Genomic DNA, 288,358 nt, shown 5'->3' on the forward strand with positions numbered 1-288,358 from the left:
GCACGAGATTCTTTCAGTCTGTCTTTTTCAAATAGCTTTGCATTAAATCATTAACCGAGAAGAGCAGGAAGAGTTAAAACAGTGTGTAACAGTTAAAACAGTACATAGTAAACCTTTCTTACATTGGAGAGTGAGAGTCGGGTCTCTCCTGTCCTAGAGGGTGTGCTAACTGCTAAGCCTGGGGGTCGTTCTCATACTCGCTCCTTGGCTGATTAAATATGTTTCCATACAAAAGGGAATAATTTAAATGGGAGAATGACTTCTTACTCCTCTCGTATAGTCAATTCAATAGACAAGACTTGTAGAAAATAAAATTTTAAATCACCACAGACACAACTTGTATTTTAACGTAAGTTCTCAATCCTCTGTGTAAGCAGCCTACCCGCTGTTTGCTATGGATGGAGCAGAGGAGTCTCTTCCTGCCAGATGATTTCTGGGAAAGGTTTGGCTTAATTGGCTAAGGAGAGTTTGTAAGGGATTACAAGTTTATGACAAGGGATTAATTTAGATGATAATGCAGTGTACGTTTGTTTTGGTTTGGGGATTTTTTTTTTTGTAATTCCTGCACCAGGAAAGCAAAATATGAATTCCTTTGGAAACGGCAGTCTAAATACAAAAAGTCCAGTCCAGACTTGAACTGACTATTAGACACCTGCATTTTGCTCATTTAAAACCATGTGATGTGAATGCTCTCAAAACTTCACATTAGTCTGCACTGGAGAGCGCTGTGAGACGTGAACTGGCTGCTGTAGAGACTGCTGGTGCCTACAGGACACAGGGAGAACCTGCCTAATGCGTGCCTCAGCTCTGCATCCCTACCCTACAAGCCAACAAAAGGCACGCTGACACCTTGCAAGGCTGTGTTGTACAGCGGCATATTTTAATTCAGAGGATGCTGGGATCTGCACACAGCTCAGCGCGCAAACCGAGGGAAGATCTGGTTTGGGTCCAGAACAGCTGGGTTGATGTCTCTCTTCTCTCAGCTTGGCAAAATCTACCTCTATGTAATCCCTTCTTGTTTACCTTGACATAATGTTTCTGGTTTTCGGATGGCACTAGCTGGAAAATCCTGCTACAGCAGTGGTGAAAATATGGTCCTAAAAGCTTCAGCATGTAGGGCAAGTTATGGCATTGAAGATTTTCTTTTTGTCTTTATTTTTATTTCAATTCCCCCCCCCCCCCCCCAGGAACCAAGAAAAGACTCGAGATGCAAACATGGTTGCACTAAGCTCCCTTAGAGTTTTGCCACTGACTGTAGGCAGTTGCACAGTTCTCGTTGCGTTCTCTCCTCCTCTGTGGCAAAGCTGTGAATGAGCACTACATGTTTTGAATAACTCCCGATTTCTCATGTCAAAAATGATAATATATAGTATAGCTTGAACTGAATCTCCTCCTATTGCAGTATAATTTTGAATTTTTCTTCCCATCTAGTGTTATCTGGCATCCTAACTGAAAACTTATTATGCATCTGGAAAGCAGCTGACTTTGATTTGGAAGAAGTGAAACACACTTAACATGTAATTTCACTTAACATCTTTGATGTCCAAAAGTACCCATTTTCTTTATCACTTTATCAGAATGAAGAGAATACAGCAATTTATAGTTATCAATGTTGAATTAGTCAATGTGTTAATTGTGGGGCTAGTACTGGGAACAGATGTGTTTTTTGTAGAAGGGTGGGCTGAATGTATTCGTCTTTTTAATGCTGTTGCTGTTTGGATCATCAGTATTTCTTAAAATTCCCCTCTCCTCTCTACCACCTTGTGTAACTGCTCTATTTTGTACAGCCCAGAAAGCACATCTCTCTCACTGGAGCTTAGGACTCCATCTCAAATTACAAAATGTCCCTGACTATTCAGCCTTTTGAAAAAGCTGTAAATAGAGATATAACTTACCTAGCAACAAAAAGTAGATCACCATAATGCAGTCTATGAACACAGTGAGTTTATTCAGCTATGGTCATGCCATAGCTCTTCTCCTTCTGTTGCTAGTCTTTTAGAGACAGACTATAGAAAAAGTCTTTTCTATACTCCGCTAATGTTAAGCAATCCTCTTGATAACAACTGGGCAGAAGATTAACTATCTAAACTTCTAAAATTAATGTACTTGGTAGAGCTTCTGCTGGGTCAGGTAAAAACAGAACTGAGTGAATACTGGGGAAAAACACATAAAGTTTTGAAAATGTCAGTCTTTTGGTGAATATTGAAATATAATCTGTATCCTTTAGCTCATACAGCTATATTTAGTGAATGTTTTTACAAACATGTTTAGTTTCTTTCTTAGCGCTTTCCTTTCCCCTTTCAGCTTTCAATCTGCGCCATACAGTGATAAAATAAGTATAATGGAAAAGGATGTAGACAGAAAGGAAGAAGAATGTGTTTTTCCCTCCTAACTTAACATTGAAAAGATTTACTTTTTTCTGGATAGCTTTTAAAAATATTTGAAACATTTGCTTCAACTATAGTAAAAGCAACAGAAATATTAATTTTGAATTGGTTTCGTTCCAGATTAAGCCTTATTAAAATTCTAAGGTGTTAGAAGACTTCCTGTCTATTTAAGGTGAAAAGCCTTGTCCACGACAAAAGAAGTTATTACCATTTCAAAGGTCGGTCAGCATTTTTGCCTATATACCTACTAGGTAATAAAGATCATTTTGACCCTTTTTTGATCACTGAAGTCTTTTATCAGTGCATTCATACTAGTCAAAGATGCTGCTCAATGCCCACTTTCATATAGTGCTTTCATGAAAGTGCCTTTGAGAATGAAAGCAGTGGCCAGATTCTGATCTCTCCTCTTCAGATCTTCTGCTATTAGATTTTCATTTCCTAAATCAACGTAATAGAAAAGAAAATTATGCCCGTTCTCCAAATAGATATGAAATCTAAGAATGTTTCTAAAGAAAACATCGTATCTACTAGACAGTTTTCATTAGTCAATTTAATAAAACTTTAAAATGACCTTTTTCTCCCTTGGAGCTAACTGAATTGTAGAGCTTCGTGTCCTTTGGATAAGTTCCAAAAAGGAAAGTCACCCTGCAGAGTTCAAATCTCAGTGGAAAGCAAACCAAGTCCACTGTACTTGAACTCTAACTGCCATTTATTATTAGGTCCTGAGTCTTTAATGTAGTGCTAAATAGATCGAGAATGCCTATATTCTGCTTATATTTCAGACCTGTTTCTGAAGCCTTAACACATGAGAAACTTAGGTTAATGTTAAGTTTTCCGAGGAGTGAAAATGGGCTTTCCTGATATTTTGAGAGTAGTAAATTGGAGAATAAAATGAGGGCCTAAGCCCAGCTGTACCACAGGCTCTGAGCTCGGTAGCCGCGGGGTAGCAAGACCCTCTCCAGCTAGGAGGGGACCACATGCTCCATCCTCTGCTCCCCCAGCGCCCTCGATCCCCCTGAGCACGGCCGGGGAGTCTCATTAGTTCTTCCATCAGAGGTCAGTGGAATCAGTCTTCTCTAACCTGAACCTTAACCGCTGCAAAGAAGAAGAAAAAAACAGGGAGCTGGGACAAACTTCTCTTGGGTGCAATCCCCTTGCACGGAAGTCCTGAAGGCACTGAGGCTTCTGCGCTGATGTTTGCCTTTACTTTTTGGACTGTCCTTGAGTAGGAATAATGTTTACACAGTCGCAGAATGTTATTGCCATCATTATTTCTTGTGTGGTTTTTCTTGCAGAAAATGACAACATTTTTTTCCTTAGAGAAAATAATTGGCATTTTAGGATATTATTTTCATGACATGGCATACTGTAGGGTTTTTTCAGAGATTCCTTAGTTAAGGGAAAAGAAGATGACTGTGATAGGTATGTCCTTCACTGCCACTGAAAGGATGCATTGCTACTTCTACATTTAACAGTTCTAATGGTGCTATTTTGGATAAACAATTTTATGACAGTACAGTTTTGTCTTGAACGACACAGCTGTAGCCTAGGAAACCAAACATATCTTTCCTAGTGTTTTTATTTGTCAGAAGAGTATTGTCAATTCTCGTGTGTGTCCATTTTTTTTAACTCACCACAAAATGAAAAATATTATACTATTAAGACTTGGGCAGTCTCTTCTTTTTGTATGTATTAGAAAGAAATTTAAGTACAGACACATGCTTAATAATACTCCAATTGGACATTTTATCATTGTCAAAGGCATTTGTAGAGGAATCCATCAACTCTTCTGATTTCCATACAAGTCAATTTACTGTCTTCAAAATGTAACGTTAATGGCACTCAGTGTACACACTGTAATCCTTTAAAATAATGTACATGGCAAACGGATATGTTCTCATGCATTAATAATTTAAAAGTTAATTTTAGGTACTTACTCAATATGATTAACTGATGGATCAGCAGTCTTATATAGAGAAACAGTGAGCACACTTAAAGAAAGAGCATGCTGGAAGACAGCCAGGTAGCTGCCTGCGTGATGGTTCAAAAATACCTGGGCTTTAGCCCTCCAGTTTCCCTTCAGCGTTGGATGCAGCACATCGCGGCTGTAAGGGTGGTCTCTGGTTTTAAGATTAAATGTGTGAAGTGCCTTTGAGGTTGAGGTAGCAGGACTTTTGGGGCAGAAGGGGGATGTTTTGGAGGGCGGGAATCCCTGCAATGCAATCCTGCTGGTGGCTGGCTGGCTCTGCAGCGCCGGCCCAGTTATATAACCTCTCTCCTGTCACTTCTCGCTTTTTGAGGACGCCCTGTAATGCCGGGCTGTAAATTGATATTCTAGGGTGGAAATACTACAGATGACAAAGTATAACCGTTTCATTGCACAGCTAAAGAATGTGCCAGGGCAAATAGCATTAAACAGTATGTAGAAGAGGGGTGTGTTGAAGCCTTGGCTGTGCCCGCAGCAGCGGGCTCTGCGAAAGCAGCAAGAACTGGACATCTATTGTACAAACCCTGGTCAAATCGTACAGGTACAGCTACAAAAAGGACGGAGGCTCTCTCTTCGCAAGGAGCCACAGGGAGCAGACAGGGGGTAACAGGTGCAAGTTGCACCGGGAGATGTTTCATCCCGATGTAAGAAAGAAATTTTTTACAGTGAGAACAATCAGCCACTGGAACAGTGTCCCCAGTGATGGGGCGGAGACCCCATCACTGGAGGTTTTCAAGACGAGATTGGACAGGGTGCCAGACAATCTCGTCTAGGCTCCCTTTCCCATGAAAGGTTGGACCAGATGGTCTTTGGAGGTCCCTTCCAAGCTGGGCTGCTCTATCATTCTACAGTCTATACGTGCAGAAAGTTTCTCTTCTGTGAGCATGTGGGGCTGTGATGCCCCCCACGGCATGCCAGTCCTAGGGTCTGGCAGGTAGTAGGTGCCTTCTTACCTCTGGAGTAATCTCGGGCAGAAATCTGATACCACCTACGTTCACCTTTTCACTAGATAGAAACCTGGACAGGAGCCTTCTGCTAGCAGCAGAGAGAGGAGGCAGCTTCTCCTCCAGTGAGGTACCAGCCTCCAAGGCTGGACCCCCAAAATGCACGATCAGGGGTGAAGGATGGCTCACAGAAAGCCAGGGCAGACCAGCCCCGGCGGTGGGAAGGGGGGGGTGAAGTAGGGGCTGAGAAGTGGCGGTGCATGGAGCAAGCTCCCAAAGGGCCGGGCTGGGCTGGGACGGGACGGGACAGGCCCTAGCGGCGCTGACAGGCTGAAGAGCAACGCTCAGCACCGCGTCAAGTGGAGATGGCCGAGGGAAGCGCGGTCCCGGGGAGAGGCCGGGAGGCCGGCGGCACGAGGAGGGCGAGCAGCGGGCGGGCAGCGGAGTGGCACGTGCCTCTGAGAGGCTGAGGTGACACACACGAGGGAACGGGAGAGATTACGTGAGGCGTTGGACAGGGAGAGCGAGTGGTGAGAACAGAGCCAGATCAGAGCAGGGCTGGAAACGCGGGGACGGAGAGGGCGGGCTGATAACAAAAACATTCCTTTAAATACAGTAAAGAAGAGCCACGGAGGAAGAAAGAGCAAAAGCAAGGAAGGTATCATGTTACATTTCAAAATACGTTCAGCTCAGGCGCTCAGCCGCAATGCTCCCATTAGTGTACACGCATCTGTCTTCGGAGGAAAAGCCCAGGGATTTCTCCCGCTTCTCCTTGATTTCCTTTTATAGTGCTGGCCACTTCTTACGAGAGGTGTTTTTGCATCTGGCGAACAGAATATTCCTCTCCTCCTGCAGTGCAGCGGCTTGTGTCGAAGGTGATACTCTTCAAACCAGTAGCTCTTAGGGAAGCGTGCAGCTTCACTTCTGAAAGAGCTTTTTCGCAGTCCAAGCTATTTGCACGCTACTCGCAGATAGGATTGCTTGGAGCTACGGTAAAGCTCCGGCGATCCACGGAGCGAAATACCAAAGGTCCCACTGCACAAAAGTTAGAAGCAGCAGTCTGTAGGAGCGCTGGTGGCAGCGCGAGGATCCGGGGAGGTAAGGGTGTTTTGCAATACAGGAGAGCTCTCCGAATAGTCCACCTTACTGCTGGCGCACGCCGAGCGCCTGCTCGGTGCTATCTGGAGCGCAGGAAGGAGAGCGGAGGCACCTTCCCCGGGTAGTTTTGTGGGGGAAAAATGGGAGAACAGGGTGGGCAGATGAGGTTAAAGACAAAGCCCACGCACGAATGTCTCGCGTTTGTAGAAGCCCCTGGCTGCTCTGCTGGCTTATTTTAAAGAAAAAACAGCCTTCCTTCCCCCCCAACAAAAGCATGCGCCGGTGCTACCTGTGGGTGAGCTTTTGTTAGAGGGCGGGAAGCCCCCGTAACAGCCCCCTAACCTGCCGCCCCCAGCCCCTCTCGCCCCGGGAGGGGCTCCGCAGCCGGGCCACCCGCCGCCGCCGGGGCTCCCGGCCGCCCCCTGCCCTCGGCGGGGCGGTGGCGGCTGCGGCGGGGCGCGGGCCGGGGCTGCGGCTGCGTGCGGCGGGGGCGGGAGCGGGGCGGGGCGGGGCGGGGCGCCGCCGGGAGTCAGCTGGGCGCGGGGCGAGAGCGCGGCGGCGGCGGGGCGCCGTTAGCACCGGGAGCCGGCGGTGGCGGCAGCGGCAGCAGTGGCGGGCAGAAGTTTTGCTCCGCAGATCTCTCCCGCAGCCCGGGGTCGCCTTGCGGGGGCGCGAACGTCCCCGCTGGGTGTGTTTTGCTTTTTTTTTGTTTAATTGATTTTAATTTTTAATTTTTTTAATTTTTATTTAATTTTTTTGTTGTTGTTTTTGAGGCGCGAGGCTCCGAGAGCTTGCCCTCCCCCGCCCGTGCCCCCTCCACCCCGCCGCCCGGAGGACCCCCCCCCTCCCCGCCGCCGCGCACGACCGTTCCCCCGACCCCCTGCGCCCGCCCGAAACTTGGTGGGTGCGCGGCGCCCGGCGGGGAGGGTGCCGGCCGGCCGGCCGCCCAGCAGGTAAGGGGCCGGGGGGAGACGCGGGGCGCGCAGGGTGGGCGGCGGCGGCTGCCCCTGGGGAGCCACAGCTGGGGGGGGTGGTGGTTTGCCGGCTTTTCGGTGGCTGAGGCCGGTGGGAGGGGGAGGACGAGAGCAAACTTCCTTTTCCTGGGGCCGCTGGCGAGCCCCCCGTGCCCGCGGGGAGCGCCCCCGCGCACCTCCCGCCGCCCGGCGGGGAGTCCCCGGGGCCGGGCGGGGGGCGGCCGGCGGCTGCTCGCCGCGGGGCTCGGTGGAGCGGCCTTTTCCCCCGGCTCGGGGCTTCCTTGCCGCGTTTTGTTTGCTCGCCTGCTTCGTGCCTCTCCCCAGCGGTGTCGGGAGCCGGGCTTTCCCGCCGCCCCGCGCTGGAAGCGGGTGAAGACCTGCCCCGCCAACTGCTGGCGGTGCTGCCGGAACTCCCCTGTGTTCCCCCCACCTTGCTTCCCTCCCCCCCCCCCCCCCGCCGTTTAGTGTTTGCGGGAGGGCTGGCGGGTGGGCAGTTTGCAGAAATGCCATCCCGGAGTGCTGCCACCTTCCTGCTCATCCGCTGTGCGGGTCTGCGGCGGCAGCCGGGGAGCCGTGTGCGGGAGAGCAGCTCTGCGCACCGCCGCTTCCCCCGGCCGTGCCGGAGAGCCCCTGGCTAGCCCAGGAGACCCGAAATCGGGGGGGGGAGTGCTCGGTTTCTCCAGCCTTCGCTCCCCGCCGGGCAGAGCCGCGCACGCATGGCTCTCTCATTGTATCCCTGCGGTACTGCAAGCTGGGGCTGAAACTGTGGCATCTTTCTAAGAAGAGTTTGCAGTTAATTGGTTTGGCAGATGAACTCCCGCAAAATCCTCTTGCCCGCTTCTGTTGCTTAAGTGCCAGCGGCCCCCCTTCCCCCTTTTCCCCTGCTTTCCTTTGAAGCGTCGCGTAACTCTCTGTTGCCAGCAAGATGGAAAGTGCTGATTCAGCAGCCTGGAGCCCCACTCCATCTAAAGTGGTGGTCTGCCTGAAATGTTCCCATTTGTTGAAATGGGAACATGTGTTGCTGGTATGTCAAAGCAGCATTGATCAGGTTTTCTAAAACAGCCCCGAAGAATGTGGTTTGCTTTTCCCTTCACTAAAGCAGAATGAATTCGGGGTTGAGGGAAGGGATACGGGGATAGGAGGGATGTGGGTAGCTACCACCTTAAGTTTTGCTGCTAAGGGACAGTTGAAATTGTGTTGCCTCATAAAGGTGCTGAGCAATTACTCATTTTAACAAAGATTTTGTAGGATGTATAGCAAGGACGCCTTAACACTCCAACTCAATCTGTTCCTGCGTCTAGAGACTAGTTGTACTTAAAGCCCTAGAAAAGGTACGGAGAAGGGCAGCAAGGCTAATCCTAGGATTAAAAGGAGTGAGTTATAAGGACAGGTTAAAAAAACCCACCACAAACACATGGAGATTAGAAAAGCTGCATGGAAAAAGGAAATATGCTTGAAACTTTAAATGGCAGTTCTGGCTGTGCTTCATGATCACTTTGAGGTGCAGGGCGAGGAAGGGTGCAGGGGCTCAGCAGGATGCTCTTTGCGTGCAATGTTAGTCTTTCTGGAGGGCTTACCTCACGCTGGAGCAGAAGAGGGAGAGCCATGTTCCTCTAGCTGTCTCTGTCCAGTTATATGCTAATATCGAGGCTGTTTGGGTTTTCTTCCTCTAAAGCCGAACTCTTTAAAATTCAGCACAACCTAGAGCAAACAGCAAAGCCTGAAGAGCAATGTTTGGTAGCCTTATTGCAAACGGTAAACTGACGGAGCAGCAGACCCTGACGCTTGCCTCCAGTGATCATTTTACCATGTTACACTCTGATTTATTTTCTTCACTTGGACTTTATTTGTTCTTAAAGTAGGTCTTGTTTGCCCTCGCTACATATTAAAGATCTTGTGGTACTTCCATGGTTTTCCTTGGTTTTGTTAATCAAAATATCCCCTCCCTTACCGCTGTGTGAGTTGGCTTTCATCCTCAGATACAGCCACACCTGGGTTTCAGTAGCATATTCCTGTGTTGTTTTATTATGTAGTCCAAAAGCGCTGCCTAAATGCAAAATGGATCTCTACATTTCAGTTCTACTTAAGCATATACCATGCACTCTGTGAATAAAACAAATGTTTGCAGCCCTCTATCTTGTGAGCACTTAAATGACTCCAGCAAGAATTGTCACAAAGGTTTTTTAGAAATCTTTGGTTGTGTTCTGAGCCGCGCTTGGGGTGTAAATGGGCGAAAAGTATCTGGATCTCTCTGGTGAAGGGATCCTTCCAAGGCGGGGAGTTCCCAGCTGGCAGAGGAAAGGCATAGCTGGGTCACGCGCTGCTTCTGCCAGCAGCATGGGAGTGTTGCACTGGGAGTTTGTTTTCTGACAGCACCGAACTAGCAGATGTCCCTCTAGACTGTGAGGCACCAGCAGCTTCCCTGGGCGTGCGTAGCGGTGGCAGCGGGCTAGCCCGGGTAGTGTCACACCGGGTGGGACCATGCTGTTGCTCTTCTCCTCCCTTCTGCTGTGCCCCCGTATGCGTTGGTTATGGAGGTTTATGGTGATAGTGCTAAATGAGGCCAGATTTCTAGGCAAAACTTTTCCTTAGGCCAGCTGAGCTCACTCTTGGGAAGTGTGTGTGGGTGAAATGCACTGGGGTGCTTCTTCAGAGACCTGGAAGCTGACATGGGGGGGCAGATGAAGGGGGTTGCCTTTTGATGACTAGTGGTACGCGTTTTTAGGATGTATTTAAGTATTTGCTCAGGTAAAAATTTCCCTGGTGACAGCAAACACTGTGGTGCAAAGACCTTACCAGTTTCTGCTGGCCTTTTTATGCTAAACCTCTATGTGAACTTTATTAGTGGGGTTGAGGGAAATGCTTTTCCTCATTTTTAAACCAGCATTTCTGTCCAAGCTAAGACTAAGAAAGCCTGCTTTTCTTTGGATTTGTCTCAGCTATGAGGGTATTGATGCCATTTCACAGTACAGCATTTCTCGCGTGTACCCACCTGGCCCAGTGTTTTCACAAACAAGGAAGGTAACTCCCGAGACCTCTGCCTCTGTCAGGCTTGCATGAAACTTGCCAACTGGCTTGGCTACAGTGTGATTGCATAAGCCTCCTTCTGTAGGAAAGCAGGCTAAGGAGTTAGGATTGTTTTTCTTGGAAACTGGATCTGCACCTGGGCATGTCCAAAATATACCAGTTGCTACTCTTCACCTAGGGAAATCTAGGAATGGAGATCCTTTTCCTAAAAGGTGAAACTCCACAAACATTTTAGGAATTATGAGGTATGAAGTTGCCAAGGAATCCTCTTCTAAGCATTGAACTTCATTTACAGGTTTGCCATCCTTGCGCTGCCTGCTGGTCAGGAGAGCACTTTGCAACCTAGACTTGGATGTGGCAAAGTAGTCATTTCCCCTCATTTTTCTCCCAAACCAGTGGTTGTTATGAAACAATATTATCAAGCAAACAGTTGTCACCTCATTGACTCTTCTTTCCTTATACTTGTTGAGCTGTGCACTTCTGAGTTCATCCCGTGCCAGGTCTTTCCTATTCTCATGCCATCTGTTGAATTGGATGATCTTTTTGAACAGCAGTTCTCCCATTAGCTCAGTATGGCTCCTCTGTTGCATTGTGGATGTGGGGAGGACTATTCCAAGGAAGCCAGATTCCACTATGAGTGCAGCATAAAAGAAAGCTGTTGATCAGGGTTAAGCATCCTGCCTACAGACAGACTGTTTATCTCTTCAGTGATGGAGCAATCAGAATAGTCTGACTTTGAGATCTGGTTGGATATAATGTACAATCCCTTTGCTGGCATGCTTTATTCCCATGGCCAGTGTCTCTTCAGTGGATAACCTGATGTGAGAGTGAGACAGGCACTACATTTTTCCTATAGGTATGTTCATCTGAAGGTGGTGTCGTCTGTGGTTTCTAGCAGCTTGTGGACTCACGATGTGTATAGGAGCACTGAAGATTGAGGGATTCATGAAGTGAGTCACCACTAGTGCTAAGCTATCCTGAACTCTCGATCTTCACATTCACACCAATGTGCATCCATTGCCTGAAAACTCATCTCCCTCTTTGCTTTCCTAGGGTCTTTCATAAGTTGCAGATGGATCAGTTCATGTAGAGCAAATGGACGTGGCGATCAGGACTGAAGGCATTACAAGTTCAAGCCCTGCTTTAGAGTAGTGCCCTTGTGAACAGTTCTGTCTTTCCTGGTCTCTGTAACAGAAAAGACCAGTGATTTCTGTTTAATGGTGAGGAGCCAGTGCTGCCAATGAACTTGAAAACTTGTTGGAAGACACTCTTACAAAAGCATGAGGTTTTGAGCACTGGGTGAGTCATTTTCTGATAGGAGAAGGCGGTGGCTATGTGGCTGCTTGGGATTTTACAGGCAAATTACCCATAGTGGAAAGGACCAGAGACTCAAGTGTGGACTGAAGGCACAGTACATCCTGCTGAAGTATAGGCAGGATGAATCATGTGGGTTCTTCAAAACCCAACGTAGATGCTCATTTACAAGCCAAGAGAGCTTTTAATGAAACCTGCTAATTGTGTCCAAATTAGTTAACGCATGGGGAGATGCAGATTACCACTTCTGAATGGCTACAGCAAAAGCTGGCCGTCATGAAGATTGGTTGTTCTAAGTGAGTGATCCTCCTAGCAGTGTAGGAGACCTTCTCCAGCAGCATGGATAATACAGCATGCGACTAACACTGTAAATTAGTGTGAGGGACCTTTTCCTTCCCGAAGCCTTTCAGAAACCTTTGATAAGTCATTTTTGGTAAGTCATTACATCTCTGGGTATCAAATGATAACTTTGGAGAGAAGAAAATGGTAGAGGAAAATGTATAGTGTTCTGATGTATGGTATGAAGTAAAATTACAGGTTGTATCAAGCTTGTAGATTGCTAGACTGGATCTGGCATAATCTAGGCACGTGGCATGAAAGTCTACCTCATTGATAATGAGAGAAGTGAATTATTCCTGGAGCTGAAAAGAGGTGAAATGTGCCTCTTGGAGCTCTCTGAAGCTTTCAAGACTGCTGGCTTTGAGATTATGCTGGTTCAGGTATGATGGGATAAGGCTTGTTTGCTAGAGTAGTTTGACTTCTTGGAGAAAGGTTCAGCAGTGGGAAATTTCCCCTTTACCACATGAAGGTAGGACAGACTCTGCTTATTCTTTCCTGAAGTGAGAATCGGGGAGAGGGTGAGGGGAGTCGCAAGTGTTCATTATACTGTGCAGTATAGTTCTGAAAAGAGCTTTGGGACTATGGTGATAGTCGTGGTCCTTGGATGCAGAGGTGATGAATGCCCTAGACGAATTTACTGGGAACACTGTGACCGTCTCTGCGTTCTCTTCTTGCGGGCAGATACTATAGAGTATCTGAGAAAGAAACGCGGTGTCCTATTTCTGTTGTATTCTTTTGTTGGACTCCAGGGGAAGACTGCAAGAGGTTTTCCCATTATCTTACCCTCCTGCTGCTAAGCTGTCATCCTTAGGCCAACAGCAACAGGTTGAGCAGATACGTTGATCTTAATGGCCAACAGTTGTGTTAATGATTACAGTATTAACTATTGGACAGTCCTGTTGCTCCAGCAGTACTATGCAAACAATGTATTTCTTAGTGAGTCTGTTGCAGCTTTTTCAGAGGCCAAAGCCAAGGAACATGGGCAAATTCCAAAAAGGCAGTTTTACACAGGCAGGTCATGATGAATGGGGTAATTGTAAACACATGTTTGGTTAAACCACTAGCAAACCAGCCTCTGATTCTTCCCAGCCTCCATCAATGCCAGCTTCTACTAGTTCTCAACAGGACAAAAATAGGAAATTACTTTCCTGGCAGGCAAACCGTAGAGGAAATGCCATGCCATCCCGTTGGAATAAACCTATAGCCCAGTGGGAAGGAACTCTCCTGCTGAGCAGCAATGGGGACTTCTACGTTTGTTCACAAAGTAAACTTCAGAGTGCGGTCCTTGCGCTCTCTTCACGCTTACTGCTGCAGAATTTGTGTTGACAGAGAAATCGGAGAAATAGAACGGCTGCTGTGAAGCCGAGCCTGTGGTCGCTGAAGGCTGCAGATAAGTAAGGGTGAATAATACTCTGACACCAGTATCACTCTTCCATTATGCATCCCTGGTGAGAGAATCACTAAGCAGGGAGAATCTCTAAGTCTGTAGACTCTTTTCATGGTGGAGATTAGCACTTGATGAACACTTGGAAACTTCTTTCAATGCCTGGGATCTAAATTCTGCCTTTCTGATGACTTGATCAAGCGGCTGCAGCTCTGTCCTAACTCATGTTGTTGGTTTGTAGCACTGACTTAACTTTTCAGAAGCTCTTTTTTTTCCTTCAGTTAGCTTTATTTCTAGGTCATCTTCAGGTGCTAATTTTGGTTTTGAAACCATGGGGAAGGGAATCCTTGAAATGTCACCCAAATCTCTTTCACTGCAGATGTTCCTGTTATGGAATGGTTTGACAATTAAACATATTCTTGGTCAAGAAGTTGCAACTGGGCTCTGTGTTGCATGCGTCATGTTTTTTAGAGTGGTTTAGATTTCAAAAGTAACTGGCAGCAGGGATTTAGATCCTTCAGAAAAGGAAATACTGTTAGAAAATTTTCCCAGGTCTTGATTTTAATGGAGGACAGTAGGACAAGATAGTTACATATTGGAAAGGATCAGACCAGAGGCTTTCAAGAGCTGAAATAAAAATGGGGAAGTGATTTTTTTTTTTCTTGGTGTTCCCCCCCCCCCCTTTCTGCTTCTTTCCTGTGATGTTCATCTCTGCCAAACTACTAGGTACAGATTCAGGCAGGAGAATGTTCTCTCTCCCTAAATGGGAATTGGGAGAGGGGGTGAGAAGGACTGGGGAAGGTAAATCTGTAGGTTGGTCTTGCTTAGTGCACTGTTAAAGCTTTGAGCATCCTTGGAAAGGAATGAGGAGCTTTTGTTATATCAAAGCACAAGTGTGGAATTAAACTTCAAGGAGCTGGAAAAGCTAAAAATTCAGAAGCTTGTGATATTTTTGTCTTGTGCCAAAGCCTTTCTTAAAAGGCCTGCTTTCCCTTCTGGCTCAAATGTATTAAAGTCCATTTAGGAGAATGTTAAGGGAGAAATATGTATTGCAAGGCCATTGATTCTTCCTGAATTAATGTCTTGTGGGTGATCATTCTTCATTCTAATAGCTGCTCGTGCTGACATCACCCGATATGTCAGGGGATTATGTCAGAATTCAAGCCTTGATATTTTGCAGAACAGTGGCTCAAGTGCTGGCAGATGCTTTGTCGGTGGGTCAGGTTGCTTTTGTTTTTCCTGTGCAGCTCGAACTGTGATGTTCCAGTTACTGTACTTGGTCACAGCAAGGAGTGTAGTAAACAAAAGAATTTCCAAGAGAAAGGTATCAGTGCAGCACAGTTGTGAGGACAAAGTACTACTTGCTGCTAAACCTTGTGCTAGAGGCATATTTGCCATCAGCGTCTATAATCTAGACACAGAAATGCAGGCGTTTTTAACACTATGAAAGAGCTCACCGACTTTAAGTCCCTCTTCTTTTGGTCTTGCTTTCTGCTGTGATGAAATGCTTCATTCCAGGAATCCTGAAGTCCAAAAAGTTGAGGCTGAAGGTTTCCTTTTTGTGTGTGTGTATGGTTTTGTTTTGTTTTTCTTCCCTGGCTGCTGGGCACCTAACTTTAGTTTTTGTTCTTAAATGATAGTTCTTAATGAAGGCCCTCTAAGGGGAAAGCAATCAAAATAGCCCATTATTATGCTCTAGAAATGATCAAAATAGAATGTCACAGATTATACATGATTTTCATGAACTACTGATAGCTTTTGATATTCTTTACTGGTAGGCTATTACAACATTACCCACAGTCATGACATTTAACATTTGAAAGGTTTCAGAAGAAGCATTGGGTTTTTTTTCTAAAAGGCTTCAGGAGAATTGAGCAAGGAGGCTACGAGATGAGCTGTATGAGTGCAGAGCAAATGCTATTTGGGTTGCTGGCATGTCTGATGTGTGCTCAAGCTTGTTTTGCATTCAGCATGCATGTTTTGTTCTAGAGCTGCTGCTAAAAAGGTCAGGAAAAACCTCTGTGGAGTTCCCTCCTAGCAAAGGTGGATTACATTGTTAACACATGGAAAGTCAGAGGAGCATTGCAAAGAATGTTGCTGCTGATGCTGTGCATGACAGGATGAGTTCAGGTGTGTGAAGATGCTTGCAACGCTTGATTGAGTTGTGGTCCGGTAACTTCCCTCCTCCTGCTTTCCCCCAGTGTCCTTTGGAAAACAGTACTGCTGATACAGTCTTGGGTAGGAGAATGGCATTGCAAGATGCTTTGCTAGTCTTAGCCTTACCTAATTTTGGTAAATGTATAATTTATCCTGGTTTACTTGTTCACCTCCTCTTCCCAGCAGTGGGAGAACTTCTCATGGGTGTTTGGAAAATGGGCAGTTTTGAAAAGTGAAGTGAATGAAGGAGTCCTGTGCTGTAACAGCCTGACTTCCAGTTGCAAGGTTTGTTCCCCAGGTCTCTCTCATTTAAAATTTAGATGAGCTAAGGTGACAATTCTGTAGGTGATGTGAAGTAGCCTATCAGGTGAATTTGGCAGCTCTCGGTAGTGTTTCAGGGAGACAGTTAGTGTGCAGCCACCAGTGATGCAAGTCACTTTCTCCTTTTAGAGCACTGAAATACAAATTTCTGTTGTGAAAAATCTGCAATGTGAAGAGGTGGAAGCTTTTCCCCTGGAAGATTATGTAAGGTACGTGTAGCTGTATCTTATTATACGATAGTCATAAACCAGAGCAACTGAGGAAGTGACTGGTAATAAATCCGTCATTATTCATGTTATGAGAAATATCAAGAATAATAGCTGTTCATACTTATGACAGTGTTATGAGGAACACTGGAGATTTGGTTGACTTGCCCTGAAATGTTGTGGTAAAACATACTTGTTTCAGGCCAGTTACCGGCTCAATTTTTTTTTCCTGGAATGTCTTGGCTGTTCCTAGTCTCACAATCCCAGAGCTGCCTGCGAGCTGGTTCAGCTGCTCCACTCTGACCAAGAGGAGTTTCTGTAGCCGAAGTCAAATAAAGGCACTAGAGGTGACTGCTCTTGTGTCTACTAGGAAATGGTCTTGGTGGCTGTTGGGCAGATCTCGCCTATAAACTGAAAATCAAAATAAGTTCTTCAGTAATTTTGGTTATTATTCTTGCCTGTGGTAAACGTGGAATCGTTTTGGGGGCAAGGTGACATGTCATGGCTTTCCTTCATTTTACCAAACAGAGCTTGGGAAGACCTGGAGTTCAGGTTCTTGGGTTCTGGATTGCACAGCGGTGACTGGCATTTCTCTTCAGAAACATTTCTGGTAGGCTTTTTCCATAATTTTAACACAAAGTTTGAGCTAATTGACTAGCTCAGTCTTCTGGCTGGGTACCAGCTCCATTAGATATGAACTCTTGGATTGACTGAGGAGGAGATCTTTTCTGAGCCTTCATTACAGGGGTCTGCCTCTGTCTAAAAACAGTTTCTGTCTTTTGCAAAGTCATTTGGAGATTGACAAAATGTGTATTAAATGTTCTCTCCATCCCCTGTGTTTCACTTCGAGCACTCTATACCAGCTGCTGAAGAAGTTCAGGTTTTGTATCAAATGCTACTCGTAATGCCTCAATCACTTTGCATAGTTGTATTAGGTTTTTGGGCTATTGAGGTGAAGGAAGTAATGAATGAGAAGTAATTTTATAGGCACGCTAACGTGGTTGTATACAAATGCCAAGTTTCTTACTCTTCTCGGGATATCTGGCCAACTTGTATGGTTGACTTCAGCCATGTCGTATCTGTACTGACTTTGGCAGTGATTCAGAGAAGACTCATCCAGCCAGAGAAGCAGCCATGGGACGACCTTTTTTTTTTTTAATTATTTAGTTACTTTTTTTAAAAGTGTGTGGGGACTGAAGCTTTCTTCCTCTGCGCAACTGCGGCTTGTCTAAAGTCAATGTTTTGAGTATGGATCTACATTCAAGCTGTGTGGTCAGAGTGAATTTTTGCCTAAACCTATGGTTGAGCCATAAATCATTGCACTGTGTAGGCAACGATGCTTTCATCCAGTAGCTCGTCTTAGTTCACCTCTTCCTGCCAGTATCCTCTAATTCTGCAGTTCTAATTCTTAACTCTGAAGCCAAGCAAGGAAGCGTGTGCTTTGTGTGAGGAGTTTGCAAACTCTTCTAAATCCTGGCTTGCTATGCAGAAAGAGCAGAGGTTCCCAAAGCAGCTTCCTCTGTTCCCTGTCCTGTCCTGAGGCCAGGGCTGCTTCCCTGCAGCTCCTTCTTCAGCAGTATCATCTTCTGCTCCCAGCAGCCCTGTGGCCATGCTGTCTCCCCTCCTGGCTACCCAAATACCCCATTTCTCAGTCGGGTGTATGCATCTCGGGGTTGTGACAACTGCCAGAAGTCCCCAGCGGTGACTAAGTACAGGGAGCTGGAGTTGGTGGTGAGCACCAGTATTGTAAAGTAGAAGAGGCAGCGTCTTGAAAAAGTGTGCCAAAAAAGAGGTGATCTTGCAGTAAGACCAGTTTGCCGCTTGTGCTTTGCACTGTGTTAATGTGCTGTACTGACACTGTGAGTTAAAGCAGGTTTTAATGGTGGAGACTGTGTCTGCGGTACAGAGTTTCTGGAATATTTTACAGATATTGAAGACTTGCTAATGAAGAATCTTTTGATGAGCCTTGACGTAGTTCAGTGGTATGCTGGAGCTTGGCATAGGCCTTATAATTGATCTGTGTATAAAGCTGACTATTTACATGGTGTGGGAAGATGAAGGAAAGGTGAAAGGAATGTGCTGCTTCTCATCGTTGGGGGTTGACAGATGTCCTTCTGCAGGTCAGGATTAGGGCATCGTCAGCATGGTTTCACTGGAAACTTACTGGTTTAGTGAGTGGAGTATGTACTCTTACTATATTTACTATATTATACAGCCCCTTCATGGCACCTGAGTGGGGCATATCTCCTCTGCAATTCCTTAAAAACACACCAGGGTTTCTGTGCCACGTCCCACATGCGTTGAACACTTCACTGGTACCCCTGGGACCTTACGACGCAGCCTTTCAGCAACCTGATGTGCGCAGGGCTGGTTCATGTTGGAATGTGTGATGGGAGCTGTAGTCCCAAGCTGGGCCAGGGGGCCGGTGGGCTCGGTGGTAGCGTGGAAGTTTCGCAGGGCTGTGGCCGTGTGCAGAGCTGAGGGGCTTATGTCTTCCTACGGTCTTCTGGGATCCTTTTAAAAGAAGTACTGCTGTAATGGGGTAACTCGTGCTACCTGACACCCTAGCCATGTTGAATGAGGTCCCTAGAAAACCAGTGGACTGAAAGGATTGTATCAAAAGTGACTTTCACCTGAGATGCTGCCTCTGAAATCCATTAGCAGTTTAAAATTAACCGAATACTCTGGGTAGCTTTAAATGAACCTTAATGACTTTCTGCCACTTTTATTAGAAGAGTACAACCTTGTTGCCTTAGTGCAGCCTGGATTGCAAATGTTTTTTTTTATCAATGGAGATGACTTTGCAGCATGGCTGTAATCTCCCTAATGATTTGTCTGGTCGATGAAGAAATAACAGGATTTGTATAAACAAAGCAGAACAGCCCAAAGTAGCTATATCCTAAAACTGACCTAACCAATAAAGCTTTGAATTATGATGTCATCTTCCAGCAGGGAGCACTGCAAAGTCTCCCTGCCCTTTTGCATCCTGTAAGAAAGTACTGAGCCATCCCATTGTTAGGGAGCAATAACTGAATACAGACTAAAGACCTAAAATTTAATTAAGAATGTAAATTTACCCTGGATTTTGGATGTAAATGAACACCAACTAAAAATGGTTGGGTTTTTTTTATTGTGATACTTACTGTAAAAGAAAGATTAGGAACCATTCCAGTCTGTTTTTGAGGATTTGATTGACATTTTCCAAGCGACCTCTCTGTTCGTGTGTGTTTTGCAGCAGGGGGAGGGGAGGGAGAGGCAAAGCTACTTTAAAGGAGAGAGTTTGGGAGACACGGTGAGAGCCTAGAAGAGAAGGCACAAAGAAGGGCAATATTGACACAACTCAACTTTTTAATTGACTTGATCCCCCCGCAATGCACCCACTTCTCAGCAAAGTGAGAGGGGAAGGAATCAAATTGACTTTCATATTCATGTAGGTATTTCTAGTGTGAGGGAGAGAAAAGGCAAAGCAGGCTGGTCACCCCCCTCAGGTGAAGATGATGTGATGGGCTAGATCATGGCTCTGAAAATGATTACTGATATGGTTCTCTTCTCGGAGTAATGCTAACGCTTTCTTGGAGCTGCTGTCGGGCGTCTGTATGGGAAAAGCCTGCTGTTTCTGGGGGCCACGTTTTGCCTGTGTGATGGCTGTATTGCTCTGCGTTTGCTTCCACGTCCCAGCTCCTGGAAACTAAATTCTCAGATGATGATTGCCTCTTCAAAGGTGGAGGAAGTGTTAGGAAGAAGGAAAAAAATTGGGAAAGAACCGAGTATTTATACCACAATGCATAGTAAACATCCCACTTGTGATACAGGTAGCTAATTTATGTCTAAAACTTGGCCTGACTTCAGTCCTGGTCTAAACCACAAGTGTCACTTCTGAGTAGATGTTTATTTGCCATGTCCTGTGGTCTGGTGGCCATTTGGACAGCCGGGGATTCCAGGGTTTACCACATGGTGAGGTGCCTGAGCAAAAATGCTTCTGCTATGAATGCAGATGGTGGCACTTCTGAACTCCATGAAATGGCAATGCCTGTTCAGCTATCTTGACTTAAGTTGTTTACACCTATTGATTTTATTTCTTAAAAAATATTTTTTTCCCTTCTTTTTCATTTCCCAGCCCTGTCACTCTTTAGGAGTGACTAGTGCTTTGCCTTTGCTGACTGTCAGCCTCGTACTCCAAGATCCCAGTATCTGCAGTTGTAAAGATGCAAAGTGGGGAGCAGACAGTCATTCCTGATAGTGAGGGAAGGGCACTGGTGCTAATCCTGTAAATCCACAGCGGGCCCCTCCTGTGCATAGAAACCTGATCTTAACTCTTAGATCCTCCTTGCTGTTGCCGTGATATTTACATATAATTCCTACTTCTTAAAACAAGAGGGGGTTAGATCTAGGCAGATTTAAGGAAAACTGTATGAAATAGCCTTATAAATATTTATTCCTGCATCAGCATCTTATTCTGGGATACTCAAGAAAAGATGGCAAATAACTGTCTCTTTGACATTGTACGATATAAAGCAAATGCAATTCCAAAGCCTCCCCTAAGCCTCTGTGGCATGCTTAAATATCTTCCAGTTGCATGGTTAAAGGCTAAAATAAGTCTTGTACCCGGGAGTAGTGGATTTGGGAGATTTGTGAAATGCCCGTCCCCAGCTACTTCCATTGATGCAAATGGTGGAGGCCAAACTGTGGTGTGTGGGGAGGGGAACTGGAGAGAGAAAATTGGCTGAATAAGATGATAATGCTTGCAGTTATGTCTAATCAGAGTTTCTTTCCTGTAAATACTCCCAGAGGTTTTACATAGTGAGAACAAATGCAAATGCCGTTTGGAATACGCTGGTGGGTACAGCTCAATGCTCACAATGCATGAGCTAAAAAAAAAAAAAATAGAAGGGATTGAGATTTTGGTGGTTCCCCCCTCCCCCAACCTTCAGAGAAGCTTGCTACTGAGTAAGTCTTAATGCCAAGCTGCAGAACGATAGGGTTGCACCTTACAGTACTGGCTTCAGTTAATTGTGCTGGGGTAACCATGTATAGATGATTCTCTTCCATGCTCTTCTGGAAGAAGAAATTTCTCTGTTCCTTGTACCCTTCAAAAACCTGACAGCCAGTGAAACCTTAAGATTTTGAGCCACAATCTATGAGCTGTAGATAAGCATATAAAAATATTCAAGACATTAGAGTCAAAAGTGGTGTTTCTGCTATTTGTCCTCCAGAGTGAGACTCGAGAGCAAAATTCCCAGTGCTGCTCTCTGCAGGGTGTTGGCCACGTGCCTCTCTGTCAGGTTCTGGTTTGTTTGTAGCGTTAGGACATAGTTGGATCCTTGTATCAACAGAGGCAAGTACATGGGTTAGACTTTTTAAAAAGATATTTTAACATGTAAGATTTGCAGTGGGTTGTTTTTTGGGTTTTGTGTTGGTTTTTTTTAAGACACCTCAGCTCTGAAGGTTACAGTTGGCATGCAGCTCGTTGGTATTCTCACTTTGGGTAATGTCCTTATAAGAAAGAGAGGAGACAACACATCCGTGTTAAGATTATTTTTCTTGTAGCACAGTCCTAGGTCTGGAGAGGAGACTTTAGAGAGGTCAACTAGTCAATGAAAAGTTGGAGTATAGTTGTGTTTTTTGACAGCAGTTTAGTGACAGTGATGGGGAAACTCCACATACTCCCCAGACAGTCTGTCTGTCTGACTCATTGGTTTTTTTTCTTTTAGCAATTTTGACTTGGTGTTTTTCTTTCCTCTTCCCCAGTGCCCTCACACCACACCCTCCCTGCCACTCCACCCAGTAATGTTTTCCTAAATCTTCTTTGTGCTTTTTAAACCTTTCTGTTTCTTCTGAAAGTTGTGGGCATGGAGAACGGATTCTTCCTTCTTCCTTTGCAGCAGGCTTTCAAATATTTGAAAGATATAATCATGACCCTTACTTTATCTTCTTTTGGCTGAGCTCCAGTTCATTCTGTATTTTTCTTTTTTCCTCCCAGATGTCATGTTTTTCTAATTCTGTGATGTTCCTATTCCTTTTGCTTGGATTCTTTCCAGTTGATCTCTTCTGAAATTTGCTGAAGACTGGATACAGTATCGTGCTGGAAGCTTTATCAGCCATGAGTAGACCATAACTGTTGCTTCACGATTCTCACATATGTTCCTCTATATGTTCCTGTATGGTATTTGCCTCTTTCTCAACAAAGAATTTTCCAGTTTCTAAAACTTGCTTTGAATTCAGTCTTCCAGCAAGCTGGCAGCTTTAAGTTAGCAGCTTCCCCAAGTTTAATGAGTGTCATTTTCTCCTTCGTTTTCTAGATCGTATGATCTAGATCCCACACGTATGAGAACAGTGTGGGACCAGGGCAGATCTCTGCAGAGGTTATTCAGTATGTCAGGCTATTTTGTGCGTCTTTCCATTTTTTGACTCCGAGCAAATGGTAAGTCAGTGCAGTTATCCAGTCAGTTTCAAATCTGCCATAAGATGACTGCATTGGTAACTGTATGACAAAGTTTTCTTAATTTTTCGTAAGAATGGGGTTTGAATCTTTTGATGTGGTTTTGCTAACGTCAAGCTTCAGTGTCTGCTGCATCTATGTTCCTAAAATATGTTATTCTGCCATAGTAGGAAGCTGAGTTGGTTTGACCTGGCTTATCCATGAACAATGAGTTTTTGTTGAGTTCGATCTCTTATTTTCTTCTTGGTGCTAGCAGATGGGTTTAATGGCAATCCACGTGCAAATAAGCAACAACTATCATTCTTCACGTTCTTCTCTCCACTCCTTTCCCCTCCCACTTCTTTAGGATATCACTGTTTGCCATTTTCCAGCCTCTCTTGCCTTGTCAATCCTCGACGAACTCTCAAAAATAACTGCTAATGGTTTGAAGCTTTAAGAAAAACCCAAACTGTTCAACATGTTCATGACCGAATTTCATGAAAACCAGCTAATTTGACAGAAAGTTGATTCATCTAAGTAGTCTGATGTGTGCTTTTATTTTCTTTCCCCTCTGTCCTATCATCACTAGTATTAGGGGGTTTTTGTTTTGTTTTGGCCTTGTGACCTGTAGCTTTCTTGAGAAAGCGATGAGTGGACTGACCTTTCCCTTAATCATTATTTTATTGCTGTGGACTTACAGAATGAGTTTTTGATATTTTTGATGTCTCTTGCTTCACCTTCACTTATTTTGGTATTGCAATAATTTTCTTCAAGCTATTGCTCTTTTAGTGGAGTGCAGATAAACAAGACTTTGCTAGACCTCTTTAGCTAGCAAGGTAGAAGAACTAACTGTTGCTTGCTTTTGGTCATATGTGGGCAAAGCAAAACTTAAACATCTTGGGTCTGAGGATTAGCTGGAAGCCAATTAAAAACGGGAGATGAGAGAGTACAGTCAGTGGCAGAAAGCTCTCTTTAAGTACAAAGATAAGTTCTTTCATCCAGAATCAACCCATTGAAATGGTTAATGGGCAAATGCCAAAAGGTTGAATCTCCACCTCAGCTGGTTTTGTCAGATTTGGGTTTGAGAACATCATTTACGTAATGCCCCTGATCAGCTCAGCCGTAATTCAGAAGCCGTGTAAGGTTTTAATATGGTGCTTCTGCTGCTGTCTGAGACTAGAATAGTTTAAAATAGAAAGTAATGAAATATACCGATGAACGCAAAATGGCTAGATAATCATATGATAAACTAGAGGCTTGGTCCTGTGTCACCATCAGATCTAGAAGCATGTTGGATAAGGGGATGTTTAGAGTGGAGACAGTGGACAATGCTAATACTGTTCACAAAATAAGAACCCTTCTGAAAAGGAACGTACAGTTTCAAGAACAGATGGTCTAGTGGTAAAAGAGACTTAACAAATTTTTTTTGGCTAGCAGCCGTCTTTCAGGTTAGGATCTTGTCTTGAAAGCTCTTTCATAGAGTTGACTTCCCTTCTGCAAAGTACTTGATAAAAGGACAGAGTAAATTCCTTATGGGAATTTGTTCTTCCCAGTCTAACAAAAACAATCTTACCATGAAAGTGCAAGGTAAGCAGCAGTAAGCTCACGGAGGCAGGTAGTCTTTGTTGGAGCAGCCTGTGGCTATTTCAGCTTTTGTTCTGCTCTCTGTGCTCCAGAATTAGCATGCTGCAGGACGGTTGTCACCCCTTTGATGGAAGGTGGGAAGGCTGACTTGGAAACATGCACAAGTCTTGCTTTGATCATCTCTCACTTCTTCTGCAGAAGAAGCATATTGTTTGTTAGACAGAGCTTACATAATCCTCCTTCTGTGTGTGTGTAAACATATTTAACACAGGCCTTTTGTTTCCTGACTAGTTTAAATTTATCCATAGTGTACGTGCAGTGTGGAAGGGGACAGAAGAGGGATGAGTTACAGGATGCATTTTGGATTTTTCCTCTCCTCCAGTGCCCCAGAACGTGTACAGACCCATAACAAGCAAAACAGGGGTGAAATAATCCCATTCTTATCTTCTATCTGTGCCCTACCCTGCTAAGGGCAAACTGACTGTCTCTTTAACTAATCAGTGGTATCGCAACCCTCTCTCTTCCCTTGCTGGGTTGATTCTCCTGTTGCACAGTAGCTGGTAGAGAGGCTTTAAATGCAGAATTAGCGTATAAGCCTGTGCCGTTTTTGGCTGGCTGTTAGTGTTTAAAGTGTTTAAAATGACCCACTAAAGACAACGCAGAAGAACAAAAGTCGGCCTGGATATGTGGCGTGTGTGTTCTTGTTTAATATCGGAATTCCTGGTATGGCCAGGGACACATGCCAGCTTTGGCAGTACAGGGCACAGTTCAGATACTTAAGTACTATACTAAAAATAACGGGACTATTTTAGACTGGGACCCAATTAGGGAGAGAATAACTTGTTGCTCTGCAGTCAGTAATCTGAAGTAGCAGGCAGGCTGCAATGTGCAAGTAAACTCTGCTGTTTTGCTTGCGGAGTTGCCAGTTTTGATGCTGCTTCCTCACTGTGTTCCTTAGACGCTTTTCCAGAAGTTAAAAAAAGATTGAAAAAATCCTCCTCTTAAGGCAGACTTTGTGTGCTTTAGTTCAGATTTTGATACTGCAGTGTTTAATAGCATTACAGCTCCTAATCCTCCAGTGGTGGCTTGGGAAATTCCTAGAAGGCAGGGAGCAGGAGGCGAGAGTTGCTGCGCGGTGCCCTCCCTGTCGCAGCAAGCAAGCTTTGCCCTGCCGTGCAGAAGGGCATTGATGAGGGTCAATCTGGGCAGCCAAGGAGCCGAGGGGCTGGTTTGAAGATGGTCGCTTTTCCCCTGGTTTGCCTACTGGGGGCAGAGGAGAAGGGAGTATGGTTCCTGAAATGTGCTTGTGCTGCTTGCTTTCCAATGTCAAGAAGTACAGTGGAAATAACTTGCACGTTTAAGCGCCTGAAACAAAGCATTACTTTACACTTCAGTAGTTTCTCTCTGATGGTTTTATTTTTGGTGATGTTGCTTGCTGCCACCTTCTATTAGATCGCTCAGATTTCAGTGAAGCAAGTTAGAGGAATCTGAATTTCTCTGTGCGCAGGGCGTGTGGGGTGGTGGGGAAGGAGCAAGCATGCTCCAGCATCCGAATCCTCTGGTCTGGGAGGGCTTTCAAGTGATCAGTTGCATTTGATCCCAATTCTCTGCTGCTCATCAGGACAGGGTTGTGTATGTAGCCTTATGCAAATGCTGCATTGGATAGACTTGTGCTGATGCTCGAGATGAAAGCTAAATGCACCTAAAGCTTCTATTTTTGTAGATGTCTTTTTAGCATGCTATTTTGAGAACATGAAAAAGCCAGAATCTTTTTGGTGTTGTGAGACTCATGCTATTTTGAAAGTAGCTTTTCATTTTATTCAAAATAAAAAGCTGATAAAAGAGGAGTTCAAGGCCTTGTTCAGCTGTGGTCTCTGAACAGCTTTCAGTATGGTGTTGAACTTGCATTGTGATTTCAGGAGGACTTTATCAGATTTGTGCAGGAAGCTTCATGTTCTTCAAAATCTTAGATTTCGATTTGCTCTTGTCTTGGCCTGAAATGCAAAGAAAGAAACTTCCTAGATACCCATTATGAAAATGGCACCTTTTGTATTCAGTGCTGAAACATGTCACATCCTGGATATAGTAAATTCCCATGAAAATAGTGGGAGAGGCACCCTGGCGAAGCAGTACTTGTTTTGCGTTGTAGACAGCCAGCATTCAGGCATGTGCTTGTCAACTCGCAAGCTACATGGATTCTACCTTCTGCATACTGCAGTAGCCTGCGGGACTTGCTGTTTAAAGTAAATGTTACATGGAGGATGCCTAGCAACTGTAGTTTTTAGGTCTGTGCCAAATTGTTAAAGGTGCAAATCTGTTAAACTGATGCAGTATTTTCTGGAGGATGCCGTGTGGCAGAGCTGAGGTTGTGCTTCTGGACCTCTCTGTGATGTGGCTGTCCCTCCAGCTCTCCTTCACCATCTCAGTTAGGTTAATGTCTAGTGCCCGCAATTCACTGCCAGGAATATTAATTAAAAAAAAAAAATAATTCATGATGTTAACTTGAATTGCGAATTTAGTTTGTGTGAAAGGGCTACGTTAATGAGCCTAGCTGAGGGGCAAGTAGGCCTCCGTCCTGCTGTCTCTGGTGGGGCACGTGACCTGGAGCAGAAGGACCTGGGGCTGGCAGCTGGGAATAGCAATGTCTTGAATGCAGAGGTCGTGGCTCAGAAACCCGCCTTCTGCCGGTGCCTGTGCCTGGGGCTTACTGGGTGACCTCAAAATCCTTTTCTGCTGTCTCGGTTTCTCTGTCTGAAAATGGAGTTGGTACAGGGCTCCATCAGGGAAAAAGGGCAATAATCTGTATGAGAGTGACACAGTTATGGCTGTTCCTCTTGATAAGCGTAGCTGTAGCGGACCAGACCGCAGGTTAACCAAGTTGTTGTGTTAGTTAACAGTGTTGTGTGTGTCTCGGCCATCGGTAGCAGTTGCTTAGGTAGAAAGCCTGCAAGTTTTCCTCTGCTTTTAGGCCTTTCTGCTTCATGGTGAGCTGTACTGCAGTTCTTTGGAGCATGCATCTCCATTACTATAGTCACTATCCCTTGATGAGCTTTCTCCAGTGCTTAGTCTAAATTACTGTTTTAACACATTGATAGGTCAAATCACCCCATGGAAATTATTTTCCTGTCCACCTCAAATTTCTTACCTACCCCTTTCTTTTGAGAGGGAATCATCATTCTCTGGGCACTTCGTGCGTGTCCTCCATAACTGACTAGGTGTCTGTTCTCTTCTCCCTCAGCTGTCTCTATTCTTCTCCACACTGAATGATCCAGGTCTGTTAGTTTCTGCTTTAGGAATTCCTCTTCTCTGTACTCTTTTTAATTCTATTTTACCCTTTTAGTGTCATAACAGCCCACAGTTTTCAAGAAGTGGGTGTGCCCTGGGTGTAATGACTTGTCATGATTCCGCTTTGCTTGCGGCAGTTCCTTAATTCTTAATACTGTTATTTCCTTGTGAGGTATGGTCTGCCTTTTTTTTTTTCCCCTAAGATGATACTTTCAAGCAAGACTTCAGACTCCTGACACTTACTTCAGCAGTACACACAGGCAGGGTTATTTTTCTTTTTGCACGTTGGCTTGAGTTTGTGGAAATTAAATCAGTGTTGCCCTTTCAGTTGCCCGTTTGTTCGTGATCATGAGATCGTTCCACTGTGCTTTGAGTGAAGCTCCAGCTCCAATGACTGAACACGTCATACTGCCAGCAAACTTCATGTCACCTCCCTATTTGTGAGGTTTCAGAGAGCTTATGGATACGTTGAAAAGAATGGCCACTACAGTAATTCTTGAGACTCCTTGTATGGAAAAAATGCTCTGTGTTTTCCTACCTTTAATTCTTATCCTTCAGCTGGGTGTTAAGGGGGGAACCACTCCTACAAACTACAGTAGCTCAGGTTCTTTTAAGAGTCCCTTGTTGGGGACAATGTCCAAATGTGTCTTTGTCCATACAGTATCATAAACCTTGGGTAGGTTTGAGTCGTAACTTCTGCAGAAGCTGTACTGACTCTTCCTCATGCCATCTTATTATCCATGTCTATGTTACCTAGTTTTAACTAACTCTTTTGGTAAAGAAGTCACCTCCTGATTTTTCAGTTCCCTGAATTTACCTTGCACTTGCTTCTGAAAACTGATCTAACTTACCATCTTTCATGCTATGTCCAAATCAATTTAGGTGTGACAGGGTATGTATGGCAATTAACAGCTTGGCAGTTTGATGTTTTCCTTCAGAAATCTTGTCTGAATTCTTTCCATTCTAGTAATGTACTACAGTCTTTTTATGCTGCTCTTAAAATGTTGTCTATCAGCAGTTGCTTAGTGTGTGTGTGTATTTTTATAAATATGGTGCCTGGTGAACTTTTGGAGGTTGACATTGTTCATTAAAAAAATAAAAATCAAACATAACATCTCTTAAGGAACTAAACCAAAAATGGTCCTTATGTTTTCTTCTTGTCAAGAAACCTTGAAGGTGTTTGCAGCTAAGGTGAGTTGGGGGTAAGAGGGAGAAAAGACTTTATGTACTGTATTTTGCATTAGAACTGATAGCAGATGCCATTCCAGTCTGGTCTTTGGGTTCAGCCTTATGTCCAAGTTCACTCTGGGTATTTGTCTGAAGGAAACAGTAAACATGAAACTGATCTTCACTATCCTGACTTCTGAGGCTTTTGCCTTAAGTTATAGGGAGTTGCAGCATCAGTACATCCTGTGTTTCATTTCTGAACTTCAGTGTCCCTCCTCTGCGCTGCCTGTTCTCAAGTTACTGGGACACCAAGTTAACATCTTCCAGCACACTTGGCAGAACAAAGTCAGAGGAATGTACTTCTTGGTTAGAAAACTTAGTCTCCAAGTTCTGCAGCAAAAAGATGAATACAAAATTTCCACGCCTGAGCAAGAAGTCTCAGGCAAGCCTCCCACTAGCAAAAGGGAAGCTCTCGTGTATCTTTTGCAATGTTCCTAGCACATCATGAAATGCTGCTTTCTTGTTCAGTCTGAGAACTTGTTTATGAAACCTAATACTGCCCTGTGAAACTCAACACTTCGCTTCTTAATACTACAGCCTGAGTGATGCTCAATGAGGTGGACAGGGTGCTTTGTGTATCAGCTGTTTCAGGCGTCATGAAGTCTAAATACGGCGCTTCCTTAGCTGGCACTTGGAAGCTTCACCTGCTCCTGGGGAAGGGAAAGAAATCTCGGTGTCACGGCGCAATCCTGTAGCAGATTTATCCTCAAAAAAAAAAAAAAACAAACCCCCCAAAACCCCCAGCTGAGTCATTTGTTCGTTCTTTTTCTTCCATGCTGCCGGCCAATCCCAATACCCTTGTATTTCACATAGGAGGGAGAAGGCAGACAATACTGTCTTTTATTACTCATACCCTGCAGGACACTATCTTCTTCACAAAATATGGGTGGCGTCTGTCTGTCTCCACTTCATGGGAAAGATTAACAACAATTAAGGTCAACAATTAAGGTTGTGAAAACCTTCGAATAACTGCAACATCTGCTCTTTTACTAAAATAAATAAAATAAAGCTGGAGCTCTAATTGCCAACAGAGTACTTGCTCATATCTGTTTTGCAATTGCGGGCTTGTGAAATTCATGCTGTTAACCGGTCCCTTGCCGACCAATGTGAATGACCAGTGGTCGGTGCAGGTAGTGGTTTGGCCAAGAGCTACATGCTGAAACTGAGGTTGCAGGATGAGAATTGGGAATCCTGTATAGAATTTGGGGCACTGTGACCCTTGCTATGGCAGTGGTGGTCAGGTGGCTCCCAAGGTGGACATGGGATGTAGTCAGCCCTTCACCTCAGGCATGGCAGTTGACCCCCCTGAACTTCCCAGTCTGTTTCAATGTCAAATAAAACCGGTTTTCCTAAACTGCTGTTGACTCTAACTGGTTTTACTCTTGCTTTGAGACGGAATAGGGTTGTTGAGGGGTAATCTACTGTGTCTCAACCGACTTTTTCCCATAAACTTGATGGCAAGAGAGCACCTGAGTGTGTTCTGAGGTGGACGTTTCTAGAAGTAGGTGTTGAGGCAGCACTGGAAATAACTGACTTATAATGCATGTGGACCTTTTCCTAATATATCAGGAAAAATTTACAAATTGCAGAGAATGTCCTGAACTTCACTTTAGGAGCACTCATTCAGATAAAGCCATTTTGGTATAAAGGAATATTCTCCTATGAATGGAATAGAACAGTTTGAGTTGGAAGGGACCTACAGTGGTCATCTAGTCCAACTGCCTGATCACTCAGGGCTGAGCAAAGGTTAAAGCATATTGTTAAGGGCATTGTCCAAATGCCTCTTAAACACTGACAGGCTTGGGACATCGACCACCTCTCTAGGAAGCCTATTCCAGTGTTTGACTGCCTCTTGTTAAAGGAAGATGTTTCCTAATAGCTAGTCTGAACCTCCCCTGATGCAGCTTTGAACCATTCCCACGCATCCTGTCGCTGGATACCAGGGAGGTTTCCAGTAAGTGGGAATCGCATACTTACTTAATTTTGTCTGACTATACAGAGTGATTTCTTAACTTTGATCATTTGCTCTGCAGACATGTTGTACCTTCCTTCCAGAAAACGAAAACTTCAGTGCTGCTCAAGTGCTGGGAGCTGGAGCCTAGTCCTTCTTGGCACACATGGTCTTTACAGAGGGAGAGGTTTGTGTTCTGACTTGGTGCAAAAATGGAGCGATTCTGCTCTTTCTAAGGCTTTTTTCTGCATTTAAAAACGTATCTCATGAGGCATTAAACCTTAAAAGGCTTAACCTGCTAGACAGAGATCTGTATCAAAAGACTGTTAGGGATCTATCATTCAAGTCTGGTAGAAAACAGGCATGTCTCTCTATCCCTCAGACTGTGGGAGAAATTCAGGTGTGTTGTTCCTTGGTTTGCTCTGTTTCTACTTCCCCATCTGTTGGTAGCGGTTTTCTGCTACCCTGCATTTCTTTACTCTAGCTGCAAGATCTTTTCTGGCCAGTGCTGCTACTTGCAGTTGTAGGAAAAATTATGTCCATATTATTCCTGCTACTTGCTTTGCCATTCTGATTAGTCCCACTGAGACTGACCAGAGTGCTGTATTGGGCAACGTGCTGTTGCACTTCAGCAGGAACAGGGCATGAGGATATGCCTGTAGTTCAGGAGACAACGCTGGGGAGGCTTACAACTGGGAGCTTCTCTGGGAACCATGGATGTCTTCCCCTGCCACGGAGAAGAGCGCTTCTTCCCTGTGAATTAGCCTTCTCAAACCTGGCTCTTGAGTCATCTAGCTTCAATAAACTTCTGCTTCTGTCTTGTGTTTTGGAGGGAAGCTTTTTGGTTTTGTATAATGAAGAGGTTCTCATTTAGTTTAATGAGACAGTCCTCATGAAAATTCTGCTGCTTATTTTAGGCTATCGACTTATATGAGTTGTCGGACTAGAAAAGATGCATAGGCAAAGATGTTGCAGAAAACAACTGTGATGGTTTCCAAGCCATAGTGTAACTTACCGAAGACCAACAATACCATAAAGAGGAGAGAGTATCAGACATCGGTGGCAAATTCTGTGATACTGCTGCCCATTTGAAGGAGGGGGGGACATTACAAGCTCCGAGATCTGTAAGGATCAGAGCCTTAGGTGAAGGAAATGTTTGCCCTCTTCCAATGACAGGAAGTAGCATGAAAGCCTGTAGTAAGTATCTGTCTAAAGCAGGCAGTTGCATGAAGCCATGTATTCATGCAGAACTGAGTTTTAATAAAGTAGTACTGCTGATTAGTGGGGCTGAAATGAAAATCGAGACTTTTCTGATGCATCTGTCAAATTGATTGTGTTAATGATGAGTGAGTGTTTTTATAGATCAAAATACAAAGGAACAAAAAAGAAACTCTTTTGAATTGTTATTTCATCAATTAAGAGTAGCAATTGGAAATTTCAAATTTCTGATATTCAGAGAGGCTTTTGCAAGAGAGCTTATCTGCTGCTTTTTTGATAAATCTTTTGTTTTATTACACTGCAGTGCATTTTGGGAGGGGAGAGAACTTTTCTGAAGAGCAAAGCATGAACAGAATCTCTGCCTCAAACAGCAAAGGAAATTCAGGAAAGAGAACTGAGCTAGAATTTTTTTTTAATTTTTTGTGAGGTGGAGCATTCACAACACTGAATTCTGCCATGTCGGCTGAAGGGATTATCTTTTGCATCTGTGCTGCTGCTAAAGAAGCTCTTCATCTACTTACTGAGTTCACATACACTTATGTAAGTGTGTGTATAATATATGTATATGTACACACACACTCAGAGTGAAATTAAACCCTAAAAGTTGCTGGCAGAAGCTGCAGCTTTGTCAGGATCAACTTCTGCAGTACAGAGACTAAAAGTCTGGGGATACTGTGGGACTGGTCCAGCATGATTGTCAGTCTTGTCCAGAAGTGCTGGGAGTTTGAAGTTACAGTGCTGTAAACCAGAGGAATCCCTCCCCAGTGGTTTTTGAGTGTCTAGGTCGTGGATGTCTACATCTGAGCCAGTTTTCTGAATTCCCTTTATAGTCAATGGAGAGAACCAGGCGCTCCAATTATGTGCTTCACTGAATCGTGTAGGTTGGAAGGGGCCTCTTGAGATCATTTAGTCCTAACCCCAGCTTTCTCTGACCTCTTCTAGATAGCTGCCATGGAGTGAGATGAATTGCATGTAAGGAGTGCCTGTTTCTCCTCACTGACTGACGTGACAGTGCAGGGCCGTACATTTCCTCTCTACCCTGTACACATACCACCACGTAGGGTATGTGACTTTCTTCCTATCCTGTAACAGAGTTGTGGTCAGCTCCGGACATAGCCTGGATGTTGATTTGTTTCTGTGGGCAATGTACTGCAGGCCTATAAAACCATGTTGTGTATGGGGACGCTTATGTGCTGACTTCTCCCTCCTTTCTACTGCTGCCAGTACCAGCTGGACAATCTTGGGGGTGGGAGAATGTAGATGGGACCTGTGTGTGGGTTCCGGGCTCGGAGTACAGGCATTTTGTGGGTTAAAATACATCAGTATGTAAGAAAGGCACTTTGGCTGCATCTGGAGCCTACACCCTTTGAGAACAAATGTTCCCCTTCAGCTGCTCTGTAGTCTGAAGGTTAACTAGGGATGTTTCTCATTTAACACATCTAGTTAACCTTCAGTGCTGGTGATGTTCACTGTTTCATGCCTCTGTTAAATAGTCTTACAAGGCCTGAAACAACAGATTTTCTTTATGGCACCCTGAAAGAAAAGGGAAGTAGCTCTTAATGTAGGTGGCTTGGCAAAATATTTTAGTTAAGTCAAGTATTTGGCCTGCTACCCAGCCTTCGATATGTAATCTTTGGGTGCTGCCAAAATACCATTCTAATTAAGTTGACATAGTCTATGAAGCCTGGGTGGTATTACCTCAGTTTTCTTTCCTGTGCTTTCCAACACTGCCTTTTGAAAGGGTTGATGGAAGCTGTGACACTTGCAACCTCACCAGAGTTTTCATTATGCTGGGATTTCAGTCACCTTGTGACCTTCAGGATCAAAGGAAGGAATAGTCTTTCTTCCTCTCTCTGCAGGTGCAAGTTAGTAGCAATAAATAGATGTACACTAATGCACATGGAACATGTGATCAGTTGGCCAGACTCTAGCTTTCTGTTGAACATTAACACATTAACCCTTCTACAAAATATTAACCTATTATGTAAGTTTATTTTCTGTTTTGTTTACACTTAGTTGGAAAAGCTATGCCCTGTTTGTCCCAGGGTGGTGTATTTGCAAGTAGGTCAACATACTTGCTTTTGAGATGTCAGCTTGAAACTGTTCTTCAAGGCCTGAAAAGCATAAGGGGGTAAGAAAGACTTTTGCATTTCCTATCTCCTTTTTATTTTATTTTATTTTTTAGAAATTTCCAGCCCGTATTCAAGAATAGAACACCAGTAACACTTTAGTTGTGTCCTGAAAGTCAGCTAGGTGCTGCTGCAGCACTGATTGTCTGCTGCTAACTGTAAGCCACCCGTGGATTTGGAGCTTGCGTGTTGCATAATACCAGCAAATGCATCTGAGATTACAAAATGGTCTCTTTGCTCTAAGAAGAGATTGTTGTGATTTGTTAGTAAGGTAGTGTTAAAATACATGAGGCATCTGTGACATCAGTATGTTAAAACTGCAAGTAGTTTTTTGCGATTGAGTATACTCTGGCACTGCTGGTGCTTCATTGCATAGGAGTGAATGAGTGCAGTCTCCAAATTGTGTACTCCAAGCTGGATTGGTACAATTTTTATGTTCCAGTCAATCAAGGGTGTGTGTATCGCTTTAGTTTTATTTGGGTTATCCTTTGTGCTTCTTGCACTTCTTTACTATATCCTTCTTGAATACAATAAGACTTTCTGTTTGTCTCAAGAGCAACACAGTACTTGCTGGAATTGCCTCCTTGCACTCTTTGCAACTAGAAGCAGAGTTGGCCATCATCTGCTTGCTTGGGGTTGATGTAGTCCAGGGCTCAACATGGTTGAGTTACTCGTGGCTTTAATGAGTTATCGCCTCCCAGCAATACTATGGTAACTCCTACCCTGCTGTGCATGAGAGGTAAAAAGGGTTTGCTTGTTTATTTTTACTACTCACTACTATTACTTACTCCTTTGCCGCATTTCAGCTGATTTATGGTGTCTTTATCTTAATTGTTTGAACAGTTGAATTCTTTAGAATAAACCATATTTGGGAATATGTCATTACAAAATTCTTTGGGGGTGTGTGTGAATTAACGTACTGTTGATATTGGGGAATGAGTCTCTGCTCACAGTACGTAATTTTTCCAGAGGCTAAGCAGAAAGGCTTTCTTTTGAGTATTCTAACTGTGCGAACAAGAGGTATATTGAAAATAACCTGTGCACTTAAGTGTACCTCTTACGGTATCTCATCTTAGTGAGTAGCATGCTGTTTGAATTGAAATGTCTTAACTTGCCCTCCAGCTTCAACCGTTTATATGGTATTAGACAATGTAAATAAACTAGTGCTTATTCACTAACATAAATTATAGATAACTGTAAAAGCCTCTGTCAATTGATTTGCTGTAAAAACATGAACCTTGCTGTCTAAATAAAAGCTTTTGATAATCCTAGTTAATAACTCTTCAAAAAAATCTTGTACTAAGAGAACAGCAAGTGACACATGTACACTTACTGTGTTAACTATTGGTATTAAGCCCTGTAAATCATCAAAATGAAAAACCGGTCTAACATCCTTGCTCCACAATGATGGTTTTTTAAATCCAGGAAACGTATTTTGACCCACCTGAAAACTTTGGAGGTCAGGAGAGACCTAGGGAAGAATGTGGATGGTATTGATACATATCTGTCTATAGATTTCTGTGCATGAGCATGGGTTTTGGTTTTGAGGTCAGTCTTACGGTCAGCACTCTGTAGCCAGTACTGTGTTAGAAAAACTAGCAGGTTTGGTGAGAAGCTTTACTGAGCCCCCTGCATAAATCTTACCTAGAAGGAAACTTCCTTGTAAAAAGCATTCAAGCAAAGAAAAATAGGCTGTGAATAACCGTAATGATTGATGAAGGGATCATTTGGATGAAACAGACTTAAAATGCTTAAACTGATCAGTAGGTCATGTGATAAACAAAGAACAAAAAGTGATCTATTTTTTTTTTTTATGTATCTTCGTCTTTTGCATCAGTCAGAAGGGTAGGAAAGGCTTCTGCATGCTCTGGAAGATTCTCCTCCAAAATGAAGGAGTGTTGCAGAGAAATGAGGGAACAGAAGCCAGGAACAGGGTATAGGTTCTGTAGGTTGCTATTCTATGATTTGAGAGTCCCTCTGTCACACCTGCATATGTATGTTTCAACTATTTGCTTTCCTAACTTCTGTTGTCAGGAGGCTGTAAAAGTTACAGCTATGGGGAGCATCCTACCATCTTGTCACCTTAGTAAAGGGAAGTTGAGTGAGTTGGGTAAATCTTTCCAGTGTAATGCTTAGGGGTAGGCACGTAAATTAAGCTGTGGTTTCAACCAGAATCTGTAACGATCTGACTTTTTTTAAAAAAAAAAATGCATTGTACAGAGCCTGTGAACTTGTTCTGTTTCTATAGGACTTAGGTAGAAAAATGTCTCGTGTGTAGTTTAGTCTCTGAGTTGGGGGTCTAGAGCCACTGGCTTTCAAATCCCACCCCTGTGTAGGGGGAAGGACCATTCACACCAGTGGCAGGTTGAAAGGATAGATGCTTATTAGTGTGTTGGATGCAAAAAGCAATGCTTTGGTAAGTATGCAGCAAAAGCAGACTTTAGTTGAGTCGGTATCACAATGGGAAAGTAAATGCCTTCTAGAAAATGCAACTTTATATTTTGTTTGGAGACTTACCCAAACGTTTATCTTCTGTGAGATGCCTGGAAAGCAGTAATTCTCATGGACGTGCAGTAGGAAAGTGTTGCCAGCTCCTAATGGCAGTAAACAAAGAAAACGAAAGTTCACAGGTTGCCTCGGCCAATGTAATAGTTTGCTGCCACTGGAAAGGGGTGATCCTGTTCCCTTCCCCTCTTGCTCATGCTCTCCTGCCATTCACATTGTGCTAGCTGAACTGCTTGTCAGATGTAAGTTTATTGCACTTGCTTCCTTAGCAGAAAACTAACCCAGCAATACAAATGAGTTAGTTAACACAACACAAAACTGTGGTGGTTGTTTTTTTTTGCAAGCTGAACTCATTAAGGGCCATACATGGCACAAAAGGGGGAGAAGGAGGGAGTGCCATGAAGTTGCTGGGAGGAAGTGGAGGAAGAAAGCAGAGCAAGGGCTGATGAAGAGAGTTGGATGTCTGTCCTGTTCTTGGCAGTAACTAGCTATTAAATTATTTTAACTGTTGTATAACTTCACTCTGAGTCTTCAGGTTGGATAATAAAAGCCTAAAATAACAGAAGGAAATAATTATTTAGACCGCTTCCCAAAATTACAAAATCTTGGATTCTGTGTTATGAGAAATGTAACTAGATTGGGGGGGGGGGGGGAGAAAATGACAACACATTGGATAGAGGCAGTATTTTTCAATTCTCTGGAAGCGAAGAATATAGTGACAAAGTGTATATACAAAATCGGAGACCGTTAGTCATGGCATCTTCAGCTGAAGTTGTCCTTGGGCTGCCTCACTATGCATCTCTTGTCCCAGTTGTGCATCTATGGACCTGCCCTACTTCTCCATATGGCTTGCTGATGAGATTGGGTACTGTATGCTACACAGTTCTTTAGTTTCTGTCTAATTAACATTTTGTTTAGACTTGGGTACAGTCTGTTTAGTTGTCAAAGTTCCTGCTTCAAAGCTATGGATTTAGCTATTAAGAAGCAGAAGAGGATTTTGGGTGATTGGGTGATCAAGGGAGATAGTGAAACTGCAGAGTTTCATAAATATTTCCAAACTTTGTTATAGGTTTGTTTTTTAAACTGGAATACTTCCTTCAGGTACAAGGGAAAAAATCCTTACTTAAATGGGCAAGGTGCAAAGTAACTGTTTTTCTCCAAGGACTTTTTATCCTTGCTGTCAGTAAAGCTGCCCTGTCAGGAGGTGAACATGAATTCACTGGCTATGAGTCTTGAGGAGCCTTTTCAGGATTTTAGGCAGCTTCAGGAAACCAAAAATTGCTGAACTGCATGTATTTTATTTGATTTTATTTGGCAAGACTTAAAGTGGGATGGCATCAGCTCTTCTGTGCTGCTTCTGAAGTATGTATCTGTTTTGGCTTTCAAAAGCCTAAATTGCTGTTGCCAAGATTCTTCATTTTTTGGCAAAATTACAATGGCAAATGGCTTCCTTTACAAGGTGTAATATTTAGACTAACAGCTTTGCAATTAAGAATGGCAAAGAGAATTATATTCCTTTTTTTATAAGACCAGATTTTTTAGTATGGAATCGTGGGAGTGTTTGGACGTAACTGAAGTGCTTTTGATTGATGATTTATATTTTGAACAGTGCTTTTCATTTTAGTGTGCAACACTCACTTGAAATTTTAACTAGAACAATGCTTTGTTTTCAAAGATATGTTCAAAGTATTACTCTAGTTAGGCAGTTGCTCTATATCATAGACTTGCAAATGCCTTTTGGGTACATATGTGTAACAAAATGTGTGTGCACGTGCCAACTTGTGCAAGGGAAGTAGAAAGAAATCGGGAAATCTGCAAGTACTCTTAAATATTATCTGCTATTAATCTCAGTAGGCCATCAGGATATCAAGGATAATGTCATTGCATCCTTTGCGGTTGGAGTGTTTGGGGAGGTGTTCTGGAGCATCAGGCGAAATAACTTGTTTGAAGGGGAGTTGCCCAAGTATTGGTTTTCATTGTGAGAAAACGGGAGAGACTGGGTGTGGGGAATGACATTCAGAGCTGGGGAGAGAAGCAAGCATGCTTTTGGAGTGAGCAAAATGGAGAAGTGGAAAGTAAAAGGATAAATCCAGTCCTCTGTGTTGTTCCTTGCTAGTAGTAGTTTGAAGTCAGAGTCTTTTGGTTGTATTTGTTTGCCAGCCTGCACTAAGGAACCTTTGAGTCCTGCTGACCAAATGATCACCTTGGGGGTGGAGGGCATCCTCAGTCTTGTAAACTGACACGGTCTCTACCTGAAACCGCCACCAAAAGAGGGGAAATTGCTTTAGAAATCCTTATATGTACTGATTGCTAAAGCTATGATGGAATCTGGTGGCAAACACATGTGCTGCCAAGGGTGCTTCAGGATCTAGTCTCCTTGGTCCAGCCAGCTACGGGATCTGGCAGCACTTTCTTTCCAGCCCACGTGGTCAGGCTTCCTTCTTGTGTGGATCTTGTTCTTGCATGGAAAAGCACATCTGTGTCCCACGTGTTAAATGGCAGCTGGGGACAATGTTAGTGGTCAGGTCTTTCAAACACAGAAAATTCACTGGCATGCCTCATGCTGCTCATATCCAAATCTTATTTCCACTGTAACTATGGCAATAGGAGTAGACTAGTAAGAAAGTAAAGTGTATGTGTCCTCATGCCCTGTGTTGGTGTAGAAGGTTGCTAGATGCCTCCATTTAACTACCTTATCTTGAAGCCATCTGAAGAGATCTTGCAGATTGCTCTTTGTGTGGACCAACAAGACAGGGTCTTTTTTCCTGGCTCTTCAAGATGTTAAATTGTAAGTACAGTAGAGTTGACCCAGATAGTCCTGAAGGTGACTTAGAGGAGGATATTGTATGAACTCAGTTGTTTTAAGACTTTGTTCTAACTTCTTGTAAAAATCCAGGTTTGGTCTGCTAAGCTTTATGCTATAGTGTGGGGAGAAATGAAGTAGTGACACCGAATGTCTGAGAGAGTAAAAGATACGTAAAAGAGAGGGAAAGATTTTTAACCTGTATGTTAAACCTGAGGTCTTAGAGAAAGGTTTTCAGGGAGGTCAAAATTTAAGGCTATATTGAAGCTTTTTTCCCCCTCCCTCTTCCATAGTAGTTCAGTTACAGAAAACAGAACATTACAGAAGAAAAATAATTAAATACCCAGGACTTGAAAGGGAATAGTACTCAACAAATTTGTTAAGTTACCTTTCATAAAAGAGCATAACTCCAGTTTGCAAGAGCTCTGGAGCTTGTCTTGCAACTCTGCCAGGTTAAAATCTCCTCCCCCCCCCCCCCCCCTTTCCTAACTAATCTGCAAGTGATTGCGTTTTAAAAATTATTTTTCTCTTGAATTTAGAGACTTTGACAGATGGCACATGTAGAACCTGGAAAACTTCCTGAATTGGCAGAGTGACCATACCCCTGCCATCTTCCTACCGCAGTATCTGTAGGTGCGTAGGCTGTCTGTGCTTCCAGAGTGCTGGGTGAGATACCGTTTCTTCTGCTGGGAATATGTAGAGAGCAAGTGATAAATCAAAAAGCATACCTGGTGACAGGCTTAATTTGCCGTTAATAGATAACTTCATCTACTGGTTAGGTGGGTAACTTGATCGTGACTAGAAACAAATCGTTCAGAGCAGCGGTAATCTCCAGGATTCGTATCCGCAACGTTTTCCATGCGGGATGAATATCAGTCTTTGTTTAGATGATGTGAGTTGGTTTAACACTTTTGAGAGACCGAGATGTCAAAGCTATGCCTCACAATAGACTATTCTTTAGGCTAGAGAATATCATACCAAAACGGAATCTTACGACCTTTGAAACTTGGTTTATCGTGACTGTCCTTCTTTCAGGGACTCTGTCCAAGGAAGACCTCTTAAGCCAGTAGAAGCATGTGAAGTTGCTTGGTTTTGAATGTGCGCAGGCTGTCTGGCTCGATGCTGCACAACAGTTGTTCTCGCCACTGAATGTCCTGAGTTTTGTAACAGTGATTGACTACATAGCTCGTTTTCTATTTACAATCCTTTGGAGTTTCACTCCCCCATCTAAGGCGCTTAGGAAAAGGGCAGTAACTTGGCACTTAAACAGCACAAATTGCAAAGAGATATTTAACTTGCATGGAAAGAACATGTAAGTCTGTGTGCAGTTACAGTCTCTGAAGAGAACTGACATGCTAAAAATCATGTTTAAAGACAATGGCAAAGAAAAAGTTGATTTATTTTTCATTTTAAATCTGCTGAACACATGAATTGGTATAGAGTTCTGTCCCTGTTAAATTTATTACTCAGTGATGTGGTACAACAGGGCCTTAGATCTTAAAGGTGAGCAAAGGCTTTTTGTATTCCTAGGGTAGGACTACTTTGATAAACTGCTTTTAGACAGAGAAAAGAGATGCGATATTAAATCAGTGTTAATGTATGACTGACTAGGAATGATATCATCTAGAGATTATTGCTTTCCTCTGTTTCTGCGGTGTTAACAGATGAATACTCAAGAATGTAGCAGTGAAGCAAATGGCTCTTGATAAATTATGCAGTCTTGACTCCAACTATTGTTCGAGGTAATTGATGATCTTCCATTGGCGTAATGGGGCTGTGGCATAAACTGCAGCACGCCCTAGAGTAGACAAATTGGTCTGGTATTGTTTAGGAACATATTTAATCTATCTTGCTATAAGTGAATCGGTGCCTTTTGCTGAAACATCAAAAGGCCAGTATTTTGATATTCATTCCTAAATAACCTACAGTTAAATTTACAGCAGTCATGCATTTTCCTGTTCTCTAAATACTGAAGTGATGATAAACATAGAACTGTTGCAATGCAAGGCTGAATTCTTTTCCCTTATCCCTTTACCTAGACTTTCTTTAATTTGTGGCTTTACAGGCTAATAATATGGTTCTCTTTGTTCTTGATGCATTGTACCAACTTCAGAACATCTACTCCAGTGGCTTGCCTAACTTCACTTGAGATGTACTTACAGAAAACTGTACTCCCCAAAGTGAAAAGCTTCTTTTTTTTTTTGCATACATCAGCCAAGATAAAAGGGATTTCCATAAATCTGTGCTTAATTCTCCCAGAACAAACTAGGTGAATGAGGCAAATCTTGCCCTGAAAATTAAATCCTCAGATTGCTCTTAAAAACTGACTGTAAACTTTTAGGTGTGGATTGTGAGTTAGATGGCTGTAGACCACTCTTTATATGTTTAAAGACTAGCAACAGTACAAGCTGGATATCATGCCTACAGAGTTAGATGTTTGAGGTGGTCTTTTTCCCCTGCCCTCCCCCCCACCATGTGAATCCTGTAAGACTTTTGTTTTAAACTTAAGTAAATGCTATGGAAAAAAGTATCTAGAATAAACAACTTGATTTATGCATATTGGGTTAAATAGATTTTCAAACTTGCCGTTGCCAAAACCAGTTTCCTGCCAAGGTAATTGGCTATATGAATTGACCCCAGAAAGCTACTACCTCAGGAAAACTGCAGAAGCCCAGTAACTCCTTCCTGGAAAGAAGTTCCCAGGAGTTTACCTGCCTTTCTGATAGAGGAGGAGGCTACCATACCTCAGCCAAACTTTTTCTGGAGCTAGATAAAATAAAGCTTCCTCAATGAGTGCATGGTTTATGTGGACCATAGGCTGCAACTCCTCCAGGAGCAGTTTTCCCAAGATGACTTTTAAGCTTGTCTGTGACTTAACTGTCACATAAATCTTGCTGGGAGCTCTGGTTTGGTGACAGTTCATGCCTACTAGAGAGCAGTGGGTAACCTGTTTAAAACTCACTCTTGTTTTGAACACATAATTGATAATTAACAGTGAATAAGACAGGAGCTTGCTTGTGGTAGGAGTAAAAGTTCTGGCTCTGCTTTGTGGTCTGCTCTCTCTCCCCCACTCACCCTTTTTTCATCTGCTTGGAGGTGGCATCACTTGTCTTATGCTGCAGGGATGTCTCCAGCTGAATGCCACTGGTTGGGAGAAATGCTGGGACCAGCAAATAGTGCTTTATATGTTTATATGCATTTGTTTAGTTTTGTTTCCTTTGTTGTGAAGCAGCAGTTAAAATCACTTTCTTAACATTGGATTAATACTGCCTTCTCTCTTGCATTTTTAGTTCTTTACCCATATGCACCTCTAAATAAGTTTGCAGTAGATTTCTTTTCAAGCGCGATCTGATCATGGCAGTGATGCTTAAAAGAAACACTCCTCCCCTTGCAAAGTTGCTGCTAATAGTCACTCAGAAGAGGAAATGCAAGACTTGAATGCAGATTTGCATGGGACACCCTATTTGATATATTGCATGAGAATAAAGCTGTGAGAGAAAAGGGAGGCGGGAAAGGGTAAAGGGAGGAAGTTGTGTAATTAGGTGTTGAAAGCTAATGCCGCATAATGATCTCGATCTTATGGGTCTTTTCCAACCTAAATGATTCTATGATAAGTGGCTGTCATCTTAATTAACTCCCAGATTTCAATGTTTTCTTTCCACAATTGAAAACATAGCCTCAGTTGGTGAGAGCCAATCTTCAAACGGTTAGAGTCTAGGTGTGAAGAGAGGCTTTCCTTCTTGCCTGGACTGTGGAAATAAAGGAGGAGCCATCCAGCCTGAGAATAGTTATGTTGGGCTTTTGAATGAAATATCAGGTTGAACGTGTTTTCTAGGCTACAGACAGCAAATGTGCAGATTTGCTACTCCAAGTTGATGCAAATCCTCGTCACCTCATCTTGCTCTTCTCGGTCTTCCCCCTCCAACTGTTTTCAATAATAAGTTGATGAAATGTCTTCAGTATGGTTTCTGACAGTTTGTTTGTACTCTGCAGGTCCTGTGAAGCAGTAGATGTAATTTGAAGAAAATTTGAAGGAACAAATGGCTTTAGCTGGCTGCCCAGACTCCTTTTTACATCTTCCTTATCGGATAGTAAGTTATGAAACTGCATGTTCCTGTCAGCTTGTAGCATCATATTGCTGTGTGCCAGTGATTGATTGTGCATTCAAACTTTTCATCAAACTGCTAATAGCTGTCTGGCAATTCTCTGAGTTTTGCTAATGTTTGGGAACAGAGCCTCTGTTAGCATCCTGTATTCAAAACCTGCTGCAGAAAAAAAGGGGTCGCTAATATATACTGATTAAGATTTGATACCTGTCCTCAAAATAGCTAGTTCATATTTGGGAGAAGGCACTTGTTTCCACAACAAATGGCAAGCTACAATACCAGTGAAATGCCTTGCACCAAAAAGTATCAATGTTTGCTGAATGCTATATTTGTTGGAACAAAGGCAGAGATTTTTACACTTGGTTAGATCCTGTGTTTATTGAATCATTATGCTGTATCTGAGCAGCCAATATGGCATATTACAAAGAATATATTAAAAAAAACCCCAAACCCTCAGCTCAATTCAAAGGTGCTAGGCAAAAATGCACTTAAAAGTTCTCTTTCCCCCCCCCCCCCAGGCAGTTGTGGTTGGCATAATGCATGCTTTGTATTTTTTATGGAACTACAAATTTGTTATTTTGGGCATGACCTGGTTTTTGCCCTTTTTTTTTCTCTTTGTTTTCAGAGTGTGCTTACCACCCTAAGGATTCAGTTATGATTTTGGGCCCTGCAGATACACAAACGATTAAACAGAATATCATATGACATTGAAGCCTTCTTCTCTTTCTCCCAAGAGAAACATTACTAGTAGTGATTACTACAGTCATGCTACTCATTTGAAAGAAAAGCAAAAAACCAAACAAAAACAACAACAAAAATTCCCAACAAACCTCTGTAGGATTTATACATCTGTTCTGTAATATGCCAGCTTACACTTTTTTCCCCAACAGGAAACTGCAAATTAGTTAAAAGCCTGATGTTAGTATATGCTGATTTGTCAGTTGAATGTACCTGAATGCTTTTCCTGATAACGGAAAAACATAACAGTTCCTTTATAACTGGTTTTGCAGCTATAAAAATAGAATGAACTTTGAGAAATTGGGTGTCCTGAAAATCTGTTACTATACTTGGATCTATGATTTTAAAATCATATGTGAATAGATGTGCCTGGACTTCATAATTTTGATGCACTGTGAAATTATGCTTCCAATTCAGAGCATCATCTGAGTCATGATGCGAAGCTGAGGGAGAGGAGGGCTATGTAAGAGAAACTTGACGCTGTAGGCAGTAATTTTTGAGCTGCAAATTCTTTACTGGATGTCAAACTTTCTCATTAAGATAGTCTTTAGTCGTTCATAAGCAGTAAGAATGTGAATTTTTCTTGGTACTTCCCCTTGCTCTTACAAACCCTGTAAATAATCTGCTTTAGTCTGGGGCAGTCAACAGACTAGAAGTGTCACAGCAACATGGGTGACTTAAGATGGTGGAAAATGACTCCCTGTTAATTAATTATTTTTGGTCATAGCTTACCGTGTGTTAACTATCCTAAGTGCTTGTAACTGGTTTAAAGACTAGCTTTGGAAGCCCATTCACAACTACTATGCCTTCTGTCAGAAGTGAAGTTCACCTTAAAAAAACCCTGAACATCTGTTTTTCCACCCTTACTAAATCTGACTTAGAAGCTTTCATCAACTTGTCTTTCAAATTTGGCTACAGTGCCAGTATTGTGTTGGTAAAGGGCTGAAAGAAGGTTAAACTAAATATGCTCTAGATTAGAGTGTGAAGACGTATTCTATTTTTTTCAGTACATTTTCTGACTTAATATGAATGGAAGGCTATAGAGAACATTCTTCCAGAGTCCCCAAGGTTGGGAACTTAATGCTTAACTTCAGTGTTTAGAATAAATTGACGTGTTGGAGTTTGGGATTACATTCAAAGCAGACAACAAGAGAAATGAGAACCTGGATAAGTGAATATGCACTACAGAATATCCTTTAGGATGCCTTGTTGCCAACCCCCCTTTACCCCTCCTTTTTCTGTTTTCGGGGAGAACGGGCAAGGTATAGATATCCGATTTTCTTACTGGGTTCTTTGTTTGCAATGTTTGCTGCTTTCAGGTCTTGTTTAAGAGCCTTCTTTTTTTTTTCTTTTTTTTAAACTTTCTCAGGAGTTAGCACATAAACCAGTCACACTGAGTGCATTCTCCTAGAAATAATCTCTAGCTTTGTAGAAAAAAAAATCAATACTACCTTTTAGTGGCTTTCAGGAGCCCTTTCCAAATTTTCGAACTCTTCAATAAAAATCTAGCAGTGAGAATTGGCAGTGTTTGTCTGCTGTTCCTGGAAATTCAGAACATAGTCCCAGAATTTCTCAGAAAAAATGGGATGATTTACTGTGTTTCCGTTCTTTTGCAATCTGTAGTCACAACAGTATTTATGCACAGTGACTTGAACTCTTGGGGGAGATTTAGTTCTTTAACCCTTTGATGCATGAATTGTTACTTATGTCACTGAAACTTGTAGAAAAGGATGGGTTTTTTTTCTCAGCTTCTGAAGATAAAATTCTGGGCATGCGGGCATGTTCTGGTCATCTTCTACTTTCTGCCTTCTGTTTATTTTCTCATAACCAAGATGCAGGCATGCATTAATTATTAATAATTAATAGAGTTTGTTTTCAGAGAGCTGAATTCATACTAGAGAAAGGACTTGTTCACATCATAGTCATCATCTAACTTGGCATAAAAGGCACTACAAACACTTGGTCACAAAATAGGGAGAAAATGGAAATTGCTTTCTCCTACGTGTACAGAGCTGTGAATTTCAGTATTGCTAATAGTCCTCTTGACCAGATGAGAGAGCAGAATATTGCATATCATACTTGAGAAGCTTTATGCACTTCAAGAGTAGGGAAGTAAATACGTAAGGGAATTAATCAGTTAGAGGCTTGCTACTATAATAAAAGCCTCCTTTTAAAAATGTCAGATTTGTGGGTGTGAAGATGATGTACTGCCGCCACTACAACAGTCACAGTTCTTTGCGTTCAGCTGGAGCAACAGCTAGGCACAGGTTCTCCAGCTTTTAGTATAGCAGCCTTGACCCTTTTTTTTTTTTTCCATAAAGTGATATAGTAAGTTAGACATCTTTGGAGGTAGTCTGATCCAAGTCCATGGCATATTGAGGTTATACTTGTTTTCCTAGGGTGCTTCGTCTTGGTGAGTGGGGGTTTTCAGGAGACTTCTTTTTACCTTTTCAGGGGTTGTTTGCTTTGACTGGGTGGTTTTAGCAGAAAAATAAAAATGAAGATGCTTATATCTCTAATTCAGAGTTACGTTGGTGGATGCCATAATCCTCATCCCTATGAAATCCAGATGCCTTCTATGTGACTTAGTCTTATCTCTGCCACTTTGGAATTGAACAGTCTGATATAGGTATACATGCTGCTGTGTTTGCGTGAATAAAATGTCTCTTGTCCTAAAAAACACAGCATGAAAAAAATCAATTGCAGAATTTGTGTCCAAGTAGACTGAAAACCTATGTGGGAAGGGCTGTCAAGACCTATGTTTTGGCCCTCACTGTCTGCCTGACACTGAAAATCTTCATTCACTTAGCTATTGACAGTTGTGGAGATCTTTCTTATGATTTGTGGTGGGTTGATCTTGGCTGGATGCCAGGTGCTCTATCACTCCCCTCCTCAGCTGGACAGGGGAAAGGGAATATAACGAAAGGCTCGTGGGTCAAGATAAGGACAGGGAGAGATCACTCACCCATTACCATCATGGGCAAAACGGACTCGACTTGGGGAAAATTAATTTAATTTATTACCTACTCTGATTTTAATTGGGTAATGAGAAATGAAACCAAATCTTAAAACACCTCCCCCACTTCCCCCCCCCACCCCCCCTCCCTGGGCTCAACTTCAATCCTGATTTTCTCTACCTCCTCCCCCCGGAGCAGTGCAGGGGGAAGGGGAATGGGGGTTACAGTCAGCTCATCACATGTTGTCTCTGCCGTTCCTTCCTTCTCAGAGGGAAGACTCCTCACATTCTTCCCCTGCTCCAGCATGGGGTCCCTCCCACAGCAGACAATCCTCCATGAACTTCTCCAACATGGGTCCTTCCCACAGGCTGCAGCTCTTCACAAACTGCTCCAGCGTGGGTCCCTTCCACAGGGTGCAGTCCTTCAGGAACAGACTGCTCCAGCATGGGTCCCCCACGGGGTCACAAGTCCTGCCAGCAAACCTGCTCCAGTGTGGGCTCCTCTCCCCACGGGGTTCACAGGTCCTGCCAGGAGCCTGCTCCAGTGCGGGCTTCCCACAGGGTCTCAGCCTCCTTTGGGCATCCACCTGCTCTGGCATGGGGTCCTCCACGGGCTGCAGGTGGATATCTGCTCCACTGTGGACCTCCATGGGCTACAAGGGGGACAGCCTGCCTCACCATGGTCTTCACCACAGGCTGCGGGGGAATCTCTGCTCCGGCGCCTGGAGCACCTCCTCCCCCTCCTTCTTCACTGACCTTGGTGTCTGCAGAGTTGTTTTTCTCACATATTCTCACTCCTCTCTCCACTGCTGTTGTTCCACCACAGTTTTTCCCCCCCCCTTAAATATGTTATCCCAAAGGTGCTACCACCGTTGCTGATGAGCTTGGCCAGTGGCAGGTCTGTCTTAGAGGCGGCTGGCATTGGCTCTGTCGGACATGGGGGAAGCTTCTAGCAGCTTCTCACAGAAGCCACTGCTGCAGCCCCCCCCTCCCGCGTCCACTACCAAAACATTGCCACACAAACCCAATACACGATTTTTAAGATTAAAAATAAATGGTGGCTTAATTTAGTCTCATTAGGCTTAAATGTACAAGGATGCTGCTTGTATAGAATTTGGCCTGGAGTTTGGGTTTTTTATGCTAATGGGGCAATATGGAAGGACCAGAGTGCACAAGCAGGCTTTCAAAGTCCTTGGGCATAGCTGAGTGAAAAAACACCAGAGGCGTTATTGTATTGCGTCATTCTACATATTGTATGAAGAAATGAAGCTGAAATGTTGCTACTGCCAATGCAGAAAGTAATCAGATTTGTGAAATATGGTGTCAGTCAACAGATACTTTGTTGATGATGCTCTTGTTTAACAGTTTACATGTATGTGGTATAGAGGGTTGACGGACTGCAGCAGACATGAAGTACAAAGCAGTGAGAACATTAGTGAATTTTTTTACAAGACATGTTGCCTCCAATATGAAGTTACGAAATCTGTCTCCCTGAGTGCAGACTGCAAATGTCTTTTACAGATAGAGTTGATGCTGCTTGGTAGTTTTTCTTGAAGAGCAACTGGAGCTGGATTTCTAGCCTCTGTCTATTTTTCTTGGAAAGAACTCTGTTTAAAAAATTGTCCCAGAAGCAGCTGTTTTCACTAACATTAAAATAGGTGTGGTGCTTACCTCTTGAGGCCATTGGAAGTGCAATTGCCCCCACTATCGTGTGTCATCAGAATATTGTATATGAAGTAAAATAATGTCAAAGAAATTTGTATCTCATACTAAGCTTTTACATAATTGATTAGTTTCCCTTCTTACAAGAAATACCCATCAATTACTTTTTTTGCTGTACCAGTTTACCTTTCTGCAATTCCAGTTGAAAGTCTGTTCTTAACTGTTTGCACTTCTACTTTTGTATTCTAATTTACACAGAAGTTGGTTGGCAAAACATAAAGTCTTTTTTGAAGGTGAATGTGAGCAAGAAATTTCAAGTGGCTAGGTCTACATTTTTCAATTATATAAGATTTTTCAACCCACCAAAAAAAAAAAAGACTCAAAGCACTGTAATGGTCAATCATACCATTTACTACTTACATTACTACTAACAGTGGTAAGGAAACAACGTAGATGTTGCAAATCAGGTGAGGAAATGACAAGTAAAGAAGCTTAATTTTGCATCTTCCTGTTAATATGGTTTCATGCTTATGCTTAAACAGTAGACTGAACCTATCTTTTAATCTTGTTATGTCATTATAGACAAGCAGTTTCTTAAACATGTATGAAAACTAGAGCTGAATCAAGGGACATGTTTAAATCTACAGTTTACTACTTAAGATCCCCCCTCAGCCTTCTCTTACGAATGTATAATAAATACCTGAAAGGAGGGTGCAAAGAGGACAGAGCCAGGTTCTTTTCAGTGGTGCCCAGTGGCAGGACCAGAGGCAATGGGCACAAACTGAAACACAGGAGGTTCCCTCTGAACATCGGGCAACACTCCTTTGCCGTGAGGGTGACCGAGCGCTGGCACAGGTTGCCAAGAGAGGTGGTGGAATCTCCATCCTTGGAGATACTCCAAAGCCACCTGGACATGGTCGCAGGCAACCGGCTGTAGGTGGCCCTGCTTGAGCAGGGGGATGGACCAGATGACCTCCAGAGGTCCCTTCCAACCTCAATCATTCAGTGATCCTGTGAAAATCAAAAGCAATGGATCTCTTTAGGTTCTGACTTGCGTCCAACTTCTTAGATGCCACTTCCAGATTATAAAAACACCCACGTTGATAAAAACAGGCCACTTTCTGGTGTTTTTCTCACAAAACTTCATGAGACCATTCTGAAGTAATGGTAACAATCAGTTTAGAAGACTGTAGCACCAAACTAAATCCTGCATATTTTTTTCTTATGAATGGGATCTCTTCCAAATGAGTAAATATTTACCAAGCTGTTTACCAACTGGTTATTTTGGAGAACTACCAGTATGAGTGTTTTCATGTTAGTAACAGCTCTCACTTAACAGATGAGAGAAGTTGATGTACCTGTCCTAAGACAGCTTCGTACTTCAAACGTCTGTGTAAATGTGAAAGAATAGAAACCTGAAATATAAGAGAATGGAAGTATATTTTTTTTAAATTGGCTTTGTTATAGTCAACTGGAGTTATCTTAGTGATAGTTTGGAGGTGTGTGTTTTTAATGAACCTTTCTCCTACAGATGTTCTGTGCTCTACATATGAGTAAATAACCACTGGAGAAGATTATTTTGTTTTTTAAGAGGAAGGTAAGATTGCTGTGCATTTGGAGCTGTCACTTTTCAAGAAAGTGCTGTGGCTTGGATAATTCTTAGCGTTGCTGTCCATGCCAGTTGGCTCAGACAGGCCTTTTCTATCCTTGGAAAAGACTGGAGATATAATGTTGTCTTATACTTAAGTATTTCCAAGAAATATATTTAGATACAGACCTTGCTAAAAGTTATGCCCAGTAGATTTTCTTGCCTTACACAGTCTAAAGGGAGACTGTTTGATCAAAGGAAGGACAGTATTTCATATGCACTTATGACCTCCTTTTTTAAGTTAAAAAAGGAGGAGGAAAAAAACCCCCAAACAACCACCCCACAACCAAAATCCTATGATTCTGCATGAATTTGTTTAAGTGTGATCAACTCTGAGAGGAGACTTTCTCTGTTTCTAAAAAGAAACTGTGGGTACAGTTTCTAAACTTTATTGTTAATGTGATGTCTCATGGCAGGGATCATTTTGTTTCTACATTTGCAGGCCATCTAGTCATAATGCTGCAGCTGAATCCTGAACTGAAGCTGCTGATTCAAACAAGAATGGATAGCCTGAAGTCACCATGGCTTCGGTGGTGGATGTGCCACTTACTTTGTAAAGCTAGGGATGAATATATCAAGTCCACCTAGCACTAGCTATGACTGAAAAGGATTTTCACCTGCTTCTTTTGCATCCTCTAAGAATTTTTCTTTCAGTTACTAATATAATGCAGTCTAAAATACTCCTTTAAAAGGTCTCCCTAGGTTCCCACAAAACTCTGCCACTTTTCAGGTGTATCTTTCATTCCTAGCGTTGCAGGCACATTCCCTTTGTGGAGGTGTGGGATGCAGAGTGCGGCATAGAACAAGGACTTTGTTCTTCAAGGATTGGCTTTGCTTTTTCAGGATGGAATTTTAACAAATTGATCAGCCTTCAAGAATACTTCATGTAGAAATGGCCAGATTATTGGTATTAATGGTCTTTTATGCCAGATAGTATTGATATTTTCATCTGAGGCATTAAGACACAGTGTTTTTCTTTCTGGTTTTGAAAGAACAACAAGCAATCAAAGGTAGAACACAAATGCCCAGCAAAGCTTTCAGGCTTTACTGCTATTTTAAGATAGCTTTGGCTTGCGTACTGGTAAGACCAGTGTGCATATTTGAAATTCTAGCCTCTACAATGAAAAGACAAGCCCTCGGAAACAGCCAGTGGTTTTGGAGCATGCTTGTCCTTTGCAAGCTGAATGTTAAACAATGACTTAAGACTCTACTACGCACTGGCTGTAGCTCTTGATGTCTTACACACTGGCTCCATTTTTTGACATAATTTTGGCAAGTGGGGGAACCTGGCAATCCTTCATGCTAGAGGCCTTAGCTCTAATAAAGCGCTTTAGTTATTAGCACAAGTAAATAGTTGTCCATTTGTGCTTCATTAATGCATATTAGTCATACAGTAAATACTGTCATGCTGGCAAGTTCCCCAGAATACTGAATACTTCTGCACAGTTCAGGAGGGGGTTTCTGACAAAGTGGTGTTGGCACCTTTCTTGAAGAAGTTCTTGAAGCTATTAGTGTAGGAGAGTGACAGACCATTATTTCAGCTCACATGGGTTTTTGTAAAACTGATACTTCAGTGGAGGCAAAGAAGTATTTTTGGTGAGTTTTATGCTGTTGCACTAGGTCCTTCTCAAGTTTGCAGTTAACTTTTCTGCAGTCTTCAGCTATATCTGAGGCAGATTGCTTTGGGCTGTGGGGAGTACAAATGAGGTGCCTACATTCTAATGAAAATAATTAGATACTCTAAAATCCCATAAGATTGTCTAATATTGTAAAATTTTAACTATATATTTGAAGAACCTAGTATGTGCAACAGTATGAGAAAATCAAAAGGCAGTACAATGATCCACGATCTGTGTAAGTGTTTTGGTTTCTTGAGAGGTAAGACCCTGAATATACACGGTTTAAAATTGTGAGCTGAAATGTCAGGTATGACTTGTTCTTTGGAATAGCCAGCATAGATTTATCAATCGCTTTTTTGTCCTTTGTGTGCCTGGCAATGACTTCCAGTAGAACTTGCTCCATAATCTTGCCAGAAACTTGGCAAGGCTGACCAGCTTCTGGTTCCTCATATCCTCATCCTTGCCCATTTTGAAGATGAATGTGATTTTTGCCTCTGCAGTCATCAGGATCCTCCTCTGATCAGTGACTTATTTTTTGAAGATAAGAGGGAGTAGCCTTGCAGTAGTATTGGCCAGCTTCCTTAGCACCTTCTAACGCATCCCATCTGGTCCCAGGGACTTGATCCAGTTAGCTTGTGTGATCCATAACCTTCCTTTGCTGTGAGTAATGGTTCAGTCCCCCAGATGCTGACACTATGCTCAAAGAACTGGGAGATGTGAGGATGAACTTTACTAGGAAAAACTGAGGCAAAGAAATCGTTGATCTTTTGTGTCCTTAGCTGCTGGGTCCTGTGCACAACTGAGCACTAACTAGACTAATTTTAGCCATCCTTTTGTCCTTGCTTATCTGTAGAAGCATTCCTTTTTTTTTTTTTTCCTTGGCATCTTTCGCTTGTTCGAGCTCTTCTGCTTGAGCAGTATCTCCATACTCTTTCTGCGTAACCTCTTTCTGCGTAACCTCTTCCTGCTTCAACCCTCTTTGCATTTCAGCATTTGAGCTGAGGCAGGAGTTGCCTGTCCATTCACCCTGGCTTTCTGCCATTCACTGTGACTTTCTGCATGCCAAAATGGACCATTCTTGAGCTTTGAGGAGGCCGTCCTGGGAGATCAGCCTGTTGTCCCCTTGGTCCTTCAGAGCAGTCTCCCATGGGAACCTGGCAAGCAGATCCTTGAGTAAGCCAAAAATCTGCTTTTCCACATTTCAGGACTGTAATTCTGCTAGTAGTCTTGCTCCATTTGCTTACTCTTGTTACCTTCATCTCAGCATGGCATCAGGCTGCCATCAGCCTCTACCTCCCCAACTGGTGGTTCTTTGTCCATGAGTTGGCTTTGCTAGCTTGTTGGTTAAGCAGAGTGCTTCCCCCGTTGGCTCACTGATCACTTGTGATGTGAAGTTACCTTCAACCCACTCCAGAAATCTTTGTAGCGTCCAGTGCTGGCTGCAGCTGGAATGGCACTGTTTGCTTGTGAGTGGGTCAGAAATGTGATTTAGCCGATTTGTCTCCAGTTTCTCCCCACCCCATGCACCTGGCTGCAAAAATGGATTTGTTTGGCCTAGGCAAGACAGGTACTCTGAGCTTTCATATGCTCCAAGATGATGGGTGCCTCTTGGAAACAAGCATTGAGGTGGAAAACGAGGGACTTCGCAGTGTGACAGAAGCAAAGGAGAACCTAGGGGTGCAAGCCAATAGCCCAGGTGTCTCCTGGCCCACCTCTGTCCTCTGTGGCTTCCCAGCTAAGCTGTTGGTACTCAGTCTCCTGTCATGGCATCTTCTTGCCTTCCCTGGTGTTTACTCTCTCCCAAGGCTTACATCCAGGCGGGCTGTCTCCCATGCTGCCTTCTCTGAGGACCTACTGCCAGCCATATCATCCCAGAACCATCCTCAGGGCAGCGTGGGGAAGCTCCTCCTCACTAAGTGGATTGTGAGCTTCCACCCTCAGGTCTGACTGGTGCTGCTATCCTTTGGTCACGAGTGCCCCTGACTTCAAGTCATTTGGTGGGGATGGACATGAGGCACTAGGAGCCCTAGCCAGATATTCCCTTTCCTCTCCACTTGGGGCCCATTGCAGAAGAGATGCCACCCCCCATGCCTGGAGTGTGAAGAGGCAGTGCAGGTTGGGAAGTGAGGGCTGACACAAGCCTTGAAATGCATGAACTGTTTTATTGATTGTAAAGAGTCTGTGCCTAACCTGGCAAGGCTAACATCTCCCTTTCCTGCCTGTGGGTTTTCTATCTCCCGCACCCCTCTGGCAGGGACCTGAGCTGCTCAGGATTTCCTTCAGTGCAGGCTGATGGAGAGTAGTGCCCGGGGGAGCTTAGGAGAAGACATTTTGGCCCTCCTGGAAGGAGATCACTGCTTCTTTCTGGAGGACATCTTGGCAATGATGATGTCAGGAGGCAGTGACTGTACCTGGGACTAGTCCACCTCCATGGGCTTTCTTTCCTAATCAGCCCCTATGGGCTCTGGGTCTCCTGCCGCCTGGTTGAGTGAAACCCTGTAGTCCTGCACAGTCCTTCTGTGTACTTTTATCCTGTTCCCCCTCTGCATATCCTTCTTCTTCCAGAGCCCCTCTCTTGGGCTCATCCTTCCTTGACTAGCAGGGAAGCAGGAACCCCTTGGCAAGCTAGGAGTGGTTGCCGTGGTCACACCGCCATGACCACTTGTCATGACCTGTTGGAAAGATTTCTCCAGAAGGTAACTCTAGGATCATGTTACATACGTGTTCTTTAATGTCTCGTGTTATTTGTACTTGTTAGATCACTTCAGTTAGTCTCTTCAATGTAGCAGATATCCATGTATTAAAGCAACTTACAGCATGTTTACCCACCCACCCATGTACACTCAATTACGTGAAATTTTTTTCCTTTTCAAATTCATGACAGACTCAGACTTTTTCAGACCAAATATTAATGTCAACGTTTGAGGTAGTCACCTCAAGCCTTTTGTAGCTGGAGGCACTTGTAGAGCCTGTTCTCTAAGGTGAATGCGAATTAAGACTTCAGAGTGCCCGTTTATCTACTTCTGACCATACATAAGTATAAGGGAGTGTGTTGTAAGTTTGATGGGAAGAATGCCTTCCTACATGCGTGCTGATGAAATTTCTGTATGAAATAGATTTTTCTTTTTTTTCTGACATGAGCAAATGGTTAACCAAGAGTGCTAAAGATGTTCTGAAAAAGGCATCTGTTGCGATCTTGTTTTTTCTGGAGTCCTTTATGTCCTCAAAATTATGACAAACTGCTGGCTGTTGAACATGAATTGACTGGATGGTTTAGTTGCAAACCATAACTGCTATGCTGGATGAGAGCAGGTTGGAAAAATAGTTTTCTGACAGCATATCTTTTAGAGCATGACTTGCCCTGAAGATTAAAATAAGCCCAAACCCACAAGACCAGAAACTTTTCATCGACTGTCCCACTAGCATCTTCTGGAACAGGGATATTGACACAATGATACGTGTTACTAGGATGCAAGATTACACGCATGCTGTCAGTATTGCGGTGGTGTGCTAATGGACTCCCAGGTAATTTGCCACAGTTAATTTTCTTGTTTTAGCTAGATGTAATGGTCTTCAGTTCAACTGTATCCAGAAGGTGGGTTGTTCCTCTCACCTACAGCTTGCTTCTGAAGCCTAGTTCAAAGTTTCTCTCTTTTCTTCATCATCCTACGATTCTTTTTTTTTTTTTGATCTCTGGTTTGACTTTAATCTCAGCAGGAATCTTTCCCACTACCTTTCTTCCATGGATCTGCATTTTTGGGTTAGAAAGAATAGCTCAAAACTAGAGGAAGTGGTATAATAAATACTGATTATGCTGTAAAAGTTACCACCCTGAACCCCGGAGTTAATCACCATCTCAGCTGAAGCATGGTAGCTGCTCATGTGTGAGCTGCTAGCCCCTTGAACTGCAAAGTAAACAAGTCACATATGTTGGGTCCCCCCCCCATTCTTCAGCAGTGGTTTCAGGGAAAAGAAGAGAAAGAAAGGTGGTTTAAAGCCACTTTAATACTGATTGAACAGCAGCTCATCTGATTGCATCCTGTCTTCCTCAGAGTGTACAGTAGAAATCCATTTGCAGAAACGTTCTTGTGGTTTAGTAGCTGTAGTGTTTCAGCATTGCTAAAGCTAGCACAATCAAATGTTGTGCACATGGCAGTATGATAATTGTGGGATTTCTTGAACTTTTCTTCTGGCTGACCAGCTTTGCCATCTCTGTTGAAATCTTTCCCTGTTTGGAGACCCTGTACCTGAGCAGGTCTTGTTTGGTGTAGTTTGCTTGTTTTGTTTCCTGTGCTACCTTGGCAATTTTTGGCACACCAGACCTTCCTCCAGTAAGTAGCATACTGGTAGTTACGAAAACCCTGATCTGTTGAGGCCTTACCGTAGCCCAGTATTCAGAAGACTTGTGCAGAATTAAAGCAGCTGCTGCTGCTGACCACGCTGAAGTGTTGCAGTGTATATTCTGCCGTGCTGTGGGTAACTTTGTTGGATGTGTCCAGTAGGTGTTAGAAAAAGTGGGGAGAAGCTGTACAAAATAAGCAGTCACTTGACACTCTTAAGCTGTGAACAACTAGTTATAAAACAAAACAAAAACAAAACCTTCCAAGCATGAAGAGGTGATTGACATGCTTCCCTTTAACAAGCAGGTTTTTTTCCGAGTGCCAGTTTGTGCAAAAACTAAAGATTTACACTTTGTATTGGGTTTTCCTGGGGCAGCTTGCAACTTTACATGTAATCTGTTACTATTTAAATGCAAATTGCTGAGCTTTTGCAAATTTTCTTCCTTTAGAGAATGGTAAGTCAATAAAGATTTTCTGATAAAGCCATCTTCTTCATGCAGGATAACTGGTAGAGCTACCTGCAATTAGCTCAAACATCTATATTTACTAATACTGGAACAAGTGTAGCAATTAAGCACATTTCATATTGTACCTAGATTTTTGAAAATCAGCCAGAGATAGGTAAAATATCCAGAGCACTGAGAGAAGTTCTCAGGCTAAAAAGTACCTTTGAGCTGCTTGGATTTTACTATAGTCAAACTAGTTACTATTTTGTATTCTGATAAGGACTCTGAAGATGTAGAAAATACTGCATGTTTTTTTCATTTTGAGAAATGGGGATAAGACACTGGCACGCTGAAATACCCAGGATGAGCTCTGTTGTTAGTCTTAGCTTAATTTTTGTTTTGTTTTCTTTCCAACTGTTGTGAATTGACAATTTGTACATAGGCAGCACTGCAGCATAGTTTTGTATTAGAAAGATTGCCCAACCGTTGCTAACACTTGGGGGCAGTGACTTTATGAAGTCTAACAGAGCATCACTGTTGAGGATTTTTTTTATTTTATTTTTTATGGTTTTTTTTAGGAAAACTGTTTTGAACATCAGTGTGAAAGGTGCGGTGATGTGACCTTCTTAAAACTGAAGGTCAAATGAGATTCAAACATGATTAAAGAAATGCAGAAACACAGGCATCTTGTTTTATTGGTAATGGTGTTTTGGTTTTTTTTTCTGAGGGCTTGCAAAGTAACCTATTACTGCAATGTAAGCAGTACAAAAGAAGTATTTTTTGTTTAAGTACCCATATGTTGTAGACTATTTCTTACACGCCATCATTTTCTTTGCAGAAATTACATTACTGATTTGCTCTGAGAGAGTGGAACTCTGCCATTTGATTAGGGGAGAGCACAACGGTCTCTTCTAATGCAAGATCTGATGCTGGGTTGTTAATCGTGAAAAGGCATGATTGTTGTGCTTTAGAGATGTGTCTGTGATTTCTGTGTGTTTTTTTTTAATAGGTTATAGAGCTGTCAACTGAGGTGTATAAATCTTTACCACATATCTGAGATTCTTAAATACCTTCTTTTTGGTGAGGCTTGCTGTTCTGGAGACATGTAAAGACTTAGTTCTGCATCTAACTGAAAGCAAGTCACCTGAACTACAAAAGTCCTTGACTAAGGTGGGCAATTAGTTCTGGGGCAGATTGCACCGTGTAACAGCTAAATGGTTCTTTATCTAAGCAGAAAGGTGTGTGGTCAATATAATTAGGATCATAGGTTTGATCAGATGGGACACCTATTTCTAGACCTAGTTAATTACTTACCTAGTGCCAAGGATCACTCTTCAAGAAAGGAGGGGAGGGGTACCCTAAATTGCAACAGTTGAACAAATTGGCTAGAAAGTGGAGGGATAAGGTCCGTGTCACCGATAGTTGAAGCAAGTAAGGATAGCAAAATAGTCTTGTATGAAGTTGTTCAACATGACACTTGAAATTCATCAGATTTTCAGTTTGAAGACCTGAAGAACAACTTCATTAGCACTCTGAGAGTTACTTTGCTTGCTGGTGTCCGGTGAATTTTGTCTGTGTGAGCACAGCGCCTCTTGCCCCACGGGAGGTCTATCATTTTATCAGCTCTGTCCAGGGCTGTGAAGAATCATCTTCACCTATTGGCCTGTTCAAACCCTCAGTTTGAACCTGAACTATCAAGAAGGCAAAAGGGGATAGCACTATTGCCTTTACGAAAGCAGACCCACATTCAGGTGGGATAAATTCCTTTGCTCTGTGTTTCATGCTACTTTCATTCCTTTGTTAGTTTCATCAGTCTTGAGTTTTCAGGGCTGCCTAGCTATAAGGGTGCATACAGTTAAATGCCATTTAAGTTATCTGGCTGTGGTTGCCGCTTCCCAAAGTGTAGAGGTTGGAATATCTATTCTTAAAGAGAATGCACTTGTATGGAAATAGTGGTTCCTGCAACCTAGGTAGCATCTTCCCTTCTCTCCTCCCTTCCCTGGCCTGAGACACACAAATGTGTTGCTTCAGTGCCGGATCACAGAGACTACCAGGTCATCCTTTCAAGCATTGAGCCTTCCCAGGTTAATGCAGGGCATCATTAGCCTGCGCTGGGACGGACTGTCCGAGGCGGTTTGCAGAACGTCTCCCGTCCACTTGGTGCAAGGGTGCTATCAAAACCTCACTCCCAAAGCCAGTGTTCTTGCAAGCAGCTGGCGAGCAGCGCTGCTATAACCAGAGCTCTCATAGACTTGATGCCAAGTAGAACAGACGAGCTACCTTGTGTTTCACAGGTCTGAGCATGGGGAGGGCAGTGGGTTGAAAAGGATCAAATATCCTGTACCTTCTTTCTGTGTGTTACAACTTCCCCCGAAAGAACATGTGAAGATTTTTTTTTTTCAATGCAAGCTAAAAGAAAATAATCTTGAAGACACTTTCTCAGAATGGACAGGTGTGTTAGCGGGTGTGTGACATGCTGAAATTTTCCATAGCAACTGGGTACAAATATTCCCATTATATTTCTTTTCATCTTTCTGATGAGGAAGGAATATAGGCTGACCATGCTCTTCAGAAACTTGGGCAAAACATAGAAAGTGACCCCGGTAAGGATTCTTGAATAGGGTAAAGGTTTTATGAGCAACAACACATCGTTATGGGTTGCATTACTCCCTTAGATTATGTGAGCACCATCCAGTATAGTAGTTAACACGTATGGATTGCTAAGTTCATTAGAGCCTTGCTGTGCTTTTAACTCAATTTAAGTAGTGTAGTCTATTAAGTATCAGTTCTTTGATAAGAGAATGATGCAAAATCTCACTGAAAAGCTTCTTTAAAAAGAAGAGGAACATGACATACTACTTTATACTTTCTCAGGGTAACAAGACTCAATTTTTCTGTTTAATTCCTATTGGTAAATACAATTCTCTCTCACAGAAAACAGATTTTTTTTTTTTTTTTTCCAGGGACTTTATTGGTGGAGTCAGTATTGACCAAAACCAAAGAGCTTGGAACATGCAGTAAATTAGGGTTTTGGTAGCTTTGTCAGTGGCAGTCCCTTGCCAGTGAGAGTGACTTGCTTTGGAGGTAAGGCTAACTTACATTTAAGTACAAGCTAAAGCTACATTATCAGGATCTATGGGCACCAGCAGAAGAAACAGAATTTCCATATAAGCATGTAATTTTCTACTGTGAAGAATTTCCTAATATAAACTTCACTTATTCAGTGGTGTTTTGTTAGAAAGGAACCTAGTTGATGCTTTAAAAAAAGAAGCAAAATGACACTTTATCAGCAAGTAACTGCTTCATTTTTGTAAGTGCTTTCTAGCTGAAGACAGCTCTAAGAAGTGATTGCTTTCACGAAGAACCTTGTGCATTTGTTTCTTTTCTGTATTTCAAGACTTTATTTTAGCTGTAAACTATGTAAACTGTCTCTAACAGCCATGGTGGTTTTAGTCTCATTAAAAATAGAACAAAGCTTTTAGCATTTCTAAGCCTGTCAGTTGGATTCCCTCCTTGCTAGCTGATTAAAAGACAGCAACCATCATGCATTGAATTTTGTTCTACCATAATAAATGGCAGTCTCGTCTAAAAAGTGCACACTGTGGAATATACTATTGATTTTCTCTGTGGAGAGTACTGTGAGACAGCTAAATTCTTGCAGGAGTGGTTAGTTTCTACTAAGAGGGCTGCATCTAGTGAGAGAAATTTAATTTGACGTAGTTCTTGCTAAATTCTGGGTTCAGTAGTGTTGAAAACCCTGCTAATGCCAGTTTTGCAAAGACCAGCCTGGAGAAGCTGAATCTGTAATGCTAGTGTGTATGCGTGCTGTAAAAGTGCATTGCTGAAGCTGTCAGCTAACATGGTATGCTCACTCCTGCCTTACTGGAGAAAAGCTTTTTATGTATAAACTGCTGCTACCAGATACTGTTGGAGGTTGCTAGTCATAGTCCAGCTCTTGCCAGATTAGATTTATTTATTTATTTCCTGGGGGGCTGAAGAGCCACTTTTTTTTGGGGGGGGGAGGGGGGGCTGGCTAGTAAGTAACAGTAGTTTTTGGTGTGAAACAATACTGCCCTGATAGCAGTTGCAATGCAGGTAATGACAAGTCACGTAACTGGTAATACTTCTTAAAATAATCTGAAACACCTTCAGAAAAATAACTTTCTGGCTCAGCTACAGCAGTATATTGTATAACTGTATCAGTCCGTGTATTTAAGAAAGCTTCCCCCCCCCCCCCCTTGGTGTAAGAGAAGAAACACTTCACTGACTTGGGGCATGCACACTACAGGGTTTCAGTGTTGACAACAGGGTCCAAACCCCCAATTTTTTTGCTGAATTGAAGGACTTTCTGGTCAGTGGGTTATTGAAACCCAGACGGGGGTCGAAAGAGAAGTTCCTCCAAGGTCAGACTGGCAAGCCTTTCTGCCTTCCCCTATATCATGGGATGTAATATAATTCCTGTGATTCATTTAACAAATTCCCTGCCACTGCAGAGACATAGACCACGGATGCAGGTCTGTCTTGTCTGTCAGTCTCTCTCACTTGCCTTCTTTTTTTGCTAATTCCTGGTATGTTGTGTTTCTTGTAGCTATTGTATATGTTGTGTGGTGGGCTGGTAAGTCTGCTGAGGGTTGTATGAATGTGTGGATAGCGATAGGTCTGTGTGCCCTGCCAGGTTATAGCATGTTCTCAGTGATTTGCGGCACCGAGGATTAGAGGTGCTGCAGTGTGTAGGGAGGAAGGTGCTGCTGCCTTTGCTATTCCTGTGATCCCAAGCTGGGCTTGTTTGTTCCTGGTCTCTAGGGTTCTCACTCTCAGTCTTGACAGCCAGTACTGTAAAATCAGAAGGATTCCTGCAGTTAGTGGCTTTGCTACTTCAGGAGAGAGAGTCCGACTTTTGACAAAGCTAGGTGGCTTTATTTTAAGCCCTTGTTTGTACAAGCTCTCTTAGCGATGGGAATGCTAAAATTCTAGGTTCATGGTTACTCTGTTGACTTACTGAGCCTTTTACTTGGCTCTTACCTAGTCAAATGACTATAGTTAAGAGGCAGGAAACCTAGTTACAGGTCTTTAATTATGTAATATGTGGGTTGTCTGAGAATGCTCTTTAAAGTTTTTTGCCTAGTGTGCAAAAGCCTGTTTTTCCTTTATTTCTATGACATGTTAAGCACTGGCGGGAAGATGTGATTGGAGCTCTGGCAGAAGACAGTAAAAAATATGAACTGTGTTTGGGTAAACTTGAAATCATTTGCAAAACAGTGACTTTGGACAAACCCAAGAGCCCTGCTTGTACAACTGTACTTGGGACAAATTTCCTCAAGCTCTGGGGTGTCAGCAGGCTGAAAATATAACAAATAGCTATCTGGTAGGAAACTGTGCTGCTGTATTTAGCCACTAAGAAGTCCAGTGACTTAAATCTTTTAAGAAAGGAGCATCATATGCATTACTAATTGATCTAGACTGTGGAGTTTGGATTAGAGCTTAAACGTTGGTCTGGATCTGTCAGGTGGATTTCTTCCTGTAATAGCCTATGTGTTTGCCTTCACAGGGCTAAGAGTAAAATTGAGTGACGGAACAGAAACTCTGTGGATTGCTGCGGATACCAGTAAGCTATAGGAAAGTTTACTTAGATGAATAGCTGGCTACTCGGCACTTCCCATAATTGAGTCTGTTCTCCTCCTTGTACATTTGATGCTTTAAAGTAAACCAAAGCTGCAAAATCACAGTGTAAAGAAGCAGCATAGCTTAGAAAACAATGCAGAAAGTTACTTTACATAAATGCAAATAATCTTTTGTTTGGAAGGTGAAGAATCATATGAAGTGGTCCTCAGAATAAATGCTGCCTAATCTGTTTATTGCCTAAGGAAACTCCAGAAGCATGTTAAGAATGGCAGTACTGGGTCAGATAAAGAAGTGTTCGTCTACCTCTGTGTCCTTCGTCTAAGAGCAACAAGTTGCAGATACAAAGAGTGCAATTTCTCAAAGTATCCCCTTCCGGCTTCTGGAGCCTGGAGCTGTGTCCACTCCTTCACAGCCTGTGGTGGACACCTCTTCAGAGAATTTTAATAATTGCTTCTTTTGGAAACCACTTAGACTTTTGAACACTTTGCAATGCCTGTGCTAGCAGAAGGTACTTCATTTTGCTTTACACAAGTTGCCTGAACAGTGTAAAGCTAAGGTGGCTCAAGTAATGACTTGGCTAATTTTCTTTTTACGCTTGACTAGTTTCAAGACATCTACCTCAGTGTGATAAAGTAGCGCTGCCAGGTAGGCAGCGAGCTCCTGGCATGGCAGAAGTGCCTCTGTGCAAACTGAGGTGTATCTGCCTTGATAGTCTCCTAAACCGCAGTGGGACCCGTCAGCACGTCTGACTTGACTTTCTGTTGTGCTGGATGGTGTACAAACATCGGAAGTATGTCATGATCTTAATTTGTCGCTGTGGGACTGCTGGCATGAGTACGCGTGACTCTTGCTCAATTGAACCTTTTGTTCAGGGGCATGGCTGTGTGGGTTTGCAGACAGCTACAGTAAATCCAAAACCAGGGACTGTCGTCTTGGTGGTCTGGATGTCCTCAGTCTGGCTGTGCTCCCAGGAGCTTCCGAGAAGCTGTGCTGCCACTTGTAGCCTGCCTTCATCTCGTAAACTTCTAGTGACTGCTGAAGTTAGAAAAAGTTGAAGCCTTCATTAAAAGGGGATTTCCAGACCTCTTGAGAAACCTACTCTGCCTCTGCTAATGTCAGGCCCCTTTCTTTGCAAAGAAAGAGGGAGAAGGGAAGTATAGATGATACTTTATTATTTGTACTTTTGAATCTTCTTCCTCCTTTCTCTAAGCCCTATTTACCTGTAAGATTATCCTGAATGACTGACTGGATAACCTTTGCTGAAGGAACCAGGATGAGAGAAGCAGCAGTAGAGTAGTAGCAACACTCTGGTCAGCCTAATAATGCTGTCTCATACTGATAATACTCTTCTGAGCTAAATGCAGGTAGGAACAGTAGCACTCGGAGCCGAAGAAGTGATTACAGAGCCCATGCGCAGACAGCAGAGCTACTATAGTATATGGCTGTCTGATTCTCTGATTAAAAAACCAGATTTAATGTTTTCTTTGATAACTGAAACGCTTATCATGCTAGCACGAACAGCAGCAAATATTGTATGTCATAGTTGAAGGAGTGCAACTTGAAAGGCTTGGTTATACATTGAAAAAATAAATCCAGATTGTCCTGGTTACTGATACGTAGAGATAACACTGTCTATGAGTGGACTTTGGCTCTTAATACGATGCAAGCATGTCGCATTTTGTGTCGTGCGATATAGGTTTGCAAAAGGACACTAAAGTCTAACCTGTAATGATGGTGTGTTTTGGCTATGTGAAATGCTAATGCTTTAAAGGACTCTAAAAAAAACCCCCTAAACCCTGTTTCAGATCCTTCTAGCACTCTTGCTAGTCACTCGATTAAATCATCCTTGGTCGCAGATGCTGACTGACAGAAAATATTACAAAATAGCACAGGCAAACAAGTCAGCGAGGGCTAATGCTCAGCTGGCTTCTAAAAATACTACAATAGCTGGATGGTACAGTAAGTTAAGTAACATGCTTTAATTTCATATTGAGAGCATTTATTGGAAGAGGAGGGAGAGCTGGGGATTAAAACATGGAGCAAACACATGACTTACCGGGAGCCCGGTCTGAGCAGCGGCGGGGGGGATGGTGATGGACCAAAGCAGGTGCCCACCTTGCTGAGGGCCTCGGCCATGGCCCGGAGCAGGAGCCCAACAATGAGGCCGCTGGCACCGAGCAATTATATAACTCCCCCCCCCCCCCCCCCCGGCCTTTCTTCTTTTAACCTTGTTCCAGTGTCTGTCTGATCTCTGCTGCAGCTGGCCAAGTGCCACTGTTTGTCTGTGCACAACGGACACAAACAGATTCTGGAGGGTCATGTGAAACTACCCTGAGCTCTTTAAACTGCACCGCCCTTACCTTTCCTACTCTGCTGCCTGCATTGCTTTTAACAGGTGTGGCTTTGTTTATGCACGTATGTCGCTTTACTTTAGCACCTGGGTTGTGCTGGCCCTCAGTGCCTGGAGGAAACCTTTGGTTCCACACTTTGCTCAAGCTGCAGGAGAAGTCTGCAGACCTGGGCAGGGGTTTGCACCTAAGGAAACAGGCAGGGGCATCAGCTTTGTAAGGGCAGCACTGGCAATCATTAGTCATTGAAACCTCTGCTTCTGAAAACGTTGATATATCTTATCATGACTTTGGCTTAAGCTTTGTGCATGAGGCCTTTGGTTCTCGGCATCTGCTGGTACAGTGGTAAGGTGATTCCAGAGAGGATGAATCCTATTCCTGTAAATTTTTGGCAATTGCTAGTTAAAAAAAAATCAGTTTTAATTAAAGAGTTACGGGCTTGCAGCCAGCTGTAAGCCTGAAATAAGGTCTTCTCAGTTAAGTGTGTGTGTGTTACTGCTGTGGGAAATCCAAAGGTAAAAAGGTGCATCTTGGCTACATCTCATCCTCTGTTGCTACATAGTACTGCATGAATCTTGCGTTCCACTAGGGACTTTTATGTCTTGGGACAACTGAAAACATATTTAGGCATGTAACAAAGCTTATAACTGGTTTTCCTGTTCCACCTTCTGTTTCTGTGGGATGCCTTGTTGCTCTTCCCAGCCGAGAGGCAATACGCAACTGCATCCACGTGTCAGATGTCTGGATGCGTTCCTGGGAAGTGGAACTAACGCTGCTAGACTGCGTCAGTGGGGTTTTAGCTACCCAGTAAAAATACGTGATGTTGAATTGCATGGGGAGAAACGCACAAGGAAAGCCCTGCACTAGGGGGAAGGATGTTCTGCTGCTTTGTTCGCCATGCCTGTGATGTTCACCTCCCAACCTTTTCACTAGGTTTGAAATAACTGAAGAGCAATCGACTTCAGCTTTAAGTTTTGACTGAAACTTTTCCTAGATAAACATCTCCCTTACTTCCCCACCCCACCCCTGTTGTCCCTGGAGCCTTTGAAAGAATTACACTAAACTTTCTGGGGAGCAGACTCTTAGTTTTGTATCTGCTTTCTGTTTCCTGCAGCGGCCTTCTCGTGCTGCAAGTCCCAAATTTCCTGTCTGAAATTTAAAATTAAGATGATGTGGGCCAGGTCAGTGCTGGCTGTGTGGTATCCCTAAGAAAATGAGATATATCCAGGGAAAACGACTAGTGCTCCAGAAGCAGTAATAATGTTAGGATGTGATACCCTGTGGTTGCGAGGGATTTGACAGAGACAGGAGCTCATGAGTTGCTTGTTCCTAACACCTATTCAGTTAGCTCCGGTGAAAGAGCTAACAAATATTGCCATGTTTCAAGAAAGTAAGAACAAATACAGTCATGCTGACAGGGTGTCTGATTTTTTTTTTTTTTATTCCTAAGAAGCAACTACAAAAATTTGTGAAATTAGCTAGATGTGGCTCATGAAACAACAGCCACTGCCATGAAAATCAGTGGCAAGGATGTAAAGAGCTATAAGGGGAGGTAGCCAATACGGAGGCAGAAGTTTGAGTGGTCCTAGTTGTATCTGGCATAGATAGATGGATGCCTTATGTATCTTATCATATATTGTTTACTTTTAAAAACCTCCTTTAGTCATACCACTGTTGGTAGTTCTTGTCTTATAAACGCCTGTGGGCTCCTGAATTGATCTGTGATGGTGAAGGCACTCAAGAGTGGTGCTTGAGTACTTGAATCAAAGCTCAAACATTTGCTGTTTGACACAGTCTCTCTGAAGAAGAGATAATATAATTTATTTCATATCCTGTATAACTATATACAGTTCTTATCCCCAAACACTACGTCCGTTAGGTGTTTGAGCATTAGCTTATATTCTGTAAATTGGAAATGTTGGGCTGAGAGCTCACAGTTGCACATAGTTGAATCGCCGCTCGCTGTGTGTGAGTAGCAATGTTATTTCTCTGCCGTAATTACAATGTCATTTGCTGTGAAGGTGGTTCCTATGTTTTGACATAAATGTGGGTCATGCCATTGTGTATTTATCCCACACTTTGGGCACAGCAGGAACATGTATACAGTCACGTATATCACTGCAGCAGTTTATGGTCAGTGATATATCAATGCAGTCAACCTTATGCAAGTCAAACTTGCTTCTGTTTTTCCATACCCACCGTTAACCAGTATATGCAAAGGTACGCCAACTTTGTAAAACTGTGTACCTGCTCTAAATTTCCTTCTTATGCTTCTAAAAAAATGTAATGCGACTTATCTTGCTTTTCTTATTTTTTGTTTATATTTCAATTTTCCTGCTTTCTCCTAGTCGTTGTCTTTGGCAAGATCTGTGAGAAGCTGTGGTATTTTAGACTTAGCCAAATTCAGTCTGTGTTAAAACTTCTTGAAACCTGATCTTGTGAGAGTTCTAGTATGAGGAAAAAAAAAAAACCAAACCAAAAAAACAGGTTGGCATCCAGAGCCATGGATGTTTATCTAAACTGAACTTCAGATTCCTCTTGAGGTTTAGTAGTTCACTACTGAATCTGTTTCAGTCCAGTTAATTAGTTACAAACCCCCTTGGAATTAAAGAAAACAAAGCCCCAAGCCTCTGCATAATTTGATGCAAGAAGAAACTTTTGTTAAACTAGGAAGTGCATTTACATCACTGTTCCCCAGTTTGAAATGCAGATGAGCCAATGGCATCGTCATTGATTCTGGATTCATGCCACATGTATTAATGTGACAGTCTAGTGTCCCCCTATAATCTCCCCCCTTCTTCTGACATTGGTTTCTCCTTTCAGAGGTATTGCAGGGATTTTGTTTTTTTGTATCAGTGGTTTGGCTCTGTGCGATGTAGCTTACAGGGAGTACAGAATGCCTGGTTTTGATAAGATTTTCTGCTCTTCTGTTTTTAGGACAATGTAGATCAGACTTCAGCTCATGGTCGGCGGGATCTGGTGGAACCGGGCTTCCAAGAACCATCTAACCGCATCTCTCTGAATCACCAAGGTAAGGAACAGTGGGTGGGAATCCAGGCTCCTCGGGGGAATGCAGAGATGGTTTTGCCTCCGTGTTGCCAATTCTCCTTCTCATTAAATAAAAAAAAAAATAAAAAAAGAAAAAAGTTCTGGATGGTTGGAGGAGGAGAGCTGAAGAAATCGTTTTTTGTCACAACTGTCCTTTGAGCTGTGGATGAGGATGACGAAGAACTTCTGGTGCATCTCAAGCCTTGTAGCCCAAACTGGGATTGCTAGCCTGGGTGGCAGGGATATTCTCCCGCTTTTAGGAGCACAGAGGAGGGAAGTACTGAAATGGAATTCGACATTTGTAATGTTGAAGTTACATTTAGAAAATCTTTGACTGCTACAAGAAGGGTTCAGGGCTCTGGCTCAACTTTTGCAGTAGGAGAAAAGAAGAGAAAAGTATGTTTGCTTGCTTTGCATGACAGAAATCAGCTCATTTGGGGAAAGAAAGAGACGTAATGCTTGTGCAATAGTTTAGCTTCTGTAATTCAACAGGACCATACATAAAAAGTTAAAATAAATCTTAAAAGTCTTAGTTTGCCAATTGCTGTCTGTTCAGATACCTAAAAAAAGACAGTTACTATTATAGCAGGGACTTTTTAGCTCAGCTTTATTTTTTTGGCTTTGAAATAATTAATAATAGAGTGTGCCATCTTAACCAGTGAACCCCTTTACCCTCAGGGTTCCTGATGGCTTAATTTGGAACTAAGTCCTTGAAGGTCATCTTCAAATGTTGTTTCTTCAGTGCAACAGCTAATAGTATTGCAGTCGGCACAAGGCTATTGAAACAAAAGAGATCATGAACATATTACTTAAAATATTTGCAAATATGACATGCTTAACTCTTCCTTTAAAAATCCAGCTTCTTTCGTTTGCCAAGGGCAGCAAGACTGGAATTTCATGACTTGTAGATCCTCAAGACTATTTAAGTTTCGCAAACAAGTGCCAGAATGTAATGAAGATTGTATTTTAATTTACTCCCCTCCCCACACCCCAAGTCCTCCAGTTTTTTAAAGCTTTGCTTTCAATTGAAAATAGAAGATAACAGGTTGCCATGTTATCCAGTCTAAAACTTCTAGTAGCACAAGCAGTGTTGTGTTGTGGCATGCTTGCGTGCATACAGCACAGAGTTTATAAATTCAATTTTTCATTCATTCCATTATTCATCATATTACATTAATTTTACCTACGTTGGGATGTGCAAATCCTGGAGCAGATCTATATAGGTGATGTCTTCTGAAGCTATTGGTAAATATCCCCCTTTAATCAAGGGATTTTTTAGGGGAACACATCCTGTGTGGTCTAAGTTCATGTATTGAAGCATGTGTGGCTGCTGCTTGTGAAGTCTGAACATTTATTGAAGAGATAGGTAATACTGCATTTTGGTGGCAACACGCCAGCTTTTCAGCCTGACATTTTCCTGCTTCCTTTTCAGAGCCTTCTTTTCCTCTCAATATTGTAGTACTGCAGAAGAATCCATACAGTGTCACCTGATGTGTGGCTCTGCCTTAGCCACTTTGAGACAAATGTCTGTATGCGAACTGGTCTAAATTAATTTACGAAACAGCTATCTTTAAAGAGAATGCTTTGCATAGGGGGTACTGGCAGTTTAATGTTTATTTCTAAAGCAAGACCCAGTTAACATGTTTTCCCAATACTTTCTGAAGTAAGGATCACTTCTGCACCCACAAATTGTTTGGGGTATTTTTCTACGTCAGCTGACTGACAGCAATCAAATCCAGTATCTCTAAAATCTTCCTGATTTTGTTGCTGAAGTAGGTTTTTAGCACATTAATAATCTTGCCTACCCCTGTGACTATGAAATGCTGTTACGTAAGTGGCGTAGATTAAGAACTGAAACCGGAATGCCCAGTGGTGGCATCTAATGCTGCGCTGGGCTGTAGCACCTTTTGTCTTTTTGCAGTGTCGGAGGGAAGCAACGTGCCTCGCAGGCATGATACCTGCTGCTTCAGTATTTTTTTGGAAGTGGAAGTGGCTGTAAGCATGATGTTATGTCATGTCTTGTGTGTTTGCTCTGTCCAAGTGTGAGTGTCTACACTCTTTCATAGCATAAGAAATACACGTTCTTGTCCAATAACTTGAAAGTACAAGTATTTTAAGAGCTGCCACGTATTCCAGTAACTGATTAATGAATGGTACATACAAAAATAAAACATGAAGAGCTTCGGAGGGAGTTGTGACATGGTCTGAACTAGCTCTGATGCAGTCATACTAGTCACACAATAAATAGGAAGACTAGATTGTTAACATAAAGTGGGTTTTTAAGTTCTGTGGCAGCTGTTTGCTTTGTTTTTTAACACTTTAGACTAAACTGTCATCCGTTACTTTCTATTAAAGCTTTGCAGGCATTGACTTCAATGAAAAACTTAAGAGTAAACCTGTATCCAGAAGTAACTTGCAGGACCACTACTTATATTTAATAAATGAATCTGTTTGGTGGTATGTCTTGATTAGGCTGATGAAAAGGTATTTGCGACAGACTATGGCAAATCTTGCTTCCAGTTGTATATATTACTTGCTGACTTCAGCTTATACTGACTAGCAGATCTAAAGCTTTTATTCCTGTGTTTCGCAAGACTTTCAAGGAAAACTGATTGGCTTGCAACAAAGCTGGTTTAATACATACTTAATGGGAGCAGAAATTGTGGAAGGATTAGAATTGGCTAAAATATTTCATGTGTTAAGTGCTCCCTGCCTTTTTCCCTTTAGTGTGCTGTGCCTTAAATGCTGCAGCTGAACTCTGAGCAACTGTGCTTATTATGTTATTTTATGTATACACTTCCAGTTCATACCTGACCGTATTGCTCAGTGAGTGCAGCAGGTTTGCCAGTTTCTGTTGAACATTAACTTATAGCCCTTTGCTTTTCACTGGGAGAGCTTTGGTACAAGCACTTGCAATTCTGAACCAGACCCTGCTTTCCACGGCCTATAAAAAATGGTGATTAGCTTCCTCCCAGGCATCTGAACCCCTTCAACACAAGCTGGAAAAAGAGCATTCAAGTGGAGACTGAGATATCCCTGCCAACTGTCCCTGCGTGAATAAGCTCTTTCTTGTGAAGGGTATTTCAAGTACATGTTTCCTGCTGAATCACTCTTTTTACACAAGCAGATGCTTTATAACTGTTAAGCTTTTTATTTTAAAAGAATATCTTGTGAAGATTGGGGAGCAGAGAATACTTCTTGTAAAGTGAGGAGTCTTTAAAATAGGCAGGTTTCATATGAAACGTAAAAAGTTGAGTGCAGATGGAATAGTATTTTTTCCTAGAAATAGTTCAATAACTGCTTATGTGTAGGTATGCTGATAAACTCGCTTACTTGAACAATACATATTTTTATATCTAAGCCATTATTTAGTATTTACTTTTCAATGATTCTGCTAGTTGGGCAAATTTCGTAAAGATACTAAACACAGAGAGCAGGAACTAGGATTTCTTACCTCTGTTCCCCAAAAGCTACTTCATAAATTAAATGCAGTAGGAAAGAGTGAGCTTCATCCAGCTGAACAATACTAATATCCACTGATGTAAAGGAACAGATATGCTTCAGCTACCTATTGAAAGTTATATGAAAGTTAACAACAACCAGCCAGGATTTGGCATTTAATAAACATTTAATAAACAGCAAGTGAAGTATTTCTCGAGCAGTCCTTCCAGAAGCTGTAGTAAAGCTTCTAGGCTTGGAGAAGAAAAATATGTCTAAACTATGTGGCGTTTCCTGAAGAGTTAAGGAAGGTGGTTAAGAAACAATCAAAACAATTATTTGCCATCTTTAAAAACACCGAGAGAAAGAGGAAGTGAGAGCATGCTTAGGATGGGACAGGTATTGTTATTTTTCTAATTTTTTTTTCCCTTCAGCAGTGGAATGTGGAGATGAAGGAAACTGTAGCCTCCTCAGCCACATCTTACTTTGCGAAACACTTAGCGCTCACAAATGTTTAATATTTTGCAACGACAGGTTCTCTGCAGTGTGTAGCCTACGGCATTTGTACCCCATCCAGTAGTGAGGGGCAGAGCTGGGGAGCATAGTGGTGATTTTAGTCAAAACACTTGCATTCACATGGAGATGCAGTTTTGAGGCCTTTCATAGAGGTGATGGGCTCCAGCACTTGTTCTCCCTGCCCCGTCCCAAAGGATGCTGCTGGTTCTCCTCTCTCTCCAAGCACCCTGGCAGTGCAGCCTCCGTTCTTCTTGGTTGAGTGCAGCGCTGTGCGGTGCCACCAAAGTTAACCTTGAATGTGTCTCAGTAGCAAGACAAGTCCATCCTCTGGATTTCCGTGCACTGCCTAGGAGCGGCCTTGCCATATGAAGTATGATAGCAAAATACACCATGCTACAGAAAACCATAAGCCCATCTGAATTTGTTTACTCTTGGACTTCAGGGGGGTTTAACCTGCTAGCTCATCCTGCTCTGTACTTCTGGGTTTTTCTTTGTTGAGGTGTGTTTCAGAGCTCATTTTTCTGTTTTTGTAGCAAGCAGCAAATAGTGCCAACTCCACCCCCGGCTGTGAAGTTTATGGGCAGTACATTTTATTGGTGCTTGATGTGTACTTTTTGAGGTTGTGTAGCTGCTACTTATTCAGGATTTTGAAGCCAGGCATAAATAAGATGTGTTCTGTTACCTTGACTTTTAGTGGAAGTATTAGACATGCAATTTTGTCACTTTTCTGTATGTGCGTACTTGTGGGATGATTGTCGGTGTCTGTACAAATGTGTTTTGCTGTGGGTCTGTGATGAAAGATTTATTTTCCTTTTATTAATGCATTCGCATGCGGCCTTCCTCTCCTGAGGCGCTCTCAGCTCTTGTTGGACTTGATGCTTTTTGTCACAGCAGTTCGCGGACAGAGCTGAGCCGGATATTGGCAGCAGAAGGAAAATGGTGATATGAGTTGTTCTAGTCAACAGCTGTCCTTTGTCAACAGCCAGCTCATCCTTTGGTCTTTCTTGGTTGGTCACGGTAGGAAATCTTGCCTATAGTGAGACAATGAAGATGCTGTGGTTGCGGATCGGTTGGCATTAGGTTTCCTGCCCATACGTACAGACGACTTGTTCCCACCAAAACTGGAGGGATCCAGAGCAGCTGCCAACATGCATCGCACTACAGCCTGCTCTTGAGGTAGATGGTCTCCTGTACTTTGCTGGCTACTAACTAATACATTAACTTCTACAGAGATGGTAAATGTCAGCGGTGGTGGAAACGACCCTTCTAGCACACTGCCTGGGTCCAAAAAATAAAAGCCCATGTAAATATGGACAGACTTTTTGAATGAGTATGGGCTTAGATGAAGTATTACGATGCCTAAGATTTAGCCCAGAGAATTAATCTTCTGTAGGACTGTTTTTCTCCACCACTGCTATTAATACTTGCTTTTAATACGTTTTCTTGTGTATCTGCCTCAGAATAGGTATGTGAGGTTGAGGCGATTTTGTTACTTGTTCTGTAGCTAAGGAGGGAGTGTGTTTAGTAATGGCCGGTGCTACTTCTGATATGCTTCAGTTGTGGGATCCCACTGGGATGAGTCGGTTATTTGGTGTATCAGAACTAACCCATGTTTTTGTAGAATCCAGCTGATACTGAATTGAAAACATAGAGTGAGAAACAGATAGCCTTGTTTGTATTGGAGAGACAATACCAAAAGCTGCCAGACATTCATGAATTCTCCTGTATTGTATGAATGTTGTTGTCATTGTCTAGCCTTAGGAAAAAAACACCATTAATGCCAAAAAGATTTACACTGACTACCCTTACGCAGAGAGCAGAGCCCCTGCTTCCTGCCTAGCTCATTACAGTACCTTTGTCTTGTTTTGGAGAAGGCTTCCATTGTATTTGGTGATGAATCTTGTTAGCACAGTTACTAGGAGGGCACCCATAATAGCTGTGTAGAAGTTTAACTTCCCTCATTATATTAGTTCCCAAAGCCTTGAGCTGACAGAACTTGGGGGGGGGGGGGATAACCAAAAGAGAAGACAAAAGTAGGTTGATGTTTAGTACAGATGATTTCAGAGATTTGCACCAAGCTACAGGACAACAAAATAGACCAACTGATTGAGTTTAGCAGGAAGACTCTATATATAATAAAGCTGCTAATGAAGATTGAGTGAAATGAGAAACAGCCCAAAAATGGTTTAAAATGGTGCATGTTCAGAGAAACATATTTGCAGGTGACTGATGGATTTTATTTTTACTGTATTTTTAAATTTTTTATTTTGTTTTCTTTTTCATATATCAACTTTTTAGTGTCAGCTTTGCAGATCTTTAATTTTGGACATCTTTAAAATTAAATGTGTTCCTCTGAAGGCCCCTGATATGAATAAAAAAAAAAAGCTTGAATATTTCATAGTTGGCAAGCATGGGCTTTAAGCCTGTTTATAATCTCTCAGGATTCAGTGTGTCCTTTGGGTAAATTTCTCTGACAAGGTAGGATTCAGTGCAGGGAAAGGAGCCCTCTGTCTTGCTTGTATAGGGTGTAGCATGGTTTGCCTTGAGGCCTTTATTCATTGGAAGTTTTACAAGTGGAGATGTAGACAAAATTGAGAATTTTGAAGTAAGCCTAAAGCAAGAAGTCTTACAATATTAAAAATTAATCTTCCCTGTTTATGTGACTGTCAAGTAAATTTTAAGCCTATTTTGTTCTGTGGCCTATGGGAAAACGGTAAAGTTATTACCATGTTTGTAATGAACTTCTTGCCACGTTGGAGGGGAGATGGTTGCTGGGGCAGAGCGGTCGCATTGGGAGAGCAGGTGGAGCTGGGCTGGGGAGTTGGGTTCCTTGCTCGAGACAGTCCGTGGCGCACCATACCTGCCCCTCGGGGACGGAAGCTGTATGGGTGTATGACGTCTGAGAAGGTGGGGGTTTTTTTCATACTGTAGGTAGAGGGATTGTGTTCTTCCACCTTCTCTTTCAAGATTTATATCTCCAGTTATCACGGGGTGGGGGGGAGTCAATTCACAAGGTGTGAATTTAGGGTGACTAGAAGCTCCTTTCTTGTCGTTATTGTTAAATTTTTGTCTAAGGCTTTTGAGAGGGGAAGGTGTAAATTGGGCATCTGGGTGGTGTGATTCTGTTGCTTCTTTAGAGATCCTTCTCAGAGCAAGAGGCCATTTACCTCCCTCACCCCTTATGTGTTACCTATTGGAGAACAAGTTAGCTTAGTACTACTATAAGCCTAAAATGATGACTCTTTAAGAAACCCACCGCAAATCAAATAGGGAGAGGGAGACACTGTGAAATAAATTGTAAAATAAAATGTCCTTTTTAATTCACTTTTGACCTTAATATTAAGGGATGTGCATTTCCTGTTACCACTGAAGCAGAGCTAAGACTAACTGTTGGAGCAGTCATCACCTTGCATCCTTCGGCTAGATGATGCAAGGGGCGGCGTAGGGATGCCCTCTCTTCTTGTCTGGGGGTGTGCGCTGTTGGGCGTCTGTGCTGCAGCTATTGTGTAAGAACCGGCTGAGTGAAATGGCATGCTTTGGGGGCGGTTGGGGTGGGACGGGGGTGCCATGAAGGTAGGTGCATAAAGGTATTAGTGTGTTACAAGAGTCTAGTCTGTTACAAGAGTCTGCTCTGTTAGCAGAAGGCAAACATTCACATCATCTATTTGTTTACTGTTGGCACGCTTCCCCAGAGGTATATCAGCTCAGCGAGGTGATGTCATCGGCGGCACAAGTACTTTCTGTGCTGGTGTAGCTACTCCAGTTGTGTCGGGGCGGCTGGCCGCTTGCCGAGTGCCTGCCTGCTGGCCGCCTGATGCAACAGCCTCGCTGGCTGCTTGGGAGGAACAGCACCTTGCATGGGCTGTGAGAGGCCTCCCGGGGGAAGTCAACCTGCAAGTCCTTCATGGAGATGATGTTGTTGGGGCTTTTCATTTTTGGGGCCTGAGCTCGTGAGTCCAATGCTTCTGTTGGAAATGGTGTGCTTGGGGAAATTCGGATACCAGAGGGAAAACAGTGTCTCAGTATCTACTCATGATGAGGTGCTTCTCCCAGGTACCTGAGCTGAGTTCATTTCTTGTGCACTTGTCTCATGTCTTTTGTGAGCAAAAAAGTCCAAAATCCTATGGGTAGCACACTCTCTCCTCTGTAAATGTATTCACTTAGCAACTTGCGTCATCCCCATCCTTTCTGTAAGCAGATAGCTAAAGCAGCCAAGTGCGATAGATTCCAGTATTTTTTTTATTGCTTTATATACTGATTCATTTACTGTCCAACAGGTATGGGGAGACTTGTGGTCTCAGGTTGTCCTCTGCCTCCTAGGAGGCTTATTTCTTCCATTTGAGTTAATGGTCCATAATTGAGCTTAGTGATCTGAAATGCTCTCTTCTAATTTAATCAATACAAGTTAACTGTAAGATCTTGGAATGAGCTCATGTGTTTTCTGGAATAACTTTTATTGCCTTTGTGTTTTCTTTTGTAATCTGACTAAATTTGTACTGTCAAGATGTTAGGAGAGTGGAAGGATGGAAATTAACACTATCAGCAAAGGCTCTTTTGATAGCTTCTGGATGACATTTTTAACATGGCTGAGTTGAATTCTTGCCTGTGCCACTCCACCATCTTCCTGCACGTCCTTGAGTTCTGCATATTCTTCCCTGTTAGGGGGCATGTTTTAAGTGTATTTAGCTTTGTGTAAGAAGCTTTTGAACCTTTCGGTGAAGGTGTTAGAGCCAAATGTCAAAACATGGCTGTGGGCACTTAAATAGTCTCAGTACTAATGAGCTTTCCAGCTAGGAAAGTTGATTTATTATCTAGCCTAGTTTTTAATCATGTCATAGCAATGGCAGTCGTTCAGTAAAAACAATGTCTCTGCAGCATCAGAATATTAACTTCAAATTCTGACACCTTAACCAAAAATCAAATCCTAAATTTCAAAGGCAGTTTGACATGTAAAGGGGAAGGGTATATTTAGAGATGGAAACAATCCATACTCACGGCAGCTATACTGCCTGTTATGAAATACTGCTTAAAAGAATATTTTTGAAAGTGTAAGTATCTCTAATTTTTGAGATAAAAGTACTGTGTCACTATGCAAGGTCAGCTTTAATGGAGAGAGAACTGCCCTTCAGTATTTGACTACATGGAAAGCTCTAGGGTGCTAATCTGGTTTCATGACCGTTGTGTTCAGGTCTGAAATAAAGCTATTCTGCTTATTTGGACATTTAAGAGTGTCACCTATAAATAGATCAGAAATTGATTGCCATTTATCTGCAATGTACATAATGTTTGAAAGTGTTGTGACTGATGGGGGGGGCTCTTTTTTAAATCTGTCTGCTTTGGTAAAATCTGTATCAAGAGCACAGTGTTACTGTATGTCTCTCTGCTTTCTGAAGGTGATGGGGGAAAACAGACCCCCCCTTCCTATGAAACTTACTTCCAAGAGTGTGGTAGCAGTGGCGTGGCAAAGTGGAGGCAGTTGCAATGCCAGAAACTGCTCCCTGAATTCTTGAGATTGGCTGGACTTGAGCTTCACAAGAAACCTTTTAACAGCCTTACTTCACCAGTATATTTAGCAATTTTGGGACTAGATAGATCCCCCCCCCCCCCCCCGAATGAAATCCATTTAACTCCTTCAGATAAAGCCCTGAGTTACTCCCACCCCCATTTAAAGCACACTGAACTGATTTGTGTTCTGTCTCTGATCAGCCACGCACCTTTGATCTCTCTTGTGATGGCAGATAATTTCTAATAGCTGACACAATGCAGCCCTCTCATCTGCAAACAATTCTGAGATGTGTATTCGATTTTTAGGTTTTTATTTTCCCCTGACCTTCAAGGTTATATTTTTGGTCTCTATCAAAGTAGTGAGAGGGTGGAGAACAGGCACTACAGCTCTTGGTTTCCTTCCATTGTTTGTCCTAACGATAAAAGTGCCCTAACTTTTTGTTTCTGTCTCTTCTTTCCAGTGCCTCAGGTGGAGCAAAATATAAGTTAATTTACCTTTTTATGAGCTCCATCCTCTAAGCAGAGCTTTTATCATCTGAAGAATGAATACAGAAATTCACTTTGCTCCTCTTTTAAAAAATAAAAATAATTAAATAAAAAAAAATAACCAAGCGATGTCTAAATCTGTAACATTTCCAGGGGTAAGAAACAGAACAAGGGCAAGGCAAGACTCGTTCGCAAGAGTGAAATGGGGCATGCTTGTGATACAGCAATTCTCCCAGTAAAGGCTTCTGTTGCTTTAGGATTCCTTATGATTCAACAGTTTGGTGCCCTCCCTTTTCATTTATTAGCTGGCCTTAATTAGAGGAAGAATTATAAATGCTAAACAAAAGTTGGCTTTGCACCTAAAAATCGAATGGATTTTAAAAGCTGGCTGACACTATTGCAGCAAATTTAGGTTAAGCAGTCTGGACAAGTATAGAATTAGTTTAAGGTTTTAGTATCCTTTTCTGCATATTAGAACAATTTTCAGGAGCTTACATACTAGAAAACTGGGATTGTCACATAAAGATGTAACGCATCTTACAGCTGGGAAGAAAATGCCCAATTCAAGTTATAGCTTAAACATCATCTTTCTTAGAAATGCCTTTTCTAATCTGTTTATAAAAGAGATTGGTTCTGCCAGATGACTGGGAAGTTGAGGACTGTGGATTTTAAGATTTTTCCAGCATGGGAACGTATTTCCTTTAGTTGAGACAAACAAGTTGCACTGGAATGTGCTCATGGTCTGTATCAGCAAGTATAGCTTAACTTAGTTATGTCGAGAAGATGTACTGTGATATATCTGGAAAAAATGGATGTCACTAAAAATACCTGGTTAATACTTTTCTGTGGTGTTGGGTGAATGTGAAGTTAGGCTTTCTTAGTGGCAAAATTGTGTTAAGTATCAACATGATTTTCTATGTTTAAAAAATGATTAAAAGTTCATGACTGAAGGCAGACTTAAGATAGCAAGAACAGTGTAAAATGGTACAGGGTTTGATTACAGCAACATGCTGGTTCTTTCTGTAAGCCCTGTATCTATGCAGTGTACTGCCTGTACCCACAGCCAGTCCTCACTGAACGAAGGCGATTTGAAGACAAGTGACCTTGGGCCCGCTGCCTACTTTATTGATAGCAGGGTCTTCGTGGGGGGGACAGTTCCTTTTTCACTCATTTTGGAAGTTGCATGGAGTAACAAACCTCCGAAGTCTGCGCTGCAGGGTTGCACAGAGGTTCTTATGCTCATATGCCAACGAACGATTGCAAACCATAGCTGTTAATGATGGCAGCAGCAGACCTGACTCCCATGTGTTGTTAGTTAGCCTTCTATACCTCAGGCAGCTATAAGCTGCTCAGAGTAATCGGACTCACCCGAGGTCTTGAGGAAACTGGACTGCAGAAATCATTGCAGGATACTGCTAAGTGTACGTTTCTTTGCATGAGCGCACAGAAGCAGCGATGGGCTCTCCATACCCGTGACCCCTCCATCAGGAGTTGGAAAATACTTGCTGGGGTTGGCCACTGGGCTGTGCGGAGTGGGGCAAAGAGTTAGAAGCACTCGTTCAACAAATTACCTGTTACATGGGATGAAACAAATCACTGTAGTTGTTTACCTACGTTTTCCCCATCAGCAAAATGAGGATATTGCTATTGCAACACTTCTGTTAAGTATGTGGTTGGGATCTGCTTTGTAGTGTGCATGCTATTTTTGAAGATGAAATCTCGCTTTGTTCACAGTATTAAGTTGAGAGCCAGTTCTGAAGAGATGAAATCAAAGACTGAAATGTGAACCTATGTGAGATTGTATCCTAATATATAGGGTAAACCGTAGACTATTACTTTGACATGGTGGGTAGCCTTTCTGTAGATTGACTTGTTTGTATGCAATGTATGACATGGAAGTAGTGAAAGATAATGCAGCGTCTAAGTACTAGAAATGTGCTTTGATTGAAGGTGCATAATTCTTGACTCACAGTAGGGAGGGGGTCAGTGAATTAAGCTGAAGGGTAGTTGAAGCTTTCTTTGTGTGCATATAGGGGTTGAAATCAAAGTTGGAACAGTGACCAGCCTTGCAAGTTAATGTTGGAACATTTACTTAAAAAAAAAAAAAAAAAAAAATTGGCATTAAATGTGGGATAGCGAGATAAGGGAAAACCACTTGAGGCATAAAGCATGGTGAAAAGCCATGGAGTTTCTTTAAGATGGTTATAGTATGTAGCTGAAGTGAAACTATTGAAAGAGAAGTAATTCATTTTCATTACTGTAGGAGCCGAGATGTCTCCTTATACAGTATTTATGTCTGTGGTAATATCTTTCCACCATTGTGTATCTCTATAAACCTTCTGTTTAAAAACCCGACCAAACAAAGCAAAACAAAAAAACCTCCCAACCCTCCCTCCGTATGGCAATAGTGCCGGGCTGTTTGGGCCAGGATACATGCCTCCTGCTGCGGTAGGCTGGTGAAACACAAAACGGAGAGATCTCTTTCTGAAGAGCAAGTTTAGAGATCAGTCTGGCAGATTGTTGGCTCCAAGGTGAATTGAGACTATCGGGGAGAAATTTGTTGAAGGCACGGCTGGGGTGAAAGGCTCCTTTCTTACTGTGAGGGTGTTTGAGCAAGAGGACTTGGTGATTGCAGCGCTGATGACTTTGCCCTGAAAAAAGATGTCCTTTCAAGTAGGCTGTTCTCAGACCATTTACATTCCCCGGGGCCTGGTGTCTCCCAGGGGTTTGGTGGTACAGCTGTGCTGGCACACTTCCTAATGTACTTGTAATAGCAAAAAACCACTTTCTCCGAAGGAAGTTTATTCTGGTTTGACAAGTGAAATGAAATGCAGCAGTAAAAGCATTCTTAGACACTTATACTGGGCTAGAAATACAGATATTTTAACAGGAAAAATAGTTGAAATGTGGAGTCATTTCTACTGAACTGGTTGTGAGCAACCTTTCCTTGTATTTCAGGCAAACGTGCAGACCTATGCAGAGTGAGGGCAGAGGTTAACGTTGAATGTTGCGCGTGTCTCAGCTTCAGCCTGAAATTAGTCCTTTTGATGTTTGTGCCGTACAAACACAGAGGAAGACTCAGCCCCCTACCAACAAATCTGACACAGAAGGGACAGAGAAGAAACGCTTTTGTACTATTAAGTTACCTGCTCGGTGGTTTCAAATCTGTGAGGTAGAAGATAAATTTTTAGTGCCGTGGGTTAAATAGCTTTTAAACAGGCTTGGAAGAAACTTAAGGGTTAATCTATCCCCAAAATTTCTACGGATATAGTGATATCAGTATAGGTTTGTGATCCCTTTACAGTATTTTATACTTGTAATAGGTCCTTGTATATAGATTCAGTTGTTCTGGAAAAATGCTGCTGTTTAGCACACCTGGCTTTATGCACTGACCTGATACAAGCAATGTGAGTGCTTTTCATGTGTTAATGAGTGCCTACCTGAAAACACATCGGTCAAAATACTTGACGCGTCTCATGCAGGCATCTAGATTACTTCAAGATGCATTTTATTGAGAGCACGTGGGAAGAAAGTCTTCTAGTGCATCCTCAGTTTTGGAGGGGCCAAGAGAGGGACTAGCTAATGAGGACAAAACTGAGGGTTGTTGTTGACGGAGCAGACACTATAGAAGTAAATAAGGTAGAAAAGAGCAGTAAGTGGCTCTCAATGAAATGGTACCCACTGTGGTAAAAGAGGAAGGTGGTAAGAATCTGAAGTTTATTTGAATCAAGTACAAAAAGTGTTGTTCTTCACCTGATGCAAGATAACTCTCAAAATTAGTTCACTGGAAGCTGAAAGGAAGCCCATGTGGGATGTCGACTCTGGAGGACTGTTGGGGATGGAGAAAACTTTGAAGTTGGTTCTAGTGCTTTACGTGGTGCAGAAGCTCAAACCGTATGTTGGGGTTTCATCCATTTTATGATTAGAGTTAAGAACGTATAATTGCATAAACACATCAGAAAACAGAAACAGCCTTCATTTAATTTTTTTTTTTTACTACTAAAACTTTTAAATGTTTTTAGATAACCGTACATTCTGATGTTACGGTGCAGCTGCTGTGGCTTGTGCTTTAAGTTGTATATTTGTCAAATAAGGAAACAAACTCTGTCCTTGTTTGTTTCTCTTTCTAGTCAGGTTGTCCTCACATTCATCTAAGAAGAGATTGAGGGATGTCAATGAGAATTGTTGTTGTTCCAAAGAAAATTATTTTGAATTTTGTAAAGAGGAGTAAAATAGCAAAAGATAATATTGCAATGTTGCATTATTTATGGTGCCTGTAGCTTTGGAAAAAAAAAATTATCTTCTTGCAGTGTTAAGGCTGCCCCAAAAAGAACTGGAATGGTACACCTCTGTAACTCAGATTTCTTACATCATCTATAAAGCAGATATACTAAGCTGGGGCTTGTATTGAGCTCACATAATAAGAGGGGGGAGCAAAATCTGTAGAACAACAACTCTGTTGTAATTTGATGCCAGTTCTGTACTGAAATTTTTCACCACAGTGCAGCACTGTAACAATAAACCTCAGTCATCACTGTCTTTGAACTTATCTGACTGTGATAAGCAGTACAGTATTTATTTCTGCCTTTATGTAAACACTGTGCTGCAAGTGGTTCATGACAGCACTTCAGTATGGCAAGCTGTGTCATGTGAGGATACTTTAGAGATGCATAATTTCAAAGCAGCTGACATTCTTGCATTGAGGATGAAGAAGGTTGCGGGACATTTCTTAAAGCCAAGAAGCTTCAAGGGGAAGATCAATGTGAATTTGTTAATTTAAGTCTCTTTGTGCCTATTAAAAAGGACAAGATTCTGTCAAGCTAGTTGTATTTTCAGCTAAAAAAAACAGATTTAAATGGGGCAAAACAGCCAAATATAAGAAAATCAAAATATAGCATGAGACGTAGCTAAATTTGGAGTTCTTCACAGCAAGCAGCTGCTTAAGTAATTAAAGTATATAAGGTGCCACTGACCAAAGCAATTAGTATGTAATTTCATTAATGGTATTAGGATTGCAGTAACAATATTTAAGTCTTTCTGTCCAAATCAAGATTGCGGGCAATTTGTGACATGTACAACATGAGGTTAGAAGCAGTGCAATGTTACGGTATGTTACAGCACCACTGTCTGAGTGGATTTGTAACTGTGCAAGAACATGTCTTAAACTGGCTGTATATCTTGTTAACACTCCTAATTGGTATACGTTGCTTGCAAGTTTACATATACACGCACTTGTAAATTTTTATAAGCTTGTATGTTTGTAATTTCATATATAAAAAAAAGTCTTCGTGGGGCTGCTAATTTTTTGTTTATCTTTGCAATTCAGTTATGAGCTTGCTGCTATTCAACAGCAAGAGAGAATTACTCTTTTTGTATATGTTTTTGTGGTTTGTCCTTAAGTGGTTGAAAAATCTTGGAGACCTCAGGCACAGTAAAATATTCCAAGTCCCTCTGAAATCTAAAGTGCTGCAGATGATGGGTTTCTAAACTGCGAGGTCTGCAACTCAAAGGCTACTGGATGATGTGCCCAGCGACCACAGGTAGCTTCTATCCTCAAGAATAACCATAAATACTCTTCAGAAGATGACAATGAATTTTAGAAACTAGGTAGAAAAAATGCATCAGAGAGTGAATCTGGAATATACTAAAGTCCAAATACAGGTCACCTCCAAGGCTAAGGTAGCATCACTGAAGAATCATTCAATCAGGTAACTGAAGCAGTGAAAGCTTGCTGCTGGGACACCAGTAGGTATTACTACCACAGTGGCTAACCTGGAGTTGCTGACATTGTTAAAAAGCCATCGAGAGAAGTCCTTCGGGGAGCGTTAGGGCTTTACAGCGACACTTTTGGCCTACCTTAAGTTCTGTCCTGTTCATGCCTTGCCTCTTTTCTAGGGCTAAGGCTTTCTAGGTCTATAAATACGTGGGTGTGCTTTTGGCAGAGGAACCAGTCTTCTCTGCTTTTCTGGGCTGTATTTCAGATGTGAAACAGAGTGAGGTGAGCAGGTTGTCTAACCTCCTGCAAACGCTGAACCTGTGCCTGCAGGTTTTTGGGACGACTTTCCTAAGAGGAGTGGTGGGGGTGATTTCGGGAGGCGCAGTGCAGGATGTCGGGGCCCTGCGAGCTCGTTTGAGTGTACCGATGACATCCTTGTCACGCGGGCTGAAGGAAATGGAGATTGCCTTGTAAGAAGCGATGGACTGTTAACAAGAGTACCCGTGGGGGAAAATGTCTCGTGTCCTGCTTCCAGCGTTGTTTCGTGGGCGTGCAAGGAGGCGAGCCTAGGTGGGGGCTTCAGGGTCCCAGGTGGAGAAGAGCAGCGGGCTGGCTTCCCAAAATATAGGGGCACTCTGAGTACCCGAACGGGGAATGCACACACCTTGAAAAATGGAGCATGTGGGTCCTGTAAGGAAGACAGGCGTAGTTGGCCAGTTGGTTTTGACTCGCATCAAGCCGTGATGAATCTTGTGCATAGCGCACCTGTGGCTTTCGCTTTTGGGTAAACCCGACCTGACTTACTTTAACTGGTGCAGCTTGCCTGCAAGATGTTAAATGGCAAAGGACTGCGTTTTGAGTAGCTGATTTAAAAAAGGAAACTCAATTTGGTGAGTCTAGAAGAAACTTAACTGCATGTCTATTTTTCTTAAGCATAGATAAATTTAGGGTGATGTCATTGCTCTTTATTGAAGATCTGAATGGTAAATTCAGATTACTTTTTCTTTTGTATCATTGTTGGTCTCGGGTGATTGCAATGGTTTGTCTTTTTTTTTCAGGTTGGGGTTTTTTTTGGTGTTCTTATTTGGTTGTTGGTTTTTTATTTAAAAAAAAAAAAAGGTTGGCTAATGAGAGCTCTTGGGGTCCGCATAGTCACGGCAGAGGGAAGCATCGTGGAGCTCTTATAAATGACTGGTTTCCGCATCAGTGGTGTGGGGTACAGACGCCTTCAGCAGTGGCTCCACACCGCCATTTGGGATGCGACTGCAGCAATATGCTCTGCCATCTGGGGATCTGTGCGGCAGGACTGTGGTGTTCCTTTCTCACACAGCGGAGGTTCGTGCTTTGTTACAGCAGTAATTCCTCACAAATTATCCACTCTCTGCTGGCAGGGCCAGGGGAGAGCTCCTTGTTCTGCACCCAAATGGACTACTTGATTTTCTGACACAAGAGCTAGGCTTGCGTGAAAGGAGAGCCTAAAACAGACAGCTGACTCAAGGACAAAGTATCTGTGTGCAGATGAAATTAAATGCGTGCCCCAAAATGTTGTTCCCTTAGTAGGGCAAAGAAATGTAGGGAAAGCTTATATCGACGTGCTGCCAAAGCAGTAAGAGGACATCTGATGGCAGCCACCTTCATCTATGAAGCAAAGCTAAGGTAGGCAAGCTTGCTCATTGTTATTTGTCAGGTGCTGGGTTTGAAAGTCCCAAGTCGGGGGCTCTTAGAGGGCTTTTTTGACGCAGTGTTGCGATTCCAAACAACTCTTCCTCAGTTTAGTCTCTTGTAGATAATTTATCGAAATGACAATTGGAGTTAATATTAAACTATTAAAGCAACTGGTAAAAGAAGCCAAAATTACCCTGGTGTTAAAGCATTTTACTTTTTCATATGACTTTGGTTCTGTTAACTAAACTCTGACTAGAAGTACCTTAAATACGAAATATTCCTGCTGTCTGCTTTGTAAGTACATGGGTCACAGCTAGGTAACTATTATGTGCTGAAAATGCAATCTTTAATTAACTCGGAGGAATAGCTGATTCATTAATTGCTGTGTGCAACTCTTGGAACTTTTATTCTCTTAAATATGCTTTCTAAGCCAGCAATAAACCTGTTCTAAGCAAATTTTAAAACTCATGGTTTAAAGTTAGTAGGATTAAAGGTTAGCCCGGGTATCAAATGATGATGTACATGCCTAATTTAATAATAATAATGATGATGATGATGATGTTTCAGCATTAGCTCTGGGGACCCATTGCTTCCTGAAGAGAAATGCTAATGGACTTTTTGGGTTAATCCAACCACTTTTCACTTGAAAGCTTTATTTAAGTTGTCACGGAGTGGCTTTGAAATGAATCCCCCGATGCAAGAAGCCTGGGGTTTGCTGGCTGCCGGGCAGGGACTTCCCCGGGCAGGCGGGCGATGCTCTCTCTGAGAGAGCAGTGACAGGCTTTGGCTGGAGCTGCGCAGCAGCACGTTAGGAGGTTACCCACAACGTTTCCCGGAGCAGGGATAAAGCTTGGGCTTTCTTGGCAGGACGGGAGGGACTAAACCGTGCAGTGGTACTCATATCGATTTGTAAGGATTGTTCAACTGGGATTATTTGGCTGGGTATTATGGTGTCTAATCAGGGAGGGAGAACACAGATTCCCTAAAGGAAAGCAATACATGCTTTGACTATGTTTTTAACATGGCCTTTAATAGCTTTAGACTTGTAAGACACGTGGTAGCTCCTCTCATCTGTCTGAATTTTTAACTCCTTTTTGAACTCGACTTGTCTATTACTGTTGTTTATTTGTGTATATTTGATTTGCTCTTCTGCCCCCCCCCCCCCCCCCCCGCAATAAGAAAAAGATATCTAAGTAAAACTTTAGAGAAGCGTTACAAGTAGAAATGTGTATATAGGAAATGGTAGAATAAATTTTGAAAAATAATAATTTTCATTCATGTAAGCATAAGGAAACACAGTATTTTAAAGTTTTTTATTCAGTTCCCTCAATGTAAAAATATGTAATCTTAATAAATATGCAACTAAACCTGACCTTTGCTCTATCAAATTGCAGCTCTCACTGATCCAGGATATCCTCTTAAAGCCAATCACCCGTAAATATGACTGTCTAACATAAGATGCAGTCTGCATGCACTTACCATGTGGCCAGTGGACAGTATTTCAATTCATCTATCCATTGCCATCCAACGTTGTGCTTCCTGAGTTCTGACTTGGAAGTATCTTAAAGGCTCAGTAGGTTAACACGATTTTCCCCATTATCTGGAAAGCTTCAGTGGATTTTCTGTTTGGTTTTGTGTGGGCTGCACAGGCTAGGAGCCATTTTGCTGCCCAGGTGTTACCCTGAACATGTCCTCCTGAAGGATGAGTGACAGTCTTTCTGTAGTCAGCATTTTGGGATGTATCGCCAGAGCTTTCCTTCCCGGTTTTGCTATAGAGGTGATGCGCCAAGATTGAGGCATCCAATTAACCTTACCAGGAAGATAAGACTTGAACAGAGAATCCCTGGGTCGGTCAGTCTGTCTCTCATGCATTCACTCATGCTCACTCTCCTTTTCTTTTTTTTCCTGAGTAAGGAAAGGGTCACAATAAGGCTATAGGTGCATGACTGTTACTTGCACGATTATGACTTAAGCTTAAGGTTTCCCTCTGTTCGTATCTCCTTTTGGGTCAGGAAAATCAGTCTGGCCTGCTCACCCTGTGGTGTGTCGAGTCCTTCACCAATGCAACTGCTCCATCATTCTCGAGGGTTTTTTGAAGATTAGTCTCCTCCAACCCGAGGTTTGGTCTTGGAAAGAATACCCCATTCTGCCTGCTGTTGTGCTGCTTCTCTCCTCAACTAATGTTATTTTCTAGCCTCTGTGTAACTGAGGCTGTTCGGGTTTGGTTTTTTCTGTTTTTATAATTGCACCCAAACAAATGCTTTCCTTTTAAGGTCTTTCTTAGTCTTTCTCTTAAACTAATGAACCAGAAGTAGGTGACATGAGAAAGTGGTACAGGGAAACCACTGAACCTAATGTTCATAGAAGAAAGCTGCAGATGTTACCAGTTTCTTGAAAACGAATCTTCTGACTGGATTTTGCAATCATCCCAGGAATGACAATTTCCCAGAGGTCTACTTAGCCTCGGATTCTGCTTTAAGTGATCTGTTTACTCATTATTTACTATACAGCATTGGTTCTGCAAACAGTGGCCTGCGAAGAGGGATTTGAAAGGCTGGCAGTTGCTGGTAATTGCTGTTATCAGGAGCTCTGCCATCAGCGATGGCTGGACAAGGGTGTGTGGTATGCTCACCCAACAGGAGCCTGTCAGTCCCACTGTCTGTGCAGTCCCACAGGATCAGCTGGTGTCCTGTTTGACTTTGGGTTCAGACTTTGACCTGATGCTTCTTTTAGGAATGTATGCTTTTTTCCTGCCTTTTTTTTTTTTAAGCTGCAAATTTCCTAGTAGAAAATGGGTATTGGGAAGATTGAATCCCAACTCGTGTGCCCTCTAAATGGGGTGTGGGGATCTGGAAAGGGGACTGGCCATAACTCACATATCCTATCTCTTATAATTGTAATAAAGCTGATATGTATATGCATAATCACGTTCTAGACATTTTAGATGTTTTCCTTAAGTTTCAAACCCCTCTCTCATAGCAATGCTATTAGTGCTTCAACACCTGTGCCTTAGAGTCGACTGAGGGCTCAGCAGTCGTGGTGGTGATACCCATGGCCAGCAATCGTCTGTTGAGGCAACCAATGTCCGTCCACTCCACAAAAGGGCCAACATGACTCTATAGGGTTCTTGTGTTAGAAGTGGGAATATGCACGCTGGGAGGTGCTTCCGAATGTTGTCTGTGAATAATTGTGGCCTCATCAAAGGGCAAAACGGTTAAAATCTTGGTCAGAGATGTGCTTTACTTTAGTTTGTCTCTGGAATTAAACAAACCAACCCCTGCTTATCCATCCTCGCGCCCCCCAAATACCTAGCTTTCATCATCTTTATGGTGTCCAGTTGTTAGGTGTGTGAACTGGGCAAGAGTTGAATTTTTCATTTTTTAGCCCTCCATTTTTTTCATCAGAATTCCTGAAGCTTGTTTTATGTAATAAAGACTAGTCCGAGGGTACAATTTCATTCCTTCCTGCCATAGGGCACCTGTAGCCAGTTGCTCCTGTTACTCGTTAATGCTTTGATTTTTTTTTTTTGACCAACACCTTTCATATGTAGCTTATTCCTATAGCTGTTACCTAGCAACATTAATTTTGTTCAATTTAGTTTGTCTTCTATTTCAAGAAATTTATAAGGTGTGTTTTAAGAATGTTACTGGAGTCCAACCATGAACCTTTAGTAAAGAGGTGTTTATAAAGTGAATTCTCTCCAGCACCTGTAACTAATGTACATACATTTGGTGTTAGCCTTCCTAGCCTTGTTGGCAGAAATGGGAATCGATGCATGCGGGATTTAAAAATCACTCGGAGAATACCGGAGCAGTTACAAGTTCCCTGTTGACTCTTCTGTGTGGCATTTCAGTGTGCTCCAGAGAGCGTAGATGCCTATCTCATTTTCATGTTCTCTTACTGACCAGCATCTTTGCTTCTTGCCCTTCCTGCCATGGCATGGTCCATTTAGCATTTTGAAAGTTGCTTGTACACTGATGTGACATTTTGTAGGCCAGCAACCATAGTTACAGTACAACGTAGAGGATTACTCTTAAGTTGATGAATGTTAGAAAGTAAAGTAAAGGACTCTTCAGTGCAGAGTCCCATAAGGGGATTCATAGGGTGCATGAAGTTCTGGAGTTTTGGGGTTCAGGCTTGTCATTCTTAATTCAGACTTTGACCACTCTGGACTTGGTGATGTCTCTAGGAGGCAAAGTTGGGTTTGTGTCTTCTGCCTTCACTTTAAAGGAATAAAAATCCTCCAGTCTTCCAATATTCAACAAATGCAATCTTTTGATACTTTTATAATTGGGTCCAGCAGCAGACCTGGAGAACAGTGTAAACAAATAGGGTTTGCAAATGTTTTTCATATTGTCTTTTTGTTTCTTGTGCAAAACTACCATCTGTATGTAATTTTTAATAATGTAGGAGAAGAGAGAGCGCATAGAATTGGAACTGGAGGGTATCATTCAGCTGCAGCGTCGCTGTAGAAGTCACTGTGGGGTTTTTAAAGGACGTTGTAAGAAATCTGCTTGGTATCATCCACCTTCTGTTGTGTGCTTCTCTGAGGCGTAGTAGCTGCCAAATCCTAAATGCATGCAACGGTAGGGGGGCTGTAGGTAACTCTTTCTGTGTGCAAGAAAAGCAAGTTCAAATAGGCAACTGGTGCCTGTGGCATTAGTAGAAGCTGAAACAGGTTACGGAGGGAGGAAAGATATTTGTGTAAACAGAGCACATGTAGTTACAAGTTCAGAGGGAGAAGGGAACAGAGGAATATGACTGTTATCTAGAGTGGACTTTTTTGTGCATCATAACAACTGTGTGTTGTCAGCGAAGGTATATTTTCAAAATGTTTTAGTGGTTGGAATTTCTGAAAAATCCTATCAAAACAGCATTTGGATGTGGCACTGGAGCGACATGCTGTAGTGCTCTTCTGCAAAGGATCCTCTTAAAAAGGGGTTATCTTGTAAAAGGAGTTTGTGTGCACATCTCACTCTGGTAATCCTTACCTGGGTGGCTATTTTTGATCATAAAAAATGAGATTTCCACAATACCAAAAACCTTGCTAAACATACTTGTATCACCAATATGAATCAGAATAATTTATATGCGGCTTTAGGAGATTAGAAACGGGATGTTGAGGTGGATACCGTAATACTTTAAGTGTCTTTTTTCCCTTTTAAATTCTAGTTAAATACTTCTGTTCATTTTAATGTAAATGTATTTTCCCTGTATTACCTATATTTTACATAGTGTTTCACTGGATCATCAGTGCAGGATGCTACAGTATATGCCATTCTGCATTCCTTTTCTTTCGCTGTTTCCATCTGTCTCCTTGAAGGTTGGTTAATGTGTGCAGGAGGGCCTGCTAATCACTTTGATATCATCTTCTACTGAGCTAAACCTGAGCGAAATCTTACATTAGTTATATCTTAGCTCCTTTGCTTTGTCAAGCAGGATCTTGAATGTGCTACACTGAAACTCATTTTGGGGAACTGATTGCTGGAGTTAGGCTGTCAAATAGGTATAGATGAGCAATCAACAGCTGCCTTACTGTAATATCAAACACTTGTTTATATACACATTGTTAGGCTTCATGTAGCATCAGACTTAGTTCCATGGCGACAGAAAAGTGGTACAGCATTTTTATAAATCTGCTGAATTCCTGGTAGCACTCGCATCAGTCTTCTCTGTGAACTGGTATGAGGCATAACGCTGGAGAACTAAATTCTGAAATGAGCAAACAAGAAGGAAATTATTTATGTATGTATGTGTACAGTTTTTAAAATCCTCTTAAATCACAGCTCACTTAAGTCCTGTGATGCTTTTCATAATATTTCCTATGACCTGCAGGCCATATGTAAAAGGGAAGGGTGTTTGCTGGGCTGCCATTTAGAGATGTGAAGTGCAGCCTGGTCTGTAGTCCAAAGCCAGGATCCTTTCCATGTTCAGCTTTTTTTCAGTAAACAGAATTTCTGCAGCGCAGTGAGCCCATTGACAGCTGTGGAAATACCTGCTTGCTTCGGGAGGCTGGCATAGATGAAGCTGAGCAGGGCTCATTTCAGCCACAGAATAAGCAGGATCCTGCTTAGTCCTGTTAGCTGAGCTTGACACACCAAGGCCAACAACAACCAAAATAAGTAAATAAATTAGGATCTAGGGGATAGAGAAGGGCTAGAAGTAGAAGACAAGTGGGACATGGTTAAGCACAGATTAAAGTTTGCTCAGGCCTAACTTAGGGGTTATCATCCCTCCTATGGTATGCTCAAAAATGTTCAAATGGTATTCAAAGTGCTTTCGTTTTTACGGAACATGACAGCTTAGCTCACTAGCTCAGTAGAGGTTTTATAACAAAGTTTTCTTCTTTCCTTGAATTGAACTTTTAATTTCTTTCTTGTAATTGAAATCATGATTTACTTTACCAAAAATATTAACTTGCAACATCCAGTGGAGCTGGTTTGTGAACAAAGCCAAAGTTTAACAAATTGTGGGCAAGGAAGCAAAATGATGTTAAAACAGCTGCCAGCCTGTGCACTTTGATTCTAGTTTGGGAAAGAATATTGCTTGCAGACGTACCAAGTATTTTCTTATGGTAGAAGTCTACAAAACTGCCAGTAACCCATCTACCACCAGAAGTATGTCAGAGCTAGGTTTTGCCAGTGTTTTCCTTTAAAAACGGACTTTCAAAAGCAAAAGGCTGCTTGCATGTTTGTGCACGGAAGTGATAAGCCAGCCTCTATGCAGTTCAATTGAGAGAGAAAAAACAGACCTTGAATATCCGCTTTCATCCTTCTTGATCTTATGGCAGAATTCAATGCACATTAAGGAAAATAGCCTTTAGTATCCCTGGAAGCATATGTCTGCAAGATAGCTGGAGAGCTGGAGGCTTCTCAGCTACCTGCAGCTCTGCCTGCTATAACCTACAAAGGTAATTCTTCCAGGTCAGTTGCAAAATTTGTGTGCGCGTACTTAGAGGGTCAGCGTGATGCCATAGAGGCTCAAAGCCCAATGAGTTGCAAATTTTGCTGTTAACTAGCAAGCCTCCTCAAAATCAGTTTGTCAGCTTTGTTTTTTTCCATGTAGGATGATCTTGATAGAGACTGGATCTTGCTGGTTGGTAGAGAAAGATACTTTGAAGGATTTCACTGTATACAAAATTTCATTCTGAATAGCATACCCGCAAATGGTTAAAGTGGCTTAGAAATCCCATGGATGACTTACTTGATTTTTATTTAGTTAAGCTCTGTAGAGAGCCATCACAAGTAACATACTGGATTACTTGGCAGGCTGAGACATCTGCTGGCACTTCTGAGGTAGGCTACAGCAGTAAGGTTTCCTATTGCAACATGCTGAAATCTCTCCAAAACATAATGGTATTTAGTAGTAAATGCTATTGTATAGAGATGAAACTGTATGAAATTGAAGATTGCAGGCATTGTCTTAAAAAAGGTTAAGGATCTGCGCTCCTGCAAAAGTTTTATAGCAAGACTGAGGGCTATTATTAGCAGTGCTGCACCTGTGAAGAGAAGGAGCTGACAGAAGAGTGAAACCAGATTCTGGACTTCAGTGCAACATATTATTAGGAAAACTCTATATGCACCTTGTCAGTGCCTGTCCTGTTGGAAATTGAATTTAGGTGTGTAATTGATACGCTTAAAAGCCTGCTAATGGTAATTCAATGCTTCAAACTATGTACTTGGTTTGCTTAGCGTTTTGCATGAAGTGCCTCATTTTATGCATATTACACCTTTGTGCCTATTTGATTACTCAGGAATAGCTTGAGCTGACTCTTAATCATTCTTCCCATGTTACAATCATCTGAAAACTTAATGATCTTGCACACTAATAGCTTTGTCTAAGTTGTTAATAAATTAGCACCCTCAGGGACCAAGCCATACGGACTTCCACAGAATGTACGCCTTGACTTTCTTCCCTTTCTGCTTTTCACCCTGCTAAACAATTGCTGTTAGTTGCTGTAATTTACTCCCTGACTCTGTGGCCAGGGTCTGTCTTTTATGTCTCCTTCATCCAACCCCTAAGCTTTTACGTGACAGCCATCTGACACCCTACAGGTCAGTCTTCTGGTACTTTAGATGAATGATAAAATTCAAAAGCTTTGTAATTCAGCCTGTCCCTCTTTATACTCCTACTCCTGTGGTTCCCTTGTGATTGCTCAAGAAGTGTTTTCGATACGTCCTCTCCAAACAGGATAAGAATCTGGAGGATGGAATGACATTTAAATTGCAACTCTGTCTTGAGATCCCTAAAAATAGAAGGAAAATTATTGTAGACTTTGTCAAAGCAAAGTCTAGATTATTGAAAATGCATGAGCTAGCTGGCAGAGAAGATCGTGTAGCCTACTGAAGGTGAGTCTTAGTAGTAGGGTAGTAGCTGTTAAGTACAGAGACTGAGGGAAATAACCATAAAGAAATGAAAGGAAGAAACCTGTTTGTGGGTTGATAGGGGTTGTTTTGTTTGTTTTTTTTTTTAACGTGTTCAAGCCTAGAAATCCTGTGAGTGCTTTTTCAGTGAAGGCTAAGTGGCTTTTACTCTAGTAAAGGGCCTACCAACTTTCAGTGAGGAACATAGTATTTCAGGTCGTTAAATAGAGCTCAGATGTAGGTATGTGACCAGCACCTGTTTAATTCTGAGCAGATTTTTGGTTCATCCAACACTGAGAACTGGGGTCATCAGTGTCCGAAACAATTGCCGTGTCAATGCTGTGTTCGGATCCCATTATAGTTATTGAGGCATGTTGTTGGTGGATAGAAATTGAGTGGTGCTGTTCTGGATTTTATCCTCAAGAAAGGTGATATTGATACAAAATCGTTTATGGTATCTCAAAGAAAGTACTGTGATTGGTCGCAAGCTGAGTAGCTGCTCCTGGTGGTTCACTTACCCATTCTTTTGCCATGTTTTCTAGGTATCAGAAAATATTTGGGGTGAAAAGCATATTTTAGCTGCATAGCGTTGTGTAAATATTTGCTAGCTTCATTGCTTGGCTCTACTTCTAATCCGTGCCATGAAGAGTTTTGCGAGACACAAGGTTTGCAGACAGCAATGGTATATTTTACCAGGCCAATTGTTACGGCTGGAAAATAAGGGCACATTTTTGGATGCACAAAGCTGTGTTTGGTCTGAAGCAGCTGTTCAGGCAGTGGCTGTGCAGTAACCAGAAGCAGATATCGATGTGTGTGTTCGTCAGCCCACTGAACTCCTGATAGGGAGTGACGTAACTTGTGGCTAGGGAGTAATTATAATACTCTGAAATAGGAGTTCAGAGAGTGGTTAGTGCAAAGGGCTTGCAGAGTTTTGTTGTCTTGCAGAGTACTTATGATTGTTAAGGAGGAACAAATGAGCACAAGTTACTTATTTACTGTGAGGTAAGGTGGCGTATATAGAAAGGTCGGTGCAGTTTTTAGGGACTGATGTTCCTCCAACCACACACACCACATCCCTGGTTGATTTACTTAGAGTTCTTTAAGGCAGAGGTCTCTCTATAAAAAGATCTGTATCCTTGCTCTTGCAATGTGATAAAGTCCTTGGAGTGACAGTTAAAAACTTGCGTTGCCCTTCAAAATACCGTATCACAAAAATGCGCAGAAATACAGATGGGATTTTTAACAAACTATGATGATTGCTTTCCAACATGTACAGCAGAGGATTGTGTCTTCCACCTATTGACTTCTGCAACACTGGCTTGTTTTTTTCCTTCTAAATTATTGGATCTTGCAAAGTCTTTATTATACTGTTTGACAATCTGAACTTGATACATTGACAAGCTGAACTGAGGTATTTGTAAGTGGTATACTTTTGAAATGTATGTCAGTTTATCAGTAAGTAAAGTGGTGCTTCACATTAGCATTGGCATTATTAAAAATACCACTAAATTTTGGTGTTGTTTATATATATATATATATAAAAAAAAAAATCCTGTAGTAGAAATATTTCATTCTGTGTCAACAGCTTTTCACCAATGAAGACAAAATAAATAAAAATTTATTTTGTCAATCACTGGCTGTTACTAGTTGCGTTTTTCTGCTCTAGAATAAATAAATGTGTTCTGCAATAAAAATTTGCACTGTAAAAAATATAAAATCATGTGATAGCTTCACTGAAACTTAGTCTTTGGTCTTTACAGACTTCCTTCATCTGGGACTTCCAGATGTGTTAATGCTGCCTTCATTTTGTCTTTCAGATGACGATGTGGACCTAGAAGCTTTGGTAAATGACATGAATTCCTCATTTGAAAGTTTATACTCTACATGCAGTATGCAGTCGGAAACCACTCCGCTTCTTCAAAATGGTCAGCTCAACCGCAGTCAGTTGCCGTCCTCAGGATCTGGCGCACTGCAGCCCATGTCTCCAAGGCAGAAGGTGCAGCGGTCTCAGCCAGTGCGCATTATGGCAGTCAGGTAGGAACAAGGGACTTGCCTCCTTTTTGTTAAAGTTGTCTTGAACTAGCTTCAAAAGAACTACACTTTAAAATAGGAGATCAGCTTCGGTAGGAGCCTAGTAGTGTTAGACTGGACTTTTGCATAGGAAAAAAGATGTACCGAGTAAGTGAAGGACATAAATTTTCCATGTATTCTGTAAAATGTGAAAAAGTCACATTTTTGCCTTTTTTTCACCCATGTTTGATGTACCTGTAGTAGCAGACGTGTAGAAGCATATCATTGGTATCAGTTTGCAGAAGTTATGTCCATATTTGGATTTTTTTTCCAAACTTTTAAAAACTGTTCTCTCAGGTATGGTGCCTACTGACAGCTTCTTGGTTTTATAAAACATAAGAGATCATGTAGATAGATGAGGGTGCATTCAGCTAGTTTTGTTATACAAAAAATACCTCTCTTTGAGGAGGTTTCCTGAACAGTCCAAGACGAACAAACAAAAAAGGAGCACATCGTAGTTATTTAGCTGTTCTTCCTAGAGCACTTTCAGCTCTTTCACTTGAGTGCATTATGTGAGTTGTTACCAAAAAAAAAAAAGTGTTTAAGTTGTCTCCCTGTTGTCAGGATGGGGGCTTGAATTCAAGCTTCAAGTGGAATGCTCTTGGTGGTGACGGGAGAGTCTATAGGTGATGCGGAGGTTCTTAAAAATCTTCTTTTTAGGCAGCAGAAGGAAAGGAGCTCCTGTCAGCATGAGTAGGTAAATTGCCTGAATCAGAGAGATTGGGAGTTTTCCTTTCCTTCTAGTTAACAATGTCTTCTCCAAAAGAAGTGAAAAGTAGTAATAATAAAAGAAAAATCCCGGATGTGGAAAGGGTTGCTCCTAATTCTTTATGCTGATGTATTTCCTATAGGAATGGTATTCTTAAGACAGGCAGCTTTTCTATATGAATGGGTAATACGCAGTAACTGCAATACAACCAAGTCAGCTAATGATGCAATCATTTTTAGAAGTATTTCATATTTAACCTTGAATAGGGCTGTACTAGAAAATGCACTCTCTAGAGTACTATAACTGTCAATGTTTTGTAAATATCTCAATCAAAACACTTAATTAAAACTATTTTTGGCATTTCAAAACTTAGCAACTCCTTTTTGAGAACACTCTGCCTTTCTGAACTCCTGTACTTCCATACGCACAAGAACATTGTGTGTTTATCATTAAAGAAAACAATGGTGAAACTTTTTATTCAGGGTTATCTAGATACCTTTCCCATAGAGGGGGATGGCTGCATCTCTTTTGCAACCACAAGAGAATGGTTCACTGTAGTAATTCTCTTAAGAGCACAGTTTTAAGTGTGTATCAGTCATGAGGTAAACGATGCACTGCAGCAGTATAGGCAGAGCAGAGCGCAGCATACTGAATTCTCATTTTAAGAAAATCACACCTTTCTAATTGTGTCGAGTCTGTAGTTCCACTTCTTATAATGGAGGTCAGTCAAAAACTTGCAATACAGAGCGCTATTACACAGCTGCCGATACAAGAAGTCTGCTGGGCTGAAGAAACCTTAACATGGTCCTTTACCCTATGCTGTAAGGAAGTGCACACATGGGTAGCACAAAAAAGATCAGGCAGGTCAAGTAGTCGTTCGCATGGCTCATAGTTGTGGCTGGAACCTGCTATTTATAGCAAAAACCCAAATCTGTAAGGCTCATTCGTGGAACACCAAAGCAACTAAATTGCAGGATAGAGTTACCTGCGGAGCAGATTTCCCAGTAGTTATTTTATCAGCCCCCGGGTTCTGGTACAGGCAGAGACAACAAGCGTGCGCAGAGTGGGACACGCTGCCAGAGGCGAACCCAGCAGTTGCCTCCCAGGCAGCTCTGTTAAGAAGGCTCTGCTTGCTAATGGCATGGGAAAAAATGAGAGCAAATTGAGTTTTTAATGACTTGCATTTCAAATCCAGGAGTTAGTTGATTGTCTCTGGAAACTTCCACGATTGCCACTAGATGGTGCCTTCTGCAAAGGCGTTGCAGGCCAGCCTGCTGCAGAGTCACGTAGTACAGCTTCAGTGGTGATGCCCTAGCAGTAGGGAAACCTAAAGCAATCTGTGTGGTCATAAATAGGTCTTGCCTCTTTTCAAGCTTTTCTGTGGCAACTGGTAGGCTTTAGTTTTCCTCTTGTTGCTGTGGGCAGTACAGGTGTATTATAAACTGGAACCTGAAACTCTGTTGATCCTACGCGAACTCGTAAGGCGTATCTCAGGAGGTGCAAACTTGTCTGAACAGTAACCGTACAACTATCATGAAGTGGGAGGGTGTAATTGCAGTTTACTACTCAAGCTCAGTCTTTGCATTTCCATTTCTCCAGGAAATGCCGAGTTGCTTGGAGATGGAATCTGGTATTGTAATGAGGTGACAATATTTGTTTCAGTCTCAGCTTAGAGACTTTACGGGGGTACACCTTCGTTTGCAGATCAGCGTGGAATTTGGCTCCAAGTGACTGCAGTTCTGTTCTCTTTCACGTTCATTTGGAAGAGCTTAACTGACTTTCTGGCACACAGAGCTTAAGCTTGTAAGCTAGTGCTTACATCAGTGAGTACGGATGGATATTTCTGTTTATTTTATGTGCACAGTTACCTCAGTTACTCACCCAAGTAATCTAGTTATCAGCAACACAACAAGCATAGATGCCTGACCGGTCATTTTTCACATGCAGTTACCTACTTTGTACTTGCAGTTGCTGTAACTGTATAGTAGTTGCTTAGAAAAAGAGTGGGTTTGATTCCTTTTCTTTAGTATCACTATCGTAAATGGTGCGGAAGGAGATCCAGGTCTAGTGATGCCAGTTTGCTCCTCTTAATGCTTAGTGCTTCTGTGTTTATAGGCGTCTTCAAGAAGAAGAACAGCAATTCAGAACATCGTCTTTGCCGGCCATCCCAAATCCCTTCCCAGAACTTTGTAGCCCCGCAAGCTCTCCAGTGCTGGCCCCTGGATCTTTACCTCAGAGTCAACCTGCTAGTAAGCATGTGAGTATGGGACGAAGCTTTGGGTCATCCATTCACATTCCAACCAGCAGTGGACTAGTTCATTTTGAAGGCAGAAGGAAAGTTTCAAGATAAGTAGAAACACTTGTAGGCTTTGTCTGTGAGTAGGGCAGCACTGGCTGAGAGAGTGTCTTCAAACAGGCTTCAGACCTTTTTTAAAAGGTTTGTAAGAATGAAGTGTAAAAATGAAGCAAGTCTCTTTCAGATACGTGCATGTTGTGAATGAAGCAGTAATGCCTAATATCTTTCGGATTTTGTTATCCAAGGTAATGACTTACTAATTCAGACGTCAAGTTAATTAGCTTAGAGTTGGAAGAGGATCTGTACATGTTATACTGCGTATTCTAGGTGCCACAAAGACACTGAACAGCTGTCTGTTTTCTTTAAGGACATATTTTGCTGTTTTTCATGAAGCTGCTCAAAAAGCAAAACAACGTTCTTAGAGCTTGTAACTAGACGCAGCTCCTTGTAATGGGACTTAAGGGGAGAACTGTCCCATGGAAAGCTGGTTGAGCGACTCTCTGGGTTCTCGGCATCGAAGATAGCACAGACTGAGCTCTCACGTGGTCCAGAGCGATAACCTCAGTGACACTGCAAACAGTTTTTCTTCTCTATCACACTCCACTCTCTGAGAAACAACCATCTTGTTTTGTATCAGTCCTTGAGCATGTTTAAAGACTAAAGCTGGGCTCAAAAACCTTTGTTTTGTAAACTGTGCTGACTTGCATGGGGATGAAAAGATGGGTTGCTCTTACTGACTATTAAAACAGTCATGTGCTTGAGTACCCAAAAATATGATGATGTTCTTTCTCTGTATCACTGCTCAATTAGTTTGTAAGTAGCTCCTACATCTGCTCTGACTGATAAAAGGGTTTGGGTGGCCAGTTCAGCTACAAGCAGTAGACCCTAATGTATACCTTCACATCTTCTCTATTGCTTTACATCGCCATAAACAGCTGTCTGCTTTCTTGAAAGACGCAGTGCATCTTCATTGGTTTTACTGTATTTCTTATATGTACAAGACAGGTAACCAAATAATGCCCTAGGAGAAAATTGAGTCATCCAGTTGGGAATTTAGGAGGACCTCATCAGAGGCCTGGGTACCAGCTAAGCAGAGAGGCTGTTTTGCCAAGGCAGTGCTAATCTGACTCCAGGGAGACAAAACAAGGGGCAATTCTGCCTCCTGGCACATGCCAACAGGACAGCAGCATAGCTGCCTTTCTGAGACAAACTGAAGTTGCTGATGAACCTGCATTTACCTTTCCAAATATTTCCCAGTTTCAGGGATTCTTTGCCTTTTAGCTTTATGTTTTACTAAAATTAACCAAGCCACCCTAAAGATCACTCTGTAAAGCCTTAAGAAACCTAAATGATCTCTGCGTCAGTTTTCAATGGAATTTAGAAACTAGTGGTGTAACAGCACATAAATATAAAAGTAAACAATATTTTAATGCATGTAAGAAGATGGCTATAAAGATGGAAAATTTCCATTAAAATGGAAAACTTTGACAAGCCTTTTGAAAGCCTAAAATATTTATATTGCGTAGATATGCTTGCTGCTGAAGTTTTTAATCAAAAACAATCCATTATAGTGGTAAAACCTTTCAGGGTACGAGCTGAGGAGGTAAAGCATGTTGGACAATAGTGGCTTCTTCTGTAGATGCAGATATACTGTTCATGTCAGTTTATCGACTGATTGGAGGCAGATAAGAAACACTGGCTCAGGGTGAGGGAAGGATAGGGAAGTGTTCTTTTCCTCTCTAATGAATTATTTTCCCCTCTTTAATGAAGGAATAGAGGAACAGAACTGAAAAAAACCCTCTAGTTTTAAAGTATTGAGGGACAGAAGAAAAGAAAAGAGTAGTTTCAGTTTCTTCATGAAGGAAGAAAACTTTAATACCTCAGTTTTAAACGTGGAGTGTTGTTGGATAACAAAATAATCTGTCTGTTCAGCCTCCTCATAGGACGTTAATTGTGTTTAATCCAGTTCTAGTTCCCTTCAATGGAGTCTGCTAAACATCATGAGTAAAAAAATCAGTAACTTAAGAAACGTTATACATCTTTCCAACTTCATCCCATTAAAAAAATGTAAAGTTTGGGAATTTGAGTAAATTATTTTAGGACATGCTCTTGCTTAGATAAATGTCCATAGATACAATATAAACTACTGGTTAACCAAATAAGTGATGAGCTTAGTTAAAAGACTGCAACAGCGTGTTTTAATGGCTGGCAGTTCGTGAAAATGAGCTGTGTTTTAAGAAAAATATAAACACAATGTTAAATGCAAACCAGGGTTAAACACAATGATGCTTAATTTCAGGTTCTCTTCTTGCGGGTTATAAACAAGGATTAAAATTGGAGATTGGAATGAGCCATTCTGATTACATGGGATGTATGAGGTGTTAGTGAAAAGTAATTCCCTTCGTGCCTCTCGAGCATTTGCGGGTAAATAGGCAAATAGCAGTTCTAGCCGGCAGCGCTGCAGCTCTGATCTCACAGGGCATCACGGCACACGCATGGCGTGGAGGAAATGTTGCTTTTGGTCAGCTCATATCTAGGGGACTTGAGAGGGACCCAGGTTAATGTAGTCTTAGGGGATTTCAGGAAGGAGTGGCTATTTTGTTTGACTGTGTGAAACAGTGGGGGGTCACTGGGAAGCTGGGATGTCTGATACAACTTCATAAGAAATGAAGTGTCATCGGTGTTGTTCCTCACGGAACAACTCAGTCTTATTTTTTAGTAATTTTTAAAATACAACTCTGCAATGATAAAACCTAGTAGCAGTTATGCAAGAGGAATTTAAAGGTCCGGTCATGTTAAACACAAAAGAGTCTCATGTCATATTGCCAAGCCTTGGGCATAAAGAAATGCCAGCTCTGTTCAAGTTTTACTGAATTAAAACTTTTTCCCAGTATATTGTTCCGTATAGGAAAAGGATGCATGTGTGAATGAAAGAGTGAGTAAAGGAGCTTTCAGGTCATAAAGCCTGAATTATGTTTGCAGCTGAAAAAATGGATGTTGTCTTTTCTCATATGCAAAATTTTATGCGTGTAACTGGAGCTTGAGACATACATTTCTCGTTAAGATGCTTCTGATCCTTTTCCTTATTTTTTTCATGCAGTTGCCACCGCTTTTTTTAACAAGTGGTTTGCAACATTGCTTATGCACTGCTCTGCATTTGTTTCATGCTCTTTATTGGCTCAGCAAAGAAAGGTAAAAGCAGTAAAGCAATGAAAAATAGCTGTAATAAACCTTTCTTACTTTTTGCAGTAGATTTTTTTTTTTGTTTTCTCATGATGATGATGATGCATTTTCTTTATCTTACTCAAAAAAAGTGCATATATCAGGATTAATTTCCTTTTTTTAATATATTTTTGGAGATCTGTTGGGTAATGGTACCAATTTCACCACAGCAGGAAGCAGTATGCTACCTCTAGCTCTGCTGCCAATCAGGCACTGAATACTGCTTTTAAAGCTGATGGCTGCAGGAGCGTACTGCAGCTGCTCCCCAGAAGACAGAGAACAGTGAGAAATAACGGGTCTTCTGTACTAGCACAAAACTAAAAACACATGTAGGCAAATGGGATAGTCATTTAATGGGGAGCATCAATATATCAATCTGGGAGGTAAAACTGGAATGTTAGGCTTATTGAAATCATTGCAGATTTTGGTTTTTTATTTGACTCTGGATAATCTTCTCTGGTTCGGAAAAAAGCCTAAATTAGAAGATTTTGTAGATACCTTTTTTTTTTAAGCACACAGGCAGGTTGAGTAACTGACACATAATTTAGTAATAAAAGACTTAGAGAAATAACTGTGAACTTTTACGTTACGTTTCAAAGGCTGTCCTGCACTGAGCAACCTCCACAGTGGCGGGGTCTGGGCTAATACAGTTGTGTGACCAAATTCATCTGGCGGTGGAGGTTAAGGAATTACTTGTGATTAAACAGACATATGCTCCTTGGGAGTTCAGCGCTATGATCCTTTATTACAGTTCTGCAGGTGGAAACAGCCCACTTTGAGCTAAGTTTTACGGTGAGAAATGTTAGATGTTGACCTGTTGATAGTGAACGGCGTGTGGTTCTGTAAAAATTGGTGCCACTGAAGTTTTAGTAATGTAGTCAACCAACTGGTGAGTACCTGGGCAAAAAGTACCAACTAGCTGTGCTGTTGAGTCAGTAGCAACTTCAGCTACTGGTGTGGTGAGCGAGATGCCACAGATGTCTTGTGTTTGGAGAAAGTCCCTTCAAGCGGTAGCTGCCAAAAAGCTTGTGAGTTCTTGAGTTGAAAGCAGCGTTGTCCGTGAGCTTGGGCAGGAGGAGGCTGACGGGAGAGGACCTACCTGATCAGTGCACGCCCAACCGTTTCCTCCTTCATCGTGTGCCCCTCTGTCCTCTAAGTACCACCCGTCTGCCTCTTGCCACAGAGCCCGACCACGAGCCAGGAGAAACTTCAGCAGACCTCTGTGAGCATGTAAGTGCTCCCACTTTCCGTGCTGGGAAGGGCAGGTAAAGGCGGGAGCAGGAAGGACATTGTCTGGGTGACACCATGGGGCATTGCAAGACCATTTGATGTCTTTTTTCTCTCCCTTTTCCCCACATTTTTGTTTGTAAAACGCATGCACACCTACAAACACGAGATCACCCCATGTCTGAGGGGGACAGTGATTGCGGGCTGGGAGAAGGGACAGCTGAAAGTTTTTAAAACATTATTTACTTAACAGGATAAATATGTTTGTCTAAGAAAAATGGAAACCAGACAATTACACCAAACCAAGACCAAACATTTGTCCAAAAGACTGCTAAAAAAATCGGACAGCTAGGTTACCGCTAATTGAAGTCCATCTTTGTGTTGCTGGTATAAACTAAGAACTGGTTGGTAACTTAGGATATAATTTCTGGTTGTGTACAAATATTTTGGAAAAAGCATGCAATAATTACATGTAGGTCACTGCAATGCCACAGGATATTAGGCTAAAGTATCTTGTGTGAGTCAATGAAGCTTTCAACTGTAAAAATAGGGCAAATTTCTCACATCCCCCCCCTCTATACAGCCCAGGCAAACTTCCAAATAGCAGTTTGATGTACCGAAATTACTTACTCTTTTCTAGCAAATTAAACTCACAAATGGGTATGAATTAATGCCATTCTTTTTTCCAGATTTGGTTACCCTTCAAGGGAACTTCTGTAAACAGACTTCTTAGTCTTAATTGTTTTAATTACATGTTATGATGCACATTTTTTTTTTAGTTTTCTTCCCATAAAACTTTTATATTGGCTCTTTTGAATATAAGGATGTCGATTTCTGAAAGAGAAGCTCTATAAAAATACGAACTTTTGTATAATGAAGACTTTATGTACCAAGCTAGATTTTGCATGTGTGACAGCATATTTTGTACTTAATCCTGCAGCTGAATAACCTTTAGCAACAAGACATTTTGAAAATAAATACTGACATCATGTTGAGTCAACCGGACTTTACTTTCTCTCTAAACAGGCCAAATCCTGTAGCTGGATTAATCTGGACAATTCCTTAGGTCCAGGCACTCCCTCTGGCCCAACTTTAAAATACGGGTTTTTTATGGATATCTGTCATGATATATCATGTTGTTTCTCTCAAATCTTTCTTTGAACCAAGGCTTTTAAGCTAAATAAATAAATCATACATAGATTGCTCTGTGGCATGTTTAACTCGGATGCCTTTTTTTTAAGAAAGTTGTGATTGTGTTTGTGAAAAACTGGGAAAGATCAGGCCTCTGCTGCGGGGCTGTGGCCTGACTGTATGAAAACAGGCCTTGCACTTCCCTGGGTGCCCCTCTCTCGTTTGGAGAAATAACAGCTTCCCATACTAAATGAGTTAAATTTGATGGACAGTGCAGGGAAGACGTTGCATTACTTTTCATCTTGTCCCCTGTGTCACACGAACATGTTGTCGGGGGGGTGGGGGGGTGGGGGAGGCTCACATGGTTTTGAAAGTCTCATTTGCTCATTACTGAAGAAAAGTAATGAATAACTGAAGACTAACGAGTCTGCTGGACTAAGCTAAAGACAAGCAGTCCTCAGAGCTGTTAGTGCTGAGCGGTCGATGGGTCTGCAGGCTGGAGGCCCTGTGCGTGGTCTGCCGGGGACTGGGACCAGCATGGAGTCAAAGCTGCTGTTTCTCCTTCCTCATGCCTGTTGCAGCAAGAAGCTTGGTGGTAGAAAGAAATGAGTCTCTTCGTTCTTGCTTTTGGAAAGTGCCAGAACAGTAGTTAAGTCCCAACATGGATTACTGGAAATATTAAGGGCATCTCACGCTCAAACCCAAAAGTATGTTATTTGTTGGGATTTTTTGTTTTTAATGACACAAACCTGGCCCCGCTCCCAGGAGCATTTTGGCTCCCTACCCGTAAGCGATGCTCCAGCAGCAGGAGTGTGCTGGGAGGAGGGCTGCCTGGTCAGGACCAGCGGCAGCGCACCGGGGGACACGTTGCCCGACCGAGGGTGGTCTGGCACGCTCCGTGGGATGGGACCGGCCGGTCCCAAACCTGCCCTGCTGCACATGTGCTGGTAGCCCCACCGGGTGTTCAGCCACACAATAACGCTTGCAGTTGTTTTAAAAAGCTGTTTTACAGTAGTAATGCCATTGCAATTAACGTTTAGGACTGCCTTGTGTAACCACTAAGCAGTCTGTAGTATATGCTGCAGTAGCTGTGCATTAGCATATTCACACTAGATTTTTGTATGTGCATCTTAGTTACGTGTGCCCTTGCACATTTTTGTTGCGCAGCATTACTCTTGCTATATTTTATTAATGGCACAGTCAGAATTTAACTTAGCTGTTCTGTGCTTTGGTCAGGAATTGATAGAATTGAGAAGCTATCAGACAGAGTGCGGGGAAAAATGAGAAAACGTAACATGAGAGAAATTCTAATTCTCTCTGTGCCTAGCGAGGCAGGCAGGAGTGGGTTTGGGTGTAAACATCAGTGCAGTAGGGAATTAAAAAAAAAAAAAACAACAACCCAGAGCTGTATTGAGTGATTGTAATTATACCCTAAGTGAACGGTTGAGATGAATCAGAGATGTCATAACTTTATACTGATAGCCTTTAAGGAGTCACTCAACATAGTGAGAATAGCTGCGCTGAGTCAGCTCTCCTTGCCGTCTGTGCTGTCTGGACTCGAGGTGTGAGTTCAGGTCAACTTCAGACATTGTGGATAGAAACCTTTTTGGACCTCTGCTACCTAGTAGGACAGATGCAAGAAAGCACCAACTCGTAGGTTAGCGCCTCTGCTGTGTATCCCGCGTGACCTTGCAGCACCATGTTGTTGCCAGCAATTGGTAAGTGAGTTGACCACGAGGTCCTTTCTGAGGTGAGCTGAGGCAGCCCTTACAGAGCTGTGCTGGCACCTATGGCTGAGCTGCAGGTGATCCGCCGGTGGATGCTGTGGACATATGTAGTGCAGGACTGGGAAGACACCCAATTTTTTGCTTGCTTGCTGGCATCTACTTCTAGGGACGGAAGGCAAAGCCAGCATTTAGTTTGTTCATTTCCAAACCATCAGCACAGTGGTTGCTTCAGTATCAGGAGTAATGCTGTTCGCTCACAGCAGGAAAAAGGCTTCTTTGGGCTTGCTGTAATTACCTGGACAGTGAACTGTGCCCACGTTAAAGTGGAAATCTGTTTGAAATGTCTGTCTTCACTTAGGCGGTGTTTGTGTGCAGACGCACAGGGGAAGAATGAACTTGCAAGTTCATTGGTGTGGTAATAGGATGTTTATGCATTTCTCCAGAGCTTGCAGATACGGTTTTGTTCCATTTCCTAAACAGGGGATGTTAGCTGGAATTTAATAACGTTTTTGCATTAGGAGAACACCGCTGAGTTAATTAAATCATTGTGGGATGACTTTCAAGTCTCTGTTCTCTTGATTTATAGTCTCCTTATTGCTATCAAATTCTTACTGTATTATTCTTTCTTCTAATAGGAGTGCAGAATTACTGTACTAAAAAGTGATTTTGTTTAATTAATGTAAGTACCTTCAATCTTTTGCTTCAGCCTGGCTGTAATCTGAACATCATTTACAAAACTTACATAAAAGCGAGTTTAATCTGGACTTGTTAAAAGACAAGCCATTGGTGGTTCATAAAAGCTACATGTCATGTTCCTCCATTGGCGTTAGGATTGCTTGTTCTCTCCAGTGGTAGACCCTGCTGCTGTCATGTCAGGGTTAGTGGAGCCTTTTTCTCCTGTTGCTAAGGGGGCAATGAATAGCATTCAGAAGCAAAATAGATTGACTATCGGCTGGGAGTTTGGATGTGAGATCCCATGTTGAGCATGGGATGTTTCTGGGGAACGTGGATAAAGCAACTTTGTCTCAGCAGACTTAGTACCAATGAGATTTCATTAACAACAAAACAAAAACCGTTTTTATGGGGGAAAGGGGGGAAAGTGGGAGAGACCTTTAAAAGCTGCTTTTGTTTCTCACCAAACAGGTGCCACTTCAAAGCACCCAGATCTTTCCAGCCACCCCTTTTATCTGCCTAGATCTTTTGTCTGGCCAGAGTGAGGAACTGCTCTGCTTTTTGGGGATGTTTAGATATGGACTATACCCATTCTCAATGCAGACTGCTTTACCCCGCACACACCTGGTGTCAATGGTGCGCACCGCCCATCCAGATGTCTAGGAACACCATCCCCACCCACACCTCGCGCTTGCCGAATGGCCCACGCCATTGCAGGAGGCATCAGGCTCGCTGGAGCGCACTCAGCACCTGCAGAGGGCCGGAGCATGAGGGAACAACAATGGCTTCGAGTGCTGGGAATAACGTCTGTGCCCTGCAGCCACAGGGGGAAGGTTGGCTGCCTCACCGTATGGTGACCTTGCGCATGTTCTTCCTCTCGCCTTTTAGGTTCACCTTTAAAAATCACATTTCCCCACTGTCTTTGCCAGAATAGGTAATGAGAGTAGGAACAAGCCATCCCTAAGGAAAAAATACTGCTTTTTTAAAAAAAAAAAAAATCAACAAATGAGGTGCAAAACATTACAGAAAAGAATATTCTAAGTTAAATAACAGTGTGACGACAGTAAAACACCAGGATTTAATTCTACAGACAATTTGCCCTCGGGCTTCTGCGAGTCATTTTGGAGCTTGTCCTTGCCTGCAAACTCTTAAGAGCAGCTAATTACTGTGAAGTAACTTGCTTGTCATACTGTTGCTGGTCGCACTTATTCTCCCTATTGCTTACTAAAATCCACTGAAAGCGAGCCAACCACCGTATTTCCAGACCTTATAAATAGCTTTACAAATGTTTGCAGCAATTCCCATTTCCCCAAGTACTCAGTTATGTAGAACAAACTATGGACTGAGTCTATGCTAAACAATGGGTATCAGGTACACAGTTTTAGCATTGAAAAATACCTGCTATGCTTCAGATTAAGAATGTTCTTTACTGAGTTATCTCAAACTCCAGAATAGTGTTGGTTTTAAGTATTTCAAGTGTGTGTGTGTATATATGAATATATATATGAGAAGATGAAAAGATTGCTTGCAATACTGTTACACACCTTGTAATTGATTGATGGAGCAGCTTGAGAAGAAGTAGACATTAAATATATGAAGATCATTCTCCTCTTCATTAGGCGAAGAATTGAAAGCTAATGTTACAGGAGTAGCCACATCTAATCATACAAATAAAACCTTGTATTTGATATTCTCAAAGTATTTTTCTATGTTATATGCTGGTTTGTTATATGGATTTTTTTCACGGCTAACCTTTGAATGTTTTTCTTTAACAAACTATCTAGCTTGGCAAAGCTTTGTAAAGCTCGTCCAAGTGAGGCTGAGCCTTGCCTCTTGTGTTACAGCCTTGTCAAATGAGCATCCTCTGATAGGCAGACTCAAATTATGTCCGGCTGAAAAATGTCCTTGCTATGCTTGAAGCTAATGTCATTCCCCTTGTAGCATTTAAAAGGTCCTAAATATATTTGAGAACCTACTATTAATTTCCTCTTTTGTTTGCTTCACAAGAGGCACCAAGGCTGGGTTTTACTCCTAAATGTGGATCCAGTCAACGTTTTAAATGCTATTTGGTGAAAGTTTTGTTTATGCTTTTTGTTTATCTTTGAGCATACTTCTCCATCATGATTTGCATCCTAGTCTGTTGGGGTTTTTGGTTGGTTTTTTTGGGGTGGGTTTTTTTTTTGACTGCACAGCTGAAAAAGGTAATCCAGATCCCAAACCTTCCATCATCTGCAGAGAGAGGCTGTCATTCCAAGGGGAGTGGAGTGCTCATTAACTGGGGGCAGGAGAGCACCACATTCAGCTCCAGGGATAGAGAATGTATGTCTGACAATTTTTACAGTGTGACACATTTCTTAATATTTTCTAGGATATTAACAAGGGGAAATCAGGAGGCAGACAGCTATATTTGTGCAAATGTACCTTCAGTGTAATTTCCCTTTGCTCTCAGTGAACATTTAGTTCTGCGTTACACTGCATGCAAGTTACAAATGAGCATTTGCTTACAGGCTAATTAAGTATAGCTTAGAGCAGTACTTAATTGCAACACTTCAAGCAGTACAGAGGAACTTGAAACCGATCTGGCTAACAAGAAATTAACTTAGTACTCTGCCCAAGGTTGTACTAGCTGCTGTGTCTGTAAGGTTTCATTACCACTTGTCCTCTGTTACGTGCATGGAATAGCACTTGGGCAATCTCCAGAAGTCACTTTTTGTCTAGGAGAAACCTTCAGGATTTAAACTACAGCAGGAAATTCTGCAAGAAGTGAGACAGGGGGAGGGCATGATGGAGTCTTTCAGTGGGTAGGGAAATTGCTTGTGCAGCAGATGCTGGCTTTGAGTGTCTCTAGCAGTTCATCCATCGAACAGATGTCCAAACGGGTCTAAGTTGAAAGACTCTGCTATGTTGATGTATAACCATTAAAATGAAAGAGCTGAATGAACTTTATAGAAAGCTTTCTATATGCTACTTTTATCCCTTAAATAAATAAATAATCTAGTAGTTCTGAAGATGATGAAATAAATTTTACAGCACTGTAAACATGCTCATATCAATTTCTCCTCTTTGCCTCTTTCTCAAGCCTCCTCTAACATGCAGCTGTAAAAACTGTGGTGGTTAACTGATTCTTGTCTAGTAAAATGGTTGAGGATTATGTGCGTGCAAATGGCTTGTTTTTCCCCGAAGCCAGAGCCTTACAAGTGCTAATCACCCTACATTCAAATAGCAGCTATTAAGGAAGGGGAGACCCTAATAAAATTCCAGCAAAAATAATATAATAAAATGTTTGTAGTGCCAGACATATTCATAGTGACTGCGTTCCTTTATGAGTTTGCAGCAATCTCTCTTTTCTACATAATTGATTTCATCTCTACTACAATTACGTCTTTTCTGAACATACATCTGCAAAGTATCTGGAGATGCAACTTAAAGGCAATATCTGAGTATGAGTACTGATGGAGTGTAGAGGAATTAGTTGCTTTTTTTGGACTGCTTCATTACTCTCTTTCAAAATCTGTAAATGTAGGGAAGTAGAAACTAAATTTTTTCTCTTAAATTGTGTGACAATGTTTAAATGGAATTTCAAGCCAGTACGGGCTCACTGAGTTCAAGAAATACATCAGAAATATTTGAAGAGAAAATATTTAAAGTCTGAGTTGGTGGTAGCTCAGATTGCTTGGCTTAGACTTGCATGTCAATGCAGAACTCTGACCCTGATATAAAAGGACTTCTTCCATTATTTGTGTACAAACCCACTTCTGTTGGTGCAAGTCACAAGGTCAGTTTTGCTGCAGTGACTTAGCAGATCTTTTCAAAGGTTGTTGAAGAGTATTTCTTCTTTATGCTGAGTGATTCTCCTTTTTCACTACAACCATGATAAAGTATTTTGGGAAGGCCATATTTGACTTTCCACAACATGGTTGCACGCTAGGTTTGTATGCTGCAGCTGAACTACTACTATCTGGAATTAAGTACTTGTATTGATTGCACATTGAACTATAAAATGTCTGCATTAATGCAAGACAAACTCGGAGGTCTTTACCTGCAACAGTAGCACAAGCAGTAGGAATGGCTGTGCTTTTCATATTATTTGCTATGCAGTGGCATTTTTTTTTTTTTTTGCTGCTGGAAAGTGGCATGTAGCCTAATGACCATTTCCAGCATTGTTGTTTTTCCCAGCTATAGGCAGCCCTTTCTCGAATCTCAGCTTGCAAGAAGTGGAGATGAAAATCTTTAACTCTGGAGGAAGATACTGAGTTTTCTTGCTGAAGATAATCTTCACCTTTTTGTGTCTGACCTGGTATCATGAATGTTCGTATCAGCGGTTGGCTCAAACTCAGCCTACGAGTCACACGTAAGCTCTGACACGGAGCTCTGTCTAATCAGCCTTAAGTTATCAGACCCCTGCTGTCAGATTCATTTGAGGTAGACATGATAGTCCCAATCTTTTACTGTCCTTCTGCTTAAAGACCTCTCCAGTGCTATTTTGGGAAGGTGCTGCATTCCACATTTTGCTTGATTAGTCTCATGTCTGACTAAGGGATCTTTGTACTCCACTCCTCTCCATCCAAAGTTACGTTGCTCCATGTAGGGACAACAATTTCTTTACGGAATTGTATCTGTTCGCCTTTAAGTTTATTCTGTAATAAAACAGAAACAAAACTTTCTAACAAATACCACTACTGAGCAAATCTTAGGTAATACTTTTTCTACATACAAATGTATATGTACATACATACATATAATAAAGAGACCAGGGAGTGTAATATTAGGCAACCACTTACAGTAGTTTTTTTACAGTGTCAAGAAATATGATCACCTTTAAACAGCCTTTGGGTGGGAATTATTTCTGTGAACTATGGTTATATAAAAATTAAATCTCTCATTTGTGTTGCTTGTCTGGGTATCTCTGGTCAGTGGTGAGTTAGAGTACCTTTTGAGTACGTTCATGCCACTTCAGGGTAGCAAAACTATAGAAGCTGATAAATTACACTGAAGTGCCTCTTTCTCTTTACATTAGCTACAATGGGAACCTGAATCATTAGTGATGACTAGATGTGCTTAGATTGAGGTGGCTAATAACAGCTGAAATGACTACCACCTCTGTGTAGTTTGGGTGGAATACAAAAAAACCTTAAACTAGGCAGTGATGTGTGATGGAGAATATCCTTTCCTTCCCCTAAGTTACCAAACTGTTTTGTTAGGACCAAATCTGGCCTCGTTTCTAAGTGGAAAATTTTTGTTGACCGTTTGCCTGAATGGCCAACCTCCTCATCAGTTACTCCCCCTGGCAGAAACAGTAGAGTTTGTTTATCTGGAGAGATGCTGGCAGCTGCAGGGCTGATTTTTTCCATCATCTGTTAAGTGCCTGTGAAAAATGATCAGTTTCTAACCACATTCTTATTGTGCAAATTAAAGTCAGTGCTCTTCCACACATCTCCTTAGTGTTTTAACTTAAGTATGCAGTGTTCAAACATCTGAGGTAGCCATTTTCAATAGATGTACGTATATAAGATTTGGGGAGGGAGTACAGACTTTCATGGGCAGATACTTTTAGCTATTGGTACTTGATACATGATAGTGATGCCAATTCTTGTGAATTTATTTATTTTCTTTTTTTAGGAACAAATGGGAATCTGTGAGAATCAGGGGGAAAAAATATCTCTTCTTCAAGAGCTAGTAAGCCTCTAGGGGAGAGTAATAGCAGGAGCTTCTAAGGTAGAGGGTTGTGGAATTGGACCAGCATTTCAGAAAGTAAATGGCCTCTGATTTGCCTCCTGGTTTGGTGCTAGGGAAAGCTACCCTCAACTCTTGTCTTGAGTAGAAAACCAAATGCAACAAATGTAAGTTGGTTTGTGAAGAAGGGAGGGTTAATTCCCCAAATTAATAATCTTTGCAATGGACTATCCAAAATCATTAGGATGTCTCTCTGATGTTTCAGATAGAAAAGCTGAATTTGTCATCTCAAGGTGGTTTCCGTGTTGAACCCCAGAATGAAGCTACCTGGTAATTTATCTAAATCAGTCTGTACACATGGAAAATAATGGTCTTCGCAGAGAAGGTTAAGCCATTAGGCTTAACATGGCACTGTTCGTGGAAGGGCAAAGAGGGAGGAATACAGAGAAATTGTCCGAGCAGCCAGGGATCAGGTTAGGAAAGCTAAAGCCCTAATAGAATTAAATCTGGCCAGGACATCAAGGGCAACAAGAAAAGATTCTATAGCTACGTTGGGGATAAAAGGAAGACAAGGGAAAATGTGGGCCCTCTCCGGAATGAAATGGGAGACCTGGTTGCCCAGGACACGGAGAAGGTGGAGGTACTCAATGACCTTTTTGCCTCGGTCTTCACCAGCAAGTGCTCAAGCCTCACCACCCAAGCCGCAGAAGGCAAAGGCAGGGACTGGGAGAATGAAGAGCCTCCCACTGTGGGAGAACATCAGGTTTGAGACCATCTAAGGCACCTGAGGGTGCACAAGTCCATGGGACCCGATGAGATCCATCTGCAGGTCCTGAAGGAACTGGAGGATGAAGTTGCTAAGCCACTGTTCATCGTATTTGAGAAGTCGTGGCAGCCCAGTGAAGTTCCCACTGACTGGAAAAGGGGAAACAACCCCCATTTTTAAAAGGGGAAAAAAGGAAGGCCCAGGGAACTACGGGCCAGTCAGTCTCACGCCTGTGCCTGGGAAGGTCATGGAGCAGATCCTCCTGGAAGCTATGCTAAGGCACATGGAGGACAGGGAGGTGATTTGAGAGAGCCAGCATGGCTTCACCAAGGGCAAGTCCTGCCTGACTAACCTAGTGGCCTTCTATGATGGAGTGACTACATCAGTGGACACGGGAAGGGCTACAGATGTCGTCTATCTGGACCTCTGTAAGGCCTTTGACACGGTCCTCCACAACGTCCTTCTCTCTAAACTGGAGAGGTATGGATTTGATGGGTGGACTGTCCGGTGGGTGAGGAATTGGTTGGATAGTCGCATCCAGAGGGTAGTGGTCAACAGCTGAATGTCCAGATGGAGATCAGTGACAAGTGCTGTCCTGCAGGGGTCTGTTTTAATTTTTATTTATTCATTATTAAATTTAATTATTAAACAGTACTGTTTAATATCTTCATCAGTGACATAGACAGTGGGATCGAGCTCACCCTCAGCAAGTTTGTAGATGACACTAAGCTGAGTGGTGCAGTCGACATGCCAGGGGACCAGGATGCCATCCAGAGGGACCTGGACAAGCTCGAGAAGTGGGCCTGTGTGAACCTCATGAGGTTCAACAAGGCCAAGTGCAAGGTCCTGCACGTGGGTCGGGGTAAGCCCCGGTATCAATCCAGGCTAGGGGATGAAGGGATTGAGAGCAGCCCTGCCGAGAAGGACTTGGGGGTACTGGTGGATGAAAAGCTGGACATGAGCCAGCAATGTGCGCTCGCCGCCCAGAAGGCCAATCATATCCTGGGCTGCATCCAAAGAAGCGTGGCCAGCAGGGCGAGGGAGGTGATTCTGCCCCTCTACTCTGCTCTGGTGAGACCCCACCTGGAGTACTGTGTCCAGCTCTGGAGCCCTCAGCACAGCAACATGGACCTGTTGGAGCGGATCCAGAAGAGGGCCACGAAAATGACCAGGGGGATGGAACACCTCTCCTATGAAGAAAGGCTGAGAGAGCTGGGGTTGTTCAGCCTGGAGAAGAGAAGGCTTCGGGGAGACCTTCTTGCAGCCTATCAGTACTTAAAGGGGGCTTATAAGAAAGATGGCGGCAAACTTTTTAGCAGGGCCTGTTGCGACAGGACAAGGGGGAATGGTTTTAAACCAAAAGAGGGTAGATTTAGACTAGGTATAAGGAAGAAAGTTTTTACGCTGAGGGTGGTAGAACACTGGCACAGGTTGCCCAGAGAGGTGGTGGATGCCCCATCCCTGGAAACCTTCAAGGTCAGGTTGGACGGGGCTCTGAGCAACCTGATCGAGTTGAAGATGTCCCTGCTCATTGCAGGGGGGGGGTTGGACTAGATGACCTTTAGAGGTCCCTTCTAACCCGAACTATTCTATAAAATACGTTATATGGCATCTAGAACAGGATGAACCTTTTCAATTATTCTTTAAACACAGTTTTCATGGTATAGCTTGAGTAAGTTCATGCACTAGCTATTTTGTTATGTTTTAAAAAGTGAAATTCATAGAGTGTATAGGTTGGCAAAGCCTCAGTTGATGTGAGCCAAGCAAACTTGGGTTGTTTTCTGTACAGCTGGGTGCACTGAAAGAAGAACCTGCAGAACTCTGGCAACAAACCCACAAAACCACGTATTTCTTACAAGTTACACTTCGGGTCTGATCAGTGTCTGTTATGTTGAAGGGTGTATGAGCAACAGTTGAACTGAAAATAGTTTCAGTACAGAGTATTTTTTGTTAATACCCTGCAGCTAGCCAAAATTTTTACTTTTGCCATGTGTAATCTTGTGCAACAAGATGGGGGAGTTGTGGAAGAAGCAAATGTTGTGACACTTTTCTACATTGTACAAAAGGCAAGATAGATTTTTCTCCAATAAGAAACCTTATGGTGGTTTTGCTAAACCACCATCTGAAGACACAACCTTCTGAAGCTGGAAAAGGCAATAAAGTTTTTCCCATGTGTAGGATTGTCTCTATGTGAATGAATAAAGAGTGATGAAGAGTGACATTTGCTGATTTGTGTTGGATGCAGTTTTAGTAATAATTATAGCCAATAATAATTAATTATTGCAAATTATAATTATTAATGCAATATGTTCTTAATGGACACTTTTCACTTCAAAATAAATTAGTTTTGACGTGTACAACTATGTATTTAACCTAAGAAATTCTACATGGTGGTTGAACGGAAGAAGTAGGTGGTATAATTTGAAATCTATAGAATGAAATTTGTATGATGTTACTAGTTTTACATAAATGGAAGACTGCAATAAGCATATAGTCTAAAGGAAGCAGATCTTAGTATTGAGATTCATAACAAAACCAAGTTAGTGTTTAGGGAAAATTTAAAAAAAAAAAAGGAAAACCACTGTTTACATTCATATATATTTATTTATAGAGTAAAGTTTTGTCTAGAAGGGACTATTAAATTATTATGTTGCCCAGAATCCTAAACTGAGATGTTTACATATCTTCTGTTATATGTTGATCTAAGTTGTACTTTTGCCCTTTTAGCCTAGCCTTCTTAAAGTTGTTCTTATATAGCTGGGTCTGTTGGCCAAGTGCACAACATCTTAAAAAATGTTTTATTTTGGATGGGAATGGAATTAACTTGCTCATGGAAATAGAAACTTCAGAATAAGAAAGATGTCCAAAGGTTGATCTACCTTCTGCCAATCAATCTGGGAAAAAAATGAGCTTGTGAAAAGGCAAAATAAACCTGACATCAGTGCCTTTACATTCTCTTTCAGTTTCTCTGTGGTTCAGTTTAAGGTTTCAATGACCTAGATTTTTCTCAGCATAATTCTTAAAGAAGATCCATGATGTAAATACAGAGCCATCAAAATCCTTTAAAAAAAATTGTCATTCGTGCCAGGATGGAAATAAAGTTACTAGTGTCTTTGCATGGTGGATTTCTTTAACTTATTGCCAATAATTTAGGGAGAGGGGGACGGGGAAGAAGGGACCATGCTTGAAGGTACTGACTGTTATGTGTTATCTACAATATATAGAGATACAGTCAGCTTCCTTGTCATTGCCCTTTTGAGTCTTGGAAATGGTTGATTTCTCCATGATAGGCTACAGTAGTAAGGCCACTGTTAAAAGATTTCCCATTTAATACCATGCAGAATTGGGTTTCTAGGGAGTGTCCGTTGTCTTAAAGAAAAGATTCTTTTTTGGCCCAATATTTGGTCTTTTCCTCTGGGGATCTTTTTCATATTCACTTGCCTACGCTAAACAAAGAAACTAGGCATGTAAGCTATTTGAATATAAATGTCTTTCTAATACAGCTAATTATTTTAAATGTTTAATGGGAGTCTCATGAAAATTGTTGCATAAACTTCTCAATTAGAGAGAAGGCTCATTGATTGCATTTGTGCAAGATGTTTAATTGGGTGGACAACACAGGATAAATACATTTGGAAATTATATCAGATTACCTACTTTTAGGGGGATGCCTATTGGGAGGAGAAAGCTTTGCTTCCAATCAACTTCAAAGATAAAATAGCTTAATTGGAAGCTGACTATGCCTTGACAGCTTCGGAGCAGCAGTGACTTCCATGTAAAATAATCTGAAGCAGATGCTGAATGAAGAAGTAGCATTTTCTTTCATGCAAGCTTTGGCATCAAATCTCTAGCATTATGTTATCTAGTTCTATATCAGGAAGCATTTTTTTTATTGTGACATTGGTTTCAGCACACTACCTCATATTTAGACTTACACAGCTAAGTTCATCAGCCTTTGACAAACGGACTTCAGGTGTTTCTGAAACACTGAACTTAAAGGGAACTTTGAACTGCTTTAGCATGGCTTGGGAAAATACTGGTGAAAGATCCTAGGAAAAGACCCGTTTAGGGTTCCTAAACTATGATCGAACTTCACTAGGGTTTTTTTTTATGCTTTTAGTTAATACCATGGTATTTATGTAACTCTGCACTATTTGTGTAAGAGATTACAGGCTAGAGAAATAGGCTGCCCAGAAACCTCATGAAGTTCAACAAGGGCAATTGCAAAGTCCTGCACCTGGGGAGGAACAACCCCATGCACCAGTACATGCTGGGGGCCACCCAGCTGGAAAGCAGCTTGGCAGAAAAAGACCGGGGGTCCTGGTGGACACCAAGTTGTACCTGAACCAGCGATATGCCCTTGCCGCAAAGAAGGTTGATGATATCATGGGGTGCCATAGGCAAAGCATTGCCAGCAGGTCAGGGGAAGTGATCCTTCCCCTTTATTCAGCACTGGTGAGGCCACACCTGGAGTACTTGGTGCAGTTCTGGGCTCCCCAGTACAAGAGAGATGTGGACATACTGGAGAGAGTCCGGAGAAGGGCCACAGAGATCATTAAAGGACTGGAGCATCTCTCCTGTGAGGAAAGGCTAAGAGAGCTGGGACTGTTTAGCCTAGACAAGAGAAAGCTCGGGGGCATCTTATGGATGTATGTAAGTACCTGAAAAGAGGGTACAAAGAGGACAGAGTGAGGCTCTTTTCAGTGGCGCCCAGTGGCAGGACAAGAGGCAATGGGCACAAACTGAAACACAGGAGGTTCCCTCTGAACATTAGGCAACATTCTTCTAACTGTGAGGGTGACCAGGCACTGGCACGGGTTGCCCAGAGAGGTGGTGGAAGCTCCATCCTTGGAGATATTCCAAAGGCATCTGGACATGGTCCTGGGCAACGGGCTTTAGGTGGCCCTGCTTGAGGAATGGGGGTGGACCAGGTGACCTCCAGAGGTCCCTTCCAACCTCAACTCTTCTGTGATCCTGTGATTGTTCTTAAACTTTTATAATGGGAAAAAAAAAAAGTTAAAGGCATGATGACTTTGAAATATATCATTTCCATGTTATGTCTTAATATTAAAGTTTGGAATTATGATGATAAAGCTCACTGTTAATTCATTTATAACTACTGAGTTTCTAAGAAGAGTAATCTTTTTACTTGCCTAGTGTGTGCCAGCATTATCAACATAATCCACCTGAACATCTTGTAAGAATTCTGTTAAAATTTACTTTAGGGGGGGATTTCTGTGTTGAATGTTTGAATCTTATTTGGCCATCAACAGTACTGAAATTAAGCAATGGCAATCGAAGTATACATAAATATCTGTTCTACTTCATACATCAGCAAAAATAGAGAGGAGCCAGTCGTCCGATTTATAAATGCTGAGAACCTGGACCAGAGCACTTAGATGATGATCTGTTCTCATGGGAAATCCTTAGCATTGGAGGCACTAAAAATGAAATCACTCAAATGCTTATTCAACTAATCTTAAGGGATAGTACAGCTTTAGAATGAAAGATTACCAGTTGGCAAAAAAGATGATGGAAAACATTTAAGGGCTGTGAAAAGAGGTTTATATGATTCAGTGAAGCTTTGCACTGAAATCTGATAAATGGCAGTGGAATACTGATAATGATGTACCCACAAAGGTGAAAGCCTGGTCTAGGAGTACGATGTGAATCATCAAGGGGGAGGGTGTACTGATGTCAAGGTAAGAGGAGCTGCTTTCGAACAGGTAGCTGTGTTGGTCAGCAACACAAAGCAGCGCTCATGTCTCCGTGGTATGATCTGCGATGGGAGATGCAGAGAGCTGACACGTTGGTCTTCAGGGATGGGCTAAGGAGAGGAGTTGCAAGAGAGGATGGATGGAGCGGTGTGTGATACTTCAAATTAGGCTGCTGAAAACAGTACGGAGAACATAGGAGAGGAGAGGCTGTTAACTGTTCAGACAGCTACGTGGCCACGGGTCCTTTAAAGCAATTTGTGTGCGTGTCTGCTGAACATCTTATTCATTGTAGCTTTAGCAAAGTAATCTTTTTAAAAGTTGGAATGAAGGCTGCAGACTTCCAGCCGAATAATACCATCTATAATGAGCTAACTACTTTGCTTTTGAGCCACTGCTGCTCCAGGAATTAGTGCTTGGAAACCTCGGTACACCTAGATGATAGGGGAGAGCTTCTAGAGGACTTTGTTGTGAGTAAGATTGTATAGAGGACCATTTAGTTGCCTTTGTTTCTCAGCTTTTGGTAAAAACTAGTTGAATCCTTTCAGTTCCTAATAGGCTGTGTTCAGATACTAAGCTCTCTGTTTCTATAATGTCATGTATTGCTTGTTTGGCATCTTTTTAATTAGTGACATTTTATTTAGTCCAAATTAAATACGCCAGATGTAGCTGATTTAGTGGCTAACAATGATGAGTGAGGGGAGGGAGGGAGAGCTAACATTATATAGCCGTCTGTTCTCAGGGAAGTTGATTTTTTTTTTTTTTTTTATTTCTAGTTCCACAAGAGAAGTTGGAGCGGTAACCATGGTAGCAGGGAATTTGTCCCTGTAAGCGAAGCAAAGGGTTGGGTTGTGTGGGTTTTTTTGTGTTTGTTTTTTGTTTGTGGTGCCCCTACGAGAAGGAAGGGGTGTGCAAAATGGTCTCGAGCAAGCCCTGGAGAGGGAACTTGGAAATAGATAAGTTAGAGGCGCTTGCCATGGAGTTAAAAGTCGTGAGTTGGTCCTGCCGTAGCGTGCACGGATGGATGAGTGCAGCAGTGAAGCAGAGCAGTGAGAGATGTGAAAAATTTCTTGGTAACTTGGATCTCTACACTAGGTGTTTTGGGGTGGAATGGTTAGACACTGTATGCTAATAAATCTCTTGTACGGTTGTGTTTGGGTTTTCGCCAATATTTTTCTCACTTTTTTCCCACTGAAAATGAATAATTCTTAGCAGGTTGGAAGGGAGTGAGATTTGCATGGGGCTAGCTGCATTCAAGAGAGAATATCCAGCTTAGCCATAGTGACATAACCCCAGATTTTGCATCAGCCCTGGAGACTTTTGATATATCATTCTTGCATTTGGGGAAAACCATTGTTTTCTTCCGATATCTAAATTTACCAAAAATTGAACAGCAGAGCAATTTTATGGAGCAGTTTCCCATTAAAGCAATTGCTGAAAATGAGAATTACATGCCTTGGGGAGAGGAAAACATGAGCCCTCTTCTCCCATTGACATAACTTTTCCTGGGCTAAGATCTGCAGGGGGTTAATTCTGGCCACACAATCGATGCTTACACAGTTGCGCAAAAATACTCTCCCAATGCGAGCAGCTCTGTTAAAAGCATTTATTGTGTGCGTGTGACAAACTGACCCATAAAACATCCTGAACATTGCAGGCAGCAACAATTAGCCGATACTCGCTGCTTGAAATCGCCGGCTTCCAGAGCCGGTAGCTTGGGAGACGGGAAGTTAAGCAATATTGCTGAATACTGTACAGCGAGAGGAGGCAGCTGACGGCCGGGCATTAGGGATGCTTTGCCATGCTGCTGTAGTTAAGCCTGTCACCCACTCGTTACAAAGCACCCCTCTTACATTGTCAGGGCAGTATGAATTCAGCCCTATGGGGAAAACCTATTGTGGGTTGCGACTGACACTATCAGAGTGGGGAAATTTATATTTCCAAGGTGTGCTTGAGCTTTTGGGATTTTCAGCACATGGAGGCCGTTAGGCTGTGAGTTTCATAGTGTATTTATACTTCAGGTTCTCATCGTTAAGTGGTCATCATTCCTTGAGTGCCTGGAGGTTATAGCCAGTCTTTGTTAGGAGTCTTTCTCCATGTTTTGCCTTATTTTCCATTAGCTTCCATTACCTTTTTCCCTACCCTAAGTTGTTCTCATATTCGTATTTTCACACTTTGGTTGGTTGTAGCCCTGTATTGTGTCTCCATGTGATATACCGTACTTTATTCTTCTCTGTCAAGCTACGCATATTAAGTTAATAGAGTTTTTCTTAAAAAGTTTAATTTTTTGTTTTGGTTTCCAGCTTCCCCCTCTCTCCCGGCAGCTTTGGTGTAACTGCCTGGTCTGGGATGTCAGTGTTGGTTCTTCGGGATGTGGGGGGGAATAAAGGGACTCTTTAATTGATTTGTTTCTTTTTTTTTTACTCTAGCGCACCTCTGTATGTCTCGTGAAAACTCTTTTTATCCTACTGTCGTCAATTCTGGCAAGACTTGTCAGATCTAGGAGCTTCAGCTAAGAACTTGTTTTCATTAATATTTTTAATTTATTTTAGCCTTCAGGGCTGCAGAGAAAACCTTAGGAACTCTGCACTTGCAAGCACCAGGGAACAAACTCACAAGTCCTTAAATCCTTGGCTTTTTCACTCCTTGTGATTACTTTTTTTGGGAGAAGGGAGGAAGAAACAGGAGAGGGAAGGGGGTCTGTCTTTGTCTTCCTCTGTATTGCATTCTGAGTTTGTAATTTCTGTCCAGCTCTGCATCTTATGCTTGCTTAGATTCCTTTGCTACCAGACTAGGTAAACTGGATTGCAGTTGTTCAAGACAAATTTCATAACTATCGGTTCTTAAAATAATGTGTTTGTTTTGTCATGTCTGGACATTCCAAATATAGCTTATTTGGCATCGTCCCTGATTGTTGGGCTGTTGTTGTTGTTTTATTTCATTTCTGTTATTATCTCAACCACAGTCAAAATCCCAAGGTCCCATTGTATCAGATAAGAGACAGACAGTGCCCCAGAGGTTTTCCCATGCATTAAAAATGCACATATTTTCAGATACTAATCCTCAGTTTCCAAAGACATCTTCAAAAGTAGTCTCCGATCCCTTTCCTAGTAATACGTGGCTGGACCGGTGCATGCAAATGGAGGGCTGGAGCCGAGTCTAGCTATATACATATATACAACCCTTAATGGTGTTCCTCTTTTCTGCTCTGCAACCTCTCTGCTCCTTTCCCCTCAGAAGAGCGTGCAAAGGAAGGGGAATTTTCTGGACTACCCCTGTAGAAGTTGTACTTGGACAATAGCAAATCAAAGTGAGAAGCCAATTGTACGTTGCCGGACCCTATGCTGAAATGGCTTTCTGGCTCATAGGGTGGCCTGGGCACTCAGATGGCAAGTGCCTCAGCTGCAGTTGTCACAGTGTCCTACTGGGAAAGAAGGAGCCATCCAAATCTTCGGGACCTGCGCCATTTTTCTAAATCCTATGGGAAGCTGCTCCCTGGAGCCTTGTTGTGCTGTCTGCCAAGCTTCAAATTAATGTGGTTCTTGTGGTTGAAAGCCTGTGCAGCAAGGAAGATGTGGTAATAATTCCTTCTCTGCAGAGTAATTTATAATGGCAAAACAATTTAAAATAGTCAGTAACTAGCTTGGTTACTTAAGAATTTTAATCAAGAAATTATTATGGTTTTTCTTTGTATTACCCTTTCTAGGGTTGTTAGTGACTTAAATTGTGTTTGCAAGAACTTTTCTACTGAACCTTTCTCTTGGAGCAAATTCAGACAATAAATAATGCATTCTGTAAGCACAGCTGAGGAAGATTGCAAACTATCTAGGGATAAATTGCACAATAAAATATATGAAAGATAAAGGTTAATGCCAGCAACATTACTTAATGTCTTTCATTACATAATCAAAGGAGTGTAACAGTGCCTGTAACTATCTTTTTTTCCGTACATAAAGGATCTCGAAACTAGAAAGGATTTTTGCATGAAAAGCAATTGCTGTTGGGAGGAGCTGTGTGGGGAGAAGGGAGCTCATTTACAGACTTACAGTCAAAACTGATGGGAAATGCTGGGTGGGGGAGGATGCAGGCGAAGAAGAAAATGTAAGCTGTCAGTGCTGTGACCACAGGAAGAGTCTGGACCCCCAGATTTGGGACTGGGTGAGCTGGCTATTGCTGGGCTGCCTTCCCGCTGGTGTGGACTGGTACTCTGTCAAAGCCTATCCAGACTGCTTCCCAAGCTTTTTGTCTTCCAGCATCCTGCAAATACCCAGAAGCTTCTGCAAAATTCATAAAGACCTGTTGTTACTCTTAAAAGGACTGAAAATTAGTCTTTCTGCTTTCTTTTACCTAAAAATGAGAGGCAAACGAGGAATCGAGTGGGAAGACGTGAAAATGTCAAACGGGTCAAATGATTTATCTGAACATGTGAGCATTAAACCAAAGTGGGAAAGAGCGAAACAGATTTTGGGGATACTGTCACAAAATCGGTGTGTTGTCTGCACGTAGGTATGTATCACTTAAACCGGCATTCTGCTATTTATTTGTAAAATATGGAAATTACAGGGTAGCAGCTTACAGCTTCCAAACCTTCAGCCTCTAAGTATGTCAGCACATGTTGGAATAAGTCTTTTGTTCATGCAGGCAGTGGTTATGTCTTGAAAACATGCGCTGTACAGTCTTTTCTTAAAAGTACATTGCACAGTTCACACCTTTGTATGTAAACAGCTGAGATTTCTGAAGAAGCTTTGATGCAGTTGCTAGACAAGCCTCAGCCTATACAGAGGGCATTAGTGCTTTAAGTTTTGAGAAGATAGAAACAGATAATGAGTATAGACTTCATCCGGTGCCTCGGTAACAAATAGCCATTTTCACACGTAGTTTTGAATGAGAGGAGGAAAAGCTTTGGCTTGTTTTTACACTATTTGGGTTTTAAACTTTCATAGTACCCCGAATGTGCTCGTTGTATATGTTCCTTTAAATGTGCTTTGTGTATATGCAACATCACACACTTTGCTTTTTTTTTTAAGCTCAAATGTCAACAATTGCAGTGTGTAATTATGCCAGTAGTGCAGAGAGACATGTTTGCTTGATTAGTCACCGTGGCCCAAATTCAGCCAATATAGCTTACGGCATCCAGCTGAAGTCCAGAGTCAGGAGCCTAGATTCCCTCCGCAGCTAGCAGAGAGACACAAATGCCTTTGTCATGTGTTTTGGATCTTAAGTTACCCCACCTCTCTCCCTTAGCTTCAGAAGGAATTTAACTCTCTAAAATTACCTGTGGTGAACGTGGGCCTGAGCATTCGTACATGACAGGTTCAGAAGCACTAACCCTCCAAATATAGATGCTGACTTGAACCCAGCGCTAATCCTGCCCTTCTCTGCCCACGCCACCGTGATTCCCAAAACCTGTCTTGCTGGTACAACCCTCACAGAGTTCATGACTTCAGTGTTGGTGTTTGAGGACCACTGAATATATGATGATACTGTGATTCCCCTTCAAGTCAAGTTATTCCTCTGACTCTCGGAAATGGATTTAAAATTCAATAGCCCAGCGAAGAGGGACAGAATCAGGGTTTTGTAACATGGCAAACTTAAGTCCTTTTTTTTTTAAGATTGCTGTTCTGAATATGAAACTCAAAGACTAAGATCTTGATCTTACAACAGTTGTTCTCCTTTGTTGTTCATAGGCTTTAAATGTGTACCTAAATATAGTATATGCTAGAGGAGAGAGTTAATGTTGCTATAAGAACCTTAACCTCAGCATTTCCTAGGGTTTTATGTTTATATGTAGGGAAAAAAAGCAATGATCAAATAACTCACAGTTGTTTTTCTTTCATAAGGAAGTACTATCTGATGCCTTCTATATAAGTGATCCTATCTGCAACGTATTTCTGTTACTGCTGCTGTTTCTCTAAAGGGCTTTTTTCCTGCACAATCTGTGCAACAGAGGAGGCAAAAAGAGCCATAGGATTGACCTATATATTTATTTTATTGCAGCACTTGAGATTCCCGTGAGTTATAAAGCTGCCTTAATGCTGCTGGGCAAGTAAAGGGGGGACTGGCTGGTGCTCCAGTGTATAGATGTGGTTGACTGAGTTGCTTGCCTGTCAGGTGTGCACAGAGCATGCGTAGAGGCTTTTCTTTGTCAAAGGTTTGCAACTTCAGGAAGCAAAACCTTCCTTTTTTGTTACCTCTTCAACTAGGCAAATAGCAGTTCAAGGGTAACTTGCATGCAGAGCCTGAGTCTTCAGCAGCTTTGAGTTGACTGATCCTAACTGAAAGCTTCCCCATTCCTCCAGTAACTCTCGACTCTGCTCTTGTGAGCCCATGAGCTTTGAGTATAGAAAGCTTTCGGAAAAATGATCTCATCAAAACAGGGTTCCAGTGCAAACAGCAAATGCCTGCCTGGTACACAAGTGCCTTCTGCAATAAATTGCTCCTTCTGCTTGTGCAATGTACTTGCATTTCAATTCAGTTTTCTTTCTATTTACCTCACTGATGGTATGGTTCTCATGTCTGAACAATCTTGATGAGTGAAATCGGGGGATGAAAGTCAAAACTTGCTGGACTGATTTTCAGTTTCTGCAGCTCTTGGTAGTGACTCTTCAGTGTATTTTAATGGCTTTCTGTGATGTCTCTGATCTTCATCTCTTATAAAGGGAAACTCGTGAAGAACTAGTGTACTGAAACCTTTTACCTATTAGAGTTCAGTCAGAGGGCCTTCTGATAACTGGTACTCTCTCCTTATACTTAGTTTGGAGTCATAATCCAGGATAACAAAGGTTGGTTTGCACTGATACAAATTACACCGTGATTAATTTCAGATTGTAGAATGCAAATTTGGATCTGTTTGATGCTGAAGATTTTCAGCATAACGTCATTTAAAAGCGTGAATTTTTATGATAATGGTATATAGTCACAGGTTTTCTTTTGCAGAAGAAGGGAAGTGGAGAAGAAGTAACGTGACCGTGACACGACTGGGGTTTTTTTTGTCCTTGTTCCTAATAATGTTTGCGTTACTTGATGCACACAAAATACTGCAGTGAGGTTGAGGAACTGAGGCTGGAAAATGAAACAGCCATGAGGGTACTCAAGATACGCGACCCATTATATGAAACCACTGAAGTGATGAATATTAATGTTCTTTTAAATTTTTAATTTTTAAGTCTTTCTGTCTTTCAAAAAAGAAAAAAAAAAAAAAGCTTGGGGGAAGAATTCTTCCCAGAACAATGGTGCAGTCTGTTATCTGCTCCTTTGCACTGTAAAGCACTGAATGTTCAGCCAATATAGTGCTCTGGTTGGCTTAGCATTCTTAACCTTAATTTTGAATAGAAGGTGCCTTGTGCTGCTGACGTAATTAGGGCCTTTTGTAAATCACTGTTGCAGGCAGTCTGCTGTTGCATTTCACTGCATTTCTCGGAGGGATGCAGGGCAAAAGTGTCACACTAACTTTCTGAACCTCTCTTCAGGCTAAGTGTTTTCATTATCGGAGTATTTTATTCAGAAGGAATTCTGCTTCGTTTCCCTTTGTAAATAATAACCCCCAAATCAATTTTTCAAGTTAAACAGTGTTTCTGCTGGAAGAAGTTTGAATAGGGAGCCCTGAACATCTTAAAGTAGGAGATGCTTCCTTGAAAAAAAGAAGAAAAAAGAAGATAGGAAACGTGAGAGGGTTGGATTTGACCAATTGACTTTAAATTAAGTCCTATCCGTGGTACAGGAATATTGTTATCTGCCTCTTTTGTCACGGAAACTGTCAGAAAGTTTGAGCTGAAGCTTTGTCGTCGAGCCGGTTTCATATTTGTTGTTATACGCCATGCTCTGCAGCATCATGTGGGGACACGAAATCCCCATGCCTTTCGCGTAAGCATCTTAGGGGCCGTTGCACTCTTGCCTCTGCAGAGGCAAGGAGTTTCGTCTCACTTCTCTCTCCCATCCTCTAGGGCAGGCAGGGTTCAGCTCAGGCCGTTACATCCCCTCCTGATGCAGTCTTTTATATCCGTGATGTCAGTGGTGATACACGGCCTTGCGCTGTCCTTGATAGCAAACACAGCACTATTAATAGTCAGTGAAGTTAACTTGCTCATTTCTGCGTTCATGCCGTCCACCCACTGAACCCTCGTCCCTGGGCTTTAAAGGCATCATTAAAAACCCCCACTGCTGACCGTCCCTGCCAGTGAACGTACCCGCGTTTGTAACATAGCTCCAATAGTCACTGTGGCGTGGGAAGAGCGGGGCCTGACGCGCGGGAGGAAAGACGTGGCGTTGCAGCAGAGTCGCGCACCGAGGCACAGGCCAACGTCATGCACCCTGCACCTGCTTTGAGATGCTGTTGTACCTCTGGATAGCTGGCATCGGCTCACACTCTGGGCAGGGAGGGGGAGGGTGGGACACGTACCCGGGGCCCCTTCACTTCATACCGAGGGAGCACGGCACGAATGAGCATAAAAGACAGCTGCAGCCTTCTTCCAGTGGCCACACTCCGTTAGGTCTTTCCGTGCTCGGGAGCAGGGAAAAGTGCGGTGGTTGTCTTACGGCTCGCTCTTTTCCACCTGCAAGGACTTGAGGGGCACCCTCAGCGGAACAGCTTCCCCGCTCTTCTGGGACTCGGCAGTGACAAGGGTCAGGTGCAGCCTGTCCTATATCGCTGCCTCCTTCCCAGCAGGGAAGGAAAAGAGGGGGTTTTGTGCTTCAGGTGTTGCACAAGTGGCCGTTCCTCTGGTGCAGGCTCCCCTGTGAAGGCGGAGGCAGAGAGCGCAGGGCTCTGCTTCTCGGCGACTAGTGAATGAATGAATGAATGATGTCACCAGGTTGGTTCCTGAGGCAGGAAATCCATCCCAAATAGTTTAGTTTCAGTAGAGAAAGCGGAGTCACGCGCACCGAGCAAGCCGAAAGTAGAAAGGAATTCTTTCACCGCCACCTTTTCGGTTGTGTCACGCCTTTCCAATCTATCGCGACAAAAAGTAGTTTAAAAAGAAATTCAAGCGGCTATTAGCCCCTCCGCGTTCCCCACTAAAAGCAAATAAACCGGCAGCTTTCCCTCTCGCTAGGCACCGGCTTTTCGGCGTGCTTGCGCCTCCGTCCGGGGCGGGAACGGGAGCGCTGCGCGCCCCTGTTGCAAACCGGGGTGGTTTCCGCCGGCTGTCCCGGGCGTGGGCGCGCGCCCCTCGCTTCCGCGCGCGCGCTGCCCCGCGGCGGGGCGGGCTGGAGCGCGGCCGGCGCCTCGGCGCGGGGCTGGCCCCGCTGCAGGGGGGCTGCTAGCTGCGGAAGAGAGGGGCGCCCGCAGGACAAAAAGCGCGCACACCCCCACCCCCCACCCCCCCCCCAGCAAATTTCTCTGCGTGCGTGAGGATGCCTCTGACTTGGCCAAGTGTCGGCGGGAGCGGGAGCGCAGCTGTAGCGTCGTACAGCACGCATACCTTCCCCAGAGCTACAGCAACCGGGATCTCCCCCTCCTCTGCCGCTCCCTCTCCCCTCTCCTCTCCTCCGGAGCCTACTTCTGAAAGAGCTGGCTCATCCCCGCTGTCAGATGAAGCCGTTTCCTGAACGCGCGGGTTTGAGTCACTTGGGCTAGACGGGGCTTTAACTCCTCCCTCACCGGGCTTGAATTTGTGCGGAGCCGGGGGAGCGGGAGCGGGGGGGAGGGAGGAGGCGGCCGGCGGGCGCTGGGCGCCCGGCGCCGCCGCGCCCCCTCGCCCCCGGCCCGCAGCACCCGGCCCGGGGGCAGCGCGTCCCGCGCCCGCCGGGGCCCGGAGCGGAGCTTCAAGTTCAAGTGCTGAAGTTGCATGCGGATGACATCAGCCGCTGCCGGGCCGGGCTGCGGGCAGGCTCGGCGCCGGCGCTCGGGCAGCACGCGTGCCTCCGCCGCCGGGGTTTCGGCTCCCCCCCGCCTTTGAACTTCGGGGCTGCCGGAGGGGTCTCCAACGCCCGTGGGTGGTCACGAAAACAAATTTCCTTTGTAATTCCTTTTTTTTTGGGGGGTGGGGGGGGCGGGAATAATTTGGAAGTCTGATAGTGTGTGGGAAATGATTACATCAGTCGGAGGGAGGGCTAGGATTGGTCTACACAGTGTGGTTTGATTCACTACCGCAAAGATTGCGTGTAACCCTTTGAGTGGAGCTCTGGCAGAGTTGTTTCCCTCCCCAGAAACAGTCCCCATAGCAGGGGCTACGTGACAGGTACGGTACCGCCGTCCGCTGACACCGCCGGCACCCCGGGCGCCCAGCCATAGGCTACAAAGGGTCGGCGGAGGCAGAGAACAAACTCTCTCTCAAGAGGCAATCCCTATTTAAAATGCCATCTTGTTCTTCCGACTGCTGCCTTTTACGTGCCGTTGAGGTAAGATTTTCCGTATCAAATTACCCTCCAGGTTTTTGTTAGATTCGCCTTCTCTCACTAGGATGCGGAGCGTTTTAAATGCGGAGTTGATTTAAATCTCGGACCTGCACGTTTGCCCGGAGAAATAATTTTGCAGCAAGTGTCTCCCGCTTGAGCAGAACAATGCAAAGAGGAAAGCATCTGTATAATTCAGGAGGTGGGGAGAAGGTTCCTGACTTGTTCTCTCATCTCCATTAATATTTAGGATGTGCAGCGTATGCACGTTCGGTTTCGAACTACTTTCAAGCTAGGATCAAAAGAGGAGTCGGGGCAGGGAGAGAAATGTGTGGACTGTGCTAGCTAATTGATCTGCCGGCGAACTGCAAGCGGGACTTCCCCAAGCGAAACGATCAAAAGTTAGTGGGGAACAAGAGAGCCATTTTTAATCTTTGGGGTCTTGGCCTGCTCCTCTGTAAATGTTCGGAGGCCTCCGACAGGATCGCAAAGAAAATTGAGCGTGTTTGGATGTAATTTCTCTCGCCCACCGTTGCCGAAGTACTCTATTGATACTGTTTCACGTTTGCTTACCTTACGCAGCTTTATACAGAACCTGCTTTCTCGCTTTTTCTGTGTATGTGGTCATATTAACCCTGCTGAATCTTTGTTTAGTGCAGGGAGGTGTTGGGGAGGGGGGAGGGGAAATAGGGCAAGGGGGCATCAAGAGAAAGTGTTACAAAGTGAATCATCCATGTCATTTGTCCTGGCTGCCAAGGTGCTTGGAACCGTCACACCGCGAGGATGCTTTTCTACAGTAGCTGTGTGGTTTGCCTATGTTGAGAGCTGTTGATCTGTAAGTGTACCCTTTATGTTGCAGGATGTAAAAGTCTTTAGTGAAGATGGAACAAGCAAGGTGGTCGAGATTCTAGCAGACATGACAGCCAGGGACCTCTGTCAGCTGCTCGTTTACAAAAGTCATTGTGTGGATGATAACAGCTGGACTCTAGTGGAGCATCACCCTCACCTAGGATTAGGTAGGGAACGGTCAAAGGGGTGGCATGGTTACCTGGGAACATAAAATATGTGTAATTCGTATTAATGTGCTTCCAGCCGGAACGTTTTCTTTCCACTGCTTTTATTTGTACAATTAGCTGAAGTCACATACGTGCTTTTTGTATGTTACAATTTGATGTGTTAAGCGTTTAAGCCATTTTAAATCCTTCTCTTATTTCCCATCCTCTGTTTTTTATTACAAAAAAGAAAAATAATTGTCTAATCTTCGCGCTAGTGCTCTGTTGCTACCTTGCTGTGTCTGAAGCTATTGTAAATAAACAGCTTAGGCAAATTAAGCTTGATCCTTAGAGTACTGGTCCTGTGAAACAGCTCAGCTCATCACCAGCTGGGAGACCTGGGTGAACAGACTCAGCTTTGCATACCTACAGTAATGCTTATGAAAGCTAGACATGCTGAGGTGGGGGAGGGGGTCGGCCAAACTTGACTTCAGGCAGGGAAAAAATGGTGGCACCACACGCAAATCCATGGGCAATTTCTGGACCAGCAGTGGCATCTGCTCTCCAGGCAGCAGCTCCTCCACCTGACTGAAATTAAGGTGTCATGGTTACAGTTTCAAGAAGGCAGCAAGAGGAAGAACTGTGGGGAATTAAATAACACCGTGAATTGGTTTAATTACAGTACCTGAAAGAATCTCATGTTATTCAGTCTTGCTTTTCCTGTTATTTTGTGGCACTGATTAGTTGCAGGGTTCTGCTGTGCAGCTTGAGACTGCATATCGCTCAGATACGCTATCTATAATTCTACGTAGCATACAATAACACTTTAGAAAGTGTAGCGTTTGGAGTATTAGTTGATATACTTAACGGGGAATTTTTTCTAGAAAACGGAGGAAGACAAATCATAAGCTGCCATCACCGGCACTGGAATTGTGAATGCTATCTGTAGCTAACAGAGGTTTTTTATGTCTAAAAATGTAATTCAGAATGCTTACAAATAAAAAAAGGAAACAGTTTGCTGGAGATGTAATGCCCTAAACCGATACTGTTGAACGCAGATAAATTCACTGCTCTACAGAATAGCACTCCAAAAAAAACCCCAACATAGGATATCCTGATTATTTAATGGTTTTATTGGGTATCTCTCCTAATATAGAAATATGTGAAAAAATGAACGAGACACTCGTTTGTATATGTCTGTGATATACTTTCAGTTTTGAGGACGTAGGACAAGGTGAAGAATTAAGGTATGAATTACAGAATCTTTATCTCTGTAGCTTAATATGCCACATGTGCGCATCTAACAACCTTTACAAATTTTCAGTTTCATCAATGCTCATTAAACTACCAGGCTCTCTTTTTCTATATTCTCTTTCCCATCATTGCTGATTACCAAGGTATTGTGTAAACAGAAGCCTTCTCCTTTGTAACCAACATCCTTCTCCTGCCAGATTCATTCAATGATGCCACAATTCAGTGTTTGTGACATCACAATAGCTTCCATGGTGACTAATTGTGCTGTCAAACTCTGGTGTGTGACATCTCTGAATGAATCGGGCAGGAGGCTGATTAGGAAATCAAAAGCTTCTGTTTACACACAAATAACTTGGTAATTAACAATGATGGGAAAAGAGCAAGATACTTATCGGGCTGCATTTATATACATGGGGACCTGCCTGCCTTGGACCTCTGTTTCACACTGAAGCACAAAGCGGGGCCTGAAACGGGGTGTGCAGGTTGGGGCTTCAGCAGCCGCCAAACTTTGTTCCGCAGGGACCGCTCCAGGGCTGTCCTCTGTAGGCCACGCAGTAGATCTGCGTGAAAAGTAATGCAGCCTTTGAGGGCATAAAGCGAACAGACCAAAAAAAAAGTATTTAAAGCGTCAAAAAAGATGTAATGATACAGATTTCACATATTTGAAAGGATGTGGACAGAAGAGGGAATAAAAGAGTTCGTTTAATGGGAGACAACAACATCCAGTTTCTTGTATTTGGGCACCACAGTATGCACGGTGACGTATTCAATAACCTTTAAATACAAACTTTCATGCATCCACCCAGTTTTGGCTGCAGTTTGAATTTTTTGTTATACAGATGCTTATTTCTAGCTTCTCAGTAGCTTAAATGCTTCCCTGAATTTCAGAGACTGTCAGTTCAAGGTAGTAATCTGCCTGCACCTTAGGTGAAGTTACAGTCAGGTGTCTGATGTTCCATGTTTTTCCCTCTAGAAATAAGATTGCTGACAGTACATCCAATGTAGTATGAAACAATGGCGAATAGATACGTAGCAGTGTGGAAAGAAATATGGTTTAAGAGCAGTGAGAATTCTGTGTTTCCAGAAGACATTATTTCTTACTCGAGACATCCTTGCTGACTTAATGCTGTAGGTGGTAATCTTGAAGCCCACCAAAAAAGGAGAGTTCCTTTATTAAGTTCACTATCTTTTTTTTCCTCCTGATCTTGCCTAATACTACTTTCCAAAAGAGCTCAGTTTGCAGAACCAGTTCATCTTTTTACTGTTGGGCAAACTGAGGACAAGACCAGATTTTTTAAGTCAGCTGCTTATTTATCCCTATGGTGATCTTCTAGGTCCCAGTTTTTAAGGAACCTTCACCTGACTGCTTACTTTGCACGCATAGTCAAGTGTATTCCAAATAACATGCGTGCCTGCAAATAACTTCGAACAGTTACTGGACTGCACAAAGTATTTGTGTTCTCTCTGGAGGCAATGGTGTGACAATTTATCATCAGACTTGCTTAGATTTAACATGTGGAAGTGGTTCCTGCTGCACTGTACCACTAGTATCTAAAACACTTTGTGGTCAAGATTTAAGCAGTCTGTGAAACTCGAATTGGTCCCGTTATTTTGTTTGCAACTAGAAATACACCTAACCTGTTCATAAAATGTGGTGTTCTCCCATGCTTAACTATCATCAGTTGAGGACGGGGACTGAGATATCCGTATTGGACATTAACAGAAATAATAATAATAATAATAATGGAGACAGACTGTCATGATAGCGTGTGTCTGGACACTGAAAGAATCCCTACCTACAAACCTCATTTTTCCAGCTCCAGAATTGACTGTCCATCTCATTTAATATAGTTGAAGCAGGAAAGAAAAGTAGCAGGGCTCTGAAATACATGTAGGGTTAGAAGAAAGAATCGCTGCACAGTTTCGTACATAGATTTTCTTGTTTACGTGTGCATTGAATTTGATTTGCCTTAATCTGAACGCATTAAAAGTGGAACAGTTAGACACAGTGCTTGCTAAAATACGAAAACAGGGCGGACTATTTCACACTTTGGTCCACCTGTCATTTGTAGTGATTCTCTAATTGAGAATTTTGGGCCATGCCTGCGAGTTGTTCATGATGGAATCCAGCTCCTTTTTCCATCTTGTATCAGTTCTGCAGTTCTGTATAAGTTTAGATAGTAATACAGGGCAATTTTGGAGGGGGGAAAAAGTCTGTCCTGTTCTTCTAGGAAGTGTGTAGAGGAGACTGAGTCGAGCCTATCAAGATGAACAAAAAGGAGACGTTTCTGGTCACTTCAGCAGCAATACCACTTGAAGACAGTCTGACCTATTGAACTTAATAGACTGACATCTGTGCTTCTCGTTTTGTAGCAAGAAGCTCAAAGCAGGGCTGAGGTTGAGTTGCTGGTGTGTCAAGTGGCAGTTCATCCCATTTGTATGAACCGAGTGCAAATTACCAAGGACTTTGCAAGTGTACAACTTCATACTATGAAGTAGTAGCAAACTGACCAGGACTAGCTTCCTTTTTACATGCATGTGCTATGAAATGCTGCACTTTTTCCTCAAGATGGCTTTCACCATCAAAATGAAAATGTAAACATTAAATCAGTGGGAGTATCACCACAGAATCTCAAGGGTCTTGATTTGGTAAAGAAATACATCTAGGTCAGTTGCCTAAAGCATCTTAGAAACAGTCACTGGGTATATTTACACAAACTAACGATCAAAATACAAAACAAATTGGCAGATGTTCATCTCTACTGCATTTGCTCAGGACAGACTCAACAGGACGTGGTTTGTCCCTGCCCTTAGTTAGGCGAGCAATCTTCAGTGTGTTAGGAAAGCAAAGACCACAACTTTGTGCGAGGACAGAAGCAGGCAGCAGCAGGACATGTGGTCTTTCAGGGTTCATACTGTGATGAAGATTCATATCAACATAATTAAATGTTTTTTGGAGGAAGCGTAATTTAAGAAACAGAAAGGCCCTCCATCCTCATAGGCCCGCCGTCCTCATCACAGTCTGGAGGAGATTTGACTTAACCGGCTGCCTAAAACCATGGCAGCAGCAATAGATCAGCAGCAATACTTCACCTGTGAAGCCCGTAGATAATGTGGAGGTTTAGGTGATGAATGCTCAGGTGGTGCAACATGTCCTTAATTAACTGATATCAACAGCAGTATCGCAGACATTAGTTGAAGAACTACCCCTTAAAAGTGGTGTTATGGCTAATGCACTAAGAAGCAGCTCTTCATGTGAGAGCGGCCCAGTATGGAAAATCTTCAGTGTTAGCCCTTGAAACACAATCTATAGCAAGGCTGGACATTGGAAATGCACGGTAAATGCTGAAGTCATCAATGAGCTGGTGATGACTGACAGTCTAAATGCAGGTGAAAAAGACAATGGGATCGTTCAGAGATAGGTTAAATTTTCAATCAAAGAACTTACATTAATCTGCTAAGTTGAATAATTCAAGTGACATTCAAGAGCTTGCTACTTTTTGAGATACCAATGACTGCTTGCTTTCTGTCCTGAAAACACCCCAAGAGAACTTGGGTGGCAGCCTGGCATTTCTAACTGTGGGAATGCGAGGATGTAGGAAAACAACATGGGGAAGGGACTCTCCAAACTTCTTTGGCCAGCAAGTCACGCATTTTGGATAGAGCTTTGTGAAAGTTATTTTTTGTTTGACCTCATTTTTTATTTCCTATTATATAAGGGATGACAGTACTGACTATTAAGACTTTTGAAAAATGCCTAAATATTTTCTCGGAAACTTCTGAAGATTTGCCAAGATAATGAGTTCATTAAGTAGTGCACGCTTAGCCCAGTTGCCTTCTTTCGAGTTACTGCTTTCAGTGAATTGGATTTGTTAAGCTATCTGTTCATGCTTTGATGTGCCATTCTTTTGACCACAGAAGTGGTGGTTATGGGGAGTTACCTTGTAACCAAATCTAGAGCAGAAAATTGCCCTGTCATGTGTACAAAACATTTGTCTCTGTCAGTATTCCTGTAAAGTAGATCCTGTGACCTCTTTCATAATAAACCCCATTGTCTAGCATCTACAATAAAGGCCTGAAGTTCACCTTGAAATGAACTGGTTTTATAGAGTGTGATCCAATGGGACACTATTTCTGTGATAGTTCAAGGCCTGATGGTGGCCTTTCCGCAACTTTTTTCCCCTTAAATCCGTCCACCTTGCCAGTTCCACAGCATATAGCCAGCACCGAAAGAAGAGGTTCGTGTGTATTGTTTAAGCTGCCGCACACAAAAAAATCTTCTGTTCTTTCTTTTCTCAAAAGTCTGTGCTTATGAAGCCCTGATGTAGGAAATCTTTGAAGAACACTGCCATGTAACGTTAAACTTTGTAATACTTACGCCCTAGTTCCTTGAAATGCCTCATGGCAGTATGGTTTGAAAGCTGTAATATGTTTTCTTAACTTCTTAAAGGGTAACGGAATTACACTGGGTTGTTGTACTCCTGTTCTTTGGAAGTTGGTCTTGCTGCTTCTGCTGGTTGGCTGTGTGTTAACATCGTGTTCTTTTTCCACAGAGAGGTGCTTGGAAGATCATGAGCTTATAGTTCAAGTCGAGTCTACAATGGGAAGTGAAAGTAAATTTTTGTTCAGGAAGAATTACGCAAAATACGAATTTTTCAAAAATCCCATGGTGAGTCTCATTACTTAGTTGTTTACACCACAGAGAGAGGGATGGATTGCAGTAACATTGCTGGGCGCTGTTATGTCTTAAACATCTATTTAAAAAAAAAGCAACCAACAAACAGAATTCTTTCCAAAGAAATTTTAACCAATGTTTAAATTCCTTGTACTCTCCTGCCAGCCTAAAAACCTCAACTGTTTTCAAGTTACCAAATATACTTGTTTCAAAATGGCTATTGTTATGTTGGAGAGCGACCAAGACAAGGGAAATCTTCATTGGTTTAAGAAAAACAATTAGAAGTGCAATTTATTCATTATCTTCAAAGTTACTTGTTTCGAAGCAAATTGATCGCATAGCATGCAGTATCCAAACCTTTCTGACAGTAATAATTTAAAAAAAAAAACCAACCCTTCTGGGTAACCCCTAAAACACTTACTACATACAAGGAATTTCCAGTTTATCATTACATATGTTGAACAGTGTCTCACCTATGGCTGTACTTTACTAGCATGCTCTGCCTTTACTGATCATAGTAACTCGCCCTCTCTATGTCCTCACGTATATCCATGCTTGAAAAGTATTGTATGTCATAGCTATACTTATTCCTGGATTTGTAAGATCCTTTGAATGTTGTAATTTTAAACTGTTTGCAGTGTAACTGCTTATTTGGGGATGATTTTTCACATTTTATCTAAACAATTAAGTTGGAACGGGCTATTGACATGAACCGATGTCAGCTGGTGCGGCCCATCTAGATAGCTGAAGAAGGATAATCCAGAGGTGGTTTAGGTGCGAACAGATTTTGGGTGAGTCAGGCATTTGTGGTGCCAGAAGAAAAAAGATACATGAGGTCACATGAAAACCGATTGCTGAAGTTACTGCGGATGATAAATTCATTCCTTTCCTCATAGACACTAATGCACAGTTGCTGCATCCTTGCACGTGTGCTTGTACGTACATTTGTCATCTGCTAGCACTTGTTTCAGAGCCTGTGTGCCTTGACTTGCTGTGTGAAACATTTCTGTACATGGAGTGTTTGTCATTTTTTACTTCTGTTGATCTTCCCATCTGATAACCTATGAACATCTGAGTGTTGTACAGAAATTTTGATATCATAGGAGCTAGCGCATTGGTTTCATGTGGTATACTTTAATTAATAACAGAGCATGGGAGTAAAACCCAGAATGCTTGGCATTCGGTCCCAGGCTCCTGCAATCAGAGAATAAATCATTCTTTTGGTGTAAGAATGTGAAGGCTCCGTATCTATTGCATTAGCTGTTGCCATATGGCACTGTTTCTACTCAAGAGAGGCTGGTAAATGTTAGCTTTCATAATGCATTGTGCAACTTACCTGGCAGAAGGGTGATTCCTCTTCAGCCCTTCTCTTTATGCCCTAAAGACTGAAATTTATATTGCCTGAAGAGTGACGAATGTTCTAAACCGGAAGCGTTTTTGTTGTGATTCATCTTGTTATAATCAGTCATTGTTTTATTTCAGGCATTTCTGCATGTCTTCATGCTTCAAAGAATGTTTAAAAACTTCAAGAATGACTTAATGTAATTGCTGTGTATAGTAAATTCAGTGTACCGAATTACATAAGCATTTTAAAACACGGCAAATATAAAGGGGAACTGGAGGAATAAATCTGAAGTCAAGTCATCGATTTAGCAGTCAGAAAACTCTGACCTTTGTCATGCAAAGATTCGGTATGAATGAGATAGTGTACTGGATGCCTGAAATCGAAAAGCTCTGTAGAAGCACCTGTTTGTGTGTTAAACAGTATTTGCTTCTGTGTTTGTGGGATGGGGGAAAGGAGGTAGATCGCTGCTTTGAGATTATTCAAATCTAGCACGTGAAGCAGGGCATGCTACACAGAGCCTAATTATTGCACGTGTCCTCGTTCAGTTTTTATTACTTCATTTCATGGAATGTATGCTGACCTATCCTTACAAGAAAAAACACTGGGCTCTGTTACGTTGCCCTGAAATGTAAACATATAGGAGTAGATTTTGCAAAGGGCTTTTTTCTTGACAGATTGAAGGGTTTGAAGCCCTGAGCGTAACATGGCTGTTGAACAACCAAATGAAAGCATCAACAGTCACACATGAGCTCTTTCTCATAATTAAGGTCTGCGAATGGCACTTCGTTTGGAGCCTTCTGAGGGACTGAGCAGGTTTTAGGGTCAAGCCGATACAGCACTGAAGAACTGTATTTTGGATAAAGAGAGAGAGCTATCAAAGGTAAAGGTGTACATACCGGAGATCCTGCAGCATCCCCACCTGAGACAACTTCTAATGCATTTGCATCCAGCTTACCCCTGTGAGGGTAGTGAAGACTTGTTATTCCTCCTGCTCTGCATCTTCCACATGGCAAGTGGAGTTACAGAGAGTCTGTTCGCTGAACAGCCTTTCTGGGCAGAGAGGGAAGCCCAGAAATTTGGTGGCAGAATATGCAATATGCAAGGAGTCACTGTGTACCCAACCTGCAGGACCATTCATCCTGTCCTTTCCTAGAAAGTAGAGGCTGTTAGAGAGCCCTGAAAGCCCTCAGTAGAAGAGGAAGAGATGGGAAAATGCGCTTATGAAATGCTGCATATCAGATATTTAAAAAATCCATATTCTGTCTGCATGGGCGTTTGGTGAGCGGAAGGAAGGGAAGAACTGCACTTGAAAGCCCTAGTGTTACTTTCTGTGTCAGGGGATCTCCGAACTGATTTAAGAGTGATAGTTTCAAAAAATTAATGACTGGAAGAAAATTCCACTTGTTCTATGTAAAAGTGTTCAAATATAATATGACTTCCAATTGTCTTCTCTTTTTGTGTCTAGAATTTCTTTCCAGAGCAAATGGTTGCCTGGTGCCAGCAAACAAATGGCAGTATCCCACAGTCCCAGCTTTTGCAGGTACTGTAAGTTATCTGTATGCACAAAAAAAGTTTTGGAGCTTTGGGGGAGAGGTTGAGAGGAAGGAAAGGAGAATTCAAAGGTCCGGAAATAGCTGGTCAGAGAAAGACCAGTGTAGTGAGTTAGCATATGGTACTAATGTTGAAAATATCTGACAAAGATCTTAACCCCGTGGCATTGAGGTGTAAGTTATAAACACAAAGTACTCATAGCTGTGTTCATACATGCTTGTTCCATTAATACTCAGTTTACTCTGTGGGTACCTGGTTTGGCCACCTAGCGTTGTTCCTAAAACAGTCTCAGCAGATATGTTTCTAGAAAAACAAATATACCTTATAAAAGGCAAAACAGAAGTATTCTTCTATACTCCACATCATAGCACAGAAGAAAGTGTAAAAATGCGTGTGTGCATTAGAAGATGGGCTTGAGATGTGAGAGGTTTTGCTTTTGCTTTTGCTTTTTATGTCCCATGTTTGTGCCTGGTGAGAATTAACACTAAGGACCAACTTCTCCATGCTTCAGCCAACTAGCTGCTCTTTTATATAGAAAAATAATTCCCTAAGAAGTAAGTGCAGGTAGTTACAGAAAATTGTATGTAGTATTTGTGAAGTAGTCCCATTTAAAGTTCCCTGAGTTAAATTACAGGTGTGTGTACCTTATGCGTATGTGTTGGTAGAGTTGTGTAATCTGCATGGCAGTGGTACATGCACTAAGTTTATACTGAAGTTTTGATGTTGCTGTACAGTTTCTTGCTTGCTCGTGAAGGAACTGTGGTGGTGGCACAGTTGGTTGGCCTCCAAGGATGGTGCTGAAGGGTGGGCTACCTCTCTGACCAGTAACTCATTCACTTAAACCTCTCAGTTTAAGCACTCCGATCTAAACACTGTAGTCTAAATCTTTTTCACTTCAGTTGTTTTCTCAAATGGGGGACATTCAACTCGTGAGGCCAAATTAAAACACAGTTTATTAAAAGAGTACTATATTAAGAATAGAAGACTGTGATGCCTAGAAGACAGTACCATGAATAACGGACAAATTGTAAAGCAGAGGGCACAAATATGTGAAGAAAGTATACATACAAATAACTGATTTTAGCTTGATTTCTGTAATTTTGCATGTTTGCAAATACGCACTGACTCTGTTTAAATACAAGAAGTTTCCACTGGCTTTTGAACCAGTGCACTCATTTTGTCCCGTAACCACTTCAAAATCCATTAAATACTGGCTCCAGGTTCACTGAGAAGAATTTAAAATGTTAGCATCCGCTCTCAGCTGGGAAACAAAACAAAAATCAAACCAATTGCTGCAATTAAAAATGAAAGTCACGTGCAATGAGGTTGCAATTGGGAACCAAACCTGGCATGAACAGGCATTGCCACAGACTGGTAGGAACAGAGGTGTTCACACCTTGGACCCTTTTTCCTGCAGTGCAAGTGGAGAATCGAGTTTGCTTGTTAACACAAACAGCGAGACTCCCTAAAAGAGCAAGATGTTCTTGAAGACGGAAAAGTTTCGAACCTAGGGTAACTCAAACAGTAGGGAAAGGAAAACCTTACAACCTTGTGAGAGAGTTTGCTTCTGGGAAGGCTCAGTTAGGTACAGTCCTGGAGAAGCATAAGTCACAGGGGTTAACAGCGCGAGAGGGTGGGGGAAAGAGGATGGGTACATTCTCTTTGGTTTGTTGTTTAACCATAAAAAACAATCGTCCTTAAAGCATTTATATTAAATCCCCCTTTCCTTTTAAGAAACACACAACCATTTTTCATAATTTCAATGACAGTTGTAATTTGTTGAAGGTAAACTTCCTGCAGTCTAGTAGTCATTAGGAGTGTTGCATCTGAGGCCACCTCAAACGTTGAGCGAGTGCACTGTTTTTTTAATTACACACGAAATAAGGAAAAATATTAAACATCATCTCACAATATCATATACTTTATTAAGAGCTAGTATTTTTAGTCTTAACAACAGCATTAGAAACAGCGGGATCTGTTTTCGCTATTGTCAGCCTAGCTCAGATATGCAAAAAAGCTTGCATCTTAGTTTACTTTTAGTTTATCGAGCTGGATAGAGAGAATATATTCTCCTTTTGGTCCTTCCCTTTCACAATTGAGAAGTGGGTTCGTAGTGCAAATAGCATAAAAATTGACTGTTCTTTTCCATTCTGTTAGATGAGATGGGGAGGAAGACTGGAAAAAAAATCAGGTTTTAATGCAACTAAGAATTCTGACACAGGGCACTGATTTTTTGTTTTGTTTCCTGTGGGCATTGTCCACCAAATAACACCAAAACACAACTTTCAAGAATTGCAGAGGCATCTAGGCCAGCCAGGTTTACGCATTTTTCTTCCTACTACTGAATTTATTAGGAGTTTGGCATTTAACTTACTGAGCAAGCCCTTGTCATTTAAAAATCTGGCCCATTGTAATGAGGGAGCAATTCGTGAGTTCGCTAACCATAGTTAATACTTGCTTCCTTTGATGTATTGCAAATCAAATGATTCCATATGTGGTCCCTCTAATTATGCCAAGAACTTAAATACTTCTGGATCTTGAAGTCTAGTATAATTGCTGACATTTATCTGACTGCTCTACGTTTCATTCTGAATTAAGTATTCTGTCATACCTCTTCTCTTGGGACAGGTACTTGTGCTATATAAGACTTTAATGTGGGAAATCCTGAAATAGGCTGATCCCATTCCAAAACTTCAGGATAAAGTTGCAGATTTTGGCCAATGTTTCCAAGTTAGACTAGTTGGCAGAATTGTTGTGACAAGGTATTATTTTCTCTTAAGAATTAATAAGCTTACTTTGTGTCCCTTCAGGCCAAGTGCAAGAAGAATGGGGATACAGAGAAATGGTTAGCCTTTTGGAGATTTAAGTACTGACACAGAAAACAGGAAAATGTCAGTGGCAGGAGGAGTTAGCCAAGTAGATGTAACAGGAGGACCAGGAATATCCATTTTGGTCGTAAATCAGTTTAAACAGCTAGGTCAGTTTAAGCATAATGTGAAACTGCACCCCAAGTCAGCAAGTGATTTGCCGTTTGCTTCTCTGTTCTGCAAATACAGTGACAATTTTATGATCCATCCATAGCATATAATCCTCATTTACATTTTCCTCTCCAACAGAACTTTTTAAACTCCAGTAGCTGCCCTGAAATTCAAGGTTTCTTGCATGTGAAAGAGCTGGGTAGGAAATCATGGAAGAAACTGTATGTGTGTTTGAGGAGATCAGGACTTTATTGTTCTACAAAAGGAACTTCAAAGGTAAGATTAAAAGAGAAGTTGCACAGTACTAGCATGTGAAAGCATTTTCTGCTTTTACAGTGGGTATTTTTTGCTGGTTTTTAAATATCTGCACACAGTGTTCCCTTTTTTTATTGCATAGAAAAGGATAAGCAAGCCATGATCAAACGACAATCAAGCCGTGGGCTCTCAATGCATGAAAATAGCTATATAGCATTGTTATATAATAAAACCAAACTAGCCGGACAACATAGTTGTGACTACTGAAGTCGTGCTAACAAGGTTAGCAAGAGAAATCATGCTCTCCAAGCACATGGTTCATGAATTTAGTTTAAATGATGCCTTAAACAATATTTTATATTATCTAACTTTCAGATTTCTCAGGAGCAATGTAATAGGCTATGCCATTTTTAATGTGGTGTGTCTGAATAAGTATTTTGTCAGCTTCTTGTACAAAGCACCTTCTGCTAGCAGGCTGGTATTTAAAAGGTGACAAGCCATGTCCACATCAAGCTGCCTGAGAGAGGAGCACAGTGTTCGTACACTGCCCTCTGTTGGAGGTTGGTCTTGGTCTTCCAAAATCTTACACTTACCTGTGATAAAACACATTATTTCCCCAGGAGCCAAGGCATTTGCAATTGTTGGCTGACCTAGAAGACAGCAATATCTTCTCGTTGATAGCAGGCAAGAAGTTGTACAATGCACCTGCAGAGTATGGATTTTGTATAAAGGTAATTTTTCTCCTTAAGTTCTTGCAAAGTTCAAGATGGTGTTGGTAGCTCAGAGTCTCCCCAACCCCCAGCTAAATGGGATTTGTATGTAAAACTCTGCAAGCATTTCTGTCGTGAGGACTTGATCTTTAACGTCTTTCATTTGGCAAGCATGTCCTGTGAATCTTGCCATCGTTTTATGTGACACTTTTAGCACTTTATCTGGTGCTCCTTTGGCTTGGGAAATGTTTGTGCAAGATCAGCTCAGTGCTGAAGCATGGTGTGCCTGTGAGGTGGCCTTGGTTCACCTCACAGATGAAATTCTTTTTCCAAGTACTCTAATTGAATAGGAAAGTTTCTCTGGACAGCGAGCACCAAAACTATATAGCAGCAAAGGATCAAGCTCTGATCGGGTATAATCGTACCATTATTGTGGGCCAGAGGTTTGCATTTGTTTAAAGAAGAAGATTGTCTTGGAAAATGGAAATAAGAATAAGCAGTTGCCTTTGAGGATTCTGAAAACTGTTGTGCTGATTGATAGGTTTGGAAAGTATTTCAAAGCTCCATGTAATTTTCTGAGAAGAAAGTAAGGCTGGGAGCTGGTTTTATTGACAGCGGTGAAGTAGCCTCCTTCCTAGCAGCTGTTCCAGAGCTAGACAACATGGGTTTGCCTCAGAGAGTAGAGACCAGCTGCGGGACAGATCCTGATCTGATGGAAACAGACTTTCAGTAACCTTCAGTTACAGAAACTTTGGTTCTTCATCTCGAAATGGGGGCTTATAAAAGTTCTCACAATTCTAAAAAAAAAAAAACCCCGCACGCCTTGGTTCTGGTGCTAGCATGGCCTGAGTACCTTGTTCCTATAAACTGCCAGAACTTCAGGGTATTTCCAAGCAGGCACTCACATTTATCTTACTGGACCCAGCTGAGAAAGTGATTTCTTTCAAAGCATGCTCAGCTTCTCCCGAGCTTTAATTCAGGGTGGTGTGAGCTTTTTCTGGCCAGTTCTTAGACTAATACTGTACCTGCCTTTACTCTGCAGTAAACTCACAGTGGTGTTGGTTTTCTACTGAATGTAGCTGACTTCCCTCTAATACTTTATAGCCCAACAGGGTGAGAAATGAAACTAAGGAACTGAGGTTGTTGTGTGCTGAAGATGAGCAAAGCAGGACGTGCTGGATGACTGCCTTTCGACTCCTCAAGGTACCTAATCTCTTCTATGTGAATAGACCTACACCAACAGTTAAGTTGCATTCGTTATTTTGTTCGTGAGAAAATACCTATATGTTCTTAAACATCATCTGCCTCCAAAATGATACAGGTAAGAGCGAAATGCCAGGTAGACCTGTCCCTCCTAAGCTTTTAAGCACAGGACTGAGCTCAATTCCTTCTACATATGAATCAAGTATAATTTTAGTTCTGGAGCCAAATTTATGATATGTGGATGAATCAAAAAACTGCTTAACAAGGTATTTGCAAGTTATCATAACGCTAAAGAAAATGTTCTGATAATGGTGATTATCTTAACTAGAACAGAGTGCTATCTAGAGCCTTTGCCATTTTTTCAGTTTTCTGAAGGTTCTATTAAAAAAAGTAAGAAAAATAAGCAACCCTATCTCTGGGTGAAAGTTACTCTCATCTGAGAGCAAACAATGAGATTTCTTGATAATATGGTAGGAGGCTTCAGAGTGTTTTTGAAACAAAATCAGCATGGAAGGAGCTGAGGAGAAAGTTGACTATTTTGTGCTCTTTGAAACAGAGAACATGACAAATGTTTGCTACAATTACCTGTTCCTCTCCTTGTGAAGACTGTCCATCATGCAAAACCCTGTAAGTGTAGGGAAAGCAAATCAGACTCCTAGGCCTGCGGGTATGAAAACGCAATGCCTGTTCTCCATCTGCATTATGTGGTCACCTTCCAAACCAGAGCACATCTCTTTGAATGCTCTCCAAATATTGTCTCATTTGTTAATTGTAAGAGATTCTGTGTTGCAGTATAGAAATTCCTATTTTAAGTTGTTACAAAAACAGGTGCACTAGCCATAGCATGGGCCAGGATGCAAGAAGCAATCCCAGTTACAACATGCATATTTGATTTCTGTGGAGCTGATACCTCTGTTGGCTATCATAATCCGCTCTCCCGTTACTTGACTTGACTTGACTCGTGTTTAATACACACTAACAATTATGGTAAGAGTTTTAGTCCGCAGGCAATTCCAAGTGCTTCTTCTCAGCTGTCCTTTACTTTCCCTATTTACACAGAATTTTTCATTGTGGGGAAAGCGCCTAAACAGAGGATCAGATAATTGTAGTGAATTGTGCCTTGAAGATACCACTTGTTCTGAAGAAATTAGTTACACTGGTCAAGGCACTAATGTTCCTGAACGGCAAGGAAAAACCTTCACAGTGTACAGAATTAGCTATTCTTACCATAGACATGCATCTTGCTGTGACGTTTCAGAGGAATCTTTCTTTGCAGTGTGACCCGTGGCAGCCACGGTACTGTATGGCAGTAATTTCTGTATACTGGCATATAACATTCACCCTCAGGCAGTTAACACTAGGAGAAAAGAAAAGGGTTTGTTTTTAAGGAACACTGAAAGATGATTAAAGGTGTATAGTCAGGGAAAATTAAGGCTGTGCCCCAAGGCTGTGGCCATGACCCTCCTTTTTATTTACTTACTGATTTAGCTTTCCATAGTCGTATATTACCCTGTTTACAAAATTATATATACCACTTCAGTGAGAACATTCAGTAAGCAATGTTGCTATACTTCAGCACTGTGCCTCTAGGGAAGCCACTGAGTAGGTATTTTCCTGCCATCCCAGCTACTAGCGTTGCTAAAATTTATCACGTTCAACAAGGAGCGTGACTGGAATTCAATCACCTTATTTTTATAAGGATGAGAAAAGTACCAAAAGTGTTATTTCCTGCTGAAATTTATTAAAATAGCTAGTGAATTAGAAAGGTTCGTATTTTATATCATTATGAAAACCTACTTCATCTTTATATTATCTTGTACAGAACTTCTTACGCAGAATTTTTTTTTAAGTTCACATTACTAGAGGGTAAAAAGAGGGGGAGTTAATATGTGTGTTCTGACTGCAAGTGGAAGCTCGTATTCTGCAAGGAAAACATGGTGATAGCTGAGAGTGGCAGAAATTACCTGTATATTTCGCTCAGGCTTGTAAAAGTGCTGTCTTTTAAATAAAACTTGTCGTGCGTATTTACTGCTGGATTGCCACCTGCCAGTCACTATTACTTAACGCAGATTGCTTTGGGACAGCTTCTGATCATGAAAATAATAAACTGGCGGCACCTGGCTCCAGTGTAAGTGGTGTTATGAAATCACTGCAGTGTTTTTCCTAGGGTATACCTTTGAATAATAATGTCCTTGCGTTTCTGTTGGCAGTATGGAATGCTACTGTATCAGAATTACAGAATTCCCCAGCAGAGAAAAGCCATGCTTCCACACTTTTCCACTCCAGTAGTAAGTAATGAACTTTACCTCATTAACGTATGATGTTGGAAAAGATACATTTGCTTTTGCATTTTAAAAGTGGAAAATTTTACGCTAAGGAATGTGAATTCGGCATTGTGTAGCAAATCAATGTAAAGTTCACGTTTCACTTGAGCACAGTTTACGTGGTTGGCTCTCCATTATCTTAGGCTTACATGATCCACATGATTGAAAAATCTTGGCTACGTCAGGCACTTTGAGATGTACAGTACAGAGACATCTGGCTGTCTCTGCAGAAGCCAGCTTAGGTCTGGCAAAACTAAGACGTAAATCTCTTAAAATATGTTGGGCCAAGAGCTGACTGTTAGCTATCTAGAAGTGAAGATCCTATATTTGGATCCCAACTGGCCCTGAAAATGACTGGAGTATAGTAATAGGGCAAGTGGGCAATTTGAGCAATACAGATTTTATTCTCAGCCTTTGAATCCTCTCCCTCCCCTACGCCCTAAAAAGAAAAGCCATCTATTTTTGTGTCTGCAAATCTTTTGGAAGGGGGAAAAAAATAAGACGTATTTTCTGTGCTGTTGAAGGATAACTTTGGACAGTCTTCTGAAACCAAAACATTTTGAAATGAAACTCTCAAGCTGGTTTTTTCTTTCCCTGTTTTTTGAAACAAGTGAAAATTCCTTTTCAGAGAAGTGTATCTGAAAACTCACTAGTAGCAATGGATTTTTCGGGGCAAATAGGAAGAGTTATTGAAAATCCTGCTGAAGCACAGAGTGCTGCCTTGGAAGAAGGACATGCTTGGAGGGTAGCTATCTTCTCTTCTTTTCTATTTTTGTAATTAGTAAGTGTCTGTTGAGAGCCAAAACACAGAGTGTGCTATGATGTTAGTGCAGTGCTGGTCACAGTATAGCTTAGCTCCGACCTGAAGCAATCACACTGCAAGCATGCAGATCTGAAAGTCAATATCCATCTTTAGCAAAACTGTCACATTCACAACAACCTTCTACCACTGCTTCTCTGTCCCCCTAGTGTCCAGAGGAAAGTTGAGGGGGAAAGCAGACCCACCAGAACTTTACTGCCAGTTTGCAAAACCAGTCTCTGAGGAGGAATATGTCAAATTAAATGCTTCCCCACATGGAAGAGGCTGGGGCTCTGACTAATGGCTTGCTCCCAGTAAGTTTAATTGCAGAATATACAAGAGGCAGGACCTCTTGCAATGAAAACTGATGTAACTTGTTTATAGTGTCTTGTGGACAGACAGCTGCAGTACAAGTTTTCCCACATGCTCGTCTCTTAGGGAATAGGAGTCATTACTGAAGCACTAGCTGGTGCTTTATGTACGGGAGGGAAATACTGCTTGATTTACTGAGTGCCTGGTGTTTTGCCTGAGCAGAAACATATCAGACTTTTCTTTTTTCTGTCATTTTTTTCTTTATTTTTCTTTTTTTTTCTTTTTTTTTTTTTAGATACTGAGCTTTCATCATTAACATCTGGCTTGTGTTTTAAGCCAACTGAAATGAGCTGCTGCTTGTAGATTAGCCCCCTTCAAAGTTGCATTTCTTTTTCTCATCCTTGCATTAAACTTGCCCAGCCCCCAGTTTCCTGTAAATTAAATCTGTATTGCATGTGCACTAGTTCTCTTCTGTTGAGGCTTTAGTGTGGATTTAACGGTAATTCATTTTCTCTATAGAAACGTAGCACAAGAATGAACATCTTGGGTAGCCAAAGTCCACTCCATCCTTCCACACTGAGTACAGGTAAATTCTGCCGTTTTGTAAGCATAGTATAAGAGGCCTCTGTGGGTAAATAAAAGTTATATTTCATATAGAGACAGAGATAAGAGTGCAGTCATGTAGTATTAATGCCTCGATGTCAAATACTATGTTTACGTTTATCAGTAGCTTCTGTGTCATTAACGTGCTTATCCGTACAGACATAGTAGAAGGAACTTGTTTTCCTTTGAAGGCGTGCTCAAGCTCTTCTTCAATTTTAATCTTTTGAAACTCAGTTTTTATGAAAATTGAGACTCCATAAATGTTTCCATTTAAAACGATCCAGAAGTCAATTCTTCATTTTAGACAAGGAAAGTCAGAGTGATCTCTTAATCTTTAAGAGTAAAAATGAGACTCTTTAAAATAGCATTCATTCCATAACTAAATAATGTAAAATATGGATGCCTGTAATGTGAGTCCTGAACATCTCTTTGAGATTGTAAGTTTATTAAAATAATAGGAAATTGCATATTAATATCCTGGACTTCTTAGAGGAAAAACAGCTGTTCTCTGTTTCTGCTCTGTGTTTCTATTCTGTTGAACAGAATTTAAAAATACCATTTGAAAAACAATAAAACAATAAACATAAAATATTTGGGGGTAACTCCACCCTTGAAAGCACAAGGCAAAGTGCTTTTCATTATTTGGGAGTTAAAGGGACTTGGTTTTAACTTGTTAGCTCATACATTAAATTCTAAGAATTGTTTAGTGCCAACATTTTCAAGAAACTATGAAAAGGCAGTATTGTAAGAGATCTCTCTTGTTAACCTAATCATACATCTGCAAATCAGCAAATACATGGAGATAATGCCTGTCTACTTGGTATATTAAGTAGATGCAACAGCTGGTGCTTTTTTTCATGTTGATTCATTTTTTATATTGACTGATGAAAGATATTTTATATTCTGTAACAAAACTATACCCACTTTTAAAATGTTTAAATAATTAGTGTGTGGAAAAAACTGTTGCACGTGTTACTGTTTTTAACCATCTTGTCTTTCCCTCTTTTCCCTCTCGCCTCCAGTTATCCATAGGACACAGCACTGGTTTCACGGCAGAATCTCTAGAGAAGAATCTCACAGGATTATTAAGCAACAAGGGCTTGTAGATGGGTAGGTATTTCCATTGCTTAGTATTTATGATCTGATGGTAAGCGTTATAGACGAGAGCATGACTTCTGCTGTAAGGGTTTACAGGTTTGTGAGCACTTCTGAGTAACCTGATTCTTGAGTAGTCCCATTATAACCTGCTTGGATTTCAAAAAGACAGAGTACGTGTTCGTACGAGTGGGTTCTAACTCTTAATTTGAAAAATAAAGTATTAAGAATACACTGAAACTTTTTCCTTTTTTCCAACAGAGTCAATCAAGTTTTAGAGATTGGTAGAATTTGAAAATAATTAATTCCTGTAATCTGCATTGAGGACATTTTTCAGGCAAAGCTGTACCTAGCCATTTGCCCACAAATTTGTAATCAGCCATTTGTGCTCTTCTGCTTGAATTGGAGCAGTTAATGATGTCTCACTATTTATTTCTGTTCTAGAGCAAAGAAATGAAAGTACCTGTCCCAGCGCTCTCTAAAATGTCTGTAGTTGAGATTTAAGTATCTTCTGAGCATCTCTGTTTCCCTTATTTATATGTAGTTATGGTTATTGCGGGGAAGTTGCGTAAATTGCATTCAGCAGTTCTTTATTTGTAGGATGGGAAGAGCATGGTTGCCGTCAGTTCACTAAGCTCGCTGCTGTCAGGGTTAAGGTAGACACTTCCATGTTGGCTTCTCAGGAGACAGTCAAGTTCAAACCTTTCTTCGGCATTTCCTGATTCAGGAGCATCACTGATCTTGGTGAAGAATGAAATACATCAGAGAAATAGAAATTGCTAATGCATGTACATATTCATCAAGCAGTGTTTTTTTATTGTTTTGGGTTTTTTGCTGGGCTAAGGCTATTGAGGGTCATATGAGAAAAGGTTTTAGCTTAGCAGGTCAAACAGAAAAGAGGCAGAGAAAGCAAAGGAGCACTGCTGCCTTTTTGGGTTTCTCGTTCTGTCACACTACAGATCTTCTTTACAATCTTGGGCTCATTTTGACTTGTTGCCTTAGGAATCTAGTGGCCCATCCTTCTTGGGGTTTTCATAAATGTGTTAATGCCTTTGAGGTGGTGTTAAATTTGTGCCTAGCCAGCTTACTCACTGTGGAGGGTGAAGATTGATTAGTTTGGCTGTAATGTGGTCAGTCAGTAGTGGCAAAAGAACCTTGTTACCTATGTGCTCTGAGATCTAAGGATCGTGGTTTTCAGGATAGAAAAGTCTTGCCTGTGTTTTCCTGCTCTGTGTGTTCTTGAACAAAAGAAGGTAGAAAGTTAACGGTCTTCTGACGGCTCGTGTAAGATGTTCAGCAGTGTATATATGCAGCTGATCCTGCTATCATTTGACTGTTTTTGGAACCTATTGAGGATGCATCTATATTTATAGTCACTGTTTGTGTGGACAGCCTGTTGCTTGCCAGAGGTTGAGTAAACACTTGCAGGATCAGTTGTGCTGAGCTTTGCTTTGTGCCACCAGCTTATGATACCAGGCATAATCTGAAATGGCTAGATGAAAGAATTTAGAGGTACCTGCGTGAACTGCAGTGACCACAGGGCAGGTAAGATCTTTCTCCCTGAGAGGGATCCTAATGTGTAAAGTCTTTGGTCCCTCTTCCACACATCTGGTCTTGCTGGGGTAAAAAGGAACGTTCAAATACCATGCATGGTTTCCGGTGGTGGCAAGACATGCCTGTCTCTGAGTATTGGACTGACCCGGGTTATGATGGTGCATTTTTGTGGTATTGACATTTCTCAATCGGTTCTGAGGAGCTGGAGTAAGTTCCTTTGGGTTCATAAGACTACAAGCAGTTCTTGCAACTCAGCCTTGGAAAAGTGTGTTCCTGGCTTAGTGGTTAGCAATTAAGAGGGCTTGAGGCCTGCCCTGTAGGGTAAACAGTACTGTGCTTGGCCATCTCACAAATCCAGTAGGGCTGTGGTTAGCGCTGTGAGCCTTATGCCAAAGGTATATTCTTGTTTCCTGTGGCATGGAGAGGTTCTCCTTCCTTAGTTCATAAATGTCAAGGGGAGGAAACATTTTTTGACCAGATTTTTTTCTCCTCTCCTAAGTGTATGTTTAACCATTTGAGTTAGGGCTTCAATTTTGTGAGTCAACTTAAAAGTGACAGTTACATAGTGTACGATGTTGCTAGCTATACTCCTAAAGTACATTCTTTTCCAGTGATGCTGAGGGAAAAATACTGTGACTGTTTTAGAGGAGAAATCTGTGTGTGTTTCTGCCATCTTGATAATGTGGATGCTACTTAACTGATAAGTCGTTTTAAGAAAATATTGAACTATTTCTGTGCAATTGCAGCCATTTAACTTAAACGTAATTTTGCTAACGCTGGATTTCTGTAAACCAATGCAAGATACTGGAGAGTGGGAACAGATTCTCATGTATTACTTTCCCATCTACAGAAATCCAGATTTGCTTTGGAGTTAAATGAGAACATTTTCTTCATGAGAGTACATATCAGTAATGGAAAGCTCAGTTAGAGAGGCCCTTAAAAAAAGCCTCATGCATACATTCATAGGGGAAGAACTACTGTCATGTATCTTTCACTTCTTGTTTCTTCATCTATTAGTGTTGCATAGCCACAGTATAAAAACTGAAAGCAAATTGCCAGTTATGGAATAGCCTGTTAATGCAACTAAAGAAGAGTTAGGCAATAGCACAAAATGACTTAGTAGTTCTGATTATTTATGAAGAAATGGATTGTGGTATTCAGTGTGTACGTAAAAATGTTCTCTCCTAGACTATTTCTTCTCCGGGACAGCCAAAGCAATCCAAAGGCATTTGTACTTACTCTGTGCCATCATCAAAAAATAAAGCATTTTCAAATCTTGCCGGTAAGTAGATTATTTTTTATACCGATCACAAAAAAAGAAATTTTAAATCATAAAGCTTTGCCAACATCTGAAGAGACCTCTTAATAAGTACTGATGTAATTAACAGGGATGTTTCCATTAGCAAGTATTCTTTAGAAATGTCAAATGTCTGATTAAAATTCTTTGTTAACATTGCCTGGAAAAACTAATGTAAGTCACTTAGGTATAGAAGTAATGCACAGAACTTGTTCTCTGTGACTGACAGCAATAACAGCAGCAAGTTGTCTCCCTATCACTTAGGCAAACATAGAGTAACTTAGGGAAACTTTTAAAAGTTTTATTCTGGAGGTTATCCAATAACATTGAGCTTAAAATAGCGTTACATGAGATGTCGAGAACCTATTTGATTTTTATCTTGATCGAAAAGAGCATCAGAAGTTTAAGATCATGTAGACCTCTTCATTGGTCCAAACCCTCTTCTCTTGCTGCGCCTGCCAATTTTACAAACAGCCAACAAGTATTTTGGGGGTATTTTTGTTTTATGTAATGAAGACCAGTGCTGTCTCTACAACTTTCAGTGACTCTGCCCACGAGCTTTCACTTTCATAAACAAAACATTTCAAGTTGGGTTAACGTACGTTCTTTTCTAGTGCTGTGCATGGTTTCATGAAGATCTCTGGGAACTAGGTTGTTTGGGCAGTGCCCATCATTTATCTTACGTCACACACTTGTACTCTTTATGTTTTGCCACGCTTGCATCTCTTCATGTGCAGTCTTAACTTGAAAAGGACGTTTTGTTTCCCCAGTGTGAAGATGATGGACAGATATTTTTCAGCCTGGATGATGGGAACACCAAATTCAGTGATCTAATCCAGCTTGTTGAATTCTATCAACTAAACAAAGGAGTCTTGCCCTGCAAACTCAAACACCACTGCATCCGAGTGGCCTTATGACCTCAAATCTGACTCTCGCTGAAGACTGGATTTGCTAGAAGAGTAATTGTAAGAGAGCGTTGACACTGGGGAATTGGCAGATTTGTAAGTTGGTAAAAATAAATAAAAATATTATGCACCTTGGGACTCTGAAAGGGATGGATTCGACAGGTGCCAACAGACCAAGATTGCTGGTTTGTCTAACACCTAAGAGTGATTGCTGCTGAGTGTCCCAGCATCCCAAAAATGGGGGGAGGGTATGTAAAACCATGAGTAAATTTGAAACAAAACTGGAAACTGTCTTGGCTGGGCCACTTAACAGGAACAAGTGTGAAGAGAAATTTTTGAAAAGAACTCTTGCCCTGGAATAATCTTGACAATTAAGACTAGTGTGTTTACTTTTTGTATTGATCACTTTTTTTGCACTCCTACTTTGTTTCGGATATTGTATGCAGCCTATATTAGGAGCTGATGTGGCTTTTAGAATTCATGCAGGAGTTGGGTATTAATCTGCACCCTAAAATGTATGGAATGCTTCAGCCTAAAAGGATCTAGAAGAAAATCAAGAAGGGGGGGTGTGTGTGCGCATGTGTGTCTCAAAACTTCTCTGGAGACCTGAGGTTCGATGATCTGCAGATGTCTTTGAAGAAGCAATGAGGATACAATTCTAAAAGAACATACCACCATATACGTACTTTTAAAACTGTTGACTTGTAGCATTATGGCTGTAGTATGTTGATGGCATATTAGTGGCATCCAGTCATGCAAAGACGGTATTAGATTCTATGCACAAATTTTTATTACTGGAGTGGTGGTTTGTTTTTTACAGCCTTTTGACTGTTTTCCTGAGGAAACTTACTGTTACTAAATAGAATAGGACTGAATGACTACACTTGCATTTGAAACCACCATTTTTTGTGAGAAGATTCTTCTGCGGATAGTCTCAGTATGACAAAATAATTAAAAACAAAACAAAACAAAAAACAAAACAGTGTTTTTAGCTTTATAGCTCCTTGAATTTTCAGCCTGTTTCAAAGAGCTCTTTCCATATAATAAAGCTACAGTGACAGAAAGCTCTCCTGGGGAATAGGGCATAAAAAGAACTGTACCCCTTCTGCTTTCTGTAGGGCCATGAAAGTTTACACGGTGAGAAAGAACATATTGGGAATGGAAGCACATTTGATTGTGAACTAGCTGCCGGCAATATCATCCATCATGGTAACTGGTGATCTCTGTGTCATACACGTGAAAGCACGCCGATACCTATGGCAGACAAGTATGTATCCTGCTCTGGTGCTGGTTTGTCATCAGAACTACTTTATTGTTAATGTTTAAATCAATTATTTAATGTTTACACAATAACTCTTTCTGATGATAAATCGGTGTTAGACGAGTCCCACCTTGATCCTCCAATTGCAAATACCATTCTTTCAGCAACGCGGTTGGTGCAGGAACTGTTACTGAATTAACTTCCCAGTACTTCATGCAGTTAGCCACAGTGGGAAGTATTCCATCCTGGGAACTTGCAGAGCGTAGTGCAGAACGGAGTGTTCTTAAGATGGTAAATGATTTACGCAGGCTAGTTCATCCTTACTAATACTTGCCACTGGGTTTGAAATCCTAGCCATCTGAAAGGGTAAAGAAGGAAGGAAAACCAATCCTACACCTTTAGGTCTTCACGTAGTGTTGAGAATAGCTTAAGACAAACCATAACCTGCCTGAGTCATCCATATCAGCTTATAACTATGTCAATGGTATAGAAACACTGTATTTTAGTTTACAGAACACATGTAGTATTTTTTTTTTCCATTTAATGTCTAGATATTAAAAATGAAGAAACTTGATTTTGTTTTTAGTAGAAGCCTTGTTTGTTTTTTTTTTTTTTTAATTGTACATAGTGAAATGAGTGTTCCTGCTTTCTAGACAATGTATTTTAAAACCTTGAAATTAAGCTAACTTAAGTCTGACTTCACTTTGCATGCTTCTATTTGGCCCCTATTAGGAGAAAAAAGATACTTGTATTGACTACATTACCAGTTTAATAAGACCATTTATGCTGTAGTTTTAAGTTTTTCTGTTTACATAGCTTAGTGACAACCATGCATTTTTCCCAGTAGGCAGATAGTATTTGCAGTGTTTCATATTTATAAAAAAAACCTTGCATCTTATTTAAATTAAAAATAAAAGTTTGACTATGAATCATGATTTTTGTATGTAGATGGTTGACTTAGCCTTTTGTACTTTTCCCAGCTAAAGTGAGCTGTTTTGAGAAAGTGACCACCTTCAAAGTGGCAACAATCTTACTTAAGCAGATCACTGCTTTGTCTTCTTTCTGCTGGAAAACAGTCAATACCACCTTAGTTTTCCAACAGATTCAGCTGGCTGCCAGCTCAGAATACCAAGGACTGAAGGACATTTGACTCTTATTTTTGTATTTAAATGACATGAATGTAAAGGGGATGCTCAGGGTTGTTTTGGAGCCTGTTGAATTTTTATCTTTTTGCCTGTGATTTTATTTTCTAAATAAATACTTCATGTAGCAATCTTGAATATGTTGAGAAGGAAAATGCCAAACCATTTTGGTAATGAGGTTACTAGTTAAGTTATGTTACGATAGGTGTTAAAGTACAAAAAACTTTTTATTTGTTAATTAATCTTGAAGAAACACGTGCCTCAGTTTAGATGTTTTGTCTTATCTTTTCTGCACTAAATACCTGACAGTTTGACCAATCAATGCACCTTTCCAGTGGCAAGACTTGCTTATCGTAAATTATATTGTCACAATGCAAGATTTAGTGACTGTAAAATGGAATAAAGTTTAAAGTTTCAGGGAATGCAAAAGGTATTAACTTAAGAGACAAAACCTTTATTCAATATGCTTTGCTTCATACTGTAAATAGCTTTTTGGCTTGTGAACCTAATTGTAATCTTTCAGGTATTTTTGTACAAATAAGGGACTGATATTCTGTTTCTTGTAATTAGAAATAAACGTTAATACAATGCTATTCATTTTATATTGGAATGAATGTCTTCTTTTGGATATATCTGTACACCATGTATCTCTTGCCTTAATTCTGCCTTAGTTGGGGTGGGTTATATTAAACAGCCTTTAAGAAAGAGTTAAGAGGAAAACAGAATCCGCAAGATATCTTTATTGTGGCTGTTCTGTCTTACGATTCCTATTAGGACAGACTGTCCTTTATTTAAAAAAGAACTTGTTCACCCCTTTCGTTTGAGGAAAATTATTGGGAATATTCTGCTAGGATATTTACCATATTCATTTCGGAAGGTTGCTAGAATCAAATCGGGAAATATACCATGAGCATCTTTTGGGTCATAAAACAAAGCTATAACTCACTGAAAATGTACACTCTGCATAAAGCACTTTATTGGCCTGATAGCTGTTGGATCAGAAAACTTTTCAATAGTACTTTCAGAGAGCAATTATTTACCCCTGTAATCCTTGTATTCGAGTGGTCCATCAGCATTTGGGCAGAAAAGCACATCTGCACAAAATATGTTTTTGCTTAAAAAAGCCATTTCGGGGGGGGGAGGGGAGGGCAGGGAGATTGGTGGTTCTTCTGGTGGATAGAATAATAGAAGGTTGGAAATGTTTCACTTTTTTGTTGGACACAATTCTTTCCTGTTTCTGCCTTGCTAATCCCTAGAAGCCATCAAATGCATTCCACTTCAAGCCTTAGTCACACTCTGGCTTCTGCATGCTACGTCTCCATGTGAGTTTGTATTGCACTGGGGCATGAGTTATATGTTAGCATTATGAAATTCATTCATCAGCACATAAAGGCAGAGTACTTATTTTGGGTTTTGATATTCCCACAAATTTTTCTATCTGGAGATGCGTGTTAAACTTAAAGCGCTTAGAGCTCACTGTCCTGCACACAGCAACTTACTCTTTCACTGAGCTGAACAAAGGGGACTGCTTGCTTACAAAAGGTTTGAAGATGCCTATTTCTTGCTTAGCTAAAGGAAGCTGTGCTAACATTGAAATTGGCCCCCTCTGTAATCATTAAAAGTCAAGGACTATAATTCTACACAAACCTGTAAAAAACAAAAAAATGAACCCCAAAACCCCACCTTACTTTATTGTATATATATTACGTTTGGAACAGACGAGAAGATGGCATGAAAAAAAAGCAGCGCGGTAAAAAGGTGTTGGTAAGCCTGCCCAATGGCAGGGCAGTATTATCTGCATGTTTGTCCAAACTGCCCACAACTGTGGCAAGTGCAAAATGATACCTGTGAAATCTGGCCCTAGACGTTAACAGCAGGTACCTGTGCTATCCGAACGTCACCAGTACAAAATTAGTCTGGGTCAGAAATGGGTATGTGGTACAGAGTTGAATCAATTGCCTGACAGAAGGTTTGTGCTGCTTTTACATTAGTTGCAGGACAACAGACATAATCAGACATCTGATCCCACATGAAGCCTTCTAGCGTGAAGTTCGCCTGGCAAAACGAAGTTCGCCTGGCAAAACAGCTTAAATGCATTTGAACCTATGAGTAAATTTGTATCAGACTAGCGTTTTACAGCATGTGGCTGCAGCACTTTTATCCTGATACGCAGAACCCTGAAGTTAGGTTTATTTTAACACCAAATCGCTGCTTCAGCCTGTACCCGCAAAACCAGATGAGAAAAACATCACCAGATGAGCCATTTCCCTTCAAGTAAGTCGAACTTCAGATGACTTTGGGTTTATGTTATTGCTAATTTAGTGATGCTTTAATCTGGTTTGTTAATGTCCAGCTTGTATATTGCTTTGTGTCTCGGGCATTGTTTGTCTAACATCTTGGAAACTTCAGTAACAATATCAGCAGATGGAGAAAAGAGATGTCTTCCTTTGAAATATCCACATTGCCTTAATTTGGGTTGCTTCTGCATCCTAAATCTTATGTCTTCCTTCCTTAACTTGGAGCACAATTTAATTAGTATTTGAAAACCTAATATAACCACAGCTATGTCCAAGAGCTATATGATTTTCATTAGACATTGCGATTAGTCACATCTGAGACTTCAAAATAAATTAGTTTGTGTAACGCTCACATTGCAAACTCTTCGCCCGAAGACATTCTGCTCTAATTGCTCATCATTTTGCACAGATACTAGCAGATGTTTTAGCAAGAATGATCGGTTCATCACAAGACACTGAGCTGTGATTAACAGGGTCTTACGACACTTGTTGGTTACCCGGGTTTGTATGCTTTGCTACAATCAGGTGTGTTCCATCTGTTGGCTGCAAGATTCTGGTGCCACAACTGAGGAACAGGAAGGTGAAATAATAAACACAGCTGCCAGCTCTGAGTCAAAGTACAGCCTGGGTTTATGGGCTCTGAAGCTCAGCTCAGCTGCAGTCAGAGGTGTAACTCTTAAGAAAAGAGAGCTCAGAAGAGCTAGATTGGGAGGGAAATGGAGTGGAGAAAAGAATTACTCTTGGGCAGTATTGTCCACGTGGTGGTTTGGGTGTGACTAGGAACACAGTGAAGACAGTGGTGTGATGCCCGAGTGCTGCTTGCCAGTCCCTTAGAGTCAGCTTCCCCTCCTCTTCCCTCAGACTTGTGAAGACGCTGCTACGTAATGACTTCCATTTTATTTGCCTTTTGAAACACATTCTCCAGAGGCGTGAGGATTGGCATTTTGGGTTATCAAGCAGAGAAACAGCTATGGAATTGGTGTTCTCTACAACCTGCCCATTCTCCAAAACAGTCTGTCCGACTGCCATCAATAGAAAAGGAAGGTAAAAGTATGGTTCTGCCAACAACGATGAGAATGGTTAAAGCAAATGGCTAAGCTCGGCACTGAAAATGTACAATTTCATTGCCCCACAAAGAATGCTAGATACATCCTACTTTGAAATACTTTAATTTAGTTAGACCTTTTCAGTATTTGATTTCCTCCATACTACTTCTCTTTACTGCTGACTTTCTGCAGGATATTAATGTGCTCTGCGTGACTCTTGCCAACTCTCAGTTTTCAGGTTACTGTAGTACTCTCAGAATCAGGTCCAAAGACAAACACAAATACAGAAACGAGGCAAGCTGTGAGGATTAGAGCTTCTTGAAAAATTGCCCCACAACACAGCTAGTCACGGAAGAAAACAAATTGATAATTATAGAAATGGTAGAAGAATTAATTTGTTTTTTCACTGAAGACTGGTTGGTGAAAACAGCTGGCTAAACAACGACGAAAATCTTTGAAGGCTTACAAAGTTTGCCTCAAAATATTTACAATCAATTGCCGATACAAGCGTTTGACCTGCTGTAGAAAACAGAGCACTTCAGAGAAGAGAGTGTGCCTGAGAAGGCATTGCATCCTCTTGTTTGTATGCACACCTTCACAACCAAAATCCTAGGAGCTGCTGTCCTTGAAAGGATAAGGGAGCAGGAACTCCCAGGACAGGAGCAGGAAGGGACACTTAGGATGAAGTAGAAATGGAAGAGATATAAGGAAGAGCAAACAGGATGGTCAGAGGAACAATCAAATATGGCAAGATGGTTCAGCCAACTAGAAAGCAGAGACTGAGGGCAGTATAATAGACTTACGGAAAAATGTAGGCAGCTGAGCAGAAAACAAAGCATTTAATTTACAATCTCTTTCAATACAAAAGTCACAGAGGATCACCTGAAGTGTGCAGGGTCCCAGTTCAGGAAAACCAGAAGTATTTCTTCATAGACTGCCTGTGTAAGCTCTAGTGTTCTCCACCACAAAATGTAGCACATGGCAAAAGTTCACATGGGTTCACAAAGGGCTTAAACATCATAATAGAGAAAACTCAGCTGATGGACGTTAATTACAAAAATACCATCTTTCACTCTCGAAGTCCATGGGCCACATGTCACCAAGCGCCAGAAGCAGTCTCTAGGGGAAGAATCATTACTTGACAGCCCATATTTGTACTCTTTCTTCCCTACATGTCTACTACAAAGTATTAGACAAGGGCTAGAGATATTTTTGATCTGATCCGGTACATGTGTCCACACGAGGGCCAGCTCATACAGAAACAACTGGAGGTAGCACTAACAGCTGAGGAAAAACCCAGAAAGCCTGTGCTACAATCAACTGCAGGCTCCCTTCAACTGAATTAAGGCTGCCCTTGGAGAAGCAGCCATGTAAGCACCGAATTTGCTCCCTACCACCCCAGAAGGCGATGCCTCCAGGGTCTGTGACAGCTGTCCCCCCGCAGCCTGCCACTGGGAGGGAGTGCTGGGGACACAGGGGCTGCCTGGTTCAGCTGCTACTGCAGAGCAGAGCCCATCGGAGCCCTAAAGCTGTACAAGGCTAGTGTCCGGCTTCATTTGGCCCCAAAACAGGGTGATAAATGACAGGGACTGAGCCGAGCTTATGCCCTGTCCTTTAAAATGAGCACTAGACTGGGAATAGATACTGCTCACTTGCAAGTCAGGAGCAGGTATCCCAAAAGTTGCGTATAAATGGGTATCTGGGCTTTTTTGTTCAGCGGTGCACAGGGGTGTCTGTGAAGGCTTCTCCCAGGTCAAATGCAGCTTTTCCTCCCCCTGTGTGGGAGCTAAGGAACACAAAGGGGCGCGCAACTGCTGAAGCCTGGTGTTTTTTTCTCACTGAAATGTGCAGTGCAGCAGGCGGGAGAGGGCTGTGCTGGGGCGGGCAGGCCAGGCCCGAGGGGGACCAGGACGGCCTGCGAGGCTCTCCCCGGCAATCCACTGCTGGTCAGGCAGGGAGAGAAGGGGAAGAGCACATGCTGGCGCTCACCTCGGTTACGTCCCAGAGCATCTGTGGGGAGCCCGCTTCCGAATGGCCTCCCAGCAGCACACATCAAAGGGCGGCTGGGTGCAGGGGCCCGCCAGGCAGACTCCCGCCCCAGCGAGCAGCTCACCCAGGCCCCCAGGCAGCTGCTGCCCTGTGAGGGCTCTGAACCCTTCCGGCCCAAAGACGGCCCCCAACAAACAGCAGCTTGTGATGATGAAAACCCATTTTGCTAATTCCCAAGTCTCTGTTTCTGACCAGTTTAAATCCTGGAGTGAGTCAGGACAAAAAAAATCAGTCTTCCAAGAGGAAAAATAAGTAAATAAATAGGTAGGTAGATAGATATGTCTGACACATCAGTGCAGACCAGTTGAAATACAGCCTGGACTTTGCCTCATTCCACAGCTGAAGGAAGCTGAGTTTTGCATGCCGGAGAGCTGCAGGCAGGGAGGGCACCCTGTCCCCTGTCCCATCCCCCCAACCCTCCTCATCCACGGCCTCCAGCGGCCAGGCCAGGCCAGGCCAGGCCGGCAGAGGGCGGCCACGGATGGGCCTCACGATGGAGCCCGAGTCGGTGGGGTCTCATGGTCCTGCGTTAAATATGCGAGGGTTTTTTTTCCCTCTTTCTTTGGCTTGCTTTGTTTTATGGCAGCAACCGAGCAGAGCTGCACCCTGGGCCTTGTCTCCTGTGAAACAGCAATAAAAGAGCTCTAAGTGAGGGTCGGGTGTCCGCCAGCCTCCTGCGGGCCACTCGCTGCAAATGGCGGCGCTGGCTAACAGCTGGCAGTGCCGCCCGGGGCGAGGCCAACCCCGAAGGCAGCGGGGTGTCCGTTCCCTCCCGTCCCGTCTCATCCCCGCCAAGTGAGCATGCCTCCGGTTTGTGAGCGTGAGGGTTTCACCTCCCGGCAGTGCCGGGGGCAGCTGGGGCAGGCAGCCAGCCTCACCCCGCTCCTGAGGCACCCAGACACAGGGGGCCGCCACTGCCAGCCAGGCCCCTGGGTGCGGCGGGGGCTGCCGCTGCCCGGGGGGTCTGGCTTTGGTGTGTCCATAATTGTCCCACTTGCTTTCTAGTGTGAACCACCAGACATCTCAGTTGTGTAGATACTTTCTTCAACATAGCTCCCTCACTTCAAATTGGCAGAGGCAGGATCTGCTGGGGGGCTGTTGGCTCGCTCTATTCCACGTCTCGCTGGCACCCAGTGTATTTTCACTCGAGGCTTTGTGAGTAAGTGAAAGTCCCATGTCCCTCCCGTCCTAATGCCTGTGAACTGCTGCTGAACGAATTCACGAGTTTTCTTATTTTCCCTTATTGAGAAAGAATGACTGATAAAGCTAATGAACATAGTGCTGCATGTGGTTAATGATTAACGAAGAAGTGTGGGACAAGCACAGTAGCAATGAAGACCAGATAGGAAAAGCCCTAGAAATTTCTTGAGATTAAAATTCCTTAGCTGCTTCTGGTGACCTCTTCCTCACAGGACGGGAGAGTATAAGGGCACTACAGAAAATACGTGTTTCCAAAGTACCTGGAAAAGGAGTGAAATCTCCAAACAGGTAAGGATAAACTCACTAATGTCTGAAAGTGAAATTATCTCTGTACTTTCACCAAATAATCCGATCCAACAAATCCGCATAATTTGTTAAGTATTAAGCTAGTGAGCATTTAGAAATGCAGCATAATATGCTAAATGTAATTCTATTTTAATTGACATGTGCTTAAGCCAATTTTCTTGAGCTAGTCAAGAATTCATGGAGTATTTTAAAATCAAAACTTTGCAATTCACAACATTATTAAGAGAATCTATTCTTAACTGCTTCTAAAAATTGACTTGGGGGCACTGCTGGTAAAGTGAAGCAGTCTGGAGGGATGGCAATAGCTCTGAATGATGGCATACTGGGCAATCTAGGAGCTGAATCCCAGCTAACAAGGGAATTTTATTAACCTTTTCAAATTTGGTGAGAAAAAAATTCTTATTTGTTTGAAAGTTCTGTTCTTCTGTTCCTGTAGCTTGGTTTCATTGTAAATGTGTCACATTGGGCTTGTCCTCTTGTAGAGGTCCTGTTTATGGCACAGGAACTGCAGTAACCCCCATACATTGACATTACAATTTTATGTGTGGCTAAATGTAGAGCAGCAAAAATTATTTCAACACTGCTGGGGTTCAGAGAGCAAGAAGATGATGAAATTGGAACTACTGTTGATAGATACATAGTTGGAAAAAGAAAGGGGAATAAAATGACAGTTTTTACCATTTGTTACATGAATTTGCCGTTTATGTCAATGCTAAATAAAAGGAAAAAAAAAGAATAGATACCCTAATAAAAGTGTGACGAAAAACAAGTTTCCAATATAACTGTGATGTGTGCTGAAAAGTTTCCTCAGGAGAGTGAGACTTGAGGGAAGAGCATCCTGGAAGTCTGACATTCAAAGTGTGCACCCCCCCCACCAGTAAGCAGACTAAAAGCAAAGTGAGGAAACTGGAATGTCTGTTGCACAAATAGGGGATTTACTGAGACGAAGGGGATGGACTGTCAATTTTTAATTATGCAGCTATGTCCTTTCTGCACACATAATGGGGTAAAACTGTTGCTTCACTGGTAAAACAGACTATCATCTCTCCTATCTGTCCCATACTGTGAAGTTAGCAGAGTGAAATAGCAGGACTGGGGTAGGTGGAAGTTTCATCTCTTTAGCAGTTTAAAAGATAATATAAAAACTCTGTTAACAAAGAGGTTGCTGAAACCTAATGTTTGGGAGAACAGTGGGTGTTAAGTAAGGAGACAGAACCGGACAGTTTTCAAAGGTGGCTGCAAGCTGGCACATTAATCTTGTGAAAGTGCAGAAAACTTGAGATGTATTTTGCCTTCCCCCTTTATCAGTCAGCTGGCTTCTGTTGAACTACTGTTTCATGGGAAGTATGCAGAGCCAAGACAAGTAGGTGAGGGGATGGGTGATGGAGTTTGAGATCGTGAGTTGTTATACTTACCAATGTTATATGTAGTGGAAAGAGAACTGCTGAAGGTTGTTTAAAGTTGTCAGAGGGTTTCTTTGGATGGTCAATTGATACACATCCTTGGGAAATTTCCCTGTTGCTTCAGTCTTTCCCACATTCTCCCTTTAGTATATGTTTCTTACTCTGTTCTTTCCATTATACATCAAAAAGTGGTCGCTTCATTCTTCTGAGGCACCAAAAACGATACCTTTTTTTTCAATCGCAGATAATATATTGCATAATCAGCAAAAATAGATGGCCAACAGTATTTTGTAATACCATCATTTGTGAGTGAAAAAAATTAATCCAATCTATACAACAAACTCAACTTACTTCCAATGTATCCTAATCACAATCCTGTTATGCAGCTCAACGAAGTCCATTGCCTCTGCCTGTACACAGGCCTCCGGTGTTCCTCCGATGAGTGTCTCCCCATCTAACCAATGCTCATGCTGGTTACATGTTTTATCTCTTTGCAAAGATCTCTTTCCTGTAGAAAACATTTTGAATGCAACAACTGTTTTGTTGTACATTTTTCACTTTCTTGATCCTGTGCAGATTGCATCTCCATCTATTCACAAACAAATAAATAAACAGGAGAAGAGATCTTATTTATGTTAGATAGTCATTACTTGAAGGGTAAACAGGGATTTTAGTGTTAGTTAAACAGAGAGCTGGCAAGAGCATTGTAAACTTAAAAGGTTGCTCTTACAGTTTACTACTAAATAACACTATACCATTTTTTCCCTCTTGCTTTTGAAAGGAATGTTTGTTTTTAAAATTCAGGGAAAGTTTGCTAAGCTTTGTGAAGGTGTAATAGATTTTAGTCTCACCCTTCCTGGTTGTATGTTTTCAGAGCAACTGGATGGTTTATAAGGAGTCAAATGTACTTTAATGTTGTTATTCTTGTATTATGTCAGATGTATTACTTTATTCCTGATTTTATTCTTTGCAGTTTCAAAGGCAGACAATTAGAGAGATTCTGCCTCTAAGTAGATGACAACTGATGTGAGGATTAATGGCAGCACATGATATTTTTTCCGATTGATTCTCCATCAGTGAAATGTCATGCTGTAAGTCTGGATGTAGGAACATGGGGTGACCTGAAGGCAACGATGTGACTCCAGTACTATGTAACCTACCAAACAGTCTCTATAGAGGATGTATCTCCCAGTCTGTTACATACAGCCTATCTTTACAAGGCTGGATATGAAGCAGAGAGCTTAGGAAGGTTTTGAAGTGCTTTGAACAAAGATAAGGTGGAAAGGTTTCAGTCAGTGAAAGGGGTATAACGAGAGAGGACATGGGACTATTCTGATCTTAACACTGGAGACAACTGAAGCCACAGTAGCAGTAACTCTGCATTCCAGTAGAAGCTGGAATACGTATGACCCTAAGTGAGGGTTAGTATTAGCATTTCAGAATTTCAAGCCAGACTTGCCAAACTTGGGTTTGTGACATTGCTTATGCTTCAGAAAATTCTTTTTCTTATATACCAAGTACCATCTATTGTCTGATTGCTAGGGTGATGTCTGGTGTTAGCAATACTGTCATGTAATTTCGAGTTCAAGGGATACAGGAGCATCTTAAAATGCATAGAAGGTTGCTACAAAAAGGAAGGGAATAATCTCTTTCTGCTTGGTGGACAGGATGTAAAGTAACAGGCTAAAATTGATGGAAAAGAGATCCTAGAAAAAAAATGCACTGGAGCGTATGGTTTAGGAAGGCTATAAATTCAGTGTCACAGTAATGCCACTGTTAAGTTGCTTATAACACCTCCCTATGTTTTGCCCTCATTTGCACTCAGTTGTGCTGTTGACGGACTCTTTTATTTAAATGAGAAAAATCACAGGTTTTAAGATTTTCTTTTCTCTGACACATGACAGTGCAGGTACAGTTACGTGAAATAACAGGAAGCAAGCATCATTACTATGACTACCTAGTAATGTAAAAAAGCGCGATGGGAAATTACAGAAATACTACATATGGTACTTTCTGCTTTTAAAAACAGTCTGAGCTCAGAAAATTAAAAATAATCCATCTACTCGTAGAACCAGGAGTGTGAATTTCAAGGTGAATATACATTTCCAGGTACATTGGACAGGCTGAAGGCTGCTGAAATGCCAGCATGCTGGGGAGATGGCTGGCAGACACCTTTTCATCTCAGACACTACCGTAAAGGAATTGGTCTTTCAGTGGGCTCATACTGTCCCTTTCTGTGCTGTTCCTTTAAAGGGAGGGAGGGAGAATGAATGCAGAGGATTTAGGAGGAGGTAACATTTCTTTAATGGCATCCTGTGGGTGCATTATCTTGCGGAGACCTTTTTCTTTGTATCTCACTCTGATTAGCACATTTCTTTGTGCAGTTTTAAAATGCTTGGACAGTTTTCCCTGAAGAAGTACATGTGCCTTCCAGCAGTTTTAAATTGCTCTTGATGTGTTTGATATCCTTTTACATCTGCAAACCCATCAGAATCTTGCTGAGTTCTTGACTGCAGTGCTTCCTGTGGTAATTATATTTTCTGCAGTTTTAACCACACATCATGTGAAAAAGTGTTTCCTTCTGTCTGTTTTTAATCTGCTATCTTTTAATTTCACTGAGTAGTCCCTCTTGGGCTTTTGAAATTTGAAAAACAGTTGTTCTTTATCTTCTCCCTTTACTCTTTCTTTCCCTTATCCTTTCCTTGGCTTCCCTCATGTTGTTCTGCTTTCAAAGCTATCCAGGCCCACTCATTTGAATCTTCCCTAGAGGAGGGGGTAAGTGCCTTTGAAGAGAAATCTTCTCTTAAACTCCAGGAGGGCAGTGAAGTCTTTTTGAAAGTGAAAGTCTGAGAGAATATTGAATATTCCAGAACTGTTCCAACAATTGATCAAAAGTCACTAGAATATTTTTTGCATGATTCACCAACCTGTTCTTATTGGATCCAAACTTCTTGCTATTCTTGATCATACTACTTATTAAACAGAGGTTTTCATTCAGCCGTGCCACCAAGGTTGCTGAGACTAAGTCCATTAGTTTGGCCCTTAAGATTTTTGGAGGCTTAATTCCACCCTCCCTCTGTATGCTATGTTACTTCAGAATTAATGTTGCTGAGCTTCCTGAGACTCTGTACTGACTATTCAACATGTGACATTCCTAGCTCCCCTCCCCAGTTCCTGTGGCTGCATCTTTAATAGGAAAAAAAAAAAAAGGGGGGGGGGGGGAATGTGGGAGGGATGGTGGGATGATGTCCTTTCACTGCAAGCTTTCATATGCTTACTAACAAATACAAAAGCCCGAGGTAATGCAGCTTTCACGTGTTTTAGGCAGCTGATGTAGAGGATGTCTACCAGACCTCCTCGGCAGGTACTGCGGTTGAGATGGGACATACAAAGAATGGACCAGGAGGAATACTCACTGTAGTGATGGCTAGTGACAGGTCTGAGACAGGACATGATGAGTAAGCCTGTACTGTAATAAAAGATAAACTAACATCTAAGAGAACTTGTGGGAGAGAAAGAGGAATATTGCATGTATGTTTTGGCCATGGCTGTTGACACCTACTCAAGATGTTCCATAAGATGATAATATTTTCTGCCCAAGCATGAAGGACCAGTTAATTTTGCAGAATTTGCATAGGAAGTGGAAACACCCAGGGAACAAAAGAATGGATCTTTGGGAGGAAAGAAATGATGATTAGAGAATATCTTTTTGAAACATCTGTCATGAAAGGTAGAAACTAGGAAGGTGTTAACAATGTCTTTATATTAAATATTAAAAGGTTAATAATTAAAAGCATCCTATTGATGATCTAAATCTGAGGGGGAAAACCCCTCATATCACTAAGTTTCCAAAATAACGTGTAAATAAAATTTAATGTTACACTGTAGATGCAGAGGAAAGGCTTGATTTTAGAGAAATAGATTGGAAATCTCTGTATGACTATGCTTAATGCTATTTAGTATTAAGGACCAATGATAAACTGGGGTATACAGTCAAACTTCGTAACAAATGTAGATACAGAATTATCATTGTCCAGAAATACAAGTCCTCAAATCAAATAAATTTTTTGGTATTCATTCATTCATTCATTCATTCATTCATTCATTCATTCATTCACCTTAATTAACCAATTCAACTGATTAATTCAAACTAACCAATTAAGTAATAGAAAACATTTGGAAAGCTTTGTAAACAGTAACAGCATAAGCCTAGCTTTAAGGAATGTGCATACTCAAACAGAAAACTTTTCACACCCCAACTAAAGTGCAAGTACAGGCATCCCTGGGCAGTCACCAGCTAGCAGCAGGGCCCTGCCGCAGGCCTTAGTGGTTTCCCTACCGGCCATGTGGCCTGAGCCAGCAGAAAAAACAGCCAGCTCTAACTGGATGCACACGTTACACATACTCCCACGTTTTTCTTTTCTTTCTGTTTTTTAGCATTTTGATCGTTTTTCTTCTGGCATAATCTTCTGTTTCTTCAGTATTCTTTTTCCTCCAAAGAAATTTGTATTTAATGTTGGCATCTGTCCCTAGAATCCTTCTTTTACCATGTCCTAGAATTTATTTAATTATTTCGTGATACCTTCCTTGTCACGTTTGTTGAGGATAATGACATACTACTGTACAGCCTTTACTCAGGTGGGTATGTAAACACATGCTTATATACGTTAAGCTCCTGTTACAAGATCTTTCCGGGCTCTCAGAAGTCCTTTATTTGCTGGCTGCTAACATGACAGGTGCCTCACGCTCTCTCTCCTGTTTTCTGTTGCCTTGATTTGGCATTGTTGCCAGAATTTTTTCTTGGTACTGCTGACTGGGACGACGACTCGTCCCCTCATGTGCCTGCCTTGCCAGCTTTTTAATGGGCCCATATTATGCCATTATCTTTAGATATCTGGAGACCAGGTACATAGGTGTTGATTCCTGAGCAAGTATTGCAAGACCACAGTTCTGGGGCCTGTCACACCTGCTGGGATGATGCATCAAAATTTGTTGTATCCAAAGCAGCATAAAACATCCTTTTGCTCAAGAAAAGTATCTGTAAAAGGAAACCAGAAGGAAAACAGAACAAATGTAGACCTTGAAGCACCATTCATTTATCTGAAAAGCAGCAGGAAGGTTATCTTTTCAACCAAATAGGAAACGGTATGAATATAAATGGCTCATTCAATAGGTATACAACAGGACAAACAGAGAGAGAAATATGAAATGGATAGTGCTAGATGATGGAGTGTAGCTGAGCTGTGAGTACAGGAAGTTGTGTCCTCTGCTGTAATTTGTACGTTATTCTCTGCTTCACTGCACAGTGCCTCTACACTCCCAGTTCAATCCCAATCCCAATATTCAGCCCATTTTTCCTGGAAAAAAAATAATTAAATTTAGATGCCTGATGCAGATGTGAATACAGCTTCATTGTAAGAAAACTTACAGCTCCACCTGTCTCTATTCCAAATTCAGTAGGCAGAGCCATAGCGAATGTTTTGAGTCTTAACACATGTTCTGGATCCCTTACTCCCCAGTCTTCTTCCACATGCTAGTTGAGGATGCTTCTGGTCACCTTGCCATCACAGTTTTACAGCTTGTCTTCCTGGGTAACAGCAGTAGCAGCCAGCAGAGCTATAAGCTGCAGACCTGAAGAGAAGTGTATTGTCTTGAGGATCCAGAAATACTGTCGGGCTTTTTGTGACAGGTTGCTATCCTAGGGCTGGTAGAAACCAACTGTTTTTTGTAAGTAAGTATCCATTGAATATATAACACTATTTCTCATGCTTTTTCAGTGAATAGCAAGTGTCTTCCTTTGTAAGGAGGTCATGTAATTCATCCCCTGTTTAACATCGCATTGAGTTATTTCCTTTATCTTAGCAATGTTGCAGGCTTGGAATATGCTTGACATGCATTGTACTTGCAGTTGAAGAATCTTGAGCTAAACTTTATTTTTCTATATAGTAGATTAATTACTCCAATTATTTTTCTTGAAGACTGTAGTTACATAGCATGTAGACTACTGACCTGGGTTGTATGAGTTTATTATTGTGTAAGACACAGTAAATAAATCATAATTTTGATGAAAGGTTAGTGTGATTTTACATGCCAAACACATATTAAGAAACAAAATTAGCAACCAATGTAAAATATTAACTGCTAGTAAATCATTCACAAATCAGCGAACGTAGATGCAGAGCAGTTTTCTTAAGTTTTGCTTCAGTGGGCAATAGGCATAGGTTTAGATTGGTGTCTTGTTGAAAGAGGGAAACGGAAAATATTATCACCTAGAATTCAGCAGAAGCTATCAGCAGGTAAAGTATTTTGCTCCATGTAACATAAAATGTGGTAGTGATTCTCCCTCCCTCAGCATAGTTTCCCTCCATTCTGTATTCTCTGAGCACTGAAGAAGAGTGAAAAATGACATTTTTTAACCACTTCCTGCTGACAAAAGTTAGCCTGGTGGGAGATGTGGAAGAGCTGTCTCTTAAGACTATGCAAATCAAGATCACTTCTAAATAAAAGAGATTTTTTTTTCGAAGAGTTAGCAGGAAGAAAAAACCCAGAAATCTCAAAACTCCCAAAAATTTCCTAGACTGTCTTTCAGAGAACTATGCAGAATGTCAGACTGCTGTAAAGGCAGGTTGCTTCTAGACTGGCAGCATCTGACCTCAGCACGCAGAGGTTCAAAATCTGTGCCTCTGACCAGAGACAAACCCTGCCAGAGTGTGGGTGGGGAGGTGCTGCCACTTTAGACCTGGCCTAGATATAGGCCATTTGGATTCCAAATGGAGTTGGAGCCAAATGTGGTAGCACAGAAAAATAAGCTGGAAGAGAACAACCCTTCCTAGCAAAATATTTAATGGAAGCTGCCCCTGAGGACTTACCCAGAATTGCACAGCATATGGCAAAAACTTGCATTTGTACTTGAAAACAAGAACTTGAACTAAGGTCTCTGAGCACAAAGGTAATGAATGCATCGGACTATCCTTCATGTTTAACTGCCTGCCTCCTCCAGTCACACGTAAATCCTGTCTAAATGAGAGCCTGTCTCTCCTAATGATAATGTGGAAGCTGTGACTATCTATCTGAGGTGTGGAAGTGAACAGTATCATAAGGAGAACAGATGGCAGGCAGTTCTGAGTGGGGACATGGCTGGCTGCGCTGTGGTGAAGCTACCTGCAGCAGCTTAAGCTGTTGTCTTTCCTGGCTGGCTGTTTTGCCTCCTAGCTGGAGATGATTGCCCTTCTTACTGAGTTGGCAGGATGGAGCGTGTGAACACTTGGTGGCTCTGTCACCCAATGCTACAGGGACAGGCAGGTTCTTTTAGGGATCCTTGGCAGAAAGAGGACTGGCCACAGGGTTGTAGTTACAATTAGCTAAACAAATAGCTTTATTATTACATAAAATATTTAATTATCAGCATAGCTTATTGTTATCTACAATTTCTAGCATTTAGTGTAGCTCATTGTTGCACAAATTTTTTATCAATTATCATACTTTCAGTTAAGCAAAATTTCTAGTAATCAGTATAGCTTTTTTACTATCTAGAGTCTTTAGTTACCTAGACTTTTAGTCACCTGGACCCTCTGCAGATTGGGTCAAATTCTTAATAATCGGTGCATGATACAATAATCATAATCTGGACTCAGACTTTACCCAAAAGAACATGAGTCACTCACTCAATCTTTGGAACAAGAAAACAATGGTGCATGTGTCCCAGACCGCTGGGGGATCATGGGTTTTGCTGTCCAGCAGCAGCACTTGCAGCTGCTTGATTTTATAAGCAGTATCTCATGTGCCGTTACACTTCCCTGTTCCATAACGGGTGTCACCACATCCTGGCAGCAATGCTCGGTGGGCAAATAATCTTGTCAGAATGCTGGCAGGGGATCTGGCTGTTCTATAACGGGGGTCATGTTATCTTGGTGACAACCACAGTGTTGAAAAAGGGAAGAGAGATGGAGGTGATATGTGATCAGCACGCTTACATATTATGGCTGTTTGTCTTAGGAAATGGTGTTGGTTATGCTAACCATATTACCAGGAGTCAGGAGCAAGGCATACGGGTCACATGGCTCCAATGGAAAGCCTCTCATCTTAGTGTAAATGCATCTTCCTAAGCAAAAATCATACATTGCACTCAAGCAGTTGAGGCGTGTACCTATATCACTGCCACCTCTGAGACGGAGACAATAACCCACAGCAGAAGGTAGCAAACATTACCTTACTCATCGCTTCAGCTGTGAACGTGTGTCCGTGACCAGTGAGACCTGTGATGTGGAAGATTCAGTTCCCACTCAGTTCTCCAGAGGCCTGGGTCTGTGATATGCGTGAAGTAATTTCTCTTTCTTGGAGAAAGTCCATGTGCTTGGTAACTTTTATGTTATATTAAGCATAAATTCTCCAGAAAATTGGCATTGTTCTTTTCTAGAAAGGTGCTCATGCTAGCACAGGACTGAAGGGGAGTCGAAGACACCTTTGCAGCAAAGCTGTCACGGAGGAAGGGCAAGAAACACCAGTATGATCCCTTGCCATAGCACTTGCTGTAATCTCAGACAATTGAGCATCACCATGCTCTTTATGAGGAGACTCTAAAGTTGTTCTCATCCCATGAAGAATGGCTCGAGGCTCACACTGGTGCAGATGCTCTTCCAAGCTTATTGCAAGCAGTGCATGGTCCTTGTGACAATGCATTAATCACAGCCAGTGACAAAATGTCTTCTGGACCAAGTGTTATGCGATCTTTGATATCTTTGTAAACAGTGATCAAAACAAATCACATAAGAACAAGCACTGCATTATGGTCCTTCCGTATCTCAAGCCAACTCATTCCTCATGCCTCACCTGGGTCTGTCTTTTCACCCGCACAGTGGACTATTCCGTTCATAAACTAACTGCTATAATTTGCTTTTCTGACATAAGGTCTTAATAGCACATTTAAGCCCTGATAGCATTTCATCTCTGAGCCACAGCTTCTGTGAGGCTCACAGTGGTCACTGCTTAAGAAAATTCTTTCTGTGAGCAATATATGGCTGGATGTGTGCCCCAGCAGTGCCTACACCCCTAGGTAAGCACATCTTCCCAGCTCACAGCAGAAGCTATTCCTATCTCTGTATTGGAAGAGCCTGCCTACTGTGATTGCAACCTGCTCTCACTGTCTCTGTGACTCTTCACAGCCTGTCAGTTTTTCTGTTGACACTTTCTCAGTTCATCACAACCTCTCTCTTTTCTGTAGGCTTGCTTCCATAAGAGTAAAGTGCTTAGGCTGCCTCCAACCAGCAAGTGGTACATTAACTCCTCCGAAGCTGTGTGTTTGAGTCTGTGTCCATGTTCACTTTGTTAGCAGTTCCTTTTTATCCTTCTTTGGTTTACCTTCACATGTTCACACAGACAGCAATATGGAACTGAACAGGGAAAACAAGTCCCACATAAAATATTCATGAAAGATAAGATAGATACTTTCCCAGTTTGTCAGCTCGGTCTGAGATTCATCTCCTGGCTCATCTCTTGCAAAGTCTACTTATGTTCTGTAGGAGACTTAGTTTTTATCCTCGTACGATGCAAGTAATCCATCTATTTGTGTCTGAAGGTTTTATTTAATTCTTACTCTCTTCCAAAGGAAATGCACCCCCTGTTTTATCCAGAAAATTGTTAGCTGCACATTTCTGCTAAAATATTCTCTTCTGTCTTGTCTCATCATTATGGCTCATGCAGATTTGGACCTTATTTATGGAACATATAAGGACTTTTCATTCCAGTACATCTGAATGATTCTTAGCATTTTTTTCCTTTCCTTTTCCTTTTTGTAGATAATTTTATTTTCCATTACTGGTATTATTACATTCATGGAAGAATATATTGGGGGGAAAAAAAAGACAGACAAAGACAGGGTTCTACTGCTGTTTTTTTTTCTGAAGGAGCAACAGCGAGGGAAGTAGGAAAAAAGACCTGCAGCCTCCAAATAGCATCCTCAAACTACAGATAAGGAGTAAACCAAATGCTAAGCAACAAACCAGTGGTTTTTCATATGCTTAGGCAACAGTGACTGTTCCTTTGACACCGAATGTTGAAAACAGGCACAAACATTGTGCTAGTATGATTCCTAATTAATTGTTTCACATTATTTTCTCAATATCTAAGATATTGATGATATCTGAGTCAATTTAAAGCCCTTCACATTATAGCTCAGAACAGGTTTGTTCAAATAATGTTGGGCTCAGTGATCTACAGCACAAACACAACTCAACCAAATTTAGTAACTATAGCCACTCTGGGAGGCTAGCATGAGATGAGTGTCATGCTATTCAGGTGAGGGAAGAATGAAGTTGGGAGTAAAGCCATCTAATCATAACTGGACTGAAGGCTTAGCAAGACTGCCTTTTAACTTCTAATCTGCATTGTATAATGATGGAAGAGGTGAAAACTATTGGAAAGTGGGTACGAACTGTTTAACTCCTTCTGCTTTGATCCACCTCTGTGCACAGGGCCTGGCAATGGGACTGCAAAGTGACTGGTAACACATTGTCTGCATCTTTCTGGTGCTGCGCTGGAGCCTCCTGTTCAAACACATTATCTCTCCCACCTTGTTTGCATACCAAAGAGTTCAGCAATGGTAATAAATTGGTACCATTGCTGCATGGGCACAGCCTCGTTATAGATCATCGTCAGGGTGACATACCTCCCTGTGCAAAAACACGTTGACGCCTGTCTCGTGTTAGCTGTGAATAATACGATCTGTTGGTTGCTTACCAACAAGCCCTGGCCTTTAAACCTTTTAGGATCATCTGTTATTTCTCACACACTGGTATCTTGAATTTTGGAACAGTTTGGCAGTAAAGGGGAGATCTCTATTCATCGTGTTTCAGCAGTAAGAGAAGTTCTTCTCTGTGAAAGAGCCAGCACACTGACAGATCTGGAACAAATCTGCAGGGCCACAGCAGGTCTGACTTAGCCAGCACCTGTTAGGGAAAACTTAATGGTCTTGCGTTTGTCCACTGCAGAAAGATTCTGTTAGGCAAAGATTTGTGTGTTGCCAACAGTTGATGAGGAGGATTATGAAAAGTAGTACGAGCCACAAGAATTATTAGAATTATAGAAAGACACGGGATATGCTTTTTAGAAAGGCATTTAATTCCTTTTTTCCATCTTGCCCGCTGTACCTCTCACCCTTTATTTCCTTTTTCTTCCTGAGAAATAAAATAAATATGATTTTAATACAAAATGCAATTATTGGCTGGTCACAGCAACTTTTATGGCAAGCTACAGGTACAGCAGAAAGGTAAAAACACATCAGATGACTTTGAGGTGGTATTTCAACACTCTGGTCAATTAAACCAGCATTTTAATACTCCAATCTTAATTTCAGTTTCAATTTTTAATTTTCTTTGAAAGTTATTTACCTTTTGCAAGCCATTTGGATGAAACATTGAAGTTAGATTTGAGTTATCTTTATGTTTACTAGAGACATCTTCAGTTTCTGCAGCCCTTATACCCTTATGACATATTTTGAATTTTCAGCCTTTTCAGCTGAATTCAGGGGGAAAGAAAAAATAGGAAAAATCTCCAAAACACTTCTTTTCTTATGGGCTCCATTTGTCCAGGCTGTAACCCTGTGCACTCAGGAGTTGCTTTGCGGTGGAAAACAACTGAGAGCCAGCTGCAACTGACTCTGGGATTTCTTGATGCTTTCAAGATTATAGACTGATCATTACAGCAGACGCAACCCAAGAACTGAAAATGCAAGTCAGATCACAGGGTAACATCTAGCACAACAAGCGCAATGAAACCTGCAAGCCTATCTGTGGATTTTAGGTCCTGGTTTTAGTTTGAATAGGCTCTGTCAGAATTATAGCAGAGTTATAGTTGGCCTTATATCATTACAACAGCAAACACAGCCATGGCAGTTTTAAGATACATGACAGCCAGAACTTCTTCCTCCTTCACAGAAAGGCTGGCTGTAATATTGCAGTGCACTAGAGACCGGTCTGGGAGCAGTGGCTGTCCCAGATCTCCTGCCACACCACCTGGCTATAAGCTCTTTAGGACTATGAAATGCTGATAGTATTTTTTAAAACAAACTGGAACTAAATAAAAATGACAGGTGGTTACCTGGATTCATCTAAGAAAGAGAACTCCCCATAAAACTTTTCTTTTAGAATAGGGAAAGAAATCTTGAACATTCATTATTGCTTTTAAGTATACGTATGATGAAAGAGAGAAACTGGAAAAAGTTCGATGCAGCGTATCTGAGGATGTTAATCCCACATGTATACCTGTTCAGAGCTGGCAGTCACTTGAGTGGTTTTTCAACCGTATCTGTATTTCTTTCGTGAAAATGATGTTTCACAGAAGTGGTTCAAAGCACTTGCTTTTACAGCAACAGCCACAGCAGAAATGTCCCGGAGTGCGTAGCGCAGACTGGGAGCATGTGATCAGACACTCGCTGTCAGACTTGTTAATGGAGTTCATGGCAGGAAACACACACCACCTCACTTCACAGTTAGCCTAGGCAATGGCCGTTTCTCAGTCAGATCAGTCTGCCTTTCGGGTAGCTTTTTTTGCTAAGTGTATTTTGGAGGAGGTGTGGGAGGAGGGGGAGATGCTGCTGCTGCATGTTCAATGCAAAGCGCTTGGCTGTGATAGGCTGAGGGGATGTGGATACTCTGCCTATATATGCTGGCAACTGCATCCTCTGCGCTTTATAGCTGTCACAGAGGAGCAAAGAAAGACAGTGAGAAAGACAGAGGAGAAGGAAAAACCTTACCAACTCGCTGTGAGTAACATTCTTTGTCCTTAAAGCTTTGTGATTATTGAATTCAAGTACGTACATTTGGATTAATGCAACACTTGGTTACTTAGAGTGGGAGCTCGGGTAATAAACAGCCAGCCTGTGTTATTTTAGGGATAATCCGGGATGCTCAAAAAGCATTTCTTTTTAACCTAAGTTTGCACAATGTAGGGGGCACCTCTCATATTGTGTTTGTTTGTTTTTACATATGATGTATGTCAGCTATAACTGTTTATGTACATTTATGCAGAACCCCATGCATCCAGAAGTTTGTATCTTGTCTTTCCGAGTGCAACAGTTCTGAACAACCAAGCAGACCTTGAGAAATTCTCTGCTATATATTTTGAATAATAAAATTTTCAAGATAAATTCAATGCATGACTTTTAGGGTGAGGTTTTCCTCAGAAATATCCCTTTCCCATCACTATAGTAAGACCTCAGAAGGGAAAATTACTAAGTTGCAGACTGTGCCAGTGACAGCAATGAATAAAAACAGCAACTTCCAACTGGAAAATGAAATTTTTAAATGAAATATAGGGCCTGTAACATATATACCTAATTCTTGGCTTGTGCAAAGGTAGAAGTACAGAGCAGATCCAGTTCCTTTTTACTCATGCTGAAATAAAATTTGTCCTACAGTCCTTATTCAGGCAGTACTCCTATTGCCAATAGTAGAAGTTTAGCTTAACAGTAGCAACAGCTGCAAAACCCTTCAGCTTGTTGGGTTCAGTAGCAGAAAGTCCTCATGGCTTCAGTGGTGTCACTGTAGTACCACAAGCCTTTAAATGACATTATATTCTGCAACAATCAGTTGGCAGAATAGAAAGTGCACTTGTCTCATTTATTGGAAAGATATACAGTTATTACTTTTTTTGAGCCAATGCAGCTATCAGTTTAAGGTGCTATTAATGCGTCTATGCATTCTTCCTTTCTGTATTTAATAATAGGAGCTGCTAAAAGATTTTATTATGTTAGCTGTGTTTTGTTTTACTTTGATGAACTGGAGAACAGGCACTCATAAAATTATATGTTGAATATACCTCTCTCCTCATTTGTTCTCTTTTTCCTCTTTTCCCCCTTTTTCCTCTTTTCCCCCTTTTTCCTCTTTTTCCTCTTTTTCTTCCTAGTAGTATTTAGATGTCTTTTACATTTATATTTAGTTAATGCAAAAAACAGATTCTAAAATTGTAGACAATACTTTTTAGCAGAAATAATGAATAAGCTGAATGTTATCTACATAAAATTATACCTACAAATGCATTTAATACTTAATTGTGCGTAAACTGCTCATTTGTATGGTTCAGTTTTAAATAAAGTAGAAAACGGTTTGCAGATGAACATTGTACTGAATATACAATCTAAAGACTAACAGTTTTCAGTAACTTCACTAAAATAAAATGTTGTCATGTTCTAATTTCAGTGCACTGAGGCAGAAGGAGGAGTTTAAACAAAGCAGCAAAGGATATGTCAACTTTAGATCGTGTAGTGTCCTTGTCCTGTGACAAATTCCAGCAAAATTAAAGAGCAAAGAGTTTATATATGAATAATAAAAAAGGATACATTGATATCATTTAAAGTTTAACATGATTGTACTTGTTTTTACCTGAAGTTAAGAGCAAAACTCAATCCTCTCCAGTAAAATAGGACTTGATCTGAAGAAGTATGCAGTGGTGACAATATCCGTCGATTCTTGCTGGGAACAAAAGTACTCAGACATAATATATGTTTGGTAAAATTCTATTTTATCAATCAGAGTGAGGCTGTTGATGAATTTGAATACAGACTGTGCTTACAAGTGGCAGAGGTTGATAATCAGGCAGGGCGCCTCCCGAGAAGCTGTGCTCTCCTCACTTGGGGTTCAGCTGGCAGATGTTGAATATGCTGAAATTCATCCTGGGAGGTGCGGGATCCCTGAGAGCATGGAGCCTTTATTACTCTTTACGGGCCTTCAAGAAAATAGACCACTATTAAATACCTTAGAGAGAGGCTCAGTTTCTCCAAAATTTCCATTTAGTTTCAGAAACTTGGCCTGCATTATTTTGCAGTTGAAGTCCCTTCGACTTAAGTGGATATTTCGAGTACACACAGATTGTAACACTCAGCCCTTCAGAAAATATGGATGCTCTCAAACGGTGTTTTCATTTTAGACCCTAAGGGCTGAGTTGTCTGAGATATTTTGCTTCTTAGAAAATCACTTTCTATATTTTTAAAACATACCAGCATAGAGGGAAGGTCTCTCTCTATGCATTGTGTTGTTGCATTGTACACGTGTTGTATATGCATATGAGATGTAGAAGAGAGAAATATTCTGTACTGGTAGAGAGGTGAAGTAATTTGCATGTTTATAGTGCTAACTGGTAAGCATTACAATTGACAGATATTCAGTCTACTGGATGTGGCTTCCATAGCAAGTAATACTTTCAAGCAGATGAAGTGAAATCTATAATGAGCAGTTGAGGAAGAGAATAAAAATAGGGATGAGAGTGTAAGTGGGTCTTGTCACTCACAGAAGAACAGATATAAAATAGGAGGTGAAAAGGAAAGTTTACATGACCACTGTGTTCCTGCAAGGAGTATGCCTTCACAGTTCCTGGTGAGATATGTGTGTTACAGTAGGTAAGGAATTTTCAGGCAAGGACTTTTAGGAAAGAAGATGCATGGATACATAAAAATAGATATTTAGATAGATTTTAATTTCTCAGTATTGTCTTTTGGGGGAAAGAAGAATTAAATACTTTGCTTCAGATTGAAGCAGATAGATTGATGTATTTCACTGGATCAAACTGAATTGAAAGTTCATTAGAGGTTAACTAGATACTAGTTTATATCAATTTATAACACTGCAGCAACTATGGCAGATTTGGGATGGGTGGTTCATCCGCCCATTCTTTATGCTTAAGCTTCCTGGTTCAATTACCTCTCCCATGCAAAACAGTGGGTTTTTCCTGTAATTTAATTCTTTATCCTGAATTTTGAGAATGCTATTACAACAGTGATTTATGACAGAAGTAGTGCAGCCAAAACAATGTTAGGATGAACCAGTGGACCTCCAGTTCTTGGGAAGAACTATAGTTAGGAAATAACAAATAAGATCTCAGTGATTATCTAAAATGTGTATTTTGTCAAACTGAGCTGACAAATTTCAGTTCCATGGTCATAGGCTGAAACCACAGAATGTGCATCTGATGTTTAGATCTAAATTTCATTTGCTTATCTTGATGTCCAAAAAGAACTTTGTCCAAACTGCTTATAACAAAAATGACAATAAATTATAGCAGCATACTATATAGGAACAGGATGATGCAAATATTACTTGGAATAGAAAGTAATTTCAGATCCAAAAAAATCTAGGTGGTAGAAAAATGGTCACAAGCTATAAAACATAGTATCTATGTTGTGGTAATATGATAAAGTAAATTTATTTTTGTCTGTGTGTTTGTGAGCTGTTTTGAGCTTACACACGACGCTATTTAATTTATGCCATTTGATTTATATTTTGGGAAAAGACCAGGCGATCCACAGAAGCTTCTATGTTAAATGATGCTCTATATTTGATTGATACAAAGTAAGGCTAGAGGGTAGTATAGTGATACTCTTACCTGTTCTGACATTGTACTGACAGTTCATTGGGCCCACAGATACTGAATTAGATGTTCAGCTGAACTGATCCATGTGTAAAAGTCTGTAGGAATAACTGTAACTCAGTGGTGAGCAACAGGAGTGCTAGAAGCACCAAATCCTCAAGTTCTGAGTCAGTTCAGTCTTGGGCAATGCCCACTAATTTGGCAGTCATGGGTTAAATTCTTATTTTCTCAGCTTTCATCTCTGAAACCAAAGAAAAAAATAACAGATTACCACGTGCAAGTTCTTTAGAGCATGCTATAGCAATGAACTGATGAATGAAGTAGCATAAAAGAAATAATAATAGTGTAAGTTAAGGGTTAAGTTAGAGATACTTTGAAAAAGAAGTGGAACAGTACAATATTTAGATTTCTTCCGGCAAAAATATCTAAACCAAAGAACTGAGCTTTGGGGTTTAATTAGATTGCTGCCACAGAGATGCATATTGATTGCTGCAGTTCATGCTGAATTATTTAGAAAGTTTATTAAAATTTTGAACTGTGATCAAAGATGTGTTAAGTGAAAATGCACATAAGATTTGGGGGGTATTGAAGGCATGGAATCATCCTGATTGTAAAGGAGTAAAAACAAAACTGCTTGCTTAAACAAGTCTTTCAAAGGGGAGATGACACACAAAGCTGCCCACCAGAATCCTCTGAGGACCGTAAAGACTACTGGTAATGTGTTTCCGGCAACTGAGTAGCAAGATCTGAGAAGGGTCCTAATTCCCCTTTCGGAAAGGCATAGAGCGAGCCAAATAAACACTTACATGATGGTTAAAGAGAGTATTATAACTCTAACAAAACAGCAACAAGAACAGCTATTCTCTGGGGGGCTAGAAGTCCCTACTGTGCAGATCCTTGCTTTCCCAAGTGGTTCATGACCTACAGCAGCACCCTGCCTCCTTAAATAGCAGCAGCAGCTGCTCCACACAAATCCCAGATCCTCTATTTGTAGCAGCAGAGATGTCTCTAGGATGGTGTTTATCAATGATGTCTTTCTTTTGTAATGTGACAGTACTAATTCAAATATAGTAAAGCCCAGACGGGTCTCTGTTTTCTCAAAATTATGTCCTCAGTTATAAATCCTTAGCACAAATAACTGATATCTAAGAAACTGTCTCTTAATTACATAGTATTCACATTGTGCTTAATATAATTATTTCCTTACAAAGTGAAGATCTGAAGGTACGTGAACTAAGCATAGTAATTCTTTACACCAGCAGTGAGTATCCTTGTTTCACTTGCCAATTTTCTCACTAGCTCACAGTATCACTCACTCAATCTGAGTGTATAAAGACTCTTGGACGTTTTTTAGGTATTGTGGTCTCAACCTTGTATTCACTGAGCACTCAAAATGCACAGCCACATACAGTAAAAAAGTTGGGTGGGCCAGGATGGCAGGAGCAGGCACCCTAGCAATATGACTTTATGTTTGCACAGCACTTTGCAGGCAAACTCCAGCTCATCTCAGCTGAGCCATACATCGCCTTGGGTGTGCTCACACAGTCTCTGCCTAGCTCAGAGCACACCTAGACCTCCAGCCCAACGTCTTGGAAATAGGGATGGCCCCAGGCAGAGCTTCCTCACATCCTCCTGCAAAATACAGTACAGACCAACTCTAAGTGAATTCTAATTGAAACCTCAGTAAGAAATAAGGTTTTGTAAATAGCACAGCATGTGCATTTACAGTAGAAGAGTAAAGAAGCTAAATCTTGAGGCAAGATGGGAGGCAAGAAGTAGATAAAATGACAGGGCAGCACAGCGGATCACTGTGATAACTGTGGTTATTATAGCTTGTTATTATAGATTATAATAGAGACACACAGCATGCTATTTCCTTAGACCTCTTCTTTATAAGGCAGGAGGGAGTTGATTATGTGCCATATAACAGTGCCACATCCTTGTGTCAACCAGCAGCAGTAGGGATTAAATCTGTGATTTCTGAATCTTCATCCATGTGCCTCTACTGCTCTTCTGTGCTAAAGATACAGCCTATCTGTATTAATCTAATTTACGTCATGACCTAGGCATCAAAGATTTAACAGTGTGATTTACTTCTATACAATGTTCAGCTAATACTGGAGTGGAGCACAATGCAACACTGTATGGGCATTGGCCTAATATGCAGAAATAAAAGAGCATATAGTCTTTTCAAAAAGGCCATATGAGTCCTCCTATAAATCTTCGGAATAACACGTTTAAAACTAGTAATATTTTCTTTAAAAAGTGACTTTTTTTTTTTTTTTAGGGTTTTTCTGATAATAAGTCCTAAACTCTGATACCCATGGATGCTGCAGAGTTCCGCAAGAGAGGGAAGGAGATGGTGGACTATGTTGCAGATTACCTGGAGAAGATAGATAAAAGACAGGTCTTCCCAGATGTGGAACCAGGATATCTAAGGCCCCTCATTCCAGACTGCGCGCCCCAGGATCCTGAGAGCTTTGAGGATGTCTTTAAAGACATTGAGAAGATCATTATGCCAGGGGTAAGAAAAATGGATCTGTAGTGTAATGTTCAATACTGCATTTAGGTTTTCAAAGACTTTAAGGAAAGCGTGGATTGACTGCTGTGCAGCTAGACTTTATGAACATAAGTGCCCACACCGACTAGTTTTTAGAAGGCAGGAGTCTGATTTACATCCATAGTTAAATGTGATCTAACCCTCTACACAACTAATGTTTTCTGTTCTTGCTAGAAATAATCAAATAATTCTTTTGCTTCATGTGAGGCTTGCTTTTGGAAATAATCCCCTTTCCTGCCTTGAATTGGTTAAGGCAAAGCTTCATAAGTTTTAATTTCATGTGATATTTTTGCTACTTGCAAAGCACAGTAAATATTTTATAAAATGGTATTTTTATTAGTCTGCTGTGCCTAAAGTATTCCTTCAAGCTGATCTTTAAATGTTAAAATTCTCTTAGGAGGCTTCTTTTTATTACAGAATTGACTAGAAAGGATTCTCCCCAGTACTTGCTCTGTTGACTTACTCTCCTAAATGTCAGCTTCTTCTAGTACCTTTTAAGGCAGATGGCCACTACCTAAATATTAGTCCTTGGCTAGATCAGTGTTGGACAGACAATGCTAAACAAAGCGTCTGGCATTTGTCCAGTTCTGAATCTTTCTTGTTTTTCCGCTCATAGTATACCTTTTTTATTTTAAATATATGCTTGTCTCCTGAGGCCTGTAAGTAGCTTGAAGAGGAGTGGATTATTAGTAAATGTTAATGAGGAATCTCTCCTTTGGATCTCTGCAATAACCGCTTTGGGTTGCTTCTCTGGATGTAGCTAGGTGATATGATTGCTATGTGACTGGACATGGAACCACTGCTCTGCAAATGTGTTTAGTCAGTGTACTATAATACCAATTCCTTCTCACTGATCAATGTAAATATTTGATATTCAGTATGACCTTATCTTGTTTCCCTTGGAGCCAACCCTGCTGTCCTTTCACAGGCAAAAGCTCCACTGAAGTCAATGGAAATCTCTCCACTCTTCGCAAAAATTTGTGGATGAAGTCTTAAATCCAACAGAATTAAATCAGTGCAGATTAGATAAGAGAATTATGTCCAACACATGCAAATACTTTCATTGCTGCTCATAGATACGATTGCCTTTCCTTTTTCATTGGAGGAAAATACTAACCGATTTTTTTTCTCTGTGAAGTAGAACAGAAAACACTTTGCTTTGAACACTTGAGAATGTTCAATAAAATAATATCAAATTAAAAAATAAGAGATGAATCATTTGAGAATATAAAGTGAGACATTCGATTCCAATTAAGTCATCAACGTGTCATGTTCCCTCTTAACAAAACTGATTTTTTCTTGATATTTACATGCCCTGCAAATAAATTTACTTTTACAGTGATACATTCTGAAGAAGAAATGTTCTATCCAAAACGTTCCTCTGGTGTGAAATGTTAGTGTTTGTGACACAAAGAGCACAAGTACATAAATCCCAGTTCTTATAGTAACTCTGATTCTGCCTGTGTTGTTTATACTACATACTGAAGACTCACATGAGCACAGAATCGCAAAGTCATAGTATAGTAGAGGTTGGATGGCACCTCTAGAGATCAGTTAGTCCACCCCCACTGCTCAAAGCAGAGTCAGTTAGAGCAGGTTGCTCAGGACCATGTCCAATTTGGTGTTGAGTATCTCCAGGGATAAAGTCTTCACAATCTCTCTGCTGTCCTGTTCCAAAGTAACAGCCTTCACAGTAAAAAAGCTTTTTCTTATGTTTAAGTGGAATTTTCTGTATTTCATTTTGTACACATTTCTTCTTGTCTTGTCACTGGATACCACTGGGAAGAATCTGGCTTCATCTTCTTTACACCTTCCCATGAGGTGTTTATACACATGGACAAGATACCCCCTGAGCTTTCTGCAGGCTGAACAATCCAAGCTCTCTCAGCCTCTCATCATATGACAGATGCTCCAATCCATTAATCATCTCCATGGCCCTTCAATGGAATCACTCCAGTATGTCCATGTTTTTCTTGTACTGGAGAACCCAGAACTGGACACAGCATTCCAGGTGTGGCCTCACCAGTGCTGGTAGAAGGGAAGGATCACCTCTTTTGACCTGCTGGCAACACTTTTCCTAATGTGGCCCAGGATGCTGTTGGCCTTGTTTGCTGCAAGGGCATATTGCTGGCTTACGTTCAGCCTGTCCACCAGGACCCCCAGGTCCCCTTCTGCAGAGCTGCTTTCCAGCCAGTCTGTCCCTGGCCTGTACTGGTACATGGGGTTATTCCTTCCCAGGTACAGGATTTTGCATTTCTCTGTTGAACTTCATGAGATTCCTGTTGGCTCATTTCCGCAGCCTGTTGAGGTCCCTTTGAATTGCAGCATGACCATACAGTGTATCAAACACTCCTCCCAGTTTTACATCAACTGCAAAACTGCTGAGGGTGCACTCTGTCCCATCGTCCAGGTCATTAATGAAGATGTTAAACAGTACTGGCCACGGTATTGATTCCTGGGGTACACCATTGGCCTCCAGCTGGACTTCATGCCACTGATCACAACCCTACGAGTCTGGCAGTTTAGCCAGTTTTCACTCCACTTCACTGTCCACTTATCTAGTCCATATTTCATCAGTGTGTCAGTAAGGATGTTATGGGAGACAGTATTGAAAGTCTTAACGATATCCTGAGCTCTCTCCTTGTCCACCAAGCCAATCATCTTGTAGAAGGCTGTCAGGTTGCTTAGGCATGATTTCCCCTTCATAAATCTTTGCTCCCTAGCCCCAGTCACCTTCTTGCCCTTAATATGTTTGGAAATAGCTTCAAGGTTCCGTCGTCTTCCCTGGGATTGAGGTGAGGCCTGTAGTTTCCCAGATCCTCTTTCTAGCCCTTCTTGGAGATAGAAGTGACATTTGCTTTTTTCCAGTCCTCAGGAACATTCCCCAGTTGCCATAACCTTTCAAAGATATTTGAGAGTGGTCTCAATGATATTGTCTAGCTCCTGCAGCACTTGTGAGTGCATCCCATTAGGCTCCATGGACTCATATATGTCCAGTTTATTTAAAAGTTTCCTAACCTGATCCTCCTCCAGGTGAGGTCTTCCTTGCTCAAGGCTTTCCCATGTGTCTCAGGAGCCTGGGATTCCTGAAGACAAATTTACCAGTAAAGACTGAGGTGAAAAAGGCATTGAGTGCCTCAGCCTTTTCCCTGTCCTTTGTCACCAAGTCCCCAACCCCATTTGGCAGCAGACCTACATTACCCTACTTTCCTTTTAATGCTGATGAACCTGCAGAAGCTTTCTTGTTGCCCTTCACATCCCTCACCAGATTCAACTCTAGATGGCTTTGGCTTTCCTAACCCTGTCCCTACATACTCAGACAGTGTCTTTATAGCCCTCCTCTCCTGGGTCACCTGACTGTCCTTGCTTTTCTTACATGCTTCCTTTTTACATTTGAGCATTGTCAGGAGCTAATTCATAGAATCACAGAATCATAGAATACCAGGTTGGAAGGGACCTCAAGGATCATCTGGTCCAACCTTTCTTGGCAAAAGCACGGTCTAGACAAGATGGCCCAGCACCCTGTCCAGCCGAATCTTAAAATTGTCCAGTGCTGGGGAATCCACCGCTTCCCTGGGGAGATTATTCCAATGGCTGATTGTTCTCATTGTGAACAATTTTCCTCTTGTGTCCAATTGGGATCTCCTCAGGAGTAACTTGTACCCATTACCCCTCGTCTTTTCCATGTGACTCCTTGTAAAAAGGGAGTCTCCATCTTCTTTGTAGCTACCCTTTAAATACTGGAACATGGTGATAAGGTCTCCCCTAAGCCTTCTTCTCTCAAGGCTGAACAAACCCAGTTCTCTCAGCCTTTCCTCATACGGCAGGCTTCCCAGTCCTTTGATCATCTTTCTGGCCCTTCTCTGGACCCTCTCCAGCCTGTCCACATCTTTTTTGCACAGCGGGGACCAATACTGAACACAGTATTCCAGGTGTGGCCTGATAAATGCTGAGTAGAGTGGGATAATGACTTCTTTACCTCTGCTGGTGATGCCCTTGTTGATGCAATCCAGCATCCTGTTGGCTTTCTTTGCCGCAGCAGCACACTGTTCACTCATATTGAGCTTGTTGTCCACCAGGACCCCCAGGTCCCTTTCCACGGAGCTGCTCCCCAGCCAGGTAGATCCCAGCCTGTGCTGCACTCCTGGATTATGTTTTCCCAGGTGCAAGACCTTACACTTGTCCTTGTTGAACTTCCTAAGGTTCTTGTTAGCCCACTCTTCCAGCCTATCCAGGTCTTCCTGCAGGGTGGCTCTCTTTTCCGAAGTGTCCACTTCCCCACTCAGTTTGGTATCATCAGCAAACTTCATCAGGGTACACTTGATCCCATCATCCAGATCACTTATGAAGATATTAAACAGCATGTTCATCTGTGAAGGCCTCCTGCCACTCTTGCTTGACTTCCTGCATGTGGGGTGGACCATTTTTAACTTGGAGGAGGTTATCCTTGAAAATCAACCAGCTCTCCTGGACCACTCTTCTCTCCATGTCTGTCTCCCATGGGATTCTTCCAAGCAGGTCCTGTAACAGGCCAAAGTCTGCTCTCCTGAAGCCCAGGATTATAATCCTGCTTTGTGCCTTTCTTCCTGCTCTCATGATCCTGAACTCCACCATCTCATGGTCACTGCAGTCAAGGATGCCCCTGACTTTCACATCCCTGACCAGTTCTTTCTTGTTTGTAAGTATCTGGTCCCACAGCGTGTCTCTCCTCATCAGTTCCTCCATCACCTGTGTTAGAAAATTATCATCAATGCACTCCAGAAACCTCCTGGACTGGTTGTGCCCTGCTGTGTTGTCTGTTCAGCAGATATCCGCTTGGTTGGAGTCCCCTGTGAGGACTATGACCTGCGAACATGAGGTTTCTTCCAGCTGTCTGAATGCTGTACTCATGTACTTCTTCCTGATCAGGTGGTCTGTAGCAGACATCCACCTGAATGTTGCCCATCTTGAAATCTCCACCAGTCCTGACCCATAAGCTCTTGACTGGCTTATTGTCCATCCCTAGGCAGAGCCCCATGCATTCCTGCTGCTCTCTTGCATAAAGGACCACTCCCCTGCCTCGCCTTCCTGGTCTGTCCTTCCTAAAGAGCCTGTCCTCATCTACTGCAGCACTTCAGTCATGCGAACTATCCCACCACATCTCTGCAATCCCAATGAGGTCACAGCCCTGTAACTGCACACAGCCTTCTAATTCCTCCTGTTTGTTCCCCATGCATCATGCCATAGCATACAGGTGCTTCAGAGAGTCACCTACTTGTGCTGATTTCCCAGAAAATATATGAAAACTTCCCCCTGTAATGCTGTCCTCTCAGCACCTCCTTATTTATGGGCATACACTTGGGGTGAGTCTGCTTTAGCCCTATCTTGTTTTCAAGATCTCTTTTGTCCACATTACCCTTCACCCTTTGCTTGCCAACTCAGTCCACCTTCCTCCCTTGACTGTGGGTTTTCATCTCCTTCACCCATCGTTCCTAATTTAAAGCTCTCCTTATTAGGTTAGCCAGCCTGTCTGCAAAGATATTTTGCCCCAGTTATGCAGGTGGATCCTGTCTCTTCCTAGGAGTTGATCCTCAGAGAGGGTCCCACTGGTCTTAAAACCCAAATCCCCATTGTCAACACCAGGGTCAACACTCAGGTTGCTTGGGTGCTTCACTAGACACAGCAGGGCTCCCAGCCCATCTGCAACCAGGGCACTGAACCTATTCTGTAGTTGCAGATCTGCAGGTGGAGCAGAAGCCTTCCTCCTAGTGCCAGTAGTTGCAAGCTTCTGCTCTACACCATCGTGGGACTCCATTTCCCAACCCAATAAGCAGAGACTCTGACTGCCCCTCCTTTGGTACATTTGGGGGTTCAGGCTCTTGTATCTGAGATACCTTGTGTTATGTCTCAGGGAATCATAGAATCATAGAATCATAGAATCATTGAGGTTGGAAAAGACCTCTAAGATCATCGAGTCCAACCATCGACCCAACACCACCACCCACTAAACCATGTCCCTAAGTGCCTCATCTACTCGTCTTTTAAATACCTCCAGCGATGGGGACTCAACCACTTCCCTGGAAGTCCTGGAAGATCCACTCAATCTCTTTTTTGTCATCTCTGATACTGCACAATCTGCTGACCTCCTCATGCTGCTCCTTTACACTGTGACACAGACCCTCCACCAGTGCATACCTCCTGCAGGCTAAAAGACTATCTCCCACTGCCCCAGCCTTGGCAAGAGGCCCTGTCATCCCTGCAATCCCAGGCCTGCAGAGCTTCATACTCCCTTGGGAGCTTAGTCTGGGTTGAGACCTGTGATGTGCCAGGGGTAGTTGTTCCAGTTGCTGCTGGGGACTGCCCTATGGAGTGTCACACCACTGCAGAACCCACGTACACTAACCTTAGCAGGATTTCTGGACCTCTTCTGTGCATAGTGCTGCACAAACTGCTGTATCTGTTGGCTGCCTCTGTTAGCTGTGCTTACAGAAACTGAAGTGTGAAAGTGATGGTAGTGTACAAACACATGGAGGCAGGGAGTATAGGAAGAACTTAGCATAGGAAGACTCATTCACATTTGGTTTAGAGACCTTTAAAATTATTTATAATTGGTTTTAGGGACTTTTGAAATTGGCTACAGGTACAATCTGCCCCCATTATATTTTCCCTTAATCTTCTTCCCATCTTTTTCCTGACAAGACTAACATTTATAAGTACATCTAGTGTTTTCAGCTGTAGTGCTTTTCCAGTGTTTCACCGGGGAATGTCTTACCTCCATTTTATAAAGAAGGAACTGGGCTTCTTCAGAGAGAATAAGTAATATGACAGAGGTCATAAAACCTTGTTTTGCCCATAAGCTATCAGTGGCCCGTAAGTGATTCTTGTTTCCTTCATGTTGACATCTTTACTGTGTTAGTTGTGTTCAGATATTTGCTACTTATTGGATGACTGAAAATGTGAAAACAGTGTCCTTCAGAGGAGCAAGGATCAATTAATTGTGTAAAGCAATAATGCAGTATCCATTGCTGTCTTTACCCTATAGGAGAACAAGCATTCATGAGTGGTAAAAATTCTTTATGGAGACTTCTTGTGAAATTGGATATAGATCTTCAAAGGGCAGTCCACTAAATGATAATGACCATAATGGTGCTAAGTTCCTAATATTAACACAGGGACTGAGGGAACAACTGCTGAACTCTGGTCTCCACAGCAGGAAGCCAAGGTGGAAGGGATCTGCGTATAAAAATAGCAGTGGGGGTCACCTTTCTCCCTCAGACTTGCTTTGTTCTCTTGACATATATCTTCTCCTTTTTTAGAGCCAAAAATGATCAAGTTTAGTTGTAAATGCAAATAGGAGTAATGAAGACGCTAATTTTCCTCACATTGGATCCATTAATCTATGAACTTTCAGCTGAAGTACCTATCCTTAGGGTGTGGTAAAGGAAGACTCTTGCTTAGACTAAGCAAGCCACAGAAAGACAGACATTCTTAGAAGAAATCTGTGAAATAAAATGTCTCTGAGAAGCATTAGAACGGTAGTTACCCAAGACACTTGTATATTAGAGTTTATCAGTAGAGGGCTGAAAAAACAAGCATCAATTATGTCATGCTCTTTGCAATATTTGACTAAGTGTGTCTGTTCCAACATGGCAAAAGAAATGAATTTTACAGCTGCTTCAAGCGAAGGGGGAAGGGGAGGCAGGAGGAAGAACCACAGCTGCACTTGCCCTAGGGCTTTTGGCTTTTTGGCTTTGTGTGAGTGGTGCAACTGGAATCTGCTCTGTTTCATCGAACAAACGGCTCCCAGCAAGTAGGCAGTTTAACTTGATTAACTCAAGATGAATGTCACAAGTCTTAGAGATCACAGAGGATTAGAGCTGGGGAGATGAACAGTGGCAGCCCTGGCTCATTATGGACGTCAGTGAAAGTCTGTGCACGTGGGTCCTATGAGGGACCTCTCTTTATTGGGTATTTTTTTATCTGTTTATTGTTTTCCTGTGAAGAACCAAGTCCCATCCCATTTTTTTCTGATTTGTGAAGGAAGATGTTTGCTACAAGTGTTCTAAAACTTTGTTACAGAAAACAAAGAGATCCTGACCAGGTATAAGAGATACAGCTAAAAATGTTCACAGTGGCTTGTCTTTGGACACCTGATTTGAGCAGGTTTGGACCTAGTGACCAGTAAAAGTGAAATCTTGCACATACCAGGTACAGGGCTATTTTAGACAGTGGAAAATTGTAGTGGATAGGAGCTGTTCTCATATGAAAGAGATAGGGGCATCTGAAATACTATATATGGTATACTACAGCAGAGAAAGTGATATCTGATTCATTGTGTATACAAGAGTTAAGACAGTTTCCCCTTAGCATGGAGCATGTCCCTTAAAGAAGAGCTGGTTGTTGGCATGAAGAAGGTTAGAAGAGGAAATAAAAGGGATATTTGCAGCATGCAGAACAGTGCGGTACAGTGATCCCTGAGTTAGCTCCAGAACCAGAAACCTTATCACAGACTGGGAGAGAGGGGAGTGTGAAAGGTAAAATTCATCAGAGGTGGGAATACGGAACAAAACAGTAAGGAAACACTGAGCTCAGGCAAGAGAGAATGTATGGTCTTAACCATCCTCCAGTTGTAACAGAAGAACTCCAGCATTAAAAAAAAGAAAACAAGACAGCATAAGAAAAGGCTAGGCTTCAATAACTCAGCAACCTCTGGATTTCCAGCCAAGGAAAGGTCTCATACACATTCTGCTGAATTCTTGCTTATAGTCCACCTAATCCTCCAGAAGCACTTTTTTCCTAAAATTTGCCTTTTATCTTGAATGTGAAAGCTGTTTTTGCCAAATATATCATATCACATTATTTCCACTGAACATTGCAGTGTGGCAGTACATTTCCTGTTTTCAAATTTTATTAGATTGGAGTTGTGGAGCACTATCAAGTATCTCACAGATCCTAAAATTGCTTAGATGTTGCATAGGATAATTCTAAATATTGCTGCTGCAAGACAAGCGGCTACAATTTGTGCCATTATTGTGTTGTTCTCTTATATTAGTACATATAAAGTGGAACTGTACATAAATCACAACTTGTTATATGGAGATGATAGTTTAATTTTCTACAGAAGGTATTGGATACTGGAATGGGTTGTTTCATTTTGTGGTGAGGAGCTGTTTGGCCAGATTCAGTGCCTGAATTTTAGCAAGTGTGGGCAAGAGAGTTCTGTGGACCTCTGCTGCACTGAAGACACTCTTGCTAAGTCAGTCACATGACAGATGAAAGAACAAAATACCGGAGAGTCCCTGAAAGCAGAGGCTCAAGAACAGTGCCCTGCACAGAAACTCATGCTGCCACTGCCCATGCAATTCTTGTCTTCTAGGCAGGCAAATGGAGAACTCTGATTTTGGAACTGTTGGGAGGTGGGGGCAAGAACTAATTTATTTCTAATCTGAGTAAAAAATAGATAAAAAATTGAGAAAAAACAAGGTAAGCTTTTCTAAAAAATGGGATTCTGTGTTACAGCCAGGTAGTTGAGAACTGTTGACTGGTCCCAACCTCTAATCTTTTCTGATTTTGTGACAATTTGTTTCTGCTTCCTGCATTAGTTAAAAATGACTATTTTTACCTTAATACAGGTGACTCACTGGCACAGTCCGTACTTTTTTGCCTACTTCCCTGCAGCCTCTTCCTTCCCAGCTCTTCTTGCAGATATGTTGTGTGGTGGAATAGGATGTGTGGGCTTCTCTTGGGTAAGTTTACTGGGATATGTACTGCTATGTGGTAATGGTGCTTCACCTTGCCAAAATGTTAAGCATTTCAGTAACATTCTTCAATGAAATTATTGATTAATAGCAGCAAAGTCACGGGACTATTTTTATAGGTAAATTTCCTTGACTATTTAAGTGTTTTCACATAGACACCCTGAATGACTCCAGGAATAAAAGGCTATTTTCTCTTAGAAGTTTTGCCCTTGAAAAATCGCCAGCATTTAGAATTAGTGGTAGCAGTGCAAACTTACTGGTAATTCATTAAATAGTATGACTGTTGCCTATCACCTGGTGGTGTTACTTCTGTTATCATCTGGATGAATGGAAAATTGTGTTAAAAAAACCCCACATTCATATGAAATGGGCTCTTCTCAAAAGAGGTTAGTACTTGATGTTGAAAAAAAAATATGCAAGATGCAAATTCTAGCTTTGACATTTGATATTCATGGTTCTATGTGAGGCCCAGTTTGACCTTTTTTTAGGAAGTATTAGAAACAACGTGCACAAAATGGTCTTCAGGTCCTGAATTTAGCTGGTGAAGTTAGTCAGCTAGTCTCTTCCTCTATAGTCAAAAGACGGAGAGAGAGAGAAAGAGTTATTCTTGTTCTGGTAGATCCTATTTCTCTTCATGGTTTAGTGAGGTTATTCCCTCTGTTCTATTTTTCAACACAGGCTGCAAGTCCAGCTTGCACAGAGCTGGAGACTGTCATGCTGGATTGGCTAGGGAAGATGATTAATTTGCCTGAAGAGTTTTTAGCTGGGAAGCATAGCCAAGGTGGAGGAGTCATTCAGGTAAGAGGGGACATGAAAAAAGAATACGGGATAAGTTTGTGGACTTTATGATTTTGTAAAACCTTCATACCAAAACACTAATAAAGGAAAGATTTTTTTTTTTTTGCTGCATGGGTTCCTTTCAGATTTTCAGAAAGACTGATGCTCCATGAGAATGTCCATAGGTGGGTAGGATCACTCATGAAAGTAATGGTTTTGTTTTCAGAGCAGCTGAATTCTGAAACACTCATCTTTCTGAAGAATTGCTAGTAGTCCAACTTAACAGCACAATTTGGGCTTAAAATTCAAATCATTATGTTGAAAAATCATGTAGGATGGAAACTTTAATTTGTTGATCAAGTGGAGTGAGCTCATACTTACCAACAGTGTTGTCGTGGTTTAACCTCAGCCGGCAACTAAGCACCACACAGCCGCTCACTCACTCCCCTCCTGGTGGGATGGGGGAGAGAATCGGAAGAGTAAAAGTGAGAAAACTCGTGGGTTGAGATAAAGACAGTTTAATAGGTAAAGCAAAAGCCGTGCACACAAGCAAAGCAAAACAAGGAATTCATTCACTCCTTCCCATCAGCAGGCAGGTGTTCAGCCATCCCCAGGAAAGCAGGGCTCCATCACGCATAACGGTGACTTGGGAAGACAAACGCCATCGCTCCGAATGTCCCCCTCTTCCTTCTTCTTCCCCCAGCTTTATATACTGAGCATGACATCATATGGTATGGAATATCCCTTTGGTCAGTTGGGGTCAGCTGTCCCGGCTGTGTCCCCTCCCAGCTTCTTGTGCAGCCCCAGCCTCCTCGCTGGTGGGGTGGTGTGAGAAGCAGAAAGGGCCTTGACTCTGTGTAAGCACTGCTCAGCAGTAACAAAAACATTCCTGTATATTATCAACACTGTTTCCAGCACAAATCCAAAATATAGCCCCATACTAGCTGCTATGAAGAAAATAAATTAACTCTATCCCAGCCAAAACCAGCACGTGTGCAGCAATGTTTCATGGTTGAAAATAGAAAAAAACTTCTCAAATCGAAATATATCTGAGGATTTTGAGTACAGCATCATGAAAAGTGGTTACAAAGGCTTCCGTGAAGTCCACCTTAGACATGTTCAACTGTTTACTTCAGTCAGTTTCTAAAACAGCCTTCCTTTTTTTCAGAAAAAAAGTGGATAAGAACATAGGAGAGAATCTTCTACAAGTAGAAATAACAGAATGTAGTAGAAAGTCTATCAATCTTTGTCAAAGAAGGTGAAATTATTTTAAGAAGTTTTCCTTATATAACAAAATGAAATACTGGAATATTAAAATAAAATGAAGAGCTGCTTAAAATATGAACCTAAACACTTCTATCAGTAGATAATATAATTTTCAGACTACACTGCATAGAACAAAACCCCCAAACTTTGACATTGACTGCTTAATGAAAGCCTACAATGTCTGAACAGAGTATCTGTACGATAATGAATATAACATCAATGGGCAAACTTGCATGCATAATAAAGCTATATTGTTTGTCAGTCATGGCTCCACTAGCGCCTGGTCTTTCTGCACATGCAGACCCTGGTCACAGCTATTAATCTAACTAAAACAGATCTCTACTATGAAAAAGACTGAATTTTAAACAATTGTTCTGTGCTCCTTTGATAATCTCTGGAGTCTGGTCATTGGAGGCCAGGGCACAAACCATTTTATCCTAAGATAGGCTTCTAAAATACATCTAAATTACATGCTAGAAGTGGGGGCTTCTTTCTTTGATCTCGACTGCAAATGCCTACAGCATTTCCAGTGAATTCTTCCCAACATCTTCCCAGGCAAGTATGAATTTAACCCAACTGCTATGTTCTCCTAGGCGGAGCTACACCTACACCAGTGTATTTCCAGAATAACTCTTTACTCATCTGCTTGCTCTGTTAGGATCTTTTTCATTACTATTACTAGGGAGGGGGTTATGCTCAAGAAATCAAGCTTTCGTCATGCGTCTCAACAGTATTTATTTTGTACCAGTGAAAGCAAGCAATTATGCCTGATGGTTATCAGCAGGAAATATTGCCCTTCCAGGCCGACAATGCTGGATTGCCCATAATTTTAATCAGAAACCAGTTAGTTTCAAGAATCGAAAGTGGGCTCTGTGTTCCTGCTTATGATGAAGTCATTTGTGCTGCAGATCTTCTTGTCTTGCTCTTGAAAGAATAATGATATAAATAAGAGAGCGTGAGGCAAAGACAACATGAGCGTGTGAAAGTGACAGTCATTCTCTTTGTAAATACCAAGTAATTATTGTGGTACTGGGTAAAACTGAGCCTCTGAAAAGTGGCTTATAATTACATTTGAAAGTCTATGTCAATATGAAGCACTTTGTTGTTGTGTGCAGGATGACACTTGAAAATGGCAAAAGATGAAAGAAAATTTCAGTTCAGAGCTCTGGTGGACATGAACATCAGCTTTTGCTGATATTTCTTCCGCCTCTTGAGCCTGCTTGCCATGGCAACCTTTGTTTGCTTGCGGTAAAAGGAAAGGTATCATCATCCTTCACTTAATGCAGAATACAGCATTCAAGAGGAGAAAAAAACAGCTTTTAAAAATAAGTGAGAAAGCAACTTTCTTCCTGAAGCTTGTATCCTGCTGTTCATTCTAGATAAACTGCTGAAAAGTGTACCTACTTTGAATTTTAAAGAGTTTTCTTGCTCTGCAAAGAAAAAGTATTTTAAGGGTGACACAAAATGAGACTCAGCCTATCTTTGGCCTAGCAAGGAACACTGCTGATTTATCTTTCTTGTCAGTTAGCCAAGTAGTTCAAGAACCAAGGGGTTTTTTCCTCAAAAATATTTAGTGCAAGACTTCTGTGCCAAGTGAATAGAAGAGCCTTACAAACCAGGTTCTGCAAACACTGTAAGCTTCAGTATAAAAAAGGTGACTTATGGAAACTGAGGCAAGGTGAAAAAGCCTATGTCTATCGTGAGACATCCAAAAGCATTTCTAAGTTGCTGGATTCAGGTGCCTTTAGGCTATGTCCCAGATATATATCAGGAGGCAAAATTCAGCTGGGCAACAGGCCCTTTCCTGTTCATCCTTGTTTCTGTGTAAGGAAATTCATACAAGAACTGTTGTATACACTGACTACGCATCAGCCTGGATGAACAGCCAGTATGCCAGGACATCTTGTGGCACTCCTCAGAAGGCTGAGGCTATTCTTGAGCCTAAGAAATTTGCCTGCCCAGCCAGGCAGTCTCCAGAATAGTGGGGGCTTAAATTTCCAGATCTCAGATTAATGCCTTAACCTTTGGAATTTCCTACAGCCATTTTCTTTTATATATTTGTGTGCATTTCTTTCATATGCATATTCTTTACACATTCTGTAAAGACACTAACAGTTTTACAGGGCCTTACCACTACAAAAAAAGGAAGGAAAAAAAAAAAGCCATTTTCTCCACATATATTTGAAAGATTTTCATGTATCCCCTTAAATATGTATTTTAATAAAAGTAATAATTAGTATTATTTCCCACATAGTAAATGCAAGGATGCTAGAGCTTACTTTACTGTGAAGAACCCAGGTTTAGAAAGGTTGTTTTCAGTGACTTGCCTGATGCGAGATGGAATTAGGTCTTGCACGCAGGCTTTATGTTGCCCAACTTCATTCTGAGGACAGACAACTTACCTGAAAACCTGTATGAACATCACAATAAGTTGCAGTGGTTTGCGCAAACAAAAAGTATTCTCACCGGCTGAATTGCTGGAAAGGCTATTTCAGGCAACGTTGTCTGATAGTGTATGCCCATTATGCAGGTCTTCTGATTATACAGGGTTCTTTAGAAGATTATATAGTGCTTGTAAAAAAAAAAAGGAAAAAAAACAGCTTCTCAAAAAATAGGTGATGATCTTGATTGTAAAACATGCCTCACATCTGCTGGACACCCAGGACCTGAGCCATTATATTCTAGCTCACAGGACTGTCAGGAAGCACAGGATGTTTTTTTCATTGTTAGATAATACTGTGCTGAGCATGGCAGAAACAAAGACATGATGACAGAAGTTTCTCATCAGGAAACTTTACACTGTGTGAGATTCACCTCACATTTTGTCAGATAAAGTTGAACATACAAGAAGGTACCTTTAGAGAAACCATTTATCTCAGCCCAGAATATTTGCCTAAAATAGATGGAATTATTGCTTTCTGGATATGCTTACCTCTCTCCACTGAATACTAAGGGACCCTAAACAACTATTTTATCTCAGATATTTAACTTTTTAGACAGATAAAGTAAGATGAATCAGATCTTGAAAGTTCTTTATATGTAAGATGAAGATAATTGGGTGTGCATACTCTTGCATCATGAGTTTTGAGAACTATGGACAGGCATGATTTCTCGGTGTTCAGATATTCTGATAAGTATTCTGAGTATCTGGCTACAGACCATATGCAGAATAAGATTAAATGGGGAGATTGCCAGACTATGTTTTCTGTAATTAATGGACAGAATTTCCTTCACCCCTTGCCTCCACATGGAAGTTCTACCTTACTTGACCCAAGAGAGATATTTGTTTTCCTATACCATTCTGTATCTGTAATAGTTCCTTCAGTTGCCATAACGCTGCATGCAGCAGAAGCAGCTATAAGAAATGCACAAAACTGTTTCCAGCTCATCTTTGTGCTCTGATGCAGACCCTGGGGTCTACATTCCTCAAATCCCACACCACTGGAAAGGCAGATAAAATATATTTGTCATGGCAATACATTCAGTAAATGTTTAGGGACTGTTCTTTTTCCTGCTTACTCCATTCACCAGTCTGTTGAATTTCAGCTGGATTGAGTTCACTCACTGTTGAGATGTTGGCATGTGTAGAAGGCAGCTTTGTCTCATATAAATAGTTCAGCTAACTTCAGTATTAGGAGAAAGTCTGAGTTCACTGGGATCATTGTCATGTATGAAATCTGTAGGATCAGGCCCACCTCCAAGGAAGAAATAAGACTTCCCAAACATTTAAACATTTGTTGTAATTCGTAAGTATACAGAGGTCTTCAACAGAGCGAGGATAAAATTTTGGTACAGGATAAGAAACATCATTCCAAAATTAGCTTGTTGACACTGGGGGTATTTCTGAGACATACTTAGTAATATGAGCAACTGTCTTCATTGCAGTGTTGTGTGCTTGGCAGAGGAAGATTCACATGACAATTGCACAGCTTTGAAAGTACCTGAAAACTCTATCTTGCGTATGGACACCCAAAACCATTGAAAGTTATGAACATGTGTTTACAAACTGTTACTTAGAGTTTAAAAGAGCAGTTTAGAGCATGTTTCATCTGCCTGTTCTAGAGGAAAACCATAAAAAGAATTTGTGGGATCTTGTATTCTCTTGTGAAATTTACAGATCAATTGATACAAAAAAATTCCCCTCTTTGTTGTCACAGAGTATCCAAGACACAAATCCCTTTCATCTGTGTGTTTTTGATGAAGAAAACGTACATAACTAATACTTTGAAATGCAGTTAGCTGTATTGAATCATAGCTTTTTTGCTTTTTCAGTGTTCTTTCTCTTTTAGCCACAATAATTGACTTGCCCAGGGTAACTCTAAATATTAAATAAACGTTACAATTACGCATGTTGCTTGATAGAAATGAGAGCTGACAGTCAGATTCTGATGGAAGTTAAATGTGCGGAAATCCAGACTAACAGAAATCAACAGTTACTCTGCCATTGTTACTGGTTAACAAATGACTGGTGCCTGGTTCAAGAGCCTTTTCACATGCACTGAAGTCTGAGTCCAGCTTTCTAGAATTGATTGCAAGGCTGGTGCCTAAACTGAACAAGCATAGAGATTAAAGAGAGCAGACAGAGCCATCAGGAAGGGGGAGACCAAGATCAAATAGAGATTCCTCCCTTGCTCTCACACATATTCTTAAAAAGCATGAGATCACACAGTTTCTCATATGCGGTTTCTGTTAACAACTTCACAGATTCATACAGAAGAAAATGTTGCTTTTCTTCTTCTGGAATGTCTTCCTTTTGAACCTTCCTTCAATTTGTCCCACAGGGAAGTGCAAGTGAGGCCACCCTGATTTCACTGCTTGCTGCAAGAACAAAAACTATCAGACGGGTGCAGTCAGAAAAGCCTGAGCTAACGGAAGCAGACATCATGGGCAGGCTGGTGGCCTATGCTTCTGATCAGGTGAGTACCTCTCAAAAACATGGAAACATGGTGTCTCTACTTAACAATTTCAGCCATCTCAATAGGCAGGTGAATTAAGTATAAACTCTTTGGATTGGTGACTATTTGGTTTTGCTGGTTTAAATCTTACTGTACATCATAAGTGGGCTGGAATCTCATGTGTGCTACCATAATACGAAGAATAAATATCTGGAGGTCAGTGTTACGTAAGTATTGCTGCTTATTATTCGTAAGTATCTGCAAAAAGAGCTCATTTGGAGTAAATAAGGATACTTGAGTGAGGTGTTAATTTCAGTGGTGTTGAGTAAGTCTAGACCATCTTTTGTTACATCTAGGCTTGTGTGTCCATGTGTGCACGTTATTTTCCTCCTACATGCACATGTGCAAACAAACACACATACATCCTCTCCCTGTATGCATGCATGGGTGCAGGTGCATGCACACAGACAAACCTAGTGCGTAAATATAAAGCAAATTTGAAGAAGCCCAAAACACTCTTTTTTTTTTTAAAGAAAAAACCCTCCTAAAATCTCCACGTATCAATATAGCTCAGAAATCTTCTAAGAAAACAGAAAATATAATCCTTCATTTCCAACCGTGAGTGGCATTTAGCAGACTGAGTTAGGCTAAATTCTCAGCAGGCTAGGACCATGAGAGGCTTTTACTGTTAATGAAAGCAAATTTCAGTCTTGTGAGTTCTGCTGCTCTTACCTTTCTGACACACTAATCCTACTGAAGGGCCAGACAATGTTGTTTCTCTCAATAGCTGTGACATTTTCTTATCTAAATGTCAATGAGGTAGAAGAAACTTCCTTAGTACGTGATGTTTAGTTTAAAGTAATATCTGATTTTGCAGAATAAAATGGCCAGGTTTCAGGCTTACCTTGATTTACTACTAAGTGCATGTTAAAAAGCACTGGAGAACAAGTTAAAAGTACATTTGCTCTTTGCTGGTGGGAAGAGGGACTACACTTGTAGGGTGAGAAGAGTCAGGACAAGAAAATATGAGGAAAGATCACTGTTTTCAAAAGGCACAAAGGATATTTGTCCTTTTTTTGTCTGGGACCCTAAGGTCTGTGTTGTGCAGACCGCCAGTCCCAGAGCTCAAACTCTGACCCAGTGATGCACAAAGCCTTTTACTTTTTTTCATTTTTTGTCCCATGTAAGTGGCTGACCTGAAATGAGGACTGACAGGCCTTCCTGCCTACTGAAGGTCAGAGGATCTTATGTTTACAGAAGGATTTGCCTTAAGATACTGATGACCTTTCAAAGCAGATTGTTGCAGAGCTCACCGGTCCTTCTGCATTAAGAACAGACCTGTGTGACTCATAGGCAATAATCCACAAAAGAAAGTAAGCCTAAGCCGTTCTGTGGGAGAGAAAACCACACACTGATAGAGTATATCACTGCAAGAATGCATTAGGAGGGAGGTAAAAAGTTGGCCGATAAGGAGACCCAGAGCAGAAAGCTGAACTCAGATCTCTCATATCTTGGGAGATGATTTTAGCTTCTCGGCATTTTGGGAAAATCCTTATCCCGTTGAAATAATTTTGCTTTGTGTTAATGAGTACAGAGCAGGACTGGCAACAAAGCTTTCTCCAATAACTACTTGGGGGTTTGGAGACAACAGAAGAGGATCCCTGTCTTTTTTAGTGCCTGGGCTATCCTGGCTGAAGCTCCTCTTGCAAGGGACACTGAATGTGAGACATCGGAGCTGAGAGGAGCATTCAGCTGCCCCTGATAGTAGACACCTGACTGTTTGGGACCAGCACAGAAGCCAGGGTAGTTTTTTGATATTCTCAAATTTTCTCAGGCCGTTTTCTTCATCAACCTTTTTTTACCATGTTTATTTGGCTACCTTAAGAAGCTGCCCACTCATTTAACTGATTTCTGTTTGGTTCCTTGCTCTCCTCAAGGATGGTAGGAGATTCCCGAGTACTTTGCTGAGGACTAGGAATTCCATGGAGCAGCAGGTCACTAAAGATTTGTTATAATGCAAAAGCATCTTGGCAGTTTTAACCTTAAGATTGTGAATGGCTGCAGTTATCAGAGCACCTTACTACAATTTTGGAGACTTGAGGGAGGAATTCTGAGGTTCTGACTGGCTAACAACCTCCGGGTGTTATTATAGTTTGCTTATTTACAATGCTTGTATAAATCAGTTATAAAATACCTCTTTCCATTGTACACTTGAATGAAGTATGGTATTGCTATGGTACACACATTGTTTCTCACTTCAAAAGCAGTTGGTTATATTTCAAGTCTAGACTTCTATATTTTCTCAAGCTGGTGCCTAATTAATTTGCCAAAGTACTTTAACAAGAGGCACTGCTGAGACACAAGTTAATAGTCAATCTGCCTTTAAAATGCATCATTCCAGGGGTATGTGAAGTTGAAAGGCAGAAACTTTATCTTCATCTGGTCTTGTTCAACCTATGTTTTGGCTTAATCTTTTCCGTGATTACATGTTAAATTAGAATAGAATTAGTAAGTGCTCTTGTAGGCACTAGTAAGAACCAACGAGGGTAGGATGGAGATTATGAATGAGAATAGTCACAATATGAAAAGGTGAGGAATTTTTTTCTTTCAAATTAATGGCAATTAATGAAATTGGAGAAGGTAGAAGCTAAAATAGCTTTCTTTGCTTTTGGTCATGTTCTAAAGGAGAGTATTTTGTGGCTAAACATACCTTTTACTGTTAATAGAGTTATTATAGTATTGTACTTCACAATTTTATAAGAATTTTTTAGTAATATCTTTGTTTTTATTTACTGAGATGTACTTTATGTTCTAAAAAATATTGTTTAAGGGGAATTCAGATAAAATGGGTTATAAATAAAATAATGTATTGGGAATGATCCTTAATTGCCTACCAAAATGAATGAATGATTGAACCACAATTTATTCAGTAGGTAATCTAAAAAAAAATGGTAATGTAAGAAAATATCTCAGTCTATACCATACCATGATGTATATTTTTTTAGGCTTCAGCAAAACTGTACACCATAAAAATATGCTAGTGAGCAACTGAATCGTTATCAGGCAAGCTGATTATCTGCATGTCTTTTGGTTGATTTGGAGCCAAATCCTGAAGCTCTTAATCAATCCTGCCTAATTGTGAACATGTTAATTAAAGCTCTCACTAAGGTTAATTGAACTCCTGTCTGAATGACACCATGGCGATGGTTTCAAGAATACTTCAGGGTTTCTATTAGTGTATTTGTGTGTGTGTGTGTGTATGTATGTGTATATATGTATGTATGTGTCTGTCTGTCTGTATGAAAGAGGGAGAGGTACGTATCTGTTATGTACCAGCAACAGTCCCAGGATCTCAAATATTGCTTTACTTGAAAGAAATGATTTTTTGTTTTCAAATTCAGATGAACTTCTTACATTCCAATAAAAGGTATCTGTCTTAAAACCTGCCCATTTCCTTGTAGGCTCATTCATCAGTGGAAAGGGCTGCATTAATTGGTGGTGTGAAGATTAAAAATGTTTGTTCAGATGATACATTTAGTGTTTGTGGTTCAGCCCTACAGAAAGTTTTGGATGAAGACAAAGCTTCTGGTCTTATCCCATTCTTTGTGAGTACTGGATTTTAATTAATCAGTAGATTTATTGCTTCTGATAAGCTATTTCTGACATGAGTAGATGATCTCATCCCTAACAGAGGGATCGACAGGCAGCCTAGCTAGAATACTAGGACAGGTTCCATGAGTGTTCTTCACACACCTTTCTGTGCATATAAGCAACTCATTTGAGCAGCTGGTTGCACTTCTCCGCAAAAATGATGTTTTAAAAGGATTTAATGCAGGTGAATTTTGTAGTTGCATGTAATCCTGCAATGTTATAATCTCCTCACATTTGAATTCTGAACTGCCTCTTTTGCAAAGGTATACTTCTATTTTTCAGGTTCTAACTTACTTACACATAAAACAAGTTTAAAGGCAATAAATTAAATGATGGTATCTCTACCTTAAATATTTTCAAGAAAAAATAATTTGCCCTCCTCACTACTTTAGCAAAGAAATCAACCTCCATAACATACCCCAAATATCAGCAAGATCAGACATTGTCAGACAGGTATTTGTGAGTATGTGACTTCTCTCTAACAGGTGAGCTGTAGGGAATCCAGCTGTGAAAGTTTTAAGGTGTCATTATTTCTTGTTATCTGTCCATTTTCCTTTCCAGAGATTCCTGCGTCCACAGCAGTCCAGCAAAAGCAAATGCTTGTATCTCATTAGCTAAAGCTCATAATCCCCAAATTTTTGACACAGAACAGTGTTAGATTGGATACAATTCTAAAGTTTGGTTCTACTATGATAAGTACCTGATCGAAAAGAATATTTGCTTATTCATCAAATCTACTCCTCCTGTCAGTTCAGAACACCATCTTATTATTTCAAGTTAAAGCAAGATTTTATCATTTGTTTTTTGATGGAGTAAGTAACCTCTGTTGTTTTTGTACTTCATCAACAAAATTTTTTTCTCATTTCCAAGCATTATGCCTCTACAAAACTTGATATAACCGTCATCTGTACAGATCTGTAAAGAGTTATAATATGCTACCAATAATATGTTTTTACTGGCCTCCACTGAAGAAAAATTGGAGGAAAAAACCCCCTATTTTAGAAACTGAGAACTTTAGAAGTGGGATTTTTAAGAGAGTCAAAAATACGTCACGAATTTTTCAGAAAAGTCATGTCTGACAACGATTTTTTCTTTTCTTTCATGTGGTAACAAAAAGACTAATGTGACTTAAATTTCTATTAACTATTTTCAGAAGAATTAGCAGATTAAGCTTGCTTATAGTCATGGATAAGTGCCAAAGAGGACAAAGAAGCTTAAATTTCACCAAACTCTTTTGAAAATGTAATCTTTTTACTCATCTTGTGTGTGTCAACCTTTAGTGTCTGTTTTTATGTAGTATGAGGATGACTAGGGTGAAAAGTGTTTTTCATATGTGCAGAATGCTGCTAATTTCTAGCCTGCCTAGAACTAGCGAGTCCTTGGGATGACCAAGCACATCCCATCAATTGCTTTCCAATGTAATGAGACTATGACTGAGAAACAAAGCATCTATAAGGCTGCCTAAATGAACTTTCTTCTGTGGGCTGCACCTATTGAAGTGGAGATGTGCCATAAGGCATGTTTTATTTCTCTGTTTTATGGTACCAGCTCATAATATCTTATATAAGATTCTATTTGTTTATCTTACTGTTAATTTTAAACAATTACAAGTACAGCACTATATCACATCTCCATGCACTAATTACAAATTTAAATGGTTTTTCCTCATCTTTTGTCCATTAACAAAAAAAAATGCAACTTTCCCCTCATAAAAATTCATTCCTTATTAATTTTTCTACGTGTAGCAAGAAGAAATAAAAGATTCTGGTTTATGCACTCAGTGACACCTTTACAAAGGGTGATTTAACTATTGTTTTACCTCCTCTGTTTGCTTAGCTGTGCAAAACAGGCTTTCAAAGACAGTAGAGGCTCAGTCTGAGTTAATATGGCCTGTGCCAGGTCTTCCATTTATTTGTATACATAAAAACCGTCAGCTTAGATTAAACTAGATCTCATTATCCTTATGGTTGGCCTCTTAACTCAAAAGGTGTGTTAATTCTCTGTCATGCGGAGCAGCAGTCCATGCACTGTATTAGTGCTCCCTTTTCTGGCTTGCAGATTTCAAAAGCCTTTCCATTTCTTTTGTTCTTGAGTAATTTGGTGCGATTTTATTTTGTTCTGGTGACAAAGATATGCACATTGCCAAGGAAACACCTTACGCCACTTTATTCCTTGTCTCCCTGTATTCGCTGATCCTTCACTAAGGGGGGTGATTCAACATCAAAGCAAAAAGTTTAACAGAAGAAATTCTGCCTGAAGAGACTTGCAACAGCAGAGAGATCATTCCTAATGAAGAGATCTGGGTTGCATCTAAGCTGATGCAGTCTCCCTTATCAGCAAAAAAAAGTTTTGTAGGGGATTAAAAGGAAAATACAAGCAAATTACAATGCCTTATAGGCATGATTCTCCTCTTTTATTTAATGAATAAATGAGGAATCATTATACTGAACTTGATAGAAGTGCTTTGCTTCTAGAGGTGAGTGGAGAACCAGGGGCGCGTTTGCTTGATGTGAAACAGGCTCTCTCATTACAGCAATCTGGTAATTATAGGTTTGCTTTTCACATACATAGGATTTGGCAGTCAGTCTTTTTTTGGGAGGGGCATTGTCTTTAAAACGAGTCTTTGAATTCCTAGCCACCATCAATATCTTCTAGCACTAGTAACGTGTATATCATTTTGTTCAGTGAAGGCTATTGCCAGTTAGCGTACCCAGACCTCTACTTTTGTTTCCTGTTTTTATTTCTAAGTTCAGACTTGTGTTAATTTGTCTCTTTCAAAACACTTTTGCAGAAATTGAAACAGAGATATTTTCATATAGTAAAGCAAGCAGACTGTGCAAACAAAGCACTTAACCGTGTCAGGTGTTGAGGCACTAAAGTTGCCACGATTTACTGAGGAACAATTTCCAAGTGTGGCTGATATGCAGCCCTTCATCTGGCCACCAGTTAAAGGGGAGCTTTAAAGCATGTGCTGAAGTCACGTCCGTTTCATTAATTACAAACACTAACCGGTGGTTAAGCATGTGCATAAATGCCTTTCTCAGTTGGGCCCTGTGCTCCCAGCCTGAGACAGGCCTCTACGTTGGATGAATGTTGACCGGGATGCTCAAATGTGGAGACCACTAAGTTAAGCACTGCTAAATTCAGACATAGGGTCCACTGCATTCAAGCCTAGTTCACTTGAATGTGTGTAAGTGGCCTGTGAGCTTTATGCTGTCTTTCATAAATCACTGATACATTGCAGCTGGCATATATATAGTACAATATACTTCAACAACCTCATCCAGTATAAAGCTGCTATAACATGATCGCCTTGCTGCTGAACAAAGGCCCAGCATGAAATCTCTCTGATTCTAGCTGAAATGACTTTTCTGAATGATGATCTGCAGGATATTAAGAAGCAGGCTGTTTGTATCTGGACTCGCTCGGGAGACAATAAATCAGAATTAGTCTGACAGAGGAGCCATCTTTTCAGGAGAAGTTAACACTTAGATCCTGACCATAGATTCCCATTTGGAAGAAGCGTTCTTGAGACATGTACAGATGTCTAGGGCGATGTTTCTTAACCCACAGTTTGTGAATGATTGCTGTTTCGTAAAATACTGAATGGTGGTTTAGTAAACTGTTGCAGTTTTCTTCAAGCCACAGACATTCTCATGAGTGCAAGCTGGCAAACAACTGAGTAGGAGAAAATAAAAATAGTAAGAGAACATTGGAAGTTCTGCCTCGCTTTAGTTAATTGCAAATGAAAAGATTTGTGGTGAAACTGTGCAAAATGTGTCCACATCTCTTTCAAAAGCTGTAGGAGGTCCTCCAGTTGAAAAGATTGAGAGTCATTGCTCTCAGGCATCACAAAGATTCATGCATGTTCCCTGACATAGCTCTTAATTTCAGGAAAGTAATACATGAGATGACTGATGCAAGCGTTTTAGCTGCTTTGTATTTGCAACCAGGGCTGAGTCAAATTTGAAGGGCACAACCTGAAAACGGTAAGGCCTGCAGGCTATACTGAGCCATCAGTCCCATTTCTGTGATGCAGCCTGTCCCCTGCCCTTTGCACAAATGTGATTTTGCCGGTGTTATACAGGTTACAAATTGAGTTAGATTCATTGTGTAGTACAGAGGCGGGGTAATGAGAGTCCTGACAAGAGCAGATGCTGTCACTTTAAGTGGTTTCTGAGAATTAAAACAAGTAGCTTTGAGGCTTAGACACCTGCAGAGAGGACAACAAAATTATTTTAGAAACTGAGGTATACTTTACAGAATAAGCCATTACTTAAACAACTAAGCATATGTTTGAACTCATATAATCTCTCATTGAAGAAACATACTCCTTATCCTGATTAGAAGGAGAATACTTTAACTGCAGTACAACACTAATAACAATAATGTGTGACTTTCTGTTGTGAAATCTCCATCATTATTTTAATTGCTGGACAAGCCAAGATAATTTCACTCTAATCTTGTCAGAAAGTCCACATCATATTATCATAAAATATATGTATAAAAGCAGAGCTAAGTCTATAGTGCACTCTTTATTTGGGTATTTTCCAATCCAATGGGTTAATCCCTATTCTTTATGTATATAGAAAAATTAGAATTTTCATCATGGTGTCCTCCATTTCTTGTGACACAATTTGTAGATCTGTAGTTCAGCCAAAGATGAAATGCAGGTTTCTCCTGATTGTGGGAACATCTTGGGTAGACAATAATGCGATAAATATATTTTCACTCCATACATGCATGCCCTCTTAGTAAAAAAAGGGAGCAAACTTACTCCTTTTTAAAAATATATCCTGCAATCTTTTTAAAGCAACCTCTCTCAAAGGATGATTAAACTTCCAGAGAAGTCATAAATGTACCTCAAGGCACTGTAATTATTCTGTTCTTCTCCTGTGTCTCAGGAATATGGGAAGGCCCAGTATAGATAAAGATTAGATTATTTTGAGGAAAAAACATGTTAGCAGCAAAATTTGATTAACTATATAGTCAATGTGCTTCTCATTTTCAGAACTGTATTTGTTTCAAACTCAGGTTCTTAGTAGCTTGATATGGAAAAAATACTGAATTGTCCCTTTCTTATTTTAATAATAACTTTTCACATAGCCAATATTTTTTATTGGTGCAATGAAACATGATTGTAGTTATTAATATTGCTGTAACTGTGAAGTTGGGGGAACATGTGTGCTGTCAGGGATAAAATGTTTTCAGGGTTTTATATGACTACATTTAATCAGGTCTGCCCTATACAAAGGCAGGATATGACTTCCTTTAAGAGTGTACATAAATTTATATGAATTGAGTACTATATGAGTACTTTCCATTGAACAGAAAAATTCAGCTCCCTACAACAATTTAAAATATCTCTGAGGTATATGGTATAATATAGATGCAGAAATGTTCAAAAGTGTACTTAACAGAGAGGTTTTACCTCTCTAGCAACAGATTATTGAATTAGTTCACTATTCTTGGGATGTATAATTTTAAATTTCTGGCTTTTTGAATGCATATCTACCTGTCCTTTTTACTGGATGTTTATGTTAGTGTGGGATTTCCTAGAAATTCTGAAAAATCTAGTTTAATAAGTAGTAAAACAACCATCTCTCACTTTGCATGAATTCTCTAAAAACCTGGAACTTGCAAATGAAAATCCCATCATATTTATCCAACTCTTTGTCTCATAATCAGATTATTTTTTGCAAGATGTCAGGCCTTTCTAGTGTGCTGTTGCCGCTTTATTTCATAGAATGAAAAGAAGAAAAAAAAACTTGATGGGAAATGTGAAAAGCAAAAATAAACAAACGTTAAACTTCATGAGAATTTATTGGGAGGACTAGTAAGGGAACCTCCAGAGGGAAAACCAACTCTTAGTCCTGAGGTGTGTACAGGATCTGCTTCAAGATGTGACTGTAGATGATCTGTAACAGCCTCCAATATCCAATAGCTGGTAGAAGTGAAAAAGTCAAGGGAATCTCTAGCTTGAAAGTGAGTGACAATTCATGAATGAGGATGGGTGTTCAAGGGAACAAATAAAAGGGTAAAATATTGGTAGCTATCAAGCAGTCTGTTTAATCAGAGCAGAAATACTTAGTGCAAATGTGTATCACCTTTTAAAAAAGAAGGAAAAAAGACCCTCCTGAAAAAGCTGGCATCGTTTAACTTTTGAGTAACAGGAATTCCTAGAATTAATGAGATATCAGTGAAATGCAGGAGAGACAGCATGTGAATGTCCAAGCTAGAAGAATAGAAAAGAGCATACACTTGGCAAGTGAAATGTGATATTAGGCTAAAACAGCACAATAAGCTTTCCACTTCTGAGAAAAATAATTTCATGTTATTATGCCAGTAGCAAATTGTTTGCCAAAATCCTATAATCTGTATGGAGTTTTAATGTATAATTGTATCTATGTTTTGCTATGACAGTATGTTTGTTTCTTGAAAGGTCTAGTGGATGGACAAGTATCATCTAGGTGTTCCCTGTCTTCTTATAGGTCTTGTCATGAATTCGCTGAGGGATGTGCGCACACACACCCCAGAAAATGTGGCTAGTTGCAGATATATAGGGAAAAACAGTGAAAGCAAAAGATAGTGCATTGACAGTGTACTTGGCAGAAAAAGTAACCAGAAGTAGAAAAATAAAAAAAAAAAATCTGGATTTGACATATTTATAGTCATCTCCTGGCCGTACTGTAGTTTGTGTGTGACCTTGGATAAATGATCTAATTCCTTTGTACTTCAATACTCTAACTAAAAACCAGCATACTTTATTTGCCTATTTAAACTGTAAAGTGTCTTTTATTATATAAAAATCCAGTACAAGGCAAAACCTGGACCCAGCCTTTATTAGTGCTTACAAAAATGAAACGAGGTGTTTAAAACGTAAGTGTAGCAATGAAAAATAAAATAATGTCAGTTTATATGCACTTGGTAGTTGGTTTTTTGGGTTATAATTCTATCTGCATATTCCCAGTAAATTACCATAGCTCATTTTCACCTAGTTATGTTCTCTTTCTACTGTGAAACTGCAGCATTTATGTTGCTCTGCTTTTGGCCCACTGGTCATGTGGCAGGATACATTAAATGAGACATTAACAGAATGAAGGAAGAATGGTTCCAGTATTTTAGGATGAATTTGGGAGAAAAAGTGTCTCTGGGAAAAAATCTTGCAAACCTAATAGTGAATATATGCTACTAGTGAACAGGTCCCAGGCTGCAGATCCATCGAGCACAAATCAGTCACAAGTCTCTGTTACAGAGCTGTGGCTCTTTAATTCAGGCAGTAACATTTTATGATCCATTCTGTCAACAGGAATTCCAGCACCTTTAAGTTGCTTAAGTTCAGAGTTGGCTTACACACCATAAACTGCAAATCATTTTGATGATAATTGCGTATGTGAGATTAGTATTGGTTAGATGATAAGCATGTGGAACACAGAAAATATATAAAATGTAGCATTAATATAATACTGTGACTATATTACATTACTTCTCAGTCAATTTTATATTAACATTTGATTTTATGCATCTGTCTCAATGGACGCTTATGGGAGCTTTGAAAAAAAAAATTAGATTCTCAAAAATTCCACTGAAAGATAGGTATTGGCGAAAATCAATTTATTTTGCCCTATATCATCTATTCTCTCTGTTTATTGTTGCCTTTGCAGACAGTTTTTTTCATTTGATAATTTTGCTGTAACACTTAATTTTTTTTGCCTTTGTTTTTTGGCTCTGCAGTTCTGTGCGACGCTTGGAACCACACCTTGCTGCTCCTTTGACAAACTGTTAGAACTGGGTCCTATTTGTAAGTCTTTGCTGCTACTGTCCAAAATTGCAGATACCAGTTTAAGCCACGCTGAGTCATTTCCAGGGCATTGTGCAGCGTCAGTGTCCAAATTCAATAAGGCTACTTATAGATGAGACCTTCAGTTACAGTTTTCTTTCTAATATTAGGTCAAGCAGCAAGCTTGCGTTCTCAAACCGTTAAAGAGTACAGACGACGTTGCCTCAAGGGTATTTTTTGGGGGGGCGTATTTTAGAACACTGTCAGTTAAAAATTACTGTAAGTAAGTGCTTCAGTTTGTAACATTTTTCTTCAAGCCTTTCTACCTGCAAGCGCATCTAGAGCAATGGTGAAGATCAGGGAAAAGCTGAACTCCAATTCTCCTCTGCACCAAGTGTTTTGTTTCTGTCTGGTTCTAACGATTATAGAAAGCAGGGAAATATGCACCAAAAATCCACATGTACTCTCCTTAATCCTTCCTCTCCCTTCCCCAGTTTCCTTTCTCTTGCAAGAAAACAGGACAAGTGCCAGAGTGTTTAATACAGTGACCGAGTCATGGACTCTCCATAAGTATTTCTGTGTTATGGTCTGTTGTGTCAAGCTTTGATCTGCAGCAAGGCTTGGTCAAAAGCACACACTTGCTGGCTGATGAAAGCGCAGCAGAAGCGCACCGTATCTGCTCGAGTGTGCATTTAGAACAGGAAATTTATAGCTATAAGCAATTGGAAGCAGCCTCATAGAAACACAGCTAGATTTGATGTTCTGTTAATTTGCTCAGGTGGGGCCTAAAACATTCGGGGTTTGCGTGGTGGTGACTTGCTCTGTGAGGTTTCCTGCCCTTCAGCACAAGCCCTAGAGACTCAGTTTCTCCCAATCCTCCTTTCTAAAAAGGTTTCTAGTAGTCTGCTTAGCAGCTAGAGATTATTTTGCTGTTCAGGTTATTCCTATAGACCTGACCTGATAAAATAGTGACACCAATATTTTTAGGTTTCGCAACTAATCATGCATGTTTCACCAGTTGCTCTCAATGATTTCCTGCTTGTGCAGCAGAGACCAGCAGAACGATTGCGCACTCCTCAAATCATGTCTCCTGCTAGCTTTTCTGCGTGCAGGTGAATTTTCTTCTTAATATACATGAGCAGTAGTCCTATGAAATAAAGGCAGTGTCTCAAACCAAGTATATTTAAAAATAAATAATCAATCAGTTGAACTTTGAACATGTTTTCAAATAAACCTCAGTCGTGGATGTTATGAATAACATTTTATTAGCTTCTTCCAGACATTTATGCAAAAAGAAAATGTAGTTCACAAGAACGCAAATTCCAGCATGACCTTGGTGCCCGATTGCAGATCTGAATGGATATACCTCTGTATGTGGAAATACCCATCAGAATTATTTGGTGACCAGTGTAAAGATGTTATGTGGGCTTCAGTCATCAACTCATAGACCAGAATTGTTACCGTGTGCATTAATACAGGTGATCTATAGCAGAGTGTGAATACTAAATTACAGAGAATACGAGAGGCCTATATGCTAAAATATTTCTGCAGAAACCATTCAGTGACTAATCAAAACTAGCACTTTCTTAACCTTTCAATGCTTGCTCTTGCATAAGTGTCTCAGTCCTTGAATTAAATAGTTTGCTGCACATAGTTCAAAAGCATGCGCATGCACATATATCGATATGTAAAAAATATTGTTTAGAAAAGTGCTTGTGATTCATGAGTTAGAAGTGGGGAGCACAGCTAAAACTCTAGCTCCTCTTGCTAAAGTAGATATAGTTTTATTACCATACAGATGATAACTACATCTCTAGATACATCTTTTTAAACTGTATTTTATAATGGTTCTTAAATCAAAATCATTTAATGTTTTATGTTGCTTAATATTAATAAGATAAACCTAGACATGTAAGGACTCTGTTCCAGTAGAAATGGGGAGGAAGAAGAATATGTTATGTATACATCTTTATGTATTAACAGAAACCCAGATGGTAGAAACATTTAATCTCTTAATTTAATTTTAAATTGGGAAAATAATAACATCAAAGAACAATCTCTCCAGCACTTGGTTTCATGCAAATTAATAGGCTTTTTAATCTGCTGTTTAATTTATTTCCCCTTCAATTACTTTTTTTTTTTAGGTAATAAGGAAAACATCTGGATGCATATTGATGCAGCCTATGCTGGGAGTGCATTCATCTGCCCTGAATTCAGGCATCTTTTAAACGGAGTGGAGGTGAATGAAGTGTTTCTTCTCTAGCAGCCTGCTAAAACCTTGCTCTTCTGTAGAATTTCTGTTTCTTATGCAGCCAACATTAACGTCTCTTCTAGAATCTCTGAGTATGCTGTACTTCAGTTTGCACTACAAATCCCTGTATATTCTGTTACATTACTTATGTTTATATAATTTTTACTGGTTTATTCTGGGAGTATACAAGCTACCACAGTATGTAAAAGTTTGTTATTCAGAATAGCAAGTAGTAGTGAATCAACAAAGTGTCTTACAAAATAGGAAAGAGGAACTTTTTCCTGAATATCCAAAAAGGCACGTTTATAACACCCTCATTCTACATGACACAAAAAAGAAAAAAAAAAAAGAAAATACGATCAACAAATTAATGAGCTCATTATGTCTGATTTTTTGCTTACATCCTGAAAGTCATATAGATACAGCCAGTAGCTGTATCTCAAAAAGACAGGGTTTAATAACCAAGAGAGCTAAATGAAATATTCCTCCAACAGCACTCCTATTCCTCCCACCCTTCCCACCCCCCTCGCTCAGCTACTTGGCATTCAGTTGCTTAGATAAGAATACTTCAATTTCCTGCTGCTCCCCTCAGACAGTCAGATAAGTCCTTGTCTTCCACGTCAGTGGAGAAAATATTACTGTTTGGTAAAGCCAGAAGTTTAAACACAGCACTGATAGGTAGTGACTAATGAAGGAGAGGAGGGAAACCGCCCTGACAAATAAAGCGTTTCTTTCTGTCTCTTTTTTACCAGCAAATGAAGCTTGTTGTAATATCCTGTGGGGGGATATTTTTTAAATTATTGCTATTGGTTCCTGAAGGAAATGAAACAGCATACCTTGTCTGGGCCAGCATTTGTCATGAGTAAATATTTAACAACCATGAATAGGTTTCTTACCTTACATAGTACAGGGAGATAGCTAGCTAGATGGATAGATAGATAGACAGACAGACAGACAGATAATCTCCTTTTATGAGAACAATTGTTAATTGTTCACAAGTGACAGGGAAGGTTATGAGAAGCAAATGAGAACAGAAAAGTGCTATATGGAGTAGTCAGACCCTGGTGCTGCCAGGCCCCCATCTCTCTTTTTTAAGGCTGATGGCTTCTGCCTTTGTTAACACACAAAACACGGACAAAGCCTTTCCCACACAATACCCATCTTACCTACCTGGTTTTCCTGTGATGCCACGCCTGAACATATGTCAAATAAAACGGGCCTGTTACATGATTTATATAAACATGTATTGTGAATGCTTATTCTGTGTTGGTTTTTCTTTTGACTTAGATGAAAAAATGACTTCTACTAAAAGAAAATACCCTGGCAGTAAAAAAAAGTCATTTCCTGGTCAGTTGTAATTTTATGAATGAATGTGATATGCAGATTCTGAACTAAATATATCATTTGTATCTATGTATGAATTTTGTGTGTATATGTTTAATATTCTTAGAAATAGAAAGCTTAGTGAATTGTTTTTGGAAATTGGGATATGAACCACAGTGGATGTTCCTGAGTATGCAGATTTTTTTTTAGTTTACACTGAGATATATACTTTTCCATAACATATGTATCTAAAAAGTATAATTGTTAGAAAATGCTCAAAATGTTGATAATACCAATAGCATAGCTGCACACCTAACCTGAAATCCATCCCCAAAATAAATGAAGATTTAACTACAATAGTTATTAAGTAGGGTGACATCAGCATGAACATTAGCTATAAAGCCCCAATTCAGGAATTCATTCATAGTTAAGGTGTACCTCAGACAATTTGACAAAGTTGTATCATTAGCACATGGATCCTTTTCTCTTTCATAATTCTGTTTTTTATTTATCCATTCTCAGTTTGCAGATTCATTTAACTTTAATCCTCACAAATGGCTGCTAGTGAATTTTGACTGCTCTGCTATGTGGTAAGTATTACAGTAAAAGAAAACATTACAAGAGACAAAAATCACATGTGAAATTAGTCTGCCTTTCTAGCAGTAGACATTTATTTACATTTCTCTATTGAAATGAGGAGTTCTGGATAGCTTTAACTCTTGTAAATTATTTACAAAATTCACTCTTTCATTTAATCCAAGTTTCAAAAAAGTAAAATTTAGAAATAGGCCTGAGCTCTGCATTATGTTCCAGAGAGAGAGAAATCCTGAAAAGTCTGCAGACTCATACTTGCTCCATTTTGGAACTGTTTAAAACGTAAATGAAAAAACTTCATTTAAGGATGTTAATGCAATGAACAGCATGCTAAACAGAGCATTCTCTTCTTTTCCATAAAATTTCCTTTTGTTTGAGCCTTGATTCTTTCAAAAGACTTTCTAAAAATGCTTGGGATTTGGCTGATGAAAAGCAATTGTTTTCAAAAAGGACTATTTATGCAATTTTGTACTGAATTTCAATATCCCCAGATGACAGCAGAGATGACATTTTGATATAAAAAGATGCCAAAGTAGAAACCAGTAGACATACTTTGAAACAAAGCAAAGTATCACAGCAGTAATAATAATGTCCCATAATAGATGATCCTATTGTGTCCCAAACTGGAATCTCCAGAACCTGGTGTCTACCAGCGTCACGACTAATGATACTTATTAGCAAAACAGCTATTCAGTAAATGCAGACTATTTATCAAAATAAATGAAAACATTAATTTCAGTTATAATAGAACATAATTTGCAAAAATGAAAAAAGAAGGAAAAACTGAATGTTAAAAAGATGACTCCAAAACATCATCCAGAAAAAGGTCACCTTATTTAAAAGAAAAATAAATGTGAGACAGTTGCCTTTGGTTAACCTTCAGCTCTTTTAAAATCCTCAGCAAAGTTGACTTTTGCACAAATATGTATATTATTCAGATAATACATTACATTTTTGAATTTAAGAGTTTTCCCGATGTAGGCACTTCAGATATTCCAAGCCATAATGAAATTTTTCTTTTCCTTAGAGTAAGTGGCGTACATTTTGATCCTGATTCATCAGCAGTGGCAATGATTAACCCAAGACTCCAGTTTATAAGTACCTCATAACTAGCTGTCTCTCTCTGTATATGGAAATAGGGAGAAGATGAAACTCCTTTGCTAGTTTCTCCCTTCTTTTTCTCATCGCTCCAAGACTTTGTTAACAAAGTAGCCACTCAGAAATGAGAAAATACACCATCATTCTCTTTAGTGTTTTTAGGACAATTAGAGGCCAGTCTAGTACCTACCAGTTTAATTTCTCATTAATTCTGCTTTCCCCTATAACCCTGTGGAACTGTGTTAAAAGTATTTTACCTGGTTTTCCAGGAAAACAAGGTATATACAATCACACCGTCTGGAAAGACTTAGGAAAGTATTCTTCTCCATTTTGTTTCTTGCCTTTTTTAGATAAGCCATTGCACAAAATGCTTGTTTTCATAGGTAGGAAGATTCCATTACAAGGAATCTCATGAGACCTTGCAACATGTCTTCCTACTCAAAGCGAAAGCTTCACAACTATAGCCATTCAGGCTTCATTTCAGCAAGGCATCTATGTATAGGTGTTATTCACTTAATAAAGAATGAAGAATGCATTTAAAGTTAAACTTTTTGACTCGCAGCCAAATCCATTGTCCAGCTACTTCTAAGGCCCATGTCCAAAATTCACCTCTTTTATCAACTGTAACACTGCCTGAAAAGGTGAAATGTAATGATAAAGGGTGAAGGAACCTGGTGAGAAAAAGTAACTGTGAAGGATACATAGTCTTCTTAGGATCCATGGGAAGTATTAACCATGATATTGTAATAATACGGAAAGAGTTCAATAAACAGTGAACACCATTTCAGACTCAAATTAAGCTGAGACCCACTGATGGACAGGCTTCTAAATCACCCAGGCTCCTCAGCACTTTCTCCAGCAAACACTCCCATTTCTTTTCCCTGCAAGTTGATTAAAATAATCTAGCCATTAGATCTGTAATGTAATTATTTAGCTACGGAGTGAAATATGTAGCACTGATGTCATTTGGGATTTGGAGGCAATTTCATTATAAACCTTTTGTAAAATATTCTCAGACTTAGCCACGTACAGAAAAGACCAGTCAATTTCCTATAAAAAGTACTTCAATATAGCCACTCCGAGAGGGGTTTATTTTCCATATTCAAATGTTGGTGTCCTTTAGAGACTCTGCCTTGAAACTACCAGTCAGTTTTGCCTGACTTGTTTAATTGGTGCTCTGGAATATTATAAAATAGGAAGAAGTGTCTTCTTTCAGAGAGAGTGAAAATAATCATCTTGCAAAGTCTTGGTATTTTTGCTTTTCTATTACTTTTTTCAGGGTTTAAGTGTTAACTTTTGGTTGGGAAGGTTGTTTTAGTATTTGAAAGTAAGGTGCTTATAGGAAATGGTTATCTGTAGATGGAAGTGAAATTTTCCTGTTGGTTTATAATATGAAGTCACCTTTTTGGTTATTGTATCAGTTAAAATGGACAGAATAGAGTGAGGCTGTTAAAAGCTGCAGATGTGCAATCCAAGTAAGTCGCTTTTCACAAATTTTCATTGCTTTATTCACCAGGACTTTTATTGTGCATTTTGTATTACAAGTACTTAATATGTGAATCTGTGCCACTCAAGCTAGGTTTTAGTAGGTCTATTAGCATAACACCAAGCCTTAAAAATATTCTAGTTTATCAATGACATTTTTGAAATGTATATTCAGGATCCTTCAGTCAACCAGGGGGATTTGCAAAGAAAGTTCAGAACACCTCTTCTATCCATTACCAGACCACGCAAGCACTTACTGCAAAGAAGTTTAAACACCTAGGGTGAAATCTAGCCATGGTGTATAAAGGTGCAACTCAACTGGTTCATATACATTGATGTCCAGGCTTTATTTTAGTAATCCTTGTAGATAGTTTTTCATGGTTGCCAGATTAAGACCTGTGAAGTCCCCAGATGGAACAGACACCATCTTTTAAAAAAGCAGTAACATCACCAAGGAAGTGCAAGATGACGGCATTTTTATAGCTTCTAAGCGACCAGATGTTCCTGCAGAATAGGTATGCGTTCCATTGTTTAGCACAGCATATTGCAGGAGAAGGAATGAAGCTCTCACAAGACAACTAATGCTATTGCTTGTAACTTGGGTTAGTTGCGTATGGAATGAGCTACTGAAACACAAATATATCAAAGTGATCAAATATATCAAATAAACTACAGTAGAACAACTTAGGGTTTGTTCACAGTATCTACCCTAATTAAACCTGCTTTCAGATAACAGTTTCTTCCTTCTGTCCACAGGATATTTTCAGCACACAAATAGATTATTTATTGTTTTTATTGAGAGTATTCTGAATGTCTTTTACTATTTTTCATGTGCATAAGCTTACTGATCTTCAGCTATGTACTTTCCATACCTGAAGGCAAGTACTTTGTTAACCTTAGTACTCTCCTGACCATTAAAGTGAGAGGAGGGCTTTTTGTTTGTTTGAATAAGATGTTTTATGAGCATAGTCTAGATGTGGATGAGACTGGGAGTATGTACTGGCCTGTGCATTTATACATACACACTAAAATATTGGAAATTAGATTTTTACTTAGAATTTTACATTAAAACATTAAAACCCATAAAAAACCAGACACACAGAAAATCATAAAAGGTTTAGACTCTTGTCATTTAGAATGTCCCCATGTTGACATAATTATTGCTTACTTTGTGAAATATTTATAGGCCTAATATAATTATGTAGCAATCTCTCCCTTTTTGATTTCTGGTTTCTTCTTTTTCTGCCTCTATAAACCCCATCATTTGTAGAGGTGAGTGAATCTTACACATAGAGTGAAGCATGAAGCATAAACCAGCAAAAGCTTGTTGTTACCCACAGGCAAAATGTAGCTTATTCTTTCTAAAAGGGACACATTGGCTTCTGAAACTCAGTCCAGTTACACCACCTACTAGCTGGCAATAGTAAGGTATGCTTCTCAGTTTTACAATGTGCTGTAGTATATCTGTCAGTAATTGTGTATTGGATCCAGCTAAGGGCAGGGTGGTACAAGAGGGAAGCCTGAGTCTGGACCGGCTGGCTTGTCCCCACCAGTGGCTGCTGCTGCCACCACCGCAGCGTGGACAGACAGTGGCCAGCATCCACAAAGCCTCAGCAGGCCTGGGCACAGTGTCTAGGAAGCCACAGCTCTTCCCACACAGCTTTGTACTGCAGTAATTTCAAGGCAACTTCTGTTGACTGCAAACATTAACATTGCTTTAGCTAGTCTCACATTCTGGTGTGAGTGTCTATCACCATAAAAAGATCCTCTGTGTCTGTTTCTTGTCTGTTTTTAAATATGCAGTCGTGCAGTCATGCTGCCCGTTCCTGCTGAGCCTTACACTTAACTACTTGTAAGTACAGTACTGATATGGCTGTGAAAAAGCACTGAAAATGGCACAGGCTGTGCTCAGGAAACACGCCAGTTTAAACGCATTCAATTTGCCTTCACTTCTTGTGGAAATTTAATCCCTTAAATTTTAATTCTTAAATTTCTCAATTTGATTTCTTTCTTTTTTATACAGGGTGAAAAAAAGATCAGATTTAACAGGTGCCTTTAAATTAGAACCTCTTTACCTGCAGCATCACCATCAGGAGTCTGGTAATTTTATAATTAAATGAAATTATTATTATTATTTTGTTTGCACACTGATATTTAATGGAATAAAGGATTTAAGATGAAAACGGAAATTCTTGAAACTACCTAAGTTGTTTAGGAGCCTATTTCCATTTTCAAAGTGCCCCAGGGAGTTAAGCTTATTGAAGTGCGAACACATGTCTAGTGAGATTTTAGTTGCTTTAAAAAGCAATTGATGTAAAGCCATTTTATAAAGCTTTATATTAATATTTTTGTATTGGGATTTCCCCAGCTCCAGATTTACCACTGACTCTTTGTAGGAGTGTTGAGAAAATTCTTAATGATCTTATGGTAGTCAGGTAAACGTATTGGGTGCTGTGTATCGAGTCCCTTAACCTGCCTTCCCCAGCATATCTTTCTCCAGGATGATCTCAAGATCTGTTTTGTTTTTAGGGTTTCTAAAGTCTGTAACCTTTTTCCTTAGCTATGCATGCAAGCTCTGATTCAAATTTTCAAATACCCATGTCAGAAGCAAACGTTCCCTGAAACCGCAAAGAAGGGGTGAGCTGTGTTTGATATCTGTGCTCTATTTTGAATGATAGCTATCTGGGACATTATCCTGTTGCTCTCATGTTCTTACATTGACCGTAGAGAAGGAGGTAAGTGCAGGCTATCTGTCTTATACCAAATGCTCACGAAAGCTCTACACAAAATGCTCACAAAGAACTTACAAATCTTAGGCCCTGTACAAAGCTCCTTAATGGATTAGTGCTGCTCCTTGCGCATACCTAGCAACTGCAGAGTGGCATTTGCCATCCTGAAGCCTGTTTTTACACATTCGGTTAATAACTGATTAATTGTCAAGAAGGTCACAGCAGTGCAGTGTCAACATGTGGTGCAAGTTCCCGCATAACTCTCTCAAGAGGATGTTCTTACCATTACTCTTATCTCATATGTCTCCTGGAATTGCTGGTGTTGATATGTGTTCAGAAGTGTAGCCTGAGTACTTTTCTCTTCTCTCTGTTATGGCTATGAACTCATTGACATTTAAATTAGTACCACGCAGAATTCCACCATTCACTAAAAAGCCCTAGGAAAAACGGATTCCTGTACCTTAATCCTGAACTGGCAGAAATTTTGCATTTTATTCCTTTCCTACATTTCCAAGCAATGCAAATATAGAACAGTGCGATAACAGGAAAATGCAGTAACTCTGGAGCTGAGGTTCACCCTCCAAAGGCTAGACTTGTTAAGAAAAAATATATACTGGTTTTTTGTCGTTTTAAATGAAAAATACAAGTTATGGCAAATATACTTACATCACTAGCTTTTACTTAACATACATGAAAAATACATATCTTGAGGAGAAATAATAGAACCTTAACTAAAGTGCAAATATGTCCTTGTGACAACTGACAGTGCTGATACAAGAACCTTAGGTTTTCCCCAGGTTAAATAACACCAGAAGAAGGTCAAACCTCTCTTAAAACTAGGTGCTTTCAGTGAGGCCACCTAGTTGACCTGAAAACTTTATCTCCCCAGTTGGATAATAAGTTGTTCAGCCTCTGTCTTGCCTTCAGAAGTTGTGACAGTGTGTTATGCGATCTGGACATAATGATTCCAAATAGATCAGCTGATTACTAGCAGTCTAGTGATGCTAAGTTTTTCTGTGCTCTATTCCCATTTGATATCAATTTCCAAAGAGCTGGACAACACTTTTCAAATGCAAATGCCCCTAGTTAAACTGTTAAATCCAATCCACTTTTATGCCTTCAATAAAACCAGTCAAATTTGCAAAGGTGCTAGGCTGTTACAGTCCCTGTTGATCCCTGTGTGATTTATGGGATGTCAACACTCCTGGAAATAGGACTTGTCTAATGGAGGGTCTTATTTTCTGAGTATGTCTCAGGTCTGAGAATTCCCATCATGGTTTACAAGGCCAATGAAGTAGCATTTTTGAATTCGCTCATCTCTCACTCAAGAATTCAAATGAGCAGAAAAATACATCTATCTGTGAGCAATTACTCTTAATAACCATATGGCAATTATGTGTGCCCCCAAGGGGAAAGTCTTTATTTTGTCATTAATTATAATTTTATGTGATTTGCATCATCACACCAGGAAGATTATACTAGCTTGCCTGGCAACCCAGGATATAGGTCAAATCCTAATGGCAGTGTTAGAAGAATGCAGCTTTATACTCTATTGTGAACGCCACATATGCTCCCACAATGCAATTCCTCCCGGTTAAATACAGATGTAAGGCTAAGGCTTGTAATCAAGGACTAATCATTGATTGCATTCTGCTTCACAGCTTGTGAAAGGCGTTGTTGTGGACTATTAGACATAGCCTCTTACAGGAGCGTAGGATTATTTATCTATCACCAGTTGCTTCACTCTCTTTGCTACCAGTCTTGCAGCTATCAAACAAAAATGGCTGCTACAATGCAGAAGAATATGAATGTTATCAAATTACCTCATTACTGAGCTGAGACAACCATGTTCATTTCCTGAAGTCCAGGAACAGCTTAATAATGGTTGGTTGTTGTGTGGGGTTTTTTCATCTGGAAAATAACCTAGTAACAGGTTGAAGAACCAAATGACTGTATGTTGCAGGGAGGAAGGACCATGTTTTTTCTTATGTTTTGGCTGCGTAGATGAGAGAACATTGGCACAAGAGCTTGTAACACAGGAAATACAATCTTTTTACCCCCAGAAAATACAAAGGCTGAGGATTACATAAATGACGTAAACCGGTCAAATTCAGAAGCTACAGTTCTATATAGTACCTTGTGGTTCATAATTCCAGGAGCACTTAGACAGCACTTTCCCTTGGAATTTAAGTACATACTTTCCTATGAAGCTTATGCTCCACTGCCGAATAATAAAGCAGAATAAGAAAGCTAAGTAGATGCTTCCACATTTTCCTAAAGAAGTGCTTTATGTTTCAGGTCAGTTTAATTTCTGTCACTGGCTTACTTCAAGTAATCCAGCTTTATGTTACAGTTTCCTTTACTGTGAAGTCAGTGTAGTTACCTCATTCAAAGAAAAGGTAGATGCATCTTGACTCTGTGTGCTCATATAAAAGATAACTAATAATGCTCTCTACTTGCCTCCCTGGACTGCTTTGTGGCTTGGTCAATCTGTGTTTGTAAGGGGCTTTCACTACATCAAATGAAAGGCCACAAAAAAATGCAGAATACTATTCTCCAAACAGGAGGAGGTCAATTCTGAATCAAATTTTCAAGTCACTTATTAGACATGCTGAAGAATTAGCAAGAAATATATGGACGAGTATAAAAGGTAGTTAGAAGCAGAGAATGAGTGATGAAGTGAGTTTGGGGATTCTGCAAACTGTTTCAAACAAAATTCATAATTGCCATTTTATCTACTACTTTTCCTTACAAGAGGAAAATAAACACAGTATTTAGTCCATCATCTCTACAGGATCTGAAGTATAACAGAAAGGAAAATTGTGTTTCTTCTCCTGAAAATTCTTTTACTTGTTGGTGGTATATTCTGACTAGCTGAGGAATGAAGCTTACTACAAGCACCTTCATTTAGCATGCTGCCAAATATCCTACTAGGTATTTAGTGGTCCTGTTGACACTGATGATGCTGAAGTTTGTAGCAAACATGAAGGATAGCTAAGATACAGCTTTTTCAATAGTATTAGAATGATTGTAGGTTTTGGCTGTTGTGATGAAGCAATGTGAACATTTTTTCTTTAACTTCCAGGCCTTGTAACAGATTATCGGGTAAGTACAGCATCAATGTAATATTTAATACTATTACTTCTATACACTGGTATTTCCAGGACTTTTATTTTCTATTACTATCATAAACCTCAACACCTTATTTTTCTTTCCAGGAAGGATGCAGCTTGCTAAATTTTTGACATTCCTCAAGCTGAAACTTTAAACGCTATTTTTTTTGAAAAAAGTTGTTTAAAAGCAGAAATCATCTTGCATATATAATATCTCAAGGTTTAGGCAGTAGAAAGCAATGTCCTAAAGATTTTTTTTTCCTTAACATAGTGAATAATACATTTTTCTAGATGCACTTGTGTTTTAACCTTTAACCAATAGAAGCACTGTTGTTTTGAAATGGAAAATGGGCCTGTCATTGTAGATGCTAGCCCCACAACTGCAAGCAAGCCAGTGTACATGAGCTTCTAAGATAGTTATTTTTCCAAAGCCTTCAAGGAGAATTCAGGATGCACAAAGAAAATGTGATTTACCTTGTGACCCTTCCATTCTGACACCAATCTCCTTTTCCAATTTTCATTTGAAAATTTTGAGTATTAAACAGTGACACCAGGGCATTAATCAGAAATAAACATTTCTATTATCATTTGACCCACCTCTAGCAACTGCCTGTAGGATGTGACAATGTGGTACACTTCAAAATCATTGCAGAATGTACAATTTCTGCAGTATCACTGGAATGGTGACTTCTAACGTGGGTGCCCTCCCTTCTCCCTGGCTTGCAGCACTGGCAAATCCCCCTGGGGAGGAGGTTCCGCTCCCTGAAGCTCTGGTTCGTGCTGAGGATGTACGGAGTCACAGGACTGCAGGAGCACATCCGCAAGGTGACTGGAATTTGCTTTCTTGGGTAACGTGTGGTGGGACGGCAAGGGAAAATGAGCTTGCTACTTATCTACCCTCCATGACTTCTGTACACAACAGAAAGCACAGACAACAGGTTTTGGGTAGCTGGGTTCAGTAGTGGTACTGCTTGTTTGCCCCACGTAGTATCACAATTTCATATCACAGCAGGATCGAAACTGTCATCTGTTTTGTGTTAATCTTTAGAGAAGACAAGTCTAGGAATTTGGAATTTCTACAATGTGGGACCATAGTTCCCTCTGAAATTAATTTTTTTTTTTTTAAATTTTTTAGGGTAAAACGTTTATTCATGACTTCTTTATTTTATTAATGTGCATGCATTGATAGCATGTTTAGATTATGATTAAGGTTGTTGCGCTGCATTTATGATACAGTAACTTACTGGGCGTGTCTACCTCTGCTTTTTCTTTGTTTCCTGTTTAAAATCCACCTTTTTCTTAAAAAAGGATGTGTACAATTTACAGTTTGTTAACATTGTTATGAAGAAGTACTAAATTTATTCTTGATGTAAAAAGAAGAATTTTTTTAATCACTAAAGAACACACCTGGCACCAGTCTAAATTACATATATACTTCCTCTGTAGCAGTAAAGTCAAATTCAAGCATACCTTTAATCTTTATGACGTTTAGGGAAGCTTCTAGTGAGGGGAGGTCCATGACTTGGCTTTAAATATTTACAAAAATATCCATTAGCTAAGAGTCTGGCCTAGTATACCAAACTCTCTGCAGACACACATTCCTTTCTGTTGTGGTACTAAACAGTTTAATTCCTAAGAAAGGCTTTTTCCGCTGTTGTAAAATTGCAGCATGACTAAGTCTCTTTCGATTTGAAAAGGTTCTGGGATGGAGGGTACTCTCTTTGCTTCTTATTTTTATCACACTATAATTTTCAGCTGACTATACAGATATCTGAATTGGATTTTTATCCTTAGTGAGGCTTTCAGAAATAAATTTTGACAACAGTGGCAACCCTGATGTTCTGTCATCCTTGTGGCAATCTGATACATACCCTTCTGATGAAAAATTGACACAAGGTTTGTTATCACTTTACTAGGCTACCATTACGGTTTCTAGTGGGTTTCTCTCTCAGGTTAGATTTCTGGAGACTGCAATTATTTTAATATGATGCCAAGTTTTTAAGTAGGGCTAAATCTCTCACTGGGAAAATAGGGGGTTGGAAACCCCATATTAATTACATGGTCTTTTATCAGGCTGATTTCCACAGGTCAGTATTTACATTCAACAAGTTCCCTCTTTCCCTGTCTCCCAGACATTTCCCTGACTGTCCAGCCAAAAAGCACTTGTCTTCCTGTAATCATAGCTGAAGACCATTTTTTTATACTTCCTGTGATAACACAGTTCAGGAAGGCTAAGCAAATCAATCTTTTCTTAAAGATACCGACTCCAAAGTAAAACTCTAATATGTTCCCTTATTTGTAAAGGTAATTCAGACAGCTAGATTTCCAAGGGCTTGTTGAATTGAGTGTGTATGTTTAATATTTCATTTAGGACTAAAGCATTCCCTGGTGTACAGAGAAAAATAAGTTATGACCTTACGTTTGCAACTTTGAAAGGGCAAGAGGGGTAATTAAGTGCAGAATTTGGGTCACTGTATATATCTGTGTCATGGTTTAACCTCAGTTGGCAACTGAGCACCACGCAGCTGCTCACTCACTTCCCCCCCCGCGGTGGGATGGGAGAGAGAATTGGAAGAGCACAAGTGAGAAAACTCATGGGTTGAGATAAAAACAGTTTAATAATTGAAATAAAATGATGATGATGATGATGATGATAATAATAATAATATAATAATAATAATAATAATAATAATACACAAAGCAAGTGATGCACAGTGCAATTGCTCACCACCCGCCGACCGATGCCCAGCCAGTCCCCGAGCAGCGGCCCCCCCGGCCAGCTTTCCCCAGTTGATGTACTGAGCATGGTATGGAATGTCCCTTTGGCCAGTTTGGCTGTGCCCCCTCCCAGCTTCTTGTGCACCTCCAGCCTTCTCAGTCGGTAGAGCATGGGAAGCTGAAAAGTCCTTGGCTAGTGTAAGCACTACCTAGCAACAACTAAAACATCGGTGCGTTATCAACTTTGTTCTCATCCTAAATCCAAAACCCAGCACTGTACCAGCTACTAGGAAGGAAATTAACTCTATCCCTGCCGAAACCAGGACAATCTGTCAAACTGGAACCATTAAGTTAGTTTCTCCTCACCCCCACCTCCCCAGATGAGTGATGATTAAATTCAGTGGGTTCCAAAGCACCTTTAAAAAAAAGTCAATTCTATCTCCAGCATTCTCTGTTGAACTTACATTTCAAGAAATAATTGCACTTCATTTGCTCCCTCCTCTAGCAGTATTTAAGATATCTCTTGCGAGTTTGCAGACATGTTGGTAAAGTTATATAAGTAGCTGCAAAATAACATTTTAAAATGTGTTTCATATCTTGCCCGTTTTCGTCTCTTCTCGGGAATTATCCTTGGTTCCAGATTTATTGTGATGACTTTTCTTTTGGTAGTGTAGTAATGAAGTATGTAAACCGGCCTGACACCGGCTTCTATCTTCAAACCTATAGACAAGTTTCCAAACAAAAAGTAATTTGGAACTTAACGTCACGTGTTAACTTCACTTTAACATTGCTTGTCCCAGCGCTTGGCCTTGAAAAGTTGCTTTCTTTTAAACATGTAGCGTCTTGCAAATAACAGCTTTTCTATTCCCATTGCTGGCAAAGGCAGTCCTTGAAGAGAATAGCTGGTACTGTATCTTGTGCACTTGGGACTTCTGGCTGTGTTTTAAGTGAAGCCCCGTAGTTGCCAGAACTATTTCTGAAGCTGCATTTATTACAGCGGGTCGTAGAGTAGACATAGGTAGAATGAGAAGAGACCTAGAAACAGCGGCAGAAGCAGGTATTGCAGCCTTCAAGTGGAGAGCGGAGTGGCTGGAGCTGGGGAAGCGGGAAGAAGTTCTCTCCCTCTGTTGTGTTATTCAGGAGTTGCCCCAGGGAAGGGGCCAGGTAGACAGCGTCAGGCAGAAGAGCAGCGGTTTGAAACCGCTCCTTGGGCTGGAACCTGGGGAAGGGGATGCCTACGTTTGGGATGTAGCATGCAGTCGTACACCGCGTAGTTTTCATATGTCAACATACTTGTGTGTAGGGCATGTCATTCCTGTTCATGCTATACTATAGCAGCTAAGGCATGCCTGTTCAGATGCAGGGCTGGCCTTACTGAGTGATTTGGGACCCAGGGTTTTGATTCCTTTCTGAGTTTATACAAATCCCAATATAGAGGCTGTGATCATCTAGAAAAAAAAAGACACTTCAGCTCCTGAGTCATAGAAAACTGTAGGAAGATTTATCCAGTGTTTATAGACTTCTAGTTAGGCTTCTTTTGTGCAGCCAGGTGTTACTTATGAAGTGATTTGAGATTTTCAACAGTGATGAGCTTCTGACATAATATAGAGGGAAAAACCACTGTATAACCTTAAGAAGCCGCCCTGTTTGCTGTGCGATTAGCAAGCTTCTATATGGAAGACCAAAGACAGCTGCAACTATCTCTGCACAAACTTTTCTTTTTTTCTGGATGTAAACTGCCACAGAAAACTATTTGTCTCTTTCTTTCTTTTTTCTTTTTTCTTTTGTTTTTTTCTCTTTTATTAGTATGTTTTCAGAAAAAGATGGTTTTTATGTTTGCAGCCTTAAGGTCTGCATCAAAATTATGAGATAACCACTGCAACCTGGCATTTGCTTGTACTGAGGAAGGCATTTAGGAGCTAAAATATTCCTGGGACATGAGACTGTGTGACTTGGATTTAGATACAGTAACTTTTGTTTTCCAAACCTTCCAGTTATGCACTCCTTTCCCACACAACATGTAATATTAACCAACTGCAAAGTATAGGTTTTAAAGCAGTGGTAAAGGGGAGGACAGTCATTTCTGAAGGATGTGGGGAGAGAAAAATATAAATTTTGGAGGTAAGTCCCAAAGCCACAGAGGAGATGTACAAAGAGGGCAAAACCAGTAACAGTAATAGTCTTCTGGACCGATTCCAAACACTCAGAGTCAGTATAAATGTGAAACCCAAATGGCCCGTTTGTAAACTGCTTGACCATATATTACTCCTTTGTCAGTCTAAGTCCTCTCAAAGAGCTGAGGAGTAATTTGAGAAAGTTAGCAGTTAATGTTTTTGTGTGTGATCCCCACGAATATTTGGACTCAGATGAATCCTCCATAGGACCAGAAGAAATCAGTGTACCGCATCCTTCTTTCTTTGCCGAGGATAATGAATTCCATTAAAAATTAACAGCAGAGACCAAAAAACTGGAACTGTACAGAACAGCAATGCCAGAGATAGCATTTCAACTGGGGAGTGGCACAGTCCAAGTGGCTGTTGAGAAGACTCTTTTGACAGCATTTTCCTTCAGAGTGTAGTGGGATGTGAGCCAAGGCAGGCAGAGAGGTGAAACCTATAGGAGGAAAAGTATGAAGCGATCAAGGCTAGGCAGGTATGCTTATTCGCATATACACATTAATATACTCTGATGCTTCAGAGAAGCTCCCTTCAATCAAAAACTATTTTAGCTCTTGAAGGCTTTGCCCAAAAATAAAAATTCAGTTTAAACACCTCAATGCAGGAGCCTTTGTATTTATATTATTTATGTTTATATTTTATAGTTATATATACTTATATTCACATGTATACATACACAAATACAGATTTTTTTAAATAGGGACCACATCTTAATGCCTCACAGGTTTACGGCTCCCATTAGTGATTATGTAAGACATTTCCCTTAATCCTGAATAACCAAATGAATTGGATCCCTTTCTTTTTTCCCTTCTTACTGTAGAAGAGCAATGGTTATTTACCTGAGAGACAGTGATACACAAAAATTCCTTGCGAGCTTCTTTTCTTCAATCCGCTAAATTTCACTGTGAAGAGAAGGACTGGTATTCTGTTCCTATATACCAAGACTTTTCAGGCCACTAGCGCAGTCCATGTGATTCCCCTTTGGGAACCCACGTGATAAAGGGATTGTCCAAATGATACTGCTAGAAACAGTACGTGAGTTGGTTTGTGTACGTCTGCTCTTTTGTTAAATTATATAACAGCGTTAAATAAAATAATTTTTAAAGGTCAAATAGTATTTGAACGTCAGCTTTAAGTTAATGATGCTAGGGACACAGCATGACACAAATGTCAAAATGAAAAGCATTTGGAGGGTTAAAATATCCATAGGTCAGGCTTGGTATGTACACATTCAGCAGAAAACTGAGAACAGCCTGTCGGTTTTTACCTCTCCTCCTTTCCTACCCTTAGTTTCAGTGCCTGTGGTTCTCCAAACAGGACTTTATTTTCACAGTTTACCTGCCTGTCTTGAGAAATTGAAGCACTGTGAGTTACTGCCATGCCCGCATCCAGAGCGTGGGCACAGGTCTTGGGCTCGCTGCGAGGCACGTGTGATACATAAAAGCCCTTCGGTTTTACAGAGTTTGAACTTCCAGGCTTAGTAATGTTTAACTTTATTTGGTTTAATTATGTTTGGTTGCAACAATCTTGGTAAAAGCATCCAGGAGAATAGCTTATGGTTCAAAGGTGCAGGGCCTTGGGTAAGTGTGTTAAGCAAAGCTATTTACAGGTGAAATGTCAGGTAAAGCTCCGCTTTCTCGCCTTTCCAGTTCTGTATAATCTCAAACACTTGGTGCCCCCCTGTGGCTTTACAAATTATTGCTACTTGTTAAGACTCGCTAGGGATAAAAGTACTTGCATCCAGACATGAATTCAAAATACTTCCAGAATTTTGATTTGTGTTTTACTGAATATTCTCTATTTTTCCTTGCTTTTATTTCTTTCGAAGTCCCGAAAAAGTCTTTAGTGCAAAAAGTGGACATAAATACCTGCTATAAAAGGTACAGCATGGGTCCGGAGTTTTCTTGTACGAACTACTTGCAGTAAGCCAAGTCTTAAATTTTTGTTTTATTCAGTTCTTACCCACGTAAATTTTGATTAAATTCAGTTGGTGACTACATTCAGCGGAACAGTTGTGAAATTCTCATCTCATTGAATGTGATTTTTTTTATGGCTTTGATTTCCAAGACCTAGCATATGCCATGTGAAATTTTGCCGAGCTGTGTCAAAGACATCAGCTTGGTTAAGGCTATAGAACATGAGGATAGGAGGAGACAGTAGAAGATCATTACAACACGTGTGCATATTTCACACACGTTTTCCATGCACTTATGCATACGAGTATCTGTATGTATACGTATACCTCTGGTCAATTTTCATAGCTGTAAATTCATGCTATTTATATTAGCAGAACATTCAAATGCCTTGGACAGGATTGGGCATTTTATTGGTCTCTCTCCTGACTCAAAGAGCTTTCAGTCTAATTCTAGAGGGAGACGATAAAGGGACGTAACAAACAGCAGAGAGGAAGATTGGCTGGTTGCACGGGGTACCGGTATGCCCAATGTGAAGGTTTTGAATCAATGTTTTGATTCAATGTAAACAATGTTTTTATATTTTAAATAAACAAACGTCAGAAAGCTATGATTAAGATTGCAAAATGTGTTTTCCTTTCTTTTTCCCCCCTTTTCTGTAATTTCTGTTTTGCCTTGTTCTTGCCCTTTTGGAAGAAGTTCCTGTGAGATGAAACATTCCACATCTAACCCTGGCCCAAAGTGAAATGTTTCATTTTTGTTTGATATCTGTCCTTGAACTTGCAAAAAGGCAAAGTGCAAAGGAAGGAAAAGACATGGAGTTTCTACATGTCGTAGAATTTGCAATCACAAATACACAGAAGTTAAGGAACTTTTAAACATCATTTTAGATGTTGCTGATAATTTTTGGTGCAGACTGACTATTGCATGAAGACAAACTGTAATTCTAATAGCTGGTTGCTGCTGTCTTTTTTTTTTTTAGGGTAGTGAGCACTAAACTGATGATAGCCAGTGACAGGGGGACTGGATAAGGTACTGCAGGTACCAGATGAGGATACAGGTTCTTTTTTTCCAAGTGCTTTTGAATACATTTTCTGTTTGGGAGAAAGCGAAATGTGGTATGAGTATGCAAGCACCACTGACTGATGTTAAGACTTCCCAGCTGGTTGTTAGTATGCCTGTTGGTATTTTTCCCATTTGTTTGATTTTGGAAGAGCAGTGGTTTCCTATGCTTCAAAATAATTGCTCTGGCTTGGTGTCCAATGTCACTCTTTTTTCCCCAGTAACTTCTAAACAGGTTGGCTGAGATGTGCTATCCATTTGCTTGATTATACTGCCATCACCTTTCTTTTCAACTGAACCTGAGCACCCAGGTCAGAAGAGTGAGCAAGTTCTCGCCTTCTTCACAGTTATTCTCATATGAAGTGAACTAGTCTAAAAAGTGTATCTTTCCAGCTTGTTTTGCACTGGAATTGTGATCATTTTCTCTCTCTGTATCTGTGCATCTCCCCCTTTCCCCACAATAACTTTTGGACTCTAGCCATTCCCAGCCAAAACTGACAGTGGTAGAAAACCTAAAGAAGAATTATTACAATTATTTACTATTAATATAGTATCATGGCAGTTATAAAACTGCCGAAATGTTTCATTAAGAAACAGACTAGTACTGCCTAATATAGACTGAGCTACTAGTATAGTAACGGCTCAATATGGTCTCTGGAAGTCATCAACGGGATGTAAGTTAACATAAACAGATGGCGATATGTGAATATTATCACATATCAGAAGAGGGAACAGAGAAAAGAATTTAGGGATGGAAACAATTTAGCACATCTTTTCTCCCGATGAATCAAATTTATACAATGTAGATACTATCTTTCTCTTCTCAGCATGTCAGGCTGTCGCATCAATTTGAACATTTGGTCCTTCAGGATGAAAGATTTGAGACCTGCGCTGAGGTTGTCCTGGGACTAGTCTGTTTTCGGCTGAAGGTAAGGCAGCTAAGACCTCCTATTTCTTCTGTCATGTTTTATAGTAATACAATAACCTGCAATTGAATATAGTCTTTGTAGCTAATATACTTAATTATTTTTTAAGGAAAGTAAGGGGAGTTCATGTAGATCAAAGCAGATTAAAGAAAGAAGCTTAAGAAAATTTTGTTAAAAATTAATCAAATGCTTAAGAGAAATTCAGGCATATTAGGGTATGGAAATACATAGTCAAGGCAAACAAATGGTCTACCCAGTCATACAAAATGACTGTTATATTCTATGCTTGATGGGCTCTGATGAAGATGATTGTTTTAATATATTTCCCTAGACATTTGTATATGATGTGTTAGTGTATATGCGTGTATTAGATGTTTCTTGTCAAGTTAATTTTATATGTGTGTATATTTAATATACAATTGTGTGTGTGTATATATATATAATGACTATCATGGATGAAGATTAGAGTAGCAAACACTTTTTTGCTCTTTTCCTTAAAGAATACATTTTCATTTATAAAATCGTACAGTCAGACTGGGCAAATTGGAGCAAGATATGAGTAAGAACAGGTTGCATAGAAGGCCAGCTTCCCAACTGCCCTTGGCCCCGGTCTGCTTTTTTTTGCTGAACATGACCCTTTTCCCCCCCTTAGCCTTTCATTCCCCAAAATCTGTGTAAGTGCCGGGTTCATTGACGTAGAGACCTTGCCTGACAGAAAGCAGAAAACTCACTGCACTCAGAGCATAAGAGCTGCAGTAGCTGGGAGGTTCACTTGTTTAATGAGACATTAAAAGGGGATCAATGTCTTGTTTTAGGTAAAAAATGCATTTAATAGAGGAGCTTGCAACTAAAGTCTCTGTAAAGGGCTGGATTGTGACACTGAATGTGAACACCTAGCAATAATGGTAATAACAGCACTGGTGTTTTCTAGTTCACATGATACCTAAATGAGCTTTTAGCTTTCCTGAAGGCTCACAAGCACATCTTTTCTCCTTTTGGGTAGGGTGGTATTACTACTTTTCACAAATTCTCTTCTCATTCAGTTGCCCCACTTACCTTAGTTTGATGCAATTGGCTGAAGGAGCTAACAAATCTTTAACAATAAGGTAATGGTGAATTCATCTGGAATAGGAAAATGGTTTTGTGTGGATTTATGTTGTTTAAAATAAAATTTAAAAAAAAGGATCTGTTGCTAGGAAATCAGACAGATTACAGAATGTGGAGTTTTTCCAGTAAGTGGAAACATGAATATAATTTCTTTCCTAACAAGAACTTTTAAAAGATGTTGAGGAATAGGTTCTGTGGCTTTTATTGCTCAATAACAAGATGTTGGTTGTAGTCTGCTCTCTCACATGGAACAAGCAAACACAAATTTTGCAGATCCAGAGACAGCTGTTAGTCAGTGCTCTACATTTACTTTAAAGGAACAGTCCTGGTGAAATAGAGCATAGCAACACAGGAATTGTCACTTTTGATCAGACCAGTGATTCACCTACATCTGTTCTCCTGTCCCTGATGATCCAGAGGAATAAATCAGATCTACAGGGAAAGACAATTTTACAATAGGATGTAAATATTGGACACCTAGCTAAGAAACTTTTGGACAAGTTGTAGACTAAAGGCGTGATTCTGCTGAAAACCAATGTCGAAACAGCAGCGTTTTCATCACTTGCCTTCCCTGTCCAAAAAAAGAAAACAAAACTAACAAGCATTTAAATGAAGAGCGTTTTATAGTTATTCTTGCAGCTTTATTTGTTTTTTAAATCACTCTTTCAAAAATCTTCCCATGATTTCTGTAATTTGTATTAAAATGCATCTTAGAAGTAGGATACTTGTAACTTTTATGTAGTTACAGTAGGACTAAGGGACAGGGGACTTGAACTGTAATGCTGCACAGCTGTAAAAGTATGATTTTTTTTTTCCTCCTTTGTTCTTGAGAAATCCTTTTTAATTTTTTTCCTTAGCTGTAACTTTTAATTTTTTGCCTTTCACATTGTTGAGCAGATGGACTAATAATCTATGACTTTCATATTATTACTATTTCATCAAATGTGGCATGCCAAAGGGTTAATTTTTGGTCTCCTTGTCATGTCTGCAGATTAATATAAGTCAAGCTAGTCATTTCTCCAAGGGGGTAGGAATACTGTCTTATTGAAGCTGACAGACTCAATCAGAGCTGGCTGCTGGCTTCTCAAAGCTCTGGGAGAGGATTAGGCACCACTAACTTCAATTTGATGTGATGCCTGAGTGTCACAGCAGCCCCTAGGTGCAGCTGTGAGAGTAGAACAGAAGAAAGATATATAAATCTTTCTCCTCCCTCCCGTCACCCCTGCCAAGGGCATTAACTTAACATCATATAACCGCTTGTATTGCCTAAAAGTTAGTGCTATGCATTTCGTATTAGAGGCAAGGATCATCATGTTAATGATGGATTACCTTTGATAAGAAAGCAGTATATTGTTGTGATCAGTGACTGACCCATAATGGGTGGGGACTTGCAAAACACCAAAGCTGGTCCTTTTCTTAGTTAGGAGCGTTGAAGTTGCATAAATATCTCCTACAAGACTAAGGCTAAGCCATGAATTTCAGGCTGTCATCCAAATTCCCTAACAACTTGCGCTAAGTCAGAACAAGGTTCAGCTCTAACTCTAATATGATTCAAAGCCATAAGAATAATACATTTATCCTCAGTGCTAATGGGAAACTGTGTCTCCCTTATGCTTTGTTTTTATATGGAAAAGGCTAAGCAGGCAAGTCACAACTGCGCAGATTTGAGAGAACGTGTCTTCTGATATGGATGTTTTCAAGACGACCTATGCCGCTACAGTAACAAAACCGCTGCTGAACAGACGGGTTTGTCCATTTGTGACTCTTCTACCGCAGTCAGTGTTCAGTAAGGGAACGCTGCGGTAAAAGTGCAGATACTCCTAGCATCTCTCGCAATTCTGTGTTACCAGCAGTGTAATAGAAAGAGTAAAGGCTAAAGTAGCTGAGATAGTTCCCCAAAAAATAAAATTATAGCTCTCAAGATCAACATGGTATATCCTAAGCTATTACAGCAAACTGCCCAGCAAAGCTGAAGCCATCTCTTGGTCTGCTGTTATAAAAGTTAGACAGATGGGTTCCTTTAATTTGGGTAACAAAGACTGTCAAAGATAGGCAGCTAGCACTTCATCCTGTGTGGCTAAATCAGACAAAAATCCCAAGATTTTTGGGATCCCTTCTTTCATTGTTTTCATTTAAAGCAATTTACTACCGTTTTTGAAAATCTGATGACATCTTTTGTTTTATTCTCAAATGCTGATGGACATGAACTAGGAAAACCGTTGATGCAATATTAGCTGAACCTGCAAAAGAAGCAGTACTTCTCCGTGCAGTCCTATTTCTTTTGAGAGCTGATATTAAGAGCGTACAGCTGCTCTAAGGGAAATCCTCACATTCACTATTTAAGCACAAGGAGAACGAAGTACACTAGAAGGGGATAAAATTAAATACTGCATGCATGTAGAGTCCCCCTGACCTTCTGCAAGATATCTAACATTTATATCTTTGTTTCCCAGAACGCAGAAGACTCTTCACTTCCAGTGGGAGGGTCAGTTTACCGCATTTTTAAAATCCCCCTCCCCAAACCCACTCTGTAGGGTTCTGTGGTGGACACTTCCTATAGAACTTGAGGCAAATACTTTTTTAGGGTTACTACTGATAGTATGAAACTTACTTATGCCAGGGATACATTACCTTAACTATTTCGTAAGCAAGGGTAAGATTTCCATCTTCATATTCAAGAGACTCTCTCACAGCAGCCATGCTTAAGTGAAGACTGGAAGGTTTGTTTTACCGATGTTAGTATAGTTCATTGCAAACATCCTCCCACGTTTGCTTGATTAGATCTAAGAAAAGTGTAATGAAATGGATGCAATAATGAATGTTTTTACATGAAGCTACATAGCTCACGACCTTAGGTCACAAAAAAGCAGTCAGCTATCACAAATGGCCCAGTGTGAACACTCCTTCTAAACCCCAGTTAATCCATAAATCTCTTTGTGGCTGAAAAATTATCTCTTGTGCTGTCATCTTTTTGTAATCCTTTGATGGCAAAGCGCTGAGAGATGAGAAAGTGGCTGCGTGTTACTGGTGGTACTTGGGCTTGGCTGCTTGGTGGGATTTACATATTCCAAACTTGCTTCTGAAATTCATCACCGTATCCATTGAATTACAATGATTTCAGGGCTCAAATGAACTAAATAAGGCGCTTCTTAAAAGCATAACTGAGGCCAAGAAGATTCATCTGGTCCCGTGCCACCTGCGAGAGAAGTTTGTGCTACGTTTTGCTATTTGTTCCCGCACAGTGGAATCCACCCACATCAAGTTTGCCTGGCAGCACATCTCACAGCTAGCAACTGATCTTCTGAAAACATGGGAGCAAAAGCACCACCAGCAGTAACAGCAGTGAAGTAGCAGTGGGGAGGAGGTAATTAACTGGCTTTCTCTGTGTTGCCAAGTTTTATTTTAGGGGCAGGTGGGACAGTCAAATTATGAAGGAAAAAAATACAAAACCTGTTGTTATATAGCCCAGCTGCAGTAGCAAAATCCTTGCCAGCAAGTTGTGTTGTAACCTTAGTCATTCCTTCTCTGTACTATAGTTTCATCTTGCCATGGCTCATAGCTATGGGGGCTCGAGCTCTCATTTCTTACCAGTTTGCAATCAAGAGCATTTATTGAACCAGGCAATGGAAATGGAAGGGTTAGTGCTCCCTCCGTTGTCCCCATTAACCTCTAGCACACCCACTCCCTTCTTCACAGATGAAACTGTGAGGTGTTATAACCAATTAATTTCACATGACTATGACTTCAGAAGGAATCCAAGTTGGGGGAAGTTCAGTAACCTGGTTATAACACTGTTCAGGTCCTACCTAAACAGGCACGCACAAATGTTGTTGTCATGATTTCGGGACTATCATGTCATGACATGTTTGCTGCAGTAATTTTGTAAACGAAGTTAGGACCTCAAGACTTCATTCATTATATTGCCAGATCAGGGGGGAGTGAGCACTAAATCAACGCTAACCGTCCCTATGGCAGGTTCTCTACTTTCTTCTAAAGGGTTTGCTTTTAAAACAGCCATTTTGTCAAATCTCAGCAAATAGGTTATGCTGGCTATTCATTTTCACTTTGATCATTCATAATGAGGCCTCTTAAAAGCTCCTTCTTAAGAGTTTTGTCAAAAGCCATGTGCTACGTGGTATTCTGTATTTTTAACCAAGTTATTATAAGCAGTGATTACTTGAAAATAATCCATAAGCTATGTTCTGTGAAATAGAGTTGTGATTTCTTTTTATGGCTACCATTCTGCTTACTTCATTGTGTAATAAATCTTTGACAAAATGTGCTAAGAAATGTGATGGCAAAAATGTTACTCTTCATTTCTCAAATCAGCTAACAAACAAGATAACAAATTACAATAAAAGTAGAAATGAAGAGAACTAACCCCCAAAATATGCTGTGGTGCCCCCATCCGTGGTTTTCTTCCATTAACAGTGATGCATGGAATATGAAAATATTGGGAAACAATTAACCCTTAGAGAAAGTCAGACAATGTGTACTTGACACAAACCATTGATACATCATCCTGTCGAAGGCAGGAAAAGAGGTGAAATGAAAGTCAGAAACAGTATCTGACTGTAATAAGCACTTCTGCCATTTTGAAATCATAAATTCCAAACAGTTATTTCTATGTAAATAAGAACAAAATAAATAGCTACGCCAAGAAAAATAATCTGTAGGAGTCATTTCTACAGCGCATTTGTTTTAATCTTTTCCTTCTGCTGCTCATATTAACTTCTAAAGCATCTTGAACAACTGGCACAATTATTCAGCTTTCTTCCTCCGTCCCTTGCAAGTATACTTCCTACATTTGGGAAGTTGCAAGTAGACCGTGAAACATGCACCGGGACAGTTAATTTGGCACACAGTCTGCTCCTACCCACTGTCTTTCCAGAAGGGATGAAAGAAGCTGACTATGGACCAGGTGGATTTTTCTGGCGATTCCTAATCACCGCACTTCCGCAGTGCAAACTGGGGAAGGGTTAGTATTAATGTGTGTGCAGGTGGTATGTAAGAGATGTGCACAAATCCCGACACTTAGGAAAAACTGACCAAGTTCTGCATTTCCAGCAGGTCAAGCTATGCGACTAGGGGAGGCGATGGCATACCGCCCTTCTGTAAGGCTAGCCAGAGGCTACGTTATCCACCCAGATGGAAAAGCTGATTACTATTTCTCTAAGGAATTGATTTCACAGGTAACAGATGAAGCAAGGGATGATAAATTAATCTGACAAAACCAAGTAATACTCAAGCAGGTGACTGAGCCATTCCACAAGAGACTACTCTCAGCTACAGTATCAGAAATTTTGATAGCATCGTTCTCTTTAGCAGAACCAATATGAAATGAGGTTTGTCTGTAGTAGCACAATGCAATAGATGGTAGACTGCTGACAGCAGAAAATGCTGGCAGTTGATTCCTTTCTCTGTTATTAATTTACTTAAAACAACACTATTCAGTTCTCATGACTTGGGAAACAATGTTCATCCATAGCAAATATGGTCCACACTGATACAATTTTACAGCTTTTACATTATGAAAACACTAGAGGCCAGAGAAGAATTGCACCTTCTCGATGAGACAGACCAGTATTTTGTATGTGAAATATATAACCAGGTCTGTCCAGGGAAAAAAAAAAAAAAGAGATCCTATTCTGATCAAAACTGTCATAGAGTAAATCCGGGATAATTCCACTGAAATGAAATGGAGTTGCTTTGGGCTTATGTGGCTATAACTGAAATTAAAATCTAACTAGCAAGTATTGGAAAAGAAATGCATAAGGTAAGGCAACACTAGACTGAACGTAAGAGGATTTTGGTGGAAACCCTCTCCACGGAAACCAGAGCAGAGCTGGATGATGCACACCTGTTTGAGCCTCAAACTGCTGTAGAACAGGGACGCGGGCAGGATGCACATCCAAACCCAGGAGAGGTGAATGTTCCCAACAGCCCAGAATTAGACATAGGTCCCTCTAGACATTTGTGGGAAAATGTTGCCAAAACAGACATTCGGTTAAACATTTTTCAGCATACGGGTATCAGTTTTAGAAGAGGCTGTTGTCCAGATACCAAAACTCCTTTTGGCGAAGAATTTAGGATAAGGGTTAATTTAAAATGTTATAAATGTGGTAAAAGCTACTTTGTTTTTGTTTTTAAAGAAGTGACATAAGTAAATCTTCTAATAAACAGCAGTGACAGGACCCACGGAATTACATTTCCCTGGGGCCAGCCCAATACAGAAATCTGAAATTCACAGTTCTAGTTTTTCTGAAATTCTGGGATGATTTGAATATGTAACTGGTGAAGGCCGCCTCAGTATGCAGTCTCTCGTACCCTCCTTTCCCCACGTGATAATTCCTTCGTAGAGTATCAATGATAGGTCATCTGAAAACGAAATCTGGACTATGTAACAACTCAAGAACAAAAGCGTTGAACATTTTCGAAAGAAGAACGTAACTGCTGTTTCCATTCTGTAGCTTTGCAATGTATCTGTAAGTGAGAAATACTGTATTTATGAAGTTAATACGTGAACCTGGGTTTACTGTGCCTTGTGTGCAAAAGCTAATCCAATCTGTGCCAATTAATACCGTTTGATGTTAAAAATAATTACAAAATTGCAGAATTGTGCTTTAGTAGAATGTCTACATCTCAAGGGAGACAGTGCGGCTACTGGAGAAGGGGGGAAAAAAGTAACTTTTTGGTAACCATACGTATTTTTTTTTAAACCAGTAGAGTGCTAGTACAATACTTACATTCTTAATAATAATGACAGATTATAAATGTATTTTATTACTGATGGTGAAATATTGAAAAGATATGTAATTATGAGAGTATTGCTAATATATTTTACTCTGAACTGCGTTACCCTTCTTAAATTTCTAATTTTCTCTTGCCTTTACATGTAAGATTCTGCTCATGGTTGTTGGTTTTTTTGTTGTTGTTGTTGCCTCCTGTAAGGACACCGTATGTGATGAGTAGTACTCACATTGCAGTTGCCTTACAACAGCAGTCTAAACCTTGAGACATGTGTAAACTTGAATTGCTCAAATACAGGAGCAAATGAGAAATAAAGCTGGGAACCCTGAAGACCAGGGCGGTGGGCGCAGATTAAATAATAATAATATCTACATAGCAGATGTAGAGTCTGTATGAGCTAAATGGAAAAATGATGAGACGTTTAGTGCTTTTTTTTTTTTATAATTTGTGAGCTCTCGAGTTCCTTTAAAATCTGTATCCAAAGCCTATTAAACAGACATGTAGGTTTTCATTGGCAGCATTAATAAATGGAAACAGAACTATTACTATTGTCTGTCTTTGCTATTAACCAAGCGTCTCCCATTTTATTCACGCCGCATGTGCTGTAAGGGGTCCAGCTTCCCCACTCAGGTCACATCAGTGCTCTGCTTTTCACCATCGGTGACTTTTTCTCAATGTGTTCCTCGACCAAATTACTTTGCAAGTGAGAGTTCCTGCGGGAAGTTTCCTCCTCAGCGACACGAGTCTGAAAAATGCCTGGCCATAACTGGGGTCGATGCCGACCCTTCCGTAAAGTTCTGCATGGTCCTGCAGCTGTATCTGCCGCCGGAGCCCGCTGCCCAGCTTCGGCTTTGGTTTGGAGCTCAGGCGCAATCAGGTAGGACAAGGCAGCGGCCCGTTTCATTAGCCCTGCCTCGCTGCAGCCCGTGTTCCTGGGGGGAGCTTGCAGCTGCAGGCTCCTTCGCTCCCTGCCCCTGTGCAGCCCAAGGGACATCAGGCAGGCGCGCCTTGGGGGAAGTTTGACGGCAGCAGCGTTACAAACTATAAATGTCAGCCCAATTTGGTCTTAGATGATAGCTTGCATAGTAGTGTAGACAGTTTAATATGCTGTCTGCTCTAATGGTATAACAAGCCTGATGTATAACAAAAACCTGACAGTAACTGTAGGAAATGTTTCTTGTGGGAAATTAAATGTTCACCCACACAGAAGCGACTATGTTAATACCAGAGGCGTAACTGCAGCACAGTGTGCTGATTTGAACGTGGGTTGGTGTGATCCAACTAGGGACTCCATGACCAGGTAGATCTACCTGGGCCACCATCTTCTGCCCTGTAAGGAATGACGCTGCTCATCCCGTCCCCCTGCCAGAGAGTCCAGCTACTGCCGCTGAGGCCTTTAGCAGAGCCGTTCTCCCAAAAAAGCCTGTTCAGCAGCTGTTCTTTCCGGGGATGGCAGACAGCATTAGCTTCGGATCCTGCCGCGGTGGCTGCGGCAGCCTTGCAGCCTGTGCCACAGCGGGCGAGATGAAACGGGCAGCCGCGGAGGCCAGGCGCTGCGTGCACGGAGGGCGCGGGCGCCCATCGCTACCACCCGAACCTCCACCAAGGGTGGCAGCTGCACAGCGCGACTCCGGCACTGGTGTCGGTGACCGTTCAACAGCACAGGCGAATTAGCCGCAAGCGGCCCGCGCGGCCTGCCTTCAGCCTGCCCTGGGATACCACCTCAGCCGCAGCGTTCCCCGGGCGAGCCGGGGCTTGCCTTCGGGCGCCCCTCCCGGGGAGCTCGCCCTGCGCGGAGGGCGGCTGCTGAGGAGGGCGCGGGGCGGCGCCTGCCCAGCCTCCTCCAAACGAAGGGCGTCCGGAGGGCCTTCCCACCGACAGGAGCGAAACGAGCAGCGGGGCACGTCGACGGGAGGTGGCCGCCCTGCCGTTCCGGGCAGCCGTCGAGCTCGACGCGGAAGGAAGCCGCGGCACGCCCGCTCCCGCGGCCACCGAACGCGCGTAAAGGCAAGGGCACGCCGCCGCCGCCGCCGCACGGGAGCACTTCACGCCCCCGCTCCCTGCTGCCGTTGGACATGGCCCGGCGAGGCGATGAAGGCAGCAAAATCTTTCAAATCCTCCAGCCTCTTCCTTCCCGACTGCTGTAACTGCCGGCTGAAACCAAACCTTTGCCGTGACGGTTTTTCCGAGGCGTGCGCGGGCACGTCAGAGCTCAAGAACCCTCCGGGGCAAGCAACGGTAACCGAAAAAGTCAGCACACGTATGGTCAGCACGCGACGCGGGGGCCCCGGGGCCGCCACCGCGGGGCGGCGGGGGCGGGACACGCCGGACTCCGCACCACCCGCGCGCGCAGGCCCGCGCGGCGGCCGGGGCGGGGCGGGGCCGGCCCGCCTCCCACGGCACGGATCCCGCGTCTATTGGAGGGCGTACGCCGCAGGCGCAGCCAATAGGGAGCAGGAAGGCCCGCGCGCGGGCCTCGCCCGTCCGCCCGCCCTCTCCCTCTCCATCCCTTCCAGAGCCCCGGTAAGCCCGAGCGGATGACGTCGGCGCAGCGAACCTTCCCACCTTCCGCTCGGCCCTCCCTTCCGAGCTCTGATTGGCTGCGCCTCCCAGAGCCCTGTTATCCGATTGGTGGGCGGGAGCGGGGCGGGGCCTGGGGCAGAGCGGGCGCGGGATCCGCTGAGGCGGCTGGCGGCGGCCGCGGCCGGTGGGTGTGCGCGCGCGCGCGGCGGGGGCCGGGAGGAGTTGCGCGGCTGCCGCGGCCGTGCTGCGGGACCCCCCCCGCCCCCCCGCACGGGTGCCTCGCTCTCCTCGACCCCCGCTCTCCCACCGCCTCCGCTGCAGGCGCCGAGTGGCACGCGCCGGGCCTCGGCCGTTGGAGGCGGTTGGCGGCCGTTGCGCCTCCCTCCCTTCCCCTCCCCTCCCCTCCCCTCCCCTCCCCTCCCCTCCCCTCCGGCGTGAGGGCCCTCGCTGCTCTTCCGCGGCTGAGCCCGCACGGGCGGCCCGCCCAGACTAGCCGATTCCGAGGCGGGGGGCGTCCCTTCGCCGCGGTGCGGAGGAACGAAGGCCGCTGGGGAAGCCTGGGGGCTCTCGTCTCGGCTTCCCCTCCCCCGGTGCGGTGAGGGAGGTCGACCTGCTTGAAGCTGTGCCAGCGAGGGCTCCGGAGCTGAGGGGCCCTGCCCTGGCTTCTTGCCGGCTGGACGGTATCGGCCTGTGCGTGCTCCGCAGCAGCGGAGAGGGCTAAGCCTTGCCTGGGCAGCCGGCGTGCTTCCCTTCTGGTTTTCTTGCCTGTGGGCAAGCAGGCTTTCCCCACGTTTCGAATGGGTGTATATGTTCATGTATCAATGTAATGGCGTCCAGCACGCGTGTCAGGTAGTTACTTATCCCACTGTTTGCTGAGGCCGAACGCTTGCATGCCAGAAATTCGTTATTGTCAGCGCTTTGATAAACCCCCAACGTTAGACACTTAGATGAAAGTATGATGCCCACAACGTCTAGGAACAGTTTTGGCTGTTGAAGAAGGACTGACTGTCCGTGTAGGCATTTGGCTAGCTCTTGGGGTAAAAGTAGTAAGACTATGAGGACAACTAACAGGAATTAGAATAGGGAGAGACTGTGATATTAGAAGATACTTAAGAAGAAAAATCAAACTGAAATTTTAAACTGGCTACCACTGCTCACTTATTATGACCTTCCCTCAGTGCTGTGAAGATGTGTACTGAATCTTTAGGTAGTGGTGGTGAACTTGAGATTTTATATTCTGAATGATGTAACTCTATGGAAATATTTAATGGGAGCAAATGCCTGCTACTAAACTTTCTCTGAACTTAGCTTTTATGTTTCAGAAGATGTTTTTGATTCAACAGTTACAAAAAAGTTAAGTGCGCAGAGACAGTTATTTAGTATATTGTTTAGCAGTTGTTTAGAGAAAAGAAATAAAAGGCTGCAGCCCTCCATCTCCTGTTCACCTGTCGCTCAGCTGCAGATGGATTATGGTGGGAGTTTGCACCTCATTCGGTAGGCGCAAGTTAGACTTCTCACGGTGCAGAAGTTGACAGTAATTTTTCAGAGGAAATCTTATTTTTGTGTTGTTTTTTTAATTGGCTTCCCATGTAAAGGTACTGAATTTGCAGGTAAAAGATGTATTGACTTTTCTAAATAGCTCTACAAAATTGGGCTGAAGTAAAAAAAAAATCCAAACCAAAATAATTTATCTCCTTATTGTTAATTATGCGTGTAACCCCTCCTGCCATAATCATGCTGTGCTCTCTGTTGTCTTACAGTGATGCAAGACTTTTTGAAAGTAAACGGAGAGGACCCCCCACACCCCCTATTCCTTCAGGTCTGTCTCCCCGGTCTCATACATACATTACACCTGTACGTTAGTCAGCACTCATACATAGTCTGTAGCTGATTCAGGAGAAGATTGCAGGTTGACTCGTACTCTGTTGGAAGGGGTGCAGAATATGTGGACCTCCACTTTACCAGTTTTTGTTTTAAGTATTCTCTGGCTGGAACATCCAGTACATATTGAAGTTAAAAAAAAGAGAAATTAGAATTTGATGCATTTTGGTCATGTCACATATTAGACATATGTCCCTAGATATATATAATATATGTAATATATATATTAGGCGTGTATCATTAGACAGATGAGGAGATGGGAATTACTGTGTGTTAGGAGCTTTCTGCAAACCCTGTTGAGGCTGTGGTGGATTCCTCTAATTTTGCTTGTGCCTGTGTCTCTTCTGAAATCATGAATTCTTCACATTACCAGAAATACTTCTGTACATGATACATTGCAGAGAAAGACTTATTTGAATATGGAATAGAATAGAATATTTCAGTTGGAAGGGATCTACAGTGATCATCTAGTCCAACTGAAAATACATCGTAAACATGAGCATATCTTTTCAAGTCTGGCAAAATGCTCCTTCCTAGCCAAATGTCATCTTTCCTATTTCTTTAACTAAAAAATCGCTGAAGGAATTTAAAGTCTACTTTCTAAATCTGAGAAACAAGCATTGCTTTAAACACACAAGAGCTTTGTTTCTCTAAAATATAAAATGGGGAGATTTTAGTATGTTCTAAGTGGAATAAATAGTTTTGAACACTTGCTATGAATCTGTATATATTTTCTTAATCTGAAAGTTTACTAAATTCAGGCTTATTCATTCCACTTTTACCTCCCCTCACAGACTTTGCATGTAGTTTTACTTATTAGCTTCAGTGTTTCATTTTTATTACCATCACTGTAGTAAATGTCATCATTCTGACAGTGATGTATAATCTGTCTGCCTCTGCACTGTGCCGTATTCTGTCAAATAAGAGTGAAAGCACTGGTGATTTCATTTAACAAGGCCAATTTTTGTTTGACCATCTGTTACCGTTCTTTGCAGTCTACTTACCTCCCCAGGAGACCTCTGGTTAGAAGCAAACTCTCTCTTCCCCCCTCCCCCCCTTGTTTTCTTTCAACAAGAAAGAAAAGAGAACCTCAGTCTAAATGGCTTTACACCACAAAGCTCGTTGCTTTTTGGAAATGGTAAAGTGTCCAGACTGGCTAAATAGCTTGCAAGATCTACTGCGCTATTTCTCTCAATTAAAATAATGTATGTTTTCATGTATATGTATTTAGGAAAGGGGGAAAGCAGCCAAAGCAAGTAGCTGTGAAATGCATTTTATAACAGTAGGTATTTTGTGTATGTTTCAGTGTCAGTGATGGAAGCCCCCACCCACAGCACTGTGCACCTGAGCGACTGGCAGAAAAGTTACTTTGCTATTACCTCTGGCACCTGCGCACCTGGACAGAAGGCAGATGAATACCGTGCCAAAATCCTGCGTATTCAGTATGCATGGGCAAACTCCGAGATCTCTCAGGTCTGTGCTGCCAACCTGTTTAAAAAATACGCAGAGAAATACTCTGCAATTATTGACTCTGACAACATAGAGACTGGCTTGAATAACTACGCTGAAAACATTTTGACTTTGGCAAAGTGTCAGCAAAATGACAGTGACAAGTGGCAATCTGCCTTGACAACAGATAATGTATTTGAATTAAAGTGTGTGCAAGAGAGGATGCAGGCTGGCAAAAATTTCCAAAGCTCTCAGATGGCACCAACAGATGCCTGTGTGCTAGCTGATAAAGGGGTCAGTGCCTCCGCCGCTCCAGGTCTTCCTAAACTCAGTATCTTCAGCAGTGCCGGAGAGACTGAGCTCTGTGCTGGCTCAGCAAAATGCACGAGTCAGGGACCAGATCTCCTTGAGCATCCCTTGTCTTCAAAGTCTCTTCAAAGCAGTGTGCCTCCTGTGACCACAACTTCGGAAACGCTTCCTGCCTCTTCAGCCTCCTTAAACGAACAGGTTCATATAGGTTTCCAGGCCACTCCACTGTTTGGAAGTAAAGAAGCGACAAGTGGTAGTTCTCTGAGAATGTCGAGTAACTGTCGTGATGGACAACATTTGTCTCCTTCCAATCAGTCAGCTATACCTGCATGGTCCGCAAGTTCTGGAAAAAGAAAAGCGTTTTATGGTCTGGCTGATGAAGGCAGCACTGTGATTCCTAGCCTTGCTCCGTGCCAGGCTTCCATTAGTACAGAAACCGGTAGTTTTTCAGGGAATAGAAACAGAAATGAAGAGAGCAGTGTTCCTGGTTTTAGAACTGCAAAAGAACAGCTGTGGGTGGATCAGCAAAAGAAATCTCAAAACCTACCCCAACGTGCACCAGTCTCATCATACGGAGGTGTAAAAAAATCGCTGGGTGCAGGCAGATCTCGGGGTCCATTTGGCAAGTTTGTTCCTCCAGTTCCAAAACAAGATGGAAATGAAAACGGAGGAGCACAGTGTAAACCTCATGCAAGAGGACCGACAGATCCATCGCTGCCTATGGATGAACGACTGAAAAACATAGAACCAAAAATGGTCGAACTCATTATGCACGAGATCATGGACCACGGGCCTCCTGTCAGCTGGGATGACATTGCCGGAGTTGAATTTGCTAAAGCTACCATAAAAGAAATAGTAGTCTGGCCTATGCTGAGGCCAGACATCTTCACTGGGTTACGTGGTCCTCCTAAAGGAATTCTTCTCTTTGGCCCCCCTGGGACTGGCAAGACTCTTATAGGCAAGTGCATCGCGTGCCAGTCTGGAGCGACTTTTTTTAGCATCAGTGCCTCTTCTCTGACTTCCAAGTGGGTAGGCGAGGGGGAAAAGATGGTCCGTGCGCTGTTTGCTGTGGCGCGATGTCAACAGCCGGCAGTGATTTTCATCGATGAAATTGATTCTCTATTGTCTCAGCGTGGAGATGGGGAGCATGAGTCGTCGAGAAGAATAAAAACTGAATTTCTGGTCCAGTTAGATGGGGCAACAACCTCCTCTGAAGATCGTATTCTCGTGGTTGGAGCAACAAATCGACCCCAAGAAATCGATGAAGCTGCCCGGAGGAGACTAGTGAAGAGACTGTACATTCCTCTTCCAGAAGCCTCAGCTAGGAAGCAGATTGTTACCCGTCTAATGTCTAAGGAGCACTGCTCTCTAAATGAAGAGGAAATCGAACTGATAGTTAAGAAATCGAACGGATTTTCTGGGGCAGACATGACGCAGCTCTGTCGAGAAGCTTCTCTGGGCCCTATCCGCAGCCTCCAGTCCATGGACATCGCAACCATCATGCCAGACCAAGTACGGCCTATTGCTTTCCTGGACTTCGAGAGCGCCTTCAGAACTGTGCGGCCCAGCGTCTCCTCGAAGGACCTAGAGCTGTATGAAACCTGGAACCAGACATTTGGCTGCGGTAGATAATTGCATCCAAACTGTTTCACTGAAACACTTCTTTAGCGCTGTCACATATTAAACCCATGATAATTTAGGGTGTCTGCACTTTTTTGTTTCTGTCTTTGAAATAAATCTTCCTATGTTATGCAGGCAGATGTCTAGGCCCTGGCCTGAGGTTTAGCCAACTGAAAAGACCGTGAGAAACTGCTGGTCACGATACGAGAAATTGCTGAACACGAGTAACAGAGTGAGAAGCTGACAGGAATTACAGATGGCTGCTGTGAAAGGTGGACGAGTTTCACTGATGTTTAAGGGGAAGATGGTTAAACCTCACATATATTTGAAGGGAGTATTGGGGGGAATATTGCAAGGCCCACTGTGCTGTATCAGTAATGCCCTGCTAGGCTGAGGGGACCCAGGTAACGTTATCAGAAATAGCGATTTTGGGTAGGGATGTAGGAAAACTGGGACTGATGGGGGAAGGTAGTTAGGGGTGCATTGTTTGGGAAGAGACAGGAGCAGAGGAAGGAAAGAGTCAAGGTGGATATGGGAAGATTAGAAGGGTGGGTAAAAGGGGACGGTCTCATGTAAGCAGTGCTCTTGTCTGACAGCCCTGTGCCACACCACTGCAGTCTATCACAGCTTCTTATTAAGTCCTTTTTCTGATGATTTTCTGCTTAATCTTGCTTTCTGTGCTGTGGATGTGTGTTATCAGGTCTGGGCACCTGCAACTGGAGAAGAGGCCGTGGGTCATAGGGGCTGTAGGGTCTGAGGGCCAGCCATGGGCTAGCCAGTGTGTTTAGGGCCAGGTGCTGTAGGGATCCCGCTGTGCACGCAAACCTCATTAGCAAAACTCACTAGCAAACTTCAAGCTGGACTAGCTGGCAAGTAGGAGGAAACCAGCACCTGGAAAGAGCCAAGGTATAAGCCAGTGGCAGGGTAAGGGGGCTCAGGGTCTGGGCATGGATTTTAGATGAACTCAAATCCCATGGCGATGTTTGAAGGCTCCATCAGCGTGGTGTTCTTGTGAAGCTGGAGCGTGGGGGGCCTGCGTGTCTCACTGGTGAGCTTCAGTCCTGTTCGGCTGGAGATGAGGGACAAGATGGGGCTGTGGTGTTGGATTTATGTGAGTGCATTTGCTGTGTATGCGCGTGCTGGTAAAGGCACTGCTCGCTCTCTGTTCTTTGTGTGTGTGTGTGTGTGTGTGTGTATGCATGTTTGTGTGTCTGCCATTTTGGATTAGGGGCTCAGCCTCACTCCTGGCTGGACCCGCAAGCAAAACCAGCGGCAGCTGCATCCATCAAACTAAGGTGGGAGAAGCCTCAGTCTGAGAGTGCACCTGACTGGGCTCTAGCAGCGGGGAAGGAGAAATCCCGTGTCCCAACATCAACTGGGTTCCTCTACTCCTTAAAAAATCTTCATGTAACAATGGTAAAATTCCTGGGTACCTTGTACGTGGTGTTCTTACCCAAGGTCTGGAAGAAATGCACCGCCTTTTGTTTGCATAACCTGTCCTCGCCCACTGGCTGGACAGAGCTGCCTCTGAATGGAAAACAAATGAAAAGCTTTCCTTTGGATTCTTTTGTTAGTGTGGCAGAGCTGGCTGCGGTGGTGTCCATGCTTTATTTTCAGTGTTTCAAAAGCACTTTTTCTCCTATTGGGGAAAACAACTAGCTTTTAAGCTCTGCGTACTTAGATTTTTCTAAAAATGCATCAATGCTGTTTAGCTAGCATTTTTTTAAAGCCATTTGGGAACTACAGGGGCTATGAGATTATAGTGAGCCTTGAGTTCAGAGTAATTTGGAAGACTTGGTGTTTCTTAGAGCTCATCCTGGTTTAAACATAAAAAAAGTCAGTTCTATTCTTAGCTTATGTTTCTAGTAAAGTATGGTATGTATTGGAAATTGTTTTTCAGAGATGTAAAAATTCAGGTGTGCGAATTTATCTTAATTTTTGAAATAGTGAAAGTAGAATAATTAGATTATTTTGTAAGAATAAATGTGTGGTGTGGTCCAAATCGATTGACTTTTGTGCCACTTGGGTAAAGATTGAGATTAAATCTGCTCTTGCAAGTTTAGCGTTGGAGAGCTATAAACATGTACTAGGTAAGATTTTTGCTCTCTCCAAACATCTCTCCAGCCCTAATGAAAACATGTTCTTTAAAATATTGTCTCGGGCAAGTGAATGAAAACCCCGGAGACTTCTGATTGTCTCGTAAAACCTAAGGGTTGCTCAAGGGTAATAAAACCCTTATGTATGATTAAATAATTGCCTTATTTATGCTGGGAATTATTCTGGTATGCTGTGTGAGCATACTGTGCTCTTATGTGTGGATCTGAATATTCATATTTTAATGGAAATGGCTGTACTGGCAGGACCAGTGAGAATGCACATGGTGATGGAGAATAAAATGCCGCCTAAAATGACAGGGACTGGGAGAGAAACGCTGTGCCGCTATGTTTGTCTTCTGCAAAGTGGAACTTGTGAATGAGATACAAGGTAGAACCGCAGCACCAGGCAGGAGTATTCTTCCTCCTGCTTCTTACGTTATTCATTACTTAGCACCCTCTTGAATTACATGAGCATGCTTTTGTTTTAGAAAGCACACAGAAATAGTGAAAGGGAACATTAGGTAAAGTTTATTCTTTCTCTTTTTTAGTAATGATGCAGGTAATACGACTGTCCCTTCAGCCATCTAGCAATATTCAAGGCTTTGCTGCAGGACTCACAAGTCAGCAGGACTTAGCCCAATATGTGTTTCATAACCCGCTATAACAGTGCCACCAAACAAGAGATTAGATCGCCGGTAACATAATTTCACAAAATACAGAAAATTGCACGGAAGTAGGGCATGACTGTAATTTAAGGGAAATGGTGCAGATAAATCCACTTTAATGGATCTGTTTGGTGTATGCAGAAACCTATGTACTTCATTATTTATTCTTTTTGGCTGGCTGAACTTCGTAAGAGGAAATGCAGGACTCTCCTCTGGTTTTGTGGTTCAGTAACATTTGGTGCACAATCTCTTAGTTTCTCTCAAACAAAGGTAAATAATTGCAGTCCTGGAAAGGTGAGGTGGTCTTAATAATCAAGGCAATTCAGACTCTTCATGTTCTCGGTGCATCTTGTATTTGAGTTAGCTAAATTGTCTCGGAGCAGTATGAAATCCCCAGATGAACTTTCGTTTATAGGAAACTGTGCCAACACAAGTAGGTAAAAAGCTGATGAAGCGGCAATGATCATCGTCTGCTAATGGCAAGGGGATGAAAACCAGACTGGCCTCTAAGAGCATCGGTAAGATTGTCCTATTGAAATAATGCAATTTCTGTTTTTCTAATAGAAATTATGGAACTCCCAAGCCAACATGTCATTGGGGAAAAAAACCCACCAAACAAACAAACAAAAAACCACTTTTCCTATTAAAATTATAATTTTGATGGCAGTGAGGGATTGGTCTTGGTGAACACTTACGTTTATTAAGACTTGGACGATGCTTTGAACTGTAGATATACAACCAACGCTTGCACTCGTCTTCAAACTCATGAGTGCGCTTTCCTTTGAAATGGAAATGAAAGCATGGGCTTGGGAGAGTTTTGAAAGAAGGCTCATGAGTAGTTTTCTTACCTGAAGAGATACTCTGGCAGGTTAACCTTGGCTAACAGCCAGCTGCCCACCCAGCCCCTCACTTGCTCCCCCTCCTCAGTGGGACGGGGGGAGAAAATAGGATGGGAGAGCTTGTGGGTCGAGGTAAAGACAAGGAGATCACTCACCAGTTACCACCATGGGCAAAACTGACTCAGCTTGGGGATAATTAACTTATTGCCAATTAAAATAGATTTGGGTAGTGAGAAACAAAAAAAAGCAAACATTGAAACACCACCTTTCCTCCCCGCTGTCCCAGACTCAACTTCACTCCCAGCTCTCCTACCCTGCTGCCACGGGGCTCAGGGGGGTGGGAGGTTGCAGTCAGTACATAGCAGTTTCTCGCCCAGCTCCTTCCCCCTCATGCTTTTCCTCTGCTCTGGTGTGGGCATTCCGTGGACCACAGTTTCTTCAGGAATATCCATCTGCTCCAGCTGGGCTGTCTCATGGGCCGCAGTGTGGGTATCTGCTCCACCGTTGGAATCAGCTGTGTCCAGCACGGGGCAGCCCCTGGCCTCTTCCCACAGAAAGAGATGAAAGACCATCTAGGATGATTGTGTGTTTACAGTCAGGAAAAAAAATAATAATGTTTTTTTTTTTTAGAAGTCGATCACAAAATTCCAGGCAGTGGCTTGTGAAAATTCCTACCCGATTCTTAACAGGTTTTGAGTTCTGTACTGTGGGTTAAAATGTAAGAAGAGATGAAATTGCCTAGGCTTCTGCTTTTAAATTTAGAGTAACTTCTATGATTTTTTTACTCTGTTCACTGATACTAGTAAAACTGTCTTTTCCTGACTTTTTACCTACAGCCAGAGGAAAGGATGTCTCTGTCAGTTGGGATGGTCCTTCCACCTAAACCTGTTACACAGAATCGTTTTGATTAATAGGCGACACCAGTTAGAAATATTACTCGGTGGTGATTAAGACCTACGAGTCTGTTTTCTCCTTTTCCAGATAAGTAATTTTATTTTCTGCCAGTTACAACTAGTGACGGCTTATCCTTGCAGATCTGATGTAACCAATGAGACTTCTTACAAGAGTTGTCATGAAATAGCTTGTGCTCATATACTTAATTCAGTATTCCAAAGAAGGAGAACTTTGGCCTTCATTATTATTTCACCTATGGATTTTTTTTTTCCAAATATGAAAAGAAATAAGAAGAGGTGTGAGTTATTGACATAGGAAGCTTGAATGCTCTTGGTATATCGTATTTCTTGCATACCAATTATTTGCGCTACAGAATGGATATAGCTCTGTTATAGTGAAGAATATAGCCACGTAAGTAGAATTATAGAGACTCCTGATTTTTCTTAAATTATGGAGAATTTTTTTCCAGAGACGGCATGAACTCTGGAAGCTGGTTTCTGCAAGCTATTCTGGTGCCAGCTACCCCTAGAAAAAAAGGGAGAAAATTCAAAAAGAATCAACAGAGAAAATTGAAAAGTGTCGCGGGGAAACTGATTACATGTAAAGATGCGAATAAACTTGTGTACTTTGAAGTTATTTTGGCGCTGATGATAAATTTTTCACTATCTGTTGATGGCTTAATGTTATATAAAAGCATACATTTAGCAGTGATGTCATAAAATTAGGCAACAGAAAAACTCCACTTTCAAGAAGGTCACAGAAACTCTGGGCTGGTATAGCTACAGCTGGAGAGAAGGAAGAGGTAGAAAATACGCTTGTAGTGACAAGGGAGGAGGTAAGAGGTAATTTCTTCCCAGGTTCTGTGATGAGCCTGTTATTTTCCGAACATCCCTTGTGATTTTTTTTCCCAGTGATTTTAATGATAAATTCAAAAGGTTCCACCCTGCTTGATGCGGTGCCTTACTGTCACATGACAGTGAGTCTTACAGTTGACTGAAAAAAATTAAATGTGATAACTAAAACGTCGTGATATCAGAAGTCGTTCCAAAACCGGAAGTTTTGCACCAAAGAAATGCAAGAGAACTCGAGATCAACTTTTCAGAAACTTTTGCTGTCATCTGCTAAAAATATATATTAACGCTCTGTCTGTAAATGTCTCGGAAGGGACAAACTTGAGCGTGCTGGGGACTGCTCCATTGTAGTTTCATTCGCAAAAACGATTTCTCATGTGCTTTTAAAAATAGTTATGGTAGTACAGCTCCCCACATAGTCACGATAGTACAACCCCCCTCCTCTAGTGACGCCAGAGTAGGGGTAATTTGTACCAGGGAAGGTTACCTTTCATCTGTATAACATAATCCCCGTGAAAAATAGTATCTTTTAAGAGTCTCATTGCCCTTACAGCAGTGGAAAAGGAGTACCGCCTTATTTGTATCGCTATAGGGGGACATAGCCATTGCCTGTAGGCGAGTCCTAATGTCCTGGCAGATCTGCCTGCAGATGCAGGTGGCAATGGCACTGCTGCTTCTCATCCTCCACAGGCTGGGGATGTCTTTCCCGCAGCGCTGTCAGCAGGAAAAATTGTGCGATGGGATACGTGAGCCAGATGAGCTCCAATGCTTGTGCTAGACATGCATTTAGGACAGACTTAGCAAGACTAAAAGATGCCTTGCTCAGTCTATCCTATATAAGGTTTAGAAATTTATGGAGAAAAAGTGATCCACAACAAATCCACCCCATTTCTAGTAACAGCAGTCTTCTCAAGGGAAAGTAACACCTCTGTAGTGTTGACTTCATCTTTTTTATAGCCTGCCACCAGATGGAGATCTTTTCCCAAAGAAGTCCACCCAATTTCTTAAGGAAAGCCCAAGGGTGGTCAAAGTTATGTTTCCTTGTTTTGTCGCTTAAAATCATCCAGTATTAATGACTTGTTACTGGCATGTTATTAAGGATTATTGTTGATTCATTGGGTGGACTTCGATTTTTAAGATTTTTTTGGAGGGAGCTGTGAAAAACAGCCTGACATCTCTAAAACTCCCTGTTTAACAAAGATAGGATTTTTAAAGATTAATTTTACCTTGTGTCTCAGGCTGTAATATTACACTGGGGTTGGGAAAAGAGGTGAAAATCCCAGTACGGTGCGTTTGTGTTGAAACTGATCCTCGATCCTAGGAAGTTTAATAGTGGGGTAAATGAGCAGATACGAGCAGTCTCCCAGGCTGAAGATCCTGAAAATGCATTGAAATGTAGATATATAACAGGTAGGTAACAGGAGCTGAGCCCAATTAATTCAACAGTCTCAATTCATTTGAGTATTGGTTGATAGCAAATGGCAGTTGTTGCTCTCTTTGTGTTGCCTCGCAAGTAAAAATCATCAGTGCTATCGTAATAGGGTCGAACATCTGGCACCACTCTTACCCCAGCGGTGCAGGGACCTTCTCCTGACCCACCCGACAGAAGTCCCAGAAGGCAGAACTCCTATGTGCTGGGTAATTAATTAACTTTCCGGGTGATCCCTCTGCTAACGTTTGACAGAGTTGTCTGGGCAGCGTAAGGCACGCCTGTCTGTGGTTGGTATGGTAGATCGTTTTTGTGACTGAAGAAACCTCCCGACTGATTTCTCGGGAGAAAGAATTCTGCAGAGCTGCTGAAGACTTCCGCCCCTTGAGCACATTTCAAGTGAAAATGGCTGATGCCATCCGTGATCATTGATCAAGTATATTAAAAACCCGTATCTATTTAGATATAGGTGGCTAATATTGCTCTATCTTCCCGAGTCCTACAGTTTCTCACTTCCCTGCTTTGTGGGTCAGGCGCTTTGCAGCCAATTTACATCAATTCCTGGCTCTGTTTTTAAAGGAAGCAAGGGGGAACAGCGCGAAGTCTCACTTTCTGCCAACAACAGGAAGCGTACGCTCTTTGAGTCAGGCAGCTTGTTTCAGCCATGCCTTTTGTTGAACCAACAAATTACTGGACTACAGATTCGGTCTTCGACACGGCAGCGCCGCTCGGCAAATCCCTGGAAAGGCAACGGCACAGAGCGGGCGGCATGGATGGCCGGGGGGAAAGCCGTATGCCACTGCAGTTCTCTTTTTTGAAGGGAGCGTTCGCTTTAGAGACCAATCGTCTGAGGGAAGAGCGAGGAAATGGCGATAACATCTCTCTCTTGTTCTGTCCTATGGGTCTGAACGTGCTGCTACTGAAATCTTGGTAGCGGTGACCGCTGGAGGGGTCTCCTGTTGGCGTCTGGGAGGAGGCCATGTAACATAGCTGTCCTGCCTATTGAATGGGGAGAGGTGCACTCTTGGACCCTGTACTTAATTTTTGTGTCTAAAGCATGCTAAGGCACTCTGTGGGGTCCGGGAATTTGTTATGTAGTTTTTCAAGACTTCTGTAAGTCAGTCCAAAATCCCTATTTTATTTTTTCCTGATACATAGTTAAAATTGAAACTAATATGAGGCTACCTTAAAAAAAAAGATAAATCCCTTCCCTGAAACATGCATCTTTGCAGGAGCTCTTTCCAGGCCCACTTTTTGTATGCTGATTGTACATGGCATTTGTACGATTCCATTTTTTTTTTCTTATCACGGCAATAAAACTTTTTAGAAAGCTAACTGCAAAAGCCAGTGTTTTTTACATCCACCTTCATTCCTCCCAGTGTTTTCCCGACGCAGAGGCAGGCTTAGTCTAAAGAAGCCAAGAATGAGCAAAGTGCAATTTTCTGAAGAAATTCTTTTTTGTATTTTGCTGCCCCCCAATATTTTTTTTTATATTGTGCAAATTTACTTTCCCCTCTCCACTGCCACCAAGCCTCTCTGTGTTTGTTTCTTCTAGGTATTTCCTATCTAACTACACGCTAGCGAACTCGCCACGGTGTGCTGTGGGACTGAATACCTCCCTCGTGAGGAAATGGGGTGTCTTGAGGTGCCTGGTTAAGACTGGAGGCAGGTGAACGCCCCTGGGGCGGTTGTCTGGTGGCTAAGGGCCAGGGCTGGGGCGCTGCCTGCTTTCCCCCGGCATAGCCCCGTGCCCTTGCTGCAGCTCGGACGCTCGGGCAGCTGATGGGCTTCAGCAGGGCACGTCCCAGGCTGAAGATGCCGGGCGTGCGTACGCTGGGGAAGGGCTCTGACTGACGTGCTGTCAGGAGGCAGTCGCGATGGGAGAGCTTAGAAAGCAAGACCGCGCTAGCCTGCCTATGACAAAGCATTTATTCTGCTTTTCTGGAGAAAAAGCTCCAAGGATGACCTCGGAAAACACTGAGAAAGACGGGCTGTGTAACTTCCCGTGTTGGCGCGGCGTGAAACAGCGAAGGGACTTGGCCCTCCGTCCCTGCACGCCTTTTGGAGAGGCTCTGCTGAGAGCCGCTGAGCGGCACCACCCTCCCTGCCCCAGCGACTTCACCTTGCTTAATATTAGCGCAACCTAGGGTTTGAGAAAAAGTAAGGTATTGATGTAATTATAATATTCATAATATAAAACTATGGAAGTGGCCAGAGGCTGAGTAGCAAAAGTACACAGCACAGTAAGATGTGGAAAGGATGGGTTTTGGAGTCGAATATTTCTCTAATTGCAAAGGAAATTAGGCAAGCAGTTTATTTAGGAGAAGCAGAACCAAATCCCCCTCTGCACATACCGTTTCTCCAGAGAAGCTGTGGAATCCTGCAAAATTTGACAAGGAGGGTGTAACAAGTCCTTCCCTATTTTCTGGAAATCCCACCCTCTTTCCACAGCTTATCTGAAGTTTCTATTTTGCACGTTGGTATTTGTGCAAAGCTTCCAGCGAGCCTTCTGTTTTCTGTGGTAAATTAGCCTGCTAACTAAAGCCATCATAGGTTTCTTTTTCTTTGGAGCATAATATTTTCACCTGGCTATTGCCCTGTTGGTTTTTTGGTTTTTGGTGGGTTTTTTTCCCTCCTGAGATAGTTGGGGGGGTAAACAGAGTGATTTTGCGTTGTGTTTTTAAGGCTTAGAAAAGCATCCCAATTTGTTAAATCGGTTGGTTACTGTAAAACTGTTATTTGAGCAGCTCATTGCGTGTTGGTAGGAAAACTGAGAGAGGGCCCGCAGACGTCAGACAGAGGGCCCCTCTCCCAGTATTGTTTTCCTTTTTATCTCTGCATCATTTAAAGACATTTGCAAGGCAAAAGCTGTCTAACTTCAACAACTGATCATGGGAAGGTTTATGTATCTTTGTATGTTTGGTCAAAATACTCTGTAAATTTAGTTAACGTAAGATGTTTTCAGTAACGAAGTGGAAGGAAAACTGGCAACTGTTGGTTAAAAATATATACATTATTGAATATTTTTAATTAGACACACATATAGTGTATACACATATAGTGCGCACGCACACACACACACGCAGAGAGATATAATCTAAAGCCTGAATTCTTAGACCTGTGGCCTTTTTACAGCTCTTAGGAGTTAGTGCAAGGGTCTGCAAATACGGATTCCTGAGTTTACCACCCACTGAAGAGGAAGCCTAGTCTGTGGCTGGAGAATAAGCGAGTGTTAGAAGACCTGGCTACCAATCCTGATTTTGTCAAAAACTCATTGCATGACCTTGCGTAAGGAATTTAGGCTTTTTTTGTGCTACAATTTCCCTTTCAGGGAAGGGGGAAGGATGTAACAGTTTCACAGTAGTGCTGCTGTTTACCAGCATTTCAGAAATTGTATCTTTTTTTTTTGGAAACTATAGAATAAATTTAAAGATAATAGGATGAAATGATATTCCTTTTTGGTTCAGAGTAATTTCCACTTATTGTAATCTTACCCCCCCCGCAAGTCAACATAGCTACCCACCTCCTGTATTTGAAACAAAATTGATATTCTGCAGAACTGTGTGTCTCTGGAGACTGGGATATTAAGAAAAGAGATTTTTTTTTTAACATTAATGACAACATGAAAGGAATTATTAAAAAGGATTTACACTATGTGATTCTCTGCTTTGTCAGGTATTGAAGAAAAAAGGAAGTATGAATGTATAGCGAGAACACCTGCATTGGCTGTCTGGATTTGGCAAGGGGGAAGTTGCTAAAATCCAAACAAAAAACAGTTTTAGTTCACAAATTGATTTTAGATTTAAGGATAATCAAGAGAAGAGGCCAACCCTTCCATAGTGTAAAAGGCATGCAACTATTAAGAATGGTAGAATATTTTTTTCCCCTGAAATGCACTGGTTTTGGCTTTTCTTAATTCTGTGGTAATAACCCTTATGGTAGAGAGTAATTTCTTCACTGCTGAACTCGATGTGTTAATTTTTCCACCCAATCTTCTACCACCCTTCATTTCCCTTCTGGTCTTCCTATCGCTTCTGGTACATTTGCCCTTACCTCCAATGACCAAATGATGATTCAGCTATCAAGAACTATTTAACGAAACTCAGGCAGATGCCTATAGTCTCCTTCTGCTGGTTTGGGCTTTGGAATTTTGTTGAAAATGCTTAATTTCAGACTTCTTAGCCTATTAACACGTGCATTTCGTCATCTTCCTAAAACCACTCTAGCTTTTCTTCTTGTGTATGTCTACTCTTTCTGCTGATCAGGATCCAACCTTTGTTTAAAGGTCAGTTAAATGCAAGGTGGTTGTGACTTGGGGAGAAGCAGCACGCTGCACGTGCATGAACTGCAGGGTCTGTTAGCACTGTGTGTTCTCCAGCAGCTTGACTATTTTCACTTATTCAGGTTTACTCTGGTTACTGCAGTAGAAATTCTCCTGTCAGGTGCTACCATAATATCAGCGTCAGACCTTATAAAACTGGTTTGCGTCTCAGCCAGCTTACACTTACAAAGGGATAGCGAGACAGATGTTTCCAAAGCAGAAGTAATCATTCTAATTTGTACCAATATTTAATGAGTCCAAAAAACCCCCTACATACATGTGTGTGTTAAGTGCATTTCCCATGTGCATTTGCTAGACTATGCAAATAAAATACTATATATATTATTAGTCTAGAACTAAGTGACTGGATGCAATGCAAAAATGAAGAGTTTGTGAATGTTTCAGAGTAGGACTTCTGAGGTGGGGAGGTAAATCGCATATGTGCTGCGCTAAAAAAAAAGAAAGTAAAATTCCTGTAACAGTGCTTCTGTTAGTGCCCGCAAATACCGGCTTTCAGCAAGTATTTACTCCCTCTTCTTTTTCTCCAACACGGTGGAGAATGAGCCTATATTCTCTCCCATGGCTACACGCAGGAAGCTCCCCGAGACGATAAAGGTACTTTACTGTACACTACAACTATCAGTGAAACAAAACCGGAGTGTTTGAATCCAGATTTGAACCTCCCTTAATGTTAAGAGCTCTTTGGATCTCTGTTTTAATTTATATGATGTATTAAGGCTGCAGTATACTTAGTCCTTGTCGATGCAACAGAAACACTATAAAGTAAAAGCTGTAGTCAAATAGACGTTACGATGTCCTCTGAAACAAAATAGGGAGGACTAGAAAAAAAGAAACCCCTCCTTTACTTGTCGTACATCGTATCTGCGTGTTAAACTGCCCCCTCGATATTCGTGTTCTTTTCCCAGCTTTTTTGGTGAAGTGTTTTTGTGGGGCGCTGGCAGGTGCAAAGGCTCCAAGGGGCCGGTGAGGCTTTGCAGTGGGCGGCCCCCCAACCCCGCTCCCCCCGGGGCAGTGGGGAGAGACGCTGGGCTCGCCTGGGGCTCTCGGCTCCGCTCTTGGTAGTAAGGAGCTTACACAGGGCGTTAGCCCAGGCCTGTAGCGTACCCTTATCCAGGCTCTGTGAATTTCGGTGCACGCAAATAGAGGATATTAGCTCAGGCTGGGTTTTGCTGGTTGTCCATAGAATGACGTGAAGTTGATGGGCTTTAAATTGAAAATCAGAGCCCGCTGAAATTAGTCACTAAAATTTCAACTGACTGAACAGAGATCAGGGTTTTGGCCCCGAAAGCTTCAGCAGAGACCTGCTGAGTCCTCCCTGCCTGCATCATAGGTTTCCCTAGAAGATAGCTGAGAGCAACCTCAGGCAAACAGTAGGTTCAAAATTAAAATTTAATCTGGTTGAACATCGAGTGGGAAACAAGAAGTGAAAACTGTCAACTGTGCCCAGATCCATTCAGATCGCTTCTAGGGACAGTTTTGATACCAAATTATCCTTGTTATGCAAATTTCCTCACCAACCGGCTGGTTCCCAGTTATGCATGGGGAGAAGCGGTGGCCACATCTGCTTCCCGTTTTGCCGTTTCAGAGACGAGCCATCTGTTTGGCCTCATCCCGAACAGCCTGCTCGGTGCTGATTAACTTCCTCACCCCGCCAGCCCCAGGCTCGCTGTCTGCTGCAAGGTGTAGATTTTTTTTTTTCTCTTTTTTTTTTTTTTTTTTTCTTCTCTAACTGCTTATAAACCAGAACCCTCACTTCTCTCCCAAGGGACAGGAAGGCGTTGGTTTGTGTGATTTGCAGCCGCCACCGGCGGCAGCAACAGCAGCAGCTGCCCTCTATCACTCACATGTTTCATATGTGTGGTCAGGACAGATAAAACCGGGAATTGTTCCGTGTCCTGGGACGGGCTTTAAAGCAGTGAGACCTCACCTTATATGACAAAAAAAAAAAAAAAAAAAAAGTTGTAATGCTAAATGCAGCAAAAGTCTCGCTGCAGTTAACAGGGATCTGTTCATTTAGCAAGAGCCGGGTTTCAGCCACACTCGCTGCATCCTTTTTTTGTTTAAATGTGATGAACTCCAGCCGTCTGAAGCCCGGCTTTGGATTTCTCACTCCCGCCTATCCCATTTTCAGTGAAACTCTGCAAATTCTTAGCCCTCCTGTTTTCTGGCAATTATGGCAGGACTTCAGAAGCGCTGCATGTCTGCAGCTGCCAGTGACTTTAATGAGAATTGCATGTTCAGCAGCCCCGAAAATTCAAAGTCTGTGTAGCCAAAAAAAAGATGCATCAAAAATTAAAATTGAGAAACTGGGATAATGGACCTCCTGTTAAGATTAAGACTTCTGTTGCCTTCCACAGGCCAGGTCTGAGGGATTTTTGTCTTTCATGATGCATTTGGACCAGAATTTGTTCTCATGTACCATTTTCCTTCCAGACAAGAAGCTGACTGTGTTTCATGATGGTGGACGCAGCCTGGCTGGCCCATAGCAGGGAAGGATGCCCTGGAGCTCTGACCCACAAGACAGGCAGGAACAGTTTTTTCAGAAATCAAACATTTTGGTTTTCCAGTTGCAACATTTTCAACTTTCAAATTGTCGCTGCTGCTGCTGAAACTTGAAGCTTTCAGCAAAAGCTTCTCCTTTATTTTTGACCACCTCACAAGCTGACAGAACCATTGCAATATCCTCAGTGTATTGGCAAAGCCAGGAGCATTTCTAACCCCTTTTCCCCAAATAAGATGTTGTGATCCCCCCCCCCCCCAAAAAAAAAAACCCAAACAACAAACTAGGAAATTGTTACATTATCAGATCTGCGTGTTCCAGGTCTGGCTCCGAGTTCTCATTTCAATATCTACTAAAGGAATCTTGTGTGTTTTAGTGTATTTCTTGGTTTCAAAGACTGACTAGAAAACGTTGGTTGCTGAGCACATCTTAATACTGTTTTGGTGTTTTGATGCTTATATATGGATTGGGAAGCCTGTTTGGGGACTCGAGGCTGAAAATACCCCTGGAAGTCGTATGTTTGTGTCTGTATAACAGTTCGTATCTCGGCACCTACAACAGTTTCTGGTGTAATTTAATCAAGCTATTGGAGTAGGAAAAAATAGAAATATGATGATTTTAAGAAAGTCTTTGAATCGTAATAGATAGATACCCAGAATAGAATTTTAGGTACACAAACTTGCATTTAAATCTGTGGATGTCTCTACTTCAGTTCAAGGATTTAATAACATTGATTGAGAATATTACATTTGGTCCATTTTTGTGATTATTATTATTATTTAATAGACCATGTTTACTTTGCAGAAGAGTCACCCACCGAAACAAAAATTTGTAGTTCATTTCATTTACGGAGAACTAGCTTTGATGGTGAAAAAAAGAATCAGGACATTAAAAGGTTCCTTGTTATAGAAAAATAGTCATAGTTTATGATGAAACCATATCACAGTAACTTACGGAAAATTTAGATTTTGGGAACCTGTAAGAGAATTGATTGCAATACCATTAGAGTTTGGCGGTTTTTAAAATCTCATTTTGTTCCTAATGATACAGTTTTACAAATGGAAATATTTCTAAAACTTTATAAACGGTGCTTTTTCTAAGCAAAAGAGTGATTCTTGTTTGCATTAAATAAGTGATGTGAAATTTACTGTGCTGGAATCTGAAGGAAATGGGGACACCCGCAGAGAAATCACCTTTGTTATGGCAAACAGTAGAAATAATTTCTCAGTGTTTTGTTTTGAATTACCATGACTCTACGCGCAGAAGCAATTGTGCCGTGTGATGACTTCGGCCGGCTGGTGGGAGGGAAGGGTGAGAGGAGAGGGCTGGAAAGGAAGCAACCTTCTCAGAGTCAGCTGCGGGCAGGAGCTGTGCGAGTTTTGTGGCCAGGGACACTCTGGGTAGGAGGTAGCCAGTTTAGGACTTGATCTTCAGCTGGAGCTGGCTTAGCAGGGCTGCTGCGTCACGTAGCTGGCGAGCGCAGGGTGACTGACACAGCGTGACTCTCTTCGGCCGCAGAAGATGGGCTGTGAGGAGAGGGAGGATGAGCTCGCCGTGGTGCGGGCTGTAGGTGCGGCAGCAGAGGCCGAGGCCACGCACGACGCTCGGCGCTCCCTTGCTGCCCGCGGAGCTGTCTACCTGCATCTCCCCGTACCCTGCGCACGCGGTCACCGCCCCACGCACACAGGGCCTCCAGCTGTACCGAACGGCTTCTTCACCCGTGAGGAGAGTGACAGAAATGTTCTGGGGTTTGGGTTGTTCACCATGTTCTCTTGTCTTAAAAGATACGTGTCGCTTTGCAGATATAATTTAATAACATTTCCAATTTTAATGAAATTTGCTCATTTTTTTTTTTAAATACAATGTTCTCAAAGAAAAATGAAGTTACAATATAAAATCAGAGCAAAAAAAAGTGTGTAAATACAACTTTTCTATTAGAAAAGGCAGTGTCTGGGGAAGGGCTGGGGAGCGGTTATTTTTTTACTTTTTTAAAACAGATATAAACTTAAAGCCATTCACCATATTTACTCGTTTTAGGGTTCAGCTAAACCATATCAGGGTATTGCACCATAGCAAAAAACCAGGGAGATTACACTAAACTAGTTTTCCGAGGGCACAGTTTGTTTCGATGTACACACACACGACATCCTATTTTCATGCCATCCTTGCATATGTTCATAAATAAAATTATTGAAACACTTGTTTCTAAACAAATTGAAGATGGTTTTGTGCAAAAATGAAAAAAAAAAAAAACCACAGAAAAAAGCAAACCTAAAAAAGCCCCTCGGTGAACAGAGAATGCTGTTTGCTCCTGCCTTTAGACTATGCCCTCTGATACACTGTGCCTTAATATACTTACTTATACTACGGTACTGTTTAATATACAACATCAACATATTCTGTTATAGTATAAATAAGAAAAGTCCAGACCCAGGAAACAAACCCACTGTGATTGACAGTGCATCGTCGTGTCACATGAACCATTTTAGATATATACACACACGTACATATGTATATAAAATATTAATGATACACAAAACCACAGGTAGGGCATGTGCATGTCGACAAGAAAAGCGACACAGAAACTCATACACGTGCATGTGTTCGCAGAGATGTTGCAAAGGCAGTGAACCTACCCAGTAATCAGAAATCACATTTCAAAGCTAAGTTCAAGGCAGTCTTAAACTCCACTGGAGCTAGGCTTGTTTACATGGTTAACGAACGTGGCTTTATTCGTGTTGGATTTTAGTAAAAGCAAAGAAACAAAACCACCTGAGTAAGCTTCTGTCCCCTCCCCTTTATAGCTTGGGGTGTCTTAAAATCAAGGGTTAAAAAAAATTATGGCATGGGGTATATAGTGGCCTAAATCTAAGAACAGTAGGAAAGAGGTGCAAGAACAATAAAAGCAGAATGTTTCTGTACAGCCAACATCCGACTTCACACAGGACACTGCAGCAGGGCTGGCAAATTATCCCTTCTTGGTTGGTATCAATCGAAAGTGGAGAGGGGTAAGAACAGCTGAATGTGCCCCTACCGGCTATGAAAAAAAGACCCTGTTTCAACTTTATTTAAAAAAAAACCAAATAAAGGAAACTCGTCACCGTAAGCTCCCCCCTTGAAGGTCCTCTCCAGGTCACTCCTATACAAAATATTTGGTAATACCTCGTTGGCAGGTACCGTCTGTCTTGAAGCTGAACGTGTAGCGGGCACTGATGACAAAACCGTAGCTGGGGTGCGAAAGTGGCCGACGATTCCTTGTGCCCACCCCCTGCACAGTGTCTCGGGCTGGAAGGTAACAAGCAATCATGTCTCTTAAGGCAACTGAGTTATAATGCAGGAGCGGAGGGGATCACCTTTGGGCCTGCAGTTTACTCATTTTTTGGGGGGGTCGTTGGCCGTCCTGTACGTACTAGCCTACCTAACATGTACTAGTAATTTGTTTTCACTGTTGTGGGTGTATGCACCAGCCTACGGAGGTTCGTGCGCAGCAGTCACATCTGGTGACGAAGCTACGGAATAGGCACGCACGCGTGCACTTTCAACGTAAAAACACCTCTGTGCCCACGCGCCATATGAAGTAAAAGTGTCTTACAGTTGGCATGAAAAGCTAAGACATGGGATTGTGAAAGCATATATTTGTAATTCATTATTTCATCAGTATCTTTCCTCTAACTTCAGTGTTGTTGCTCCTGACTTACACCTGCAAAAGTGAAAGCAGAAGAAGGAACTCTGCGTGCCTGTAATAGTATGTATATATAGGAAATGTATATCAAATATAGCTACACGTATCAGGCCAAATTGGCCTAGGCACAAGTGTTCATGGTTGCACCGAATCTCTTTTGTAATAAATATATGTGCTTGCATGCAGTTGTGAATGGAGAACGTGTAACTGTATGACAAGACTGCTAGTCTTCTTGGATATATGATCGTGTTTATTGCAGAATATCCATTTATTATGCAGAGTGGAAGTATTTATACATTAAGTTAATAAGATGAGTTATTTTTACGAATGTTGCCCAGGAAGTATTGCAGCACCGATGACAGATTTTTATGCAGCTGCAAAAATGTCTTTTTTGCCCAATCTTAAAGTACGAGGGTGTTCAGGGAGAGGAATGAACTATTTGGAAGAGGAAGTTAAGTACAGGCTTTAAAAAAAGCATTTTTTTATATCAGCTGCATTTGGGGTTAAAATCTATTTGTCACAGAAGTTTTTATTCTAACTGAAGTTACGGTATCTGCAGCAGAACCCGCCACGGAGAAAGCTCTTGGTGGACTTTACTGCGCTCTGCAAAGCGCTGCAGTCTCTGGCCTCCATTCAGCAAAACGCCATTTTTTTAACCTTAAGGTTAGTTCCACTGAAGTAAAAGTAACTTAAAGCACACGGTGAAATGATTTGTTGAATAGGAAGCCAGGGTTCTCAGCACCTTTGCGGGGCTTGGTCCCTCATTAAACAGCAAGTGCCAGGAAAAAAGGAGAAGGCTACAAATTTCGACTGGCTGGCTTAATTCAGCTCAGTGCTTTATTAAGTGCCACGCTTGCGAGTAGAGCCACAAAATCTACAAGAGGACATCTTCTGTGCAAGCAAAATGGGATTTTTTTTTCACATGTAAGAAAGGGACGCTTGGATATTTTCCAGGTAGTTTAAAAAGATGAAAAATGTGTATAAGGAGACTTCCCCCCCCACGTATTTCTAGCTAGTGCTTTTCTCAACTGTACATCATACCTCTCTAAATAACTAAAACTTAAAAAAGAAAGAAAGAAAAATTAAATACATTGTAACTTGTTTGTGCAGAGAGAGGAGTGTTTGCTTAACGAAAAGTGGGGTTTTATTGGATAGTGAGGGAAAACATTTATTCAAAGAAAAGCCAACCATACCTTTTTTCTATACATTAAACACAGTTCATACTTCACAGAGTATATTACAAGGGTGCTTCTTCTACCTGTCACACACCTGCTCGCCTGCCTAGTGACACAAGCAAGGCACGCTGTGATGTCAATACCAGCAGCACCCTTGCAGGTGGAAACGTTCTACTTTTTACCACCAAAGCAACTCAGAACCCTCTGGCTGGGGGGGGTCCCGTCCCCCCGCAGCTGTCTGTGAAGTCATCTGAGATGAGCCCCTCCATCTTTAGTTGAATTTAATCTTCCCAAAAGAGTCAAATAATACCAGGAAGTCAAAAAACATACAGCTGGTGTGAGAGCCCTACGCTCAGGGTGTTAAGAGGGAAAGCTTGGCCACTCCTGCCTGTTGCGTCCTCGTCTGCATGGTGCATCCTGCGCATGGTTAACAGTTTTGGCAAGGGAGGTTTGCAAGAAGCATCAGTTAAGGGAAGGACTTTCAGCTATGTGACTACAAAAGCTGCTACTTACATTACTAAAGGTTTTTGGTGATCAAACATTTTCAGTAAAAACTTTAGTACTCATTTTAGAAAACTGAGTTGCAATGCATGCTACCAAAAGGAAAAATATTTTCTTGTGGGAGAAGATAGCTGAACTTTTGATTCTCTTGTTACTTTTACTGTCCAGCTCACTTGTGCTTTGTTGTTGTCGTGGCTCGTGCAGCTCCAGTAACGCAGCTGTTGAGGCTAGATCTGTGCCGGAGGAGTTTTAACTCATGTGGAAACGGTGCTCCCCTCGAGTTATGTGGGAAGAGAATTCGTACCTGTCCTGGCTATGGTAGCCACACATGTTGCATTCAAAAGGATCGCGGAACCCGTGGCAGCCCATATGGATCGTGTACATCACGTGATCCAAGAAAAGGACTCGACAGTGTTCGCACTTGTAAACTTTCACTTGCTCCCCATTGCTGCTGATCACTTTGAAAGCATCCTGGGAATTGTCAGTACCTGCCCTCAAGACATCATATTGCCTGTTTTCTTCTTTTATAGAGATGCCATTTCTTGCAGGGGGACCTATGTGGTTTGTCAGGTAAATTAAACCGCTGCGTTCCTCGTTATTGCTCTCTGTATCTGTTGAGTCTTGGCAGCTGTTGCTGGGGGAGGCATCTCGTTCGGAGGAGACAGATTTGGCTTTGGAAAGCAGCAACAAGTTTTCCACTGCGCTGTCCTGAGCTGTATGGTTGGAGCGAGCCTGATTGTCCCCGAGAGGTTTGTGGAGCTGATACATGGGGCTGATGACGGGCACCACCTCAGAACCACCTGGTGGTGTCTGGACAAGGGGACGCAAGGACTCTGCCCCCAGGTAACTGATGGCGTTATTAATGGCCTGGTCTATAACGTGCGTCTGCATTATCTCATTCTCCTTCTCATAGTTGGTGGTGGCATCGTATGGAAGATCGGGCAGACATTTCTCACCTGCAGTGAAAAACAGTCAGGAGTTAGAGGGTCGATTTCTACATAATTAAGGAATTGAACATCATGGATTAATAAAACAGCAACATGGAAGAAAAGAGTTGATCAAATCCACCTCTGAAATTCACCTGAGGTGAATTCATAGTTCTCTAACATAGCAGGTCAGAAAAATGGTTGGTTGGTGGTTTTTTTTTAACCTGCAAAATAATTTGAGGTCTTTGGAAAAGCAAATGGATGAAAACAGACCCTGGAAGTAACTATATGGGGACTCGTGGGAGCTACAGATCGAGTGCTTCATCCTCTCTTTCTCCTTTCTAACTGGACTCCCTCATCTGCCTCCTACAGTGAGCTGAGGTATGCCTTTGTGGTTAGTGGAGACAGTGTACCAGCACAGTTACAGTGAGCCTGGCCTTCGTGCTTCAGAGCATGAAGCAAATTATCAATATTTTTTCCCTAAAATATTACTATTTTAGACTGGAAATTGTATGTTTTAGTTTTAGATCTTCAGTTTCTTACAAATAACCCACATTGGTAATGTGGTCATATGTCATTTCAGAGAAAAATCAACAAAAACTTAACTTTTCATATTGCCACCTCCCACCCCACCCCCCCTTGTTTTTTAAATAAGCCATGTTAGACACATTACCAGAAGCTACTCATGTTCCTAAAAATTTTGTGTCAAAGGTTATGATCTATAGGAGCAGCCAAGAACCATGGAAAAAATTAAGTGCATTTGTAGTTGGAATATATTTTTCCTACGAGTTAAAAAGCCCTATATAGTGCAAGATTACTTGTTACTTGTAACTTTGACTCTGATTTGGGATGCCAAAAGTAAGGGGGGACTCAATTTTTTTAAAATCGGGCTGCACTGATGTATCTCTAGCTGGATACCCTAGTATTGAATGCTGAATTTCACTACAATTTCTCAAAATTCCTGGACAGACAGGACTAAGCAAAACATAGATGGTAAAAGTTAGGAGTGGGAGAAACCATTTAAATGCACAGATGCTGATTTTATGAACCTGAACAGTCTTCTCAAACAGTGTAAACCATCAATGTTATTATCAGGCTCCTAATAAATTTGTGCAAACGTTAAGGGGTAGAAAATTCCCACAGAATCCTAGGGACTACGAATAACACATTGTTTATAGTCCGGATAGATTTTCTAGCTCTGCAGATCTTGGGAAATTCATTGAAAGCCACAAATATCTCTATGAGGTGCTGTCACCATTTCCTAATCAGCATGACATTTGCTGGTAGGCCTTGGAAAGTCCTAATTTATCTAAAAGAAATGCTAATAGGGGCATGGAAAATTTACCAGAAGATCTGCAAATTAATTTATCAACAATTTCCCACCCGGTTTCTAGTCAAATTGACTATTCAAAGTCAGTGAAGAGCCCAGAAAAGTTCTAGCATGACACTATTGCAATGATGAGGCTAAAGTGTAGAAAGTCCTGCTGTCTACATTTCCCACAAGATAAGGTTTCATACTAGTTTGTCCATGCTCTGCAAGCAGAGAAAGAAACACTCTGAGCATTGCGTAAGTTCCTATAAGGGATGTAGGGTACAGACACCTTCTAGCTGTGCTGCACAAGCGTCAACTTCCTCTTGTTTCCTTTCCCTATTATTCTGCCAATTTGAGCACCCCTCTGCTGGGGTGCATTTTTTTTTCCAGATTTACCCACTCTAATGCTATAGTTTTCAGGCAGAGTTTGAGGCTTAAGATTCCAAATAGACGTCGTGAAAGACTCTTGAATGATGTATAGAAAACCTGTCCTAATACGAATGTATACCCTTAACTCAAGGAGGAAAAAATGAGATCAAAATAGTTTGTATTCCATGTGCACTGTATATCACTGAAAAGTTGGACTGGTCTTCATTATACACAAAATTCTGGGCATCCAGAAGGCATGATTTTAATAGCTGTTTCTTGGGTAGTATTTGCTTTATGTAGCACAACCAGTTGGTAGGTGGACTGAGAGGATCAAGTGCTCATAAGAAAAATTTGTTTCCAAGCAGAACTGTCTGAAACAGACACAAACTTGAGGTAGGCAGGTATCATTTCTGTATGTGGGCAATGCAGACAATACTTGCACTCATTAAAAATAATAGCTTATTTCTGTGGTTATTAGAGCATAAGTAAATTAAACTGCTAATGGTTTGCACTGCTTAGGGTTCTGCAGCAGCTACCTAAATAGTAAAAATGCATGCAGTGCATGGTGGGCACTTTTTTCTTTTCTTTTTTTTTTTTTTTTTAACCCCTTCTCTTTTCTTTGCTGCCTATTGTTTTAACATGATAAATGTGTGTCAACCTCGCCTGCAGTTCTCACTCTCTAGTTTGGATGGCCCAGTTCTGCTCTCGGGTCTAGGAGCTATGCCAGTTTGGAATAGATAGAGAATTTTACAGATAACTGGCTTAATTTGGTGAACAATCTCACTTTTGAAAGGTAATGAATTTAGCCTTGAGAACAATGAGCAAAGCAGCAGACAGTCTCTCCCTTATGCGAAGGATGCCATTTGCTCCTTCTCCCTGGAATTCAGCACGGGGATTGGGATGACATGGTAATCTACAGGAGCAATAAACATGTTTTATTACCCAAAAGCTCTCCTGACCAGCTGGCCCAACCTTGTGTTAATCAGGAATTTACCTATTACATGAAGCAGCAGGTGAGGATTGGAAAGGAAAGGATTTGGGGGCATTTTCTTGTCAGAAAAGTTCATCCTTTTGAAGGTTAGCAAATTTCCATAAATATCTGCTGTCAGTAGGTTGTCTTCCTACACCGCACCCTGAATAACTAACTGACAGGAAACTCCGCCCTCCTAAAACTCATAGTTAAAGTGGCTGTCTTTACTGTTATGCAGGGTGAAGAGAGAAAAGGAGAATGAAAAACTAATCCACACCCACGTATACATCGCATATAGGATACTCGCTAGTACCTTTTAAATTTTAACACTTCTGGTCTTCCTGGTCTTCCACAGAATTAGTATTTTGCCTAATGCAATCAGTTACTAGAGTGTCTAAACGAATCAGGTTTGCCTCACATAGTTGATATATTTTTTGTAACTACCTCTACTACAACTTTTGTCCTTTTATAAGCATAAGCATTTCTTATCATTGACTACCTCCTGGGATTGTTGCCTTTGGACTTGAAGACAATCTTGGAATTTCATTTCAAACCTTTGTTGCCCCTCCTGACGTAGCTGAGAGTCCCCTTCCCTTGTCTCAGAAATACTAACTTTCCTTTCACCCTTGTGTCCTCATTGAATAAAGTATATTTGGAATTTCTGTCCCATAAACTGGTCTTTTTTTGCCTTGACTTTTGACTGAAGACCTCCTTAATGTGTGGGTTTTTTCAAAGACTTCAGTTTTCTCTGATTGCCTCCTACAGACTAATATTATAAATGAATGTGCAGAGAATTATAAAAGAATCTAACTAGATATGAGTATATGCTGTGCTCTGATCTCCCATGTTTTTATTCATTTAAGACTAACTCTACATAGCTGACAAAATATTGTCTGTGGCTCTCACTATTACAGAACGGATCTAACCACTACTTGGTACAGGCTTACCAAACAGAACAATATAGGTGTAGCCTCCATTTTTTCATTGCTAAGACAAAAACATGCCTACTAGGTGCAAATGGGCATGAACTTTTTGCGTCATTTATAGAATGTACCCAAAGATCTTTTCATTTAGGTATTATTCTCAGACCTATGTATGTTTATTTCCATTCTCATTTTGGGCTGTAAAAGTATACAGACTTTATGAAGGGGTGAAGAACATTATCCAGCCTATGCTCAACTATTCACAAATGCTTTCACAAACACTAATATGCTCAGATCTGGATGTCGTCCAAGAAATTAATAAAATAACCCTGAAAGTGTGGTCAAATGCTTTTTCAATAGGAAACTTCTATTCCTATCTTTAGGTTCTTAAGGCAACTTCAAGAGCCTGTCCAGATCTTGTAATGATCTGGTTCATAAGCATTAGAAAAAGACAGGAAAAAGACTTAAAATCGATCTCCAGATGTGGAAAATTAAACATGCAGAAATGTATGCGGGAGAAGTTTGGTTGGTTTTTTTTTTTCCCCCAACACATTGCTGTATCTGCTTCTATAGAGATAGATATTGCTAATTTAGTAAAACAAGTAAAATCATAAAGCAAAAGTAAAAATCCTGTGAGATGTTTTTTGGGTTTTGTTTTGTTTTATTTTTTAGGAGACAGCAAACGTTTAACTCTTACCAACAAATTTCTGAGGCATAGAGCTCTTACGTTTGGCGACGTTACTTGCTAGTCTATCCAGCACGAGGGATCTTTCTGACCCTATCTTGCACAGGTCTTCAGCCATTTCACTCTGGTTAGTTTCCTCTTTTATGACTGAAATCAAATGACATCAGAAGGGTTAGGCACGCTTGTTCCATTTTAATGGAACTATTGTCTTCAGGTTATTGTTTCTCAGCTAATGACTTTTAGCTCCCAACCAGCTGGAAGGAGGAGCTCACCGCTGCAGACACAGGACGATTCCGACTCCTGGTAACAAAGTCCCTCACGCTGATTAATCTATGTACATGTTCATGTTTCCCTTGTTTAGGATACGAAAATGAGATTGCAACTGCGAGGCGTCTGCCTGTATGTAACATAATCACTCCACCCTTGTTCTACAGCCACTCGGCATTTCCATGAATAAATTACGTCCTACCATTATACTGGACACGAAGCAGTTCTTCTTTTCACCCTCCCACTGTCACTCCCACCTGTCCCTCTGCACCTCCCCCAGCGGAACCACCTGTATGGTCATTGCTTCTTTAGCAGGAACAATGGACAAACTTCTCAACTCCAGCAGTGGAAGATGTATTTGCAAGCTACACCCTCCCTTCTCCCCTTTTCCCCTAGTAAATATTGCTAAACTTCCTTGATGCAATTTTAGACTTTAAATGGCAATTTAACCTGAGTTGCTAAAGTCACATTTATAGTGGAGCACTGACTTCCAACACTCAAACGTGTTTCCCAACTTCCTGCTGCTGCTGAGACACTGTAGGATTAGAAAGGAGCTTAGCTGTGAGGCTCTAGGAAAGGGAGACTATTTCCCTTTCACTACTTCAGCACTTTCCTGCAGAAACAGAAGGGATGTATGAAAATGCACTGTCAAAACAATGACTACGAAAAATGTATGGAAAGGTATTTCTGACTTCCAGCATCTAAAGGAAAGGTGATACGCAGTGAGATCACAGCACAGCTGGGTTTTGGTTTTTTCTTTTTTTTTGGCGAGGGGGGTCAGAGGCAGGAGAGAAAGGGGTTAATTTTACTTTTACCTGCTACTAGGATATGGATATTGTACCTGAACTTGTGAGTTGCTATTGAAGGGAGAAGCAAAAGATGATTTTTTAGACTTTGGTTCTGCAAGCTATTTCAATTACGTGCGCCGCTCCACTACATTTTGCCTTCTGTGCCTGCTGAGAATTTTTTATCACTGGATTTATTCCTTTCAGCTATGAGACGGGTTCACAGAACCCATTTCTCTGGTACCTGGGTGTTTCTCAATAGTTGAGAACACGCCGTTCCTATGCAATGTTATTTTGGCAATATACCACTGCTACAAAAGGATGATTGTGAAAGTTTCATTGTTCCTGAAAGATGCGAAATCAGGGTCTGGTGGACAACTGGAAAAAGCAGGTGAAGTGTCCTAGACAGCAACAACCCGCAAGACCAAGCGGAAGAGTACACAACTGGTTCTTGAGTCCCTGCTGCAGCAGCACATACCGCAGCGACAGCAACAGCAACAGGGAGTCTCATGGAATTATGCCCAGCCCCATAAGATGCTAAAGATTGTGACCAACACAAGATATGAGCCGAATTTGGTCATGAAGATGCAGGATAGTAAAGGGCATTGATGGTATCTGGTTGTCATCAAACAAGCACACACTAGCAAGCATCTTGTGCTGGCTAAGGCTTCCAGATACCCCTTTAGGAAGAGATTTACAGAGAATGTTTTAAAGCAGCCCGTTCGACAGGGAAACAAAAGATTGAGTTTTTAATTAGAAGTTGAAATGATCAAGAAATACCTGTTTAGGATATAACGTTCCATTTCTAATCAATTCAAGAGAGGGTAAGTTATGTATTCAACTTTCAAACTGCAACTTTTAAAACTGCTATACCCCGCCCCCAAAATTGAGCAAATTTAACCATGTACTAATTTCCAGCCTTCACAACTGACACCCCCTGATATTTGCCACCAATCTGATAACTACTTTTCTGTAATTTGGTGTCTGTGAACTGAAATAAAAAAAATTATCTTTCCAAATGAAAATCCGCCAGTGATGGAAGAAATTGTAATTGACCCTTTTTAAACTTCATAAACTATTTCTATTGTTATTTTATATAGGCCTGGTAAGACTTCAGCACACTTCCACTCAACTCAAATGCAAAACTCCAATTAGTATCTCTAAGAGAAGAACTTCACATGGACAGAGATTCTAGTCCTCTAAAATAAGAATTTTGCCATTAAATTCATCAAGTTCCTAATTTCATGCTGAATCTCCTTCTCTTAAAGAAAGCAAACAAAAGTTAAAATGTAAATACAATCTCGTGTTCCCCTCCTTACTCCTCTTTGCTGGATCTTTCCCATATTTAAGTAATTTCCCAATTATATTTGTTAGATTTACAAGCTAATGGAAAGCTTTTACCAGTTTAGGTCCTTTCAACTGACATTTTTTCTATGTATACAGCACAAAGTATTTTAAAAATGCTGTAAAAAACAATCCCACTGTAGCAGAATGCCAAATTAGATATCCTAGCTGATTTTTGTACCAACTTTTTTGAGTCTGGGGAAAAAAAAAGGGCCTGAATTATGACTCTAATAGCTCCATATCACACCATGAAATATTATAAGAACAGTGGTAGCGTAACTACTTGCTTTTCTAGCTATAATGTAGAATGCACTAAAAATCCGAGAAGGACACTCACTCATTCTCAACTGTTTCATTGTACGTTTTCATCTTTGAGTTTATAAGGGAAATAAAAAATGTAAACATGGCAAAATGGTACGTTTGCAGTGAAGCAGAATAGATTGTTTAGAGTGCAAAATACTAGGAAAAAAGCAGGAAAGTTTTATTTTTAGAAACATAAGGAATTGATTTATTAACTGAGTACTAAAATTTTTTATTTTAAGAGTGGATTTTTTGGCAGGATACAAGGTCTAAACCCAGAAGTTATTCCTTGAATATTATTTTCTAATTTGCAAAAGCACTCCTATTATATATCAAATACAGATTTATATGATGTTTTCAGTATATGCAAGGAAGAACTAATTCTTCCAAGCATTCAAGAATTCCCCAAATTTTCATCCCACTGAGATATTAGATATTCAGTCCTAAGCTAGTGTAAACTCTCCTGTCATGATTTGCTATAAACAAAGGTCCATCTCTAAAATTGTATTATTTCTTATTAAAGTTTATGATTCCTTATATCGGTTTCATCCGGACGGTTTTGCTTACTAAGACTTTAGCAGTAGTTCAGCTCCTCATTCATGCAGATTTTCATGTTCTGTGTGCAGGCATCCAAATCCATGTGCCAGACACCGAAAAGTCAAATCCCAAGACAGAATATTTGCTTCTAAATCCTATCACCTCTTTGAGCAATAAGTATTGTTGCCTACTGTATATCATGTTGAGCTTTTCTATTTATACATTCTCCAGCCCCTCAATAAAATTAGAAGGGGCGCTGCTCTAATACGCTGTCTGCCAGAAGCATCTCAGCTGTATTCACTGCTATCATTATGTGCATACAGTTTACGTTATTTGATAGCATGTAAAAACATATTCAGGTTCTGTCCAGATATAAAATATTAAACGAGGCATCATTGCAAATAGGTCAGAGAGAACCTTCCATTTTTGTCATTTGACAAACCAAATAACATATACTGACAGGATCAAAAAGGTATGCAAGAAATGTAACTTACTGGATGGGCTTAAACTCCACCACAGAAGCTGGATCTTACATTCTCTATCTAAAACTGCACATGCAAGGGGATTTTGTATGGCTATTTACTGCGATCAATCCCATATGGATCTTTAGGATCTTTGTTAAAAATATTCCAAACCCCAATATCCATTTGCTCTATTTCTGGGCATAGCTTTAGAATTGATAGTCTCCAAGAAATGGACTTTACCTTCATCATAAGACTGGTCTCTCAGAGAAGCACAACAGCTCCTCACCTCCCCCCAGTTTTCTTTTAAAGGGGAAGTTGGGAAGAAGGCTGTCAACAAATTATTAGCCTTTCTGGACTGTCTCAGTCAAACTGGCTAAATTAAATGCCTCTGCCTTCACATCCTCTTTCTTGGAAGAGTGAGATCAAAGACAGATGGCTCATCCTTGTTAGATGAGTTGGTCGCAGTGGTCAAGTAAGCCCCTTAAGCTGTGCCTGGGAAGGGCAGGAGATGTGCAATGCAGAAGATTCTGCAGCCCTACCTAGAACACTGATATTAAGTCTTTATTAAGAATACATCCACAAGAGTACTGCGATATAGGACTCCAAGCAAAAGGGAAAGGTGGTGAGACGATGTAGTCGTACTGTCTTGAGATGGTGAACTGAAATTTTCCAGGTCTTACAAGTGTTTTGCTACGTGCCTGAGTTTTACTTCGGCTTTTCGTATGAGCTAAACAAAACGAGACAACAGCCAAATATTTATCAAATATAGAATAAATCCAGATGCAATATCATACATCTGGGGGGTGTGTGTGCCTCCCCAATGCAAAAGATGCCACAAATGGTACTACTGTTCCTTTTACACTCCTTTTTCTGCATACGTGGCAGGACAGCATTAATCCCCAAACGGACACGTTTATTACCTGAATAAAGGCTGCTTGAGATATTCATGGTTTGCAGGTAGTTATGACAGCGTTCTTTATGTTCTTCCAAAGAGCTGCGCTGCTTATAGCTGCGACCACAGTATCCACACTTATGGGGTTTGCCAACTGGAGAAAACACAATTAATTGAGAGATTCAGATGAGGTATTCAACAGCATATTAATAATGGTAAGAACAACAGGAAAAAAGCCCACTCCCAAAATAAACGCATGCTGTGGTGAACTGAAGAAAGATTTTGTAAATTTAAAAAAAACCCCCAAACTAATGGAAAACTAGTTGTATATCTTTACATCAACAGGCCAATTCTGTGGGTGCTGCAAGCCAATTTCAGATGATTCACATCAGATAAGGACTGCGACATTAAATCTTCAAAAATGGCATCTACACAAGTTAGAAACGAAGACACCTTCAAAGGTCTGAGCATAGCTGCTTTAATGCCTAGTTCCCACAGAGCCTGCCAACAGGGGAACTGGTGGTGTAGGTAGAGACACCTGCCCACGGCTGGATGTCAGTTCTGATGTAACCAGAACCAGTTCAACCCTTTTAGGACAATGTTAGATTTCATATGTTTTCTTGCCCTCTGCTGCTGGAAATTCAAGAGAAATGGTGTGACAAAATGTTTTCTGTATTACACCAATCCAGATGTAGGCAGTTCCAGGCATTTTGCAGTAACAATACGGTTTCACGGACTTCTGGACCTGAATTTTCTGTCTTAGCATGACAAAACTGTCACCTTATATGTCTTTTCTTAATTTTAGATGGTTACACAGCTTAATTTCTGAATTGACCTTTAGAGGTCCCTTCCAACCCAAACTATTCTATGATTCTATGATTCTATGATTCTAATTTTATTTACAAATTCTCAGACAAAAACCAGACTCAGACATCCAACTTGTTTTATAATGTATTGATGTCAATTTGCCAATTGCAGGAATTAATAAAAAATCTACAGTTTATCCATTGTCTCTTTAGCTACGGAATCCTCAGAGTTTGCCAAAAGTGTCTAGGTGTAATTTCATGTGTATATGAAAAATTATGTTTAAAATTCTGCAGCCATGAAAATCAGTAACAGTAAGGGAGAGGGAGGCAAAATAGTATTTTAAAGATGTGCTTTCCTGAATCAGACCAGGACCAAACAGGAGAAGTGGAAATTATTTTGGACATCTGGGACCAACACTAGGGATCTTATTATTTAATGTGTGTGCTGGAGAAGAATTTTCTTAGTTTTGTGCAATGCAAAAATGTCACTTTGAGAGCTCCCCTTCTGCTACCCAGAACTTGGTCCCAAAGCCAACTTTTGCAAGTAAAGTTACAAGTGTCAGTTCCAGAAATGTGTTTTGCAGGTCTCTTATCCAAATAACAGTTTGCATTTCCAGCTTAGCTTGGGAAACTAGATGAGACAACACTCTGCTTTTAAAGGCACTTTAAAGATGCTAAATTGGTTTTGCTTCACAAAAGGTATGTGACTATGGCTTCTGTCAAACAATGAGAGGTTCGTGGTAATGGAAAAGCGCAGCTATTCAAAAATATTTATTCAGATCTCTATATTACTGTTGAGACAAAACATTGAAAAACTCTAGCAGAGTCCTCTTTTTTGGAAGACTATTATCTTTCTCTCTCCCACCCTCTCCCTCCTTCCCACCCTTTCTCTTTCAAAGTAATTGTAGTAACAAGGTGCAACAAATAACTGCTGCTAAATACTGTAGGTGGTATTCACTCCTTAGGTTGAGAATGACTACCAGACTGGAGGTTTTTGAGACTTCGTGACTTAAAACCTACTGTGTTTAGACCTTATATTATCTCTATATGTGGATAAATGCCATCCAAACTCTAAAACATTCATCAGCTTTAATTCATGTTCGTAGTTCCATGAAATGGATTACTCACATGAGGCTCGTAAGATGAAACCCTAATACAGAAACTTTTAATCAGCCAAGAAGTACAGGAAAAAAAACAGTGCTTCTGGTGAAGGAACATGAGTGTGAGATGAGTTTAGTCATTTCTTTGCTGCTAAAACACTGCGGCCAGCTCACAGCTTGGTTAACCCCAACATGGGGCTACTCGCCTCCACAGGGTGAGAAGACCTCTCAGGCTTGGTGGCCGCCAACGCCCCTGTCTCCTCAACGGGTGTGGTGACAAGTGCCCCTGGACAGTCCCACACCTTCACTTACCCGAGTGAGTCCTCAGGTGTCCCGTGAGGGCATCCCTGCGACGGCAGGCGTAGTTACACAGGTGACACTTGAAGGGCTTTTCACCCGAGTGCAACTTTATGTGGCGCAGAAGGTTGCCCTTCTGTGTAAAGGAGGCTCCGCACTGATTGCACTGGAAAGGGCGTTCTCCTATGGGGAGAAGGAGAAAATATGTGAGAACAAAAAATCTTATGTGGTAACAAGAGAAAGATTTCAGTGAGAAAGTTGTTTTCTCACTGCTGCTCTGTGACTTCCACCGGCTGCAGGTTTGATATAACATGAGGCTTTCAGACTAAACCTGCCAGTTTCTTAATGCTTCACTGGCTGGGTCAATTTGATCTGAAAATCTAATTTTTTTTTTCTAAATCAGAATGGCACATCACAATGCAAATTCAAACTCATTTAAATAAAGTGACTGCAACATTTTGTGTTGAAGAGCCACTCTTCCTGATCAGCAGTTTTGGAATAAACCAATATCCAATTTTGCATGTTGTGGCATTTGGTGGGGTTTTTAATGTGGCTTTTTTCAAAGGGTCTTTAAAATATGCCACTGAAGCAGCAAAATAAAAAGGAAACTCATTAAAAATGCATTTCAGGATCACAAGTTCATTTCAGCGTTACATTCTTATATTTAAATGAAAGGCACTTCATTATAATGGTTATAATAACTTCTTTTCATTTACATTTTCCCTGTATTTTCCCTTTCAATTTCTTCTCCATTACCTGTCTGTCCCTAAGCAGCCAAATCAGGAAAGAGACAGAGAAAGAGAGAGAAAGAGAGAGACTAAAATCACATAAGTTAAGATAGTGCAAAGGAAGCCCTGTACTTCCCTGCCAAAGTCCCGACCCTTCTCTAGGTAAGGTATGAACAGAGGAGCTGCACAAATGGGCTCTGCTGGTCTACACTTTGGACGGACGCAGGATAAAACTTGAAGAGGCATAGCAGTGGTTTGTCTGAACTGGGGCCTGTTATCAAGGAAGCGAATCAACTAGCCTTTGCAAAAATTAATACGGCTCTTGTTTGCTTTTTAGTGCTGTTTAAAATCAATATGCTCATTTATTCGCTTAGCTATTTTTTTAAAATTTAAGATAGATGAGGCCTTGTCTTAAGTCAGTGGGAAATATAATAAGTTTCCAGTTGTACCAGATAGGAGTAACGGAAAATTTATACATGAGAGCACTCCATCAACGGGAACCACTCCTGCATGCCCGTTTCTCTGTAGCCTTCGACTAAGTCAAACCAGCCTTTGAAACTCATTTGCTGAATTCTGTTTCTCTTAGGCATAAATGTAATCTGCTCTAGTAATTATAATGCATCGACAGTATTAGAAACAGCCCAGAGATGACCTGTTCTTAGTTTTGATTTTCTTTAACAATAGTTAAAGAAAACAATAACAATAATATTGAATTTAAAATTTCAGTGCTGAAGTTAAAATACAAAAAAAAAAAACCCACCAAGTTAAACAATTTCTTTCTTCTCTCTTACTTAACCATCATGCATTATTTTGCACATCTAGGACCGACTTGTATGTCCATACGTGCGCATATATGTGCAGCGTGATCATTTTTGACTTTTGGGTAGTGCAGTAGAACAGCTGAAAATCAATTAGACAGCAGCACAGTCCCAACCCAAAAATCTGCAAAATCTACAAAATCAGGGCTGGCAGCTTTAGCATTCAGCAAACAGTAAAATGAATCTACTTTATGGCAAGATATTTCCATCGGTCGAACAGCTTCAAGCAGGTCAGCATAGTCCCTGTCAAGCCAAACGAGCTCACTTTCTTTGTCGGGCAGGTAACTGTATTCATCTGAACTATATCCGCAACTGCTTCAACTGGGGCGGCCCACAAAAATGCCAGCGTTAGCCTTACAGGATTTTGCAATGTACTTCATAAGCCATGCACAGTAGTTGTTAGGGGAAAAAGAAAACGGGTAAGAGTCTGTCTGCTTTACCTCTTAATCTTTGGGGCAGTTACTCAGCGTGGAAGGTATTTTTCAGAAATGGACTGAAACAGTAATGAAGAAGTCAGTTTGTCATGGGGGACACAAATTCAGAAGAAATGGTTAATTCTTACTAAACAGCTTTTCTAGCATTCATCTCTGTTATTTTTACTCAGAGGAGCATAAGAGGAGAAAACGAGGATCGTAAAAGTACTCCAGGAATGAGATGGAAAGCAAAGTAAGAATGAAATGTATCTCCAGCCTACAGCTCTTGCAATTACAGGGTGAAATCTTGCACTGGGTGGAGAAGACAGACGGATGGAGCATTTCAGACGAGACTGCTGCATACCAAGTATTTCTACAAAACTTACAGTGGGATCAAATGTAAGGGAACCTGCACTCACGTTGCTGTACAAGGGAAAAGACACCACCACCAAAAGACCCTGAAACTACGTGTAGCTTGGCCAGCCCTTGGTCATCCATGCTGCAACTACTGGGGTGGGGAACGCCTGCCTTGTGAGCCCAGCAAAGCTCCCAGCCCTGCTAGGATGGAGACGGTCGCTGATGGAAGGTTACTGGGTGTGGCGCTATCCCCCCAAAATGGGGAAGGGACAGGACAGAAAGAAAAAACACATAATGCATCTTGAAACAGTCAGCTTTGTGTGTTATTTTGTCGCCAGTTCTGAACAGGACATGTCTACCCTGGGCAGATTTCACCGCGCGGTGTGTAGCTATGGACGAATATGGGCCCAGGAGCAAAAACTGCAATGGGACCCTGAATTGAATCAACCACCATTGCAGTGATTTGCAAGCCTTAGTGGGAGCACGGGCCCTGGACTACTTATTCAGTGAAGAATAGTTATCATCTTAATTGAAATCTTTCTCATTTCTTAAACAATATAATGACAAAATCACCTAATACTCAGAGGCATGCATAGCTCTCTTTCTTCTCTTTTTTTTTTAATGCTCATTCTTCAATGGGCATTAGTTCTCTAAATAAATTTGAGACATTCAGATCCAACTAACAAGACATAACTGAACTAACTGGTGACTTAAGTTAAAGAAGTGTACATAGAAAAATGGAATATATATACCTATGCACACACACATATACATGCACATATATGCATATGCACACATGCACACACATAGGTGCACACTGAGCAAGCGAAGCCTGAATCTATACCCCGAGTTCTCAGCACCAGGGAGCAGGAGGGAGTTTCTCTCTCCTTTCTAGATCTCATTTTTCCTAAACACCAAGCAAGACAGCAGCAAGCTGGAGAAAAATCAACGTACTGAAAGCCTTGGGGAAGGAGAGTGAGGAGAGTTGGGCATCTGTGAGTGGGACTTGCTCTGCAGACGGGAGCAACAGGTAAGGTGCTAGGAAGCAGTCAGTGCTGTACAGCTGCTTGCAGACAGGAGGGGGCAGGAATATCAGGTGCTGCTCTGCATATCTGCACTTGGCAGGTGTATTCATTAAAAGCAATTATGCCTTTTATCAGGTTGGGCAGTCATTTTATTTTGGCACTTTAGTGTGCTAGAGTTTTGTTCACTTATCAAATATTTATTTAAGGAAACCTCACTGCATATGCAGGTTTTACATGAATTAGCAGCAAAGTAATTCATTTGCGAGTCTTATTCCTTCACCGGGCATGTATTGAAATGGGCTTCGCCGTAGTCAGTTAAATGTCTGTAATAGTATATCCCATTTCTACTTTAATTTTCACAGCGCAGCTGAAAGGAAAAGCAGTCAACACTGTTTCCCCATGACGTCCCTTTAATTTAGACTACCAGCTCCGAGCCTCCACTCCCTTGCCAGCCCCTGAAAAGCCACCTGAGCTCACCTAAAGAGGCTGCTCAGAAGAGGAGTCGAGGGCGAGGCGGGAGGGCAAGCAAAGGCTTTCTTTCCATGGAAGGACTCAGGAGCGCAGCTTCACACCCTTTAGTTTTATTAAGTGTAAAAGAAGGAGGTCCTGCTGAGCGAAGTGCAGCTCATGGGATGCTTCCACTGTAGGTTTTAACTATGTTCTCTGATTAAAAAGAGGGTCCCGTTGGCAAGGGGAGGGCTCTGCAAAGGGCGGAGAAGTCTGGGAGTGACAGCCCTTGCGTGGTAGTGCCCCGAGCACCCTTGGCAGGCGCGTGAGTCTCTCTGCCAGGCAGGGAGTTTGGGCAGCTGGAGGTCTGTGCCAGGGAAACCAGTGAGGCGGCCCCCGGGGGCGCTGCCACAGGGAACAGGCAGCCCAGTTCATCCTCCAGAGACTCAGCCTGCCGGGTACCAACCAGTGCACTAGAAACAAAGGCAGCTCTGCTCACCGCCTCCCTAAAATCAGGTGTGTCCCCACACAGGCCATTCAGCCCTGGTGCAAACACTGCCTCTGACCCTCAGGGACTGGAAACAGCTCCTCCGAAGCAGCAACAGCATACTTTTAATAAAACAGCAGCCTCCTTAAACAAGCACAAAGACTTCTACCTCTAAATGCATTTTAAGTTACAACATTTTATTTCAACTGCTGCAGCATCCTTTTCAAGCCCATGGGTCTGTTTAAAAGGCCTCATGTCCAAGTCATTTTCCATATACATTTTATCAACGTTTAAAGGATCACATTAACATTCAATTAAAAAAGAAAAAGGAAACAATCGACCAACAAGCACTTTATTATATCTAGGAAGTAGGCTGGAGCCTCTCTTCTGAGAACTAGTTGTGGCTTTTCCAATAGAGATAATTATCTGCTCTTCCCTGACAGCGGGATTTATCATATTGAATTGAAGAGCACTTTGAAGTAGCCAACTATCACCAGCACTGCTTCTGAACGTGGCTAACCCACGTTAGGCTAACAGATGACACCCTTCCAGAGCTTGAACAGCCACAGTTACAATGACAGACATCAGCACCGGGGGATGGATGACACTTGGGGTCTTTTCATGGATCCTCTCCATTAAACTCTGAAAACACTTTGCTAATCTCACTCCTTAGTAATTCTGGGGAAAGCATTTAAGCATGGTTGGGGGGATGTGGAGGAAGAAAGTATCTATGTGTTCACTAGCACGACTATTTCAGCGGAATCTAAACATCGGACAGGTCGTGCTTACCTTAAAAATATTTAAAAATTCCCTCTTATTTGAATATTCATGCAAAAATGCCAAATACCTTATTTATTTATTTTCAAAGTAACTTGCGTAGCACAATAGTACAGTTCAGTTCTTCTCCTTCAACTATGGATGACCTTAGAGTTCAGATTGGAAGCCTAATTTTTAGACAGCTTATATCAGGTAAGATGAGACTCACCCTGGTCTTTACTTCTTCATTTGTTTCAGCCTCTTCATTTTTTGCACTCTTTGAGACTATTTAGAATTAGAAAATTGAGGCAAGAAGATTCACAGCACTGTATAATGAAAAGCCATCCCTATGGAGCACAATATCTTTACATGTCCCTTTTAGTGTCCCAGTGGAAACCGTTTAGTCCAGACTTGACCAGTGACAATACTTGTTTTTACTTCATGAAACATTTGACATAAAATTAACCCCTTTTTTACTAAGACTGCCAGTACAATTCCCTTAACATTTATTTTGCCAATCACTTTCATAATCACTGATCCATAATGAGCTTTGTTGCATTGTTGGAAACATTAGAACTGGGTTGATTTCAGAGTTAGCCACAAATGGGTTTTTCTTCAGCAATTCTTAGAAATTTCTTAGAAATTAAACAGACTCCTTTACTTTTTTTTAAAAATTTGAGTTTTTCATGTAGCTTCAAACCAAACAAACTGCACAATTTCTAGCCCAATAGATGGACTTCCATCAAGAAGAAATCTCAATTCCTGTGCTGTCCAAAATGGCATAACAAAATAACCGAGTTCCAAATGCCCACCGATGCTGCATTATCTTACAAGAGGGAACATGTGCATGATACAGAAAATAAGTCTTAGTTCCTCAAATGTGGCCAATTCGTGTCAACTAAAGGAAAAACTATGGCAGGCCTTACCAGTGTGGCTTCGTTTGTGAACCATGAGCACATTGGGACCGATGCAAATTATCCCACAGATATCACATTTTAGCTTTCCGTTAGGAAGTCGAATGCCTCCAACTCCTGACATAGCTTTGCTGCCTGGGCCATTGTGCGAGCCATTCATTTTCTCTCCCGAGGTATCAATCATTCGTAAATCCTCCGCACATTCTTCCCCATTCATTTCACAGGCACGCCCATTCTCTTCATCACTCTGAGTCTCTATTTTAATATTACTGGCTGAAAAAAACAATACAGGATGCCACTCAGTTTTGTTACAGAATAAATACGGTGGCAAAGAAACAATCACATCATAGGAGATAACTTCTAAACAGCATGTACAATATACCTAAATAACAAAAGCTACAAACACGACTACATTTCTATGGGCAATGCAATGAGTTTGTAACACATGGAGCAATGAACAGTGAATATCAGTAAGACAAATACAAGGCATCCAGGGAGCTGGGAACCCAAACCACATTACAAGTCTGTTCCTAGGTCACTTTGAGATTTTTGCAGTTGTAATGTTCATTTTGACAATTCAGGCTAATTGGAATGAAACTTTAAATGAATCCACTTCACATGGATTTGTCCAAAACAATTGTGAAAGTAACTCATCAAAGACAATGGATGAAAATGAACTGAAAATGCAACATTCTCCACTTGGCAGGAAGATCCCGAGGGTTTTACTGAATCCAAATATTTGGTTTGCAATTCTATGGGGTAAGCAAGGACAACGGGAAAGCAAAGAGTACAAACACTGGTAAAGAAACCAGGGTGGGAAAGGATGGAAGGAAGAATTTAAAAGCAAGAACTATCATTACAGGAAATTATAGGAATCATAATTGTGGTTTTAGGACAGCAGGATTAGGATCGCTGAGTAAGAGGAGAGGATCTCTACAGCCATGAGCTACTATTAAAAACCAGTCAAATCAACAAAGGTGGGTGGGAGAACTGTTTTGCTTTATTGGATAAGCCCTTTGTGTTATAATCCCATAGGTTACAATCGCTTGCAGCTAGAAGAATAATTCAGGTATAAATTTGGCATAGCCTCACTACATGTGATAACATGTAGGTTGGTAAATTTGATCTAATATGAACACAGCAAACCTAAATGTTATGGAAAAAGGCCAAGATTCAGATCAGTTAATGCCAGCATTCATTCCTCTTCTCTCCACAGGACTGTATGATGTTTGTGTAAAATAAAACATCTTTACAGTTATTTCCCTCTTTTCTAATCTGATGATTTTGGTGAAAAAATAGTTCTTCATTAGGCTGAAAAAGACCATTTCATTGCCCCAAATCTTACTTTCCTTTCAGTGAAAAACCCCTTCCTTCACCCCACCCCACCCCAAAAAGGAAAACATTTATTTTAGTGGCTAGTTGAGTACACAAGGGGTCTGTTTCACCCAGTAAAGACCAGGTCTTCTCCTTTTGTGGAACAGTAGTTTCACGGTAGCCTTATTCATAAGTGGTGGTGTAGCAATGACATAATTAATCTCTGGGCAATAATTACCTCAAGAGATGAAATACCTTGACATTCATTTGAAATTGAAAGGTTTGACAAACTCTGCTCTGCTACACCCTGCAACCTCCCAGGTGTCCCAGGGGGGTTGCATGGATGTGACTGACAGGAGTATCTGACTCAAAATCCTACTGGGAAACACGTTGAGCGTAAAGTGTTCACATTTCTGAACACTGCTTGACTGGACACCTTTTATAAAGTCTACCAATCTAGGTGTTTTAATGATTTTTCAAATACTGCATTTTTAATAGAAATCGTATGCAAGACAGAATGAGTGCACATCATAAATAGCAGTTTTTCCTTTAAAATGTATACCCTAAACAGGGGAATAATGTAGAGATATGGAAAAAAAAAATCAATGACCAAACAGTGATTTACAAAGATGGTAGGATTGGCTAAACAGAAGTGATCTACACTATTCTGCAAATTTAGTGGACTACAACCCCGTACTGCTGTTTTCACCATGGTGCACGGAAGCAATAGGACTATTTGGCTTGAGCACATGATAGATTTTCCATAATTCACACACCAGTTTTTTTTCTCTTAATCATAAGAATAATAATCTGAATGTAATTATATTTATACAAAACAATTACAGGCTCCTTGCCTGCCAGGGATTTGGAGAAGGTGGCTTTTGAAGTAGGCTTTATGCTAAGTTAAAACAAAATACATGTGAACGAAGCAAAAAGATCAGACTACTTAAGCCCTTTGGTAGCATATGCAGACAAATGTACATTACTGAGAACTGACATGACACAAACAAAAATCATAAAAGTCGGAACTAGATGGAAATGCTCTGTAGTGAGCTGAGTTTGCAGTATACTTACGGGAAAAAGATTTGGGAATTATTGCATGAAAGTCCCTAAAGCCTTCTGCCCCGTATGCAGCTGCAATAAAGAAGGCAAACAGGATGCTGGTTTGTGGTACTGCTAGCAGTAAATGTAAAAGAAGATGGCATTATTGCTATAAGAGGAATACCTAGGAGAAAGAGAACTATCATCACAGAAGCAACACAAGCAGCTTAGGATGAAGCAGGAACAGCAGCAGGACAGTTGGCAGGGGAATCCTGACCTGCCCAAAACAATTTCCATTTGTAAAAATGCCCTTTTCTTTCAAAGCGTCCAACAAGTTTTATCATGTTTTCTAAATGCATAACCTCTCCTGGGTATTCCCTTTGCTCGCAGGTTAACTCCTGCTGAAGTCAAGAGGAACTTCTGCTAAAGTGTCTCGAAAGGGTCAATGGGAGCAGAGCACCTAACACAGCCTTCTCCCGCCCCCAGGGAAACTGCGGGCCCCTATGGTGCAAGCTTCCTCTCAGGATTTGTTTTTTGCCAACATGCCCTCTTTGTGTGCCAGAGATCTCTTCTTTATACGTCCTTCTTTCTAGTCACTGCAGCTATAAAAAGTGAAATTGCATTGTTTTCTTCTCATGCCTGCTGGTCTTATGCAATGGAAGAAGAGGGAGTTCCATTTTATATATATATTATTGTGTATATTGGCATATTTTTTGTTTGCATGTCTAAGGCTTGTCCTCACAATGTATCTACACAAAAGTAGCTGCACAAACACACTATACCCTGCATATTATGAGTAGCCACGTGCAAATTAACATGCCATGGGGCACACTGATACAATTAATGATGGAGTTCATTACTTGACATAAGAAATGATAGGGATATTGATCCAGTCAATCTCCACTAAAGCTCCCCGCAGCTATGCCCCTGGACATAGGGGCATTGAGCTGTGCTGCTCAATGAATGTCCCCACGCAGACGAGGCCAAGAATCCAGGATGCCCTTACAAGCGCATCCATTTGGCAGCGCAGCTCACGGCAGGGGCTCAGTTCAGGTGCGGAGCTCACTTTGCCAGTGAGAGCTGATAGACGGTGAGGCCACCCGCCTCGCCCTGGCTCCTCACGGAGATTTTATAGGTCTAATTAACAAACAAAATCTCTTCATGTTCCAACTTAGCACTTTTTGCAAACCTGTTTTCCAAATGAAAACTAGTGAAAAAAGCCCCACTGATGTAGGAGACACAACAGGAGAGAGAAATAGCTCCAGTAGAAATACTAAGGATTTTTATTAAATCTGAATGAGAAATGGGAAGGCAGGCTATACATTTTTTTTTTTTCCTGGAGACTTAGACTGAAAATAAAAATCAACAGTGTTTTCTATTTCTTTTGTGAATAGAGGTTCCTGTCCCTCCCTTGCTATAGTGGTGAAAATCACTCTTGGAGCACTGATGATACGACAAATACCTGGGAATCAGACTTTTCAG

The 288,358-nt window shown here is 41.4% G+C and overlaps 4 protein-coding genes across 23 annotated transcripts in view; 3 read left to right on the forward strand and 1 right to left on the reverse strand.

The window, feature by feature from the left end:
* Positions 1–7,278: 7,278 nt before the first annotated feature.
* Positions 7,279–155,876, forward strand: GRB10 (growth factor receptor bound protein 10). 6 transcript variants are annotated; one of them, XR_012994654.1, is made up of 18 exons: positions 7,279–7,369; positions 43,252–43,349; positions 67,681–67,774; positions 95,298–95,514; positions 98,375–98,516; positions 129,879–130,035; positions 135,819–135,934; positions 138,751–138,825; positions 141,953–142,090; positions 142,690–142,800; positions 143,884–143,982; positions 146,193–146,270; positions 146,935–147,051; positions 147,937–148,003; positions 149,043–149,130; positions 151,858–151,951; positions 152,737–152,967; positions 153,990–155,876. XR_012994654.1 is itself a non-coding variant. In XM_076330276.1 (17 exons), the coding sequence occupies exons 2-17, from the start codon at positions 43,299–43,301 to the stop codon at positions 152,881–152,883; spliced, it is 1,791 nt and encodes a 596-aa protein (XP_076186391.1). In that variant the 5' UTR covers positions 7,279–7,369; positions 43,252–43,298; the 3' UTR covers positions 152,884–155,876. The 6 variants fall into 6 exon arrangements, 5 of the variants coding, with proteins under 5 accessions (XP_076186391.1, XP_076186394.1, XP_076186392.1 ...); XM_076330276.1 differs by having other exon boundaries at positions 152,737–155,876; XM_076330277.1 differs by lacking the exon at positions 7,279–7,369 and adding an exon at positions 33,884–33,952 and having other exon boundaries at positions 152,737–155,876.
* Positions 155,877–162,074: 6,198 nt separating this feature from the next.
* On the forward strand, positions 162,075–240,381 carry DDC (dopa decarboxylase). 3 transcript variants are annotated; one of them, XM_076330282.1, is made up of 14 exons: positions 162,075–162,154; positions 182,219–182,455; positions 192,103–192,216; positions 192,907–193,026; positions 199,053–199,187; positions 202,628–202,771; positions 210,552–210,618; positions 212,742–212,836; positions 214,694–214,761; positions 219,372–219,448; positions 223,163–223,182; positions 223,917–224,015; positions 231,888–231,989; positions 236,215–240,381. In XM_076330282.1, exons 2-14 carry the CDS (start codon positions 182,255–182,257, stop codon positions 236,428–236,430), a joined length of 1,458 nt encoding a protein of 485 aa, XP_076186397.1. In that variant the 5' UTR covers positions 162,075–162,154; positions 182,219–182,254; the 3' UTR covers positions 236,431–240,381. The 3 variants fall into 3 exon arrangements, with proteins under 3 accessions (XP_076186397.1, XP_076186396.1, XP_076186398.1); XM_076330281.1 differs by lacking the exon at positions 162,075–162,154 and adding an exon at positions 176,272–176,332; XM_076330283.1 differs by lacking the exons at positions 162,075–162,154; positions 202,628–202,771 and adding an exon at positions 176,272–176,332.
* A 1,952-nt stretch (positions 240,382–242,333) lies between these two features.
* On the forward strand, positions 242,334–247,749 carry FIGNL1 (fidgetin like 1). Of its 3 annotated transcripts, XM_076330287.1 has the most exons (3): positions 242,528–242,550; positions 244,127–244,185; positions 245,554–247,749. In XM_076330287.1, exon 3 carries the CDS (start codon positions 245,562–245,564, stop codon positions 247,635–247,637), a length of 2,076 nt encoding a protein of 691 aa, XP_076186402.1. In that variant the 5' UTR covers positions 242,528–242,550; positions 244,127–244,185; positions 245,554–245,561; the 3' UTR covers positions 247,638–247,749. The 3 variants fall into 3 exon arrangements, with proteins under 3 accessions (XP_076186400.1, XP_076186402.1, XP_076186399.1); XM_076330285.1 differs by lacking the exons at positions 242,528–242,550; positions 244,127–244,185 and adding an exon at positions 242,334–242,366; XM_076330284.1 differs by lacking the exon at positions 244,127–244,185 and having other exon boundaries at positions 242,535–242,550.
* An 18,294-nt stretch (positions 247,750–266,043) lies between these two features.
* Positions 266,044–288,358, reverse strand: part of IKZF1 (IKAROS family zinc finger 1) — a 68,741-nt gene continuing 46,426 nt past the window's right edge. For 5 of the 11 annotated variants that reach the window (XM_076330289.1, XM_076330292.1, XM_076330288.1 and 2 more), the window contains exons 4-8: positions 284,534–284,794; positions 278,592–278,759; positions 276,402–276,527; positions 271,797–271,931; positions 266,044–267,555 (exon numbers count right to left, since the gene is read on the reverse strand). In XM_076330289.1, the coding sequence (XP_076186404.1) occupies positions 266,849–267,555; positions 271,797–271,931; positions 276,402–276,527; positions 278,592–278,759; positions 284,534–284,794 (1,397 nt within the window). In that variant the 3' untranslated portion in view covers positions 266,044–266,848. Of the gene's footprint in view, positions 267,556–271,796; positions 271,932–276,401; positions 276,528–278,591; positions 278,760–284,533; positions 284,795–286,909; positions 286,970–288,358 lie in introns of all 11 variants that reach the window. The other 6 variants (XM_076330300.1, XM_076330293.1, XM_076330298.1 and 3 more) reach the window with 6 other exon arrangements.

Source organism: Aptenodytes patagonicus, chromosome 2 (genome assembly GCF_965638725.1).
Source record: "Aptenodytes patagonicus chromosome 2, bAptPat1.pri.cur, whole genome shotgun sequence".
Lineage (NCBI taxonomy): Eukaryota > Metazoa > Chordata > Aves > Sphenisciformes > Spheniscidae > Aptenodytes > Aptenodytes patagonicus.

Excerpts from the sequence above, each read along its gene's own strand:
- GRB10 (XM_076330276.1), top strand. The coding sequence starts at position 43,299 with ATGGCTTTAGCTGGCTGCCCAGACTCCTTTTTACATCTTCCTTATCGG. Across the intron at positions 43,350-67,680 it reads TACATCTTCCTTATCGGATA|GACAATGTAGATCAGACTTC; the intron begins GTAAGTTATGAA and ends TTCTGTTTTTAG. Across the intron at positions 142,801-143,883 it reads AGTATGGATTTTGTATAAAG|CCCAACAGGGTGAGAAATGA; the intron begins GTAATTTTTCTC and ends AATACTTTATAG.
- DDC (XM_076330282.1), top strand. The coding sequence starts at position 182,255 with ATGGATGCTGCAGAGTTCCGCAAGAGAGGGAAGGAGATGGTGGACTAT. Across the intron at positions 193,027-199,052 it reads AAGGTGGAGGAGTCATTCAG|GGAAGTGCAAGTGAGGCCAC; the intron begins GTAAGAGGGGAC and ends TTTGTCCCACAG. Across the intron at positions 224,016-231,887 it reads TGCAGGAGCACATCCGCAAG|CATGTCAGGCTGTCGCATCA; the intron begins GTGACTGGAATT and ends TTCTCTTCTCAG.
- FIGNL1 (XM_076330285.1), top strand. The coding sequence starts at position 245,562 with ATGGAAGCCCCCACCCACAGCACTGTGCACCTGAGCGACTGGCAGAAA.